Below are 236227 nucleotides of genomic sequence, written 5' to 3'. Positions count from 1 at the left end.
GCTTTGCTTTCACACAGCACAGTCAAAAAAGCCCTTAGTGGCCACCTTGGTGTTCCCCGAGTCCTCTCCATGCATGGTTGGCTATGAGAGCACTTCCCTGGGAGCTGTCGCTGTGCCTGCCTTGGGGGACTGGTTATTGTGCCATATTCTGCTCTGTGTTTCCCAAGACACCGATCCCAGGCTCTTCAAAGGTTACAGTGCTGAGGAACTCAGCCCCACAGGAATGAACAAGAGGGAGATCAACACAGAAAAGTGCATTAGGCTTGAATGCAGTAAGAGACTCATGTAGGTTCATTTGAGCAAGAGATGTGCAACTGCCCTTAAGAAATAATTGTTAAAGAGGAGAGAAGGGAATGGGAAGACTTAAAGAACCTGAAGTAATTTAAGATGCTAAAATTAATGACTATTAGCTTCAGCTTTGGTGCTCATCCTAGCACCCTGAAGAACAATCAAGTATCTCAATTTTTCACTTAACTAGTGCACTCTCTCCATACAAATAATGGAAAACTATTGAAGCAGGAGCAGCACAAGATGCCCCTTTCAACCACCTCCTTTTGAGAAGAAGACAGGAATGTGTGGGTGCTTCCAAGCAGGGAATGGATTAGATATATCCTTTGCTGAGCTGAATGCTGTGGGATGCTGCAGCAGCACTAGGGTTTGGGGTACCAGGGGTCCACATTTTATTGTCCACTGCTGCCAGTATCAAGGTTTTGGAGTAAGGAATGGGATACTGAAAGAGATTGTCTATCGTTGGCACAGGGATAAGAACAATGTTTTATTAAGTAATGGCAGTATAGTACAAAAATATGATTGTATACAACCTGTGAAAAATATGGCACCACTGAAAACAGCCTTTTCTCCTTTTGTATATTCCTTTATTTCTAAAAATATACTTTGTAAGTGCTTCTAACCTTTTTTCTACCAGCACTGGGAATGAAGAAATTTTTTTAAATCACAGTCAAACTAAAGGGCAGTCAACAGTGTAATTTGAATTGTCTTGGCTTTGCTTTGAAATGAAAGATCTTCAGAAGAAAAAGAAAAAACTTCCAGAAAAGTCTGAGGAAAACAAAGCCCAAAAAAGTTCCTGTTTGGAGGATGTGAGAATATTCAGCTTTTGCAGTTGTTTGATGGTTTGGGGAGCAAAGTCTCCCAGCCCTGACAAGCAAAGGCTTCTAGGACAGGAGAATTAGGGCACCACCAGAGCCAGGGAGTGAATGACCTGAGTGTTCCCAGGCAGCTGGTGCTTGGCCAAGGCCAATGCTGAGCTCTGCAGTTTGCAGCAGCCCACATGCTCACTGCTCTGTCCTGGACCCTCTTCAGCACCTCTCTGATTTGCATGGCCCTGGGATTCCAGATGGATCAGGTATTAAAATGAGAGAAACTCCTCTACCTGATCAAAAAAGAGTAAGTTGGTTTTTTTTCATTCTGGACAATTATATTTATGTGTAAGGAAAAAGAATTCCTGCTCACAAATAATACATCTCCAGTAACATCTGGAAATAATATTATTTGGGATAAAGCTCCCTTTTTCTAAAAAACCCAAGGGAATTAGGACCCAGTTTTCTCTCTTTACTGCCAGACAACTGCTGTTTTATTCAGAGGTTTTGCTTCTGAGCTTCATTCTTTAGAAGAGATAAAAATTATGGAGTTAAATTCCATCAATATGCCTGGAAGTCACCCTGCAATATCAAACCCTGCGCATTCTCACTGATACATATAATTTCTGGCACCATTAAAGCAGCCTACTTTGAAGATAAGTTATCAAAACAAGTTCTTTTGCAATACAGAGACTAAACACAACCTGGTACAGATGGAGAAAAAAGTTTGATTTTGAAAACTACCCAGACTTGCCTAGGGGCTCATAGGACAGTCTAAAGTCTTGTCTAGGTGGTGAAACTCTCTGGCAGGACATCCCTGGGACAGTTACCTCAGCACTGTCACACCTTGGCCAAGATTCCCGTGTGTTTCCTGTAGGGATGTGGGTGCTGCTCGCTGTCACCCTGCAGCAGCCCTGGAGCTGCCAAATGGCCCAAATGGAAACTGGCTGCTTAGGGAAGAGAGTAACACTGCTTATTGTATGCATCAAACGTGCCCAGTGCTTGGCAAAGCTCAGCTGGAAGCCAAGGCAGGCTGGTAAGAGTGTGATTCTTATTTCAGTCCCTAAACTTCCATGGGCTCCACTGGCAGCTGAAGTGCTTCTGTATGGGCAAGAAACATAAGCATCTTTCTGATGATTTTTAGTCCCTAAACGCCTTCCTCCAGCCTTATTCCACGACAAGAAGTGGCATTGGAGCTCCAGTGAAGCAGTAGCTGTGACATAATTGCATCTGCACCCAGTAGGTCTAGGATGAACATGGGATTCTTCTATGCACAGCTGAAGAAGAATGAAGTGAGGTGGAAATGTCTTCCTTCTCTTTGCTCTGCTCTTGCCCTGGGAATGTAGGACCAAAACTCAGCTAGGTGGGAGGATGGGGCATGGGATTTGTTGACCTACAGGTAGCTCCTTTAGGAAGGAAACCTGCAGCCCTGCTGTGCCCTGGGGAGCCATCCCAGGTAGCCTGGGGGGATTGAAGGTGTGTGAACTACGGTCAGATTGCCCCACTCCAAAGTGCAAGGTCCAGGCATTGAGGCTGGACATTTTTACCCAAATGACAGCAATTTGAGTTCATTCACCTGCATGAGGAAGGAGCTGTGGTATGTGGGTTGCCGAGTGTCTGCCGTGCTGCCGGGCAGGGAGGGAAATTCCCTGGATTTGCCTTTCATCTCAGACAAGGACACACCGTTTGAAGCAATCGCAAACCGCAGCTGGCACAGCCAGCCCTGGCACACGCAGGGAGAGTTCAATAATTCAGCAAAAATCCCAAAGCCAGCAGCAGACTTGGGCTCCAGCCAAGGCTCGGGACGTTGTCCCAGCATCAAATAACACCTCAGCTTGAGATCTCCCTGCTTGGCAAAGCATCGTCTGCCAGGGGAAGGAGAAATCCTCAGCCCACAGGTCTGCTGCTGCTCTGGTGGAGGGAAGGGGCTGATCTGCTGGTTCATGTTCCCATGGGTGACCCTGTGACCTTTCCCTGTCTCAGCAGTGCAAAGGGACTCAGAAAACGGAGCAGCCTTTGCCAAAACATTTGCCCTAGTCCACACAGTGACCACTGTGGTTTTAATCTTTTTTTTCCCCTTGCTTTCCTTTCTTTCCTTTCTTTCCTTTCTTTCCTTTCTTTCCTTTCTTTCTTCCTTTCTTTCCTTTCTTTCCTTTCTTTCCTTTCTTTCCTTTCTTTCCTTTCTTTCCTTTCTTTCCTTTTTTTCCTTTTTTTCCTTTTAAACTAAAGTGTATTTAGTGCTGGTGAAAGGTGCTGAATTGGCAGCCTTGGAGATGGATGTCCCTCTACCCAGCCCCAGCAAGCCCTGGTGTTTTCTGTGGGCTTCCTCCTCCTGGCACATCCCTGTGCAGGACAGCTGGCAGGTCCCAGGCTCCCCTGCCCTCTCCCGTCTCTTTCTGTGCTGGTTGGGACACCCATGGCTGAGCATGACTTCAACCTCCCACGCCAGGCTTGGGTGCTGCTGACCTGGGCCAGACTGGACCTGACAGTGCCCCTGGGCACTTTGCTGTGCGCGATTCCGGCTGTGAGGATGCAGCCCCTGCAGGAGGGAGCCTGTCTGTTCCCAGAGCAAGCAGCAGATCCACAGCCCAGCTCAGCTCTGCTCCCATCCTGAGCAGGAGAGGGAGGAGAGTGGATGCCCCCCTTGGGTGCCACTTGTCTCTCTGCCTTCATTTGGTGCCTAACCCAGACCTGACCCCAAGTGCTTCAGTGCAGACTGATTGTCTCTTCCTTCCCGCTCTCTTTCACCTCTCTCCCTAAAGTGCAAATGAACACAACTGAGTCACCCCGGGTGCTGCAGCCAGCTCACACCCAGGGGCCCAGAGGGACAAGTGGGACATCAAGCCCTTGGCTTGCCCACAGCCCCAAGCCAGGCTTTCAAGTAACACCCTAGAGGTGTTTGGCACATTTCTCCCCACCCCAAACACCAACACCAACCTGTGCTACCTCTTGGGCAAAGAGAAACCCCTTTGCTCACCCCTTCCCACCTCCCTCCCCCCTTTCCCTACCCCCACCAAGCTTTGCCAGCCTCCCCCCTATCTCTGCCAGACAGCAGAGAGGGGCAAACCAGCCTGCTCCATCTTCCCATCCATGTTAAAGGTAAATACAGCACCAAAATAGATACAAAAATAGAATTTTGGGTCCATCAGCCCGGCTTCACTATTAATATAACTGCTATGAAATGTCAGAAAATAAAAGCTGCTCTCTTTATACACACCTGCCCCCCACCCCCCTTACTGACAGTATTGCCACACGCCCGGTCCTGTCAAAACAAGGCATCAAGATGCCTGTTTTCTCTATATTTTAAATACAATTGCTTCCATCCCCCCATTGTAAACAAACATGGCAGAAAGGGGTTTGGAAAAAAAAAAAGAACAAACCAAAAAAAAAAACTTTTTAAAAAATCCTTCATCGTTTCTAGTGTTCTGAATAGTATTTCTGCCTCCTAGGACTCGAACCCTGCCAGTTTGTTTAAAAGGACAGAAGGTACCTGTGATTTCTGATGAAGGCCCTGATGTCCTTCTTGGGTTTCCTTTGGATGCTCTCTGATGGGGATGAGAGAGATAATGTGTTTGCTTTCCTCTATGCAAAAGTCACAAAGTGTTTGATCGGCAAACCCGTGACTAAAAAAAGTAAATATATAAAATAAACAGCAATCCACAGCCTCTTTCTTAAGTTTCCCCATCTGTCCAGTTTTCAAAGTGCAAAACTTAGAGAAGCACAGAATGATTTTCTTGAGGTGTTTTTCTCCTTTTGTTAGGGCTTTTTTCCCCCCCACGTGCTTGACTGGTATGGCCTTTCTATAGCAAAAGTCAGATAAAGCGTAATTGCAGTAGTTTCTGCACATGGAATCGTGAATCATTCCAGTGACTTGAGAATCTAAGCTGTTAATAGGCTAAAAAAAGGATTTTTTTTTGTTGGTCTTTTTTTCTTTTTTTTTTTTTTTGATTGTTTTCTTTTTGCATTATAATTAAGCATGAATATATATTACTATATTACACTGCTTGGATTGCTGGAGCAATCCAAATCTTCCTATGCTGTAAAACTAACTCCCACCCTGCGCTCCCCAGATCAAGAGCTTCTTTTCTCCTCCCTGTGCCAGTTGCCCTCAGTTCACATGATTAAAAGTTCCTCCCAGCCCCCCTCCCCGTTTTTTTTTCTTTTTGTTTGTTTTTTAGTAGATATTGCCGCATTCTTAAATTCATGCATTGCTGCATTGCTATTGCACATATATAAAGGATTGCTCGCTCCCTCCCGGCTGCTCCCCTCCCCTCACTGGTTGTGCACATCCTCTCTGCGGACAATCTTGTAGATGATCCAGTAGAAAATGTTGAAGATGAGGAAGGCCATGGGGAAGCCGATGCGGGAGATCTTGTCGATTTTCTTGGCTCTCTGGATGAAGAGCTTCCTCATCTCCTCGGGGGAGCGGGACGGCGGCGGCACTGGGTTGGCCGTGTTGTTGTTGTTGGCGCCCTTGACAGAGAGGCCATCCTTGGCTTGCAGGCAAGCTGGCCCCATCCCGTAGGCGGTGAAGTTGAACCTGCCTTCACCAGCTTCATCCTCCTGGAACAGATTGAGCATGGGACTCTACTTAAAATGAGATATAGACAGTGCACCCTCGCTATAAGGCTCTCCGCTGACAGCGTCCTGCCCTGCACGGGAAAGATGCTCCCACCATGCCCCGGCCTCAGCACCCTTGGGCAAACCCCCTGCTCTTGGGAGATCAGCCTTATAGAGGGGTGCCAGCCGTGTGATGCACAGATGCAAATCAGGGGATCCAGGCACCCCATGGAGAACAGGACTGACTTCCACCCCGTTGAGGTCTTTGACATATTGAAGGATTTATGGCACTGCTTTCATTTTTCCAATTGCATCCCCTGTTTTGCTTCTGCCTCTCCCTCTCCCCCACCTCCTATCAGCACCTTCTTTGCTTTGCCTGTGCAGTTTCAGCTTGCCCAGAAGGAGTGGGCTCCATGTAACTCACGTAGCCAAAGCTGCAGCCTGAGACTTCCTACAGAGTTACATGGATGCGCAGGAGCCAGGAGCTGTCCAGGAAAAGAGCTCTGCAGGCAGCGTGCAACCAGCCCTCACTCGCCTGCCCACGGGACCCCACGGCCATCCCCACAAGCCAACTTTTAGGTGAGGAACAGAACTGCCCTTCTGTGGGTCAATGGTAAGACATGGCTGCTTGTGGTAATGCCAATGATTGAGAAAAAATGTAATTTGTTTTTTGGTCTAAAGACAAATGGTGTTGTTAATTTTTTTTTTTTTTTTTGATGAAAGCTTGCTGGAATCCCAGAATGGTTTAGCCCTATTTTATTGAACATAGGGATGTAATGACAGGGAAAAATAAGTTTGGCTGAAGTAATTCAAGCAGTGAGTTGCAAAGGCAGAGTGAGAATCCCAAGTCTCTTGACTACGGGTCACCAAGGCTAATTGTAGACCAGTGGCACTAATTAATCATTAATGGAAGCTGATCCATGCTGTGTCTCCCAACACTGACCTAGCAGCCCCCTTCCTTGTAGCTGCCTGACCACTGTGCCCTGCTGCCCCTTCCCCTGTCCTTTGCAGAATGTCTTTTGTCCATCCCATGGCAGCTGTGTGGGATGGAGGAACGGGACACAGAGGACACTGCCATATCTGAACAAAACAAAGCTACCCAAATAAAATCAAGACCTGGTCTTCTGGGATGCTCAGAGCTTATGGACCTTCTCATCACATCTGTATTACAGGGGTTCAGGTAAAACTGCCTCTGCTCTTTTCCAGTTACACAAACATGCACTGGCACATGTCTGGCTTAACCTTAATCACTCGATCCCTAATTTACTGGATTTTTTCCTCTTCTCATTGCTGAGAGGCTACTGGCTGTTTCTTGTGAGGGATTTGTTTTGGTGAGTGGTATACCAAGGTTAGAGAAGACAACAGTGCCTTTTTCAAGGTGCTATATCAAATGATAGGCAAAGACACCACCAGCCACACGGGAATGTGTGTTTCCAAATAACAGTCCATGTGGGTCTGATGATGGTGTCATATTAACCAGACTGGCCCATACCACTGCAACATCTCACTTGTTTTTAGCCTGGCATGTCATGTCTAAACCAATCAGAACCACCCAGGCAAGTCAGGACATCAGGACAGAGCAATTAGTGCCTTGGCAGCTGCATTAGTCCATTTGCATATTAGCAGTCAGCTTAGTTTTCTGATGAGTCTGCAAACCTTGTTCATTTAGCTTTTGCAAGTGTTTTTGTTTACGCTTTGCTCCAATTAAATAGCTGTGAGATTGGGCAGGGACTCTGCTAACAGCCTTGTGTTCTGTGGAACAGCTCTGGCAAACATCTCTTAAACTCATCTGTGTATTAGTGGAATTTTTTTCTCCTTATTGTTTTATCAACAGACTGATCTGCATACAACAGCACAGATCCCGAGACAGGATGCCTGAATCCAGATGAAGAGATAAATGCATTATGGAGGCACCCATGTGGGTGGGTTTAGCTCTGCCTCTATTCAGCAGGCTGCATCTTCTCAACCGATGCTTTGTTGATTTTGGGATGGCAGAGCCCTACTCTGGTCAAACAAAATCGATGGGTGCTGAGGGGTCTCATCTGTTACTTTTCCCTTGCATTTGTCCAACATTTTTCACCCCTGGTCCTGACTGGATTGAGCACAAATGATCAATTATCTCCTGTTTGCAGATAGGACAACTGAAGCAGAGAGGGGAAAAAACTACAAAAATACAGGGATTCCTGTTCCTCAACCCCCACTTCCTCCTGGAATGGTGGCAGTTCTCCAGGCATACACTGTGAACTGCTGCAGGGCGGGTTAGACCCCAGGAAAGACTTCTGATCTCTGAGACAGTGAAACAATGGAATGGGGGTAGGTTTCTGGGTGGGATGGATCATGGAAAGTAGACAAATACCTATGAGGAATATTTAAGGCAGACCTTGGTGGTCACCTACGGGCTTGCTTGAGATTTTCATCAGCAAAATTTTCTTTGTTTTTTCTCTCCTAGAAAATGTACTGGTTTTTAGTGCTCTCCTGAGGGCAGCCTCTCAGGCCTGGTGCTGAAAATTTGCTAACCCCTTTCCTGATTCTACCAGCTAAATAGGGACAAAGTAATCACAGCCACCTTTGTGTTTCTTTCTAGTGTGTTCTGTGAGGTGAAATCTTTGCTGTGGCTCCTCAGCCTAAAAGCTGTCAGAGCTCAGGCTGGGGAGCTGTTGGAGTTGCGTGCATGCTTGGATTGGGATCGGCCATGGCAGGTAAGCATGGAGCAGGCTAAGGCTCAGAGTAAAGCTCTTTCCTTCCAGGAGGAATTTGCAGTCAGTCTGAGAAGCAGATGCTTTTGAACATGGAGATGGCAGAGACAAAAGAGGTGTCACTTACCTCGGGGCTACTGCAGGCTGTCATGTTCGGGGTGCTGCTCTCTGATAGACACCCCTCACACCTCCCTGCCTGCCTCCCCCCAGCCCTGGCTGCTGCTTTTGGGGAGGAGAACCCACACCAGAACACTGCTGTGTGAAAATTGTCCTGTTGAGAACAACCATTTTGGTTGAGACCACTTGGCTAGCTAGCAAACCCCAGCTTGCTGGACTCCTGGGGTCAGCAGGCTGTCAGAACAGACTCAATTCATTGAGGCAGCCCTTGTTTTTGGTGTGTGAGCCTCCTTAATATCTGACCAGATACCGAGGACTTCCCTGGGGACTAGTGGCTTGGTTCAGTTGACCATGGTGTTCTGCTGGGACAGATTTCAGCTGTGTCCTTCATGCTTTATGTATTACCTTATGATGCCTCCTCTTCCTTCTGAACCTGAGCAGCTCTTTGTGCTGCCGAGACACGAAGTTGACAGCAGCGTACTCCAGAAGGGCAGAGAACACAAACAGCAAGCACACAGCCATCCAGATGTCGATGGCCTTCACGTAGGACACCTAGGAGTCAGAGAAAGAGACAGAGATGGGGTGGCTTCCTCACCCAAATGCATTTTTCCTTGGTGTTTTACACGGCTGATACCTGTTCTTGGGTACAGAGTCTCGCTCATTTAACATGAATGTGTTATCAGGTCACTGAACCTCCTCACGGGCTCTTAAGTAGCAATAATTCCACAGCTTTTTAATTTATTCAGGCCTTGACTGTGATTGTTTATATGCAGGGGAAACAGTAATCCACCATACCAGAAGCCCTTCATAAAGGGGAAACTCACTAGTATTATAAAAGTAAGATGGTCAAGTGACTAAAAAGCTAAAATGTAGAGTGCACACCCATGTGTGGTTGTTGCAGGGGTTTGTAAAGTACAGAGCTGCTGGTTACTGAGAGATGTGGTGAGTGCTGAATCTTAGGGGAATCTTTGCTGCTAGACATAGAGAATTTAAAGTTTTTGCAGGATGGGACTGGAATTTGCTCTCTTTGCCCTTAAACTGGAATAGTGCAAAGGCAGGATCTGTGCAGGGATTTACTTGGGTGCATGATTTCCCCTGGTGAAGACAAGGGTGTTCCCTACCTTGGGCAGCGATGCTCGGGAGCCAGAGCTCTGCGTGGTCATGGTGAGCACCGTGGTGATCCCCAGGCCCACACGAGCAGGTGCTGCATCCATATTGATCCAGAAGGAGATCCAGGACAGAATGACAATGAGAAGGCTGGGGATGTACATCTGGATCAAGTAATAGCCCATCTGCCTCTCCAGGTGGAAACGAGCTTCTATACAGGTGAACTTGCCTGAGGAGGACAGGAGATACATGGAAGGTTACTGGTAAGGTACAGTGAGCCTCCTGTTTTCAGCCAGTGTCTGGGGATTTTGCTTGCATTGCCTAAACCAGTCTTGTTAGGGGAGGAAAGGAACAGCTGTTGCCCAGGGCATGTAGTGGTAGGACAAGGGGGAATGGCTTCAAACTGAAAGTGAGAAGGTTTAGATCAGATATTAGGAAGCAATTCTTCCCTGTGAGGGTGGGGAGGCCCTGGCACATGTTGCCAGGCTGTGGCTGCCCCATCCCTGGAAGTATTCAAGGCCAGGTTGGACAGGGCTTGCAGCAACCTGGGATAGTGGAAGGTGTCCCTGCCCATGGCAGGGGGTTGGAGCAATATGGTCTTTAAGGTCCCTTCCAACCCAAACCATTCTAGGCTTCTATGAACATCAACATAGCAAAGAAAGCTCTTTGGCAATATACCCTTTGTCACTTAAATTTCAAAGACAAAAGGAGACTCTGGAAGTGAAGATCCCAACCAAACACCCTTGAACTGATGCAGATTTTACCAGGGACAAGAGGGTTTCACACATTTATGTCCGATTGGCTCTATATGTATCTATATGTCTGTTGTGTCTGGAAGTGTAGGACAAGGCCAGAGTGCCATCAGACAGAGCAAGAGGCTCTGGGAAATGCACAATCCTGAACTCCTCTCTACTGAACCCCTCAGTTAAGGGTTAACAGCACTGACCTGTGTTGTAATGCTTCGTGCAGTATCTCAAGTCTTTTTCTTCTTTGAGGATAAACTGAGGCAATGTCAGCCCATCAGCAACTTGCACTGCTCCTTTTTCTTGCCACTCAAATATGAGATCATTCATTGTGTAGCCAACTGTTGAGAGGAGGGGACAAACACCACATGAAACACATTAAATACTGATCTGGACAGGGACAGTGTTGCAGAAGAGAGCTTGGAGGCAGGGGTGCATCCTGGCCTTCTTTGACAGTGCTGTCATCAATGGGATTTGGGTTGAGGCAAAACTACTTTTTCATGTGATAAGAGCCAGGGCAATGACCTCCCCTGGAGCTGCAATGGTGTGTAATGGATTTTCTGCAATAAATCACATTTTTTCTTGAATTTGGCTTGCTGAACTGTGTTCAACTTTTTCCAACTTGACCTCTTTCTCTGGAAGAAGCTCATCATCTTTCCCTCCTTTGGGATAAGCAACATGTGCAAGGGGCAGATGTCCATCCAGAGAGGAAAAATCCCACTTGCAGCTGAAAGCACTTTCACCTTTCTCCTGCGAAGTGAAAGGCCAATGTAAACACAAGCAAGCCAGGGCTCCTCACATGGGATCTTTTGAGGTTTGGCTTCTCCAGCAAATGTCACATGTGCTGAATGAATGGAAAATCCTAAACAAGAGGTTCTCAAGCAAGCCTCCAGTGAAGGCTGGGCTGGGAATGGGTTCCAGCTGGGAAAGGAGATGGCAGGGGAGAGCAGGAGGGAAAAGAGATGGTCTCCTCTCCAAAACAGGAATGTGCACAGGACTCACAGCTTTCTAACTGCATGATGCATGTCTGTACATCCATGGGGAAGTTCTTCAGGTCCATGGGGCAGGCCAGAGTCAGCGTGATCCTGAGGAGAGAAGAGAGCACAGGGAATGCCAAACAGTGGGCCCTGCTGAGGGCTGAGCCCCTCAGACATCCAGGGCTGCCAGCGGGCTGGAGCCGTGCCCGAGACACACCGAGCTGGGGCAACAACTGGTCATCGTCACTTCCCTGCCTGTGCTCTCACACGTGGTGCTGGAAAGCATCAGAACTGCTGAACATTTGGGTCTGTGATACAATTCCTGCTGCAGATGGAATTTCATTGCAATGCTGTTTTAGACTGCGTGGAACAAAGAGTTCCCTCACCAAACAGTTCTGCTGCTTCGCTTTTCCTTTCTTGCCTCAGGTTCACAACAGGCTGGATTAGCAGAAAGCCCAAGCCCACTCTCTGGACCCCCCAAATGCAATTCTAGATATTGGGACTGCTTGTAAATCTCTGAACAGAACATTCCTGTGTCATAAAGAAACCACCAAAAAGAAGTTTGATCAAAATCATATGTTTGTGTGGGGGGAAAGAAAGACTTCAGTGGAATTTTCTGCAGAGAAAATGCCTTGTGCTAAGCCAATATGAATCCTGTATCTTCCTGAATTCCTGCAGAGCCCTTGAGACATCTACTTCTGTCCCCATTTTCCACTAGGTGCAGGCTGCATTTTCTGTGTTATATTGCTGTGCTGCCCTGCACCATGATCTATGCTTAAGGTGTTTGGTTGGTTCAACAAGCTGATACTAAATGATTTGCTCCAGATAGTTAGACTTGAGTTATTTAGTTTGATAGTGTTGAAAATGCTGTTCCCTGAAGTGTTTAGGGTTTTCAGCTTTTTACCTTGATGTAGAAATAGCAGAATTACCCAGGGGACAGAAATTGAATTTTTCTATCATCAGACCTACAAGAAGCTTATCAGGAGGGAAAGATACTTTAATTTAAAATCTTATGTTGTTAGAAATTCTCAGCTTGAGTTTAGAGGCATGTTGGGACAGAAGATGTGACAAAGTCCACCTTCTTGTAAATGACTTGCCTAGAGTTTGATTATTGCAAATAGTAGTAGTAAAGAACCAGTTATGAAATGGCAGAGCACCTTATAGAGTTTTATTTAAAGGGAAAGACTGGGAACTGGGAACTCTTTGCATTTACACTGTGCTTTGGGAATGTCCTCTATCTTTTTCATTTTCACAGGAAAATGTACTTCTAAAGAAACCCATATTTTCATTTAGAGATGAGTGAGACAGGAAAGCTGGTTTTTTAAACTGAAATGTTTTTGAGTTTTTGCCTTGAAAATGGTGATTTTTCCATGTTCCCTGCTGAGTCATTGCTCTGTCTGGCAGAGCAACCCCAGGGCTGGGATAACCCAGTATTGCCCCCGTGCCCCTGCAGACCCTCCTGGAAGAGAACTCTGTGCCATGCTCGCTACCAAGCTGCTGCTGTTGGTTTTACTCCCTGCCTGGTTTTAAAAACTAAGAACTGTGAGGTTTCCCCATTCAGCCAACACAGTGGCAATTCTCTTACTGTTTTGGCCATCAGGGAGCTCATCTTTGGGCTGGAACCACCTTGGTGTTTAATGGATGTCTACTTTTCAGCATTAAGCTGTTTATTTCCCATTTTACAGCTCCAGACTGCTTTTCCTTCCCATGGCTGCCACTGGAAGCTGCGGTGTGAGATGGGGTGTGCGTTCCATAGGCAAATTTACATTACACATGAGGTGAAAAAGTCTTCAATATAGAGTTAAACTTTCCCAGTCTAAGCTCATGAAGTTTGATCTTGATTTCATTGGTTTAAAATAAAGCGTGAATGGGGTTGGAAGTGAAGGAGGGGGCTCAGATTGATTTCCTGTGGGAAACTCAATGCAATTAGTTCAACTTCACTGGTGGATTCTTGGATCTAGCAGTAAAGGGATGACTGGGAAAAATTAGGCTGGGACAAAGCCATGGAGCTCTACTTAGCATTTTCCCTGTTTTTTACTTTTATTTTGGTCAGGAAATGCTGCAGCTTTGAAAACAGGGTGTTCATGGGCTTCTACTGGTTTTCACATAGCACAGCTGGTTTTAGGCTTGTACTAACATAAGAGATCTGAAGTAATTTTACATCAGGGATGTTAAGGAATCTACTAGCAAGGAGCAGAAGTCCTTGAACTGAGAAAGGTAAAGATGAGTTAAATTCCCTCCCAGACCAACACTCTGTCTCAATATGCTTTAGCAGAGGTCTCTTCCCACCACATTGCTTCAACACTGCTAATTGTTTGATCTCCCACCTTAAAAACCCCCACATTTCTTTTCTCCAACAGCATGCTGGAAGTCTAGGCTTGAACAGGGGGAGTTTAGTTGTGCCCTTCCCCACCTTGGTGGAGTCACCTCACCTGATGCTGTAGAGGACATTGCCATTCCGGGAGATCCTCAGCAGCTTGTTGTCTGTGGTAATCTCATGGAAATGGGCCCCTTTCTCGTTAGCAAAGAACAAGTCAGGTTTCCAGATGGAGTCCAGCATGGAGGGGTCCAGGTCCAGGGAGTCGTCAGGGTACTCGTTGTAGGCCAGCCGGGGGTCATTCCACTGCTGCCGCAGGAAGATGTTCACCCTGTAGTCCTGCACAGACACACAGAGCTCAGAGCAGCCTCAAAGTGCTGACAGCTGGGGAGCACATACTAAAATCATCCTAAAATGAGACACACCATGTCTAGGCCTACGTTCCCAAGCTATGCCAAGCGTTTTTGGTATTATTCCTCAAGGAACTGCTATTAATTTTTAGCTTTGTAGCTCACAGCTATGTCATAGCATGAGCAGCTGCCTGTCCCTGCGTCCCTCTGTTACAGCAATTGTCAGCTGTGTGGGAAGTGTCAGGACCTCTCTGTCTGGACCCTGGGGCTGCAGAGACAATGAGCAGTTGTGGAGGCCGCAGTCAGCAGGAGGATGTTCCAGAGGATTAAGCGGGGAAAGAAACTGAAACCAGCTTCCTTTCAGTGCTGAACTGTCCCATATTGTGACTATCTGGGGTTTCCCCAGCACTGGGAAAGGAAAAGGCACAGTGAGACGCGTTGTCCATGAAAGAGAAGTTCCCTGTGTGTCTGCTAATGTGAGGATAACTCAGATGAGCCAATGGGAGCAGCTGCCTTTGGTTAGAGTTTATGAGCAGGAGAGGGATACTGCATGAAGTCTGCTCTCCTAATCCTGAGCATTCTGGGTTCCCTGCTCTAATGTCAAAATGCCATAAATGCAACAGATTTTATAGGATGACCATCTTCCTTATTTAAAGGTAGTCCCTCAGCACTATGCAAAATTATACTTGCTTCATAACCACAAGTCTTACAGCTCCCCTAAGTTCTCCAGGTCAAGGCTGGCTGCTGAGGTTGAGTGCAGACACTCTCCTGGAAAATTAGAGGCAGTTCCTCTTCTCCCTGTCTGACTAACAGCTTCCCAGGGTGATCTGCATGTTCCTTTTCTTCTGACTTTCACATAAGAAAGTGAGCCAACAAATTGAAATGGGGAGAGGATGTGCCAGCTATCAGGAGAGGGATGAAAGCTCCACAACCATAAATTAATTGACATTTTCTAAGTACAGAGGCAGACTGTGTCTGAAGAGTAGCATATAATAAACCAATTCCACTGCCCAGGCCCAAATGAATAGATGCTCCCATGATTAAGGGTTTCTTTGTTGCCTTTCTAACACAAATGTACTTGGAAGACTTTTATTAGGAGACAGACAATGGACAGTGCCTGACGTACCTGCCAGTATCCAATACCTGCTGCAGGCACTTGGTGAGAGGCTCTCCCTCACTCTGACACCAGCTCTGTCCTTTCCACCTGGAGAGCACAAAGCTCTGGAGTTAAAGGGTGCCTGTGTAGGAGAGACCTGCTGCCTCAAGTGCTCACTTGACTGTGAACCTACCGCCTCTTGTCCAGGAGGACATGACTCTCGTGGTGTCCAGTGGCTCTGGAGGGTTGGGAGACAATTGTGTTGGGTGCTCTGTGTTTTGGATGAGGCACTTCCTAGCCAAGCATGTGGTCTAGAGTCTATTTCAGGCCACTTGGTGCCATCTGCATCCTCAGAGCACAGAAGCTGCTAATGACATTAATGATTGTGACATCAGCAAATGAACCACGGGCTTGACGCTAAAAGGAGCAGACCTCTGAACATGAAAAAGAGTTGCAACACTCTTTCCTTCTGCTGATATTCCAAATGTCACCTTCACAAGTCCTAGTGCATCCCTCTGACTTAATTGTTCATCTCTGTCGACCCTGGATAATGTGTCTGCAGGAAATGTGAATAGCTGGGGACAGCTGGGGGCCAGGGTCTCAGCGCAGGACCAGCCCATCACACAAGCCTGGAAAAGGAAGGGAACCATGAATTCCCACTTTCCACAGCAGGCAGCAGCTCCCAGAACAACGTGTATATTTTCAATTCTCCCTTTTCTGTGTGTCAAGATCTGCAGCCCTTGCAGTCAGGGGAAATCAATGTCACTGACCTAGTAGGTAGAAAGCAAAAGGTTGTTTTGCTTATTCAGCTACAAATAAGCTAGATGCTAACAGGTCAGCTCCAGTTTGGGACTTCTGTCATGTACAACACAAATTAAACTCATGTTTGGAAGAAACTTCAGTGGTAGCTGCCCAGAACTGTGCTCAGGCTGATGGAGTAGTAGAAGGGGGGAGGGAATGGAGCCAAATTCCCTACAACAGCCTGTGTTACTGCAGATAGGCTTTGTTGATGGAGTAAATTCACTGCTTCGGCTCCAAAACTTGCCCAAAGGACAGGAAAGGGTGAGACAGGAGGTACTGAATGGTCTATGTTGCCCCCACAGCAAGCATGGGAGACCACAGGCAGAATGACAGCCATAGTCTTTGTCACCATAAGGAGGCATCTTAGTTAAACGTTTGTGGGCCAAATGAAAATTAACTTCTCACAGTGATTGGCTGTGAGAAGGCCCCTCCTAACGACCTCTAGAGCCACAGTGTCCTGTCCTCATGTCCCACCCACTGAGAACAGTGCAGAGGCACCTTGTGAATGTGTGGTGTTAGAAGCTGTACCACCTCCACCCCGGCCACATGCAGCAGTGTGGGGAGTAACTCTGGGTTGTGTTACTCTGTGTTCCTCCTTTGGACAGAAGGGTTTGGTGTGGATATTTCTGTTTTGGGATACAGAAAACGAAGCATTTATGTTGTGATATAGAAAAGGCAAGGATGAAGAAATATGATCTATGCACTGAATGCAATTCTCTGGCTTTGCCATTTCAGGGCATTAATATTTTACCTCTGTGTGTGTGTTTATGAAGGTCTTCCTACGCAGTGAGTTTACTCCACAATCCTGGCCTGCTCTCTGAGAATATTGTTTTTCCCCAGATTCCTTTGCCCTTATGTCATTGCACTGCAGTATTGAAGGTTCTGAGCAGCCTTTTAGGTTTCTTATCTGAACATAAATGTAAAACCAGGCACTGTGACTGCAAACCAGACATGACACTGCCTGAGGAGCCAGCAGAAGGCATGGAGAGCAGTCAGGGTATGTCTGTGCTGTGACACAGGCTAAGAGAAGGGTTACAGTGTTCTGCACCAGCTAAAGATCCTCTGTGCTGAAAGCTGTGTCCTCAGCATTGCAGTCAGGCTGAGAGGTGATGAGCCAAGCAGCACTCATCCCTCGGCTACCTGGAGATATGCAGCATTTCTCACGGTTGCTGTTACAGGAGATCTTAATCAGCATCACCAAGAAGTCCACAGTTATTCCTAAATGATGGACAGAACGGGCCAATTTCTGGTCTGAACTTTAAGAAAAAAGAGGTTTGACTGGGGCTGCAAACTTGGCAAAAAAAAAAAAAATTCTCTTTCTCTGTATCCTTCTTATCACTCAGGTTCCTCATTTGTGTGCCTATCACATCCAGGCATTGATTATCTTGTGCAGCCTGCTCCTCTGGCTGGCTTGGGAGAGGGGAGCAGCAGCTCTGTGCAGTGAAGGCATTCAGGAGCTTTGCAATTTGGCACAAAGGCATTTTACTCCCAAGAGGGAAATGACACAAAGCAGGAAGAGAGTAACTGGAGTGATCAAAGTAGTTCAATTTGATAATGCTGAAATGAAATTCTGCTTAGTGACCTCGCAAGGAGACAAGGAAACAGAAGATCGTTTGAGACCTTGCCTTCCCAAGATCCCACAGCCTTGACATCTTCTGCTGAAAGCAGAGGAGGCTGGAGGCAGTGCTGGGCAGAAGAGATGGAGCCTCTCAGGGCACTCAAGAGGTTTTCCCCGTGACTCAGGAGTTCTGTCAGAGCAGCCTCTGCACTGAACAGATTTCCTCTTTGATAAATTTACATTTTGCTAACTGAAAAAACAGGGTAGAGACTGAGCTCCTTCAGAAGGGGACTCTGTGACTCCACCTGGGCAGCAGAGCATGAGGGGCTTTATTAGCACTGAGTTAATTCTCTAGAATGGGTATGAACAAACATTCTGAACGCAACCTGCCTTGCCAAGGAGCACTGCAACAGACTGCAAAAGCACCAAGCACACCAGGAGCAGCCCCTGGAAGGGTTAATAAAGCACCTCTTTACCTTATCAGAGCTGTAGCTAAGCAGCCAATTTGAAGCCGGTGTGAAACCACACCTGGGGAGGAGGAGTCTGTATCAGAGAAGGGATGAACCTGATGAGGGGTGGGAGCAGTATCCTGCTGCTTGATTAGTGTGGAGTTTTTTTATTCTGGAGCCCAACGTGGAAAGATTTTCTGTGTCTTCCTACAAAAAGTGGGGAATATATATCTTTTTGAGCCAGTGGAGTTGCTGGGGTGTGAGATGCAGCCAGCATCCAGAATTACAAATGTAAGTATTTAGTAGTGAGGTCTTGTTTCTCAGCTTGAGGAGATTTTGTGTCCTTGTATCTGAGTTATACAGTCCAATCTCATGGCTTTTTGCTGTTTTTTCTTTTCCCCCTCCCTTCTTCATTAGTGTGAACACAAATTCTAACCACAGACAGCTGGAACACTGCAGGCCTAACATTGAGGTGTCAGCAGACTGCGAGTTGTTGTGAAAACCTTTTCATTTTGTGTTGTGTGGCTTGTTACGTGCTTATCATCTCTGTGGGACTGATGGTTGGGTTTAAGAATGACTGACTGCAGGAAATTTTGCTCAAAACCTTACTTTTGCTATGGGCTTTGTGCATTGAAAGTTACATCTTTTGCTGATCTTGGGGTGAGTGGGACCAGTGCTAAATGTGTGACCCAAGTTCTTCATCAGAATCTCTGCTGCACTGGGGCTGGTGGGTGTGGAGTGAATTGCTTGGTCTGCTTTGCAGGGTGCTTTGTTTCCTTGTTGGAAATCTCATGTACAGATGTGTCTGAACAAGTACTTAACATTTGGACAGCTGCAGCCTCCAGCTTCTCCTGTCCTCAAGAGATGCTGGGAGCCCAATTGTGGCTGTGCTGCAGCTGGCTGGAAGGTCACGTTTGCTTTGCTCTTTTCAGATGAGATCACTATGGCATGAAAGCAGCAAAAAGAAATTTGCATTTTTACACAGTGTCTAAGGGAGCCTGTGCTGGCTCTTCTGTGATTTTTCTTTCTTTTTCAGTCTCTTTTTTGCTGTGTGTGGGTCCTTTTTAAAATCAGTCTGGAAAACTCATTTTGAGTCCAGCTCAGCTAGCATTGCTAGGTGATGATACAAAAATAAATTCCTCCTTCTCCATGTGCCTTCACTGTATACAAAATGCTCCCAGCTGCCTAAGCCAGTGAAAGGCCATAAAACTGCAGATTCTATTGGAAGAGAGAGCAAGGGCATCACTTAATTTTCCATTTGCTGTTATAGCAGGGAATTTGTTAATGAAATGCCCAGATAATCCTATCAGTTGCCTCATGCCCCAAAGAAAAGCCAAAGCTGGTGCAGTTTATTCACTTAAAACCCAAGACCTGTTCCCAAAGTGCTTCACTTTCATTTATTTGGAATGAGGAATTTGTATATTTGCTATAGGTTTCATAGTTTCTTATGGCTGGGGAGCTGTTTATGCTTTTGAACAGCAAAAATGGATTTAAGAGCTTGTGTTTGGGGGTTGTTTGGATTTTGTAGTAATAACTGGAGAGAGTGGCTGCATCTTGCACTTGTCCTTGGGAAAGCCTTGGTGTTGGATGCTTTGGGACAGGAGGAGCCTGTCTGCACTCGTGTGGCTGTTGGAGTGGGTCCTGTCCTTCCCTTTGGAGCACTGGCTGGGTTCACAGCGATGTGTTCCCAGTCTCAGGTTCCCTTGTCCTTAGAGCTCCAGGCAAGTGAGGCTGGATAGAAGCTCTGAGCTGCAATCCTACATAAATGTCCAATCAATTATGTGCACCACTAGAGGCTTTTATGTTGGGTCTCCAGCTCTGCAGGATGCTTAAAGGAGTTACTTCCCTTGCTCTACATCAGCTCTGCCTTAGGAATTCAATTTGGTGGATGATTTTTTTTTTTTTTTTGATTCCCCCTAACCTTGCAGCAATTTTCAGATCCCCATTTCTTGCCTTGTTCATTTTGAAACTTTGTGGGGCAGATGTCAGCTTTCTGCCAACTCTGGGGAGTTTGTGCCTTCTCTTGGCTACAACTCATTTCCCTTCCTTCTGAGGTTTGTAGGCCCAGCTGTCTGCATCAAATGCCTGGGGTTTTTTTTCTATTTTTCTGTATTTTCTCCTCTTCCTTTACCTCCCATGATGCCTCAAGCTTTAAGTGAGCACTCACCTCTAATTTCTCTAATCCTCTGCGTGGTGAGCTCATGGTTTACACTGATTTGGGATATTCAGGCAGTGTAAACTTAGAAGGGAGCAGTGGTATTTTCTGTAGGAACTATCAACCCACTATGGAGATATTTTAAAGCCTTCTCTAACTGCATGTGGGACACCCACTAAACACTGTGACTTCTCCTGTACGTAGTAGTGTAATAGTAATGAAATATAAGGTGATGTAGTACTCAGACCTGAACCTGACTAGGCTTAGGGTGCCTAATGATGGAGGTTTAAAACATAATTTTTATTCTCTTTTTGGCCAGTGAAGCAGCTGGGGGAGTTTTGCCGCTGTCAGTCCCAGGGGTCAGTGATAGACTCTGCCTTTCTTTGTGGTAAAACACTGATTTGCTCCTCTCCCTTTTGCAAGCTGCCGCTCCTTCCTCTGATGTTTGACCACTTGTTCCCCTTGTTTGAATTCAAAACAGTCAGGTCCCTCTCAAAAGCCCAGGACTGTCTGTTCTTCCCAGAAACCGCTGGGGAGCTGACACTGCCTGTTTGTCCTGCTGCATCCTCAAACAGTGGGGAGGCTCTGGCTGCTCTGCAGAATAAATCCCATGTTACAAATCCCCAGGACCTCTCCAGCCTGCTGAGACCTCCTTTTCAGCTGTCTCAGTACCTGTGTTTCTCGTGTTGCTGTTGGTGTTTACAAGCAGAATGCTGCTCCCACACAAGAGCATTAGCTCAGGCTGTGTGCAATGCTGCGTCAGCCTGACATCTGGACTGGCTTGTCAGAGCTGCCTTGGAGATTTCTAGACAAAGCAATGTGCCCACAGGGTGTTCTTTGGTTCCCATGGGAATATTTTTTTTTCTATGGAAGATTGCCTATGAAATGAGTGGCAGCTGGAGAGGATAGCAAGCCCCTGCAGCGTGGCTTGGAGGTGAACTGCATCTCTCTCGTGCTAGTCTGTGCTAATTTTACTGAGCATCCTGCTTACAGGGATCATGTGGCATCTTTGGCTGCTCCAGTGCATCTCAGAGTGTGGGACAGATGCACTGAAAGAACATGTCAATGGAATGTGGTCTGTGCATTGCACAGGTCCTTTGTGGGCCTGTCCCTCTCCCTTGCACTCTGGATTGGTGTGTAGGAGCAGTATTTATTGCCTGTGATGCCAAAGGAGGTACCAATAAACAATAAATTAGGAACAGATGTGTATTTTGGTGGCATTTCTTCCTCTTTTGCTTTATAAACAAATGAATCCATGCTACACTTCTCACCTGTGAGCTCTGACAAATTCTGCAGTCCAGATAGGAAATCTGTTTCCTTGTGCTTGAACAGAATAACAGCTTTTTTCCCCCCCTCCACTACCAGAACTGAACTGTCCCAACCCAAACATTTCCAGCAGAATGATGTAGTGTCAGAAGAGGCTTATAGCCTCAGACTGTGTGGCTGTGGCTCTCCTCTGACAATGGTGTGCATGCCAAGTAATTTGTTCAAGTCAAGGCGTGTGATCTATATGTAAAGCCTAAAACTTCCTGCCTGAATGCACAAAATGCCTGAAGCTGGAGCCTTGCATTCTTCATTCAGCATTTTTCTCGAAAAAGAATTACCAGAGGGTAATTAAACACCATATTTCTGGATTATCTTTAATTAGCACAGCGGTAAGGCACAGTACCTCCAGAGTTTTCCTTTGCTGTTCACTGGTTATGTCACAACCAATCTTTAATAGTTTTCAGATGGAGCAATTATCTCCTGTTCTAGTGATCCTCTGCTCCTAGTGCCTTGCCAATTAGATACAGCCTTTAGCCATGCTCACTAATTTTGTATGAAGTGAGCCTTAACTCAGAAATATTGGTTTTGATTTTCTGGTAAAAATCATTGTATGCCAGAAATATGTCTCCAAGAAAACAATCATCTTAATCTTTAATAATTCTCTTAATCTTTGCAAATCTGAAACCTTGGTGTAAGGTGAATTTGAGTTCAGATGATTTCCCTTCTCTTTGAATCCAGATTAAATTTGGATTTATGCCCACTTAAACACAAAGTATCTGTAACTGTCGCTGAGCTTGGAGCCTTAGGCAAATCTTCAGAAAAAGATTATTTGTTTTCCTTTCTGACCCTTGCCCTTTGCCTGTGCAGTGTTTTTCTAAGATGGAGACAGAGACTGTGTGATCTTCAGCTACATGTAATGAGTCTTGTGTGTTGACCATTAATTTACTCAAACTTTAAGCAAGCTTGGGAGCACTGAGTGTTTTTCCCTGGTCAGTCTGAGGAGGAGGGTGATGCTGCATTTTCTGGGAGTGCAGTGAGGCTGAGCCAGTAGTTGAGCAGCTGTGCTGTGATTTTTACTTACCATAGTTGTTTCTGCAATCGAACCAAAGCTGTTGATGAAAATGTTGCAGCTGACGTTCACTGGTGGGCCTGCATGACAAATACAGATTGGAAGAGCAGTTCACTGTGTGCTCATGAAACAAAGGATTTTCACTCTGTGGAGTTAAAACCTGCTGTGGGAATGGAGTGACTGAGGGGTGAGTAGGGGAGTAAGGTCTGTGTGGCTCTGCCTGGTCTAGTCTTGGTTCTGATGCCAGTTTGACACCAGACAGTGCTCTTGCTCTGCCTCTGCTCCCCTCTTTGGCAGAGGGTTTATAGATCTCTGCTGGGAACTGTTCAGATGAAAAGGAATAGATCAGAGCCAGCCAGGACAGTTTCTAGATATCTTGACCTGGCTATATGGATGTCAAATCTCACTTTGAACGTGATAGCAAACTACCCCAGAAAGGAGCTGAGAGAAAATTGAATTTTAATTAGAGCTACACATGTGAAATACTCATATGAAGTTCCTGAACTAGGATGATGTGCTCTCTACAAAGCCAGTGCAGCAGAGTGTGCTGTAGGGATCAGGGTGGCTAAAGCAGCAAATACCCCACAGGATGATGGTGGTGTTGGGGAGCTGACACCTCCTGTTTGACCCTCTGCATCCTCAAACAGCAGGGAGGGACTGGCTGCTCTGCAGAGTAAATCCCAGGCTGCAAATCCCAAAGACCTTTCCAGCGTCCTGAGAGCTCCTTTTTAGCTGTTTCAGTGCCTGTGTTTCTTGTGTTGCTGTTGGTGTTTACAAGCAGAATTGCTTGTAAACCCCAAACCCTGGGTGATGATCCTGACTTCAGGGCTCTGCCAGCAGGAGTTCTCTGGATGTCCTGTATTTGCAGAAGGTAATCCTGGACTCTGGACCATGCCTCTCCCGGGCTTGATTTGCTTTCAGACCAAAGCTTTGCTTACCCTGCTCATATTGGAGAAGTTAAGAGGTCATCAAAAGAAAAGTGAGTGTTAAGGGATGAAAAGACTGCGGTTTGAGGGCATGGGGGTCAGTCTGTTCATGTGGTACCAATGCCCAAAGGTGAGACTGGAAGTGTTTCACAACATTGCCTGGAAAATCTGAGGTGGAAATGCTGCATTTACACACAGGGAGATGCCAAGCCCTGCAGTTCAGTGAAAGCCAGGGAATATCTTGGAACCAGGGCATATCTGGTGCCTGGCAAACCAGTGACTTGCCCACATATAATGAGAGGACTTTTGTAGAGAGTTGAAGCAAACGGGGCCTCTGCTCTGGGGGCTGCCAAAGGACCTGCTGTGGGCACTGCCCAGGATGTGGTGGGGAAAGGCAGCCCAGGCAGGGAGCAGAGACACTCCCCCAGGGACCAAGGTCCCCTTTTACACCGGAGGAGTTAATCTCATATCATCCCTGTGACAGATGCTTCTGGGAAGATAAGATCTGTGAAAGTCGAGAGCGTGGATTTTCAGATTATTCCCCTATTCTTTATAGAGTCAGGGATGGTGTCTGCATTTCAAACACTGCCTGGTGGCTCAGCCTGCTGGGGGAGTGATGCTCCTGCTAAGGTCACATCTGCAGCCTGGCAGTTGCTGCAGGATGAAATACTGGGGGGGAGGAATGGCTTTAACAAGAGCCTTGTGCCTCTAATCAGTGCAAACTTCCTCCTGTGTGGAAATTAATGGATTTTCCTGATTACTGAGGAACATTTGGAGCTTGGTTTTCTCCTCTTCATTTCCCTTTCCTCTTCTCCTACTTTGGCCTCCTCCGAAAGTTTGCACCCGTCCCCTGCAGCGATGCTCTCTGCTGGGGTCTTCTTGGTGTGAGTCCCAGGCAATCCAAGCAGGCTGCTGTCTAACCAGCCCCCAGACAACCACTGCCAGCTCAGCAGCATCTCACACTGTTCAATCTGTGCAGCTTTCTCCAGACTGTTAAACACTGGCATGGATTGAGCTATCAGACATAAAATTATATCTTTTTTTCCCCCTGCTTTCACCAGCCTCTCTTATCCAGCAGTTTATCCAGAAGCTGAAAGCACACAGTTATCAGGCTTTAGTACTTGCTTCATCCCTTCTGTTGAGCTCAGGGGCATTGGTTTTCTGTTCTGGATCTGTTCATGAACCACATAAAAGATCCTTGTACATGTGATTCCCTTCCCAAAGGGCACAGTATAAGGAAAACACTGAGCTGCTCTCCTGGATGACTGCATGTGCTCATCACTCTGACAGGTATGGGACATTTTGGTCCCCCTGTTCCTGATCCATGCTGACATGAAGCTGAGTGTGGGGTGGGTTTGGCCCTGTGCATGTGAAGGCTCCTTGGAGCAGCCCAGCTGTTGTTGAGGCACTGAGCTCTTCCCAGTGTGTCTAAGGAGAGTCGTGAGCTCCCTGCAGGATTTGGAGGTGTTTGGTATTTTTTAGCTTGTGAGAGGCTCTAGAAAATTCCCTGCCTGCCACTGAAATATTCCTCCTCTGTGCTGGGATGCAGCTGTGAAGGGATGTAGTTTTCCAGAAGCAGGGGTAAGGACAGAGCCTGGGTGAGAGGTCCCCTGCTCAGTGCCTGCCAGGTTCCTCTCTGTCCCTGCCTGAGTTCCTGACTTCATCCTCCAACTTAAATCAAAATCCAAATACTGCTGCTTTGTTCTCAGAATGTGAATCCACAGCTAAGCCCAGATGTTACTGTGTTTATGGAAAAGCTGCAATCTTCTCTTTGTTAATCTTCCCCTCCCCAAAAATCAATCTGATATGGAACTTTGGTATTATTTTCATTTAGATCTAAGCAATTAAAATGTCCTTATGAGTTACTGCAGTTAATTTAAATGATGTGCTTTGAGAGCTACAACCCCAAGCTCTGTAAAACACCTCCTATGCATCCCATATAAATTGGAGCCTGATTTATGTGTGGGAGGCTAAGCCAGCAAAACTGCCCTGAGGGGAAGGTGTAGTTCATTGAAATAAAACTGAAATTAAATTATCTCAAATAAAAATGCAATACAGCTGCCTTCAGCAGGAAGTGAATGTATACATTTCATTAAATATTAAAGTTTAATTTGTGTGTCTGCATAATTTAGTGGTAGGCGGGTTTACATGGTGGTGTTTTAACTCTTTGAGATTTGGACAAGAACAGCAGTGTCTTGTGTTGCCTGATTGGTTACTGGGACACAGGGTTCCCACCTTTCTTTGGGTTTAAAAGCCCAGTACAGAGTTTATTGTTTAAAGTGGGTGCCAGGTGCTGTCACCAGTGATTAATGGGTTCTGAGAGTCCTATGTCAGCCCTGCCAGTGGCTTCAGGGGAGGTGGAACTGGTTGCAGGAAACAAAATAAGTGAAAAAAGTGAGCTTTGGAGATGGCTGGGCAGTGGCTGAGAGGGGCAGGTCCTGCTTTATCTCTGGCCATGATTCAGGGCCAAAGAGCTCTGGGAAAGGGAGCTCAGTTAAAAAGAAAGGAAAACAAAAAATCATAGAATGGTTTGAGTTGAAAGGGTCCTTAAAGACCCTCTAGTTCCAACCTTTCTGCCATGTGCAGAGATTTCTTCCACATTAGGCCAGGTTGAAAAAGCCATCCAAAAACCCCATTGCAAAACCCCACACCCCACTGTTGTAGAAGAGGTGTTTTAAGGAGGAAAAGAGGTTTTGTTGCCTCTGCCAGAGCCTGATTCAGTGCTGTTTGGCTGCCATGGAATATGGGGTAGACTGGAAAACTGGGGGTGAAACAATGGAGCAGTGTTGGGCTTAAGAGCCCCTTAACCGTGGGGGACAGGGATGGGTTCAGGCTGCCCCTGGCATCTTGTGGAATTTCTGTGGAGCTGATGGGAGAAACTCCTCTTGGCTGCAGTGGCTGTAAGGGAGGAACAGTGCCTTCCACTAGCAGGTGCTGTGGGTAGTGACTTCAGGGGAAAGGGAAGTTGGAGGTTTTATCCTGACCTCCAAGTATGTTCAGCTCCCTTCCAGTCACTGCTTGGATTGGCAGGATCCTCGATCCCTGTATTGGAGAGATAAGGGGTCCCTATGTTTCTTGTATGTGGAGTTCTTACAAGGCTGTTTCCACTCTGAGCAGACATTTGATGATGTCTTTCCAGACATCTACAGGGATCCATGTGCCAAGTATTGTTATAATACGTACTTCATAAGAACATAAGTATTCATATTTCATGTAGCGTTAGGAAGATATTAATGAGGATTGCATGCAGTTTTCAATCCCAAAATGAAACAAAGCTGGGCTTTTTTGCATACCTTTAAAATTTGGTCTAATCCTGGCATCGTATCCCGAAGTTCGCCCCATCAACTTATCCAAGAAATCCGAAGGAGACATGGGTTTGGGGGCAGAGCGAGCTGCTGCTTCAGCTTCTTTGGAGGCTGCCAGGCTGTGCAAGTAGAAATAAAGAGGAGGTTTCAGTGTGTATCCTATGCTGGGGAGGGCTTGGGGTCCAGAAACATAGCAGTCAGCATTTTATTCCTGCTGAGGCAGGATGGGTACCCATGTGAATTCCTAATGAGGCTGGTCTCAGCTAATTTGTTTGCCCAGCCCAAACATCTCCAAATACAGAATCCCAGCTGCCACCAAAGTAGAAGAGAGATGATGAGTAGTGAAAATCCTTTTGTGAGTTTAGGTATAGCTCCTTAGCGTGCCACTAAATTACAAATGTGAACTCTGGCGCTGAGCTCCCCAGGTAAAATACACTCTGAGATTAGCCTTGGGCAGCAATTACTGCTTAATTACAGGGCAAATAGGAAGGAGCATATTCGGTACTCTGACAGTATGATTTTCCAAAAGGCAGGTAGGATCAGAGGAATCTGGAGTTTGAGGTTTAAATGAGCACCACGTGATGGTACAGCTCGTGCAGAGTCTTTGGGGTTGTAGGGGAGAGGGGTGTTTTTGCTGATCAGTCCAGCCTTTACTATTGGTACCTGCAGTGCAGGGTCTGAGATTAACACAAAACTGGAGTGTGGTCCTGAAATTATATACTCATATTGGATCGAAGATGAAAGGAAGGGAATCTTTCTGGGACCTGTATGGCCTTTGGGGCAGATAAATTCATGATTTCACTCTATCTGTAGAAGACAAAAGCCTGTGGCTGGCACTGCGCCTTCTGACTCGATGGTAGTCTGCAAGATCTGCAGGGTGGTGATTTGGGCTTAGGAAGTCTGTTGTTGCCATCTACACAGGAACAAGCTACCCTTGATATTAGGTGCTCATTTGCAGCTTTGCAGGAAGGTTTGACTTTGTGACAGGAACAGACACTGTTCAGTACCTTCCCTCTGGTTGTACGGTTTCTACTTGAATGCCAATGTGTTCCCAGGCTGCAAGTGTTGAGTAAAATTGCCTAGGCTATCCAAAAAATCCCCCAAACCACCTATGCAATGTGCTTAGGGCGAGAGCTGTGTCTGCCTGTGGGCTCAGGTGCCTGGTGCTGGGTAGAGCCTGCAGGCAGCATTGCAATGCAAATGCACGATGAGCCAAAGGAAGCTGCTCAGGAGGAAGTGAGGCCATTGCTTCACACTTTGCAAATCTCCTGAATTTTCTGAAATACAAAGGCTGTGTGGGATTGGTGAGCAGCCCCTGAAAGAGCAGCTGGGAGGTCTAAGGGTTTACAACAGGCACAGGATATTTGGCTACACATCCTCAGAAATGACACCAGAGTCCTCCAACAGCATGAGGGCCTCACCTTGGGAAGTTTTGCAGTAGTCAAACCTGCAGGAGTAGTGCTAAGAACTGACACAAGATCTTTTGGGAAGAATTTAGGACTGTAAATATGCATGGTATTAATGTGATCCTGCCCCCAAAGATGAGTTCTTCCAATGCAAGTTTGAGCTGAAACCCCAAAGAGACATGATATCTTGACAAGAGCCATTTTGAACCATTTTGTTCCTCAGAACTTCAAAAAACAGATGGGATTCAACAGTGCTTGGGTGCATAATTTCAAAATCAGGAATCTGGTAACCTGCATTGCATTGACTTTCTTTTCTGGTGTCAGCAGCGATGGCTTGCCAAGCCTTGGTTTTCAATCCTGCAAACTCACAACTGCAGTCTGGCTCCTTTTGCAAGTTGCAACAGGGTTCTCTGATTGCTGGATTTTTAACTGTTAAAAGTAGTTTAATTTGCAGTGAAGAGGGGAGATGAATTCCAGATCACTTCCAGTGAGAGCCTAAACCTAGGATTTTATTCATTCCTTTGTGTATTCCCAATCCACTCCCGCTGGCTGTATCTGAATGGGCTGATGCACATCCTGCTCGGTGGTGATGTGACAAGGTGTGGATCTTGCTACAACCATGTCCCCTTTCTTGTCTTGTCCCCATCTCTGCCCCAAGAAAATATGCAAAGCAGAACCAATGTGTTTCAGGGGTAAATGGGGTTGTGGAATGGGCGATGTTTTTTAATTTAATTTGTTTTTAGAAGGAAAGCAACAGGGTGCAATTGATTTGCAAATGCAGAAGAAGAAACCTGGGAGTGGGAGGACAATCAATACTGGGCTTGACTACTGCATTCCAATGGAGTGTCTGCATGGCAATAAGTCCAGAGAAAAGATTTCAATTAAGCAGCAAATGACTTGGTAACCAAAGACTTCTGCCTCTTCAGCAAGATGCCAGACAGTGCAATATACTGATTTCTTCTCATTAACTGTAGACTAGAAGAATATATGGAAATGGAAAATTTGTGTGGGAGGGTAGAGGCAATACAAACCTAATAAGCATCTAATAATCTTTAAGTGGAAAAAGATAATTAGAAACTGCAATTCCCCTGGCATTTGTTTTAAAAAATGAGGTGGAAAAGCACAGGAATTGGTGCTCATCTTTCCTGTAAATTCAGTGTGAAAGCCTTTATTGAGTATATTCACTCCACTTCCAAGGAGTGCGTCTGTACTTCTTGGGTGCTATTTTCTGATCCTTTCTGCATCAAAGTTGCAGGTAAATGAATTTCATGGGCTCAGTTCCTGCATGGTAATAAATATTGATAACTGAATGGTATAAGTGAAGCCCAGAAACCTCTGGGAGAGGACAAGCCTCTCACAGCCCCACTGCTTTCTGGAGCTTCATGTCTGTCTCTGGGAGCAACTTTGGGGATGTGCTGAAACTGTCACAAGGCTTCAGTGTCTTGATACATGTTTTAAAATCTGTCTGGCTGCTGTGTGGTGTTGACCTGAGAATGGTGAGTTCGGAGTGCCCTCCAGTTTGTTTGGTTACTAGAGGCTTTCCTAAAACTGGACTCCCCCTGGATTTAACAAGAAAAGGCAAGAAAGCAGTGCATAGGGATCAGCAAAGCCTTTCCAGCAGCAGGCAGCTGAGTCTACTCTCTAGATTAGAAAAAATGGTAGAAAACACCACTGGAAGCTACAGAGAGGCTGATCCACCCCACTGCTTTAGGTGGATGGATTCTATCTAGCAGAGCCCCAAAATCTTCACTCGGGTTGTGACAGCTGAGCTTTGCAATGGCAGCTTAGCTCAGACAGCACCCAAAAAAGCTGCCAGCTTCCTCTGTCTTCCAGGTTTGTCTGGACTACTGCTATATGTGTTGCCTTGGGAGCTTTCTGGGATTTTCTCCATCCCTTAGTCCTTCCAGAACACCCTCGAAAGTCCCACAGGACTGTTTGTCTCCTGGCTCAGCAGAGACAAGGAGAGGGAAATTGCCAAGTGATTTGAAAATTATTGGCAATAGAAGAGAATTGGAAATTTAGTGTGGGTTGTTGTGTTGCTCAGAGAGAAGATTTATTCTGTGAATAAACAAAGGGAGGCAAAGCCTGTAACAAACCCACCGAGGATGGAGTTTGCATTGGTGTAAGAGTTGTCTGAGCCGAGCGTCTTGGCGCATTTTAATAGCAGTCAGATAGCGGCTTATTTTATTTATGCTGCTGTAATCCCTAGTGGATCTGGCTGAGAAAGTGCCATCAGGCAATCATCACAGCAGCTACAATGGGAAGGATCTCTTCAAAGGGTCGATGAACTAGCATAATCTTTTGTGATATTAGTGCTGGTGTGTAAACAGACACCCGCAAGCCCCCGGGAGGTCCAGCCCACGAGCAGGATGTGAAGGTGGTGGAGATGAGCATCCCAGCAGCTCAGGATTGCATTCCTTAAAAGAGAGCAGCCAAGCCTTGCAGGACACCTCTTGCTGGTTTTTCCCAGCCTATGCAGGCATTATTTACTCTGTCTGCATCATTTTGTTTCGGCTAAACAGATGATATATTCTTATAAACAATTATTTGGCTTAGGAAGTGGCTGTTCTGCAGTCTGGATGTGTCTGTTCACTTGACTCCTGGCTCCCCAGCTGGCTGTTTCCTCCTCTTCCTCCTCCCATTTGCATGATCCTTGAGCAATATTTTTATACTTTTTTTTTGGCTGTGGCTATGGTTGTCCATCTAATTAAGTCCAGCATCACAAAATGCCCCATTCTGGCTGAACGCTGATACTGAGAAATATCTTTTTTTTGTTTGTTTTTTTCCTTCTCAGAGAGGAGTGATGAAGGAATTTAATTAGCACAGGGCCTCTATTCCCTTGTCAAATAATTTAATTGCTAATCATTAATTCTGAGTGTAAAAAAATTATGTCTGGCAGCAGAAACAAACTGTTGCAAAACAAGCGTTTGCAGAGGAAATATCTCTCTGCAAAGTGTGGAAGGCACAGGTCCCTGTGAAGGTAAAGTGGTGCCACATCAGTGGCTCGAGAGAAGTGGGATCTCTGCAGGCTGGGGAAATAGAAGATACCTGATCCCCTGCCCTGGTTCTGTGCTGCTCAGCAAAGGTTTCTGAAGTGGTTTGTTCGGGGTTTTAAATTTTATTTTTGAAACACAGCAAGCCAGAAACCTTGGCAGGGATGTGTTGGGGAATAGTGTTCAGGTGAGCTGCCTCACACATTTTTCCTTCAAATGTGATGTGTTCTATAAGTAGATATCCCAGGGGAGGGAAATATCCATCAGGACTGAGGCAGGCTGAGGCGAGCAGAATAACTGCTTCCCCCATTACCTTCAAAGCCAGGCTGGGGCAGTGCTGGGGCTTGGGGATGCGGGAGAATTCATCAGCTTCATTTTATTGACTCCAGCAGGCGCTGAGAGGTGCAGTTGCAAAGAGAACAGTAGATAGCTGGGCACAAAAAGGAATCATACTGTCCATGATTAGCAAGTGCTGCCCATGGTAACTCCCTCCTTCCTCTTTCTGAACTCTCTCCCTGGGAACAGAGGCCCCTGAGCAGATCCTGGAGCTCAGCAGAGCCCAGCCTGGATTCAGCCTCTGCTCATGCTGGGGCTGCCTGCCTCTCTCTTCTCCTCAGCAGCAGGAAGGACAGATTGTCCTGGTGAAAAGAAAAAGGGGCAGCCCTAAACTCTGCACCCAGACATTTATTTCTGACTGCACACCAATATGTTATCTGGAGGGAAATGCTGCCAGACCCTTGCTGGGAAGGCTTGGCAGAGACTGCAAGCAGACTTTTTATTTTAGTGATTAGATTTACTATCAAAATTAATAGCACAATCAATATTGATATGCAATTCAATTAAATAGGATGAAACTCACTGCCTGCGTGTTTTTCTCCATCACCTTGTTTGAGTTCCTGGCCTGCAGCATCAGAGGTGGACAGAAGGAAGAGTGGAGGTGTGTGGGAGAAGAGAGCCCCACTACTGAAATGCTGGCCCATCCTGGTGCTGAGTAGAAGGAGCTGTGGGCAGTACAGATGTGCTGGTTGCCCAGTAGTGATCTCAAACCTTTGGTCATGCTCAGCTGCCAGTGTGTTACAGCCCCTGGCATGTGGGTGTGGGGTGTGCTCAGGGGTGAATTTAAAAGTTAATTCTCAGAGGTGGGAAGGGAATTTGGACTTGGTTGTTTTCTTAGTTCAGCTGAGTGTTTATGCAGGAGAGGCAGGGAGCAGTCCTGGGTGTTCAAACAGGATAGGAAAGTAGATTTGTACAGTGAGACTGGAGAAATACGGAAACCAAGAACCTGTGGGGAGATCTCACTCTGAGAAGGAAATGGGCAATGAGCTATTATTTGTCCCCATTAGTGGCAGGAGGATGGGGACAGGAAAGAAAGAGTGGGTTTGTTAAATGTCTCTGTCCTGGGTGGCTGTGCTCTGTTGCTGTGAGCTCTTTAAACCAGTTCTAGCTCTTGCACCAGAAGTAACTGCATTGCAGTAGTCACAGGATGTAATCAGTTAAAGTTTAACCCAAAGGATCCCAAAACACTCTCAAAGGTCCTGCACAATCCATGTTGTCACTGGCCCCTGTGGCTGTACACGAGGAGAGGAGCTGGGAGGCATTTCTTCACTGACCTCCGGGAATTAACCCTCTGTGATCATTCCCATCCAGGGAAAGCTGTAACAACTTAACAGGAGTGAGAAAAATCTCTTCAGACTGCAGCATTCTGGTGTCTCTGCGCTCCACTGCCACGTTCCTGCAGCCCATGGCTCCTATGCCATATGGCAAAACACTTTGTCCAGAACTATAAACCATCCCAATTACACTGATTAACTCTATGGAAAGGCACCAGCACTTGGAACATTTGCTGACGCTGCCTGGACAGAGCAATAAGAAAATAATAAATGATTAGAGAATTGGCTGGGGGGAGGAGAAATCTGCATGTTGTATATAGTTGGGATGGGAAGAGCACAGGGAGACCAATAAATTGCATGGGAATAGTGCTCAGTTTTGTGCTGGGTCTCTGCTCTTCACAAGGATTTTTGTTGTTGGTCACTCTTGCTTATTGCCTACTAAAAGAAAAGTGTTTGTTAAATTCATTTTTGAGCCACAGGCACTATCTCTAGTGACTTTTTAAACTGTTCCCTCTTCCAGAAGCATCTACAGCTCTTGGAGCACACACAGTGGCTTTCTGGAGATGTATGATCCTAAGCCTCTGAGACAGGTTTGAAGAGTTCAAACAACAGAGAAGCACAAGTCAAAGCTTGGGTTTTAATCACTTGTGAGATAAATCCAGCAAACACTAACACTGACTCTTACCTGTGCCTATACTGAGAGCCTTACAAAAAAAATAAAGTTATAATTACTTTTTCTTTTTTTGGTTGAAAAACAAAGGGGAAAAGCATCCTTGCAAAGACAAAGGCATGTGTCTGTAGCTTCACACACGCACACTCTGAATATTCCTTTTAAAGTCAGAGGGGCTAGTCAGATATTCAAAGTCATGCATAAACAGCCCTCCTGAAGGCAGTAAATAAAGGGGGAAAATGTCTTTACAAGATGCAACTTCACAATCTAGGTAAGAATATTCTCTTTACTGATGTGCTCCTGATTTAGTGTTTGGAGGGAGAGCTGCAATGGGAACCTCAATTGACGTCAGAGGGTTTTAGATCACAGACCAGACAAGTGTCAGAGAATTACGAGAAATCGTGGCTGCTCTTCTATCTATAGCTCTGCAGTCGCGTTTTCACCAGTTCAAATAGCTCACCTATGGCAGCTTTTTAGAAATTAGTTTTAGTTTAAAGATTTATGCTGCTCGTTAAGATTGGGTAAGGATACTGTTACTTTTTTTTTTTTTTTTGCTAAATCAGAAGTGGTATGAATAGAATTCTTTTAAGAGATGTGACATGTAGTGCAGAGTGGTGGTGAGTTTTATCTTCTGAAATGGAACTTTTTGCTGCAGATCCTTTGAAGAGGTCTCCTGAGCTAACCTGTGTAACCTACCTACAAAACCATGGGTCCTGTGGTGGAACTGGGGCTCTCGGATGAATTCTGTGCTGTGTAAAATGAGTTGTGTGACGAGAGCACTCATGTTGATGTTTTCTGATGGAATTGGTTGTTGTCATTGCAACACAAATACCCTGCTAGACTTGAATGTTCCCTCTGTGCCATCTGTGATTCCTGGTGTAATTTATCAGTTTATTCATGAGCAATGATGAAATGTAACTTCTGGAATGAATGGCTAAGCCCTGGGTTCCCTGCCCGAGAGGGATCATCATCTCCTCACTCCAGGTGCCTTCTGACTTTGTTTTGTCAGGGATCTGAAGAAACCAAACTCCACTTTTTCAGCCCTGGTGCAGGAGGGCAAGTTGTGTTTGAGGCTGCTGCTTTGTCAGCCCCACTGCCAGGAGATTATTTCAAAGCCCATAGCTCTGTGTCAGAGTGTGATGGATGGGGCTGGAAGCTGGACAATGCTTGCAATTCCCAGGCCCGTGGGGTGGCAGGAGAGGTGGGATGCACACATTTCGGTTTGTAAATGAGATCTTGGGAGACCTGGTGCAGGAAAGAATTCTGTGTTGTGTGTGGGTGTGCCAGCAACTATTGGCCTGGTCAGCAGTGATTCCAGAGGGTGAAAGCACTGGGAGCAAACAGAGAGGATTGTAAACATCCCCCACAGAAAGTCACTTTTGTGTCCAGAGCCTGTCTTGACAATTCTTACGAGATAAGAAAGGGGTCCCTCAGCCAGGAACTCAGAGCTTCTCCACTCCTCACTGAGGAGTGTGGTGACCATAGCCTGCTGTAATGGGGGACTGAACCCATCTTGCCCAGGCACTCTTGCCACCAGCAAGGACATTTGGAGATAAGGCTTTTTTAAAGGGTGCTGATAACAGCTGGCCCTTGCAAGCTTTCAGGTTTTACAACTCCCCCATAAAAGAGGGGAGAAGGGGTCTGTGCTCGAGGCTTTATACAATGCATCTTTTTACTGGCATCAGCCGAAATAAAAGAATAAAAACAAAATTGGAGGAAATCATGTAAAGGTGAGCAAGCCATGATTTTGTCTGGATTTCCTGCACAATTCCTGGCTCAGCTGCGTTTTGCTGCTGAGCCGGGTGCGTGCGGCAGTGGCGCGATCCACCCCTGATCCCACTTGTGCTGCTGCTTAATTGATTTGTGTGTTTGCTCCGGCCCTGCCGGGGCTGGGCGACGGGATTTGCATTCTGGGCGAGCGGTCGCAGGCGCCGCTGGCAGGGCGAGGGGAGCTGCTGTCGGCAGCTCTGCTCTGAAGGCAGCCAGGGGATGATTGATGGCACTGCAAGCCCTGCTGCTCCAGCCATGCGACACTCCTGGTCCTGGCAACCCCCTGGTGCTCTGTTCCCTTTCCACCCACCCCACAAGGAGGCACTGATAAAGACAAGAGGGTTCCCAGGCTGTCTGCTAAGGCACTTGGGTATTTTGCCTTTTTTTTTCCCCCCCCCTTTTTTTTTAGCAGGCTGTGAGCCTCAATGGAAGAGTAAAAAAGCAGAAATCAAAAGGAAAGCACGGGTGCTAAAGGGTGTTCTTTTGTTTTCCCCTCCCTCTCAAAATCCATATTTTGTGGGGTTTGGTAAATTAAGATTTCTCCTGCTCTTCTTGCTGGCACTTATACCCAGCAGAGATGTATTTACCGGATGCCAAGTGTGCCCATGTACCAGCCAGATGTGGTGCAGTCCCCAAATCAGCAGCTCACCGTGGTGCATTGTATGGATGGACTAATTGTCTGCATGATGGGGAGAGCTCAGCTCCTGTAAACGAGGGGTTTACACCTGCCTCCATTTATTTCTGTTCTCCCTCTGGGCTTTGGCCTTGCTGAGGGGAGGACAAATACTGCATTTCTGGATTTTTTTCAGGTTTTGCGCATTAGTCTCTTGAAGCATTGGAGAGATTTAAGAGCAGCTTGGAGGTGTGTATGGGATCGATAGTACCGGTGGGATCAGAGCAAGCAGGACCAGATCAGCTGGACTGTATTAGCACTTTCCCAAGAGGGGAAGGGAACTGTAACACTTTGCACCAATCCTGGCTAAGAAATCCCAATGCAAACCACCTCCTCTGGAGGGAAATGGTTTCTGTTCTGTCTGGCTTTGTAAAGAGAAATGTAAATTGTTTGGATACTTTGGGGGAAGGGTGAGAGAAATGAGATCAGTGAATTTTTTTGTCTCTTTAAAGGGAACTGACCTGCTGAGTTAGCAATACTTTATTATGCCAGGTGCAATGCAAAAGTTGCCTGTTCAAGGCTGTGCAAGTAGGTCTGGAAATCAGCAGCCAGACACTCTGGTGTTGAGCTGTCTGGTCATGGCTGGTAATGATCCTTCCAGTGCCTTGCAGGAGGAATCCGTGCTTCTCTCACTCCTTCCTTTTTGCTTCATTTATCCCAAGTTGGTGTTGGGTTTTGGTGTGTTATTGGTTTGGGTTTTTATTCTTTTGTTGGATTTGTTTTTCTGAACTAAAGTTATCAAAAGTTCTTGGAATTATTTTTTTCATCCATCAAAAAATTGAATCAACCTGTGGTGGGGAGGGTGTGCTGGAATGACATTTTTAGCTTTTAAAAGCTTATGATTAATCTTTTCTCTTGGAAGGTGTGAGGTGCACAAGTGTAACCATAGTTCATAAGAATAACAATAATTTGTGCTCTTGCTGATAGATAAAGGTCAGTAGGAACATGCCAGGTAATGAGAGCAAAAGGGTAATTTACTGGAAATAGTGAAACCCTGATTTAATGTGTCACAACACTGAGAGCTGATACAGGCAAATAAACCAGATGGAAGTCATAATTTGTTAACAGTCTATCTGTTGTCTTAACACTGATCACTTTGGGATCTCAGAAAAGCTCCAGGTTATAGAGAATAAGCAAGTGAGAATAGGTGATGTGATTTGACATAATTAAATGTTGTGAGTTTGATTTGGATGTAGTGATTTTTAAAATGTGATTTATTTTCTTAAGACCCTTGTCTTTCATCAGTGCCTAAATAGCAATTATATTAATTAGGTGGTCTGACATCTTGTTCTTAACACTGGAATTTGGAGAGTCCTTTTAACCTGCATCCTGGGATGAAATGAGAACAGGCCTTTCTGCTGGTTTCCTATTACAGATGAATGATTGCTGCTTGGTGCTAGGATAATAAAGTAATTTAATTTTGGACGTTGATTAACTTCTTAATTCAGATGTTGGGATCCTTTTCTATCCAGGTCAGCTCATGAGGGTTTGGTGAGATGAATTTCTTAAGCTAACGAGGGACGTGTTTGCCCAGGGCCAGGGGGAGCTGCCCTGTGCTGTTGCTTACAAGAGTTTTCCTTTCTGACTGGAATCACTTGGTCAGCAGCAGAGTGAACTTCCTGAGCCTTTTCCTGTGCTGTTAAATCTGGGACACTGAGCCAGAGGGCCCTTTGCTGCTGACTTGCTTTGTACCTAAGGGTCTCCAACACCTCTCATTGGAGAAGGAGAATAAGAATTCCCATGCCTAAATCCTCATTTTTGAAGGAAGTCTCTGTAGTGCCTTTGCATGTAAGGGCAGGGTCTGGCCGTTCCCTCCACATCTCGATCTCTTTGCAGAAGCAGCTTCTCTCAGGGGTTAGAACAGTAAATCTCTGTTCTGCCAGTGGGACTTGCTGCAATGTGGGGTAATGTTCAGAGCGAGCCAAGGTGGAAAGCCAGTCTACATTACCTAAAATCTGCGTGGCACCAGTGCCTCAGAGACCAAGGATGTTTTATTAGTCCATGTGAGAAACTGCAACATTCCTTGTAATGGTTTTGTTAAGCAAGCTGGTTATTTAGGGTTTTCCTGCTCTCTGTACCCCACCTAAGGAGGGGAGGAAGGGTGGTTTTTTCACAGACATTTGTGGAACCTTTCTTTTGCTCTGAACCATCCACAGAGCAGATCTGGAGTTGTTTAAGGCAGCTGTGTGGAGAAGAAGGTTAAGACTAGGCTGTTAGAAAGTGTTTTTCGAAATCTATGTTGATTTGTCTTAATTGCCTAAAATGCAAGAGTCAGGATGAATGGATCAAAGTCCCTGCAGAAGGCAGGGTCCCAGACATTTTGTGCTTTTACTGTGATGACACCAAATTAATCTTTCTTTACAGAATGATTTACAAGGGTTTCTAGAATTGTCTACATCGTCACATTTTCAAACCTTGGCTACGTAACCCCTTTTAACGGGGTCGCTAATGGGGCTATTAAAGGTTGCAGACCAAAGCAGCTAAAGAGTATCCTTAGAGCCACCTGGTCCAAGGCTTTGCTAAATCACTTTTATTTCATGGAGATGATGGACTCTGCAGAGGCACAACTTTTAGTAGATTTTAGTTAGCACGGGGAAAATAATCTGTGACTATTGAGAGTATCTGCTACACTGTTTATCTCGTGGCTCTGGAAGTCTCTAGTTAGGGCTTCGCTCATGGGCAACTGTGTAATGTTACCCATCCCTGCAGAGCTATAGCAGGAGCTTTAGAGATACGGTGCAGGTTATTCTTCTCTTTTTTCCCTTGCCTTTTCTCTTGTGGTATTTTCAAGGAGATGAAACCAGCAGCTCTGTAATAACCCCCTTTACTTGCCAAGACTGTTTCAGGAGAAGGTTTGTTTGTGGGCTTTTTTTGTCCCCATGAAGTTGAGGCATCATGTTCAGAGTGGCACCTTGTTGTTTTAAAAACTAGCAATGAAGAGCTCTGTTAGTGACAGGAGGGAATATAAACACGCCAGTTGGAGCAATCCAATAGGGACTGAGGCTGGCAGCAACTTTTAGCCTGTGACTCACTTGGAGCAGTTGCCTTGAATCACTCCTGCTAGCTGACAGATTGTTGTTCAGAAGGGGCCTACTCTGATCTTGAGTCATGAAGGTCATGCTGCTGATTCTTGATAATAGGACAAAAACCAGGCCCAAAGATTTTCAAAGCCTCACAGGACAGTGCCCAGTTGGGTAAGGTGTCAGTTCTAGGGCATCTTTTATCTCCTAATTTGTACAAGGTGCATTCCTACCTCTAGCTTACACAGTGGTGTTTCTGGACCACTACAGCTATTAAAATTTAGCGGTACAACAGAAAGTCCAGGCAAGATCATAACAGGATAAGGGAGCACTTTGTTCTGCATGAAGGAATTCACAACTGAACATTCAGTGTGTATAGTTACTTTGGGAGAATGATTGATTGTAAATGTCTCCACAGGTATAAGCAGGACATCTGGAAATCTGTGTCCAATATTGGCCCAAATTGTCCAATTTATTTTAAAGAACTGGCACTTTGCTTTACCTAGATACCTGTAAGGAAAGCTTGGTCAAACAAGCTGTCTTCATTTCCCACCCCAACTCAGTTCCCATCCCTGTCTCTGTCCAGGTTCCCAGTAAAAGCCTTAGTCACAGCTAAGTGACTGCAGCCGGAGGAGGCAGGTAGCAGAATGGGAAGTGCCCTTCCATAAAGAAAGGCTTGTCGGAATAAGCCGCATATCACAAATTCCTCCTAAAACACCCCAACTGTAACAGAAACAAATATCATATTGGCAATACCATAATGTTTGCATTCACACACCAGCTGTTACTCTTTCCCATGGGGTCTTGTTTTTTAAAAGGCTGGTGGAGGACATTTTTGTTAAGCAACAAATCTAGCCTTATTTTCTATATTGGCTTATTTTCCTGTATTGGCTGTATATAATTTTCCTTGGAACATTAGATTTTAGTTATTTATTTTTTTAATACTTATGTGGTATATGTGCTAACACATAATGGATTCTCTTCCCACAATACTTTTGACAGGCTGACAATAAAGCGTGGTGCACTCTAATTTAAAGCAATGCATACTTCTCTTATGGATTATTGGATTATCAGCTTTGGGTTTGTTAAACATTGTGTATGACTGAGTGCAGGAGTAATTGGCACACCAAATTTATGAATGACTGTTAATTAATAAACTTCTCTTACTGAAACTGAAATAGCAAAGCTATTTCTGGACTAGAAAAACTGGTGGATTTTTGGCCTCTAATAAATTGAACACATAGCACAAAGCAGGAGAGGAAAAAAGAAAAACATTGCGTAGAGTCAGTTCTGAGCAGGAATTACCGATTGTTTTTCTGTTTGGGTTTTTTGTTTTTGTATTTCAAAAATGATTGCAGTATGTAAACCAATTTGATGTCATCCTTTCCCTGTAATTGAATTAAAGAATTTTCAAATATTCTTAAATGTTGATTTTGGGAAAATTAAAGTTCCAGAAATACCTTTTGGGTGCAATATGATGTAAACCCACATACGTCTGTGTATAATTTATAACATTACAAACCTTTGCATTAGAATCTGAGGTGACTGGTTTACTGGGGGTTTGAATGCCCCGGACTGTGACTGATGTGCTGGGAACCTGTCAGTGCTCACACGTGTCATGTGAAGCACAGGTGTGAGCAGGATCTGCAGGACGAGTGTGCATCAATTTCAGTGTTCAGGCACTTCAGAGGAGACCTGGACAGATGCTTCAGCACCAGGGCCATAGCAAATGCAAGCCTGGAAATACTTTATTTCTGTTATTTGATTTTCCTTTTGCTTTCTGGTGCTTGTGTTGTTTAGTCCTGTTTGTTTTTAGGTTGTTTTTTTTTTTTTAACCCAATGCTTCCCTGCTCTTTAACTAAGAGTTTATTGCACATCCATTTGCTCCCTTTCAGCCCCCTCCACTGTGTCATGCAGGGTTGCAATACACTTGTGACTAAGATGAGAAAGGATGGCTCTGAAGTGCTGGTTGTTGGGCACTGCTTCTCAGAGATTGGTGATTTTAGTTGTTTCTAGAACTCATTTTTTGATTTACCTAACAAACATTTACTGCTTTGAATTCATGAGACAATCTTGCTGTTTCTGAATTTCTGTGGAATTACAGAAAAAAGTGGGGATATTCCAATTTTTATGCCTAGAAAGACTTTTGTGTTCAAAAGGAAAGAGAATGCTCACTCAAAGTCTGGCCAGTATCAGCAGGTCTGCTACTGTGCTTTGAAACAATAAGTGTTATGCCAGTGATTTTATGCAAATAACGGCTGTGTTTTCACATTAAACTATAAGATGAGACTTTGGCAAAACACAGAAGCAAGAGCCATGCAACTGAAATGAAGGCTGAGACTGATGAGCAAGTTCAGGTTGTGAAACAGGGCTTTTTTCCTCCAATTGCCTGTATCTTGTATCTCTCACTTGCTACAACAAGCTGCATTTTTCATTGAAATATAGAAGCTTCTACCTTCCAATATTTTTTTGTCCATTCAAAAAAAGCACTGCAAGGGTAGATGGGCAAGGAACAATTCTTTAAGGCTAAAGCTGTTCCTTCTGCCTTAGCCTCAATGAGAAACCGAACACATCTAAACCAGAGTCAAAATACAGCTGGGTGATAATGAGCACAATCGGAAGAAGCTCCCCCCACCCCCTGTGGCTTTCTTTTAGATTCTGCAAAGAAAGGATCTTCAAAACAACATGAAAGGAAAAAAAAAAAAAGTTGGGACAGAAGGAGGTAATTCTTTGCTTTCAGTGATTTTAAACACAGCCAGCTGAGGATAGAGAGCGAGCCCTCAGAGGCAGACAGCGAAAGCATCCCACGGAACTCACCTGCAGTCTGAGGATGGGGAGGGGGCGAGGTGGGAATATTTACCCGGGCAAATTCAAGTGCAGCATTGCCAGCCGCCACTAGCTGTCACTTTGCAAGCAGCCGGGGTCGGTGTTGGTGTTTTCAGCACTGCGGTTAGCGAGATTGCGGTGCTAATTAAACGGAGTAACTCCCAGAGCCTCGGAGCGTCCCGAGCCCGGGGCTGTGCGAGCGCCAGCCCGGGGCACCGAGGGGAGGCGAAAGGGCAGCTCGGGGCAGGGGCCCGCCGCCGTGCCCAGGGGCTGTGCCCCGAGCTGCGCTGGGCACGGCGCTCAGCCCGGCCGCGCTCCTCCCGTAAAGCCGAGCCTTACCTGAAGAACACGATCGTCTCCCACACGTACACTCCGAGCGCGTTGACGTTGCACATTTTTCCAGCTCTCGCTGTTTTGTTGTGGTTTTTTTTTTTTTTTTTTTTTTTTCTTTTTTTTGTACTCCGTGAGGGGTGGGCCGGTGGGGTTGGCCAATAAAGTAACCGGGCACTTGGGGAGAAGCGGTGGGGGAAGCGAAACACCCCTGGCACGGGCGGGCGGCTCCGCTCAGCACCGCGGCCAGCGGCGGGCGGGCGGCCGCGCTCAGCACCCGGACAGCGCCCGGTGCGCGCCCGCTCAGCACCGCGGACAGCGGCGGCTCCGCTCCGCCGCTGCCTCGGCTCGTCCCTCCTCCGCCGGTGCCCCCGCCACCGCCACTGCAGTGCTGCTCGGGGCCGGAGCTCCGGGCTGCCCGCACGGAAGCCTCCCTTCAGCGGGATGCCGCTCCGGACATCAAGCTGGCGACAGGGGCGGACGCAGCGGGTGTAGGTTTGCCATCGGGGTGCTGGGGGTGAGATGGGAGAGGGGGACGACGACCCTCAACAACCCAGGGTTTAATCTCCGCTGCTGGCCGGGGTGTCTTCCTAATTACATCCACAGGAATTTGTCAGTGTGGAGCCGTGCTGCAGTCCCGGTTGTGTCTCTTTCCTGCCCGCCGTTTGGCTGCTGTTGATTCCTGCTTCCTGGGCTATTTTCCTCCCGAATAAGTTATTGCTGCTGTAGGGAAGGTGTCCCATTGCTCAGGGCTAGAGCGGAGGGGAGCGAAGGGGAAGTTTCTTGGGAAGCACTTCCATTGTGCTCGGAAAGAAAGTGGCTCAGTGTCCTCCTAAGGCATCTCATCTCCCCTCTGCCCTCTCTCCCCTGCTAGGACTCGCCAGATCTTGGGAGTTTCTTGCTGCATTAATTTACTAAACTAAAAAAAAAAAAAAAAAAAAAGAGAGAGAGAGAGAAAAAAAAGGAGGGGGAGGTGGAGAGAGGGAAGGCAGAGGGGAGGGGGTAACTCAGCCTCTCCACCATCCCAAGGCCCTCCTCTTAGCTGTGCTCATTGGTCTCAGGGCTGAAAAAACTACTCTAAGACGTGGTTGGATAAACGCATGTTGTTCAGCAGAGGCCGTTAACCTTTAAAGCGCTGATACGTTTTGGTTTATTTCAATTTTTTTAACTCAAATTGCTGTCTTTTTAAGAAGTCTCTGAAATCGTCTCCCTTGACAGGGCAAGCGAAACATGCCTTAAATCTGCATCTCGTGGAAGATCTGCTTGGCTGGCAGCTGCTATGTGTTGCTGTTGGCTTTTAAGGAACATCTCTGTGTGGTGGTTTTTTGTTGTTTAGCTTTGTTTTATTATTTTTTCCTTTTTCTATTTGTTTTATTTGATTGGGTTTTTTTGTCTTTTGCATTCCGTTTTTCAAAGAGCTTTGGCAAACACCAGGGCCATCAAGGCCAGGGCAGGTAAGGAGCATTCAGTGGTTTTTATCACAGCTCCAGCTGTGCTTGCAGGGTGCTGAGCTGGTGGTTGGGGTGGGGAGGATTGGGCTCCTTGGTCACTTTGTCAGCATGTCACTCAACTCGGCTTCTCATCAACTTCTGAGAATTGAAAAACTTAGCCCTCCTAAATAATCCAGATTTTTTTTTTTTTCTTCTCTATTGTCCCAGTGTAATGGGATTATTCTTCTTTAAGTTCTGTTTTGTTTACTTGTCCTGTGCTTTGCAAAACTCCCCACGGCAAAGATTTGCTTTTAACCCCTGTTTAGCTGTCTTTAATCTGTTCAAGGACTCCTCCTATCCCACGTTGAAGGGTGGAGGAGGACTGCTTTCTCCACCACTACTGTACCCCCTCTAGGCTAGGAAATAACTAAGTTTTTCTTCTCCCTTTGGGTTGCATCTCAAAGCACCTTACTGCCATACTAAAATTCACCTGATGTTCTCGATCTCCTGCTTTCTTTTTCTGCTTTGCTTTAAAGCAGTGTGTTTACTTAGTGAAGCAGACAAAGAAATATCCTTTGGGTTACCATTCAAAAAAAAAGAAAGACCTGCTTGGCTTCTAGCCACTGGTACAGTGGGAATTTAATCGGATTTACTCCAGCTCCTGGGTCTCGGTGTCTGGGTAGATTAATAACAGGCTCTGATTTCAACTCACGGAGATTCCTGGGGACGTGATTCCATGCAGCATTCCCTGCCTGCTGCTTGCTGGCTCCTCGGTGTACCTTCTCTCCTGATGTTTATCCCCACAAGGATGAGCCTCAGTCACTGTGCTTTTCCAGCCTCCTGTGTGCTGACAGACCAGAGGAGGAGCTCCAGACTGAGAGTGTTAACAGGACCCACACAGCAGGAAAGAAATGGTCTTTCCCTGACTTTTTACTGGGAAGCAGTACAAAGTGCAGGAAGCAGAACCATCTCTTGGCATCTGTGGGTTAAGTGTAGGGGCCGTCAGCCTTCTTGTTCCCTTAGAAATGGAAATGGGCTCTGTAGGAGATACGAATGTCTCATGTGATATTTCCCCTGCTTGCAAGTTTGATCTTTATACCAAAGAAACCTGGACTTGTCTCCTCTTGTCCTCACTTGCTGTCCTTGCACTCCCTTGTGTTAGGGGAGCAGGGGGCTGTGCTTAAGATCAAAAAAGCAGATAAACCTGTGTGTATATAGGAAAAAGAGTCTTCTTGTTTGTTACTGCTGAAAGGTCTCAAAACTGCTTTTTCCAGGGAAAGAACTTCTCTGCATTGCTGTCATCTTTCCTAGTGGTGATGGTGACCAGGGGGCCCAAGGACTCTTCTGCTGATATTCAAATATTTCTTCCTACTGGAGAGGAACAGGAGCATTATTTGCTTTAACATCTGGGGAAATGGAGGCAAAGGCAGGTTTCAAGAGAGATTTGGAGCAGGTCTAGGCATCAAGATGATTTAGACCAGGGATTAAAACCAAAATAAATGTGAGGTTAAAGGATACGAGTTTTGCATGTCTTATCAGGAGGACCCCAAATGTACCCACATATTCTGCTTTATACTTTTGTCTTTGCTGTCCTATCTCCCTCTTAATTGCTTGGTACAGTGCCCTGTAGGTGCTACATGAGCATGTCTTGGTCAGGCCTTGGTCAGGATGATTTCAGGTCCTTGGAATTCGAATCCTCTGATTTAACCCAGGTGATTCCAGAAACAGCCTCACTGACACCCATCGGTAATTTCTGTGTTCTGTAGCTCCCGATGTTCTCTCATCTGTAGATATCCATGATGAAGTTTCCCACGTTCGTTCTGTACCATGCCAGATATTTAGATTTTCTTTTGTTCTCCAAGAAGTTGAGGGCAGATAAACTGGAAATAGGTCTGGAGATTGAACAATGTCTGGATGTCAATTTTATCACTGTTACTTTAAGTCACCCTTGTCATCAGGTACTTCTCTCCCTTGGTCTGTCCTGGCTTGCTCTTAGATCGGGTTTTAGCTTTCTGCTTGGTTTTGCTGCAGTGGTTTGTGATTTATTTTTTTAGGGGAAAGGTTCCCTTGCCAGTTCAGCTGTTTTTCAAGCAGAATCCAAATGGTTTTGAAAGGCATTTGTCTTTCTCTGGTGGCACTTGTACAAATTACAGAGTTGAAGATAACTTATCATGATGTCAAATGAGCCTCTTAAAATTAGAATTACCTGCTGTGTGTTCATCTTGTTCTTGTTTTTAGTTTCAAAGTAGACGAATCTTGTAAAACTCGCTTGTAGGTGAAATTGTCTGGGAAGATTCTTTGTCATCTTCTCTCTGGGCTGTGAGTGATGGATTGTCTTCAATATACCACAAAGATAATGGTTTTAATTTGCTTTTCAGCACTGAACTAGAACTTGAGATCATCTGCAGGGAAGGGTGTGCATGAGGACTGATAAAAGTCAGGGAGGAATATCTGTTTCTCCAATTTCCTTTATGTGGTTCCTCTCTGATCCTTTCCCTTTGAACAATGCACATGAAATTCTTCTCTGTGAAGAAAACTATTCTTCCTGGTAGGCTGTGGCTTCATTTTGTTTTTGATAGTTGATAGAATTGCTTAAAGACAAGGAGAACATGGAAGGCCTTGGAAATCACTCTGTACTGAGGTGAATATGCTCTCTATGCTGAGAATTAACCTAAAGATTCATTCACAACTGCAAGTTGTTTTCATTCCTGATCTGTTTTCCATCTCTGGATTTCATAGCAGGTAGAGTAGTTTTTAGTTTCTTTTGCTTGCCTTTTTAAAATTCAAAATCTGGTAATAAATTCATCATGGTGATAAACTCCTTCAGGCTGACCATAGGCTGCCTTCTTTTCCCAGATAAATGACAGGATTTTTGGTGAAGAGGTGGCCTGCACAGCAGTGAAGTACACTCAGCATTATCTTGGGAATACTAAATCCATTATTGTCAGTTTGTTCTTTGGAGAATAGCTAATGAGGAAACAGAGCCCCAAGAACTTGAATTGTGCTTCCCAAGGCGGAGATTCAAATTGCTACAGCAGCACTACTTGCCTTTTTGACACTGAACGTATGAAAAACAAATTTTAAATTAGAGTTAAGTTCACAGAATTTTACAAAGGGTTCCATCAAGTAATTTCCTATTCAGCTGATTTCCATGTCAAGTAAGATATTTCTATGCAAGATGGTTCAAGTAAATACAATTTTCTTAGAAACTTGAGAACCTGGGATTCTTTTTTTTTCTGAAGAAAATAATTGCTGGTAAAATAACACCATAGAGTGTTTCTGTAATAATTTATAAAGTGTTTAGTCAAGATTCTTTACTTAAAAGATGTACAGATGAAAGAATTCACTGGAACTAACATAAAGGTCCGTCTTCCACTACTTTTGGAGATATCCAGTCTAAAATTATTTAAAAAATTGAACTCTGATGAAAAGTTTGATAAATTCTCTTTTGCTATGCATTGACTCTTTGGAAAACCAGTACTGGAGTGTCTTGCATATGAATTCAGCAGAACTTGCAGTCTAAGGTTGGAAGGCTTTGAGTGATGGAGGTGAAGGATTTGTGGAGTAGGTGATTGATATTTTTGACTGAAATTCAGAACAAATATCACTGTTGATGGTCTATTACGCCACATATTTTAAAAATTACAGGTCTAACTATATTTGAGGTTTAGCCCTACAACTTCCTCTGCAGACAGAGCAGTTCCATGGATTGTCCTTGACCTTCCCACTCCTGGGCAGTTTCTCTAGACACAGAGAGCAGGAACTGATTTCTCATCTCTGGAAACATGGGCCCTGTGAGCCTGGTGATATCCTGTGATCACAGACTCGTTGGAAGGGGAGTGGAGCCCTGGGCTAGGATGACTTCATGACACACTAAAAGTTTGCAGGAGGCCAAGTGAAGATCTTGCTGAGTGCAACATGATCCAAACGTGTGTTTGCCCTCCTATGATCCAGGTGAAGGCAGTAATCCCTGAGGAAGAGGAAATAAAGAAGAATGGATGGTTGTTTCCCCCCAGGAGTGCTGAGTTATTAATAAATTTCCATGTCTCATATGTCACATAATGACACTTGAGCTGTGAGCAGTCTTGCTGGGCATCACAGGCTTGTCACGGTTATGATTTATGTAGTGTCTTGTAGTAAGAAAGCAGCATGGATCTCATAGCCCTACAAAAATCACACTGCTAGAATCACTGTGCAGTGCTAAAATAAAATTATACTCCCACTAGAAGCTTGATTTGAATGTCTTAGGTTAATTGTTTCTGACCCGTACAGAACAATTACCAGGCAATTCCAGACAATTCAGAAGCACTATTTCTTTCAGTGATCTTGACCAATAAAACTTTTTTGGTTACATTGCTGTGTGAATGAAAAAGAAGCCAAAGTTACTTTTACAGCCAATCTTGCCAGAACTTATTGGGTGTTGAGCATCTGCAGTTTTTGGAAATATTCTCTTGGCTTTTAGAGTTGTGAAACCCATTGCTCTTGCCTTAGCTGCCCTCAAGTGCTGTAGGAAATTGAACTTTTCTACCCTTTATCTTGCTCTTAAATTAAAGAAACCCTCTGTTTATTTTGATGTGAGCAGGCACCAGGTTTTGCAGAGGTATAGAAGAACACAGGGCAGACCTAGAGCAATTCACATTACCCTCTTCATTCCTGTTGTCTTGGAATAAAACCAAGCAAAACAACAATCAATCAATAAAAAAACCCCCACACCTCTCAAAAAACCCCAAACCAAAACCCAACCCAAAACCAAACCAAAAAGACATAGGGAAGAGAAAGATGGGAAATAAATAGAAACAAATACATTAAATATTTTCATTGTTTCACTTGTCTTGTGAATTCTATAGAGTGTATGTGGGAAATGCCAAGAAGTGGAACCCTTTGGAGGAAAAGTTTGACTGCAAAGGACAGACTTGGAAAGGAAATTGAGAGACAACAGCCAGTGATGCTGGAGAGGCCCCTCAGTGTCCAAGTGCTTAGATACTGGAGCATCCTCTTACATGCCCCAATTCACTCACAGGACCAAGCAGCAAAATTTATCTTCTGGAGTGAAAGAAACAATCTGCATATTTTTGATTATTATTAGTAGTATTTTTCAAGCTTTTGGCAATAGAAATATTTGCATGTGAGACATCTAAAGGATAAAAAGAAGCCTTGTAGGATCCCTCCTCTTTTAAACATTGCAAAGGGTTTGATCCTCCATCCATTTTAATGAAGCTTTTTGGCTTTGAGGGAGAGGTATGGGACTGCTCTTGTTAAGGATCTCAGATGAGAGGGTGGGTTTTGCATTTTGTTAGGAAAAGACAGGGCTTTTCACCCATCTGAGGTGCCTTCAGGCTTGATAGCACTACTGAGATGTCATGTATCAGTAGGCACTTCCCTCTGGCAGAATGTGTTTCTTCCTTCAGTATCACGGTGCTCTTGATTTGTCCAAGTCAGTTATTTTACTCATGTGGAGTGGCAGCTCTGGCTGCTTCATTGCCATCCAAAGCAATCCTGCCATCCCTAGTGGGGTAAGCAGGGATTTGGAGAGGTCATTAGGCAAAGGATTTTTACCCAGCTGTATTTTATTTTATTGTTTAAAACTGTGGCCCTGTGGACTTGCAGAAATGTCCCTGAGCATCACTCAGTTGAGCTACTTGCTTGGTCTTCATAAAAACATCTCGTTTTTGCTCCTGTACTTCAGGCAGAGAGAGCTGATGTAGGGCTGGGTCAGTAAGGACACTTCTGCATTAGGTTTACTGGTAACTGTTTCTGAAAGTGCTCGAGGGAGGTGAAAGGTGCCATTTGAAAATCTCAGCTGGGCTGTGTGAGTTGAGATGCTGACCTCACCTAAAATCCTTGCGTCAGGTGCGGCACCTCATGCCTCAGGTGAAAGAGAACAGAGAATTTAGCACATTTGCTAAGTTGCTTGCTATTGCCTTGGGCTATGTATTTCTTTGCAGCTCGATGAGCTAAACCCTGTGACAGGTACGGGGCCTCTTTCATGCCCTCCCTCAGCCCAGTGTTTGCCCAGGGCTTGGACAAAATTCCCCCCATGCCACCCCCAGGGGGGTTGCAAAGTTTGTTCAGTGAGCTCTGAGTCCAACATTTTGTCTGATACAACTGATTACCAGCTGGAGAAGGCGATTAGCTTGGGCCACTCATTGGGTTCAGCGAAGGGAATTTGGCAGCTCTTAGTGCTGACTTATCCTCTGCCAAATGTGAATGGAGGGAATGCTCCTCTCTGAGGCCTTCACAAGCTCTGCTTGATCATAGCACTTGGTAAAGCTCCTCCTCGAAATGACTGCCACCATTAGTGAATGGAATGCCTTGATTTTCCAAAGATGTTAATGATCAACGTCCTTCCTCTTGCACAGTGAGAATTCTTACGGGTGTATGTTGGAGAATCTTAGATCACAATTCTTTTTGCTCTAGCTGCAAGATTGCTTTTTCTGCCAGAACCAAAATTCTCTTCCCTCTTCAAAATATTTAAATTGTGATAGGTTCTAATGACTCTCCAGGCCGACAGCTTCTGTGTCTGCAGTTCAGCTGACACAAAACCAAGGCGCTACTGCTTGCAAGTTTTGCAGCATTGCTCTGTTGCTGCCTTTACGTGCTGTGTGCTGGCAAAGCCCAACCTTGCAAAGCCTTTGCAAATCCCTGCAAGCATCAGTGGCCTGTATTTATTGAAAGGAATGGAAGCAAAAAACTCAGGATGTAAGCAGAATGGAATTTTTTTTTTTTGTAAAAATACACTAGCTCTGATATTTTTTTTCTCCCCAAGCATCAATAAAATTTTTTATAGCAAGAAGCTGAGTGTTACCATGCATTTTTCCTTTGGACAAATCAAAGAAAAGAATCTCGAGCCTGTTCATCATGCTGCACCACGTTGGCATTTTTGTCTTCTATAGCTTTCCCTCCCCATGAAAACAGTTCTCTACCAAGGCAATTGAACTGAACAGAAGTGATTTATGTAGTCTGTGCAAAGAGAAAAGGCTTTGTTAGGTTTCAGGGAAGACATGGAAACACTGGGGGTGAGAAACAGCTTGGCTGAGACATGGGAATCACAATCCTCTCATTAAATCTCCATGCCTATGACCAGACTTGGCCTCACTTTGCATTTGCTGCCTGATTACCGAGTCTATGAAGCTGCCGTCTGGAAACAAAAAGCAGTAAATCAAATCAATGGGCAGCTTTCAAAGGGGACTGGAGGGGCCTGTGCTGCCGTGTTCTCCTTTGGCTCATTGTCTGAATGTGGCAGACACCAAAACCTGCCCCTGCACATTTCTGCTTGCACGTGGAAGTGCAAATAGAACTCAACTTTTAACTCTTCATGTCATGCTGTCATGGTCTAGGAGAGACTTCTCCTCATGGAAATAAATCTTCCCTTCTCCTCCCAGATGACTGATCCATGGGAAAAACAGTCCCTTCAGCTGGTAGGGAATTTTATTTTGACTTTGTGGGCTGGGATAGGGAGAGTAAAGGAGGGAGTAGCCTTGGTTTGAAGCAGTTTAATTCAATATTAGGGAGAAACAGAAATTTGGAGACAATTACCTGACTCCTGTGTGGACAAAAACACTGGAGATACTTCTGGTATTGCACTCTTTGTACTCACAGTATTTTAAGTGGAAGAACTCTGCCAAAGAGCCAGAGCTTGGTTACTGAACTAAATTTTGGAGAGCTTTATTGCATAGGCATGAGCTATTCTGATGTACTTCTCTTGGTATTTGAGAGGTGGCTGAGTTGTCTGTGAAGGAATCACCAAAATATTATAACATACATATATATATATACATACATATAAAACCCACCTACATTTGCATATATATATATGCATATATATATATATATATATATATATATACACACAGACACGTAGACACGTGGTTTTTTGTACCTCCAAGCTATTCTCTGAGACTCACAGGCAAAGTACCTTCACGTCTGAGCTGTGCCACACGTCCTGTCTCAAGGATATTCATACTCATTCCCAGGAATATCAGAGAATTTCCAAAGTCTCTTTCTCCCACATAAAAGGGACAACCATCTCTTTAGGAAAACGTCATGGTTCCTGGGCTTTTAAACAGGAAAATACTCCTGTTCTAAAGTCTGTGAATTGAAGCTGTGTCTAACTTGTTGAATTCCTCTGGGCAACTCTTTGGATAAAGAACTGACCTTGAGATTTGAAGCACTTCAGGGCTTCCAGAGGTGACCTGCCAGAGTAATTACTTTATCCCAAATTCAAATAGTCTCCAGATCCTGGAGCTGGGCTACTTCTCATTTAGCTGATGTTCCTCAAAAATCTAGGGAAGCCTGGAAAAGTCTCTTGCAAGTCTCAGCATTCAAAAAAGCTCCAAAATCTTGGATATGAGAACTTGAAGACAGTGTAGATTTCATCTGGCTTAGTCTTTGCTCTCCCAAGGATGTGCTCAAGAAGTTGTGCAGTCACAGGGGAGCAGAAAGTTCTGAGAAATTCTATGAGCTTATGGGAAATGAGGCTTTCCAACGACCCACAGCTTGGCTGAGGTTGGACAGGTCTCACTGGAAGTGTAAGAGAAACATCTCGCAGCCCTCTGGATCTAACTCTTCACTCAGAATTGCTGGGAACAGGTTAGTGCCTATATAAATTATAGAGAACATGCTTTTTTTTAACACTGGCAAAATGCCATCTTTTCCTCAGAAAGTCTGCACTATTTTGGTGGAAGGCTGAGGAGGAATCCAGTATGAAATTGCCATAACAGAAGGTGGACAAAGTACTAAATGAAACAGGGTGTTACAGTGGACTTTGGGAATCTGACATGTAGGCTCTGCTCCTGGCACTGGGTGGTGTGATGTATTTATTGTCTAATAAATTCCAGTTAACATTACACCAGCTATCCACAGAGGGTGTGCCTATACTCCTGGATAAAACCCGGGACCTCTGGGACCTTGTCTGTTAAACAGTTTGTTGGCCCAGTAAACTGGCTCACGTGGCAGTGCTGGATGTTAGAAATCAATACAGCTGCTCTTGCCTTGTCCTAGCACAGGAAGGGAAAGCTCCAGGGACTGATTAAGTTCTCTTTGCTGAAAAAGCTGCTGCATCCTGAAACATTTTAAATAAATGCCATGAGTCTACAGGTAGTTCTGCATTTAATTCAGATTTTGTAAGTGGTTTGTTGTACACTAAATAAGTGCGACTTGATTATAAATAGCTTATTCACTGTAAACACACATCTTATTTAATGGATTGTACATCTCATCGTGCTACTGTTTCTTAATTAGTACGGTGAGCTGTCATAGTGAATTGTCTTTGGCCAGGCTTTCGTGGTGCTGTTGTGACTAAATTCAGTTATCCATTTACCACCACAGCCCCAGAAACAGTCATTTACTTATGAAATGTTTTAATAAGCTGGATAGCATTCTTGGTCCTTTTCACTTGGCTTGACAGGCTCAAAGATGTTTTACTTCATGTCCAAAGCCCTCAGTGGCATCAGCTGGCCAGACTGCCCCGTGGGGCTGGTGCTCTGAGGAAGGAGAAGCTCAGCTGTCTCTGGGAAAGGCACAAGTGAGGTGCATGTGGAGAGTGTTTGACAGATTGCCAGATTTGTAGGAGCCCAAAGACTCTGAACACCTCTTGCTCTTTTGGGCTTGTGTTAATGAGGAGTCAGAGCGAGGGCTTGGAGAAGTTTGGCTGTGGTGGTGGCCGGGTTTGTGTGTGGTGCTGCGAGTGTGGTACTTCTGCCAGCCCTGGTGATGGTGAGTGCAAGTGACACATGTCTGATGAGTCAGGTCTGTCCCTATGTGCCCCTTAAGGATTCAGGACTAAAATATCACTGAAAACCCATTTGGGAAGGGAACTAGAGCTGCCTCAGGGCCGACATGTGTGTTTCTTTCCATGTTTTGTTCCAAGAACCAAACTGGAAGGGTCATGCAATTGGGAATGTGCCAACACCTCACACTTACATGTCTGTGTAAGTCTATGTCTGCTATTTTATGTGCCTATGTTTCTCTCTGAGCAACAACAACCCCCTTCCCCAAAGAAATCAAGGGAGAGTCTGTTGGTTTATGCTGCCCTGTAAATGATTTAGGTGAAACTTTATGCACACAACTTGTGTGGTTACCAATTACCATTCCCAGAGGAGGAGCAGAAGGAGGGAGAAAAGGGGAACTTGCCTCGTCGGTATGATGGGAGTTAATAATCAGTTTAATTCACAGTCTCCAGCTCTTCAAAGGAGTTGCTAATAAGTGTTTGTCTTCTCTTTCCCTCCCACTCCTTTCCCCTTAGGAGCTAGTGAGAGACATAGCACTGATCACAGAAGGAAAATTGTAAAGGAGAGAAGAAATCCCCAGTGGAAACTCTTTAATGTGCCTCTGGAAAGGCCAATTTGTGTTAATAGGACAAAACTGTAACGTTTAATATTAATTATAGGGATTGGGGGAGGAGCATGTGAAGGATGGAGGCAGAGAACAGACTGGAGGGGAGGAGAGATCCCATTGCAACAGTTTGTTGCTGCAGCAGGAAACAGAGCAGCCAGATGAGCTCTGTTTTTTCCATCAGTGAGGGAAGGTTTGTCTGTACCAACTACCAGCTGAATTCTGCTACCAGCAAAGAAGCTTCACGTGTTGCAGACAGACCCAGGTCCTGTGTCTATCCCAGATGCACTCGTTGGACATTGCTGAGTTCAGGCAGGGCGTGTAAAAGATGAGGAAAAGTGTGTGGATTGGATTTCATGGCACAGAAATCCTGTTCACTTGGGCTCTAGAGTACCCCCCAACACCTACAACCTTGCCAAGGACAGGGACTTTCCCCCTCTCTGAGGAGTCCCCCTCCAAAATTTATAACTGGGAATTATGGGCAGAGAGCAAAGGGGGAGGAATGTTCTGAGGGCAGCAGTGACTTGTCTTGCATGCCTGAATTAATGCAGCCCTATCAGTTTCAGCTCTTGCTTCTGCTGCTCATCTGAGCACTGCATTTGGCTCCCATTTCTTCCCTCCAAAGCGTGATAAAAAGGCGATAGGAGATTTAATTTCCAGAAAGGGACACCCAGGCAGGCAGCAGGATGCCAGCTGTTGGGTAGATTAATGTGGGAAGTTTTCTTATCAGATGTTTAGAGTCTCTGTTACAGATAAGCAATGTCTCTTAAAAAATAAAAATACATATAAACGCTCCTTTGCCGATGAAGCATCTTGGTGATGTTTCTTTACAAGCAGGATGAACATGAGCTGGATTTCATCTGACCTTTAAATTACCTCTATTTTATCAGTTCCATTTCATCAGCAGCTCTTTAGAGAACGAGCCCCTACTTGGAATTAATAGATTCCTTCTTTGCAGAAAGCTGACACAGGCCTGTGAATAGCCCAGCCAGAGTGTGCTGTTCCAGAAGAGATCACATCTGGAGAGAGGAGCACACTGACACATGGGAAGGGTGCTTGGAAGGGTTGTCTTTGCCTTGATAAGCTCATGTTCCTTATAGGAGAAAGTTCATCACAGGCAAAAAGTGACAGTGGCATAAAATCCTAATTCCATTTTCTCTTTGTTCTGCCAGACCTGTGGGGGCAGAAGACAGATTATCTCCTTAACATCCAAGAATCAAAGAAAATAACTTCTGTAATTCTGGAGATAGAAATCAAGTTACTGGGTGTGTGAAGGGGTTGGATTGGGGGGTGGTTAGGGGATGATACTGCGGATTTTTTTGGTTTCTGTGGTGCCTAGTGCTGACTGACTTTTGTTACACCTTCCCGAGGCTGGCCTTCTCAGCAAAGGCCACCAGCCAAGGGCAGCTCTTGCAGTGGAGTGGTTTCCTGGGGAGGAGCACAGGGTATGCTGGGCCTCCATCCCTCTCACATCTTGGTCTGCCTCTTGCTGGCACCATCTATGGGACAGAAACAGACCTCAGAAAACACAGAGGATTTCCCATTCCCCTCATACAGCTGCTCATATCCAAGCCATCATGGTAAAGGCAGTTTTAATTTCACAGACAGATTGTGTCCAGGGGTGAAATGACGCAGAGAAGCTCACAAAGCTCAAACCTGCTTTTCTGGCCACAGAGGAGCTGGGGGTACGTTCTGTGCTTGTGGTGGTGCTAAACTTCAGCAGTTTGCTAAGGGACAGCTCCCGGGACCTGTAGGATACAAAAAGGATGTGAGAGGCAGGTATGAGTTTCCAGCAAAAGGTTGTTTCATATTTAGCTGAATTCTTTTTCTGAGTGACCTTTTAGGGTGTGATTAATCTCTGGGCTATGCATGCAGAGATGGGTTTTGTTGTCTAGACTGTGCATTGTCATATCAGTTTCTGGCAGTCTCATCTGCATACAAGTTAAACATTCTTTTTCACAGTTGTACTATTAGAAAACTCCAGAGTGAATCATGGTCATAATGTCCTGTATTGTCTTCCATAGTCATTTTCAGGTTGATCCATACAGGATGTCACCTCTCTGATTGTTCTTCCCTCCCTGCATCACCTTTAGGGCTGCTTCAAACAAAGACACTCCTGCATTTGGTGAGGAAGACGGAATTTTATGATGGAGAAATAGGCTGTTGATAGTAGTTAATCTCCTTGTTTAAAGAAAAAAGACTCATTTCATCTCCTAATTTAATGATAAATTGCAGTGATTCATCAGGGAAGGAGGGTTTATTAATAGAGAGGATAATAAATGGGCTGCAGAGAGATATGGAAAAATAGTTTTGTCAAATAAGGGACTTAGGGGGAAAAAATACAGAGCATGAAGATAGAAATGGAATCTTCAGAATCATTGATACCTCTCTGTACCTCACACATCACCTCAAGGACCTTCCCTCCTTGTCTCAGACTTGCTGCTTTAGGTTAAACTCAGACTCTAAATGACCCAGAAATGGGAATACCTACAGACCTCTAGGTATCCAGATCCAGAACAGGCATGAAAATATTCTAGGAATATTCTGAGGGGAACTGGAGCTGTCTATGAATTTGGGTTGAACTCAGGGAATTGTTTCTGACACAACTTCCAACTGTAAGATGAAAAATACAAAATATATATATATTTTTTTTTTAATAGAAAATGGGTTTTGGAATTCCAGGGTTTGGTATTCACTTTGCAGAGACACTGTAGGCAAAGCCACCCATGTAGTGATTTCCCTTCAGTACCATGAGATGGGATTCTTCTTAGGTTTGGGTTAATAGTAACTAAAGTGTGACATCCGGCCCTGCAAATGCTGATTAAGTTTGCTGGGGACAGAAACTGGGGATGAGATTTTTCAAAAAGTCACAAAGTCCTTGTTAGGAAAGTTTGCTTAGGAGTGAAGTTCTTATCTCTCCAAATAGAGGGGAAAGTAAATCCCCATTTCCCTTTTCCTGGCAGGGCTTTTATTGAACAAGGGACAGGCAGAAGCTGTTGATCTTTTGAGAACAGCTATCCCTTCCTGTCCTTTGCTTCTCTCAGGGGAGACTGAGGTAGAACATATTTCCTGCAGGGCACTTGAAAGATTTCATTTGGACAGATAAATGAGAAGCTTTAAAGTTTTGTTTTGGTGAACAACAACAACAAAAAAAAAGTAGCATTTGGATCAGATTTTTGTGGGTTTTTTTCCCATTTGGGCCAGCAGCCAAACTGGTTCTCCAGCGTTCAGCTGCTTCCCAGGCCTCAGAGCTAGTTCTGACCAGGCAGGCTGGAATAGCCCAGCGTTTCTGCCTGCCACGCCTGTGAACTGGGTGATCCTCCTGATGCTCGTTAACAAACAGTTATTAATCACGCTTGCTTTCCACCTCCATTGAAAGAAGAAAAGGGTTGGGAGGTGCAATACTCGCCTTCTCTTTGCCTCGGAGGAGAGGAGAATATGGGTCAGGGAGAGGCATCACCTGCTGTGGCAGGGGATTGCTACCGATGTGTGTGGTGCTATTTAAGGAAAGAGATTAGAAGAGAGGAGGGAGAGGGAAAATCCCTCTATTAACAAACTCATTAGTGCCGGGAGAAGTCAGACCAAATTGCTCTTCAGAAAAGCACTGTCTAGCTGGATTTATTATTCTCTGTAATTTGGGCCAAAACAGGATCGAGTGTGGTACAAGGAGGGCTGAGAGAGGAAACGTGGCCTGTTGAAAGCCAAGTATTTGTAATTACCCAAGTCGAGATGTGACATTGACACCAAGGAGAGAATGAGATCACAATACTATTTCCTCACCTAAAGAGCCTGTGCTGTGCTTGCAGGCTGTCTGTAGACCAGAAACACCGTGAGGGAGATGCTTTAAAGGGATTTGGGTGTGACAGATGAGAGGCGGCATGCCTGGACACGTTTGTATGCTGACACTTAGGTTGTACCTGGTGAGGTGCATATTTATCTTCCTTGGATTGTATGGACCCAGCAGCTCTGGGCACCATTCATAGGCTGGCAGAGGTCAGAGCTGGGCATCCTCAGTGCAAAAGAGCCTTGTGTGGAGGTGGTCCCAAGCCTCTGCTATTGTTGGATATCACAAGGCTGTCCAGGGAGGATCTTCTCTGTCGGATTTGAATTCTTAGTGCCCTGCAGTAACTGCCCTGGTGTGGAACAGCAGAGACAGGGGCAGAACTTCCCACCACACGGAACAGGAGTTCCAGCTTCATCTGCCCAGGCTGAGGAGTCCTGGCTGAGCTGCCAGCAAAGTTGTCCTTTGCAGGAAGTGTGGTGCAGAAGGGAGAAAAAAAGGGTTCCCCAGGGAACACTGCCACTTATTTGCCTGCCCAGGAGAGGCTCTGAAGGCACTAGTTGCAAAAGCTTTTGTCTGTGCCTCTTCAAACACAGCAGCCTGAGGGGTTTCTTTGAAAGAGGTTTTTTGGTGTGCTTCTTTCAAGTGGCAGGAGATGTGTGCTTGAGCTGCAGGTGGCCAGCTCCGAGGCTGAGCAGTGTGTTTGCAGGGGCTGGCACTTCCAAACTCCCTGAGCAGAGAGGAAACATCAGAGAGATTTGAGGCTTCTCTGTGCCAGGATGTAGCCTGAACTTTGGAAACAGCACAAACACAAAATGTTTTCATTAAAAAAGAATAAGCATCTCTGTGGAGTTCCACAGCTGGCTTTAAAAGTGACCTTTTAATTTATTTAATGTAAGTTATTGATCAGAGTATAATCATTTTAGTTTAAGTCTTCTTGAGTATAGCAGTGTATATCTAAAATGTATTTAAAGCAAATATAATAAAAACTTGATCTGGTGTCATTCCCCTACGCCTCCCTCGGTGTGCAGTTGTACTCTTCATCTTTCAAATCCAACTTACACTGTCTTTCTGTGGAACTTTCTAACCACCCCATGCAAGTTTACTTCCAACAAATTTGGATCTCCACACAGCCTCAGTCCCACAGCAGTCATGGGCAGGGCAGTTTGAAAGCTCTGCCAGCTCTCTCAGCTGATCTGAGATTGTTTTGAAATCCCCTGCAGAGCTCTGGTGCTTTCTGTTCCTTGGCTGATCCTACAGTAATTGTTCTGAGCCAGAAAAAGGTCCAGCTATGAAATGCTGGTCTCCAACAGTATCAGAAATGGATGCTTGTGAGACAGTTGGAAGAACAAGGCAAGGGTTTCCAGCAGTTTGCAGCTCAGCAGCGGCTTAAACCACACTTAATACCTTTGTCTTGATGGAACTTTTCTCCCCTGAACTTGTCCAGCTGCTTTCTGCATCCTGTATTTGGCATCCTGAACCTCCTGTGGCAAACAGTTCCATAGCTTAACGAAGTGCTGTGTGAAGCTTCTCTTCTGGCCTGCTTTGAAGCTGCCACTTGCTAGTCCATTTGATTTCCCTTTGAGTGCTGTGAGAGATGGTGAACAATTTCCCTTTTTACATTGCTGAAATTATAAATGTCATACTCCTGCTCAGCTCTCTCTTTTCTGCTCTGCTCAGTGCTTGGCTGCTCAGGTATTTCATAGAATGGTTTGGGTTGGAAGGGACCTTAAGGATCACCCAGTTCCAACCCCCCTGCCACAGGCAGGAATGCCACCCACAAGATTAGGTTGCCCTGATGGAGTGGTTGGAGGGGATAGGGATAACTTCTGTCCAGGTGTCACACTGATCTGCATAGCAGGAAGGGAATATCTCTGTTCAGCAGGATGAAGAGTTGTCTCCTGACCCATTAAAGCTCAGCTTCCTGAGAAGTGCCAGACTCATTCAATCACTCATGACCAGAAAAGATCAAAGTTCTCATGCTGCTGTTCCTGGCATTGTGACCTCATTTGACACCATCAGTAGAGTTTTGTGGTCCTTTATGGTTAACGTAAATATCCATAAGACAACTCTGTTAGCTCTGGGTATTCCATTTGTACAGCTCCTGTTGCTGTCACAGCTGGATTCCTTCCACAGCAGTACCCTCACAGTCCCTTCCATCACTCACATCACTCAGAGGAGCCTCATGGGCCTGGGGCTGCACTAAGAGAGTGGCTGGTGACCCTAGAGGTGTGGTGGAGTTTGGCAGAAGTTGTCCTTTTCACAAAATATCTTTCCAGGCCTTCTACTCCACTTCTTCAGGAGGATCAAGCCTCTCAAGGCCCAGCCTCGTAATTGGAAAATGCCTTTGACAGATCCATAAAGATAAGGAAACTCTGTGGCAATAGGTATCAACTTAGCAGGGATATTAGTATGTTCCTGGGCTCCCTCAGTGTTACTGAAGCGCTGGATTTTCTCAGCAGATAAATGCTGGAATTTGTGCAAAATTCTGCTGAAGAGAGTGCCACAGCTTCAAAGTGATTGACCAAACCACTGCTTTAACCAGGCAATGGCTGCAACAGGGAAACAAACAGCTCATAAACCTTGTTGCTGTTACTAGTGGGGTTGCCTTCCTGGTCTCTCATCCACTATCCCATGGAAGTGAATTTGGAAGAAGTTGCTCTGCCAGTTGAACTTTCACTGTGAATTGAAAGTTCTGTAGATACGGCCTCTTGGCAGGACTGGTAAGAAGTGAGCCTTTTACACAAATTTTCCTTGTATACCTCATTGCAGACTCCTCCTCAGCTTCTGGCTCTGAGGGGTTTTGGAGAGGAATAGGGGTTGGATATGGAAGAGAGCTTTAGTGGAATTCCCCATGGAATTGCTGAACTCTCCTGTTTGAAGGCATGCCTGCTCCACCATGCCTGAAAGCACATTCATGGCTTCTCAGTACAAATAGAGGATTTGTGATGCTGTCTGCTCTGTTTTGTCCTTCATCATCCAAATGTTTGATTTCACAAGCAACAGAGTCTCAGTGAGTGAGGCAAGAGAGCTCTTGCCCAGGTCTCTTAGCCTGTTGCATATCTCCTCTTGGTATGGTTTGGCAGTGTATAATATCCCTCAAAACTCTAAACCACGGTGCTGACCTGGCAGCTGCTCACTGGCATGTTCCCTTTTTGTCCCCTGCAGAAGAGTCCCCCCCAAAAGATTTGGTGCTGCCTCTGGCACCCTGCCACCACTGGTTTCTATTATTGACTTTCTTTCTCTGTCCCAGTTGCACGTGTTCAAGCCTGACTTTGCCACAGGTGCTCCTCCTTGCTCTTCCATTTGGAGAACGGAGAGGTTATGTTTGAGCCTGCACCATTTGATGGAAGATGCTGTTCATGTGTAGCCTCGGAAAAATCAACAACATGCAATCCTATACTTTTTTGCCCTCTTTTCAAGTATTTGAGTGTGTGAATTCTGCATTTGATGCTCAGCCCTGCACAGAAATGAGACAGCTCCTTCACCCTTCCTTGTCCTCCTGGGTGCTGCTATTTCTCTGGGTGTGTCCCTGCTGCAGCACAGTCAGCCTTAAATCAACTTGCTTGGATCTTTGGTGCTGTCAGACATTCTGCAGCAGTTTGGCTGCTGCATTGCCAGGGCTGCTCTGTGCCAGCCTGTGTGTTTTGGTGCCTTCCTAAGTGGCCACGAGCCTTGTGGCAGGTAGGACTGTGTGACAAAACTGTACAGGTGTTATCTGAGTTCTCATGGCTCTACAAGGTAATGGTAAGAAAAGAGCACAAATAGGTGTTCCAGGGTCCTCACAGAGCTCCCTTGCACTTGCTTGAAACTCTCTTCATTATCTTTTGTTGGTTTTAATCCTCTGGTGTGTAGGACAGGAAAGGCTGCACCTGCAGTGTGGCACTTGTCAATGATGACATTTGTCATGCCCAGGGATGGTTCTCTGGAGCAGTCTCTGTGCTACCCAGGTGGTTCTGGGGCGGAGGACAGGTCATTCCTTGCACACCCCTGGTACTTCCAGGTTGGAGAGATGGGTACCTTTCCATAGGGCATTGTTGAACTCTAGTGTTAGTCCAGCACCTTGAGCTGGCAGTTCGGTCTTCCTTTCTCAGGATGTCTTGTAGCTCAGCAAACGTAAAAGCAAACCAAAGCTTTCTGTCTCTTGCTCTCAGCCACTTAACATTAAGAGGACTTGATGGGAGCCACTTTGCGTGGTGGTGGACGCATCTCTGTGTTTGGAGACTGCTCTGTGCCGCAGGGAGCTGCTGGGCAGGCGGCTTGGCAGGGTGGATTGCTGCATAGTGGAACTCACCTGGCACTCTGCAGAGGCACAGCTGCAGGGCTGGGTGCAGCACTAGCTCAGACATCCCTCTGTGTGGTCCCAGGAGAATCCCACAGCTGCCTCCACCCTTTCCCTCTCCCTCCTCTCCATCCCTGATTTAACACAAAATTCCTTTTACTTCTAATCAGTTTACTCTCCGAAGTCATGTCTCTCTGCAGCACTGAGCTGTATCCAGATATGCTCTGAGTGTATAGTGAGGGGGAAGGGAGACAAGTTTCTTATTGATAATAGCTATCTTTAACTCTACAAATAGCCCAGCCTCTGGGGATGTACCTGAGCTGATGAAAGAATGGTTTATGTTGGTCCAGCTCCTGTGCAAAGCTTGAAAACTGACAGGAGAATAAAGCAGAAAACGTCTTTCTCTAGGAAAGCAGAGCATGACTCGGTGCTTTCTTATATTTTCTTCAGGGAAAACGGGGTTAAGAGCTGATTTATACAGAAAGAAAGGAAGAGGAAGAAAAAAACTCAGTGCAAAACAAGCAAGGCTAAAGTCCTCATGATATGAGATGGTTTCACAAACTTGTGGAGTAATTGGGTGCTGAACTCCAGTAGAGATGGATGTTATCAGGCAACATTAATTTTTTCCTCTTGCACCGGCTGGGCCAAGCATCCAGAGAGGATATGTCACATAGCAAATGTGTTTCTCACCCTCTGAAAAACACAGGCTTTGTAGGTCAGAACAGGAATCCAGAAATGAGAGAGGGTGATCCAGCACCAGGAGTCTTGCAGTGGCACAGGCAAGGCTGCCATGGGGTCACCATGCAAAGGAATCGTAAGGGACAGAGGGAGAGGACAGGAAATCTACCCTGATGATGTGATTCTGCAGAGGGGGAGGAGGTGGATGAGTTCTAAACATCTTGATTTTCTGTAGAACTAGATATATCTTGTCTGCTTTGGCTGCTAGAGACAGGACCCTGATCTAGAAACTTCTGCCAAATGCTGTGTCAGTTGTAATTTTCTAATCAAGTTCTTACTGCAGCCCATCAGAGACTGATAAACAGATTCTCTTCAGTCTCCATTCATGTATGAGCCATCACCGTGTGCTTTGGGGCATTCACAGCTACCTAAGTGCTTTTTTGGGGAGGTGGGGGGGTTGCACTTGTGTACCTAATAAAAATAGGGCTGACATTAGTGTGGAGGATTAAATCATGACAACCTCAAGAATTAATCTGGTTCTTAAAGTTTGTAGAGGTGTTTGTTTTTGTTGTTGTTGTTTTTCTGTTTTGTTTGTGTGGTTTTTTCAAACTTCTGCGAATGACCAAGATTGTTAAAATATGCCCTTAAATTTGACACAGTTTGCAAAGTGTTCTTTTTGACTAGGTCTAGTGCTATCCATTATTCTTGGTGTTTGAGGGGTCATTTAGAGTCCATGGTATCATTAGTGAATCTGGACTGGAAGAAATCCAGACTAAATTATGTCTGGACTATTGTGAAGACGGTGAAAGAAATTACACATTTCAGATGCCCTCATTCCAGCAGTGCTTCTGAATATATCTTTTTGTTTGTGCATTTGTAAGCTCTTTGCTGTCTGTAACCGGATCTTTGGGGGGGAAAAAAGGCGTTTCTGTGCATGTTCGCGGATGCTGTTCAATATCACAATATGTTTGGGTGAGCCTCTCCTCTTATTCTGATTTTTGTGAACATTCCTTCCCTTTTTTCCTTCTTTTTTTTTTTTTTTTTTTTTTTTTTTTTTTTTTTTGTTTGAGTATTTAATTCCAAGGCATATTACTTGCAACACATATGCTAAAAGCTCCCTCCCCATTCTGTTGCAGTGGAAACAGGCTCATTAATGGACTCATTAATAATGTCCAGCCGGATGCTACCCAAAGGCATCTGTGGGCTCAGAGTTAACGTGTCTGTGGCTACCTCTGCCAAGTGGACATCTATTATTTTCTCACCTCAGCCACAGAAATGGCTCCCCTGGCAGAGGCACTTTGCTATACCACAATAGCCAGAGACTGCTGAATATTCATTATATCTGACTGCCCAGAGTGCTTCGCCAGCACACGGTGTTGGAGCCAAGATGCTTTATTACCTTCTTGCCTTCTGCTTTCCTCGGAGAAAGCGGTGTGGCTGCTATGGGCAGCTCAGTTAACTTCCTCATCCGAGCTCCTTCATTCGTGCTCTGCTCTGAGAAGGGGGAACAGAGGGGAAAAACTGATTCAGCCCGAGTGCTTTAGTTCTGTGAAAGTGGAATTTGCAGCCCTATTATTCTGCTGGAAGATTGATTAAAGAAGACAAGCCTTTGAACTTTGTTTCAAACAAGAGGCGGTTGTAATAACTGTAATCTTCTGCTTTATATTTCCCCGTGTGAGGAAGGGAGGAACTCCATTTACCTCTCTGTCATGGTGAAAATGAGGGATGTAGGTGGCCTGCATTCAAACAGCAGCGGCCACAGATCCTCTTTGTACCTCTCAAAATCGCATATGGCCATTTTGTGTTGCTTACTGAGACTTAAAACTGGCTCAGATTCCTTTGTGGACTTCCAGCCCGAGTAAGGGTGAGCAGCAGAAATGACCTGATCACCGTGTGGCAGGATCGTGGGCTGTGAACTCCATCTTCCAGCTGGAGTGAGTATCAGTTCCCTGGGATTTCCAAGGCTGTCGTGTTTGCTGCTGAGGTACAAACACCCAAATGGTCATACAGACACAGTCTGCAGGTCCAGCCAAGCAGGGGATTGTCTCTGGCCAGCAGCAAACGATGAAAATAAAGTGTATGGAAGTGAATATATACACAGTGAGCTTTCTTCTGTTCTGTAGTAGCAAATGCCAAATCCTTGTGGTCAAACAGCTGTGTATTCTTCAGGCTTATGCGAATTTACCACATTCCACTTTTGACAAAAGTCCTCTTTTATTCACTGTCATTGTAAGAAAAGGAGAAAAAATGAAATGCATCTTTGATCATTATGTAGTTACTTGAGGATTTATCTTCATGGTTGTAGGAGATGACTTTAAAAAGCAGTTTTTCGTTATGGCCCCCTTCCCTCTGTCTCAAGTGACTTAAGTTTAATCCTTTCCTCTGTCTGACTGGGTTCAAACCTGCTTTAATTGTTTCACAGAGCATTTCCCTGGCAATGAAGTTGTAGGCAGGGATTTGTGCATGTGAACGAAGGCAGAACTCCTGCTTCAGTAGTTGTACTTCATGTGCAATTTGATATTCAGCAAGGCAAAGAGCATCTCTTCACCCCGTGTCTCCAGTCCTTCATATTCTGAGCAGCCGAAATACCACAACTGGCAGGCAAGAGCCCTGGGGAATTGTGGCTTATGTGGTGGCTTGAGAGGTCTCTAGAAATGTAAGTTCAAATACCACTAGGTAGAAGGGGGAATTGAATCCCAGTGCTTTGCCTGCAGCACAGGGCGTGAAAGAAAACATTGCTGTTATTGTCTGATGTTTGCGGGTTTTAGTGCCTACCTAAAGGATGTGGCTCAAATCACTGATAACCTGCTAAGCTGTGCCCGCTGTTGTGTTAGTTCTCATCTTTCATTAATTCTTTTTAAATTCAAGGGCTCATCCAATGCATTTTGCACTTGCACTTGCTGAGATGCTGAGCAGTATTTGGCTCCATGCAGCTGTTAGGGCTCTGCTGCATTGACTGAGACTTTTTTCACTGGTTGCATAATGAGATTTCTACTTTTCCTTCTTCTGCAGGTGATGTTTTCTCTCCTCTAAAGGAATTTAGTTATCAAAAACCAGGGGGATGGAAGGACAGATATGCCTGATATTTTGGATACTCTGCAGGGATCCCTTTATGAGAGGTTTGATGTGCAAGCAGTACAGGCAGGACAATGTACGTGGAAAATAGTGTCTGTGATGGCAGTGATGTGGAGCTACTCTGTTTGATACAAGTTTAGTTTGAGGGTCTCTATTCAAACTCTCTTGACATAACTGTTGTAAGTTAATTCAGAATAATTATGCCACAATTTACTCTCTGTAGGTCCAGCAGTCAAATCTCTTCCCATTGATGTCACCTAGTTCTCAGCTCAGTAGATATGCCTTCATAGCTGGAAATGAAATTATCTAGGTTTAAAATACATTTTCCCTATACTTAAAAAACCTGTTAGGCGGTTTTAATACAAAATCCTTTCCAGCTATAGAAGCAAAATGGAATAAACTCTCTGTGTGTCTTGCTACAGGCATCAGAAAATCCAGTTAAAGAACTGGATTTTCTCGTTACTTATTCAATGTTTGCCTTCACTATATCCAGCCACAGTTCGCAAAATAATAGGTTCATGTACTCTCTCTGCCAACAATATTAATATTTCAACACTACATAGCTGAACCAGACTTCTTTGTTTGTTTCAGTATTAATTCTTTTTATGCAGGTAAATACTGCCCTTAGCTTTGTGGGGCTCTGTGGAGAGAGTGCATTTTGACTTACTTTGGGGTTCAGCTCAGCTGGTCAGCACAGGAGATTTATGGTTTTGCTTTTCAATCATAAGCACATCACAAACACACCCTGGTTTACAAACAAGCTGCAGACTTGTCAAATGGACAGCATGACAGATCTCCTGAACTTGGAAGGAGGAATTATAACTGGGATAGACAATGCCAATGTCTGTATACAAATTTACATGGTATTTATATATCCATGACTGTAGGTTACGGGGGTTCTGGGGGTCCAGTCGGGACGGCCGGACGTAGACGGTGACGGATGGAGACGAGAGATCTCTATAGGCAGGTCTTGGGACACAGCCGGTTTATTGTAAAGGGCGTGGGTATTGGGGCACTGCTCAGAGCTGGTAGACTCAGCTCTGAGCAGGCCCAAGAGAGCAAGAGAGTGAACGGGTGAGAGAGAGAGAGAGAGAGTAGGAGCCAGAGTAGAAGTGGAAGAGAGGAATGAATAGAAGAGAGAATGAATAGAAGTGAGAATGAGGAATGTCTGAAGTCCTGGTTACAATACAATAAATCATCCTCTGCACTGAATATTCTAATTGTCACTAACCAATCTAATACAAGATACAAATCCTATAGCATTTACATACAGCCTATAAGAGTTCTTATATTACCATAGAGTGTTACATCTTAACTTCTAAAAACTACTCTTTGGACCCCTTCTGCTGAGCTAGTAGGGTCTGCTCTGACCCTTGGACCTGCTTGCAAGCAGAGGGTATTGTTCCATCAAGAGGGGATTACTTCAGTCGGCCATACCATTGTTTTCTAGTTGTTCAGTAACTAAGACCTGGTATTTCAAAAGTGGCTTTCATTTCGATGTTGCCTGTAGTTTTCATATTCCCAAAATCTTTTGTCAGGCAATCATATTTCCAAGGCTTTCCTGTTTCATCTTCCCCAACACATGACGATCAAAAAAATACACTGAATTTTGTAGTAAGGCTTCTTCCCTTGTCCAGAGTTCAACGGGACGTTTTGCTGTGCAGTCCTGAGGCATGTGGATGTGCTGAGTAGTTCTTTCAATGACCTTTGGTATCATGAAACTTTCCTAGGAGATCCCAAAGCTGCTCTTAGAACGGCTGAAAGTTCATGCTAAATCCTACAGGCACACATAAAGCAGGGCTGTGGAAAGGCTATCCCAAGGTAATTCTCTTTCCCTGGCACCTGTGAAACATCACTCACACCATTCTGGTTGTTTTGTCCTTACTTATTGTACTGCCAACCTCTGAGCTCCTTGCCTGAATGTTCTCAGATTTGTGGTGTTCCCTTTCCCTCCCCATTAAATCAGCTTGATCTGATGTTTCTGGAGCCTTGTCCTTGCCAGGTGTCTGTCACTCAGGTGTGTCCAGCCCAGCCCCTACAACGCAGACTCGTGGAACTGAAGGCTCAAAGTGGTGCAGCAGCCCTGGAAACCAGCAGAACTCAGGAAATTAAGGAGTCCTGCCTCATTCAAAGATGTGAGCAAGATGAAGTTAGACAAAGTGTGGTGAAATGAAGCTCTGCCTGTCAGTCATCAGAGGGGGCATGGAAGGTAGAGCTTACAGAGCAGTCAGAGGCACTTGCAGATTCAGGAGGAAGCTGATTTCATTCGTACATCGGGAGATGGGTGCTGGAGATCTGCTTTGATTGCCACCTTACACAAAGGATTCAGATTATTTACCTTGTTAATTTTTTTTAAAAATAAAAATTTCCATTTCCTTTGATGCAAGAGGATACCAGTGGGGAGATTTCTGTGTAAAAAAGGCTATTTTTGTTTATCTGAGCATCCTGCCCAAGTCCAGCGCACATGAGTAAAGGTCAGCCCTACATCCAGCCAGGTTTGGCTACAACCATCACCATGTGTGTCTCCTGCATGAAGCAAGATGCAGGGAAACAACAACAATGTGTGAGGGTAGAAGTGTGTTCTTCATGACTGGACCAGACTGGACACAGAACTGGGCAGGCTGATGAAAGTGGAGAAGCCACAAAGTCAAAAAGAGGTGATGGGAAATTTAGTCATATTTCAAGTTTCCATTTTAGATGCTTTACAGCCTTGGACATTTATTGCCATTATATGGCTTAAATTTCAAAATACTTTAGAACTAACCTTGGGATCAAAATGTTCTTAGATTTTAAATTTCTTTTTTCTCCCTGGGACAAAAATATTTAATTTTTGAAGGAGCAATGCCAAGCTTTTATGAGCCAGTATATTTTTAGCTAAATCACAACATCTATGCTTTTTTTTTTTTTCTTTCTCATTCCAAATACAGGATTTTTTGTCCTTCGAAAAGAATTTTTGAATAAAAGCAATTTTCCTTTATCAGTAAGGAATTAAGACCCTGTTGGGATCCTTTGATTTCTTCAGCCTACTAAAGGTAGGGCACAGGGGATTTTTAATTTCATGGTTTGTTTGCTATTTCAGAGGCAGTGAACATGAGTGGTTAGATCAGCTGATAATGGATCAGAAATCATGACTTGTGTAGCTTTTATCAAGTCTTTTAAGTATTCTTTTGCCTTATTAACCCCTTCTGATAAGGTGTTATTTATACTCTGCTTGAAAATGGGAATAAATCCTCACAAATGACAAATTCACCAAAAAGCTGTTAAAGACAATAAGTAATTTAAAGCACAAAAATGAAAGGGGATGAATGGGATTTCTTCGTGGACAGGTGCTACTAAACCTCTGCTCCAACTCCGTCTTGTTCAAATCCACCCCAAGGATGGAGAGCTCTCTCTGGGGTTACCTGGGGACACTCAGACCAGACAGATAACTCCTTTTATGAGGAAAAGTGTCCTCTACAAAGTTGGACACGTGAATAAAGGGGCATTTTGGGACAATGTGTGTACTGGCATTTTCCTTGTTGTGCTTGCTTGAAGATATCTAGAAGAGGTCAATACCAGACCAGCAATTTTTTTTCCCTTTGTTCTAAAAATCACCTAAAATGCCAACATATTTGTGGGTTTTTTTGTTTGTTTTGTTTTTGTTTGGTTGTTTTGTGGGTTTTTTTTTTTTTTTTTTTTTTTTTTTTTTTGGTTTGGTTTGGTTTGGTTTTTTTTGGTGAATTTAAAAATGTCTGAATTGTCAGAATTAGATTCTGGTGAAATCAGAATCTGCTGAAATTCTGGTGAATTCTGCTGGTGAAATCTGCTGCAACATTTTGAGCAAAACAAATGCTATTTTAACGGGGATTGTTTTCAGAAATAACATGTATGAGACAGAGCATAATAGCAATAATAATAATAATTCAAAACTAGGACTTTGAAAATTGTTTTGGCCAAAGTCTGTAGAAATCCTAATGAAAAGGAAAAACCCAGAAAAATATGAAGTGGGGGCAATTTCCCAGAAGAAAATTGCTACCTTTTAACAGTAAATACCTATTATAAATACCTTTACTTATTCTGATGCATACATTTATGTTTATAATTCAGAAATTATTTAGGCTTTTGTTGCACTCTGTGTTTTAATGGCCAATTGATATTTAACTACCTTGTGATTACTAATGCATTTAATTAAGCTTGATGTTCCTTCCTTACTGGAACAAAGGAATCCTGGGGACAACAACAAAGCCATTTCATCCCCTTGTAGCACGACTGAGGCTGTTTCTGCTCTGTATTGAAAATCAGGTTTATTCAGTGCTCCTGTGTGAAATGAAATGCAGACAAAATATTTGTTGGGCTTTAAAAAACATAATTTAGGAATTTCTGCTGCTTCTATCAGCACGCAGGGGCTCTGGTTTGTGTCTCTCACTGACTTCATGTCACTGATTTCAGAGGAGCTGCTCCTCTCTCCTGAGTGTCCTGAGTCGTGTGTCCGATGTGCTTTGTGTCCTTTAGGATGGTGAAGGGCCTTGGGGGAAGGTGTATGAGGAGCAGGTGAGGGCACTTGGTCTGTTCAGCTGGACAGGAGGAGACTGAGGAGACACTCCTCACAGTCTACAACCTCCTTGTGAGGGGAAGAGGAGGGTCAGACACTGATCTCATCTCTGTGGTGACAGTGACAGGACTCGAGGGAATGGCTGGGGCTGTGTCAGGGGAGGTTTAGGTGGATGCTGGAAAGAAGTTCTTCACCCAGGGAGTGTTGGGGCACTGGAACAGGGTCCCCAGGGAATGGTCACAGCCCCAAGGCTGCCAGAGTGTTTGGACAACAATCCCAGGCACATGGTGTCACTCTTGGGGATGGTTCTGTGCAGGGCCAGGAGTTGGGCTCGATGATCCTTGTGGGTTTCTTCCACCTCAGCCGACTCTGTGATTGTGTGGAGCTGTTCAGGTGGCTGGTTGGGGATGGGAACGCCCCAGTGCTCTGCCGTCTGAGGGAGAGGTGTGCTGCCCTCCACAGCAGTTTCTCAGCTCTGGAGCCATAGGAGTGATACGGATATTGGTCCCAGGCTTCAAACACACCTAAGGAAAAGGGAGAACATCCAGGCTTGCAGCTCCCCGTGCACTTGGAGGCTCAAACCTGGACTCTTGCCCTGCAGAGTCCAACTCCAGGCCCTCCCTCCAGCAGCGACTGACGCGGAGCTAACAGAGGATTATAACTTCAAAATGAGACTGAGCAGTGGGAGGAGATGAATGTTTAATAAAACAAAGAGTCTCTTTTTATGCAAATGTCCCAAGCACTAAAGAACAAAGAGTGGATCTCATCCCTCTCCTACCCTCTGAGAAGCCGGGAACTGTAAACAAATTGCTCCTACATGGAAGGGGAGGGTTTTTCCCCCTTTTCTGTAGCCATTGTGCGTTCTGCAAGAAAAGCAGAGGAGAGATGGTGAACGCGAGCTTTCCCTGGCACCTGGCTTCGAGGGAAGAGAAGCAGAAAAGGAGACAGGGCTGGAATGGGCAATCTAACTCCTTCCAAGCTATTCCCTCTCCCTCCTACTTGGGCTGAAAAGCACTTGATTTATTTGTTTGTTTGCTGTCCTGGAGAAAGTTTGCTTTGAGTACTAGAGCAAGAAACTTCCAAAGCAAAAGAACAGGAAAAAGAAAAATTGGATCAATAGACACCTTCCACTGTGGGAGAGCCCTTTCCCTCTCCATTAAATTGAGAAAGCCACAGTGCAAAAGGAGGGTGAGTACATGAGAGTCAAAGCAGCACAAAGCTCCATCAGCCCCGTGTCTGCCAAAGGCTTTTGTGAATGGTGAGGCTGGTGGTGCCCGTGCTCAGGGCACAGGGTTAATTACACCTGAGGCAGCACCCAGGTCATCGTGACTGGGAGGGTCTGTGGTGGACCAGCAATGAAAGCTGTCTGCAGATAAATTGGTTCATAAACCTGGAGCCCTCTCATTCTCTGAGGGGCACTGGCTTCCTTACTTCTTTTAGGACAGGTAGGAAATCTGTCCCTGAGGTGGCTAAAGCCTGCTGAAGATTTGAGCCAAATTCCATGTGCCTGAAAAGTAAAAAATCTCTGTCTCAGCTGGGAAGGTGCTGCTGGTCCCCATCAGCACCTCCCTTCACTGCTGCTGGGAGGAATTGTGCTCTGTCTATAGGCACTGAGTTTAGGGAAGGAGGACTAAAGGGTCAGAATAAAACCCAAGGCACAGCAATACTTCCTCCACCTGACCTCTGGGCATCTTTCCCACATTCCTAAGGGAAACCTTTATTCTAGAAAATTCAATAGAAAATAGCAAATAAATAGAAATATAGCAAATAAGAGTGCTCTGAGTCCTTTCCTCTCCCACACTGCTGCTCCTCATTAGAAAATTCTGTACCTCCACCTGATAGAAAATCTTATCTGACCTGACAGCAGCTGATTTATTTACCAGCTACAAAAGCAACATCAACAATTCTGTTGTTGGGGGGGAGAAGATGCTGCACTAGGAAGGTGATAACCTAGAAAGGGATATTTCTGCATGGAGAATTTTGATTGAGATTTGATTTTTGGAAAGGAGCAGGAAGAAGTTACTTTCATAGGTGCAGAGGAAGGTCCTGTGAGCAGGCTCTTGGATTTGTGTGACTCTTCAAGTGCTTTCAAATGTCAAATTTTCTGCACAGTGGTGCTGGGGAATTGTCCCTACTCAAAGGTGTGTACCAGAACTGCAACAGAGGGCTTATTTTGTACAGGATGTTCTTATTTACTGCTGCTTGTAAAGCCTCTGGCCCAACGGGATTCCCTGCCTTGCTGACATGAAGATGTTATCTCTGTAAATATTCCTGCTGTTCTGCATGCCTGCACTTGCAGTGTTGTTGGGGTGGTGGAAGAAATCAATCAGAGTCTCAGTAAAATCCATGGGCGGAGATCTTCAGAGCTGCCAGTTCCCGTGGGCATCCAAATCCCCCAGGCAGCTTTGGTAATCTCAGCTCGTAATTATTATCAGTAAACATTTTGCTGTTGGGAGCAGGTGAGAGTGGCTAGAAGGAACTGGCTTAAATCCAAGGAATTTATATGCCACCTTATTATCACAGTAACTGTGTCAGGGAATAGACAGGGTGCTTTCTTACTGCATTTCACCACTCTGGTGACTGAGACACAGAAAAGCCCACAGTCTAACCAGAAATCTCTGTCCATTTGGGAATTTGAATAGAAATGTTCTATATTCCAGGCCAGTGCCCTAACGTGCATCTTTCCTCCCTTGTTATCATGCATTAAGGGAGAGATGGATGATTTCAGTATGTCTTTTTCATAGGGAGTGTTGACATTTCATTATTTTTCCCCTGTGTTCCTATGAAATAATTTCTGAAATTCTTTCTTGTAGTAAATTAGGCATTTTGGAGTTTCAATGTTTTTTTTGAACAAAGTTTTCTTCCTATTATTATATCAATCCATGCCATTTCCAATTCTGAATTTGTTTCATTGTAATTTTGATTTACAATAAACCAATATTTTAACCCAACCTAATGGCTTGTCCCAAATCATCATCTTCAACAAAAATTTTATTTGTGATTTATTTCACAATACGTCCATGAGAAAATAGAAAAGCGGAAGTAATATGAGCAAACTGCCAGCATTCTAAGGTAAAATGAAAAAAAAAAATCCAGAAGTACCATTCCAAAAAGATCCAGGGCTTTTTTCATTTAAATTGATACAATATTACTGAAACACAGAAATCAGTTTTGTGCCAATAGCTTTCCCACAGCGAATCTGTTGAGATGAAAAGATTGCAGCCAGTGTTGTCTGAGACCAGCTAAACTCCCACAAAGTAGATATAAAAAAGTAGCAGCAATATTTTCACAGCCATAACCAGAAATTCTCATACAGAGCCACTGCTATGCAAAAGTTCTGAAACAGAGCAAAGATGAATATTAAACAACAAAACTGGTATTAGCACTTTTCTTTACCTTGTTCTGCCATCCTCTCTCACCTTGTAAACCACCTCCATGGAACCTCATCCCTTCTGTTTTTGCAGTAGTGAGCCTGATAGGAAAACAGAGTGAAAATTAATTTAATGTAGATGGATAATTGTGTCCCACCTCAACTCCTCTGCTGTTCACAGCTCCGTGGTACCCGAGTGCCTTCCAGGAGTTCAGTGAACACTGCGGCTCACAGCTGGCACGTGTTTGTTCTCTCATCCCTCCTCGGGGGAAATCACTTTCAGCTGAGTGATTTGTGAGGAATTCTTTCTAAATATGTGCACATGGGATGCTAAATATTTGCTAGGAAAAGGCCAGCCCAAATGAATTCCTCCTGGAGTGGAGGAAAATGGAGTTTGCAAGGATTATTCTGTCTCAGGAGTTAATATTGTAGTAATTAGGCAGAGCCGAGTTGTTACCTGCACAGAGACGTGGTGTTGCTGCCACAGATGCAGCATTCCCTTGGGAGGCTGTCAGGGAACGTGGGTGTGTGTCAGTGAACCTGGAGGTGAGGACTCAGACAGAGAGGGGAGATTATACAATAATTTAAATGAAAATATTTGCTTCTTACTCTGCTTAAGCAGAAGAACTCCAAAGCAGTGCCCTGGCTGGGAGGCAAATGTCACCCACGGAGTCTCACAAAAGAGTCAGGATCCAGGTAATTGCGTACTCAGAACTGTTCCCAAGTTATCCAACATGCAAAGTAGAAACAAGACATGTTCCTCCTGAAACACTGAGTCTCCAGAGTGCTCCAGGGTAGAGGATGGGTTGTATTTATTGCCCTGTGCAGAGTTTTTGTGTGTTCTCATATGTAGAGCTTTGTCTGTGACAACTGCTGGCATCTGGCTCCCTTTCAGTGCTCCCCTGTGGGACTCCTGCTTGTGCTCCATGCATCACATCTCTGCCTCACTGATTCTGCACTGATCCAGAGGCACAGCCTCCCTGGCAAGGGTTTTCCTGTCTCCTCACCATGCTTTCTGGAGAGGAAGGAAGGGAGTGGAAGGGAACACCAAGATAAGATGGTGAGCACTTCACTGCTCCGTGCCTCAGCACCCCTAGCAATAAAGATATGTAAAATTTTCTCCTCCAATAAACTTTGGGGTTCAATTTGTGGCTGTTCATAAGGGCAGAAGCTGCTATAGAAATGGATTGTTTCCAGTGTTCAGTTAATTAGTAGCGTTAAGAATTATCACAGCTCTGAGCTGGGTTTTGCTACATATGCGTGTCTGTCCCTCATTTCCTGCAGCAATTGGTTTTTCCTGTGAATAACACATTTACGGGAACCTTAAGCACTGTTCCCTTACCACCAGTGTTTTTGTTTAGGATACAAAACAGATTGGGGTGACAATTTTTACTGGCTTCTAGAAAGCCTCATTAGAGTTGAGCATCTTAGCAGTACAAGTTCTTCTCCAGGAAGCTTGTACCTGGACAATGCACCCTGTCATGGGACAAATAATTAAATTCAGCAAGCTTGGGTGAAATATACAATCAAAATGAAGGTGATTTCTTCTTTATGCAGCTTTTCTGCGTTCCCTTACCCAACACCTGCTCATTGCTGTCATACTGAGCCCCTGCCTGGCTCTTTTTGCTCTCCTACCACTGGTCCAGAGCATCGCTCTTGGTTCCCAGGAGGGCTTGAGGCTCAGGAGAAACTGCTGTGCTGGGAGAGTTGTTCATGTCATTGCCAAAGCCAACCCTCTGATGCCTCTTTGTAGGGGAATTAAAGGTCACAGGGAGCTCTTGGGAAGGGATGAATAGCATGAAGGATTGGCACCTTCACCTGCTGGTTTCTGTGAAGCATTCAACACACAATTATAAAGTGATTCTGACTTCTGAGGGCTTTGCCCTAAAACAGGCTCTGTTCCCATCAGTGGACAAGCCATGGCTGTGTGCAGGGTTCTGGCTGAGGCTGTTTTTTGGAAGGCTGAGTGGTTTCAAGACATGGTGTGGGGGAGCTGCTACTCCCTTTCCTTTGCACTGTGACTTTCATGCATTCACACGGACAACTCTGTTCTCTAACCAGCTTTTCCCAAAATTGGAAATGAGCTAGAGGGGAAATTAAAACCATCAGCTTACCCTCAAATGCTCTGTGAATATGACACCTTTTTTTTTAATAAAAGCTCTTCTGGATGTAACGAACAATAATCTATCTTTCTCCAGGCTGTTGACTTTCCTACAAAGAACAATGCAAAACAGTGTCCTTCATGCAGCAATTGCAGAGGCTGTTAAACACCACCTCCTGGGAGGACCTTGTTCTCATCTAAGCATGATGCTTTTCTGACTAATTTAAATTTATCCTTATTCAGCCTTGTTGCTGTCAGAGCTGCTCCTCAAAATAGAACTTTTCCATAGGTGAAAGTCTCTAAATGCTGAATTGGAAAGAGGCAGACTTATGCCAGATTTTTAAAGTTACCTGTTTAAAATTCCACTTAAAAAATTAATATAGGTTAGTTTTAAGATGATATTTTTATATGGAGTGGCTTTTAGGCAAGGAATTTCTTTTTTGCTTATGTTGTTCCCCCTCCTTCCATATCATCCTGTGCAAGCATCCTTTGGAATCCAGTGTGGCTGGACAACATTAACTTTGCTTTGTGGATATCTTCAGAGCTGAGGTCACGGTAGCCTCTCTGTGAGGGATCTAAAAGTAATTTTTGATGTTTAACGTGATTAATTTTCTTCTTTTCAATATTTTTGTAAAGGATGGTTTCATAGTTTTCTGATATTTTCTTTGTAGAGATCTTTCCTTTGATTTGTTCTCTGTATTAAAAACCACGAGGTTTTGCAGCAAGGCTGGCTTGGTTTGATTCTAAACATTTCTCTGCTTCTATTGACACTGAAGTCAATAGAAAGATTCAGTGTTACAAAGAGATGTTATTTTCCTTGTACAACAACAGTGGCAACATGAGAAAATTCTGGAGTCCCTTCTGAGCCCTCCTTGAGCCCAGGGCACAGTGGCTATCCCAGCCCTGTCCTTCCAGTTTGCTGCCACTTTCCAGATGTTGCTCAGCTTCCCTCATGGGTGACACCATCTGCAGATGCTGGGGAGCTGAGTGTGAAGTCAAGGGAAAAGAACACAACTTGACTCAGTTATTTTCCTTCCTGGAAAAAGGGAGGAGTGTGGAAGACAGAAAAAGCAGTGATAGCTGCAAGGCTGAGTGGTTTTCCAAAGGATTCTGTGAGACATCAGCTGCTCTGAGAAAGCAGAAGCTGAGAACAATTCTGCTGTAAAACCGACTTATTTCTGATCACTACCATGAAAAATTGTGATGGGCTGTGATAAAAATTGTCGTGTTGATTTCTTGGCAAGCTTGGCTAGTCATGCACTGCTGTCTGTCGAGTCTCTGTTGGCTTTAGAATTTTTGCATCATCCTTCCTGTGTTAATAAATGAACTGTAACATCCATAAAACTTTTCTGAAACAAATCTGGGATTAGCCTAGTTCAGGGAGCATCTGGATCAGTGGTGCTGTGCCCTGTGCAGTGAGAAGATGCCAGGAGCTGTCTTTGTGATGCACTGGATGTTCAAGGAAGTGGTGGAGTCACCATCCTTGGAGGTGTTTAAAAGACATGTAGATGCGATGTTTAGGGAGATGTTTCAGTGGTGGACTTGGCAATGCTGGGTTAACAGTTGGACTTCATGATATTAAAGGTCTTTTCCTACCTGGACAATTCTATGATTCTAAATTGGTGTTCCGGGCTTGGTTTAAAACCCTGACTAAGCTTAATATATGTGTCCAGTTCCTATCTGCTGCGTGGTTATTTAAATGAAAATGTTCTCCTCTTGCTTTCCAGGCCCTCTACTTCTCTTCTGCTCCTCTGCCGTCTACCAAGGTGCAAAATTTGCAAGATTATCTACTGCCTCCAATCCCAGCCTTCTCCCATCCATGGGATGCTCCCCAGTCCTGTCTGGTAAGTCTTTTCACATTCAAATACTTCTTAAAAAAGTCATAATACTTCTGAAAGTAGATAAGTAGATCCTAGGGAAATCCACTTTGGGATTGGTAAAGCAAAATGTATTTCATACATTCAACATTTTCTTCATTGAATTGAAGGGAAAGAAGTAAAATAAAAGAATTTTTAGCTTCTTGTCTCTAAAGTTTGAAACAAGCTGAGATGCCTAACTTCAGTGTGGACTAAAGCTCTAAAGAACTTGATAAAAAACATTAGGGACATGACTTGGTTTGTGTGAAAGGCCAAGGAGAACGTGCCATTTGCTTGCAAATCACCTCAGCTGTCCTGGTAAAGCTGCAGTGGGCACTGCCCTGCCACAGTATCTGGAGGATCTTGGGGGGTCAGTGCTGGCTGAAATGCTGTTCCTTCCCTACCTTAAGTTTTCCATAAGGATCACCCAGCAAAGAGAACACAGGCTTTGGACTGGAGACAATTTCTTTTTAGAGTTGGATGGGCAAATACTGGGTTGCTACACAAGGAGAGTGTGATGTGCTTGTTTTCTGAGGTCTGTGTTTGCTTCCAGCGTGTTCCCTGTATGTGTGATACTGAAAGCTATAGAAACCTGCTAGTGTGAATTCTCTGGGCAGCTGCTATAACTGTCCTAACTTCATAGAAACTTCTCTCAGATGTACCAAACTGTCAGCACTAAAGAACACTCTGGGCCAGCTCTTAGAGGGTTGTCTTGGTTTGAAAGACAGGTGTCCGCTAAGGAAGGCAGAAGCCTCCCTTGGAATGGCAGATGCAACCCCCTTCCCTCCGAGTTATTATAATTTTGAAATCAAGGGGGCTTTTAGGCAAAGATGTGGGAAATAGGAATAACAGTTCTTTACTATTATATATCTGTATGTGTATAACCAGTCAAACAAACAACAATATCTATGGCAGTAACAGCAAACAGAACCACAAACCCAGTGCCAGCCTTCTCGGCTGTCAGGCCCTTTCCCCTCGGGTGCAGTTCCGCTCGCAGCCGGCAGGGGCGCTGGCGGCTCCCGGTGAGCAGGGCAGGTGCGATGGTTCCCCCGCGGCTGCAGGGGGCGCTCCGGAGCGAGCTCGGGGAGCACGCGGCACCGGTGCCCCGGGATCCCGGGAAGGGATGGAACAAAGGCTTCACAAACCGCTGGGCAGCCGATCCCGGTGTCCGGCTGGATCCTCGGGAACAGCAGGCTGGAACAGTGGGCTGGAATGGCAGGGATGAGCACAAATCCTGGGTGGCAAACGAGATGTATCCAAACGGGGACCCCCCCCGGAGGTCTGGGCAGGCAGGGTGAGCACGGCTACAGCGTAGCGAAGGCTCCAAGTGGTGGCGGGGCAGGGCGGCCACAGCCCGGCTTGGACTGGGGCAGGGAAAGTGGGCTGGGGATCCTGGGGCTTCTCCAGTAGAGAGGAAAAGCAGCCAAAGAAAGCCGACTCCTCTCTCCAAGACCAGACCGACTGCCCACACACCCAGGTGAAACAAAAAGAGCAGCCAGCTCTTTTGTTTTTCTTAAGTACTTAGTCATTTGTTCCCCCTAGCAACATGTATGGGGGAAAATTCCTTTAACAGAAAAAAAACAAACAAAAAAACCAAACAGGAGAGCTCCTAAAACCCCAATAAGGGTCCAGCAATTTCTTGTGGCTTAGGCGATATCTGAGAAGGTTCTGGTTTTGCCCTGCAGACATCTGAAGATGAGAGTTTTGATTCTCAGCAACATCTGGACCTCTCTTACATCCAGCTGATGTGGGAAACTTATTAACCTTTGCTGAGCAGAGTTTGCTTTTTAAAAAATGGATCAAAAGAACATGTTTTGATACATTAAAAAATGCATGTCATAAAACTGCTGTTTCTGTGCCTGCTGAAGCCAAGAACTGCTCAGGCGTGAGAAAGAGCAAAGAGAAAAAAGCCAATAAAAACTATCCAAGCCTAACAGAAATATTAGGAAAGAAGATGAAAGACAACCACCCGGGATGCCCATGAAACAACTGATTTTAATCCCCTGCTGGTGCTACAAGTTTCCTTAGAAAGGGAATTTATAGATGAAGGAAAGATTGCATGGATAAAAGTACTTGGTCAGTGCTTGTAACCCTCAGCCTGGGGCCAAAAACTCCTTAAAGGCAAGGAATGACGCTTTTTGTAGATATCAGAAATTCCCCTGTTTCTTGCATGTCCTCTGCAGATCTGATAGTTCTTTAGGGAAGGAGTGTTGGCCTCCAGTCATACAGAAAGGAGGCAGCAAATGTGCACAAGGAGGAAGTGCTATGGACTTAGGAGCTGCTCAGTCTTTGGAAAAGTGGAGCTGAAAGAAATTTATAACTGATTAGAGAGGCTGGGAAAGGTTTGGAAATGGTAGCACCAGGTTCATACTGCTGAGATAAAGCTTGTAATACAGTGGGCTTGTGAAAACCTCCAGGATTTATCCTTATGCAGCAGCATGAGTTTGGACAGTGGCCAGGATGCCATCTGCAAGTGTCCAACAAAAATCCAAAATACTTTATAGAATAGATATTGCTCTCCCTCCACTCCCCAACAGCAGTTCCAGCCAAGTGGGAATGGAGGACTTTTATAATAAGATTAGTGGGCTATAGGCCGCAAGCAGAGAGCTAACCTTGTCTGCCTCCAAAGCCAGGGGTATAATCTCTAAATTAAATTTACATGATTTATCACATCCAGGAAGATGGGTGAAAAAACCAGAAAAAGTAGAGGAGAAGCAAAGAGATGATGGCCATTGGACTGAAGGGGTTTTGTCTTGTCAGTGGTAAAATGTGTAACTCAAACCACTAAAACGGGATTAGTAGTGGGTCCCCAAACCAAATTGTTCTGAAACACAGAGGTTCTTAATATATTGTTTTGAAAATGCAATATCTCAGGACAGCGACCCATCTGTTGTCAGGAGGAATCAGATGGAAAGTGCATTAAAAGTTGGAATTAGTCCCCACTGGGAGATCTGCACTGAGTCATGGTGATATATGGGATCTGTGCAAAGGGAGGAGAGACAATATTGTCCCCATGATTTATGCATTGCATAGTCACTGCCACTTTCTACAGCATTCCTGTTCTGTTGGCTGCAGACAACAGCAAAGAGAGGGTCCCCCTGGCTCCTTCGCAGTCTCATTGTGGTGGGGGTTGAGTGGTGAGGCAGCTCTGCTAAGATGGGGGAAATGTGCTTGAAAAAGGAGGAGCTCACACAAAATGCAAAGGCCAACAGAAGCTGGCCCAGGAGAAGAAATAGCAGGTTTGATGCATTTTTTCACTTGATGTCTTAATGTATAGAGTCAAAACATAGAAGAATGGCTTGTTTAAGCATCTCAAGTATGTTCCTTCTTCACAGCCAGCTTTCATGGCATCCAATAAAGTCACTGTACGCATGTAAATCCATGGAGGACTCACAGGGAATTTGGGCTGTGCAAGACCATGCTGCCTTTGGAACAGTGTGGGCCTGCAACCAGTCTCAGTCCATGGGTCAAGGAGAGCTAAAACCATGTTTGTCTACATAGGCAAAATAAGAATTGGACCTGGGACAACTGCAGCTGCTGAGCTTGTGGTGCTCCTAATGAAACCCACTCTGTCTTTCCTTCTGTGATCCCCTACTCCAGCCTTTCCCACTGCTGCTCAGCTGTACAGGCAGTTGGCTTTCATCCAGCCAAGTGCTCTGATTTTAATTTGCTGCGTCTTGAGTAACAGCTACAACTAGGACAGGTATAAAGTCACATCCTGAAAACCTCCCCTACACACCTTGCAAAGGGACTGATTAAAACTTTCTTGTTATCCCTGGGAAATCTGGGTGCTTCCTAAGGAAGAACTGTGAAATCGTTTCCCTTGTTAACTGCTGGGGTCTTCTTGGAAATCCTATCATATTTCATTTTTATTACCTGTTACTAGAACTACCCAGGTGGGATATTGAAGAGCACTTGTCAAAAAAATGTAGCATTCTTCTTTTATTAGGAATAAATGAAATTTATCTCATAATCCAATCTCCTTCTGAAATTACTATAGATCCAGGCAAAGAGGAATCGAAGATAATATATTTTCTTCATTTATTGCATTAGCATTCATCAACTTTCCTTGTATTTTTCCATCTTTTTTTCCTTTTTTTGAAATAAGACCCCCAGGTATTTAAAGGCTAGTAAAGACCATTTTGTTTTGTTTTTGCTGAGTTTTGCTGGTTAGCTGAAGCTGGCACATGGCCAGCCTCACATCCACATAGTCTCTGTTAAAACTTGGTGGGGTGCCACTCCAAGGAGACACCTCATTAAATTCATGTTGGCAAATGTTTGTCACCTTCTCAGGAGCTCTGCAGTGATTAAGGTTGGGATTTTCCTCACCTCATCTCTGAGCCAGCTCCTGGAGCCATGCTAACAGGTGCTTTCACAGGTAGCCAGGATTACTTGCCCTCTAAAGTGTCTTTCTCTCTCTCTGCTGTTGAGGTAGCCTGGATGACAGGCCCAGGTTACACACTTCATGTTTTGATGCTTAAAATAAGATGAATTCCATCCTCCAATTCCTTCAAAACTATTTACTTGATTTTTCTTCCCTGCTGCCTCTGGCAAGAGTATGTTTCAGATCAGTTCTTCCCTGCATGAAGAGATCCTCGCTCAGTTCCTCCAAGGCTTGACCTTTCCCGAGCTTTTGTATTTATGCCACCTGCTTCCCACATTTGACATAGCCCTAAATAGTTTCAATCATCTCATGAATTCTCTGTAGAGTTATGTTTTACCTTGGTCACCTCTGAGTCTCCTCTCTCCCAACAAATACAGGTCATGTTTGCCCAGTGCTTCTGTGTGAGGTGCCAAGCTGCTGAATCAGTCTTGTATTGCCTGAGCTCCTTCCTCACAGCAACATCTTCTGGGCCAAGCTCTTGCTTACTTGGAATGTTTCAGTGAGGGAGAGGAAGGACACGAGGAAATTATTTTTCCTTGGCAGAGGCTCTTGTGCTGGAGGAGCCCTGGTGCAGCTGAATGTCTCTAGAGTTGTGAGGAGGTTGCTGAAGGCAGTACAGTAGTTCCATGAAGGGGGTTTGTGCCAAAATTTATATGCTGGGAAGTTTTGAGAAAAGTGGAATGGATTAATTGCTCTCTGGCTTTGCCTGGGTGGTTTTGGTTTGGTTTTTTTTTTTTTTTTTTTTTGGTCATTGTTTGTTGGTTGGGTTTTTTTTCCCCAAAACAAACATTTGGGACCCTCCAGCACACTGGAAAAAAGGTTGGAGGTTTGGTGAGAAGCATCCAGGCCACACATAGATATTTCTCTCTTCTTTAGTTCTTTTCCTATCCAGTTACCCTGAAATTCACTTTCCTATGGTCTGGGTTGTTTCTATAGCTTGGGCACCATAATACTGTGGAGGGAAAGGCCATAAAAGTAGAGCATGGCTCAGCATTACCCAAATGGAACAGCTGTGATATGTGCTGTAGTTTGGGACTGGTTTTGTGGAAATCACTTATCCAGCACTGTATACTGCACAAAGTGGAGCATCTTGATCGAAATCTCAGTTCGCTGCTTGCTGAAATCTAATCCTGTGCCTTCACGTGCTCTCAGGAGCTCTTAGCTTAGGTACACAGCTTGGGACAACAGTGTAAGGAAGGCTGATATGAGAATTGGGTTTTTTGAGGAAAAAGACTGATGAAGAAATGGGAGGGAAGAGAAGCTGTTTAACATTCTGGGCTTGCTCAGATGCATAGAGAGAAATCAATCTTCCCTCTAGTGAGGGATGGGGTGGACCCATCCTGCCCCACTCCTGCTTGTCCCTTGCACTGTCCCAGCCTGTTCCTGAGACCATCAGGCTGTGGTTTGCAGTGCATCCCCCTCTTCAGCTCTGTCTCTGCTGCTGGAGCCATCACAGGTTGTGTCTGCCAGAGCTGGCTGATCTTTCACTGAGAAGGGAAAAATATCCACTGTAAACCTCACCCAGAACATCACTGATCTGGAAGAACAGCTCCCAGGAACCAGGCAAGTGAATGATTTATCAAAGGTAGTTTTGACCCTTGCCAGGGTCGTATTAAACAGCTTCTTTCTTTCTGCCTGACTGTGCGTAGCCTGGAGAGACTGGGCTCGTTGATATATGTTTTTCCCATCTTATTTGCCATTATCTGAGCCACAGTGAGAGAGTTTCAGTCTTTGCAAATGTGTTGGGCTAAGGTGAGAGGAAAACAAATACAGAAAGGTGGTGTGCTCTGCTGCTGTAGCAGGGGCCAAGTGGTTTCTGACAATTTTAGTGTGAACTATTTATTTGTGAGTCTGATGTGCAGAGTCTGCTGGTCCTTAAGCAGCAATGGTGCTGCATGTAGACAAGTTTTGTAATATCCATAAAATTGTTTTGTAATTTCCATAAAAATGAAGATTGTTTTTATTTGGAGGAGGCACTAAGTTCTGTTCTGCAGGGGCAGGAGGGATTCCCCACTCCTTGGAAACTTCACATCAAAAGCTGATGTCTCACACCCCAAGTTCAGTTCACCAAATTTAGATTCCAAAGCATCTCTGTTGCCCTCCAAACAACCTCCCATTTCATTCTGGAGAGTGTGACAGGCACCTGCACAGGGCTGAGCCCTCAGATTTAAAAGACGTGTGCGTGACACTTGGAACACGGTTTAGTGGTGGCATAGCAGTGCTGGATCAGTGGTTGGACTCAATGAACTTGGAGATCTTTCCAACCCAAATGATTCTTTGTGGACTTTCCAGCCTTTTACGCTATGAGTGGGAAGGGGAACCTTGTATTTCTCACCTCAAGAGAGAGGTGTCCCTTGTCCTCTGTTATCAGGGTGACAGCACCCTTTGTACCATAAGGTTTTTAACTTCACAGTGGGGCAGTAAGAAAACACTAGACTTTGTCTAAAGAAAAACCTTCGAATCTGCCAAAAACTTGTGAGACAACAAAACTTGCAAAGTGCCTGGAATGTGTCTGATTTATGACTGCTTTGTGGGCGTAATTTTTTCTGCTCGCTAGTCCTAGGCTTTATTTGCTTTGGGAAAATACCACTGTGAGTGTTTCAGTGTGACATTTACAGTTTCCCTCATGCAAATTGGCCCAGCAGCAGCCCAGGGACAGCAGACCATGAACTTATAAGGGCTGGCAGGGAGAGTGTACAGGGAGGTCAATAAGGGGGTGTGATTTCTCCTCCCTGCAGAAAGGGAGCTGGATCAGTGGCTGTGGAAGGATGCTCTGGAGACCTGATGCAGAATTGTTTGTGTTTTGTTTCAGCTGCCCTTTTTCCCAGCTAAATCAAACTGGTATTTTGGGGCTGCACTGCTTAGTTTCAAGCCTCAAGGCATTTTTCTTTCTGAATGATGCTATTTAGTTTATTGTTTTTTTTGTCTGTGTGGTTATTTTTAAGAAAAGCAGTGAGGATATATATTGTTCCTGTCTTCTGCTTCCCCAGACCCTTACACAAATTTGTAAATCATCTGATCCATTTTTTTTTTTTTGAAAGAGGAAAGGAAGAGAAAACACACTTTCGAGCAGAATTTGAAGGTCTATCTAGAAACAAAACATTTTGGATGAAGGGAAAATCAAGTTCTATAATTGGAATTGATTTTTAAGGTTCACCACGGAGTTTGCACTGCAGTGGAGACTTGAGAGTAGGGAAAAAAGATGCACAATAAGCATGATGAGACAGTGGTATCAGGCACTGTAGAACCTGGTGGTGCAGTGTAAGGTGAGATACTGCAATTCTCTGAAGAGGTGGAGGTGCGAGCTCTAACAGCTTGGAGTAAGGTGCACTATGCAGCAAGAGCTGGCACTGCTCTAGTGTTTGGCTGGATACAGCACTGTTTTATCTCAGGAAGGAGTTTCATGCAGCAGGGCACTGTAGGGAGACGGTTGCTTGTGATTTACTCATTGTGCCAAACTCGCTTTGAGTTTTATTTTTAAAAACCCTGTGTAGTCTCTTTTTCCTGCCTCCCTCTCCCGCACTAAGCAGCGCTAAATGCTGCTTGCCACTGAGGACATTTAAACTAATTTTTCCAAAGTGCTGATGAAGCAGGACACACTTTTATTGCTGTCATAACACCGCTCAAGCTCGCTTCCTTGATCGCGTTTGTAAAACACCGACCTTAATAAGTTCGCACCCCAAGGAGCGGCTGGTGCGGGCACAGCCCCTGAGTGACAGCCCATCTGCTGCGTGTCCTGCAGGCCAAAATGACTTCATTACCAGGCAGCATGGAGGGGAGAGCGGGGGCTGGCAGGAGAGCTCAGCTTTGCTGTACCTACCGCTATGCTCCTGCCCCGTTTGATCCCGCGGTGCATGCCAAGGTAATTGGCAGGTTCTGGTGCTCCTGCTGGGTGACTCTTTCATTGCCCAGCATGGCTCCTGCCAGTGGGGAAACGTGCTCTTTGCACGTCAGCACATTTGCACGCTGCTGTAGGACCCAGGTGCACGCAGAGTGAGGCAGCAAGGGGAGGAGAGGGGCAGGGCAGGCCAAAGTACACAGGCAACTGAAGCCCATCTTTGCCTGCCTAGGAAGCGTTAAAAAACCCTTTCAACTAGATGCCCTCAGTAGCACAACAAGAAAAATCTGGAAGTCTGGGGACCCCGCTCCCAACCCAGTAATAACATCCTGTGAGTCTATCTCTGATGCATGTCAATCTGTGCCAGGGGAGGTTCAGGTTGAACATCAGGAAGAATTTCATCACTGGAAGGGTGGTTAAGCATTGGAATGAGTTGTCCAAAGAGGTGGTAGAGTCACCATCCCTGGAACTGTTCAAGAAATGACTGGATGTGGCACTGAGTGTTACAGTTTAGTGGCATGGTAGGGTTTGGATAAAGGTTGGATTCAGTGATCTTGGAAGTCTTTTTCATCCTTAATGATTCCATGTAGAGCAACATCCATGTGTGACTGCACACACATCCTGGCACTGTGCAGTCCAGGGCTGGGGACAGCCAGCTGACTCTCACCCAAAGCAGTGCAAATCAGGACTGTCTGTGTGTCCCTTCTGAAGAGGAGGCAATTCTGTAGTCAGGCTCGAGTCCGTAGCATGTAGTGCGCTGTCACAGGCAAGAGACATCTCTTCCCTTAGCTGAAAAGAGCTTGAGCCAAGTTCTCTTTGATCTCCTGATCAAATCTGCAAATTTGCCTCAGCTCCAGCCTGGGGCACTTGCAAGTCAAAGCCAGCCTGCAGCTCAGTTACTGTCCCCTGGGTCTGACCTGCAGGTACGACGGCACTTCTGACTTCTTTGGCTCTCCTGAAAATACACAGTCCGTCCAACCCCAAGCTCATCTCTTTCTCCCTCTTCCACCCTGCATATCTCTCACCCTCTCAGTCCTGCCACTGCATCTACTCCAGTCAAAAAGCTCCTCTGGAAGCAGCGATCCCTCTGAGCAGGCTCTGGAGTGGTTCCTCTCGGCGGCTGCGGCCTCCCTGTGCACATCCACAGTGGCAGCTCACTCCCCACAGCCAGAGGCCCTACTATTTCAGTCCTTGCCTTGGTCTGGGGAGTCTCTGGTGGCAGATTGTGTTGTGATTCAGTAAAAATGATAAAAGGTTGGGTGTTCACAGAGCTGTACATGCTTACAGCTGACTTAACAGTAGCTTATTAATTTTCCCACTGTTGTGATTCACTGGGGCAGCATTTTGTCCAACTGTGGCTAAAACCCTCTCCAAAGCTTTGTCCTGTCAAAGAAACTGACACAGGATGATAGCAGACCCTTGTGTTCTCACCCCCTGCTCACCCCCTCTTTGCTTCTTCCTGTTCCTTGGCCTATTTTTTGGGTCCAGATGAATATGGAAGTGGCCCCTAAATGAAAAGAACAGACTACTAAGTCTTGCTGGCGTTTTTATGTGAATTATCTCCTGCCTTATGTTCTGCTTCTCCCTCTCAGTGTTTCTTGGTTAGGATGTTGTGCCTTCAAGTCATGTCTTGATGAGAATCAGACTGGGCACTGAGTCCTGTAGGGGAATCAGATGTTGGGGGTAGCGATTGAAGCTTTTTGGCAATTTGCTTTCAAATGTCTTGGCAACAGGAACAATTTAGAGCTAATGAAATAGATGAAGAGGAAAGAGGAGGTCATCTCTCAGGCTGGAAAAGGCAGCTTGTGTCATTTGCTCAACACTGGCTTTAAGACAACCCAGCTGTCCCAGAGAAGAAAATGTTGTGGGTTTCTTGTCCCTCTTTCTCTTTGATATAGGCACTCACTTTGTCTGCAAGAAGGGTTGAGGCATATCTGGGCTGAGTGGGGCTCTGCTGGGGCTGAATAAGTGAGGAAATAAAAGAAAATCTTGATGGCACAGACCATGTTTCTTTGCCATTTAAAGGAGCTCATGACAGTAAAAACTGTTTGCAGAGTCATTGCAATATTTGTATAGGTGTGAGCAAACCCTGGCCTTTGTCTGGAGGAGAGGGAACCGTGGATCACATCTCTGAACTTCCTCCATCCTCCCCAGATCCCATGGTGTCAACCTTATTGGCTAAGGAAGCACAGAATTGATATTCTGGACTTGTCAATATTCTTGTCCAGCATTTTTTATCCTGCTCTCTCTCATTGCTCTCTCCACTGCAGTTGTTTTATTTTTGCTTCTCTTGATTTCCACCTCTACTCCTTTGTGACATGACCTTTCCACATCTTTAAGTTCATGGTCCTCATTCTGTGTGTTTGATACAATTTTTAGTAGTTTTGTAGTTTCTTTTCCTTCCTCAGTCCCTCTGGAAGAGATATCACTCGGTCAGGTCATAATTTCTTTTCCTTCTATAGATTCCAGCTCCACTTCTCCACCCTGCTGTTGTAACTAAGGTCCCTCAGTCCCAGACCAACTCCCTGCATCCCTGTCACAAGCTCTGCATGCCTTTGTAGTGATCATTTGTTAGGCTGCTGTCAGCAGCTAAATGCATGTTCTGATATTCTCCCTGTCTCTGTGTCGTTGCTGAAGCTCTGTTGGTGAATTCAGCCTCGCGTCCTGGATGTCTGAGCAAGGTGATTGGGGACTTTCTCATCCCTGTCTCTAAGCCCAGGGAAGTGGCCTGGTGAGAAATGGAGATGTTTCCTCCAGTGTCAATGCCATGACCGTGCTGCCATGTGGGATATTGCTTTGGGAGGAGGCAAGAGCCATGGTGGGTGCTGATTTACTGTATTTTGGTTTGTGCCCTTTGCCTCTTCTCCTGACTCTGGGCACCACTGAGGAGAGTTTGGCCCTGCCATCTGTATTTCCTCCCTCAGGTATCAATACACATTGATAAAGTCTCCCTGAGGGTTCTCTTCTCCAGAGAACAACCCCAGCTCCCCCAGCCTTCCCCTGTACATGAAGTGCCCTTCTCCCTTAGACATTTTCCTGGCCCTTTGCTGGACACCCTCCAATACATCCATGTTTCTTTTGTTCTGAGGAGCCCAGTACCGGACACAGGACTCCACATGTGTCTCACCAGTGCTGAGTGACCACATCTGCCTTGATCTGCTGGCACTGCCCTGCTGGCACAGCCTGTGGTGCTGCTGACTGCCTTGCCATGGGGGCACATTGCTGGCTCACATTCAGCTCGTCGACCAGGACAGCAAGGTGCACTGCATGCTTCAGTGTCTTTCCATTTAATTTGTGTCATTAGTGTTTCTTCTGGCTGCTGGAGCCATTTCTGTTTGCATTAGAGTGTTCCAGTTTTCACTGAGTATTATCAGATAGCAATTTGATGTGAAATGGGCAAAAGCTGATTGGAGGGCCAAGGCAATTCTCTCCCTCATCATCTTCCAGAATAAGCACTGCTGTTGTAAGCTCCAAAAACACCTGTGAATGAAAGAATGTTCTTAAATTCTTGGATGACTTCCAGCATCTATCTGTGGGGAGGATAATCTTTCTGTGAAGAAAGGATGGAAGCCTGTGTGTATACAAAAGTGACATTAAACTGAGCTACCCTTCCACTCACATTTGTTAATAATCTATTGCATATGTTTCAGAGGCTTAAAGGCCCACTGTGAATTTCTTCCTGGGAAAAGGAGCCTTGCACAAGGTGGTTCTCTAGGCCCTAGAGACGAGCAAATCTTCCTCAAATATTGTGAATCATTGATGGGTATTTGTTCCAAGCTTTAATCACTCCTGTCATACCAGCCTCATTTTTACCCAGGTGACTGTTCCTTGTGGCAGGAGGGTGAGACAGTGGCACTTTCACATCAGAATGGAGATGTCTCAGCACAGCTGGGAATCCCCAGGGCTTACTTGGGAGTGATTCAGATCCTCTGAACAGTGATAGGATAGTAGGAGAATTTGCTTCTGAAACAACAAAAAGGGCTTTCCAAGGTCCTTCAGAGAGCTGTCTGTTGATTCAGACTTCCACACTGAACATGGCAATCATTTCCCTGAGCAAAATTTCAGAGAACTGCAGCCTCTTCAGCAATCCCTTCTCTATCCTGTTGTCTTTGATAACAGGCTGTTCAGCAGACATGGAAGAAACTGCCCAACCTTTTTCCTCTGCCTGTGGCAATCCTCAGGCATTCCCCCATTCCCACATTCCCCTCTCCCAGCACCATCAGAAAAAGCCTGTGTTGCTCTTCAATGAAAAAAAATTCCACCCAGCAAGTGAGAAGTTTCTTTGCTGTGGAGGGTCAGCAGCAGGTGGATTACACCCTGAAAATCCCCTGCCAGTTCTTGGAAAATAGGATTTAGATGTTTGTATAAAGGCAACTTTTATTAAGCAAACTGCTATCCAGTTGGCTCCCTGGAGTGCTCAGCTACATGAATTTAGGAAGCTTTTAGCCAGGAAATTGGAGGGACATGGTTATCTGTCACAGGCTTAAAAACCCTGCCACTACCCCCAGGGGTGATGCTTCTATACAGATGCAGGGAAAAATCCATATGTACTCCAAACAATGAGGAGGGGAGCATGACTACCAGGTGATAATATCTCCATTTAAAATCAGGAGAGTCCTTAATTTATCATGAGGTGTTTTTGGGTGGTCAGCTAAGAGAACCTGAGGCCTGTAAACACCACAACTTCCTGTATTTACCCATATGATGGTTTTGTTTGATGTGATTGCTTTCCGAAATATTGACAGTAAAGTGCTGCTGGTAGGTTTAGGAAGGAATTGAGCAACAGCCTTGTTTCTGAGGGTGGAAGTGAGGAAGGTATGGCCATTACTTGGAGGAACACTGTACATGTGCATGCATGTGTACTGCATATTTTAGAAGAAGCACTCGTGGCTGAGGTGCACATCACTGCTCAGGAGGACCTTATGAACACAACCTTTGGGCTTAGTCTGAACTGATCATATTCCTCAGGGAAATGAAAAAGCCTGAAGGTTGTCATCTTCTGCCAGCTGCTAATAGCTCCAGGGGCCTCGCCTGAAGACCTGAAAACTCTGTGCTATGGCACACGACACCTTTCATGGGATCATGTCCACCTGTGCTAACATGATTATGGCATTAAGAGCTTCCACACTGTCATAAATGCAATCAGAGATGCTCTTTTATTGTTTTATTTCTCTAATGGAGTTGGGAGATGTTTGCACCGAGTAGTAGTTGATATGGTCCTGAAAAGCTTGAATGTCAGGGACGAAGTCAAGAGAGAACTGAGACTTCTCCAGAACTGGAGTCTGGGTCCAGACAAAGATCATCTGAGCTCAGGGAGATAAATTCTAGTTGCAGGGAAAAAATGGGCCCTTGTTTTTAACTAAACTTTTTTTTTCCCCTCATGTGGCATTTGGGCCTTTCTGTCCTTGTCCAGAGGGAAGGGTGCTCTGGAGAGATGGGTGACGTGCCTGCTTCGCTGCACAGCATGTGGGGCTGGTGAGGACTGGCAGACAGCACTGAGGCCACAGCAGCATTGCAGTCACCTCCCTCCTGATTAATGGGAGCAGACAGGGACCAAATGGGTCATAAATGTGCCCCTGAGCTGCAGGGGTGGTGCACCCTGTGATGGACCCTGGGGGGCTTGTCCTGACATCATCTGGAGGGGGGAGCCTGCTGGACGGCTGACGTGGGGTCAGGGAATGGCTTAGACAGAGAAAGTTGTCTCAGAAATGCCTTTGGGTCTCACAGCTCAGACACAGCCAGTGACACCTCTGTCTGCTCTCATCCCTGTGGAGGGACAGGGCTCAGCAGAGCCACCTGGACACAGCCTGAGTGTATTTCTGTGTGCTGTGCCAGACGCAGCCATGCTGGACACTGCCCTTGCCGGACCCTGCCTTGCTGGACCCTGCCTTGCCCGACACTGCTGTGCAGCTCCCCACAGCTCCCTCAGGCCATTGCTGCTTGCAAACAGTAATTGCACATTATCCTCTCCCTGCAGAGGGGCAGCCAGGCTGGATATTGCCTTAGTGTACAGAGAAGATGGGTAGAAGGTGATTTTTGAGCTAACGAGACCTTCCAAAAACAAAGCTTTCTTTGCAAAGGTAATATTCTTCCGTTCTTCCTTTCCCCTCCCTGTCCCCCAGCACTCCCTTCTTCCCATTCCAGGTGCTTCTGCTTCTGGAAAGACATTTATCATTTCTCCATCTCTAACAGTAGATTTTTCCCCCCTCTCTTGCTCTCTCATTTTATCTTGCCCAAGGGGTCTGTGCTACCTTTTATTAGCTGACACTTCACTTCTGCAGATGGAAATGACACTAATGGAATGTGGCTGAGGCTTTATTATAGAAATGCTATTCGCCCTGCACAAGCAAACTTCCAAATAATCCCGCAGGAAAGAAATAAACCTTGAAGACAGCTGCAGGAGCTGCAGATGAAAAAGAAGACAGGAGAAGGGACTGATGTATTAAGAAAGGAAAAAGAAATAGGGAAGGGAAATAAACAGGCCAGGGCATATTCTTTTGTGTCCAAAAAGAAAGCAAAGGTAGTTTAACTGAGAATCAGCTGCGTTTTATGTCCAGGTTGCTGGCAGAGGTTTCTAGGTGAGAAGATGGGACATTGACAGCCCTCTGCCTGGCTGTCACTCCTGTCATTGCCCCAGCTTCTTGCCTAAAAGCTGTGCCGGTAAAATAATTGCTAAGGACGGTGGATGCTGTTCTGGAAGCTTTGGTTTTGCTGCTGTGAACAAGCAAAGGGTTTTCAAGCCAGAGGGTTGTCTCACCAAACACAGCTGTGCTGACCCAAGCTGCCAGGCCTGGGTCTTTTTGCTTTTCCTGAACATGAAATCCCACCCGTGACACACTGAGAGGTGACATCACTGTGTCCTTGCACTCTGATCCCTTCTCAGCTTTAGTGAGGCCAGACCATCTCTCTGCACCATGAGAAGGAGCTGTTAACGCTTGCAAAGGACCCCTGAGAGCTGTTCATGAATCTTGCCCCTTGGCTGCTGCCAACTTGAAACCCCAGCACATAATGAAAACCAAATGGTTGCACAGATAAAGAGCCAGAAGAGAGAGAACAAACATCTGGGAAGGGAGGAGGGCAGCTGACTGGGAAGACTCAGAGAAGGTGAGAGAAGTGACATTTGCTTAGCAGCAGCCTCTGTGGTTGTTTTTCTGTGTTATTGATGCTTGCTTTTCCCTCCCACTTTTATTTTCATGGTGTGTCTATTACCTCTATGGCTCATTAGGCAACAAGATGCTAATACTGTCTGTAAAGCTGCAGGATAGATAACCCCCCTCCTCTGTTCCTCTCTGTGCCTCTTTTTTTCTTTATTAGATATCTATTTTTGCTTTGTTTTGTTTTGTTTCCTCTCCATATCATTTTCCCCTGGCTCCCTTCATTCATAGTGTAGCTCAAAGGAGAATTATTTCAGGAGCTGAAAACTTTCCTTGCTCTCTCCTTCTCCTGCTGCAGGAATTTATTCCTTCTCTTAAACTAGTTAACCATATTAAAAAAAAACCCCAGTTGGTGGCATATTGAGAGATGTTACACTGGGGAATGATTCCAGCAGGAGTAGCCTTTGTATTGACGAGTTTGAATTGGCAGGAAACCCAGGTGGGGGACAGGAGTAAATTAACCCAGACTCAAAGAGGCCACAGAAACAGAAACATTCGTGTTGATCCACACCAGAAAAGGCAACACAAGCAGCCAGTTTGTGGCTGGTTCTCCCTGCTCACTTGTTGGCTCCCAGACTAGCTGGCTTGCTCCTTGTGGAAGGAAGCCACTGCCAAATGGCCGTCTCTTCACTGTGACCCTGGCTCCTTCCAGAGCAGCTACCACCCAGAGGAGGGTTGGCCTGTGGGGACATGTGTACAGTCACCCCCACACATCCATCATCCGTGTGCCTCTGATGGCAGATGAGAATTTTATTTATAGCACAACCTTTCTTTCTTCCTTCACCAAAGCACTTAAGGGTGTTGTACATCATCATAATAAAACCCATTACAATAAAATATTACCTCTAGAATCTTTGAAAATGAAAGCCAGGCAGAGGAAGCTCAGAGAAAGTGGGAAAAGCAAGGGCAGGAGTAAAGAGTGGGCATTTTATGTGTCTGAGAAAGACCATATTGCAGGTGGAGCCTGGGGATCACACAAAGGTCTTGAGAGTCTTTGCAGAAATGGGGTGAGACAGAAGCAGACAAAGCTTGGACAAAAATCGAGGGGATGGCTGTCGGGGTCCCATCCCCCCTGCCTTGTGGCCCTGGGAGAGGGGCCCTGAGGGCACAGACACGGGGTTTCCCTGTCCCTGCTCAGCCTCGTTCCCATTGGTTGTTTTGTGTTCCCCTGCGCGGGCAAGGACCCTCAGGTCCTGTGATTGCCTCAGTTCCTCAGCAGATCCCGGCCATGCGGCTGGAGAAATAAACATCTTTCTGAAACATCTATCAAGAATCAGTCCGTATATATTTCTTTTCCATGGGCCTTGTTGTTTGATACACGTGTTGCAGTTTCCCTACTGTAACAAATAGTGGATAACACGAGCAGAATGATCCCTGATCCCTAAGGACAGCAACTGATTTGTGAGTAAACTCTGGATTTCTCTTCTTGTTTTTGTTTTGCTGTTCCATCTCTAAACTATGGAGGAACTGTGGAAAGACTCTTGGCTCTCCGAGCCGCATATGGACATTTATCTTAAACTTGAAAAGATTCTTGAACAACGATTTGTAAATTTTAGCTTAATTCAAGCTCAAAAGGAACTGAAACACTTCCTGGCATGGTTGTTTAAGAACTTTTTCTATGTTTCTTGGGATTTGATTCTTACAAAGACTTTTGGAAGACCGTTTGGACACAGTTAATTTCTGAGTCAAAATATACGCCGATGGAAGAATATTTTCATGAATATTATTTAATTACCAAGACTGTTGAGCAATGCCAACTGTGTCCTTGCAAAGTTAAAACTGCTTCAGGGACCGTGCGACCCAGGCCACGTGGACCGAGCACTCTGCGAGCAGCAGCGAGGCAGTTCCCACGTGCGGGCAGAGTGACACGAGCCGCAGTGTCGGCAGCGGAGCGAGGTGTGGCGGGAGCCTGCCCGGCCCCGCACAGCGCGTGGTGGAGCGAGCCCTGTGAGAGGAGCGGCACGTGGGCGACGGCTGGCGGCAGTGGAGCGGAGCCGCGCCTACCCAAAATGCGTGCAAGAGCAGGGCATGGGGGGGTCGTCGCTCAGGGGCCCGGCCGAGACGTGGGTGCAGCCCCAGGCAGCCGCAGCGCAGCTGAGAGCAGAAGCGGCAGCACGCGGGGAGCTGAGCGGTGCGGCCCAGCCCGGCCCGCATGGCCCCGAATGTCACCCCGGGAAGAGCGCGCAGGCACCAGCAGCTCCGATGGCCCCAGCAGCCCTGGCAGTTCCAACATGGAAGCGAGCGAAGACAAAAGAGAAAGCAAAAACACAGTGAGACAGAAAACAGAAGCCACTCAGAAAAAGGAAAAAATCATCGTAGCTAAGGTTTTAGGAATAGTAAAATGGTATAATGTTAAACAAAATTACGGTTTTATAACAAGACGTGACAACCAGGAAAACATATTCGTTCATAGAACTGCTATAAAAAAGAATAACCCTGAAAAATACATCCCAAGTTTCGGAGATGGAGAAGTAGTAGAGTTCAAAATTGTGCAAGGTAGAAAAGGGTTACAAGCAGCAGAGGTCACCGGGCCTGATGGTGTTCCTGTGAAAGGCAGTATATATGCTAAAAATCATAGTCATGTTAGACAATATCTCCATTATAAGCCCCCCCTACAGTCTCCCTTTCCTAATCCCACCTTCCTCTTTTACCCTATGTCCTATTACCCCCAGTGTATTCCCAATCCGTTTTTTCACCCATGGTTTCCCTCAAAAAACCATGCTTTTGCCAATTGCTTCCCCAAAAATCCCTTTCCAATGCTGAGTGGGAGATGAAGAGGGGGAGGGAAGAAATTAACTATTGTTGTTTAGAGTTCCAACAGGTACAAATGGAAGAAACCCTCTCCTGCCTCAGTTTCCCCACAAAGCATGCTCAGAGAGTCGTGTCTCCCTTCTGTCAGCCTTAAGATGTTCCGGAGAATCTGTTTGGACATTTAAAGACTCAGGAGGGTGGCTTGTTTTGTTTTGAAACTGTTCTTGTTATGTTTATCCAGTTGTTTTCATTCTCCTTTTATTAAAATAAAACGGGTGAGGTGTTGGGGTCCCTCCCCTGCCGTGCAGCCCTGGGAGAGGGGCCCTGAGGGCACAGACACGGGGTTTCTCTGCCTCTGCTCAGCCTCGTTCCCATTGGTTGGTTTGTGTTCCCTGCGCGGGCAGAAGGACCCTCGGGTCCCGTGATTGCAGCAGTTCCTCGGCAGAGCTCCGGCCAGGCGGCTGGAGAAATAAACATCTCTGAAACAGCTATCAAGAATCAGTCCATATATATTTCTTTTCCATGGGCCTCGTTGTCTGATACATTGTGTTGCAGTATCCCCACAGTAACAGATGGCAAAGACTGGTTCACTGGATTGATGTGCTCCAAATCTGGGAACACTTTGGAGGAATGTCTGGTGCTCAGAGTGGGACTACCTCTCCCCAGTTTCCTTCTCACCTTTGCCCAGTAAATTTTCCTTGTGGGAGGGTCTGTGGTGAATTTGAGGAAGGAGCTGGTATCTTTTTCATGTCCAAGAGCCCACCATGGCATAACTGGCAGCAGATGTGGGCTGTGATGGTGGGAGGTATGAACAGATGGGGACTAGACCTGGCCTGAACTCTCTTTTTCATTTTTTCCTGCTATTTTGTTTCCTACTTTCCCCTTCCTCCTGTTTCTTGAAATCTTTTGTGGATGAAAGCAATCTTTCATTTTCTGTTTATAGAACTATTCCTTGGCGTAGTTTTGGCTCTTTTGCACGTCTCCCTTGAGCAATGTGGTTTTTTGTTTCTTGTTTAGGCTCAAAGTTACATGGGCAGCTTAGTCTGCCTCGTCCTCCTCTCGTGTTCTACCCAGAAGTGTTTATCCCCAAAGCCCAGCACTGTTCTCTTGATCATTTTGGGTAGCCAGAGTCTGGCTGTATATCCACAAGTGGAGTCTGCCCACAGCAGAGGCAGTGCTTGTTCATTGTGCAGTCACGAAGAGACACCAGAGAATGTGCTGACCTTGTGATAATTAATGGATTGTGGGGTAATGGTTCTGTGTGACGCATTAGATGCAGAAACGGGATCCAACACTTCTACATTTAGGATAATTGAAAATCTGAGACATTTATTATTTTGGGCACACTACAGTAACTTTGGTCTTTAAATCTTAAATTAATTATTTCAGACATTTACAGGAAGAAAACAAAGGGCTGGCGAGTAAGGGAGATACAAGCAGTCCATGGACTGGTCATTCCAAGGAAGGGCTTTACTGCTGTGTGCTATTCCCCTGAGAGACCTGGGGAGAACTGGTGCTGGACCAGCAAACCATGGACCTTTCTTAATCATTGTGGTATGCTGGCCAAAGTCTCATCAGTCAGTAAAATGCTTCACAGGACAGCGCCTGAGGAGTAAGTGCATCAAAAAACCACGTGGGTTGAGGAACCAGCCACTGTTCTTTGCTATATCCCAGAGCTGTGACTCCAACAACTGCTCAAAAGTCTCTTTCGAGGTTGTACCTCACGGGCCCTGTGGTGGTGAAGCTGCTGGAGCACAGATGAGAGTTTGCCACAGTTTAAACCTCACTCCGTGACCTGGGCTTGGCCATTTCCCCCTCTGCTCCCTTTTCCCAGAGATCAGAGCCTCTTTTGGGGCGGGTTTGTCCCTCACTGGTGCTGATGGTGATGTTTGGGCTGTTCCTGTTGCAGTGCCAAGAGCAATCCTTGGAGTGGCTGCTGCATCCTGGGTGTGGAGCACCAGCCTGGCTCCTTGAGCACCTTGCAGGGTTTGCTCAGGTGAGCAGAGACAATTTTCTGTGAGAATCACTTTGCCAGTCGAGTGCTCTGGCCTGTAACAACCCATCACGACGGTCTCACCTGTTATTTGAGCATATAGCAGGTGGCACAGTTAAGGGGAGAGATCTGTAATAACAGGCCTAAGTAAAGGGATTGTAACCAGGCTAATAAAATCCATTTCCCTCAGTTGCTCCATTATAGCAGTGCCCTAGACTGAGCTTTTGCTTCACAAAGAAGGAACCACACTCTGCTATTTTAAAACAAGCAGACAAACAACTGCTTGTTTCAGCCTTCTCCTCCCACTCACTTGTGAGTGTGGGAGGGGGTGGCACAGAGCAGTACAAAATTTTTAAAAATGGGGAAATAAAGAAGAGAGTTAGAAAACTTGAAATCCCTGTGAAAGATATTTTTCAGTGCTCTGCTTTCTTCCCTGTCCATAGCTTATTTGTCCTGTGTACTGTCCTGTGTACTGTCCTGTGTACTGCCCCTGTCCATAGCTTCCCTGTCCAGTGTACTCCTGATGAGAATAAATGCAACTTTTCTTTGGTGGGAGAAAAGTCAATGGTGGGAGCAGGGAGAATTCAAGCATCTAAATCTAGGAAATGAAACAGTGTGCCCCACCCAGGAGCCTCATGTGTAGTTGTACTGATCTTGAGAGATGTGTCTTTCTCCTGCAGCAATAGAAGGAGGCAAAGATTATTGCCTGTAACCCCCAAGTGCACAGAGAAGCCCTAGCTGAGTTTCCTGTTTAACTTTTCTTTTGCCTGCCTTTTGTTTTCTCTTTCAATCCTTTCAAGTGTGGTCAAAGGATTGTTTTATTCTCCTCTGGATGGTGTGTTTGATCTCTAATTAGACAGTTTTCTCCTTTCAGCTGCCACAGACCAGGTTACAAATCTCAGATTTGAAATGAGAGTGGTGATAACGGAGGTGGTGCCCTGTCAGAGATTGGGCTCACTGCCTTTCAGGCTGACTGGAAAAGTCAAAGAGAAAATAAATGTAAACAGCAACATTGTGCTGTCCTTGAGAGGCTGTGTGGAGGAAAGAGCCTTGGCCAGGACCATTGGCTCAGTGGGGTGACAAGGCGAAGGTTTGCTCCTGCAGATCCTTCCCCCTTCATTCACATTTCATTCACAGCTTCCGAGTGAGATTCCCAAATGCTTCCTAACCCAAGATACTCCAGTATTTTGTGGTCAGTATTGCCTCATACAAGACTGACAGTCACTTCACTCTGCAATGGTAGCCTCTCTTAAATTGATGTTGCTATTCCCAAGGGCCAGTTGTGCTTTCTTTATTCTGAAAAAAACCCTTGCTAAAGTCAGTGCTTGTACCTAAAATTTCCCAGGCGCTTATTAAACGATTCCTGCCAATAATATTTACAGATTTTTTAGCTGCAGCAAAAAGTGCTATTTCCTTCCAGCCATATCTGCCTCTCCCACAGCACATGATAAGGAGTCAAGGACAAATAGACAGATAGTCTGAAGACTGGCTGGATCATTGCATCTGTACTAAGTGTTCCTGCTCCTGCCTGGACATGACAGTCCAATTTCATGAATCTGAAGTCCAACACCTCCCATGGGCACTACTTCACTTGTTGTTTCTTTCCTTTTGATTTCTCTTTGAAAATCCCAGTTCGTTTCATGGTCAGAGAACCCTGTCTTTGGTCCCCTCTGTTCATCAGAGCCCTTCATAACCTGGCATAGGATGAAAGGACTGTATAGATAATTTATGGGAAATCAGTAATTGAATCTTCGCTGTTCTCATAAATCATATCTCCCAGCTATCAAACAGCTGTGGGTAGAGTAACATATTCCAAAACCTGCGTAATTGATGACTCCCTTGCAATAGTCCAGCGCACATGACTGGCAATTTTTCCTTCCTCTCAACAATGTTTTGAAGTTTTCAGCGAGGAAAGCTCAGTATCTGAGCAGACCTGCAAAGTGAATGGCCAAAGTCGTTAAGGAAAAGATGCTGATAAAAGAAGAATGTAATCCAAATTGATGGGTAAAATGAATCCTTCATGCTTTTTCCTAAAGGGATTGGGAATGATGAAAGCACCTGAGGAGAGGAGCTTTATCTCTGAGGCTGGTTTATGGGTGGTGTTTATGCAGCAGAGACGTGCCTGTGAAAATGGGATGTGAGGGAAGCTGGTTACAGATGGGCAAACACGGTGAGCATCACTCGCCTCGAGGCTCCTCCTGAAACCTTCCCCTCAGCAAATCCTGAAGGCAGACCCTCACCCATTGTGGGCTGAGGTCAAGTGCCAGTGAAGTGCTTCAAATTTATTTCATCCAGGTCCTGACTGGGATCTGAATGCTGGTGTCTGCGGAGGCAGCCCGTGTGTTTGTCACATGCTGTTTCCCTCTCCACTCCAGATGCTGCAGGAGCCCAGGTGAGCTAAACAGGCCAGGAAGGATGAGAAAAACCATTACTGAGTTTTCTGCACTGAGGAGACATGAACTTTGATAGAATCCCCCTGGCTGTAATCTGGCTGTGAAAGCAACTACTGACTTCACCTGCTTTGGATTCTGGGGCTCAGCCTGCAGCCCCTGTGGCCACACATGGCCAGGCAGACAGGCTCTTACAGCAAGAGCTTTTCTGCTGTTTGCTAGCAAGGAAAAAAGCATTTTTGTACCTTGGCTAACCCTGACTACACAGCCTAGGGCTGTGTGCTTTATGGCTGAGCCTGTAAGAGTGTCTGCAGCTGTCATAGAAACCTGCAGGCTGTCTTGTGCACTAGAGCTGCTGTAGAAAATGATGCTCTGTTTTGGCAGAAAAGAGGTCCTGCAAGCCAGGACCAAAGCACATCGAATGATGTGTGACTTTTCCCATCCATTTAACAAAGGTGTTTGCTGAGGCCTGTTGGAAATGTATGGCAGATTTACAAGATCCAGAGAGACATGGTAATATACTGTTCGTGTGTGCTGCTGCTGCTGCTAACTGGATGTTTGTTTAAGCCCACAGTACTGCTGTTTCAACACAGAGAAACCTGCATAAATTACCCTGTTTTTCCTGAGGGAAAAATGATTTTTCTTTAAGTTTCACAGCTCTTCAGTACTGGAGACCAAGAGACCTGAGGCCAAGTAACCTTGCAAAAGCCCTTTCAGGGTGTGCCCTCATTAAAGTTTTAGGGGGCCATTTTGAAGGGACTTTCCTGATCATCCCCTCCTGGTGCTTTTTTCACACTGGGGAGTGGAGTGTAAGGGGGAGGGGGAGCAATGTCCATCTGGGAAAAGGACAGAGCTTTATTCCAGTGAAGCAAGGCTCTCTCCATCTGGTTGGTTGTAAATGCAACACAGTGAACCTTGGAACTGAACTGCACCATACAGGCATTCTGTAACCTGAGTTAGGGATGCAAACTTCTTCAAAGGACAGCTGAAAAAAAAATTGGCTACTGTTTTCATGAAGTACTGACCAAAAAAGTAGCTCCCAAAGAGATTAACAGTTGCCCATACTTAGCCATGATTCAGCCTGGAGTGATATGAGGTTCCAGTTTGCTGTGGACTCTTGGATCAGGATGCAGCTGCAGCATCTCTTCTGCACCTCTGCCACGGCCCAGGACACCTACTCAAAAATGGGTCCTTTTATGTGCTATTTGGCCATTCTTCTTGTGGGTGCTTTGTTTGCTGCCACTGTTAAATGGAAAGTCAGGTAGGTGCTCTGAGGTTTGGAGATCTGTCCTAAGATTTAATTGAAAAGATTTTGCTAAATTTGTTTGCCTGTGTTTAAAATGAGAAAAGTCCCCTGAAGGGAATAAGACTCTTAAATTCTGCCACTACTGAAGAATTTACGTGCTCTGAATTTTAAGTTCAGGGTTTGGTTGTTTGCTTTAGTTGCAGGGAAGCCTTACACAGATTTTCTGTTTCCCTGGCCCATCACAAAGCACTGGTTTCACTGTCCCCCCAAGTGCTGCTGCAGAGCTGCCTCATCAGGACTCTGTTTCCAGAGAAGTTTTCATAAATTGACTCCCATCTTTGGGCTCCCTGTGGCTTTCTCTGGGGAGGAACCCTGTGACCTGTCCCAACCTCTCCTCTCAGCAGTGCACAAACGCGGGATGCCAACCTTAACAAAGAGATCACAAAACTTTGTTAAACAAGGTGACTCAACAGAAACAAACGAAAACACCAAGTGACACTCCATGGGCCACTTGCGTGTCCGTGGGAGTTACAGGGGTTCCAATACCAGCCTATAACACTCTCCTGAGGAGAGCTGGGGAGGGTTGGAACTGCAGCTACCAAAATCATGGGAGGGATCTCCATGGAAAAGAGGGAATCCAGAGGGTACCCATGGTGAGAAGCAGCACTGCAAGATGCTCTCCACAGCCACAGCTGTGGTCTGGGTCACCCAGGAGTGATCACTGCTCCCCTCTGCAGCAGAGCTCTGATTGCAGAGCTCACAGGGATGCTGTGATCACTCCTGGGCTACCTCTCATATCTCAGGCCCTCCCAGAAAAGTTAGCTTGAGTCTAATGATAGCTTATCTAGTTATTTTAATTAGGTATATAATCATTAATAACCTGCCTTAATTACAGGTTTTCTTCTAATGTAAAAGATTCCAATTAAGGTTCATTACATGGAAAATCTGTAGTCTGTTATTTCACTCTTAAGATCATCCAGAACAAAGAGAGGACATGCAGATGCTGAGTTTCTTTTAAGGGCTGTATTTTAATTAATTCCAGCTTCTGAAACAATTAATGGATTTACTCATAGTATCTCAGGAAATTCATGCTCATCTCTAGAGAGAAATTGCCATGAGCTCAGGGAAGATAGGCTACTTTTCTTACACATTACTGAGAACCAAAATCTTAAATACAGTGTGGAGCTCATCTCGGGAATTTTGTGCTGGTGGCTTTGCCTGAAAAGACTGAAAATTCCCTCAGGGTAAAGAAATCCCCTAGGGTACTACCACGGGCAAACATGTCTTAGAATTACCTGGGAGCTTCCTAACATCCTGGATTCAGCAGGAGGGAGGGTCCTTGGTGTGGTGGCAGAGCAACAGGGATCACATGCCACCCCCATGCTGCCCTAGGGACAAATCCAACACTTAGGATGGAGGAGCCATTTGCTTCCTTCAGCTGACCACTGCCTCCAGCAGGGAAGGCACAGTGGGGTTGATCAGCCTTCCTCACCTGAAGAAGCATCTTGGCATCTTTTCCCACCCTCTTTGCCTGTAGAGCAGTGGTTGTTTGCAGTTTTGCCACGGGGAAATGTGGCCAGTCCCTCTCTAGTGAGGAGGCAGAGGGGGCCTCTCCTGGTCCTCACTCTGCGGTGCTGAGCAGACTGGAGTTGTCTGCTACACCACAGACTTCCTATAATGCCTCATGTAGTTATCTAATTTCCCTTTGGGTCTCCTCCCTCTCAATGAAAATTGTTTCTTCTCTCAATAAAGTCTGGAGAGGGCTTCAGACAGCATTGTTTTACTGATTGTCTGCTTTGCTGGGGCTGTGAAGCCAAGTGCTACACAGATACATGTCCAAAGGGAGGAGGCAGACTCGTTTGCCTCTTGTAATGAGGAAGGACAGATGCTTCCATCACTTTTAAAGGGCAGTTTTTGTTTTACATTGCTTTCAGCCTCATTGACAGCAAACTCTTCTGAGAAACTGAATGTAAATCCTGGCTGTTTTTCCTTTTCTTGGTGTTGAGTAGATTAACCACAGACAAAGTCTGGAGACTGGTGGCTTCTCAGCCAGCCATTGATAATCCCCTAAATAGACATCATCTGTGGATGAGGAACGAGGTGGAAGGGTTTCATTACTTCTTTCAAAACCTTTTAATATTTCATATTTTTGTATCATGGCTTGCTGAACCCTATAGGAATCTGTAGGAATGCCTATGCTTTGCCACTTGGAGCTTAATGCTTTGCACTAATATTCCTCCTCATTAGGAGGTTGGTAAAAGCTTGGCTCTTGCATTTTCCATTGTGTGATGTGGAGCAAAATGCAGTGGTTCATGGCACTTTTCTTGACCTTGTGTCAAATTAGGGGAAGAGATGAAAGGCTGATGCAGCTCCTCCTGAGCAAGGATGAAATTTAGCCTCATGTTCCCAAGCCAAGGACCGCATCAGCATTCTCCATAGAGCCCTATAATATTTGTGTGTGTGTGGAGGTGGCTGTTCTGGACACAGATGGGGTTTAGAGAATGGTTCCAGGACAAGATCCGAGGCTGGATTTAGGGTTTTAATAGAATCTATGAAAATACTGCTCTGGTGTGAGTTGGAAAGTCCGATGATGCTTCGAGATCTGTTTCCAGCCTAGGAAATAATTGGAAATAGTGCTCTAAAGAGCTGCACTAAATGATGTAAATCCTAGATGACTAGAAAGCCAAAGGATTGGGGAAAACCCCAGCGCCCTTACAAGCAGGTTTCGCCGAGCTCTCTGTGGCAGCCGCTGCCTCCGGGCTGATGCTGAGTTGCAGTAGCCGGGTGCTGCGGATGGGGACGGGGCAGCGGCGCACGGGAAGGTGCCTGAAGGATGGGATGTGCCCAGGAGAGCGGCCGTGCTGCGGCAGCAGCGCTGAGCAGCCCCACGGCGTTTTCTGTGCTGTCACAGGGCAGCAGGGCACAAGGCAGAGAGGGGAGCCTGCCGGGGGGAGCCGGGGGGATTGGCCACAGCACTTTGCGGAGTGTTGCGGGACAGGGACCAAACATCCGCAGTGCAACGGTGTCCTTGGGCAGCTGTGCCACCGCCGTTCTCTTCTGCAACTAATGCAAGCACTCCTTTCCTCCTAAAGCTGGAAGGAAGCCCTGAGCGAAGCTTCAGCTCTCTGGGGAGCTGCATCCTCCCCAAGCAGCAGTGCAGTCTGGTGCTGAAGTATTATAAAGCCAGACAAAGAACAGGTTGTTTCCCTTATTAACCTACTTTTCCCCAAATTTGTGCTGTGCAGTGATCCTCCTCTCAGTCTGCAAGATGCCCCATCCATTGGGAGTATTCTGCTGTGGCATCTGTATGATGTGTTCTCCAGGGGCTGTAGCTTAACCTGCAGTCCCAACTCACCTGATTTTCCACAACACTTAAAACCAGGGTTAAACTGCTCCACCTTTAGTCCAAACTAAGCCTTTCTGCTCTTCAACCTGTCTGGTGCTCTCTTGCACTCTTTCTGCTATACAGGTGTGCTGGCTTGAGACGAATTTGGATAGAAGGCAGGTTACAACCATTCCTCCCCCACCAGGTTCAGGGAAAAAAAAATTCCTTGGAGGAAAGTGAAAGAGATAAAATACCTATTTATTTAACAAACACACAGGAAAAGGATAATAATGCTGAATAATAAAATCTCTCCCTGTGAAGAGAAACTGTGAAAATTTCAGAGTCCTTCTGCAGGTGTGGTCTCTCTCTCCTCCTCCTCGGAGCTGGGTCGGTGTGGGCCCACCTCTGGGGCCCTGGGGGAAAATTCTCTCAGTGTGTTCTGATGTTGTTGAAACAGTCCAGAAGAGAAGGGAAAACTGAAGTCCCAGGGAAACAAAGTTCAACTCTCCATCTCCCTCTGGAGAAAAGGAGCTGAAAGCTGGCTGAAAAGCAAGCAGGGTGCCTCCTCTGCTCTTGCTGCTGCAGAAGCAGAAGAGTGTGTTTCTGTGTCCTTGAACAAGTGTTTCGAAAAGTTCGCTCGGTTTTTTCCTCTCCCTCCTCTTGGGCTCAGTTTAAAGGCACAGAAAGGCACAGGACTGATTCCTGGGCATAGAGCAGCGATAGGGGATACACATCATAAAGTCACCCCAAGACAACAGGTCTTGGTGACTCAAGACACCCAATTTAAACCAAGCTACAAAAAATGTACTAAATGCAGGTCTCTGGTCTCTGAGCTGTTCTCCAAACTTCTGCTCTTTTTACAGGCTCATTTGCTTCTCTCCTGGCTCCACCAGGTTTCTGCCTCTCTCTCCAGGTCTCTACTTCTGCCTCTTGCAGGGATTCCTTATTCCGTCAGGTCATAAACCCACAAAAGCTTCCCACTTGGAGGCCTTCCAGCTTCTGTTTCCTTCCTTCTTTTCTTCCATGTCTGTTTTTCTGAAAAACAAAAGGGAAAGAGATTAAAACCATTAAGAAAGTCTCTCTGGGTGTAGACCAGCATTTTCAAAAGCATCTCTAGCCATGAGATGCCTGCATCCTGTGGGTTCAACAGAGGATTTTTCCCACCCAGTTCTATCACCTGTGGAAAAGCATTACATGTTTAACTCCCAGGCAGGAATTCTTCAGTCAGTGACCTAGGGAGCAGAGTAGTACTTGAGCAGGGAGTGAGCTGGCTTCCAGCAAAAACAAGGAGCCAGGATGTCAGGGTTATTTTGTCACAAGTCTTTTCCCACCCCATTACAATGCAGAGCTCCATAGCTACATCACAGGGCAAGCAGCAGCCCATGTTCATCTGTATCTGTTTCCATGCTCTGCTCTCCTCTAAACGATCCAGGATTTAATTGTAGTGTGGAGAGCAGATCTGCTGCTGAGATAGCTGGAGGAAACACTGGAGAGGGTGGCTCTGGCTGGGATCTCCACTCAGGACAATTTGTCTGAGCCGTGGGGAGAGCTGCAGGTGATGGATGAGAAATGAGCTGGCAGAGGTTGAGCTCTCCTCTGTCCCTTCTCTCATCTCTTCTGGTTCATTAAATTATTAAATACATCCACCTATGCTCAGACTTGGTGGTAAAATAAGAGCAGAGCTTTGTCTCACCATGTGCAGCTGTGCCTTGTGTGATGTTGACTTTATCCCCCCATATACATCCTACCATGAGGTAAACTGGGAGCATCTTTAACTTGTATCAAAGAACAAGGTGGTGTTTGGAGGTCTGTGGAGAGAAGACAGCTGTGGTTTGCAGGCTCTGCTGTCCATGAAGCACTGTGGTGGACTGGGGGTGTGGTGATTCCCCAGGAGAATTGGCAGAATAATAAGGAGGTGCTCTCTGAAGGAATTTGGAAGACAGCAAATGCCAGACATGAGATCCAAGTGGAATTTTCTTGCACTCTGCAGTCAGATGAGCCCACTGTTTGAGGAGTGTTGATGCAGCTGTGTGCAGATAAAATTAATGTTATTGTATAGTTAATTTCACTGAGTTACTTGCTTTGGCTATTCCACCTGCTCTGAGTATTATGGTAGAACACCACAGCAGATTCTTTTCTGCCACTGTCTTGTATTTTCTCTGCCAATGGTATCTCTTTGTGCTGGACTCCTGAACACCCATGATTTCAGCTTCCTTGGGACCAGTTTCCCACTCCTGTGGCCAGGAAGACAGCAGCAATATTCACCCATGTTTTTCACAATATGCCACAAGAAGGGGGCCTCAGCTTTAGATCTGGTGATACATATTTATGTTCTGTAAAAATGTCTTGCCACAGGACACCCAATCCAAGTTGAATTGTGAGTCTCCTCTTCCCTCCTCAGGAAATTACCATCTGCAAGGGCACCCTGTCAAAAGGAGGGAGAGAGTTTACAGTGATATGCAAGTTACATTTAAGAAGAACTGAAAATCTCAGCCAGCATAAGGCAAACTCCAGAGTAAGCTGTCAGAACAGAGCAACCTTTAATATTCATGTATCTATTCAGGATGCATCACTGCATAATGTCTATTGCAGTCATCAGATACACATGTTTAGCACCTAGAAACAGTAAAATCACTTGTTAAAGCTGAAATGGAAATTATGGGATTGATTTACCTGTGCACTTCTGGTTGCTTTATGCCAGACTGGTGATATGAAGAAGGCATAAACCTCATATAACTGGCTGAGTAAATTAGATTAATGTCTTGTTCTCCTTTTTGGAAAGGTCTAAAGCAGACAAAATGTACCCTGAGCCTGTACAAATTCCTTTTCTTGTACGCTTCTTGCAGCCTTCCCCTGACACAGTTTTTATGATGTTTCTGGTTTTACAAAACATCTTTCAGCAGAGGTTTGTGAAGGAAGGCTGCTGGAAGGTGACTGCTGTGAGAAGCCCTCCCTCATACACAGTGCACACATTGCAGGCCCAGCTTTTGTGCTTTTGGGGACAAGTCTGAGACCCCTGTGAACACAGTATTTTATGGGTTTTCCTTCCATTCCTGCTCTCCATTCGCTGTGGCATGGATTCAGTGGGAGCACAGGGCTCCCAAAAGCAGCAGTCTGCACTGCTCTAGCAACACCATTCCCTCCTTCCTCCTCTGCAAAGGCACAGAACACGTGAAGCAATTTTGGCAGCAAACTCATGGGCTTGCTGTTGGGTGTGGTGTTACATTCACAGGTAGGGATTCGATGCTCTGTTTGTTTTACGTGGCTCTCTGTGTTGAACTGTGCTTTGCTCCATAGATAAAAATACGTATTCTCGTGTATATTTTCGTCTCTAAGTGCTCTTTCTGAGGAGGCAAAGATGGAGTTTGTGCAATCACAGTGATTGCACTTGGCTCCTCTTCATTACAGTCCATTGAATGGTTTCTTAGATTTTTCTTTTTCTAACATAACTGACATTCTCATTTCGTGGGAAAAAAATCTTCAATTTTAATCTGCCAACAGAAAATAGCTCAGGTCACATCTTGGAATCCTCAGCATGATGTTGCCTTTATAAAACCTCAGTATTTGTTTGATTAGATGGCTCATGTAGAGCCAGTTTACTAATTTACCTGATACTCACAGTGGCAGTCCTATAAGCAGGGAATTTATCCAGTCTCTGATGATATAAGCACCTGTGGACACAGGCAAGGGACTGGACAACTGAGGGCTGAAGATGAATTCATGTGAAGGAGAGTCAGCTTGGAACAGAGTCGTGTCAAATGCGCAAGGCAGATTGGAGAGTGAAGCTGGGAGAGGAGCATGTCCAGCTGTGGGTGCTCCTGACCCTGGGTCCAACCAGCTGGTCCATCTCTCCCTCTCCCTGCTCCTCATCATGCTCATTCCCTCATAAAACCAGCAAGTGCTGGTACCAAAACCTGTCAGACTTTTCTTTCACCACTGTGTGTTTGGAAGCCATGGACCATGCATCCAAAATCTCGCTGGAAAAACATCAGGCCATTTGCTTTACTGGCTCTCTCAGTTGTGGTGGAAACATCTTTGGGTTGGATCCAGCTGTGCAATTAGTGAATAAGCAGGAGTTTGAATTCCCAGGAACATTTATAGCTGATGGGCCTCTTTTGCTGGCACCAGTTGTGCCCTGAAGCATTTGTTAAATTTAGTTGGAGCAGAGGATCTGAGCAAGTGCATTGTGGGAGGGAGACAATCAATGCCATAGGCATGTTCCCACTCCAACATGATTCTTCTGGATGTGATCCTTCTGGGTGGAGATACAGGGGCTCTTTTTGACTGGCAGGTTGAGAAGAAAGGTTTGAGCTGAAATTGGATGATTATATTAAGTGAGATGATGGTGTCTTTTAGGGCTCAGCATAAGTCCCAGATGATTCTGGCCATCATCATTATGTGAATTCACACACTGAATATTGAAGTAAAGTACTGAAGTGGCCCATCAGTGGGAGAAGATGTCAGCTGCTGCCATTCAAGGCTGGACTGCTGGAGCTCGTGATCCAGGAATGCAGTCCTGCACTGCACACCACACTTGCAGGGACCACAGAGGATGCTGAGCTCTCATTTCCTGGGAGACGGAGTCGTTTGAGAAATCTGACCTCACTTCTCTCCTTTCTGCAGCATTCTGAGAAAATTAACTAGGCTTAACAGCCCATAATAGTCTCATTTTAGCTGCAATCACAAATCAGAAGGTGCTCATCTTCATAGTGTTTTGGTCTTTAGCAGAACTGCATCAGGGGCTGATTTCTGGTTGGATGCTCTCTGATCAGAGCAGGTGGGACTGAAGGCAGGAATTTCAGAGGGCTTGAAGCCCCAGCAGTGCCCTTGAGGCAGCATTTTAAGTAGCATAATTTAATTAAAATTTAATAAGCAATCAGAACTTGTGCACGGCTTTGTGCTGGCATTTTTAAGCAACAAATGAATATCTTTATTGTAGAAGTTTATCTTTTAATGCAATTTGCATTAAGTTTATATAGTTTTGAGTCAAATTCTGCACATTTGTTTCAGTCAGCTTTGGCCCAGGAGGGCTGGGGGGATTGCAGGAGCACTCAGATGTGTGTCTCTCCATTTGAACTAAACATTAAATCTTTCACTGGCTTGTCCATCTTTAGATAGACTGAAGAGAACGCAGAAGACATGCTGACATACCTGAAACTGAAAAGCAAAATCCCGGTCCCAATTAATTTAATTTCAAAATTCCCAGCAACTTCAACAGAGCCAGGCTATCACTGAGAAAATTAATTTCATTTGGTATGTGTCTCTCCAAACCTTTCCATCCACTGCACCTGAACAAAAGCCAATATGGAAAAGCCAATATTGACAAAAAGATCCAAGCATGGCTGTCTTAGGTCATTTCATTTCTTGGCTTCTTCAGCTTCCCGTGGCCCTGAGGATAAACAGGATCACTCGTCGATAGAGACAGCATTGGTGTGCTTCAGCTGGTTGTGGCTACTGGCCAATGGTGTTGGCTTGTACAGCAGCACTTTCACTTTCAAGTCGATCGGAATGACACACTTGGTTGATTTTCAGGGCTCCTGCCAGCAGCAGGGCATGGCAGCCGGGTTGTCTTCACTGTCAGTCGAACTGGGCAGGATGCTCAGAGGGGAGTGTCTGCCTTTCACATGGAGAAATCTTTAGGGAAGTCAGCTCTCATGCAAAAAGCCTTGGGAAGGCACCTATTTAGTGCAGCTTTGAGGAACTGTGGTAAAGCAGTTTGAAAGAGACATGAGGGAGAAGAAAGGCTGAGTAGAGCAGTTGTGTACAAAGTCTGTGAATTGCTTATCAAAGCTTCCAGACATGCAGGACCTTTTGTTGTTACCACAGATGAAATTTCCAAGCCTTTGGCCAAAAACTCCAGCAGACACAGAACTGCCATCCATTTGCCTGAAGAAAATATGACATCAAAGTTGGAAAGTTGAGTAGGTTGACCCCCATCCTTGCTGGAAAACTTTGCCATTAGTTTGCTGGAGAGATGCAAGTGGCTGCTAAATACCCCATGGAGGCTTAGTGAGGGAATGCCAAGGTTTACTGTAGCTCTCTGGCCATGGGAGTCCTTCAGAACCCATGGGATTTGCAGCAGATTTGTCAGAAGAGAGGCTGTTGTTCACTGAAAAATATTTCTGAAATGCTTCCCGATACTATGACAATTAGTAACAAACGTGTGAAGTGTATTCTGCTGAAAACTGCAGACCAAAAGGAGGTTTTCTTTTCCTCATTCTTCAGTAATTTTCCCCCCTCCCTTTCTGTTTCTGCATCTCATTTTTTTCCTGATGGATGTCCCTCAGGGGAAATGTCCTTCTGAGCCAAAACAAAAGACTGGGTGGATTATGAATTTTTGTTATTAGGATCATAAAGCCTTTTTCTCTTATAATTTCCCTCCCTTCTCTATTATTTCATGTCCTTTGTTTCCCTGTGTTACCCTTTCTCAGAGAGAACCATCAGGCCTTTACATCTTTTTCTCCTTTCATTCCATGCAAAATCCTGTTCAGAGTTCATCAGTGCCTGCCTGGAGGAGAAGGAACATGGGGTGAGTTTGAGGAAACTCTTTCATGTCCCAGTGAAATGGACTGAAATGGATTTTTACTTTTGGTGGGCATCCTAGGGGATTACGGCACAATAATGTGGTGGCAGTGATCTTGTTTGAGAAGGCAGCACTTCAGATTTGTTGGGGAGTTTTGATATCTGAATAAGCCAATGAAAACCCAGTATCAGAGTTCCTGGGGTATTTCCAGCTCCATCTACCAGGACCAGGACGTGACTCAAAGTAAAAACTCAGAGGAGGCTCGGTGTTGAGGTCTGCAAGGGGCTGATCCTGGTAGATGGACCAGTCCCATGTGATCACTCAAAATGGTTAAATATCCTCCTGTGCTTATGTGATCTGGTGGATGGGACTCAGAGAACTCTATTCCTTACAGCCTTTGGCACTCCCAGTTTAAATAATACCCAGCAGGGAACTTGTGTGGGTTGGCAGGACAAGGATGCTTTGGGAGAGGAAGAAATTGTTTCTGTGGTTCCAGCGAGACTTTCTGGCTGTTATTTCGCAGGAGCAGAGATCTCTGCCTTGCTGTCGGTGCAAGCTTTCAGTCATGATTTATCCACACACAGTCACATGGCCCTTGTGATTATTTGTGCCTGATGTGGTTCACAAACTGTTTACTGTTTTGGTGCTCGAGTCTGCCTCATTGTCTACTTAGTGCTGAAAATATTGGGCTGCGTTCCTGGCCTCGGCTGGCTCAGCTCTGCCTCTGTTCCCTAATTGAATGCAGACAGCTCTTGAAATAAAATTTCCGCTGCAAACGCTTCCGCTGACAAGTTCAGAAAATGCTGTCTGGGAGCTCACTTTACTCTCTGTCTGAGAGGTGTCTGTCCCAAAGTCATGCCTGCCTATACAGCTCCTGACTTAGAGAACCCTTAAATATGACAGGACACAAAGAGGATTTTAATGAATTCCTAAGGAAAAAATGAAAGAAAACAAAGAAAAAAAGCATTTTCCGCCGTGTTTTAGGTGCTTTAGGAAAAAAGCTGCAGACAGTTTGATGCTGCTGTTTCTCTTCATGTTATACAGATACTTTTCACCTATGTGAGTGCTGAGTTTTGGTCCCAAGCTGTTTTTTTCACCAGTCTTAACTCATCTTAAAAAAAAAAAAGAAGAAAAGAAGATAAGGGGAGTCTCTGTGTGTGTTCCTAATACAGACCTGTTACTTGTCCTTAACGCCTGAGTCCTTAGGAATGTTCCACTATTTTTTGGTGTGATTTTTGAAGGACTGCACTTGTTCCTTCCCACTGCTAGGGAAAATCAAATCTGATGATTAGTGCTTTGATTCTTCTGGCAGGTTTATACTGCTGTCTTACAACAGGCAATCCTTAACCAGGTGCTTATTTTGTGTTATATATGTGATTTAATTCCTCTGTGGTACCCAAAGAAATCAGATGCTCTTCTTTGCTTTGTATTATATTTTTCTAATGCACAACAATTTAGTCCAGAGGATTTACAGTGGGCCACTATATCTAGGTGTGCAGGAGCTTGGTAGAGGCGAGATAAGTCAAAGTACAAAAGCTTTGTGCTTGTATTTCAGAGCTGAAGGAAGAGACAAGGTGCATGGGCTGGGCTGCAAATTGCAGAGAGAAATAATTTTGCAATATTTCATACTCAGTCACAAGAGGAGGCAATGGAAGAATCTATTTCTCCAGTGAAGCAGAAGTCTTCTGCTTGTATTTATCAACATTGAAAACACACCTCTAACTGTAATTTCTAGCATGCCAAATGAAATTCCTACCAATCAGTCGCTTTGTTGCTATTAGTGCTGTTAATAATGTAATTTATTCAGCTAAAGGGCTCCTACAGAAGTATATAAAAGTGGAGAAATAAAAACTGTGTCCTGGAATGATACAAACAGTAAAAATGGGCTGATTACATAGGAGCCGTGCTGAACTGGTGGATCAGGTGAGCTTTGCAGGCCTTTTCCAGGCAGTCTTGGTGTGCTCAGAACTGAGCTACTGATTTGGAGACACTTTAACCAAAAGGCTGAGAAGGTCCCCCTCTGTGAGAGGGACACAGCCCATGCTGGTGGGTGACAGCTCTCCAGTTCTCTGCTCCAGGGACCCCTTACTGCCCTCTTTCCTGCAGCCATGTGATTCTGCCCAGTTCTACCCCAGTGGATGAGGCTGGGCATGATCTGCAGGCAGAACGTCACAGGAGCACTGATGAGTTTGTATAATCCTGACTAATCCAAGGAGCTCAGGAAATTACATTGGATTGTTTGTACACAATAGGAAGGACCTCAGAAGGTTTAGAGTCGAATGATTCTCTGCATTTGAGTTGATGCAAAGCTGGGCATCAACTCTTCCAGTCTTCTTTTCTCGTAGCAAAGTGTGAGGCTCATTACAGTGACAGGTTCATTTTGTACTTGAGGGCTCTTGAACATTTGGCCCTCAGCATATTTCCCAATTATTTATCACTGCTGCTAACAGCTGCTCTTTTGCCCTTGATGTTTATTTAAAATGTGTTCTTCAGCCTCTGGAATAGCCCTCTTGGGCCTGCCTATAGGGAGGCACATGAGCTATGTTGCAGCCCACAGGTTTTGTCTGAGCTCTGGAGCAGCCAGGCTGGGAGAGCTGAATGAGAGGGAAATTTGCAGCTTTAAGGAGCTCTATACATGGGCACTTACTGGAAGAAAATCAGCATTTTATGTGTCCTGTGGTTCATCTATCACTAGTAATTCATTTTACAATGCATTAACTGACCTAAGCCTATTCCTATTGTGCAACAGACAATCCTTCTTTCTTGCCTTCACTTCCCTACAGTGTGTCAAGGGCCTTAACTTGTTCTTATTGGATTTATATTTTGTCGTGTTTAGAAACTGAGTGTTTAAGGGCTAGTTTTCACAGCAGCAGAGCATATGCAGCAATAAACATCATCTCCAGTTGATTAAGCACCATAGCTGAGTTGTTCAGCTTCCACAGAAGCTGTTTATTGTAAGTATCCTCCAACTCTGAGGACATCATTTTAATTATATTGCATGAGAAGGAGCAAAAACAATAAACCAGAACATTAGAAAAAATTAAAAGATATAATTTTCCTTCCCTGAGAGGGAGATTTCAGTGAAGGTCAGAGTAGATTGGAGGTGTTTGTACAGCTGGGAAGTGTTCTTGAAAGACCATTTCCCAGTACTTTTTTTTTTTACAGAGGCTGCAGAAGACATTAAGGATAGGACAGGCCATTTCAACTGATCTTCTGAGGCCAGACTGTGAAGCTGTTGTGAATCATGCTGGTGATTTCAGAGAAATGTACTGCACAAGCTCACTATTTGTCAGTGCAAATAATGTGTTTCCAGCTTGAGCAGTGGAGTCTGGCCTTGACAGGGTGACAGTAATGGGAGCAGCTTGCTTAGGCTTCCTTGCTATCTGTGCTGAAAGATGTGAGAACATTCATTTCTATTACTGCCATTCTGAATCTTTTCTGGTTCCAGATACCAGCTTGGACATTTGTCTTTCCTGCCATGTGCTTGAGACAGGCAGTGAAGAACTGTAATAATAATAATAATAATAATAATAATAATAATAATAATAATAAAAGGTTTAGCAGGACAGGCATGGGAGGACAATGTCAAAATGAGACTTTTCAAGCACATCAATCTCTTATTTCAGACACATCCCTCACCTTTCTGAGCTGCCAGGTACCCCCAGCACTGTGAGCAGCTGTGGCTGTTCTGGCTGAGCAAGGTTGGGTTTGGCCCTGTACCTTCACTTGACTGGTGCTGAGGGGACCAGCTGTGCCACCTCAGAAGGCAACCTTTTCCTTTTCCTGGTTGTTGTGATTGTCTCCTCTTTTGTAAAACTGCTTAACTGCCAATTAAACCCTGCTTTAAGTTAAGCAGTGCCAGTCCAAGGCTGGCTGATCCTCTAATAACCCACAGCAGAGAGGGCTGTGGCAGTTTCTTCTGTGGAAGTCTGACCTCAGGCCAGGCTTGTCAGGTTATTGGTGCCAGGCTTGTTGAAAGGTTTGTGAACTTTCCAGTAAACCTAGTTCTGAACAATTCCAGGCTGTGTTGGCCAGGTAAAACATTGGCTTCACAAGCTGCAATTTCTGCCTCTTTCCTTCCTGCACAGTGTGCTCTGAACCAAATAAACCCTTACAATTTTCACAGGGATTTCAAAGGTTGCTGGTGCTGGGGCCCTTCAGGGCTGGTGTGAGGTAAAAAAATGGATCCAGTTTGGCATGATCTTCTTTTGAACAGGGATATTTTGCCTGGCTCTAATAACAATGACTGTGAGGCAGTGGGGCAAGATCTGTCAAGAAATGTCACCCAGTGGTGCCTGGTCCTGTGACCAGGCTATGAGAAACACTTTCCTTGTCCTCCCCACACCTTCCCATTGCATTTAATGCTCTTATTCAAAAGCACTCCCTGCAAACACACTCAAATATACGCCACTACTGTCTTTGCAGTGCCCTTTAAAAATCCCCTTTATTGCAAATCTTGTTCAGTACAAAGCTGCTGGAGGCCTGTGAATTTGCCTCTCCTGAGACAAGAGTATTACCAAAGTGAGAATCCAATATTTTTCGGAGGGCTGCAATCATCTCTGCTGCTATAGGCCCCACAGCGAAAGAGCCTGCTCTGTGATCACAAACAATACAAACAAGAACAGCCTGCAGTCACATTACTTAATGCCAGCAATTTTTGCTACTTCTATAAATCTGTCTTCTACCAGCAGCTAAACGATGCTGATGTTGACAACATTATTTACTCCTTGATGTTTGAAGAGTTGCTCTTTCTCTAGCCACTGGTGCAAGCATTTTGAGAATGGCGTCCTAACTTGGAGAGAAGCAGAAAAGGAAATGGTGCCTCTCCAAGTAACACAGCTGCGGCTTTTTGCAAAGGCGTGAAGACCCTTCAGAAGAAGGACACAGCTCAATTCCCACCCCAAGTACTGCAATTTGTTTGTGGGAATTGCAGGAAGAGCTGGAAGAGCTTCTAAACTCGTCACCAAATGCACTGAACAAGGTGGTGTTGACTAAAACTGGTCCTAATCCTGATACTAGTGGATTTTCTGTTCACCCTCCTCCACTAGAAGTGCCCATCATTCCTGACTGCTCCTTTTACACCTTTGCCACCAAGCTGTCCCTCTGATTTGCTAGATCTGGTTTGCAGTTTTCGATTTGTCTAAAGAACATCAGGTATGCTGGGATATTGCTATATGCAGAGCAGTTATGGGAAAACACCTTATAGTGAAAACAAAAGAGAGTTTGTGGTCTCCGAAGATTCCTCATTATTTTTCCTCCAATGTGGAGAAAAGTAGCAAGGCAGCAGCTGGGCTTTGCAGAAACACAAAAGCAAAAAGCAACAACCAGGAGGAAGTTGCAGTGCAGTGACTTTGAGACTCACCATCTTCTCAGGGATGTTTTGTGGCTCAGATGGCTCCACTCCACCCAGAAAACAGGAAGGCAACAAAACCTATAATGCAGAGAGTCTGGGAATCACATATTTTAAGGCTAGAAGGTGATTGTGAATCATTTCATCTCAACTCTTTCATCTTGCCAGCTCACAGAGTGCAGACTTGCACTCCATTACATTGGCACAAGACCCATAACCTTTGTGTGATCATCCTACTTTGCTTTAAAGACTTTGAGTGAAAGACACCTCCACAAAGCTGTAGACAAACAATTTTAGTGGGTAATTGCTCTTGTAAAAAGCAGATCTAATGTTTTTTGTATGTACTCCTTTACCTTTCTTTCTGTCTTTGAATATATTTCTAGCCTTGGGCAGTGACCTCCCTTCAAGTTATTGTTTGACTCTTTTTGTAAGTTTTTTTCTTCATTTCAAATATGTGCATTAGTCCTGATATAGAATACATTAATTAAAAGATTTTAGAACAAAGTTAGTGTTTTCTACTTAAAAAAACCACTTGCTGTAGCTATTTTTTTCTAACAAGTTCTTCCTTCTCTTAACTTAAATAAGCCCATGTGTACAGAGCCAGGGCTGTTGTACTCTTTCCCAGTATTTCCTAAGGAAAACTGCTGGCCACAAAACACTTCACTAAGCTGGTTTGACTTGACCCATATGGCCATTCTTTCAATGATAAGAGTATAAATTTCAAGTTTCTCCTTTCCCTGGGAATTTTCTCTCAGTTAAGAAAAAAATCTTTCTATCTTTCCCTGGACCCAGAGATGCTCTGAAGACATGTAGGAACAATGAAATCCTCATCCTCAGCTGTTTGGATGCATTTTCAGGCTGCATGAATCTTTCTGAATGGTCTCCCACCCATCACATTTTTGTCAAATTTAATGCAAAACTTCTAATTTTTCTATTCATACAACACCTTTTTTGCTACTGTTTATCACAATTTCATCATGCAATCTAAAGTCTCCTATAAATGCTGCAGGAATCTGCTGAACTTGTGATTTTATTGTCTGCATTGCTTTCTTCCTTTTTGCAGCAAGTTGAGTGAAAATTCTCTCATGTTCCTCATCACAGCTACACTGCTTTTGGTGTGTGCCACTGCCAAGAACAAAGCTGTAGCACTTAATAACAGAATTTTGTCATAGTCCTTATCTCTGGAAGCTACTCCAGTTTATCATTTTAATAGCAAATGGAGTGTTTTACAGAGTTGCCTGATAAAAGATCCCATAAGCATCTCTTTAGGGTTCTATTCTTCTCTTTTCCTCTCTCTTCAGCCAGAGCTTTCAGGGACTCTGACTTCCCCCACATCTTTTTAAGGCCAAGGTCAAGCCGAGTGAAAGCTGCTGTGGGACACCTCAGGTGTCAGACGTATGACAGAGCTTTGAGACAAAGCAATAAAGCAGAGTACAAAGGGTCTACAATGAACTAACAATGTCACGGTGATGAAGAAACAAAAGATGATGGGCTCTGGTGAAAAAATCCACTGCCAGTGTGCATTGTAGTTCAGGCTCCAGCCAGCTGGAATGGAGAAGAGAATGAAGGTTGTTTCTGTCTAATTTTACTACCCTTATTTCTGTTTCATAGAATGAAACAATCAGCTGTGATTTGTGTATGTTCTTCACCCAGGCAGGTTTCAAAAACCAAGGAAAACCTCATTTAAGTGGATGCATAGAGAAACAGCCCAGCAGCTACCAGTAAACAAATGACCAATTCACATTTAGAGTGCCCACCCATCCTGTGTTGTGGAGGATGTCCTTTAGCTGCTATGTCATGTCCCTTACACAGTAATAAATGGTTAAATACATTTCTGATAAGGTGCAAAGTGTTGCTCCAATCTGTAACAGGAAAACAGCCATGTCAGGGGCTCCAAGGAGCATGAGACATCCTGAAGTGAAGCCTGGCAAATCAGTTTTGGGGTTGTGTTTGTGGGGGGAAATTACTGAGATTGCTTCTGAAACAGGGATGGTGGCTGTGCTGGTGAGCATTAACCTGCAGTGGGGGAGGTGAAATAAGAGATGATTGATGGGCTAAAGGGAAACACAATTTTGCGTGAGAAAAGGTCTGCAGTGCATATGGGAATTTAGGGGCAGTGTAGTACCTGGTTTGGAAAATTGTGTTGTCTGTAGTTAATAAGGTGTGGATTTTTTGAGCTGAGATTTGCTTTGGTTTAGAACTTTCCCTTATTTCAAATCCAAGGGGTTGGAATTCATGCTAAGTAGGGAAAGGATTGAGCCATGCAAACGTGGACAACATCAACCTCCATGATGACTTTGTGAAGCTCTCAGGCCACGGACAACCACAGCCTAAAGTTGCTGTCATTGACTTGCAGAGTTCAACTTGCTACAGGCCATGTCCTAGAAGTGTGGGTCCAACCTTGTCCTGGGAACCTGAGCTTCCAAACATGGGCCACAGCTGAGTGTTACAAGTGTTTCCTACAGTCTGGTACAGAATGAAAAAGAGAGAAAGAACTTGTTGCCTTACAGTGTAAAAAATGCATTGAATATTAGTAATGAATGAATGGATGAAGGGTTTCCATCAATAAAATCTACTGAGATGAAAACATCAGCACTTATTTCTCAGGTTTTGTGAAGGGTGTGTGTTCAGATGAGTCTGAAATGCTTCTAATTAATGTTATCAAAAGTGTGACATTTAATTAACTCAGTAACACATTCAGCCTAATGATAACACATTTTGATTCACCACAGGCAGCACTGAGCTCTCCTGAGCAACTCCAAAGGTGGGGAGGACTGGGGCAAGGAGGAGAGCAGGAGTGCACAGAGATACACTTTTTGCTGCAGGAAGGCAGAGTGGCAAGAGAGCTGATTATGTTGTCAATCCCCATCTCACATCAGAGAGACATTCATGAGTTCAGAATATCTGTTATCAGATATTTATAACAATAATCTATTTTCCCAGGCTTAATTATTGTAGAAGTCATTTGCCACTGGAAGGAATAACAACAGGGTGCATTAGTTTTGTATTCTCGAGTCAGATCTGGTCAATGAAACGGTGCCTTTTTGACATTGAAACCTATTGCAAACATTTTCTAAAACTGAATCAGCAAATGAATTTTTTTTTTTTAAATTTGAAATTGAAATTTCTGCTGTGTCATTCAGCTGATCAATAAGGAGTTATCCAGAAGAAGTAATGCAAGTGGGAGGGAGAGAGAACCCCACCTCCGCTGCGCTGTTGCTCCTGGTTTTGCTAAGTGTGTAACTGATTAGTCAGGTAGCAGCATGAAATTTCTTTCTCCACAATATTTATGTAAATTTAAATGCTTTTCAGAGACATCTTACTTAGTTTAAATAAATAAATAAAATGAACTAAGATGAATGGGGACTATGCTTAAGCATCCTATAGATATTTGATCACATGGGATGCTTCTGCGTCTCAGAACTACAATGAAAATATGCCATTGGCCCTTTAACTTTTTTAGGACTGACTCTCCCACGCTCAATCTATGACATGAGTTCTTAAGTGCTCTCAGAAATAGCAACAATAATTTGTTCTGTGTGCAACCTGCCCAGCTGGATGAGGTAAAGAAGCTCACGAGTGAAAGAGAAGTTTTCTGAAGGTGTTTTTGATGACTCACTCTTCATTGCAGGAAAGCTACAGGCAGGAATGAAGCTGGGAAGATGGGACTGGAGAAATTATCCAAGAGACCCAAGGACAGAGCCGGGGGGGATGCAGCTGAGCAAAGATCAGCACAAGGAGTATGGCAAGCCACAAGTTCACAGATGTTGTGCCTATCAGGTGTGTTTGGTGGCAACTCATTAATCCATGCCCTTGGAGATTCAGGTCTGCAACTTTTCCCTGACTAAAACTCAGCCTCCGTGGGTTTCTGTTTGTATCAGTTAGGAGTGGCTTCAGATTTTAGGTGGGACATCAGGCTGTCAGTCAGGCCAGTGCTGTTCCCATCTCATAAACGGGTGCTAAGGGTTTGAGGGTGAACGGGCTGAGGAGGACATGGCTGGGTCCATCCACAGGAGCTGACCCTGGCAGCTGTTCCAAGCCATGGGCTGCATCATGGGAGGTGGACGGTGACTTATTACTCCTTCAAGGAATTTTATGTGCATAGTAACAGGCAGAGGAGGACCGCAGTGTCCCTGCAGCAGGACCATCATGGCAATTACTGCCAGGGTTACACTTCCACGGCAGAAGTATGCATGTTAAAAAGGGGGCTGTGCATGGGGACGAGACCCACGGACATTCTGGCATGTGAGAAATTAGTTGAAGGACCGCAAACAATGGAGCCAAGGTCCCTTCCCGAAGATGTATGAGGGGGTGCTGGATGCCTGGAATCTCATTGTTGTGGGGGTTTTGTTCTTCCTTCTTTTTCCTTCTTTCCTTGCATGCAAGCGGGAAAGGGGCGGGGAAGGAGGGCGGGAGTCGCTCCACTGCCGTGCTGGGTGCCAGGCTCGCTACTGCAGTACCGTACTCAATATTCTGATCACCTTGCAAGTCAAGGAGCCTTGTGGAGCCTGCAGTGGTGTCAGAGTGAAAAACGAGCCACGCCATCACGCTTGGCCAGGCGGTGGCTGCCTGCCCGCAGCGAGTGCCAGCCTGCAGCGTCTTCCTTTGACAGAAACCCACTCTGAACGGGGTGGTGGGCTGGTGTCCGGCGTTTTGCTTTTGTTCGTGTTTATAACACTATTTCCCAGCACATTTAAATGAGAGGTTTCACTGCAGTGGTTCACAATGCCGGGGGCTTGAACTCCTTGTCTCTTAGGAGTCTTGGATGCCTCCCACGGTTTGGCAGTCATTTGTGAAGAGGTAGGAAGGAGTGGGCTTGGCTGAATGTGGTTTTGGATGTGTTTTCTTCTCCCTCTGTTGCTGTTTGACATGGAGTGAGCTGGAGGAGGCAGTTCCCCGCAGTGAAAGGCAGAAGGAATGCACCAGTGTTTGTGTACGTATCCATGTGTGGAGCGAGGAGCTGGCTTTTCCATAGGGAGGAATTGCAGTGGTGAGAGTTACCCAGACCCCTGGGTGCTGCTAACCCAAGCCATTGTCTTTTATTTTATTTATTGTTCATGGCAAAGGCATTGCCTAGGCAACCATGATGCTTCTCCACTCTTGACTGGCGCATTCTGCGTCATTGGGGTGGGACACAGAGCAGCCGAAGGAGCAGGACAAGTGCTGCTGCTTGGCTCAAGGCACTCAGAGACTGACAGTGCTGGTTAGAGGCAACTGCACATCAGGAAAATGCTGCTCAGGGTTTTTCCTGTGCTGCTCTGTCACTTCACTCAGAAGAAGCGTGCAGCATCTCCTTGTTATCCCAGGGCTGGTCCATCTACTCATGGCTCGGTTGGGTGCTTCGGTTGCAGTCTGCTGTTCCCCCTGGCATTTTGGTCATGACATCTAATCTCTGCAGTGCTCACACAAATAGTTCTTCGCTTGCAGCAGCCTCCAGCCTGCCAAGATGACTTTGTGCCACCGCCAGGGAGGGAGGCAGAGGGAGTGACTGGTTGCCTGTTAGGTTACACGTTCCATTCCCAGCGCCTTTCCTATCAGCGCAGCTGCTAGAATGAAAATCATTCCTTCCCTCGTGGCTAGAGAACTGCCCAGTTATGAAGGCTTGTGATGGTAACTTCAGGGCTGACCCACAAATAAAATGATCCAATTGCTCATCCAGCCCTGGAGAACAAGGAAATAACACCCTCTGGGAGCTGTATCAACATCAGCATGACCACCCTGCATGGAGACTCTCCTTTATGTCTGTCCTCTGAGCTTAGGACAAGGTTCCCAGTGTGGAGGGAAGAAGCCCTCAATAAAATTAATTTCCATCATGACCAGAGAAGTGCAAGAGTTTCTATTTGCACAAGGCACAAACACAATTATATCCTGAATATGGAAGCCATCTACCAGCTTGTGGTGAGACCTGCTTTGATCTGCTCAGGAAATTCCAGGGTGGATGTCTGTCTGTCTGTTAATCCATCTATCATTTAGAGAGGGAAAGAAAGAAAGGAGAGAAAGAAGGAAAGAAGGAGAGGGAGAAAGAAATAAAGAAAGAGAAACTGCTTATTATTTCTTTAGCTGCAAGTCCCTGGAAATCATTCTGCATACTAGTTTATTACAAGTGGCTTAGGCTAATGGAACTGTGATGATGTGGAGTCATGAGGCAAGGAATATTTTATTAAAAATGTGTTGACATTATAGCTAACCATTCAAACTTGCTATCCATTCCTGTCTTGAGATAGAACGAAAGGTGGTGTAAAAGTTTTGCTGCTCAGTGTACAGGTCACATACAAATCAGCATTCTGGCAAAAGAATACAAAATGTTCCACAATGTGGAATTGCTCTCATGAGGACATTCTGAATGACCCGTTCAGATGCATTTCTTCTTAGAACATCCCCTTGGGTCCAAGCATATAGTCAAAATGTTTTGAATTTTTAAAGCTCTTGCACAGTTTTGGGGTTTCTTCCTGTGAATTTTTTATCTTGCCTTTTTTTTTTTTTTTTTTTTTTTTCTGCATGTTCACCATTTTTCTACCATCCTATGGTGGTATCAGCTCAGAAAATCTTCCTGCAGGGTTGTTTCTAAATCAGTGTTTCATAGTTTTCTTGTTCTCCAAACTGCTGTGCTACCAAGAAATTCATGCCTCTTTCAATTAAGTATTTATGGAAAGGGGACGATAAGACACTATCTAACAGAGAGTGGTTAGAAGTGACAAATTTTTAGTTTTGAGTGAGAAGAATGAAGGAGAATCTTATGCTGATAACAGAATTTTTTTGGAGGTGATGGTGAAACCTGTTCAGAAATACTTGGTTTGGTCTCTCTGAAATATTTGATTTCACCCAAAATATAAAGCTACATTTTATTTTAGGTCTTTAAGTGCAATTTTAATTTTTATTGATGCTCCCATACTCTGGCTCCAAAATAAAATCAAGTATATTTATATAATGTTGAATTGAAATGTACCACAAATTTCTAAACAATACTTTTTGGGGCAATAAATACTGAATTAAAATATTACAACAGTGGAGAAATAAATGACCTTTTTTTCCATTCACTGAAAATCATTCCCTGAGTCTGCCAGGAACCATCATAAATTATGCACTTCCCTCTTCAGGGGAGCTAGTTTTAGGCATAGGTTTTGCAGCAGTTGTGTGGTTTTGCCCCATCTGCTCCCAGGGATGGAGAGTTTGTATCGTGATTTCCATGGCTGGCTGAAATGTTTCTGTACCCAGGGAGGTTGGAGCGAGGCAGGAGCCATAGCCAGCCCTGATCCAGAGCATCGCTGGCGCTGGGCACACAGCACTCAAAGTGATCTTGTCACAACAGGCTGCTCAAAATTTGTCCTGATGAGAATTTCCTGGAACTGACAGGAATCCCTTGAGGGGGAAAGAAGGATGACTGGAAGAGTGCCAGGGAGGTGCTGCTTTCTCAGGTGGATGGAAGCATGTCCTCCACGTGTGGCTACTGACACTGGTGATTCTTCTGACCCTAATTATAGCCCTGATGCTGGGCTTAAGGCCAAAGGAACACCCTCAGCTATTAGAAAGTGTGATCCCCCTCTTCCCACCCATGTTTCTACATGAGAAGAGAGTAGGGGATTCTTCCTGATCCAGGAAGATGTATATTTAAATGATGTCCCATTCCTGATTGAGCACTGGCCAGCACCAAGTAAAAAATGGTATTCCCTTCTAGATTTAATTTTCTTCTGTTTTTTTTTTTTTAATCTCACCCCACAGCAAATGAGTGAAGTGAACTGCACAGACAGGTCCAAATTAGTAACTGGCTGGAAGCGTGCCCAGGGGCAGCAAGCACCCGAGGGGATGGGGAGGTGGTGTTAGGCGTGGACGTGGAGCCCAGCTCCCAAGGTGAAGCTGCCCTTCCGAGTGCAGGCAGGCTGTATGTGAGATCAACACCTCCTCCTTGTTGGGAGTCTTGTGCTTCAGTGTACTAGTTTGAAAGCAAACCAGTGGGAGGCACCAAGTCAGAATAACAATTTAATGGAGAAATTAAAAAAAAGGAAAAAAAAACCTAAAAGAAAACACTGGTTCAAACTGAAACAGTCAAGATACAACCCTGTTAGGCAGGGTGGTGGTAGCAGTCTGGTAGAATGGTGGCTGCAGTCCTCTGAAGCGGTGATCCTGTAGAAAAAGGGTCTGCTCTTCCTCCAAAAGTCCAGTGGTGGCTGTATAGCTCCTGTCCTCTGGAAATCCAGTGGAAGGGCTGTCTCTGGTGTTCAGAGTCCCAGATTATATCCACGATGGGATGCTTGGTTCCTCCCTCTGGGTGGAGCATCTCACAATGGGGTAATGAGTCATGAGGCCAAGTGTTGATTAGGCTCATTAACAGAAGATAGTCCGGAGGGAGTTATCTCTGAGTCAGGTGGCAGGACAATGATGGGCAATTAACAGAAAGACAGTCTGGGGGGAGGAGGCAAGGAAACACTGCCCCACCTGGTTTCAACAGCTCCTGAGGATGGTAATAGAATACACTGCAACCCAGGACATTCAGCCTTGCTCCAGCCCTGCTTTTGACCCTTTTGCTTCACTGGGTTGTAGGGCTGATGGGAGGGAAGCAAAGCTAATGAGCAATGTAATTGTCAGATATTTTGTGAAGAAGGCTACTCCACCACCTCAAATATATCCAGTTTCCTCTGTACCTGTAGCTCTCCAGACACTTGATCATTTAATTATTCCTCTCTGGCAGGTGCAGGGCCCCCCTCTAGTGACAAATGATTTACTGACTCATGTGACTTGTATTCAGTATGTAAGTTCAGACTGTAGCCTCAGCTCCATCCCCTGGGCTCTGCTCCAGCGATGCAAGAAGGAGAGGGAGCTGATCTAAAGAGTTAAAGAGGGTTCTTCTTGCATAATGAACAGAAAACTGGAAGGGAACATCCAGGCCAGTCTGCAATCCAATAAACCTGAGTGTCAGAATCCCAAAAAACTGGTTGTGAGCAGCACAAACCACAACAGCCTGGTAGCTGCTCTGGTCAGTATGCCCAGGATGATGACCAGAGGTATGGGAAGGGTGTAAAGATGACCCAAGTATCACTCTAGAACATCTTTCCCATTCAAGTTGCCTTAAAAAATATTGAATTTTGTTCTATGAGGAATTTCACGTCCAGTTGCCTCCCTGACTCTTCAGAAGCAGGGAAGTTGGTAGCTCTGGTGCAATTGTGGTAATGGGGAAATCTATAGACTCGTAAAGTGAAGTGTTCCATTTACCTCTGGACCATCCCATGGAAGGACATGGATCATTCCATCAGGAAGGTGGCTCCAGAGGGCTTTTGGGAAGGCTATCTATGTGCCCTCTTGACAAAAACTAGCAGAGAAGCACTTGAGAAACCGTCTACACGGAAAAATACAGCGCCAGCATTTGGTCATGTTGCTTTTAGGAGGTGACAGTGAGATGTGGGCAGGGTTCCTGCTACTGCATTGTGAAACCTCACCTGAGCTGTGCTGTTGCTTTATTCTGCATTTCTCTTGGGCTACCAGGCAAACACCAGGCTGCTGTCAGGCTCCATGGGCTGGCGTGATCCATCTCCATCATGTCCATGCTGCTGCTGCTGCTGCTGCTGCAGAGAACTGCACTCCCCTAAAACCTCCACAGCTGCTGCCATGACCGACAGCAGCAGTGCACCGTGGCTGGGAGCTGAGCAGCCTTCTGGGACAGACACTGCCCTGCTTTGGGTGATTCATGCCTGAATAATGTCCTTTCACTTCCAGAGAGAGGTGGTGTGACAGGCGCGCGCTCCATGCGTTCCGACAGGGAACCTCTACATCAGCCGTGCCAGGGAATTTGAGCAGATCTGGGGCTCCAGTTCCCTTCCAAATGTGACAGGGCTGTGTAAATAAATAATCCCAATCTACATAATTATCTCTTTTTCAGGAAGTCATCACATAAATCAGGCTGATATCAAGGGATGCTGCATGTGGAATTCATGCATCCAAAGCCGGGCTCTCCTCGGCCTCGCTGCCTGGGCGCTTTGAGAAGGGTGAGATTTTGTGCGCTCTTGAACATCACAGATTTTCTTCTGAGGAAGATCAAATGCTTGTATCATTTTCACCAGAAAAATGCTATCCACGGCAGACTTCCAGTGGTGATTGAAAGTGTGAATTCTCATGCAAACAGATTCCTTTGCATACAGTCATCTGGGAACTGGGCCTTTGATTTTCATTTATTATTCTCCCTGGCAGCATGTTCAGTCAGTATGCAGATTTCCTCCTTCATTCAATTTTCAGTGGGCAAGAAGACTACAATTAGTCATATTATCATCAATGTGAATGAAAGGGAAACACTGAACTGGATCTTTACGAGCCTGCATTTGCGGCGAGATGATGCAGATTCATTACACATGAGTAAGGTATTAAGAAAGAGCTTCAGGCTGACTGCACTTGGCTCCTTACTTTCTCCCTCCTTTGTGGACCTTCTTGTCTTTTGCTGCTATTCCAGACCTTCTCACCAGGTCAGCCTAGACAGGAGAAAGGCTGGATGGGACAGACTTGTACCTTGCAGAACTGATGAGGACAAATAACACAGAAAGCTGGCTGGAGAAGCAGCCAGAGGGTTGCTGAGGAGAGACCACTGCAAGCCAGGCCTAAGTGTGTTTCCAAAGATGCCTCCCACCTGAGCCTTGCTGATCTGGGACCTACGTGCCAAAGCACACAGCTCAGAAGCTGGTTGTGCTGCAAGACAGGAGATAAGCACAACAGGCAAGGGGATAAAGATACACATTTTACAAGCAGGATTTTTAGGGATGGAGTAAGGAACTATGTTTTCTTTTCTCATGAACTCATTTCACAGGGTTTGGATTGAATTAGCTGTGTTGAAAGGAGGATTCAGATTTGTGGAATTTGTCTCCGTGCTCCCTTGCATGCTATCAGAGCTAATTTAGGTGTTGTGTGTACTTGCATTGCTCTGAAGGTGTTGAGATCTCTAGGGCACATATTCACATGCTAGAACTGATTCTGATGCCTCATTTGGTTAGAAAAAAATTGTAATTTCCCTGATTTATAAGAAGAATGGGGATTTGGGAGTTGACCGGAGTGTTGTGCCATGCTTATATTTCCATGCTGTTAATAAATCAGAGAGAAAAAGAAATTAAAGACAGATATTTTCTGCTTCCCTCATGCTGAAACGTTATTAATTTACCAGATAAATTCATTTGGGATAACCTTGTAATTTCCTCAGCTTCATATGGTGACATTTCCATGGCTTAGCAAGTCCTCTGGCAGCAGCGTGCTCTGACTCCACATATTGGTGAGGATCCTCAAGGTGCAGATTAGCTGAGTCTCTCCAGCCCTGCACGAGGCCACAGGGATACAGCACAACTTCACAGAAATCAGAGCAAAGAAACGTTATTTTTCCACAAGCAACCACACATGGGAGTCAAGCATTTTGCGTGGCTTCTCTGAAGGCTAACAAGGAATATCTGAGGGCTGCATGCTCAGTAACCCCAGTGCAACCCAGCTGTTCCCAACACATCCCTGCCTTCCTGGTTTTGTGAAACATGTGGGATGCCCATGCCTTTGGGACTGAGCCACTGGGGTGAAATGGGCAGAGCAGACACACACATGGAACATGACTGCAGGACTCTTGTTCTGTTAGGAAACCAGGCAAAATGAGGCTTCACTTCCAGCAGGAAACTGCTGCTTTGACTTCTAGCTGTCCTTGTTTTATGGACCCCTTTCTCCTCACCAGGATCCTCTCCCAAGCTCCCTTTTTTTTGTTTTTCCTCTTCTCTTTCTACATTTTGGTTCCTATTTCAGTTTCCTGGTGTGATGTTTATTGCAGTAATGAATGCAGGGAGTCACGTGGCTGGTGGCAGGTACTGACCCTCCTGTCATCACACTGCTGCTGTCCCCCCAGCCTGACAAACCCAGCTGCTCTGCTGGCAGTCTGTGAGCCTGACACTGATGGTTTGCCTCAGTTTGGCATTGTGGTGTGCTCTCCCTACTCTAATTTGGATGGTTTTGCAACCATCCCTGATGAATTCTGTAAAATTTGGACTGCTAACTCATTAAAGTATAGCTTTTAATCAGTAGGTTCTTCATCCCTCCCTTTTGCCTTAGCTGCTAATACTGTAAGCTATTTAAACAGTGGAATTGCAGAGCTATTGTCTGAAACTCTAGGTGTTCCAATTAATTAATGTGAATAGAAATTATACTAACCAATCTCACCCTGGTGCTAGGGCATTTGACTGTATCAGGAGACCACTCATTGTATATTTCCTATTTTAATTTCATATTTGGATATGTAAGAGGCCGTGGAGTGAGTCTCTGAAGATGAGTCCTGGAGAAGCCTGCACGTCTGGATGATTGCTATGTTTAACCTGTTCTTCTGGCCATGGAGGAATCGAATCTCTGCTCCTCAGCTGGTGTGAGGAACCTGTTTTCATCCCTTATGCTTACCCAGTGCTTCCCAAATTCGATCTCTTGCACCTTCTGTTACTCTGACGAGGGTGAATATTCCCAAGCATAAGATCTGTGGACATTCAGCTGAAAGTAAATAAGATGTGGGGTGCTTTTTCCACCAGAATCCTTTGACCGGGCCATGCCAAATCTCACGATGAAGTGTGAACGATCCCTCCCTTTCACTGCTGAGTTTGTCCGAGATAGACCATGTCATCAGCACTGATCCATAGCATTTGCATTGTCTCAGCTGCACTTGTGGATGGGGGATGTTTAGCTGGGAGAAGGTATTTCCTCTCACAGTACTGTGTGAACACTGGCCAGCAATCAGACGTCTTGTGCAGATAAGGGCTAATTCCTTCTATTTTCAGAGACCAGAGACACAAAGGGAACAGCAGACAGAATTTGCTAAGCCAGTATCTGAGGGAAACAACCTTCCCATCCTCTGGCAATGAACAAATTAGGCCTGTAGTCATGCACATGTAAATCTTTTAATCTCACACCCCGCACACTCCCCAGCACACTCCCCATCCTGGGCCTGCCTGCTCCCTCCTCCCTTTCTTTCTTCCACATCTCCATCTTCAGCCTCTTCCCTCCTGCCAATCAGCTGTCCCTAAGTCCATGGGAGTTGTTGCAGCAGGGTTCTGTGTGCCAGGAAAGATTATTCTTGCCTGGTTGCCAGGTCTCCTGCTCTTGCTCTGGCACGCAGATAAAATGTTAATAGGGCCGAATGTATTTGACACTAAGGGTGAAACAGGCATGGAGCCTCTTGCCATCCATCTAGCAGCTGCACTGGCTGGGTCCTTCCAGTTCAGTTTTGCTTGCTAAAGAGGACCTGATGGGGGACTTTCAGGTTTGACCGAAGCCAGGGATTACATCTGCCTTGTGGCAGGAAGCTTAAGCAATGTCACCTGCTTGCTGATGGGTACGCACAGAGGAAATTATTTTGTAAGGACAAGCCTGGAATTCTTTTTGCTGGACCTGCTGATATGGATGTGGGAAGATCTGAAGTAGGTTAAAATGTGTTCTGTATTCAACTCTGATGATTTTTGCAAGTGTTGAGGCTTCCCAGCAAGGCTGAGTGTTGGCTGAGGTCGGCCCAAGTACAGGACAGAAGTCGGGATCCACCATTCCTCACAGCACAGTTTGGGGCAGGAAGAAGCTGCTGCTCAGGTTCAGCCAGCCAAGTCTCTCCAGGTCTTGCCAAAGAAGAAGGTCAGAACTTTTCCTACATTTGATGTGGCCAGCAAAGCAGAAGGACAATGTTCTTAATTAAGCCCTGGTGAGAGTGTCTCTGCATCTTGACTGATAGGATTGCGTTGCTTTCATTGTTTTCTCTTAAGGTGAATTCCAGCCTGAAACATATCTGGCTGAAGATTGTTTCCTTTTAAAGTTCCTAATGGAGAACTTCCTCTGTAAATTCTAAAAGTAGGTTATATTTTGGCTTTGGCAACTCCCTTTGCTAAGTCAGGAATGGTCTCATTCCAACCACAGAAGCAGATAGAAATCTGAGGAGAGGGCAGACAAAGAAGGTGCTGCCTCTTGAGCAAGGAAGGTTGGGGGATCTGAACTGACCTGATTATCCACCTTTCACAGCTTCTGGTAAAAGCCTGATAATCTATCTTCACAGTGGAAAAATAGTGTCATCATCCCTGATGGATTATTCCCTTCCACTGGTGTAAAGTGGGGAGGGATGAAACCTCTGAGGTGTGGGACTGGTTGTTGCTGGCCAGAGGTTTGCTACGGCCTGTACACACCTGGAGCATGTCCTACAGGCATGGTAATTCCAGGTGACCAAAGCTTTGGTCCGGTGCAGAAATACAAGCCCAGTAACTGTGTTTTTCTGCAGAGTAGCAAATAATTTTGTTCCTCAGATGCACATGCCGGACCACTTTTCATTGATAATTATGATGCACTCGAGGGAAGGAGTCTTTTAATGGGGAAATGCATTTTTTTTCAGACAGCATGCAGTTTCTCTCTTCCTTCCCTCCCCCTCAACAGTATGCAATAAACTCATCATAAGATTTATTAATGAACTGTCATGGTGATTTCCTTGAGTATCTTATTTAGCTGGAAATTACTCTAGGGACCATACCCTGTATATGCTGAAATCAGTGGAAAATTCGCACCTACTTCAAAAAACTGTAGGTAAGACCCGTGAGTAATTAGGGAAAAACAAGAGCTCAGATGGTACCATGGGCTGGGGGACAAGCAGTGTTCTAGCAGGGAGTGAGGAGAAGCTTGGATACAGCTTATTAATAACATCATGATCTCCAGAGGGTCTCCTGCCCTGTGTCCAGTGCAATCACAAAGCAAAAACTCAGAAGAGTCTTGGCCTAGAGCAGGCAGATACTGGTGATGATTGTGGCCTGGCTTACAATAACTCGAGTGAGTAGGGATCTTCCCTGGGAATACTGTAATTGAAGTATTTCTCATTTGGTTCAGCAAGAAAGAGACAATATTTAACATGTTAACCTATTAACATCCGCTTAAGCATTGCTAAGGGACAGTGCCAGAACTCTGAGCTCTTAAAATGCTGCCCAGGTTGCTTCTGAGCTTTCAGGATTGATCTGAAAAGGTTGGCAGAAGTGAATCTCTAACACTTGCTGCCATTAAAAAGTGTCATTCTGGGATGCAGGGAGAATAGGAATGATGTATATGGTCAGGAATGAGCTTCAGGAGGTGACAGGAAAGGCAAGCAGCAGCTGCAGGTGGCAGTAGTCTTTGTTTTAGAAAATCCTCTCCTCCCTTCTCCCCTCTGACTGATTTAGCACGTTTGAAGGAATTACTCACAGAGCAAGTGCGAGCAGTGTGGTTTGGTTGCTGGATCCCAGGAGGATGATGAGCTGTGCCTTTGCAAGTGTGAGCATTTTGAGCCTGGTGCTCCTGTGCTCAGGGACTGCACAGGGCTGCTGTGGTGTCTGGGGACACAGCTGTACACCTCGGTGTGCTGATGCCATCGGCCACCCTGGGGAGCGTGTGGGGCTCAGCCTCGTGGCACAAGCTCTCCTGGTTCTGGAGCAGTGGAGCTGCAGTCAGGGCTTGACTGCTTCTCTAGGAGAGCTGCAGTGTGAGTCTGTGCTGGGTTGTCACTCTTAGTGCTGCCACACACTGAGCACCTGTCCCCTGCTCCTCTAGAGCCACCACATCACCTTTTTTATGTCTTCAAAGCCTCCTGACTCCTCACCATGCATTTTGCCCTGATGACTTTTGGCTCCTTTTAACATTAAATGAGTGTCTTGCTTTCAGAGGTCTTTGAGTGTTGATAGTTGAGGAAGATCAGCAGCCCACCAGTACTCTGGGAGGAAGAGCACATTCCCTCTCTCACATTCCCACTCCTTGGGAGATCTCTGGATCTGTTTTTGGTATAAAGTGTTTGGGAACAGTGTTTATAGGGAAGCCAATTCCCCCTAGAATGGACACAGGACTGTTGCTACTTTATCACTGAGAGTACCCAGGTGTAATTACTTTGAAGTGTAATCACTGAGCAATCAAGAGGCAATATAATTGGTACCTGGATGCAGAATATGTAATTACTGTGTTGTGTAGTGACAGGGTATTTGCCAAGCATATCTTCTGTAGTTACCAAGTAATTTAAGAGAATTTGCATGCTATTTCTTGTCTGAGAGACAGAAAAATATCACCCAGCTGAGATCTCTGCAGAGGACTATAAACTTTCTGCCAGCAGGATTTGTAAGCTTTTCCAAGCAAGCAGTGTTGGAAGAATTTGCTTTCTGCCTTTCCTTTTCTTTCCAATACAAAGGTTCTCTGCCTGCACAATGCTACCAAAGAAAAGTTTCCTTTTATTTCCTGCCATGTGGAACATGTGCGTCAGCCAGGAGATTCATTGGGAAGAGAGATAAATGAAGAGAGAAAAATTCATTTAATGAGAGGGATAAAAAACCACCCCAAACAGCAGGCTTTGAGATGTCAGAGCAAATTGCCCCATCCCCAAGAAAGCTTGAGCTCTGAACATCTCACTGGGGCTTAAAATGTGGGACCTGAGGCAGGAGAAGTGAAGGATGCAGCTCCAACCTGTGTGTCACCAAGTGCAGAGGTGGAACCTGAGCATGCCTTTTGTCCGGAGTGCCGTGAGCTCAAAGGACAGCTTCAGCAGGATTTCTGCTGTACCGCAGTGGGGAACAACAAAATTTATGGCTGTACCTATGCTAATGACCTGCAGAGGCAAAGCAGCCATTTGTTTCACGTAGCCCCTGTTAAAGCACAACAGCATCTTTCCCTTTCCTCTCGGTGGGAGAGTGATTGGTGTTTACAAACTGTCTTTTTCTTTCTGCTTTTGGAAATACCCTGCTCTGGTAAATCATGGAAAGCAGCCTGTTAGAGCTGTGTCCTCATTGACTCGGGATTGGGGGGGCAGGATCAGACAATATACATCACTGAGGTAGCTCTTTTCATCACTTCACTTGGCCTTAATTACATTATATTGCCCTCTCTAGAGAAATCTCCGACACTTTGGGCTTCCATAAAGCAATAGTTTATCTTCTTTTTTGTTAAATAGTAGCTACTCGTTAGGGCAATACAACATGCTGCTTTTCCTTCACCTTCTAATGAGGTTGTGCTCCTGCACATCCTGAGTATAAATAAACCAAGGTTTTGGTATTTTAGCTGTTGAGTTTTTGGCTTTACCTAGGAAAAAAAAAACCACCACCACCGAAACCCAAAAAACAAACCAAAACAAAACAACCTAAACCCCCCCCCCCCCCAAAAAAAAAAACAACCCAGAAAGCAGATATATTAGATATATTCTCTTCTGGTATCTTTTGTTGCTGTTTTGCAGCATTTGATTTTGAAGGAGTTGCTGTTTTGTTACTGATACCTTGCAGCCAATGCTAAAAAGGTGAACCACAGCCACCACATTTTCTGCAAAATGAACTTGTCTAATCCTTTGCATTCAAACCAGCCCTCACCTCTCTATTGATAAATACAGCTTATGCTCCAGTCCCAGGGAATGCAAATACTGTTTGCAGAAATAGTGCTATCCTGGCTACTTCTCATTATCGTGTTTTTATTGCCAGGGATCCTGGAGCTTTTTAGTAGCTACAGAATCAATAATGCTGTGACATTCATACATTTCTCAATGCTACTGTGCATGGTGCAGCATCAAAGTGCTGGTTCTCAGGGGCTCTACCTGATAGTGATACTTGTGTACTCATATAATCCTTTTTATCTATAGTTTACAGATCTTAATTAAGATTTACAATGCTATTGTGAAGTGGATCTTCATGTCTGGGCAGACCAGCACGGCCAGATGCTGGAGAGGAGTATTTCAGAAAAGCTCAGGCTTTTTGTCAAAAGCACTCAGCTCTCACGGCAAGGAACTCCTTGGCAGCCAGGCTGCTTTGCAGGGAAATCTGCCTTTCTCTGAAGCCAGTACTGGAGACAGGGACTGCCACCCTGGAGTCCTGACACCCACCTTTGGTGATAATTCCCTGCTCCACTTGTTCCATTTTTTTGCAACGTTTTCTAAAAATATTTGATTTTTGAGAATCTGTTGCAACCAAGCCTTTAGCTTCCCTCCCCCTCTCAAATCTGTGGAGGTTTTTCTTCCAGACTTTAAAAATAACTAACTCAATAGTTATTTACTAAACAGCAAAAATAACTAAATAAATACAATCAGTTTGATTCACTCTAGCTTCTGGAAGCACTATTCTGGAGACAAGGAGGCTTCCAATTTCCTACATGAGTCATGATGTTCTTGGATTCAACCTATCAAACTATATCAGCAAATCATATTATATAATGTAATATAACAAGACACAACTGCCTGTGTTTAACCTAGAAAAGATTAAAAAACATGTCCTACCATGGTCATTGGGCTGTCCTGGCAAAATTGTCATTCTCTTTTCTGCCCAGCTGCTGCCCCTACTGTCCTCCCCAACCTGCTGTGCTGGAAGAAAAGTGCCATTTTTAGGAACAAAGATCTGAGCAAGTCTGGTAACAGAAAAGCAAGTCCTGCTTGTGCCACTTCCCTGGTTTGGAGGCTGAGTGCTCTAAGGTCGTGTCCAGGGTTTTGTCTTTTATAATGATGAGGAACCAACATCTCCTGGTTGAGAACAGATGCACTCACAGTGATATGGGAGTAGGGGGAGGGAGACTTTTGAACTGCTAGTGCTGCCTTGTTCTCAGTTTACATGTAAAGTAGAAGGAAAAGGGATGTGTAGATGTGATGAAGAGTCATTGTCCTTTTATTCTTCACCTGCACAGAATGAGGGAATTTGGAGTTTTTTAGCTCTGTTTCTGGGTCTTGCACTTGCCTGGTGTAAGGCACAACCCAGAATTAGTCTGGAGAATCTCTGGCAGGGGTTGAACTGGGGATAGGAGCATATTGCTGTTGTTTCTCCTTACCTTGGCCTCTGGGGATGCAGGAGAGGCTCCAAGTCAATATTACAGCCCTGGTATCTGCACCCTTCTACTCAAAACCCCTTAATTGGAATCATCCATTCACCTGGGCAGTATTTACTGACTGGTGGCCAAGAGGAGCATTCCACAGTGTTTCTGAGAGAGGAAAGCTGTGACCAGGGTGCAGCTCCCTGCAGTTTCCTTGTGCTGGCACAAGCCTGGCTGCAAGGGCTTCGTGTTTTTAACCAAAGTCTGAGGATATGGGAATGGAAGGAGAAACAGGCTTCAGTCTTTCAGCTTTCGCATTTCCCCCAGGGATTTCCCCCTTTTCTCTCCCAGAAAGATTTCCCCCTTTTCTCTCCCAGCGAGCAACAGCTCAGGAACAAATTTATTTTAGCACCTGTCCATCCTTTTGTCTCAGGTGTTGGCCTTGGCAGTGAAAAGCATCACGTTTGTTTGAGGGGCAGGCATTAGGCAGGAAGAACAGGAGCCAAGCAAGGCTTGTTTCAAGGGTGATTAGGAAAATTGTGCCTTAGGAATCACAGTCCAAGGGACAAATCACACCGAGCAGCTGGGGCATTAGTGCAATACACGATCAGGCAGGGCTGGAGAGGAAGCAGTGAAAGAGCCTGTCCAGGCTTCTGTTAAGCGTTACAATGATGCACCTCTCTGCAAAGCCATTATGGAGAAATGTCTCAGGAGAGAAGATTTTAATATATTTCAGCATGAGGTAAATGATCCCATGCTGAGAGGAGCTGTCACCCTCTCTGTCCCAGCCTCCACCACGAGCAGCCAGTCCCCAGGCAAAGCCATGGCTAGTCCTTTATGAAATGCAGCATAGACTCCGGCATTAATATTGCTTTGCTACCAGTTACGCTTAAAAAAAAGAAAAAAAGGGGGAAAAAAAGGGGCAAAACTACCAAACAAGCTCTGAGAACAACAGCAGCAGCAGCAAAATCCTCAAGCTGTGCTGGAACAGAAAGTAATTAAGAAATATTTCATATCTCCAAGCGGCCCTGAAATTTTTATTCCTGTGCATGAAGCTCGGTAGGCTCCTCACGGGCGGCGGCTGCTGCTGCTGCGTTTCAGTGCAATAAATCCTGTTGCCTTTGGAGCCTGACAGCCAGCCCAGGATGTGATCAGAAAACCAACAGGCACTCTCTGTAGGTTTATTCCTTGCCTGCATCAAGTCTGCTTATACCAACCAAGCCACTGCTCCAGGTGCAAACCAGTGGGCAAAACGCTGACCTGTCTTTGGGACATAAAGATGAGGAAGGGGGGAGGTGGTGTTAAGAGAAGGGATGTAGAAAGTGGGAATTCAGACAAATAAGCTCCCATTTGCAGTACTTCCAGCCCAAGCCCAAGAGTCTCACCCAGCCTGAGTCCAGCCCGAGTCCAGCCCTAGAAGTATTTATGGCCCTGTGAAGGCTGACAGATCCAGAGTTGAACTTATCTGGAATAAATAATGGTGTGCTTTAATCTCTCTTCCAATGAGCTGTGTCAGTGCATCCCAGACCGTGCAGCCTGAAGGACATAGCTCAGGGCTGTGCCTGGCATGGGGCTGCAGGACCTGGGGCTTGGTGTTGGTGTCCCTGGGTGGCCCTGCCAGCTGTCACCCCGCCTGGGTAAGCTTATCTGAGACCAAATGTCCTGCACAGTTGGCAGCTCCTCTGGGAGGGAGGCAGGGGAATGGACAGTCTGTTTTTCTTTCTCCTATTCTTAATCATAAAAGAAAGTGTTTCTAAAGCTGTAACCCATATTACTGGGTTCTGTTCTAAAGCCATTAACTGCAGGAGAACCTCTAGTTATACCTTTGGATTCAAACTGTTGTCTACAGGCTCAATTCTTGCATGTCTGAATCCTAGGGAATCCTCTTCCTCACCCTCCTTCCCAGCAATCTGAGTCTCCACAAAATTCAGAGAGAACCTTGTGCATCCAGAAGGCTTGTGCTACAACCATCCTACAGAAACCCAACAGAGCAAGTCTCTCCAGCAAAGAGCTGGAGCAGTAACAGTTATTAGCAGCTAAGCCCTTACATGTCACACACCAGGGCAGGGACAAGACCTCTCTGGGGACATGACTGTCTCTGTCTGAACCAGGTGGCTCCTCCAAGCCCTTGCTCATGAGTCAGTTTGCAGTTTGTGAGTTCCATTTTCTTCCTTTTCCTCACGTTTGCCATCAGGTGAAGCAGGATGGATAGGATGTGGGGGAGTGACTCCACCCACTTTTTTGTGTTTCAAATTGGTTTTGAGTATGAGAAAATAAAAACAGTATTATTTTTAATCAAATGCTTCATTCTGACTGCAGCTTTTTACTCCATATTTTTGCAGCTTTTGCAGCCTGGTATAACTAAAATTTTGAAAAGGAAAAGTCATTTTAAGGTGAAAGCCCTTTTTTATTTAGAGCCAATCAAATGGGACTTCACTAATTATTTATTTTCATTAAGGACTTCAGCCAAAACTGAAAGTTTTTCTTTAGGCACTTTCTTGGGTGTTAAAGGCTCATCTTTTTTTCTAAAAATATGAAACTGGAATGGTGCTTGGGTACCTTCACTCTGTGGATGATTTTGTTCCTCTTCAAGTGTCCACAGCATAAAAGAAACACATTGTTGGACCTTGAAAGTTTTCTCGTGAGGTTTTCACTTGAGGAATGCAGAGGAAAGGCAAAGCCCCCAAAGCTCGTGGGAGGTGCTGGTTGAAGGCTGCTTCTCCTGGGTGTGCTGAAAGCTCAGCCCTTCCCTCTGTCCAGCTGCAATGTCCAAACTGTGGCAGCTGCCAGGGACTGGCATGGTCGCAGCTCCCTGGGGACTGCAGGCAGCCACCCTGCTGACAGCTGTCCCCCTTCTATCCCTCAGAACACTGATTCAGGGAAACAAATTAAGTCCATCTCTTTCCTGCTATTTCTAGTCCTTTCTTCTGTATTTTGCCTTCCTTCTTTTTCTCTTTTTCTTTCCCCTTCTCCTTCCATGCATGAACTAATTGACGTCTGATCTATTCAGAGGTTCGGCCCTAAAAAGTAACCTTCACTTAACTGCTCACATAACTTGCCTGTCACTTTTGATAACAGTCAGGGCATCATTTTTGCAAGTGTTCAACAGTAAAATTACTGCTTTGCTCTTGTCAAGCAAATGAGCCCTGAGGCCTGTGTGAGAACCATTAATGATGATGCCACGGCGGGACTGGTGCACTGGGCAGCCTGCAGAAGCACCGCTTCTCAATTCACTGTGCCCCTGCTGAGCAGTTTAGGTTTAATTAACCTGCATTAATGCCTGCTGGGACAGCATTTTCCATGCCTCCTTTTTCAGGGGGTCAAGTGGAGCCGGAGACAGCTGCTGGTGTCTCAGGTGCCCTGCGTACGTGGCTGGGATCCTGGAAATGTTTATGGCTGTGGTGTGGAAATAAACTCGGCTTATTACTCTCATAAAACTGGTGGCTGTAGCCTTAGGCTTTGCCAGACTTGCTGAGCTGCTGGAGAATTACTGACAGAACATAAACCTGCTACAGCGCGTGGTGCTGGGGCACAAGGCTGTGCTGTGAGGTGTTTGTAGGGATGGAGGGCTGCAGAGATCTTGTGGGTGTTTCCATCCTCCAGAAATTGTTTTCCAACTGTATCTATGTGGTCAAGTAATGAAACGTGCTTTCTAATGGGAAAGGACTCTGAGATTGGGCTTTGTGTTGCTGAGTCTGCGCCCAGCCGTTATCGGGAGGGTGAGCATCTACCACAACAGTTGTAATTATAGTTACAAGGCTGCCATTTTACTGATTAGTAACAGGCAGAGGCAGGGGACTGATCCACACCTGACACCGGAGTTCAAGAGGGTTTTGAGATCTTGAAGACAACAGGCAACATAAATCCTATTTCTTTAGAAAACTAAGCTTCAATGGGGCTCTACTGGTTTGAGTACCATTCCTCTTCTGCAGAAAAACATGCAAAGCTTAACTTTATTCTTGTTTCTTTACCATTTATGTGTCCTAGAAGGAATACAAGTCCAAGAATCAGAAACTTGGACAGATCTCCCTGCTTATGAAGTTCAGATGAGACATAGGCTTTGTCATCAACAGTGCTTGCTTGTGTCTTCGTGTGGCTTGATGTGTGAATGAAAGGAATTATGAGTGAAGTGGTCATTAGCAGGTATTTACATAGGTTAATTGCATGGGGTAAGGAAAGATCAATTTGATTTTCAGTGGGGCTACTGATGGAGACATCTTCCTGACAGAGCTTCATGACCCCTTTCCTTGGAATTGAATTATAGTTTTCCGGTCTCAGCAGGCTGTAGCTAAGGATTTAACAAGCTTCTAGGTCATGTCAAACCTTGCTTTTGTAGTTCTGGGTATTTGGTTTTGATGTGCCATGTCTTCTGGGTGCATTTATTGAGTTTACCCTGGTAGTCCAGTGAGGAGATTTCTAAGAGGAGAAATTGCCCTCATTCGCACATATAATGAACTTTAGAATCATAGAATGCTTGGGTTTTAGATGGACCTTAAAGGTCATCTCATTCCAATGCCCCTGCCCATGGAAGGGACACCTTCCACTATCCCAGGGTGCTCCAAGCCCCATCCAACCTGGCCTTGAACTCCAGGGATGGGGCAGCCACAACTTCTGTAGGCAACCTGTGCCAGGACCTCAGTGCCATTCTGGGCCCATGGTGAGTGACTGTGGCAAACTTTGATCAACAAAGATGAACAACAGATGGGTTTAGGGCAACTGAATACTTCCAGTCTATTTAATGGGCATTATCTCATTATTGCTACCAAAGGCCCATGGTCACTGTGTTGCCTGGGCTAAGTGTGAGCAGTTGTAGCTCATCCTGGTTTTCCTGGGCCAAGCACCACCCTACTCTTGGTAAAACCACTCCTGCCACTCGGGCAGGCTGGCTTAGAGCTGGTTCTGTTATGTCTCCATTAGTCTGCCATCTGCCACCTACACCAAACCTCCCCCTGGCCCCAGTCCAGGGCTCTTGCAGGCTTTGCAGATGCTCAAGCACCCCAGTGGCTGCAGGATGGGAGTTTAAATAAAACAGAGCATTGATGTGGAGATGAAATTAATTAATGTCCCTGCTATTAAATTACTGTCTCTAAGGGAAGACTTTTATTTTGCCTCTCAGATGACAGTGTTTCATTAGGGAAAAATACATGAGGTTTGAGAGCTCAAGCTTTGAAACAGTTTATCAGGTTTATTTATAAGTAAGAGTTGCCTCATTTTTCTTGTGACTTTAGGAGAATACAGAGTTTAGCCCTGTATATTTTGAGTAGGGAATTGCTGAGAAAAACCTGTTCCTGTGAACCCCTAAGTTGCAACAGAGTCCTACCCATTTTTTAAAGATCAGTCCCTGACATTCTACACAAATCAGCAGCTGAACACCTCAGTGGGGCAGCCATTCTCTTATCTATCATTTATTTCCAAAAATGTATGGGCAAAGCTGCACACATTGGCTGGGTGACCCTTCCCTGTGTTCTGGCCTTACCTTGCTTCATATGAGAAGTGAATTGCTTTGATTTTGTGAAGGTTTGTATGTTCCTTATTCAGGGCTATAATAAGAAGTGCAGCAAGTAGATGAGAAGTAAGGCAGTAGTTAGGAAAAAACCACTGGAATATGACTTGGAAACCTAAGGGAGAGTTGCAGGCAGAGACAAATGGGTCCACAGTTTTTGCTGCGTACCTGCTGCCCACTGCCCTTCCTGCTGACATTGGCAAACTTCTGTAGCTTGGCATTGCTGAACTGAATCAAAGAACAGCCTTTTGTAGGAGTGGAAAGATCAGGGTAGAGGTGCTACAGTCAGGAAGTACAGCAGCTGCCCATATGACTCCTAACTGCAGCCAGAGCTCTCACTTTCTCACAGTCAGGAGCATTTAAATAAATAAATAGCCTCATAGTAGACATCTCTGCTTTTTTTGTACGAGTTAGATGAATAGAATATCTGCAGAGAATGAAAAAATTTCCCAGTCCTTGGGGTTATTTGATCTGCTAATTATCCATACTTCAGAACCCATTATTCACACTTTCCTGCTTTCCTCCAAGAAATATATTTGGCAGACATCTCTATATATTTTTATAGCTTTCTGTGAGATCAGCAGGAACAAAAGAGAAGAAAAATTCGAGTTGTAAACCATTAATAAAATGCAAATGTGCAACAGTCTTCTTTGTTTGATGTTTGCCAGTAAGCAGATTGAAACAGAGATCTCTGCTGTGTCAATATCCTGAAAGATTGGGGGAAAAAAAAGTTTTTTAGACTTGCCTTTGCCCAGTGAAACAACCAAGGGCAAACTGCAGCTCTGTTTGGAAGCATGTTTGGCACAGGCAGCAATGGTGACTCACATATATTAACAGCAGCAGGGTTTTGGATCCCCTGCACCTTGCTACCACAATGCCAAGCTATTCATCAGCACAAACACTGTCCTGCACACTCTCCTCCAGAAAAAAAGCCAAACTAAGGAGGTCTTGGGATCTCTAATTTATGCCGGGCTTGGTCCAAAACTTGCTGGAAAGATTGACTGAAAAGAGCTGTGGGACTACCTAGAATGGCCCAATGCAGGTGGCAATCAGTCCCCAGTCTATGTATCCCATTCTACACCCTGAACATTTTGCAGCATCATGGAGAAGGTCTCCTTTCGGATGCAAAACTGCTGGTGGAACAAGACAGTGCTACTTTCTGAGAGAGAGCTCACAGCCATGGCAGGGGTTACAGGGATGGAGGTTTGCTGGCTAAGAGAGAAGGGGTCTATATGTCCCAGTGTGTTGGGTTGACCCTGAGTTGATGGACAGTCTTTAAGACCAATTACGCTTCTCACAATTTACATATTTAAACCGCACGGAAAGGCGGGACTTCCCCTTTTTGGTCGGAGCTCGCCTGCTGGAAGGTGGGGGGGCTCCGAGCCTCCCGGCCCCGCTGGGCCGGGCCGGGGCCACTGCCCCTTTCCCCCTTTCCTATCGCTGCGGCACGGACCCTGGGTCACTGAGGGGGACTGTCCCAGAGCCACAGGCAGCTAAAACCAGCCATGGACTGCTCACAGCTAAACCCATCCAGCGCGGCTTCTGGGGACAGGCGGGTCCCTCTCCTCTCCATGCGGAGCCGGCAGAGCCAGCGGGAGCCGGCAGAGCCTCCTGTCTGCAGCCAGCACACTCCGTGCTGAACTGAAGAGGACACCACGCAGCCAGCAGCACAGAGGGAGCGAGGCTTTCCCCACCGTAAAGCCCGAACAAGAACACTCTTCAACATGGCGGCTTCAGAGTCAGAGAGAAAGAGAAGTGAGTCCCGTGGGACGGAGCTGAGCATGGCGACGGGAGAAAAGAGGGCGGTGCCGCGATTCTGGCGCGCAGCTTAAAAGAAACCTTCTTGCATGCCGTGGTAAGAAACTGTAATACCACAAACTGTTTGTCTCTTTAATCCATTTGAAGAACATGGGGGGGGGGTGGAGAATCAACGTGTGCCTATGAAGTTTGTGAAGAGTGCCTATGCCAGGCTATATAGAAGTAGTAAGAGGCTGTTAGAGACTTGTGGTGAAGAAAAGCCTCTGTGTGCAGGCCAAAATAACTTATCCTTAAAAAGATGAATAACCCCATGTGATGGCCCATGTTCTGTAGTGTGAAAGAACTGTGAAATTCTTCATGGGAGAGATGTTCTACACACAGCAGACTGTTTGTTTCCGGGCGGGTCTGCTATTGGTGGCAGTTTGGGAACCACGTGCAACTGAAGGAAAACCCTTTTTTCCTTAAGCATAAGAGAGAGACTTTTCAAGAACTGCAACACTGACTAACATCCCATGTTCTGTTATCCCTTGTGTGAGCTGGATAAAAGGAGAGAAGTGCTGGAAAGAGGGAGGGGGGGGAATTTACTTTAATTTTGTTTTGTTGTTTTCTCTTTACTTTTAATTCTGTTAGTAATAAAGCTCTTTCATTGTACTGCAACTGTTTAAGGTTTGTGCCTGCTTTGCTTTTCTCCTAATTCTTATCTCACAGAAGGAAAATAAGTAAATAATGAATATTTTGAATCAAAACCACTACATTTAATTAGTGTTTCCGCCCGGTTTCAAACTCAACCCGCTACACCCAGTTTCCTTTTTGGACACGTTGTTGGGCAGATTCCTTTTTGACATTAAAGAATTCATGTTGAGATGGCTTCTTTGCTGTTGTAATGCACCTCCCCTGATTGCACCTTGTCTCCTTCTTATGGACGTGGCTGCTCTGTTTTCCCCTGGGAACCTCCAGATGTGTCATGGTTGGAGCTCTATTCTTGTAATCAGAATGAAGGAAGAGCCCTTGATGTCCTTCAGAAGGGAGCACAGTTCTCTCTCTGGTGTCACCAGCTCATGCTGAAGATGGTAACGGTAGCAAATGTCAGATTCGCAGGGGAAGGCTGAGGGGGTTTGATGTTTGAATTGAGGCACTGTCTCATCCTTCTGTGGGGTTGTTTCTGAATCTACACATCTCTGCTTCTCCTCCAGTGCTGTGGATCTGCAGATGTCCTTGGATTCCTGCAGGAGCAGGAAATAGCCAAGAAATGGGCAGATTTATCTTATTTGGTGCCCACTCAGTGGGTGCCTAGAGCAAGGTGTCACTTGTCTTGCCCTGGTTATGGTCATATTGTAGGGAATGTGTTAAAAATGCAGCAGCTGCTATTTGTTCTTGAAAAACACAGGATCTTGTATCAGGATAAACATTTCCAAAAGTGCCTGGCCTCTGTGACAGCTACAGGCCAAAGAAGGACTTAAATGATACACACAGGGTTAGAATTGACCTTCACCAGACTGGATTTCACTCTCTGAGCTGCAGAATGGTTTGTTAGAATGGGATTTCTATTGCTTCTCTATACACTGGCAAATACGTCTTGTGTGTTTGGATCTGTGTTGGGGTCCCTCCCCTGCCATGGAGCCCTGGGAGAGGGGCCCTGAGGGCACAGACACGGGGTTTCCCTGCCCCTGCTCAGCCTCGTTCCCGTTGGTTGGTTTGTGTTCCCTGCGCGGGCAGAAGGACCCTCGGGTCCTGTGATTGCAGCAGTTCCTCGGCAGATCCCGGCCAGGCGGCTGGAGAAATAAACATCTCTCTGAAACAGCTATCAAGAATCTGTCTGTCCGTATATATATTTCCTTTCCACGGGACTCCTGGTTTGGTATATGCGTGTTGCAGGATCCCCACTGCAACATAAAGGTAGAGAATTGTGAGCAGAACGATCCCCGATCCCTAAGCGACTGATTTGTGTGAGTAAACCCTGGAAACTTTGGATTCCTCTTCTTGGTTTTGCTTTGCTATTCCATATCTAAACCATGGAGGAACCGTGGGAAGACTCTTGGCTCTCAGAGCTGCATATGGACATTTACCTTAAAATGATTCTTGAACAACGATTTGTAAATTTTAGCTTGATTCAAGCTCAAAAAGAACTGAAACACTTCCTGGCATGGTTGTTTAAGAACTTTTTCTATGTTTCTTGGGATTTAATTCTTACCAAGGGCTTTTGGAAAACCGTTTGGACACAGTTAATATTGGAGTCAAAATATATGCCGACGGAAGAATATTTTCGTGAATATTATTTAGTTACCGAGACTGTTGAGCAATGTCAGCTGTGTCTTGGCGAAGGGAAGCCTGGCGCAGGGACCGTGCGGCCCAGGCCACGTGCACCGAGCGCTCTGCGAGCAGCAGCGAGGCAGTTCCCGCGCGCGGGCGGAGCCACGCGAGCCGCAGTGTCGGTGGCGGAGCGAGGCGCGGTGGGACCCGGCGGTGCCCACCTGGCCCAGCACAGCGCGTGGTGGAGCGAGCCCCGGGAACGCCCGACCGAGAGGGGCGGCACGCGGGCGGCGGCTGGCGGCGGTGGCGGTGGAGCGGAGCCGCGCCCAGCCGAGATGCGCGCTGGAGCGGGGCGCGGGGGGGTCGTCGCTCGGGGGCCCGGCCGAGACGTGGGTGCAGCGCCCGGCATCGGCAGCGAAGCTGCGACCAGAGGAGGCGACGCACGGAGAACTGAGCGGCGCGGCCCGGCCCGGCCCACGCAGCCCCGAACGCGACCCCGGGAAGAGCGCGCAGGCACGAGCAGCCCCGACAATTCCAACACGGGAGCGACCGAAGGAGAGAGCAAAGACGCAGCGAGACAGAAAACAGCAGCCACTCGGAAAAAGGAAAAGATCATAGTAACTAAGACCTTAGGGATAGTAAAATGGTATAATGTTAAGCAAAATTATGGTTTTATAACAAGGTGTGACAACCAGCAAGACATATTCGTGCATAGAACTGCTATTAAAAAGAATAACCCTGAAAAATGCATCCCAAGCTTGGGAGATGGAGAGGTAGTGGAATTCAAAATTATACGAGGTAGAAAAGGGTTACAAGCAGCAGAGGTCACCGGGCCTGATGGTGTTCCTGTGAAAGGCAGTATATATGCTAAAAATCGTAGTCATGTTAGACAATATCTCCATGGTAAACCCCCCCTACAGTCTCCCTTTCCTAATCCCACCTTTCCCTTTTACCCTATGTCCTATTACCCCCAGTGTATTCCCAATCCGTTTTTTCACCCATGGTTTCCCTCACAAAACCATGCTTTTGCCAATTGTTTCCCCAAAAATCCCTTTCCAATGCCGAGTGGGGGATGAAAAGGGGGAGGGAAGAAGTTAAACCCTCTCCTGCCTCAGTTTCCCCACAAAGCATGCTCAGAGAGTCGTGTCTCCTTTCTGTCAGCCCTAAGATGTTCCACAGAATCTGATTGGACATTTAAAGACTCAGGAGGGTGGCTTGTTTGTTTTGAAACTGTTCTTGTTATGTTTATCCAGTTGTTTTCATTCTCCTTTTATTAAAATAAAACGGGTGAGGTGTTGGGGTCCCTCCCCTGCCGTGCAGCCCTGGGAGAGGGGCCCTGAGGGCACAGACACGGGGCTTCCCTGCCCCTGCTCAGCCTCGTTCCCATTGGTTGGTTTGTGTTCCCTGCGCGGGCAGAAGGACCCTTGGTCCCGTGATTGCAGCAGTTCCTCGGCAGAGCTCCGGCCAGGCGGCTGGAGAAATAAACATCTCTCTGAAACAGCTATCAAGAATCTGTCTGTCCGTATATATTTCCTTTCCACGGGACTCCTGGTTTCGTATATGCGTGTTGCAGGATCCCCACTGCAACAGATCTGTATTTTCTGAGTGCTTCATTTAAACTCTGAACTCTGGAGGCAGATGAACACAGGAGTCTGGTGATAGTTGCAGAAAGTATTTCAGACCCTTTAACCGGCAAGAGGAGAATAATAGATCTTTGGTTGGCTCTCAGTAGAAAGTGGGGTGAGATTTTCAAAGTCCATCTCTGCAAATACTGTTGTATTTTATGTCATGTCTTCTGCAGGACAGAAGACCAGTTAGATGTGACTTTCATAGGTATCAAGTGAGAACAAAACAAAACCACATTTTGAGGGACATAGAGGAAAATGATCCCTAACAAGAGGTGCTGGTTTGAATTTATGGGCAGATGGGCATTAAAGGATCATGCTGAAAGATCACAGTCCAAGAAGATGAGCTTTAGATTACAGGATTTTCTATTTCCTACACTTTCTCTGAATTTTAGTGCTTTTTCAGGAACAGATCTATTTGATGGGGGCATGTGTACATTTTGAGGGGGCAGGTTTGTCGTCCCCCAAGGCAGCAAATCTGTCAAGGCTCCCCTGTCAGGCTGTCAAGCCACTGAGCCTTCTTCTTTCCAACCACATTTGAGACAGGTTGAATCTGGTGAGGCGAGTTGTGTACCCAAGGCACAAATCCTCATCCAGGACGCAGGGAGGCAGCCTGGGGAAAAACAGGCATTTGAAAAACAAAGGTAGGGAAGTGCAAAACTGAGTTGTCTTATGTTTCAAATGTGACTTTCCATGTCAGTGATCAGAGTACAAGTCACTCAGGTCTGGTTATTTGAAGAACAGGATGAACAGCCAGAACACAGCAGAGTCTTCCTGGGTTTCCCAAGCCTACCTGCAGTTCATGCCAGGTGAAACAGGGGACAAAAGGAACTGTCCTGACTCTGGGTGATGATGTTGTGGTGTTTATTTTAATGTAGGTCAGAAAGTCACACTGGAACTGTGGTAGGGAATTGCACTTTGCATGGGGTCATGATGTAAAACCAGGGAACAACTGACCCCAAACTGTGTTTCTCCTTTCATGCCAGCTGGCCGGGGCATGTCAGCCTGCTGCAACTCAGCTCACACCCTCATAAAAGAGTGGATAAACCCCACCACTGATCTGACCTTTCTATAAACCTGCTGTGCTGTGTTTCATCAGTTGAGCCTCTGGCCCAATCAATTTTAAATGCCACTGTTTGCCAACCTTGCATTGTTCCCGCAAACCGAGTGTGTTAAGAGAGGATAATTAGGGAGAACACAGTAATTAATACTGCTGATAATAACCCAGAGGTGTAATTTAGCTGCCTGACTTAGACTGAATTCCCTGTGCTGGAGGAGGAAAAGGCACCTGCTGAAGTCTTTCACAGCAGCTTAGCTCTCCACAGGAGGCAATCACACGCTGAGCACACAGAAGCCACTGAGGTCTCTCCTGAGCTGCTACTGATTGCCTTGCAGACAGCGATGGCATGTCACTATTGATTATTTTCCTATTATAAACTCTTTCCTCTTCTCCCTTTTTGCCATGATCTGTTGGGTAAACACAGGAAACAAGTAAGAGCAGCTGAGGTTTGCAGTTATGAAGTGTTTGGAGGAGGAGGAAGGGAAGCACTGGTTCAGCAGGCAGTTCTTGTTCTAAGGAAGTGGCTAATGCTGAAAGATTAGGGTCCAAAGGGATGTGGTGGTATCAGGATAAAAATCATCCTTCAGTCCTATGCAGACTTTTCTGCACAGAAATTACAAGAGGCAATTTTTAACATTGACTGCTGTCTTGAGCATGCTGCAGTGGGAATTTTATGTGCAAGTCCATGGTCAGGGCTATTTGTTTTTTCAGACTGTAGTCACTGCAAGTATTTTAGGGCTTTCTTTTACCCAGAAATCCTTAGAAGGTCTCTTTGGTTCCTGTGATCTCCTATTGGCTGTAGCAGGGTTGAACATGGGACAGATGAAGCTTCTTTCCCACCTTCTGGTCACTACTGGCTCCACGTATGGAAGTCCCACATCACTGGACACCCCCAGATGGGTGTCTAGCTGCTGTCTGAAGTACTTTCTCAAGGTATTTCTCATCATTTCCCATCTCCAGAGCCAGCATTAATTTTGTGCAGCGCGAAGTCTTTCTGTTGCCTACAGCTTCTGCCCCAGTTCTGTTTTGACTGCACTTCTGGCTCAGTTTGGTGAGGTGATGCACTCATTGATACCATTCCTGTGCGTTGGGTTTTTGTTAATGAAAGCAGTTCCTGAAAATGCACAGAATTGTGTTTTCCTTTTACTAATTTCCTCGGAAGCTTGAGGGAACTGGTGTGCTTCTGCTCATGTAAATGAAGCTCTGGTTAAACATATGCAATGGAAGGTCATGCTTCTTCTTCTGATTTTTTTTTTTTTTTTTTTTTTTTAATGTGCCATTTGAACTTTCATTTCCTCAGCCTCATTCCTTGCATGATAAATTAATGTTTTATTTAGGACATTGAAGTGCACTTGTGAGACATGAGTGATCCCAGTGACCTTCTCTGTGACCTTGAACAAATGTTTTCTCTCCCTGGATCTGCTCCTTCCCAGGGGTTTTAAAACCAACTAATTGTCACTGATGTCTATTACCAGCTTTTAGTCTTTGCACCCATCCTTCCTTGTGTCCTGACAGTCACGCATCTTACCCTGGAGCTGTGTAGAAGTTGGACATCCAGTCTGTACTAACTGTCCAGACTCCAAAAAATGATCTAGTCAGTCCCAAATAGCTTTCTAAAGAAGGTGTGGTGAATCATTCTCCTGACTTCCCCTATCGCTGCTCACTGAAGATAGTAGAAGCCTGGATGGCTAATGAAACAAGATATCTAATTATTTAGAGATGTAAATTTAGTAGGAGGGACTCTACCATGAAGTCACAAAATGCAAGTGTGAGATTTTTGTCAGTAAAACCTCTGCTTTTCCTCTTGTTGTGCATTATTATTTCTTGGTTTTGGTTTGGTTTGTGTTTGTGATACGCACTTTCATTCAGCAGCAATTAATAACCTTCCTGGTGCAAAGATGTCAGGTTCTGTAAGTCAACATGACACAGAAAAGGAATGGAGAACACTTGCGAGAGGAGAAAAGAAATTAAAAGAAGAAGAACCTGTTATAGCTGTACTACAAATGCTATCAGTGTTTATCAGGGAAATAAGACAATAATCATCGGGTCCTGATAGGATAAGTAACCTCATTCCTGCCTTATTAGTGCTGGGTTTTTGTGGGGACAAGGTGGTTCAAGCTTGATTTTTCAGTAAGCGCATCGTACTGACTCTTGTCCTCTATGACAGTTAGAAAGAGTTCAGAGATTGGTTTTTATTTTATTTTCTTTCTTGTTTTCCCTTCCTCTCCTGACTGTCAGGGTGAATTTGTATCTTCTGGCAGTGTTGGGGAGGTCGGAAAGATGTCAAAAAAAGGATGGAAAATGCATTTTAAAGTGAGCTGTTAGGAATTGCTTTGACGTTTCTGACAAAGGGAAAGGTTACTGCACACAACTCTTCAGCTCCTATCTTCTTATTGCTTTTCTTGTCAATCACAAGAGGAAGCAGAGGAATTCCCTATCATGACTGGCTTGTCCCATGCCCACAGCTGATCTGGCAGGTAGGTTTGGCTTGGCATGCAGGCACTAATCACACTCTGCAGGGTGTGATTAGCACTTGGGGACATCTGTTCTACCCCAGTGTCCCCTGGGGTTCTGCTAAAGCAGAATGGTCAGTTCAGAGGTAGCCTTGGCCCCTCTCCCCATCATCTTTTTTGTAAAAGTGAGAAATGCCTACTCATTCTGTCTTGTTTCTGCAAGGAGACCTTGATCCTCAAGTGAACTTTATTGATTGACTTGCTCCAGAAATTTAAAATCACAGATTTGGAGGCATCTGCATAACCCAGTGAACCTCTGCTGTTGATAACAGACCAATAATGCTGATGCCAAGTTTGGCACCCAGCGACATTTGGCCTGGCTCACTCTCTGGTCACCTGCTTGGGAAGAAGAAAGGAGAAATTAAGAAACAAAGTTTAAAGACAGCCCACAAATGGCCAGAACAGAGGGGACGTGTTCAGGAAGGAGCTTTACCAGTGAAAAGATAAAGCTCTAAGTGCAGAATATTTTGCTGTTGATGCTTTAAATTGCAAATGAGCTGAGCCTGAGACAAGGGAAATCAACGTGCATGAACTTGTACTTTAACTAATAGTTGCTTGCACCATGTTTGATTCCTGGATAACTCAGGAACAGGAAAAAATAGAAGAATCTTTGCCAGTTCAGTTCATTATGAAGAGCAGTAACTAGTTCTAAATAGCTCTTTATTTCTTCTCCAGTCTTATTATAGGACTGGATTAATAGCTTCAGTTTCCTGGTTTGTAATAGGAAAGCTTCAAGCACTTTCAATATTTTGGTAAAAATATGCAAACTTGATTGTTTTTCCAAAAGCAACTGAAAACACAAACTTATTTGAGGAAACTCTCAAGTGTCTTTTCTTTAGCTGAGAATTAACATTTTCTGAGGCAAATGCACCAAACAAGTTTCATTAATTCTTTTTTTTCTACCAATTCTTACTGGTTGGGTGGGTGGGAAGAGGGCAAATCTCCTTGTCACCTCTTCCTCTGATTTGCAGCCCTTGGTTTTGCTTTTTGCCTTTCTGGACTAAAACCAAAGGCAACACTTGTAGAGGCCCTGAGAAGCCTTTAATGTCAGAGCTTTTCTTGGCAGCCAGAAGAGCACAATTGCAAAGCAGAAAAGAAGAGCCTTATTTAGCAAGCAGCTGTTGCTCTCCAGGTTGATGAAACAATTAGCTGGAGATGATGCCCTGGTGCCATTCTGCTTTATAATAGCACCACGATGCTCCTTTGCCAGGACAAGCCTCTTTGCAGGCTTAATAAACCATGTGAAACCACACACGACATTTCTTACCTTGGACTCTTCAGGCCTTGTAGAGGGAAGATTTAGCTGGCCAAGGGGAACATGATGCTCCTGGAGGAGCAAACTGATCTCCCAACAAGGATCCTCTCTGCCTGTGAAAGCAATTAATAAAAGCTGGAGCAAATCTCCTCTTAAAAATGTCTGTAGCAGCCAGAAAGGAGCTGCTGCAGCAGATGCTGGCCTCATCCCCCCATGCTGGTAGAAGCTGTGCACTGTGTTGTCTGGTGAGGGTAGGGGTGAGAGCTGCTCTGAGCCACACAAGAGTGACAGTTTTCCATATTCCTGACAGCCTCTATTAAGCCATACACGGAGATTGATGAAAAGTTCCTCTGCAAAGTGGTGTTGCCACAGATCAGAGCAGTTCAAGCAGCTGCTGGGTTAGAGCAGTGTCCTTTATTTATTTCCTGGTGACTCTTTTCCACTACTTTTTCTGGAGGCAGATAGTGTTGTTCGTCTGGCTGCAAGCTGAGCTTGATGCTAAATCTGCTGGAAATACTGAGCAGTGGATGCCTCTTTACCTTCTGTGCAATTGCATATGGATTGGTTCCTGCAAGAGTTTCTAATAAACATTTTGATGGCCCTGTTTTTTCAGCCACATCGGAAGGTGATCATAAAAAGGAAAAAAAAAATCCCGGAGGAAAGGAGATTAAAATTATCAGTGATCTCAATTCCCTGTGTTTCAGTTAAACAACATTTTTAATACTGTCTGCAGTGCATGTACTATGAATGTGCTCCCCTCTCTTGACAGGTCCCCAAATCACATTCACTGCCATTCATTATGTGCAATGGAATAAAACATTTATTCCCAGTCATGTTTTATTCCTGGGGAAATATCTATTTCTGCAAGCTCCAGACATCTTTTTAACTATTAGCATTTCCCTTCATGGCACTGGGCTCCCTGCCCAGACGATGAGTCCTGCAGGTCTTGGTGGGATCGTGTCACCAGGCACTGTAGCCCTGGTGGGACAGGGACAGGCTTTGCAGCCTCTCATGGTTGCAGATAACACAGCCTGGCTTTGAAAATTTAACTGCAACATTCTTGGTGTTTCTTTGTAGTCCCTCTCCACGTCGTTGTGACAGGAATCTTGCAGCCAGTGTAAGGAGGGGTGCGTTGTATTTTGCTGAAGTTCACAGAATCTTCTCCTTTAATTTAATGATCTTTTGGTCAGCACTTAGATTTTATTTTAGAAATAGAACTAATGGCAATGCATGACCCCTTTCCTGAAATGTCTACTGTCCTGTGACCAGAGTACACTAGGACTGACCCTTATTCCAAAGGCAGGAAGCTATGGCCCAAAGGGGCATGTAATTATTTAATGGGCAGCAGGAAGCTGGATGTTCTGACTCCAGCTCTTCCCTGCCTGCTTGACCAAGCTGCCTTTTAACTCCTGTTCACTTAACCCAACCATTAACTGTGCAGTCTGTGAAAATGAGCATCCTCTGATTTACCCTGTGCAGACGAAGCAGTGGGGCTCCCTTCCAGCAGCCCTTTGCCCGTAACAGCCAGCCAAAACCTCAACTCACCTGAAGATGAAACAAAGTGCTGAAGGCAGAGGGGAGTGCAGAAACACAGGAAATTCAGGGTTTGAGCTTTACAGCCAGTCCCCAGCCCACTTCTGTTATTGACACCTTCAATAAATCAGCTCAGCAAAGGTTCAGATGGAGAAAGATTCACTGTGGCTCAGTGACAGCTTTGCTGTTCAGAGCCTACAAATCACCCAGGGAACTTTATTTCCTGCCTGAAGGTGCTTCTCAGGGCTCTGCGCCCTGTGGTTCTTCCTGCACTACCTGTGGGCACAGGGAAGATCTGCTTCACCCTCTGCTTGTCCCTGGCAGAGAATGGCATTTCATTGTGTAAAGGGAACGTCATGGAGTCACGGCTGTAACAGAGTTATTTGTAAACAGCACATTCAACAAGCAGCAGTCCAGTATAGCCTGGACTTCTCTGGTTTCCTTTTTGCACATAGGACCCAGCCCCACCATCCTCTTCTGGCCTCATGTCCCATGGGATGTGCCCACCACAGAAGGGACAGAATTTGCTGAACCAAGAGCTGGCTCACAGAATAAACAAGAGCTTAGTGTGGCAAGCATCACAACTCTGAACCCTGCAATGTATCTGGCTGAAAATGGCCAATGCTTTTAGGAGTTATTAGGAAGGATAGTCTATATGCTCTGTTAAGCCTTGTTTCCTGAGGAATCCAGGCTAAAGCTTGTTTCCAGGCTAAAATATTGCTTAGATCTCTTAAGGCAGTTATGCCCAAGTGCACAAGCTACTTTAAATCAGAAAGCATGAAAGCAAATTAAGGTTTTAAATCACCAGAGGTCAATTACCAAGTGGCTACTGCAACCTGTTATCTTTGCTGAACTACTGTGCAGGCATGAACATCTAAATCAGTGCTGTTTAACCCAGAGCTCTCAAAACAGGATTTTCTCAGTGCTGCTGAATCTCACTGCTCTGCAATCATCTTACTTTCAAATTGATGTAGGAACAATAGAAAACAAAATCTCTCTTAGTAAGGTTCAAGTGTAGCTCTTAACCATCCTCAGTCACCCAAGTAGTAGATCTAACCTGACTTGACTTTCTTGTAAGTATTCACTAAGTTGCTTCAATTCTTAGAATACTCTGTATGTTTTAAATCTTCCAGCACCTGCAATACAGAATACCTTCAAAATATCTTTGCCACCTTTCATTCTAGCTGCTTTCATAGCAGGAATTATTTCTTCCTTTACTGAAAACCAGCTATCACTGGTTTGAACTGGAGTACCATCCCAACAGTGTTTAGGGTTTTGTATTGACTAGAGTTACAATGAAGTCAGAGTAGAAGTGTGATTATTTGTGATTTGATTATGAAGCAGTTGAATTTTTCAAAGCAGAAGGGAATTTTAAGTTTCTGTTTTCATAACTCTGGATGTTATGGCTTTGGGCTTTTCTGATCTACAGTGGGCAATTGTTCCCATAACTAGAATTGTCTCAATTTAGTTCCTAAAGGGAAGAATCCATCCAAAATTAATATTGTCAGCCTTAAAAGAGCTAACTTTGGGGAAGAAGACAGCATGTGCTATAAAAAACCATGACCCCACAAACACAATTTTCCCCTATAGACTGGTAATGACTCATTTCAGTGTTGAAAACATAATTGAATTGCTCCTTGCAGCAATTAGGAGAGTCTGTCGATGTGCAACTATTTAATTGTGTTTTCATACTGCGGACTTTCGGTGGCAAGCTGAAGGCACCATTCTGATGCTGAAATTACTGGTCTTTGCTGCTTTTTTTTTCCTGAGCTCTATCCTGGACTAGAACTCAGAGCTGGGAGAGTGGTGAGGGTTTTGCTGACTACAGGCCTGGCTCTTTCTCAGCTGGCTGAACTGGTCACTGTCCCATGGCTGGTTAAACCTTTAGCAGCTCGTGGTGCTGAACTGTGCTTGCCCCTTGCCCACCCCACTCAAGGTGAGGATGGTTAGCAAAGAGCTCTGGGTTAAACTGCTTGTGCTAATCCATTTGTTGTGTCTCAAGGGGATTAGGGAGCAGTCACACACATGGCTTTGGTAAAACTCAGACATTAAGAGAAGGGGAAGTGATATATATTGGGGCAGAAAGTACCACCTGAGGGTGGCCTGGACTCACCATCTGGGTCAAAACAAACAGAATGGCTAGGAAATAAAAAAAAAAAAAAAAAGAAATACCACCTTCTGTCCATCCCTGACAGCCAAATGCATAGGCACCCTCAGCAAGGCTCACTCCCCATGGAAGCTGGTGCATGTGTCTGGCTTAAGCAAAAACACAAGTCCCAGTAGAGCCAGATGTTAAAATAGCAAGGGCAAGAACTCACCTGGTTAGAGTGGGCTGGAGTTGCCTCTCTGGTGCAAAGAAATTCCTGTTTAACAAGGGGTTTTCTTGCATGCTCATCCTTACAGAGAAAGAAACAAAAAAACTTGTTTGTTTCTGTGCTGAGGGGAGTCTCAGAGGTATCAAAGCAGCTGCCCGAAGGTGTGAGGTACCCAGGGAAAGAAAACTGTGCCCAGGAACATCAGGATTCCTTGTTAAGGGATTGTGTAGGGAAAAGCCAGCAGGTCTCTCTGCTGCTCTGGCTGCCTGCCACGTTTCCAAGCACGAGCCAGCTCTGTCTGGGCAGCTGGATCTGCTTGAGGACTCTGCCAGTGACAAGGCAGCCAACTTGTGAGAGTGAGAGGTGGTCAGGCTGTCAGAAACAACCTCTTGGAGCTTCTATGGAGGGGACACAAATGCAGTTCCCTTGCTCTGGCCAAGACCAGCACCCTTGGCAAAAAAGCTCTACCTGCCCATCAGCCTTTGTGATTTGATATGGGCAAGTGGATGCAGAGCTTTGATTGTAAAATCTGGTGTTTTGGGAAGGCTTCAATTTTTTATTGCATTTATGTAGCGTACTTTCACTTCAGTGCTGAAAAATTATCATTTTATCTCGAGCCCTATTGCCAGCCAGCTGCAGTAGTTATGTTAGCACAGTCAACCTGTAGCATCCCAGTTGAGCACATTGCAAAACCATCAAATGATTTGATTTGGCTGCTGAAACATCCGAGCGAATAAGCTGTATCCTCCAAACCAGAAGCTTTGGAGCTAGATCAGAGTGTCTTCAAATCCCAGAGAGAGTTCAGATCCAGAACTGCTCCCAGGCCTGATTGTTCCACAGCAGGATCTCAGATACATCTCTGAAACTTCTGCCATTAACAAAGATGAGTCAAGTGGGTCATTTTTGCAGCCTGTATCTTGTCTGAGTCATGAGTTAAAATACTGTGTTAGTGAAATACCAAGCTTCACATGATCATATACTGTTCTTTTTGCAAGAATTGTTTTGTTGTCATTAGAAAAAAAGGTAATTCTAGTCAAAATGGGAAGACTTGTCTGGTCTTGGCTGATTAGCATTGATAAATGGATTTGGAGAATGAAGTCAAGTTAGGAATTTCTGTTGTCTGGCAACTTCATATTCATTATGAAAGTCTAGCAGGGGTTTCAGTCATGCTGCTTTGCACTTGGAAACAGTTTAGCTCAACTCGAGACAGTGTGGGAACAGTCACAAATGCCAGGAAATATATCTGTGATGCTACCAGAGAGAGGACAGGGATTTGAGGGGTAGTAATAAGAATTAGGAGCCAGATAAGCCTGAAAACAGCTCAAAGGAAGTGAAAAGTGGCATTCCACTCTCTTGTAATGGGTGACAAGAGAAGGAAGACCATCCAACTTGGTCATAACAGAGAATTGGGAATGTTTGAAGGATGTGTTTTGGGGACCCTTAGGGGTGTCAGGTGCTGTTGGGAGCTGAGGGAGCTGCTGTCCCACCACGGCAGGGCTGGTGGTGAGGGCTGAAGCCCAGGACTGGCACGCTGAGGGATCTGGGCTCTCCAGGGTTATGGGATGTCAGAGGGCACATTTGGTGCTGCCTCGTGAGGGCAGGGATTGACTGGCACCCCAGGGGGGTGTGTTATGTGTCACTGGGTGTGTCACTCTTCAGCCGGGCTGTTGGGGCCGGTTGGGAGGTGTCACAGGTTTTGTTTCTCCTCCGGCTCCATAAATCCTATTTCTGAATGATTCACCATCCAAAGGTGCTTCTCCAAAACCAAGGGGACCAATAAACTCCTTGGATTTTCTATAAAACAAGAAAAAGCAATCATTGAAGAGAAGAGGTGTTTCCCATAGAAGTATTTTGATTTCTTCCCCATGTCTGAGCATGGGAAGCAGCTGAGTGCTCTCTTTCCTTCCTGAAGGGAAGGGAAGGAATGGGAGAAGGAAGAGGAAGAGAAAAGAAAGGAAAGGGGAAAGGGTAAAGGAAGGAGAAGGGGAAAGGTAAAGGACAACTCCCAAAGGTTCTGGGGTTTTGTGCTTTCCTTGCTTAAAAAAACTCCAACCAACTAAAACCCCGGAACAATTTATTTTGGTAAATGCACCAATTCACCATTTGGGAATGAAATTCCAAAGTGGCTTGGCTTTAAAGCGCTAAAATTAGTCCAGTTGGCATTTAATGAGCCTTCTTTAGCAGAAACTATTCCTGTCACACCCCTGAACAGCCCCTGCTCCTGCACTAGTGGAAGCTAGGAGCAAGGTTAGAAACAAACTATTTACTTGCATAAAAGTACTTACTCCAGAGCAGCCTGATCTAATCCTAGGCCTTTGTGTCTTTTGGCTCTGTTTCTGCTGGTAATTATGCTATTAGTGGGATTGGACAGGAAAAAAAGGGGTTTTTTTCACAGTATGAATGTGTGTTTCAATTTTTGTTCTTCAAAATGTCATCCCCCTCCTTTCAAGGGGCCAAACTTTGTTTCAGACCAAGACCTGAAATAAAATACCATGTTTTGCTTCGGGAAGCTGTGTTGGTTGCTGGTTGATTTTCAAACTGTCAGTGAACCACATATTGGGTTGTTCAGAGAGTAATTGATATTTGATATTCAATCAATTGAATGATTATCAATTGTAATTGATAACTGGTATTCAATCACCACAAATGGGGAAACTGAGGCACAGATGGGCTTCCCCTCCCCAAAGCTTGGTGCCAGAGCTGGCAGTGGGACCCAGGTCCCTTTGGTACAACTCCCTGTCTAACTGGACCCCTAAGCAATTCCTAGGGAGAACAGATACTGATTTTTTCCATGGGTTGTTAAGGCAAGACTGAACACAGGGTTCAAAATCTCTGGATGCAGTTCTGCAACTGGAAATCGGGGAGAAAAAAGAAAAAAGAAATAATTAAGGAAACAAAGCTCATGGGAAGCAGGAATGGCAGCTGAGCCAGGTCCAGCCTGTGTCTCTGGGCCCTGCCAGTGGCATTCCAGTCCTCACTCAGGTGTGCAGATCTTACAGCAGCAGGATGCTGATTCCTTTTACCTTGCTGGATCCCCGATGGCCTGGGTTAATTGAATGGACATATTTCATTAAACAAAGCCTTCGCCATCTGTTCCGTCCCAATTAGAAATGCAGAAAAGAACATATTTCTCAATGACAATGGCAGGGAGGGGGAAAATATATCAGTGGTTTCAAATCATGTAAAATTTTTCTGCAAGACAGACTCACAGCTGGGAGGTTCAGTTTTTTTCTTGGGCCAGGCTCCCAGATCTTTAATTTCTCTCTCTGAAACACCAGTTTGGCTGGGTGGGAACTTCTGCAGTGTTGTCCCTCCACATGATTTGGGAAGGGGATGCAGGGGTCTGTTTGCTCTGCTCATTCCTGGGACCAAGGCATAAGGAAAGAGCTCCCTATGAATTGTTATGTTGTTTTACCTTCCTGGTGTTGGAAATTGCACACTGATGCTATGCTGAGTTGCCATCTCTTCCTGAGGGAACTTCCAAGCTGAACTGAGGTATTGAGTAAAAGAACTCCAAGTTTTTTAATTGCAAATAACAGTGATATACAGACAGGGAAAAGTTATTCTCTGAAATTAAAGAGCCAGTGGTGTGAACCACAATTTCTGTCCATGTCTTCTGTGTCTGGCTTAGAATGTGTTTAGCTTCTGCTCCATCCATTTGCTGGGGATGTTGGGAAGCAGCAGTTATCTGCTGGGGGAGGCAAGAGGGGGATGCAGAAGCAAATGCCTGATGTTGTCCTAGGAGATGATTTCCAAACCAGGAGGCAGGTTTGCTCTGACCTTTAGGAGGCAGAGCTGATTTGTTTTATTGCTGTGGTGTGTTTTATCTTTATGTTCCCATTAATCATTTTCATTCAAATGAAACCTGCAAGCATGTAATGTGCAGAACTCCTTTCATCGAGTCCTTATGTGTGTGTGTTTGTGTTTCTTTAAAAAAAATACCGCAGCCAATTCGGTTAAATTATTAGCCCTGTAATTCTCAAATTTACTGTCACCCTCAGGTAAAATTGCTGCTGCAACTAAATAAAACCCCTGGAAATGAATTGCAGCTCTTGACAGCCCTTAAGCCCTTGAGGCATTTAAATTCTGGATTTAGCGCAGGATTATTACTTCAGTGCAGCAGTTAACCGTGTCTTTAGCAGAGTTGCCTGCCACACTCGGTCCTGATTCCAGCGCCGCCACAATGGCCCCTTTTGTTATGTGTGCCTGATGTAAGTGTGGGACCGAGCATCGAGCATCCCGCATTGCTCCAGGAACTGCTCCACGCTCGCAGCCGGAATTACTTTGCATCTCGCCCCTGCTGCACTGTCCAAGCCCCTCATTTCGCAACTACAGCCGCCTTGGCAAAAATTCCAGTGCCTTTTTCTTTTTGTTTGCTGGTGGTGTTGCTTTCCTGATGGCAGCAGCTCCGCAGGAGGGGTCATTTTGCTGTTTTTTAATGGCTTCAAACTCTCTTTATTGCTGAAGCCAGCGTGTCCACCTGCTGAAGGGGCCGTGCATGGCTCAGTGACACGGCTGTGGCCACGGAGCCAGCAGTGCATGGAGGGGCAGGAGGAGCTGGGGGGGCTGCTGGATCAGGTCCTGCTCTCAGATACTCAGAAATGCTGGAGCAGGAGAGTAAAACCAGCCAAGGAAGTTGAAGCTGTGCAGAGCGTCAGCAGGGATATGTCCTTTTCCTCTTTATTCATGTTAATGCTCTAGTGGCAGCCTGAATTATATCTCCTTTTTTTGAGACTTGCATCTTGGGCTACTGTCCTTCTGCAAAGACAGTGTCAAAGCCTTTCCTGTGCCATTGCACAGGAGAGGAGAGAACGCACGCTGGGCAGCAGTGCCTGAGGCATGAGATTGTGTCTGGGATTCAAGTTTGGGGAACCAGAGGCAGTACAGCTGATCAGAAGCTTTACCCCTGGAGATAAATATGTCACAGTAGAAGGCTTATTGATAATATCCGAGGCCTTGGCAGGCAGTTCTGGGTTCTGATGTTTAGCAGGAGGTCACCAGCAGAAAGACAGAAGACAAACATTGCCATGCTCTTTATTTTGTAGTGTTTCTGAAGGAGATCCTAACCCCATGGCAGTCTTAGTCCTGATTAAATACCCTGTGTGAATACTGATGAATTAATGAACACTTGAACTCAGAGAGCTTCTGGCCAGCTTCTGCTGATCCCACCCCAGACAGTTTTGGTCTTGATGTCTGAGCAATTTAGATATTCTAAGGTCAGGATGGTCCTTTTCTCCTCCTAACATCCCAGCTTTGACAGATTTGAAGACACCATCAGCCTTTGGAAGAAGGAAGAACACGTCTGACTCCACCCAGAGGCAGTTACATCAGAAAAGAGCCCAAACAGACTTCTCTCCCTTGCTATTTGTGCTCAGCTCTTGATCACTGCAGCTGCGAGACATTTATAAACAGACCTAAAATACATCTGTGCTAATTGCTGACAACTTTGCTTGATGACCAAATCCCGAAGAAGACCAATATGGTGATGGTCCCCAAGCTCCTTAGAAGATGCCTGTTTCTCAGCCCACAGCAATCTCGGCCAAGTCTGTGGTGACGAATTCATAATTCAGACATTTGGTGGTGAGACACTGAATTACCGTGTGAGTTTTGCTTGTCCCTCAGCCAGGCTCCCAGAAGAGAGGATGTAGAGACAGGCAGTGCAGAGGGGCTGTAGGGTGAGGGATAGGACCAGCTCTAGTCCAGATAAAGCAATGAGCACAGGCTTTGCAGCACTCCCAGCATCACTGCCAGCTCAGTGGGCAGCCACAGGATTTGGTGTGTCCGAGCTGGAGGTGGCAGCAGCCCTTTGAGCAGCAGTGGGTGGAGGCAGGGGCAGGTAATGGCAGAGGAAAGCAGGGAACGGCAGCACTTGGCACTCTGGAAAGGTTTATGAGCTGCAGACCGGGGCTGCAGGAGAGTCAGCCAGGATCCAGTGCAGTGTCCAGGCTAATTACGCCTGGGGATCCTGTGCTGAGCACAGGCAGCTCTGAGCCCGTGCACACAGATGTCTCTCCCCCACACTCCACTGAGCCGCGTAATGGAGAGCTGACTGTTTGTGACAATTTAGGGCTGTGCTCCGGCTGGAAGGTCAGTGTAAATTAAGATGGCATGATGAGAATAGTGAGGACATAACTGATGGGCTTAGCATTTTCTAGCCAGGAATAAACAAATTCCCGTGTGTCACAAATTTACAATGAGTGAAAAGTGTTCAGCCCTCTCCTCGGTGCACTTGTGTCTCCACTGACAGGCACTAATGGGATATTAGAGGCCAGCAAAAATAGCTTTTGCAAACCTTAGGCACAGAGCAGTGCTCAGACACTTCTCTGCTTTCAGGGGCTCGGGTAAAATGTGTGCCTACCTTGGGAGAATAAACATCCTGCTGTGGGAGGCAAACAGGCTGTGTGCCTCAGCTGCAAGACTGAAAAATTGGGTCCTGTAAGTGTCCAGTGGCCTCAGAGAGCCAAAACAGTCCTGTCAGCTGTGGGCAGTTCCATCCTTGCCCTCAAACACCACTGAGCACATCTCTCTCCCAGCTCAGGGCTGCGCTTCTGGGCACCAATGCTGGAACGAATTGTGTCCTGGGACTCCAATTTTAGGTGTGGACATTTGACCAGCTACAATGGAGAGCCCAGCAGGATACGAAGAGAATCTGTCACAGCCTCAAGCCATGCTGTCTAGCAGCAGGAGGGAAGGAAGTCCTGGCATGTAGGACCTTTGTGGTTGTTGGACAAGCGCTGGGCACAGCTGGCACTGGGCTCTGGGATGGGTTCAGAGTTTGCTGCTGCAGATTTGGGCTGTGGTTACGTTGTAGAGCTGAGAGTAATGGCTAATTAATCTGCTGAGTGACAGAGCTGGGGGAGCAAACCTGCCCCTCCTGGGCCCAGTTCCAACCACAGGCATTACATGCCCTGCTCTGTGCAAATGGAAAGTTGCATGAATTGTTTGTGTGCCACCGGATCCCTGCTCAGGACTGAAAAGATGTGAGCAGCTTTGTCCTCCTCTCCTGATAAGGTTAAACAGACAAAAGGGGTACCCTTTCCCTTCCCATTTTCCTTCCCATCTTCCCAAGCTTAAAATCCAGATAGCTGCCACAGAGGCAGTGAAAAAAGAAATAATTCCTATGGTTGTATTCCTGTCCAGGGAAGTAAATTGTGTGTGCCTGCATGTATGTGCACACACACACACACAAATGATGCATTTTAATTACGCTCATAAAGGATGAGGAATGTGCATCTGGACATGACTGTGAGCCAGGAACAATGCATTCATTCCCTCACCATTGCTTTATCCCTTTTGACCTTAATTTGAATCCCTCCGAACTGCATGGTTGCATCTGTCAGGGCGGCTGTACCTTAACCTGCTGGGACCAAAGCCTGGCGCAGGGAATCTCTGTGCCATCCATCTCTGCCCGTGGCCTGGCATTACCTGATGTTCTCCCAGTCCCTCCCTCGCTGCCCCCACCCTCCTGTGCTTGGTGCATTCAACCTGCATCTGCCCTAATTACTTCAAGCAGAGGCTGAGCACAGGCGGTGCTGTCCCTGCCCCAATGGTGCAGCCACTGGGGTCGGCAGGGAGGCAAATGAGGTGATTCCCATTAATTCCACCTCTGTCATTTCCCTGTCTGCAGCCTGGCTGATGAGCTTGTCAGCCCTCAGATGACAGCAGGACAAAAGGGCAGGTTTTCCTAACGATGCCCAAGGAGCTTGATCTGTGTAGCATGACCATGCTATTGTAGAAGGGCTCTGACTCAGTCTGCCTTTGCATAGCTTTGCTGCAAAACTTTTCCATCCTAGATAGAGCCTGTGTCCTGCAGATCTTCCCAGACTAATCTGTTAAATCATCCCCCCCTTTCAGTGAGTGTCATTTCAGCCATTAGTCACAGTCCGAGGCGCTGCCGGCAGTTTCTATTTAGGTGGAAAGGGATTGGGGTGAAGGGGTGCTGTCTGTGGAGCGTGAGCAGAGGGTTGGTTCCTGAACCCTCTTTCTCAGGGGTGTCTGCACAGCTGTTTTTAAAAACAGTTCCAGGCAAGTACTCCCATTGCCTGAAGGCAACTGAAGACCCCAGACCTGTGTGGTGGCTTGTGAGCCTGGGTTTACAGAGACTTGATGCAATGAGGTGACCCCACAACATGACAGCATCATCTGCCTGTGACACCCACAGGAATAGCTGTCAAATTAGCCTTAGACTCTGCTCTGTTTCCTCTATGTGTTTGGTCTCTTCAGCCATGCCTAAGCTCAGTGCATTTCTGCATCTGCTCTTCCCTTGCCCACCTCCTTCCCTGCTCTGCTGTCCCTCTCTCCAGAGCATCTCCTGGTTTGCATCTCCTTGGCAATGGGGAAGGACAAGGGTTGTGTCCCACCCCTTCCTGACCCGCAGAGCTGCTTTTCATCCTTGGCTGATAGCAATTAGAAGGCCCCAAACTGTAGCATCTCCCAGCCTGAGGGAAGACAATCCTGGGGTTCACCACAACCCATCCTAGGAAGAGATTCTCCCAAATCCCATGCAGTTCCCAAGTGGCCATGGTTTATCCTTCCTGGTGCTGCCACGGGGATCATACCCTGTAGCATCCTTGCTCTTTCCCTGTAGCACTCGCTGCAAAGCCTGGGCAGGGATGGCTTCCTAAGGCTGGATGGACCCTGTCATTCTTCTGGCTCTTTCCAAGCAGCACATCAGTGCTGACCCTGCCAGACTGCACCAGAACAAAAGAGCGGTGCCTCTTCTCGCTCCCTTGTTATTTATTTATTTCGAGGCGAGTGGCGGGAGCCTGGCGGGATCCGGGTCCCTCCTCGGGAGGCAGAGTTAGCAGAAGGTCTGCTCAGATGGTGCAGCGGGCAGATGGCTGCAGGAAACCCCCAGGGCAATGCTGACTAAAGAGCACAAACTGCTCTGGGCCGTGGCCAGGAGGAGGGAGGGATGGCCAGGAGGAGGGAGGGATGGCCAGGAGGAGGGAAGGATGGCCAGGAGGAGGGAGGGATGGCCAGGAAGAGGGAAGGATGGCCAGGAGGAGGGAGGGATGCGTGGGAAAGCAGAGAGCAGTACCCAGCCCATCCGCAGTGTGCTCCCCAGCAGATTCCTGCCTTGCTAGCGGCGTGGTCCATAGCGGCGCTGGGAGGGGATGCAGGGACCATCTGGTCAGTGCTGCCGCTCTCTTTGGCAGGAGGAGGTCTGGGAGTGGTGGCTGGGGCTGCTGGTAGACCACAAGTGGCTCTGCCTGTCTTGGCTGGCTCAGCAGGAAAACCGAGCTGGAAAAGCCATGAGTGTGTCTCCCTGCTGGGAAAGGAGTGAATCATAGCAAGGATGGAAATCAGGTGATAGTTCCCTCTGGAAGCTGGGGGCTGGAGGTGACTGCATCAAGGTGAAATTGAGGGTTTGGCGTTTTTTTTCTCTGTAGCCGATTTGTGATTAATACAGCTGCTTTTATGAATTTGAATTCCTCAGTTGAACCTTACGTCCTGCATCCAGATGCTGCAATTCAGCTGTGACTGTAGTCTAACAAATGTTACCCTTGTCCACTTTGTCTTTTGTATTGGTTTCATAAGAAACCAGAGTGTGAAAACACAGCACCATCAAACCTAGATACAGCAGGTTATTCTGCAGTAAACAGGATAATCAATTGCTCAGTATCCCAGTGTCTGCTAGCATTGCATCTGTTTGAAGTATGGTTTTCAGTGAAAAGATGGCTCTGCATAATGCATAAAGCCTCTCATCTCCATCAGTATACCTGGCCAACAAGGACTGAGCTGGAATTTGAACTGAGTAGGAGTTCACTCTTTTACCACCTTTTGCTGTTTTAAAGGTTAACTTTTCTTTCTTAAAATGGATTGTTCCCATACTTTTGGAAAAGACCGTATGAGGACTGGGGAAATAATAGTGGTTGCAAATGGCTAATTGAGCTGTAGGAAAATATAATTTACAAAAGGAAAAATAACTCTCCTAGCCAGTGCATTAACTCATGTCATGACTTTTTAATGGCAGTGTTATAGGTTAATCAGTGTCTGTGCTGTCCTTGTGCCTACCAGAGTTATTCACAAAGGATCATGGTCTCATTAGGTAGGACTCCCATAAAGACAATCCTTCTATAAGTGGTTTAATATCTGTGTGTGTGTGTGGAAATGTTTTGCTGTTATCGGCAGAAAAGGATATTAAAGGAACCAGAAATTAAAATACCTGCACACTGTTGAGATTCTGACTGAGGGCTTAGAGAGGAAGTATTTTCTCTTGGATTTTCCTACACTTTGGCTTTGTTAACTTGCTTTGGGGCCGAATTCAGGCACTGAGAGCTGCAAAGTGTTTCCCTTTGAAGGACCCTGCTTGCTCTTGTGGAGCAGCCAGAATGGCAATGATCGGCCTCCTCTGAGCATCACCGGGTGCTAACACAGGATTAATGTTGCATGGGCCTCTCAGTCTGCTGAGGGAACACAGCAAATGCCTGAGGTAATGCAGCGTTCCTCCTTGGAATAGAGAGGGGGAAATAGGCAAAACGACCTTTCAGCTGTGAAAGTGAATGGAAATAGGAGTGTCTGCATCTGAAAGAAGAGGCAGAGAGAGCTGGGTGAAATGCTCCCCCTGTCAGAACGGAAGGCTGAGGAATGCCATGATTTTTGTCTCTCATTTTCTGTACATGTACACCTTTGACATACCCTCTCCTCTCCTCTCCTCTCCTCTCCTCTCCTCTCCTCTCCTCTCCTCTCCTCTCCTCTCCTCTCCTCTCCTCTCCTCTCCCCTCCCCTCTAGCTCACAACTGCCCTATTCCCCAGAAGAAATGGAGTGGATGGGATAGCATAACAAAAAATCTTGGTTTCTCCTGAAGCTTCCAGACTGATGGTGGTCCCCACCATGGCAGTGCAGGGATTTCTGCCCTGCTGTCCAGGAGGTCTGGTTTCCAGAGGCCTTTGCAGCTTGAGAAGGGCTTCATACGTTAAAAAGTGGGTACTATCACCTTGGATCTCATGCATTTGAGAGAATTTGTAGCAATTCAGATATTTAATGCAGCTGTGCCTGAAACCTTCTGTGGTGGGATTTCCATGACCACAGGGATGAGTGAGCACAGCCCCGAGGAGAGCTGTGCATCCTCACAAACCCTCCACCAACTGCACACCCAGAGAAGCCAAGGGAGGGTGAGTCAGGACAATCACCTCCCTCTGGTCAGCCAGGTCTCCCAGGACAGGGATGAAGTTTACACTGTCGGTGTCTCCCAGCCCTGCTCATGCTCTGCCGAGAACCAGGATGCAGCACCAGGTTACATGTGACAGCGTGATTTCTGGGCTCCATCAAACTCAGATTTTGCAGAGAAATGGTAAAAAAACCCCTTGGTGTACTGTTGATCCTCAGACTCAGGCTGGGGTAAGAAGCCTTAAATGTTAAACCTCTTTGTCAGCTTGCTTTCCGTGGAACAGTATAGACACCTCTGAAAGTAAAAAAAAAATTGCGGGTTTGGTTTTTTTTTTTTTAACTACTGCAGTCTGCTTCATAGAAGGTGTCTTAGGACAAAGAATCCATGAGGTTTATAAAAACCAGTAGGAAAATCTGCCTTTGCTTAGCTTTCCCCGGGAAGGAATACTTGTCAAGTTGACAGCAGCAGAGCTGCATCTTCTTTTGAATCTTGGAAAGCAGATCACGGGCAAGACTAAAGGAAATGGTGACCATTTGGTTCCTGGAGAGAAGCCCAATTGCTTCATTAAAGGAGAGTTGTCACATGCTTGTTTCTTAAATCCTGCTAAATACCTGCTTAGCAGCATTATTGACAGGCTTTTCTCATGAACATTGAGCTGTTAAGCTGCTCCTGGTTTACAGCAAGAGGTTAAAGGATTTCTCAAAGCTCCCAATGAAAGCCTTACTAACTGGATTAACTGCTAACATGGATTTAGGCTTTGAGTCAGATTAACCCCCATTGCTCAAAGTAGGTTCTGCTTGTTCATCTTTTCTTCCCTTTGTCTTCTTTCTTCCCAGTTTTTCCCTTTTTTTATTGTAAGGAATAAGGGAAAAATAAGCCTCTGTGCTTGTGTTCGGGCAGTGGGACATTGGAGGCACCGTCTGGGCTGGGTGGTGGCCTGGCCCCATCAGACATGACTGTTTCTGTTTGGGAAACGGGAAGCTGTGATAAGAATAAGGAGAGTTATCAATTGGTCTGCAAATGTGGCTTCTGCTTGCCTTTGCTATTCTCTTCCTTAGATTTCCTCAGCAGCATGAGAATCATGATCTCTGTTTTTATAAAGTGATTTAACTATTTACACACCTGGCTGGGCAGTTAGCAGAGAAAGTACCTCAAACTGGGTAACCCGTGGTCTTCATAGCACCAAAGACGTGAAGTTAATGTCATTTAGGCTGTAGTTAAATGTGTGTTTCTTCAGCACCTTAGGAGGACTGAAGCACCATCTGAGCTCCTGCCTTTGGCTGATTGTTTCTGCCATTGCACTGTTTTCTAGGCAAGCGTTTGTATTTGTAAGCAAGTTAAAGCATCTACTGCTCCATTTAGAGGCATTATCCCTCTGTGTTCCCATCCACGAGCAGTCTGGATCCCCGGTAAAGGCGTGAATTAGCAACCCCACTCATTGCTGTGCCATGGCCATGGTCCTGGGGATGGTCTGGCGAAGTGAGGGTCTGCTCCAGCCCATTTCACAGGACCTGCAGTGCAGGAATCTGTTAGCAAATGCTGAAGGATGTCAGGGGAAAGCAAACAGAGATGTAGTCTGGAAGGAGCCGAGGTGCAGCACTGTGGTTGCTCTTGCCTGACCAAACTGGCACATGAGTTGATTCCCAGCCCAGAAAAGAGATCAAGGAATGGAGCCAAGGCTTTTTCTGCTTCTCTGTCATCTGCTCGCTGCGCTGCTCAGACCTCTCAATTACCTTTTCTCCCAGTGTGACCAGCGATGCCATGGCCATGTGATGTCCAGCCCACCGAGGTCACAGCCCAGTCTGGCCCACCCAGGCTGGCAAAGTGTTCCTTTGTCCCTGGGGAGGGAATCTTGTACCAGAGCCACTCAGAGTCCCCCTCAGGGTGGTGGCTTGTCCCCAGGGATTGGAGCTGTCTCATTTAGCTCTGTCTGCTGTGCTGGCTGGGATCTGAGTCCAGCTGGCTGAGGACCATGTTGCTAAACAGAGCTAAATGTAAGGAGCTCTTGCAGAGTGTTTGTACCCCACTGAATATCACCCCCGAGTATGTCGAGCTCCTGGCAGCACCTGGGTGCAGCTGGGTCTCACAGCGTCACTGTGCTTTTCAGACAGTGCTGTTTCCAAGCTTGCTGTTTGATGATCCCAGAGGGCATTCAGGAGGTCTGGCAGTCCCCTGCCTTTCTCTGGGCCCCTTGGGGGTTTATGCACGTCTGTTCTACTTTTTGGCCAGCTCCTCTCTCAAACTGCTGAGACTCCTGTCCTCTAAAAACCACCAGCAGGATCCAGATGACCCTGCTTTCTCATTTCCCCCCAACACTCATCATCTCCCCTGTGCACTTCTTAATCTCATGTTCTCTGAGTCCCTCCCAGCTGCCTTTATCAGCATCTAATCCATTTTATCTGAATTGCTAACCTGCTTTCTGCCTTCCCCTCCACCTTCCTCACCCCCACCAAATGTCTCTTTAATCTCCCATCTGATCCTCCCCCCTTTTCCCGGAGAGCAAGCAACTCCTCCTCCTCCTCTTTCCTCCAGCCCATCAGGCTTCTCTGCTTTCTCCCCAGTCTGCACCAACAGCCCCCCAGCTGCTCAGCATCAGCCTGTTCCTGCCTCCTCACTGCCAGGGGAATCTCTCACACATTTCCTTTACTGATTTCTTCCCGCACCTCACTAAACATCCCAGAGGGAACACCAGGTCACTCGTTTGGTGCTTTCCGTCAACAAGTGCCGATTTCTTAGAGGCAATCAGTCGCCCCAGGTGTGTGACACAGCTGATGCTGTCACCCAGAGGCCGTGTCTCCCTGCAGGACCTCTGACAAAGGTCTCAGGGGGTGACATGGCCTGTCTGCCTGCTGGCACATCTTGCTGTCAGCACGTGCAAGAACGTCCCAAAACCTCTCAAACTTAGGCAGAGCCACATTTCTCTGCAGTGCTGGTGCACTTAGCTGATCACTTGGTGGTCATTCATATCCTGCCTTCCCTTTTTGGATATCTGAACTGTTATTTGTGGTATTTCTTATGGGTTGATATGTGGCATTTTACAGCACAGCTCTGTCATATCCTTTTTACATCAGATGACAAAATTAATGTTTCCTAGTGCTATGACTTGCAGTGAGATTGGCCAAAGAAAAGGAAGAGGGGGGAAATAAAATGAAAATCTATCAGAAACACCAGAAGGAAGTGGGCTGTTTATGGGGCCCGAGGGAAGGTGACCCCCTCTGATTTAGTGTGGTGATTGGAAAGGGTTATGGGTAGATGGTTTGGAATGTGGCAAGATACACCACAGCTCTTAATGCAGCCCTTTCCTGTCAGGATATGAATTCACCTGCAATGTGACAAGCATGAAAGCAGAGAAGTTGTAACATGGATCTTCCTTTTTGTTCTTACAGATAGTCCAGAGCTCTTCTGAGCTCTGTGCAAGTGGAAACAACATTAAGTTTCTCCAGCTTATTCTCTCTTTTCCTTTAATTCCCTTTGAGCTAAGGGAAGCAAAACCTTTGATGCATCGATAAGACTTCGCTTCCCACTGCCTGACATTCAAATGCCCCTTCACTGCAAATGCAGGGGCTCTGTCTGGGGAAGGGCCCTGCCTTCAATTGCACAGCAGCTGGGAGACCCCCTGCCCTCCTGATCTTCTTAAGGGTCTGTTTTTGAAGAGCTCCTCATAGCAACAGTGGCGTAAAAGCACTTGAGTATGACTAAGTATTGGCCTTGATGGATTTCCTAGGTCTAATCCCTGGCACATTATCCCAGCCTTGGCTTTATAACAAGAATGATGAATTTTAATAGCAAATCAGAGACTTTCTGGTGTCTATGTTCCCCCTTTAAAGGAGGCACCAGGCAGAGCTAAAAGCTGTGGGATCTGAAATGGGCTGTGGCCACCTCTCTGCCTTTGGAGACAGGGTGGAGTCAAGTACTGACTTGAGTCTGAGATCTCAGCCTGATGAGCCTGATCTCTCCCTGTGGGTTTGTTATGGGACACCTCCTGGCAGCCCTGTCTGTTAATAACAGACATGGAAACACAGATGAGGTGGTGTGTCAAAGCTTTGGGATTTTTCCATGTCACCTTTCACTGCTGGGGGGCCTATCATTCTCCCAGGACTCCATTGGAGTAACTTAATAATCTTCTCCCTGGAACAGGACTGACTTGCTCGTGGGGCTAATTTCCTTGTAGTCTGCTCCCCCAGTGCTGATCTACGTGAGTGCTTTGTATTAAAGCGTGCAATTTGTGATATTTCATAGTTGAGAAATGCTTGCCAGGTGTTATTGGTTTGGATTTTGGCATGTAATGGCCAGGACAGCAAGCACTAATAGATGGTTCTCTCCCACCATTTTCAGCAGTCACCTTGCCTACTTCTTGCTGACATAGTTCTTACAGTAATTAATGAGCTGGCACATTCCTAGGAGCCTTGTCAATGAATTAATCTCTGCACAGAGGGAACAGCTGAACACAGGTTTCCTCCTGTTGGCTCTGGCAAACAGGGGAGATGGAGAGCCTGCAGAGAGGGGGCTGTACAAGGAGTCCCTGCTTCAACAGTGGCTGAAATTATGCGTTTTGCACATATTTTTGTACATATGATTTTATCCTCTTGAGCCCTCGTGTGTCTGATTAGTGTCCAAGGTGGTTACTGTTCCTGGCAAGGGAGTGCAGCTCATAATTAACTCGATGCTACAGGAGGAGGAGAGGTTCAGCTCTGTTGGTTGTGTGAATGCATCTGTGTGGAATCATTTTGTTCAAGTAAGCAAAGGAAGGTGAGATATAGAAGGATGATCAACCCAAGCTGCTTCTTCTTGATAAACTGTGTTTCAAGATTGGTCAAGTTCCAGGACTGAGGCTGGAAGTGAAACAATGAGGGACAACAGTACCTTCCTGAGGGGCTGCAGACACAGGCTTTATCCCACTGGAGGAAATGTCCATAAAGGCAGTGAAGGAACATTCCCTTCACCCTCCCAAGCACAGATTGTAGGGACCCCATGGCCTTGCACTGCCATTCTTCTCTTCTGAATCTCATTATGCTCAGAGGCTGAGTGAATTTGAAAGATCCTGTCCAGGCAGCTCCTGACTAGCTGTCCCCAAGGGCCACCTGTCGCAGCTGACCTGCTGCTCCCCTTCTGCAATGTTTAATAAAACACTGGGCAAAGCCCCTTCGTGAATTATCACTAAGGGTTGGGGAAAGAGGAATGGGTGGTGGTCCCTGAAGTTGTTGCTGGTGTAAATGAGGCAGAAAACATGAATGTAAAGAATTTGTGGCTAAAACCGCTGAGCTCTGCCTTGACACTTTATTGGGGTCTGAGTCACCATTGCCTTCCTTGAGCCATCTCCTGGTAAGTGGATCAGTGGATCATTACACATCCTGTTAAGTGTTCAGGAGTTACTCCTGAAGAAGAGGAGAAATCTCTCCTCCTCCAGTGTGATGCTCCTAAAGGAGAAGGTGTGGCACTTCTGCAGTAGAAGTGGAAATGACTCTATAATGTAGGCCAGGGCAAGCCCAAGGTTTGATTTGCTGAAATGTCCAGCATAGGGTCTTTGGCTGTGAATCACCTGGGCAGAAGGATGTTTAACTTTTGAGTTTAGGAGCTGTTCCTTGGTTTAGACAGAGTATTAGGACAATAACCCAGCTGCACAGCCAGTGTTGTATTAGAAGTCCCAGGGCTGCTGATATTAATCCCAGCACTGGTCTAAAGTAACTCATGCCTCTGTTAGGAAAGAAAATTATATGTTTGCTTGAGGGACAAGGTGATCCGTGAGAACTAAGAAATGAATGTTTCCTTAGGGTGTCTAGGAGTGAGACATAGAATTTATCATCTGGTTTAGTACTTGCTTGCTTTTCCCCCTCTAGTTGCTAGCCCTAGCCAGCCATGGGGAGAACTCTTAAGGTTATGGCAGATCTCTGTTTATTTGATTGTCCAAGAGATTGTAAAATGGCCTAAACTAAAGTCAAGCCCATCCACGGGTAATGAGGGAATTGACTTACAGATAGAAACTGGCTACAATTCTGCAGCAAAGCCACTGACTAAGCTCTTAGAGACAGGTTGGGTTCTATCTTGCTTGTGGGATACTGGCTCTCCCCTGGACTGTGAATGTTTTGCTTTCACTGTCACCAAAGACATCTCAGTGATGAAAACAAAAGAAAAGCAACATGAGTGGGTTTTTATAAAAATGTATTTCCCATTTTGGTCGAAAAGGGAACCCCCTCAGGCCTCTACTTTTCTAAAATCATCCAGGTGCATCAGAGCGTTTCCAAACAAATTTGTCATCATTTCAGGGGCTGACTGCCTGTAGGAACAGGGAGAGCAGTGATTGGGTGCTACCCCTTGGATGTACAGATCTGTTTGACCCACCCCCAACCCATGGCACCAAAAGGACTTTCACAGTGTTTCTTCAGCTTCAGTGGATTACACTGAGCTGGATTCTGCACTGGTATTTCAGCGGTACTTTTATCAGTGTAGAATTACAGTAAAATGTCAGCTGGAAGGGCACAGGAATACTGCACTCACACCTAGGGACATTTTCATGGTCAGTGGTGCAGCTAACACACACGTGTCCCATCCAGCACAGATACAGTGGCTGTCTTGCTCTGTTGAACTGCTAAACTATTTTTTGGTTCACATAAGTGCTCTGAAACTGCAATGATAAACAGACCAGAAGTTTCTACAGAGATCTGAAATATTTACCTACCACTGCCTTCATACTGCGTAACCCCTAGAGGTTTATGGTAAGTTGCTCTCGTTTGTGACCCCTAAGAAAGAGGTAGAGACATCCAAATTTAATGGCTGAATGAAGTTCCTTTAAAATGTTCGCACACATGTCCTTTAATGCTTCTCACATTGTGAGAAGCTGTGGATGCCTCATCCCTGGAAGTGTTCAGGGGTTTTGAACAACCTGGTCTAGTGGAACATGGCCCTGCCCATGGCAGGGTAGGAAATGAAATGAAATTTAAGGTCCCTTCCAACCCAAACCATTCTGTGATTCTGTCTCAGCATATTCACAGCTCAGGGTGTTCTCAGCTGATGGCAGGGTGTTTGTCAGCTAATTTAGATGGTGACACCATTCAGTGGCAAGAGAGAGGCTCCCTCTCTGGTGTTTCCAGAGCAAAACTGAGCTGAGAGGTGTCTCAGATCTTTCAGGTAAAACTTCCCACAAAGATCTGTCGTGTTGCTGTGAATTAACAAACCAAGATCCATCTTGGTTGGATGGAAGGGAGAGGATGGAAACTTGCCAAGAAAATTCAATGTGAACCAATAAAATAAAAAATGTTCTGGCAGCCCTCATGTTAGAAATCACATTGTGTGGCACTTATATTAAATCTGGCTTTTGCTTTACGGTAGGCTGTAGCTGGTGGCTCCGGTTCTGTCACACAGAACAGAGTTCCAGTGCTTATTTTTGGTTACACACCCTAAAGTGTTTTCTTTCTAAGTCTTCTAACATCTTCTGTTTTAATTGTGCAGATTGTCCCAAACTGCTTTCTCAAATGCCAGGTTAGAAACAAAAGTGCCAAGTGTGGTTTTTTATGTTTTTGACCATGTCTGTGTTGTATCATCTCATTCATCTTTCTGATTTCTCTTCAGTAGCCATTATCTTTGTAGCCTTTTTCCATGGAGAAAAATCTCAATTATCTTTACAATCCTTTTTGAAATTGTGTTCATTTTCCACCATTGCCTCTTGGGTTCGTGGCACAGATCTGATCACAGCACTCACCAAGGAAATTACTTGTGGTTTCCCTCATGCACAGCACATTGGCATGTTCTGTTTCCCAATATTTTGACTCTGAAGCAGAAGTTTGACACATCTGCTCAAAACATCTGTGGTGTTTAGAGTGTTTGATCATGCTGAGCTGATTGAAATGACCTTTGTTTTCTCAGGCTTTCTTCCTCTCACCAAATGTTGCAGTGAGTTTAGATCCTTTCAGGCAAACTACCCCAACTCTTGCCATTGTCTACAGCAAACATCATCTGAAGCTGTGCTGACCACCTCACTCATATTTGGCAGTCTTATTGAAATGGTGTCCTTGCAAGTCCTGTTAAATTTTCTGTTTCGCTGTTCATTTTTTTGTCTCATTATTCATTGTTTTCCAGCCAGAAGCTCAGAGGTATCTCCAAACCTTGCACTGACCATGAGGCTTGGATGGGCCTCTTCTCTTCTCCCTTGAAGGCCGACCATAGGAAATCCAGGCAAACCCGTGTGGCTCTTTGCCTCCCTCAAGTGACTGGCACAAACCCTGACCTCTGTGCAGCTGTAACACCCTCCTCCGACTCAGACCCTCAGGTGTGCTGTTCACCTAGAAGGAACTCATCTCTATTTTTACTCTTGTTTCTTTGGGAACATAGATCTGCAGATTTTTAGATAGAGGCGTTTTTCTTTGTCCAGGCACATCAGGATGAGAGAATGATGGCCTCAGACTCTCCTCTGACATTGCTGCTCCAGACCCAGCCTTTTCCAAGACATCATTGCTAGCCCATCTGACTTTCTAGCATCTGAAAAATCCCACATTTAAACTTTACTGCCACATCTGATTCAATAGCTGAGGTGGTGAGGGCAGACCTTGCTGTACTGGGCTTGGGGGAAGTGAAGGTGCTGTGCTGCTTCCAGCTCACCTGCAGTGAGGCACTGGGTCATCTCCTAGGCTTGGCAGTTTCTGCCCAGAGCTCATGACACGTTGTTACTAAAGCTGTGCTGGGGACATCAGAGCCAAGGTTGCTTCAAGAGAGCTCAACTCAAGCTCAGGACGTTGCAGAATTGTCCTTTGGTTCCTTTGTCATATATACCTGTCTTTTTTTCACTGTGTCCTTTAGCTATCCGTATCCTTTTTCCAAAGTCACCAGACAGCTCCAGTCAGGGCAGTGGCACGTGAATAAGCAGCATGAGGGACACTTGAAAAGAGAATTCCCAACCGGCTGCCTCCATCCTCAGCAGCAATGATTAGCCCGGCTCTGAATGACAGAGTGCAATAAAATGGAGACAGCTCTGCCCTTGATGCATAATAAGTGAAAGACTTGTGGGAAATATCTCTGAAAACTTTCCTCCACTAAGAGGGGATGAGTGAGCAGAGCCGTTTTCTGTCTGCCTTGCTCTTCACTCAGCAGCAGCCTAGAGCTGAGTCTTTGGTGTCTTTGCCCTTCTCTTTCCTACCTTCTTTTGCATCTCCTATATACAAAAAAATAATGTGGCTTTTCTGGCGTCCTAACCCCATTCTGTCACTGCTGCTGCACTGCTGTGGAACGTGCATTATCCGGCAATAAAGCTGCTGTGCAGCCAGCATGGAAATGCTATTGGCAAAGCTGTAATGGAGGCAGGAATTTATGTCTGTGGCCAGGTGGAGTTCTGAGGGATTGTACCTGAGCTAATAATACCTTGCTGCAAGCTACTGAGCTCAGCTTTATCATCTGGGGCAGGAAAATCTATTTGTGCTAATCAAGTGTGGCTACCATAGTAATATCATTTTTCTTTGAAAAGAAAAGGTGTTTACTTTTAATTGGAATGGATGCCAGTCACTTGTCTCACACTGAAAAAGAGTTAATGAGAGCAAAGTATAAAGAGAGTAAAGTAGTTGAAAATTAAAAATATTTTGTTATGACTAATTATTAAATATCCCCAATTTTAAGTCATTATTACCTGGAATTAGGCCAAGTGTAGCTGACAAGTCAAGGTGCGAGTTTGTGTCTGGGTAACTTTGGAGTACATAACCTGTTGGGCCAGAGAGGCAGGGGAACATGGACCCCACCGGGCATCCCTTCCTTCCTCCATCCTCACTTGCTGTGCTTGGGAAGAGCCCTGCGTGCTCACTCGCCCCTGTGCCACAGCCAGTGCAGCCATCTCTGTGGAGATGTGGCTGCAGAGTTTTTGAGGGTGGTACTTTGAGGAGTCCCTGATTGCTTTCAACACCAATTTTCCATTCCTACCCCATCTGCTGTCTCAAGGAGTGGGTACACCCCTCAGTGCAGAACTGGCCATGGCACAGCTGGACACAATGCACGTCCTGGCACAGCCTTGGGAAAATCTTAACCTTGGCTTTCAGAGTGAAGAATCAGAGTGAAAAAAATACATCCTTTCCCATCTCTTGCCACCTTCTTCCACCCCATTCAGAGCTGCACTGCTACAAAGCTGGTGCCCCCTTTGTGTCTCCCACATCTTCATGTAAAGAGCTTTGTTGTCCCTCTCAACCAGGGTATCCCTAGGTATCCGTCAGCTGCTAAAGGCACCATTTTCTGTTTATCTTCTTCTAAGCTGCTGCTCCAGCGGAGCTGCAAAATTAACATTGTGCTCAGCAAAAAGGTCTGTGTAAAACAAGGGCAATTTATGCAGAAATATCCATAATCCTTCACATTAAAATTTGGCTGTTAAAATTCTGGCACCTCTCAGAGGTCACTCTAACCTAGTTAAGTTCTGTTAAGAAAAGCTGTTATTATGGCTCACAGCTTTTTTTCCCCCTACAGTATTGTTTCCTTTTGTCTTGGGCTCTTCAGCACTCACCTCTACCTCCCCTGACCTGCTCCTGCCTCTCCTAGTTTAAATTGCTTTCTGTCATACATTATTAAGGACTAAACTTAACTACCTGGACACCATGCAAAGTACTCAATAGTGGGGTTAAAGTTCCTGCAGTATTTCCTTGTTTCTTCTTTTCCCTGGTTGGTATTTTGACCACAAATGAAGCACGTTAAGGGAGGCTCCTTGTAGAAAAGGTGCTGGGCTGGAACAGAACAGATGTGAGTTCAGTTCCCTGCTGTGAAATGGGTTTCCTGTCTGTCCTTGGATATATCATTTAATTTGTCTCTCTCATTCTGTCTCATTCCCCGCCTTGTTGCTTTGCACATGATAATATTTGTTTTCACCATCCAGCATATCTCAATGGGTTTCTTCTCCTAGAGCAAAATCTGTATTAACCAATGTGTACACAGGAGTGTGGAGAGTAGGATTTCAGTCTCTGGACCTCAAATTTGATAATACCACACAAATAAATACATTAAATAAGTGCTTCTCCTTCCAGCTCGTTCATCATGACTGTATGATGTTTGAAACAGAAGGATGTTAAGGTTAAACTTGATCTCTCTTGCCTGAAGCTTTTAATGAAGTGAAAAGGAGAAGATTTCATTCCAATATTAATGTGACAAGTCTATGACCTTAAATAGAGTCCTGCTGAATTTCTCTGGGGGATAAGTACGTGGCAATATAAATCATAGAATCATAAGATATCCTGAGTGGGAAGGGATCACTGAAGTCCAGCTCCTGGCCCTACACAGGACAACCCCAAGACTTACACCATATTTAGAGCCGCTGACTTCCTGGTGGTCCTTTTTTCAGTGTTCCCTTTTATCTGCTGAATGGTGAAACCTGGATCACCAGCTGTCCTGCTCCCATGGCACAGGGCTCATGAGCACTTCAGGGTGCAGTTGCAGGTCCTGGCTTCCTGTAGGGCAAGTTTCAAGGGAAAACTTGCAGAAAAAAATATGGCACTTGGCACATCAAGACAGAGGAGAATTCCTTAGCAGGTGTGGGAACAACATCTCACTTGCAAAACAAGTGGATGTTTCTGGAACCATGACAGGATCACAGATTGGCTTTGAGGTTGCAAGTGTCATTGCAAAGTAGGAAAATGCTTGTGCCAGTGTAAGTGGGCAAACCAAGGGTGGCACAGAGGGCCTGGGCAGAGAAACCTTGGGCAGTTGTCCCTAGGGACCTCCTGTTTTCTGGCAAGGAGATAAAGCAAACCTTGCTTCCCCTTCATAGCTGGCAGCATGAAGCTGCAAGAAGTTTATTCTCAAGATGTGCTTGAAATAATGTTGGTAGAGTCTACAATCCTCATCATATAGATAAAAGTGACTAAATTAGGGCTGCTGACAACAGCACCTGGGATGAAAGTGAATCTCCTCCTCCGTGCAGAAAGGAAGGTAATCACATCCAGAGGGCCCCAGAGAGCTCCTATCTCTGACACTCATATGAAGAAACAGACTGAGAAAGATCAGCCTGACAAACAAAAATATATTTATATGGCAGTAATCAAAGGCACACAGGCACTGCACGCTGGGAATGTTGCCTTTCTCTTTTAGGGGCCTTATCTGATACTGGCAGGACCATTCCCTCGTGTGTTCAGTTATGGAGCTGCTCCAGGATATAAAAACTTCTGTACTGCAAAGTTTTGAGTTGGCAGAGGAGCACATTTCAGTGGCTCCACCATGCAGGTATTTGGGGGTATCAGTGAAATGAATTGTATTACTGAAAGTTAGTCCAGGGTTTAACCATAATGCAAAATAAAGTGGCAGAGGCTCACTCATCACCTTGGTGTTACACGCTGTGGGTTATTCTGGGCAGCCCTCTGGTTGTTGAGAGGTTTATAAGGACTCTGCAATTTCACTGCAGGAGGCTTTGCTGTAGTTCTCTTTGACCACATCCTTGGGATTTTGTGTGGGCTGGGGTCTCTTTAATAGCTTTATAGGATCAGAGAAAAAAAACCCAGATGAGAAGGGGTTTTAAGAGTTTTCTTTATCCATTTTTTTCCCCCTCTAGCAAAGATCAGCTATCTATCTATATAATTTCTGATGGATGTTTGTTCTTTAAAAGCCTCCAACAATGAGACTCTACCCCGCCTCAGGCAATCTATTCCATCCCCTACTTCCCTCACTATTAGGAAGCTTTTCCTGAAGTCTAACCCTCATATCTCTTGCTGTCACTTAAACCCATTATTTCTTGTGCTTGCCACCTGGTTGTGGCAAACAGATTATTTCCTTCCTCTTTCCAACAACCTTTAAACAATTGATGGCTCTCATGCTCTCTCCAGTGTTTTTCTCATGTTCTCTCTAGTGTTTTTCTCTCCTCTGCCTGAACCAGCAGCTCCCTCATTGCCCCACATAGATCATGGCCTTTGATAGTTCTCATTTCTCTCTGGAATTTCTGCAATTGTTTCACTTCCTTTTTTTTTTTTTTTTTTTTCTGAGGTCCAGTGGCCACAGTGGGGTAAAACTGAGCTTTTATTGATACAAGCTGAGGGAAATAAATCAGTTAGCTTTTCTTACAGCTCATGACAAATTCCCATCATCACCTTACACTTGTAGAAAGATAATTTAAGACAGAAATTGGTGCGAAACTGTTTTCTTCTTGTGGCAACTTATCTGTTGCCTCTCAAATGATGCTATTAAGTTTTATTACAACTCTGGTTCTTTCTCCAAATCATTAAATCTCTAGGACAGCTGATACTGCTCAGGTGACCACACCTACATCAGTCCCTGCTTTGAGTGTTGACATTTGAGTACTGGCAGCTGTTCCCAAGGAATCAGGGTGTCTCTGGAATTAACCAGTCTCACAGACCCTGACTTTGAAATTAGAGTGTTTGGGGGTGGAACTGTGGTGGTTTTGTCCCCTAAGAAACAAAAAGGTGGCTAATATTGGTCATGGGCTTCCAGATGAGCAAATGGGAGCCAGCTGGTCACTTTTTTTTTCACCTTTTCCTATTGTAACTTTGTTTTGGAGATCCTTTCATGTGCTTTGAAGGAAAGCCAGGCCAGCAGAATTAGCCCTGTGCTCATACACCATAGGGACATCTTCTCCCCATTACTGATACCAGACTGTTGCCCAAACACAGAGAAAATGAAATAAGAAAGGACAGTGGGATTTCACTGCCTGAAGGACACCTGTGTTGGATCCCACTCTGAGACTAACACAGATGTGGTAATGAGACACTCACAGAAAGTATGAGAAAGAGCAATCCAAGCCTGAGTCCTGGGAGTATTCCTGATGGAACAGGATCATATCTCACACTGTCTTCTTGGCTCTGATGAGCACAGGAGATGAAGCTTTTGTTGTGAAGGGAGAATGGTGGATATCACAAAACATGGACAGATAAAAACCTTCTTTCCTCTGAGGAAGTTCCTAACTGTGGCCTTTGACTTCAAAGGAAGGTTTGTAAGGAACAGCTGATGTTGAGAGGAGATGGGGAGCTTTGAAAAGTTTTGATGTGTTTTGGGTTAAACCTTGCTTGCTTCTTCCCACTGAGGCCATGTAAAGGCCCTTCTCTATGTTTGTCTCCCTGTGTCATTCCCTGGGTTGGAGCCTCAAAAGCTTAGAGATGATCAAAGAGCCTGTACTGAAAACAGGTCGATTTTCCACAGCTTTTGAGTCCGGATGGAGTTCTACTAAAACATAAAAATTCACAGAGGACCATTTCTCTCAAAGAAGGGAGACAGACTCTTTTTTTCAATGTGTGGACTTTGCAGCTGACACCAACAGGTGACATTTTCCAGCTCCAAAGGTCTTTAATAAAATCCAAATTCAGTGTGTCGAGATTGAGGTCTCTCCTCCCATATTGTAATTTTTAGGTACAAGGGCTGCCTAATTGCACTGTGGGAATCCTTTCAAAAAAGCACCTCCTGACAGGGATGCTCTTTGAAATAGGCCATTAGTCTTGTGACAGGGCATCATGGAGTTAACAGTGAGTTCGTTAGTGAGGCAATCTCACATTGCCTTGCTCAGGTTCTTCCTCTGTGAAACAGAAATTGGTCTGAGGAAATCAGAAAGGAGACACCATGGAATAAATAATCAGGGACACTGTGGATGGGACAGCAAAACACCTGGAGGGCTTTTGACCTGTAGTGTCTGTTCCTTTGGCACAAATCTACTGGTGGGTGTGACCCTCAAAAAAAGCCCCGTGGCCTGAAATTCACTCAATGGGCATCACAAAGTCAGGTCTGAACTTAGAGAAATTCATTTAGGGAGAGATCTAGCTGGCTATATTTTAATGCTGCTATGGATTCCCAAAATTATCTGGTATGTCCACACTGGGCTTCTGGAGACCCAGCACGTCCAGAAGTTCAGTGGGAGACCCTTGATTATTTTAAGTGGTACCAAACACCTGACCGTAGGGACCTGATCCTAGAAATGGCATTTGGAGATATCTAGAGTCTCCAAGGACAATTCAGCCCATCCAAAAATATCTGTAGAAAACAGAAGTAGGGGGGTTTGGAGGAAATTCCACACCTTGAACTTGAATATGCCTTTTATTGCAAATTTATGACTCAGTCCTCACATGGGGTCGGCCCAGTACCTTCCAGCCTTAGGCTCTGATCCTGCTGGTGAGCTGGTGAGGATGACACAAAACAGGGACCATAAGAATGTTGTGCTAAAGAACAGAACTGGGGCAAATCATCAGAAGGGAAAATGGGAAGAAACATAGAAACATCACATTCACTTTTAGTTGTGTTAATGTAGAAATAAATATTGCCCCGGTATCCAGGACATGTTTTCACCCTGACACACGGTCAAGTTTGTGATTCAAGCTTGCTACAAGAACTCAGGCTTCAATATTTTGTTATGTTTTTCTGACAATTTCTCTTGCTCGTAGCTACAAACACCTAGAAATCCCAGCAGCATCAGCAGAGCACCGTGCTGTCCTCATGCTCAGGAGAGTGTAAGAGAAGCTGGCTGGAGATTGTGTTGACTGGACCACAACAGCCCCAGCACATTTAACTTCAAAACATGGTCAAGTGCTGTGTCAGCTGCCCTGCACAGTGAGAGCTGCACTGGCTGGCAGCTGTGCTCCTGGAAAGGAAGTATGGAACTGACATCTCTGCCATGTGGTCTGGATGTTTTACTCATGATAACTGGTCCATGAAAAATGTTTCTGCCCTTCCCAGTTCCGCAGATCTGCTGCTGTTTCGTACCCTGCCATGCAGAGGTGTGGTAAAAGGCGTTAAAGGAAGACGGGTATTTTTGACTTGTCTCATTGAAATCCCCTGATCCGTGGGCTCTGTCTAAATTCCAGATTTTATCTGGATTCACCTTGTGGGGATTTCATTAGATCTACACAAGGAACGGGACACTGAAAAATGCAGAGAGGGGCAGGATGAGAAGGATCAGCTTTGTAGTTACATGTGACCTGAAGGACAGACCTAACACATTCTTGGTGGTTCAGATTTTGGATATTATGAAGTTCTCACATAGGACAGGATTTTTGGCTCTTTTTCACAGTGTACATGACGAGGATATATATTTATTTTAGATAAACACTTAGCCAGAAGGAGGACAACATGTGGTGTAAGGTAAATTATGCAGATAATGTTCTATTATGTGCACAGAGTAAAAAGTACAAAGGACATGAATTTCCCCAGGGTAACACCTTTGAGAAGGGAGACTGGGACAACACGCAAAATAAAATAAAGAAGAGGAGGAAGAAGAAAAAATAAATTGGAAATAGTTCTGGCAGATTTTGCTTGAAGAAGACAGAAGACTGAATGAGCAAAAGATTGTACTGGAGGCAATTGCTTCAAATAAAGGACTTTGTATTGACTGTCACTTATCCAGGTCACTGCTCCAACTCCTGAGGACAGGGTTTTGACCCTGCAGGTATTTATGAAGCTTGGAGTGAGCAATTGGAAAGTGTGAAAAGAATCTATTTAGAAAACAAGTTGGAGCATCTCTTCCCTCCAGACTTTCCCTTTGCTCCGAGGTGGGGAATGCAGTGATTTTTTTGTAGTTCTGCTCTGTTCTATATGGTCTACCGAGGTCTGGCTGGAGCAATTCCTGTGGATTGTGTGGCAATGCAAGATCAGATACAGCAGAGAAAGCAGCCCCTGGGCTGAGACGGGCACAAAAGCACTGCTGAGGGTGGAGTAATAATTGTATTTGAGCAGCAGAACACAGGGAGAGTCTCAGTGGGCAGTAACACTTCATTTCATCAGGAACAGCAAAAAGAGGCTTTTCTACAGCCTCTGTTGTTTCACTCCCAGAGCTCTACCTGGTAGGAGCAGGTTTCAAAACTGGTGTTTTGGATCAGCCCCTGTTCCTGCCTGCACTGATGTTCAGCTCCACTGCAGCTGCAGTCCTGAGGGGTTGTGTGTGTGTTCTCCTGCACAGTGCAACAAGGCTGAACTGTGCTCAAGTGAAAAATCTGAGAGAATAAAATGGTTTGGGGGCTTTGCAATACGTGTAATAGGTCCATAAGGTGTTAATCTCCTCCACATTTTCCTCAGTGTGTTCAGCCTCAAATTCTCTGACCTGGCTTTTGAGACTTTGGGATACAGGATTTCACAGGATGTGCTGCAGCCACTGACAGAAATATAATTGTCTCTTCTCATGTGGCTGCCAACGCAGGCTTCACTGCAGATAAAAGAATGGGAAAACAAATTTAAGTGCTGGAACCCTGTGGCTCTGCCTTCACATGGATGTTTGGGGTGACCCCTGGGCTGTGTATTGACCTCCTGCAAGCAGCTGCTGGAAGAATCACTCCCATTCCCTGATCTCACCAGGTACAGTCCCACATTAAGAAAACAAGCTTATCAGTCTTTTGTGTTTGTGTTGACACCCGCAGCTTCAGAGACTTTTTGTTTGTTTTCCCTGTTCTCCTCAGTGTATAATTGGCCAGATTGCATTTACTTTTTGTCTCTCTTGCACTAATCACAACTGCAGACTGGAGTAATTTGCTGATGCTGTACAAGGAATTGTCTCTCCTGGAGACCTGGCTGATGTGATCAGAACTCACATATGGTATCAGAACAAAGGGCCCTTCAGGCAAGTGGTGCTGTTTATTTTGGCTCAGGTCAATGTTGCTCCCTTCTCTTTGTGTCTTCTCCTCCCTTTGTGCTGTGCACATATTTTTTCCTCTGACTTTGGAGTTGCTGGCTCCTTGCTGTCAAACCTAGGGTGGCCTGGCTTGTGCAACATCAGCACCACAGGTTTGAGGGACGTAGGAGAAAAGCGTCCAACATACTGCTTGTGGTTAATACGCTGTCATGCCTTGCTTCCCTTTTCTCCTGCTTCCTTTCCACAGCTTGGAGGCTAAGCAAAGAAACAAGTCCAAGGCTTCCTCTCTGCTCCCCCTCCCTTTCTGGTTGAAGATATTGTGAGTGGTTTCATGTGGGCTCTCGTTTTTCACAGACACTGTTGGTTCCACCATCTACGAATTAGTCTAATCCCAACAGCAGTTATTGGCCTTGACTTATTCCTTATTTCCTTTGTAACAGCTGCTGGCAAAGCTGCTGCTCTCCTGATGGATTTTGTAGGTCTAATTTTTGATAGCATACTTACAGCTAAGGCCCACAGCCTGTTAAAACAGTGCTGTCTCTGCATTGATACTTCTCTGCCCCCAGCTCTCATTTAATCTAAGTATTAAACATCACTCACAGCGATGCAAAAAGCAGTTGCAGTTTGCAATATTAGGAGGAAAAAATCACAGGAAGTAATGGATGAAAAAGTAAGTACTGAACATCAGCATCTTTGGTGGTTGTGTACTGATAAAGGATAAAATAGCTGCTGTCTCATATCCTCCTCCTGAGGCTTTCCCTTCTTGACAAAGAGGCATATATAATGGTTAATGTCTCTCTAGCATCAGTATCCTATCTGTGGGCTCACAGATTTCTTGTATTTGTGCTGTTGTTTACAAATAAAAGGTTTCCAGGTTTTATTCTTGGCCCTTCCTGTATTGTGTGTAAATGTATCTTCTTCTGTCATTTAGCAGTGCTTTAGAAAACAGCTGGTGCCCCCAGGGTAAACCTTTAAACAATGTCATACTCTGACAAAATTCTGCTTTATCAGCAAACCATGCTGTGCATATTTCTCTCATTGTTTTGCAAATTGCTGTTACAAAGAGCTTTTGCATTTAAACAGGCTCTCCCTGACCTAAGAGGTAGTAAAAATTACATTAGAGATGCCATAGTAACTTGTCACTCTGACCTGCCCTAAATAGCTGGACTTATTTCACTTGGATAAATCATTTATTTAAAATGACCTATTATGTCATCAGAATTCTGTAGCAGAGATGCTTCAGCTCCAACTTACATGAATATTCTTTTGAAGGGCTAATCAGAAGAGATATACCATCAGGATTATGTGCTTTAAAAATACAGTTCTGGACAGCACTGCCCAAACTGGGAAGCAATGATTAATCCATTCTAATTACTGTGATCAGATAGATCCGTGCTGCTCACCCGTTCTCCATGATCTCAGCTAGAAAGAGCTCTAATTCTTAGGTCCTTTTTTCCCCTAGAGCTGCATTTCTATGACCAGATTTGCAATTAGAGCCCAGAGCTTCCAGATTTCCTTTGATAACTTAAGAGAACAGCATGGTGCAAAATTTTATCTTTCCCTCTCCCTTTTAACAGACTTTAGTGCCCCATTGTCTGTTAGGGGCATCTCTGTCTGCTTTGGACGTGGACATGGTGCATCCAGAACCTCAGAATTCCCTTTGTGCAATTCTGCTAATGAAAAGCCAGCCACAGAAGATATTTTGTCCTTGTAAATCCATGGCACAGGAAGGGTATTCCTGTATTGCTTCCTGTCTGCTGTCACTGAGGCCACTGTTCTGGCACAGAGCGAGCCATGAACAGCTGCAGAGATCCAGGGATGGCCCTGCTATTTCTTCCTGGAGGGATGGAAGTGGAAATAAGTGTCAGGAAAAGGAAATTGCCAGTCATGTTCTCCGTCCTGGCCACATGCTTTTGGGAAAGGGTTGGTAGGTGGTTCCTATTCCTTCTGTGGAGGATGGGGGTAGCTTTTTTCATTTTATCTGCTAAATGCCTGCCTAAACAAAACTGTCACAAAATATTTTCACACATGATTACTGATCTCAACCCCAGACCAGGTCTGGTCTTTATGTCACACCAGTCCTTCTGCTAATTTTAAGGACTTTCTCCTGAAACTGCATCGAGAAACCATTTCTGCTCCTCTTGTGAGGAAGTAGAGTGCCTCACAAACCAGGACATTGGGGAATGACCATCCCCCCTGGCCCTGACCATGCCCTCTGTCCATTGTGCACCTAAACACCTCTGAAAATGTTCGTACAATGTAGGGAAATCATGAAGGCAGAGGAATATTCATGACCTGAGGAACTGTGTGTACATGTGTGAATTTTTTGTTGTGTGGGCTGCCTGTGTGGGACACTAACTCCGGTAAATTCCTGTGGGCAAAATGGGCTTCAAAGAGCAATGAGAAGCCAGCACTTTATTGCAGGCATCATGGAGAGGATGAAGGTGATTGCCCATCACCAGCTGTTCTGAGTGGGAGCTGGGAAGCTGGGCCAGGAGGGACAGCACTTGCACAGTGCCTGTGGGCCCCTGCAAGGATTCCTTTTAAGAGCTCTGTCTTCACACCTTTACAGTCCAAGTAAAGTGGAGAAATAAATCACTGTGCACAGTTGTCATTTTTCCCCTCAAAGCGCCAGGCAAAGAGTTTAAATATAGCTAACCCACTGTATTTCCTCAGAATAAACAGATACTCAGAATTAATTGCCAGGTCCTGGTATCAAAGGAATGATTTATAACCCAATTATACTGGGAATTTTATTCTCTGTTGTTTCACTGATAGGTTATGGGTCAATTAGGTGTTTTAGTCCAGTGGGAACACATCCTCCTTCCACCATAAAGTGTCTGATCTTGGCATACTGGGATTTGTTCTGTCCATCTTGTAAATCACATCCGGTTTGTGGAAAAACTTTGAGAATCATTCTGCCAAGGGCCAGGTCTGTAATTTTTGTAGCATTTTGTCTCTGTTTACTGCTTAGGGCATTGGCAGGAATGCAGGGAGTTCCCTTCTGGTGAATAATCTTCACCATCTTCTGTTTTCTCATCAGACTTGCAGTGCATAGAAGATGTTCATGGTGCAGCTGAGTCTGTGAGGTCACTGGGGAATGGATATTTTTGAGCCTTCAGAGGAGGCTGACAGCATCAGTAATAGGTCTTCAGCAGGGGCCGTAAGCAAACACCTGGTGAAGAATAAGAATAGAAAAAACTTGTTTAATCTTTCCTCCATAACATTTTTACTCTCTGAGTATAGTCAGCTCAGGATTTCCTAAGATTAATGTGATTCTCAGTAAGCTGCCCTGGGTTCCTCTTGTAGCTGCTTGTCCATTCTGCCCTTGAACATCCACAGTCGTAGAACCACTGTGGAAAAGGCACGTTGTTTTTAGAACAAAACCTATTATCCCCTACAATGGTACAAACCCATGCTTACTCTAAAGCCTTTAGTTGAGTAATTTTTTTATCAGTGAAATCTGAACGAGGGAGAGGGTTTGACCAAGGTAGTGAATGTAAAAGAGGGAATTCAGGGGGAAACTGTTTTATGATTATGCCTCTTAAATCTTGCATTATTTAGCAATGCAAATCCAATCGTGCATTTTAATTCCCTTGTTAATATGGACTTTTCCAATCTTGCATGATATCTCTGTCAGTATAAGCCAGAAAGGGAATCCAGCCCAAGGGTTTTGTATCATCCTCTATTTGCTCCTCCTCTTATTATTTTTTTTTTTTTTTACAAATTAGAATAACAATGTCATAATCTCGAATAACATTATACTTTTCTATTCCTATAAACTACAGTCATGCTCTCTAGCCACAGGGAGTTTGAATCTAAAAGAGAAATAAAAACCAACCCCAGTCACATTTCTATGTGAGACCCCAGGCAGATGATGGTTTTGATATTCCCACGCCCAGGATTTTTTGTTTCCTGGAGGTGGCTCTTGGCATCCTGGAGCTGTTTCTAGTAAATGATGTTCACTGAGCAAGCCTGCCCCTCAAAATGCCTGACTCTCCTTGTTGCTCCTCTCCCCACATTTCAATTATCTAACACATTAATACAACAAACACTGCAGTAATTAGGGCACCATATGGCGCTCACAATTACAGAGCAATTCCAGCATTAGCGGATTGGGTGAGAAGTCAGAAAGAATAAAACAAGTGTGAGCAGAAGATGACTGAAGTCAGGGGACTCACATGGCAGATAAACACTGAGTAAGTTACGTGTGTGTACAAGCTGGACTCGAGGAAACTTTTAGTTTTGTTCTCATCCAGGATGAAATGGCACCATGGGTTAGAAGGGTGCCTTGAACTGCTGTAGAGAGATAAGTGCCCTTCATGGCACATCTCTCTGAAGATGATCTTTGTTATACTTGGCTTCCCTCAGGTCGGTGAGTTCTCCAGTATTTGCCTGCCAGGGATTGTTTTGCCATTTACCAGTTATAATGGGTATTTAGTGCTCTCAATTATTTGCTTCTTCATTGCGAGCACAACAGTCATTGGAGCCATTGTGGGATTCTTAGTTAATCCTCTAAAGAATAGAAGGAATCAGGGAGCATGTATAAACTGTGAGATTTTTGTGGTCTGGCTGTCAGCTGGGAATGTAAGCAAATCATGCCCACGAGCCATCATAGTCACGCTAACAAAAGCTTTGGTGCACATGCAAAAATACAGATTGTGAAGTATTCTTGGGTTGTATCTCTGGAGAAATGTTGTAGCTGGGCTTGAAGAAGTCTTGTGGTGATGTAAAGTGCATGTCCTTTATGGATGGTTGCTCATATGTGCGGAGTGTCAAGAATTCTTGTGTAGAAAACCCCATTCGGTATTTTCTCCCTGCTAAAACATCTTCTTCCAACTGAAACACTTCAGCTACTTGGATGAAGATTGTCTTTCAAACTAAATAGCTGATTTCATATTTGCACTAACCATTTTCTAACAACGTGGAATAGACATGATGGATGCCACAGAAGGAAGGACACGTTCCCAGGGAAGGACAGTGGGAGACCTCCCAGCATGACAGCTTCTCCTCAAGAAGCCCCAGGACATCCTTTTCTTTCTACAGAGCAGATGCAAAGCAACCAGCCCCTTTTTTTTTCCTGAGGACAAATCACTTCCAAGTACATCTGGATGAGCATGAAGAATGAGAATATGAATACAGACAATTATGATGGAGTAGAGGCCCTGTAAATTTATACCCAAACTTACCCCCTGGTAACTCATTCATCTGCCTGTCTTGACAGAATGCATGTGAAATAGTGGGACAATAAGGGCTTTTGTTATGCTGAAAGATGTTAATAGCTGGCCTCAGGGTGAGCTGGGTTTCCAAGACAATCACAGATAACACAGATAACACAGCGAAACTCAGGAGAATGAACACTGAAGCCTTTATTTTGAGAGACTGGGGCTATGTCAGAGTGAGAGTTGTCTAAAGGTGGGAGTTTTACGGGATCTTATTTTTATGGAAAAGTACTGTCTGGGACAGCGGGATAGCTGCACTGCTCGTTACACATATGGAAATATCCAGAAAAACATCATTATAGACTTCTGTGCCTCAGCGGGTGAGGGTCTAAGGACGTGTCAGAGGGCACTGGGAATGGGCCCGTGTGCCCCTCCAGCTTCTCTGCCCGACTCCAGCACCACGCTGGGAACAAAAGGAGATGCTCGGCAAAGAAATACCGCAGGGAACTACTCAGGCAGCCTTTGGATGGTTGGAGAAGTTTCAGAAAAGCTTTCTTATAATCCAGTCTTTCCGAAAGGGAGGTTATAATGCAGATCTGTCCTCACTGCTGGTGCACAGGGAAGCTCCTTCTATCTCCTTTCTGGCTCTTTTCACTGTTGTCTTTACACAAGCTGCTGTCCCACAGGGAAGACGCCCTCATAATCACAGGGAGTGTAAGGGATGTGGATGTTTCCTTAGAGTTCATCAGTCTAAATCTGGGCTGGCTTGCTTCTGTCTGAAAAGAGTGTCCTTTCCAAGGTGATGCTTTTGTGAAAAGACTCAGGAATAAGCAGCTAGAAAGGGTCCACTCCTATGTACATAGGCAAACATACCCAGGCATTTTGGGTGTATTCCCCTGGCCTAAACGTGATGCCTGAAAGTTGGCTTCTAGTCTAAACAAGTGTATAGGTTTGCTCTGTGGTTGGTAGCACTAGAATGAGACTTTCAGAAACTGATCCCATTTCTCTTGGACAGCCATCTTAGGATGAGACAAATGGTCCTTGGGAGTCTCTCCAGTGACTGCAACAGAAACCAAGACATTCTGCAGGTCACTTGCCCAGGCTCAGCTGAGAAGACTCTGACCCAGAGTTCAGCAGGACTGTCAGGTTTGCTCCGTGTACCCCTGTATACTCGATAAAAAAACTCACTTTCCAGAGCCTTCACCACAGCTGTAAAGCACAAATCCCACAGCTGTTCTCTGCCAGAGGAAGAAACCCAGAATATCCTAAGGGAAAATGCACAGAAAATCCTAGAAAGTGCTTACTTTTACCTCAGTTTGGACATGTGACTAGTAACAAAATGACAGGTGAGCAAGGAAATTGAACTTTTTAAGGCAATGCCAGTTGTCGTAGATGAGATCCATTGAAGTGATGGGAGAAACTGAAACTTTGAAGTGGTGAACACACTCCAGAAATGCCAGCCCCAAATGTTAAACAAGTGACTAACAAAAGTGAAACAGAGCACATTTTGCTCTTGGTATCCATGATGTAAGTAGAGCCATTTATTTATTTTAGCTTTCATCTTCTGCTTGCTCTTCTGCCCTCAAAAGAGATAGCTTAGATCGAGTCACTTAAGTCTATGCTGAAACAAAATGTACCTTTGTGATTGATACCTCTGAAACTCAGAGTGACAAGGTAATAAAACTGTAAAGATTCGGGTTCCTTCAGGGAAATCCAGTTGCACTCTCTTTGCTGTCAGAATAATGGGGTGTCTATTTTGTGGTCATAGAGTTAATGCATTTGATGCAGGTACAATGATTTTCACATCATGGAGACCTCTTTGGAAGGAAACATTAAGTAAAACTTTTTAAAAATTGCTGTTTCTTATATGTATGCACGTGGCACACCATTGCAGACTAAATATCTGTGAAATGTTGATGCTCTGTAACCCCACATCATGTCTGAGAGAAGACAAACCATTTCATGGCTCCTGGTGAGCTGCTGGGACTAGGCTGGCGCTGCTTTGGAAGAGGATTGGGTTCAGATTTTTGAATAAAGCAGTGGTGAAGCTGGATAAACACAAATGTACTGAGGGTTGATGTTTCAGATCAGGTGGGAGGATTTCAGGAAATTCACTGAATGTTCCTTGTGCTTCAGTTCACCCAGAGGGACAACTTAAGCAAAAAGGAGCAGTCACACTGAGAAACAGATGCCAGCTCTTGGAGCAGGGCAAGCAAAGGACAGCAAAATGATGCAAAGCTGAGAAATCTACTGGGTGATGGAGAGTTGTTTGAGGATGGTCGAGTGTGCAGTGTTTCTAAAGCCATGCTTAGTCATGAGTGGGCTCTTCCCCTTGCTGAGCAAAGTGAGCATTAGTGCTGCCATGTTCTGCCACCCAAAGAAGGAGGCATTACCATATTCACACATCTCAAACAGCAAACATGAGATGCATTGCAAAATCAGCGACTCAGGTTGCTGAATATGCAGCACCTTCCACTGTACAGTGAAGTGCTGATGTATCCCTCATTGTGAGCTGAGGGAGGGTAGGTCCCTGTGGCAAAACTGGGGATCCTTTAGCTCATTCTCATCCCAATCCTCCACTTCCCCCTTCCCTGAAAACTTACTGTCAGATCTGAGGTAATGATGACTGTCCACTGGATTTAGGAGAGGGGTGTATCTCCTTACAGGCACTAAGAGGATCGTGGTTGGAACTGCAGAAGGAAGGGAGAACAGGTCAGATGTGTGGAGCCCGCTGAGGAGAGGCTGACATGCACAAAGAGGCTGAAGAATTTAAGATTATATTGTGAACAACAGTGGTGAGATTGCTCTCACCTCACTCCAGGTATCTAATCTTCTGCCCTGATTTAGATTTTTACATGAGGTTAAGATGAATCATAGTCTGAGAACACCCTCTCTCTCCATGGCTGTAGTCAGTGTCTAGTGCAGATGAAGTCGTCTGAGCTGGAGCTCTCTGTGTCTGCTGAGCTGGATCTGGCCCCATATGAGGGAGAGCAAATTTGCCTGTGCAAATCCCAGTTTGAGCATTGGGATATTGCTTCCTCTTTCAGTGCAACCTGCCTCTATAGCCATTTCTACACTCCCAGCAGACTAATTATTACAAAAATTCTCTGTCATTGCTTTGCAACGGTCCACGGCTTAACTAATTTAAAAATGCAAATGAATGCTAAATTGCAGTTGAATCTGAACCGTCTCCTTCTCCCTCTTTCTCTCCTCCTTTCTTTTTTTCTTTTCTGCTGGGAAAAGAAAGATACAGCAGACATTAAATGCTGATGGTGAAAATCAATCTTTCAGATTTGAGGTAATTTTAAATTAGGTCCCACTGCCAGGGATAGTGACATCACCAGAGCTGCTTGATTGATCCGTGATTTGAGGAGAAACAGCTTGGACTCGATCCTCCCTTTGTCCTTACAGAGAGAAAGGAATGTTGCAGTTTTCAGCTCTTTTCCCTGGGAAGCTTTCATACTCAGATGGTCTCAGATGTTAGGGAGAGGCATTCAGGGAGAACATGAGCAAATGCCTGAGCTCAAAACAGTCCCCTTGTACTGCCATTGTCCTCGGGCATTGGGATGGGGCTCTGTGCTTGTGAAGAATCAGCTGAAGGGCTGTCTCCTCTGTAGTGTCTCTAACCAGCTGGCTGACACTGAGTTCAGCTCTCTGTACATTCACAGTCTGTAAGATCAGTCAAGATTGTCTCATCCTGGTCCCCTCCTCTCCCTACCTGCTGGCACCAACTCTTCTCTGAGGCAGTAATTCCTTTGAGGAAGAGTCTATAGCTCCATATTTGAGAGGGACTTGGCCAAGGTCTAGCACCATGGTTAGTGGTTTTTAGCTGCAGGATCACACAGACAGCCTAAAAAGCCATTCACAGACAGTCTTGTTGTTTTCCTAATGCCAGCACTGCGCTGTAACACGAACACTGAGAATGCTCAGAAATGGAACTCTTGAGCATTTAAAGAGTCGGTGATGGGCTCAGAGTTAGGTATTGGGATTACATCCCTCCATCCATGGCAGCAGAGTCTGGTAATCCAAGCCTCACCACTCTTTTGACTGCAGATCCTGGTGCTGTGTAGCTGAGTTAGGTACCCGGAGAAGAATATCCAAAACAAAACTCCTCTGTGCTTCAGGGCTGAGGATAACAGACCTTCTTAACTGTTCATCCTCAGCTCATATATTGATGATACTCTTCATGATAAATGTCATCTTGCTGAGCGAAATATAGCAAATTACAAGAATCACCCCAGAGGGCAGCTGCTGGCAGCTGTGTACACAGGGCTGTATTGCTGTTCATGAAGCATTTTTTCTATTTTGCAAATTGATGCAGAGATGAGATTTCATGAGTGTTTGTTGACACTCACATACAGGAGGCAGATTTCTAAATGGGATCTGCAGAGATGATTGAAATTCCAATCCCAGCTCCTCACTGTGTCCACTGGTTTTGTAAAATCCCTTGTTGTTTGCTGGGCTGATGTGTGATGGGAGGTAAGCATGGTTCTTTGGAGCTGTGAACCCCTTTATTGCCCCAAAGCAGATGCTAGACATACACACTCCTCACAGACATGCACATACCCCTCATGGACACACACACCTCTCCTCCCAGGTCCCAGACCAGTAGTGTGCGTGGGAGAGAGTGGTTTTCAATTAGAATTCGAAAGTCACAATGATAGAGTCCTCCTAATCCTTTAACTAAGGTGTGCATGGTTAAATCAAACTGTAATGCCTCAGGCTCTGGGTAGTTTCAGCTTAGTGCCGAATCTCCTGGGATATTTTCATGGATTCAAGATGTGCAGAGGGTGCTTCCAGCCCTTGCTCTTGTCTGCCAGGTAGATGCAGCTGTTGCATTCCCTAAAGTGACCCCTTAATAATCATGTGAGGAAGAGGAGCCCTTGGCCTTCTATTCCATGCAGAAAAGCTTTAAGTGTCTCAGCCTGGGTGCAAATGGGTCTGTGAGAAAGTACAGGTAGTTTTCTGTGTGGATTGACTGCATTCAAAGGGGGAGAAAGGGAGAAAGAGGAACAAGGAAGAGTGTTTCCTGCATTTTCCCTGGGGGAGTTTCTTCCTCTACCCTGGGTTCCCCCAGGGACTGTAGCTCGAGTTGGCTGTGCCAGCCCAAGGTTTGCTGGCTCCCTGTCTCCTGTGAGCATGGCAGCCCACACTCACAGACAGAGTTCTGTAGTGGAGATATGCTTTAGTGCTGCTCCGTTGTCCTGAGTTCCTGAGGGAGAGGAGAAGTCATTGTTGAATAACCCGGGTCTCTCTAGCAACAGGCTGACAGTTTCTGTGATCTAAGCAAGAACCTTCTTGAGGTTTCTCTGTGTGTGCCCATTAAAGCCCTCAGGCGGATTGTGGTGGCTGGGGATTACCAGCACACAGTGAAGGATGGCAGGAGAATTTTCCCGACACTTCTCTGGCCTCAAGTCCAGAGGGAAGGCGACAGAGGAGCTTTTATGCAGACTCAAACTGCAGGAGTCCTAATGGCCTCTCATGCTGGCTGTACTAGAGATTTGCATCATTGGTGATGCTTTTGTAGGAGCTTTATAGCCACACATGTGGCAGCCTTAATTTTGGATGTGTGTACAAGGCCAAATCCTCATCTTGGTGACACCAGTGTGAAACAGAAATTTATTATTATTTTAACTTCAGAGTAAGCTCAAGGCTTATTTTAGGAGCAGGATCTGACCAAAGACCACCTTTATAGCAGGAAAGGATGAGAAGGAAAACCTTGTAAGCCGCAGTCCCTCAGGGAACAGCACAGAGTGCTGCAGATCTGTGTTCGTCCTCTCCACGTGTGCTCCAAATCAATCCCTTCAGTGTAAAAGCTCATGTCCCTCCTGCCTCAGAGTGTGTTTGGGGGAGGAAGACTAAAACTGGATCTCCTCAGTGGGCATGTTTCAAAACCCCGTATACATATGTGTGCAAACACACACAGAGAAATACATGTGTGTATTTATGTATTTTTCTGTTTCCATATCACCCAGGGGTGTTTTTTTCCCTGTGATTCTCTGCTAGCAGGCACCAAAGCAAATCGAAGATTAATTCCATTTAATTTTAGTGATAAAGAACATTGCAGTCACAAGAGGTCTGCCATCAACGTTGGAGGACATTAAGTATTTGGGGTTTTTTTAGTTGCAAGATAATAATGTTCTGGTGTAAATGTTTTATAATTATCTCGTGAATTATTCATGGTTAACTTGTTAACCCGGCATTTTATGGGATATGGTCTCTAGAGTGCAAGGAGAAATTTAAAGATAAATAAATGTGAAGACAGGACCCAGATGCAACAATGAAAATGCACTGAGGTTTCTGATTTATTTTCTGTCTGCACTGAGGAGTGGTTTCATTCTTTTATTTATATTTTTGTAGTGATGAGCCACAGAACTTGAGTAAGTGGATGAGGTTATTTTCTATATATAGAGAAAGAAAAGAAAAACTGGGAAATAAATCAAACTCCCTTCACTGTTTTTTAATCTGAAAGTGGTGCTTGAATTATTTCACCTATTGTTCTGCAGCTCAGAGGTTCTGTTATTGTTGATACCGTCTCCATCTGGTGAAGCATTAATGAAAAAATGGAAACCAGCATGTATTTTTCTTTATGCATATTACTGGGCCTTTTTTCTGTCTTCACCCTTCCTTCTACTTCCCCTTCTTCTCTCTTCTTTTGTTCTTAGTCTCATTTCAGTTCTTTAATAGTTTCCTTTTTTAAAATTATTTTTCTCTCTTTCCTTTTCCATTTTTCTCTCTGTTCCTCTGGGATTGTCTTTTTGTCCTCACTTTCCTCCCATTCTTTCACCGTGTCTCACCTATTAATGTTTTTTATTGTCTGCAACTCCCTCTTTCTTCTCTCTGTTGCTCACAGGATCTTTGTGGTGTCTGCTGAAGTCCATGAGCTTTAACCCCAACCATCTGAAGACAGAATTAGACCTGGAGAAAAGTTCCTGCAACTCAAAGAAACCAGGTGGCAGCTTCTGGCAGAAGAATGTTGAAACTCAAACCTGGGCTTCCAGCCTGAGTGTCCATCAGGCCTTGATAACCAAAATGCACCAGGAAGGCATGCCATAACTTCATTGCCATATGCCAGAGGTCAACGGACAAAATCCCCAGCAAGGGCCTGAGAAGGCTCCCAGCTTGCCTGATATCCATGAATCCAAATGGAAAAGAGAACTGGCAAATGACACTTAATCCCAATGTGAGCAAAGGCTGTCCTTGTACCCAGAGAAACAACTGACAGCTGATACAGGACTGAGATCTCCAGGGATCTCTGCGGGAGCAAAGTCTTCTCTGTGGAAGATTAAAGCTTGGTGCAAACTCCAAGGTCACCTCTGTTTAAGCAGTGGGAAGTGAACAGTATAAAACCTGGGATCACCTGAGCTCCCTGGCATCCAGCTGCTTAGCAGTGTTGAGGTTTATTGCACTGGAGTTTCCACAGAATGTTCATCCATCAGGAATGCAGGAGCTTTTTCAAAGAAGCTCTGGGTTCTTCAGAGTCTGATGGATTCTGCAGAGTCTGATGGATATCCTTAAAAATTTTGAAGTGGTAGTTTGGAGGGTAGCTGGCAAAACATGAGCCAGGAAGACACTGTAGAAAGACAAATTCTCAAGCAGAAATTTTTAGAGAGGGTATTTGAGAATGGAAGAGCGATTCCACCAGCCTGCACCATTCATTTATTTAAATTTATGCTATAAAATGGACAGCAGAGGAAAGTCAAAAGTTGCACTGATGATTTTTCTTTCCCTTCCCCCCCCGCCCCCAATCTTTTATTTATTAAACTGCTCTGGGTACACCTTTCAAAGGACTTGTTTTGGCTTACTGTTTATTATATCTTCATCAGCCTTGAAATGAGAGCTGCAGGCAGCTTGATAAATGGATCGAAAAGCTGCTTCTGCCAGAATCCAACCAACAAAAACCCCTCAGCATCCGTAAGCCTTTTTGTTTTAGCATTTCTAAAACAAGCACTATTTCCCCCAGAACATCACTGAAGAGTGATGTACCAGTACCCCTGAGTGTTTCAACAGAGGGATTTTTTTATCCAGTGATGCCCAGGGCAGAAGTTCATCACTGGGTCATGAGCAGGACTCAGCCTGCAGCTCTGGAGAGCAAGGGCAGAGAAAGAGAGAGAGAAAGAGATGGTCTTAGTAAGGCTGAGCAAATCTTGATTCCAAAATATGCTGGGCAAATCAATGGAGTAAATGAGGCAAAATGTATGAAGTTGGCACTTGCAGCTGTCCTGCTTCCATATAACTATTTTTTACCCAGATACTTTCTAAACTCTTCCTTTCCCCCCAATCCTTCTTTAAATATGAATAATATTATCAGTATTGCTCAATATATCCCTGGTTCAAACCTTTTGTCCTTAGCACACTTAAATTCCATATCTGGTCCAGCCTGGCAGTAAACAAGGGTTTAGCTACTGTGACTTATTGACAGTGGTAAATGGTTCAGTCCCATCTGTGAAGGTACAAAAAATTCATGAGGAAATAAATACCCCATAAGGAAGTGGTAAGGAACTATTGGTTGCAAAGCTTCCAACCAGCCAGGTGAAAACCTGTCATGTTATCTGCTGTAGCTTACAGCACAAATGTTGCAGCAAAGGGGGGGGAGGGGAATCCACCACCACAAAAAAAAACAAAAAAAAGCCAAAAAAAAAAAAAACCAAAAAGGAATGAAAATGTGTGGCTTGTGAGAGGAAGGAAAAGCTCTAGTGGTGAATACTGCAGGCAGAATGACAGAGGCTTGTACTCTGTTCCTCACTAAGGTTGTTTCGGCTCTACATGCAAAGGTGATGAATATGCAAAGCAAAGGATGTGAATCTCCCCTTGGCCTGAGCTCACTGGTGTGGAATTTGCCACTGTGGATCACGCTGACAGCAGTGCACCCCACTCTCCCAACACAAGTTCCAGCACCCAGCGAGGTGGCAGTACTGCCAGGGCACTTGATGGGCTCTGCCAAAGTTAATAATCTTCTTGTCTCTGTTCTTACCCATTGCCTCCTGGGTTCTGACTGTCTCTGACTGTCTGTGTCGCTGAGGGGCTGCCAAGGTCCTGGCTGCTTAGGGGCACATCTTCCCAGTAGTGATTCCAGTGCCAAGGCCATGCTGTGGCTTTTCTTTCCTAATTATGGGAAGCCACTATCACTGAGTTATTGCAGTGACCCCACCCTATCTCCTTTTTTCTGTCTGCTCCAGTCCCTTTTAAGAGCTGCCTGGGTTCAGGAAGAACTTTGCTGTTCCTTGAGGCAGGAGGTGAGTGTGGGACAGAGAGATGGATGCTGCCTTTCTCTTCATGGAAAGATGTGGCGTGCCCAAGGCCATGCAGATAGGAATGCTGATGGGAATAAGAGGTAAGAGGGCAGAAGGTACCTGGACCCTTGTGATTCTCTAGTTATTTAGAATGCATAATTGCAGTTTGTTTAACACCAAAGGATAACTGATCATTCACAGGAAAGAAGCCAGTGGTGGAGATCAATATTTCTATTGCTGTGCTAGAAAAATAGCAGAAAAGGAATGGCTCTTTAATTGTTACAGCAGAGCAGAAGAAGTCTGTGCTTAAGGCTGTTTGTAGCAGGGGCCAGCAGAGGGTTTGTGCAATGCTGGCTCTCATTTCAGACTTGAGCTGCAGTGGATGAGTGTGGATGATGTACCCTGCGCTCCAGATGTGGCCTGGCTGGAGACAGGGCAGAAAACAGCTCTGCCATCCTTGATACAGAGAGAGAAATTAAGTCACCCTGAGGGTTAAATAAGGAATATATGTGGGATAGTAACCTGAGCAAAGCACAACTGAGCACTTCAGTCTCTGTTTTCTACTCAGACCATACTGATGAATATTTTTTGTACAGCCATAAGAGTTACCAAGAGCTGACTTCACTTGTCACAGCCAGAGCTGAGTTTGCACTGGGACCTGTGGGATCCTGTAGTAAAAGCACAGATAATCTGTTTTACCAAAAAGTTTAGCTGAAGGGTTTTGTTTCCAATCAAATATTTTTGAGTCTTCTTGGAGGGTCTTACAGAAGGAGTGGGAGGAAGTGACTCTTTGAATGGGATTATGTGTAGGAATTCTTTATTATGGGCACTGGCAAGGCATTTGGCTCTGGATTAGATATATCTGATCTTGTACTTGTTTTGGTCATGAATCAATATCTTGATTTCTCATCCAGAGCTTGCAACTTGTATATAATTATTTTGCCATGCCCTGTGAAACAAAAGCCTGAGAATTGTCCCAAAACAAGAGATTTTTCCAAGTCGGTTTGGATGAGGTGGCCAAGCCTGACTCACCATCGGTGCTACCACTGCTCACACTGGCTGGGACCTGAGGAGCAGCCTGGCTTTCTGTGAGCCTGTGCCGACTGAACACACGAGAATCTCTTGCTGAGCTTATCCAGCAACAGACCACTAAGCAGTTTTAAGCAGGGGGAAAAAGAAATGGAAACATGAAGAATCTCTACATCATAAATCAACACCCGGGGAGCTGGAACAGGTTTTCCCTTGGGGTGTCCTGTGTACCACAAACACAGGCTTAGCGCCCAAGGCTTCTGGGAATCAGGGTACCCCAGTGCTCACTCCCACACAGGTTTCCATGGCACAAGACTGACCTCCAGTGGCACTGACTAGTGTGGTTGGGCTGTAAATCTGGGGAGGCCGTGTACAAATGCTCTGAGGAGGCCACACGTTCAGATTTCAGGGCAGGTATTTGCTCCTTGCCTTCTTCAGACCTTTCCAGCATAAACACAGACGTTGGGGACAGTCTCCTGCTGAGCTGGTAAATGCAACGTGGTTCAACTGAGGTAGAAAATTCTAAAAATGTTCTCATGAAATAGGAAGGAAATATCCCATCTACGGCTTCGCTACCTGCGGACCAAAGTGATGAGAGAGAAAGGGGCAAAAGAGAAAGGGAAGAACCTGAAGCTTTTGGGGCAGAGTGAATTTCATTCTGCAAATGAAATTGTGCTGCCTGCATTTGAGGTACTTAACCCCAGGATACTGCAGCTCTGCCTCTGCAGGGTGAGGGGGGAAACATATCCCAGTTTAACCTGTGGTTCTACTTTCCAGGGTGGCAAGTTGCTGGGAAGAAGTGCTCACCCGAATGAGGATGAACCATCTGCATCATCATTTAGGCTTTCCTTCCTCTCCAGAAACCACAGACATCTTCTTCTAATGGTAGAATTACAGCTCTTGATTCCTCTAAAACTGACACTGAGCCTTCCCTTTTTTATTGCTGGTGGGAGTTCAGGTCCCCCTGTGTCTTTGTAGAGGGCTTCCTTGTGTTTCACCTGTCCTCAACACCGTTCTGTCAGTGGCTCTCACTGACAGCACTTTCCTCATTGTGTGAATACAGATCTCTCCTCATTCTTAGTGCAGCACCCAGCTTCTACCAGAGAGGAGTCACTTGGTGGATTTAGGAAGAGGTGTTCTGGCTGGATGATAGCTACTAGACCTCCTACAGAAAGAAGAAGGTATTTCCTCTGCCAGTCGAGGACTTCTGTGGTTGGTAAGACCAGCAATGCAGCAATAATTTATCTGTGAGAAGGTGAGGAACCTGTCAGCTGCTAGAGATAGATCCTGATCCTGATTTCCAAAGGAAACCTGGCATCCCAGGCTAAGGAGAGGATACGGCATGAGGGGCTGCCTTGGATCTAGTTCAGCTGGTGCGTTTTTGTCTCAGAGTGGATTTCCAAGGAGAAACCTGTCATTGGTGTAGGACTTTTGGGCACCCAGAGCTGCAATAACCAAGAGAGATCTTTGACCTCCCACTTGTGTAAGTCATCAGAGGTCATCCTGGACTGAGTATATCCAGTGTTCAGGCTCAGTATGGCTCAGACTTGTACCCAGGACAGATTCCAATCATAGGCTTTGAACTGAGGCACTTTTTCCCTATCAGAATATGGAAAGAGGAGGTGGAAAAGTTGCAGTGCCCTTGGCATCTGCACAAGAGAAGCATTCACCTGGTGATTTATACTGATGGCTGTTGTGGAGCTCAGGGGTTGTGGTGAACTTGGACAGGCTGCAAAACAGAGAGATGAAATGCCTTACTGAAAAAGAACAGCAGGAGCTGGGAGCAACTGGGAGAGGTCTCTGGAGGGAGCAGGGCAGGCACAGCTGAGCTGCCTTTCCCAAAGCTTACTTAGCATAGGCCAAGGCCCTCATTTACTATTGACTGGAGGGATGTTTTACAAGTGCCCCTTCTGGTTTAGAGAGATATGAAATCTGTCTGTAATTAAGTTAATTTGGAGTTGAACATGAGCAAAGATAATGAGCTGGAAATAACAAAACAAAAAATAAGGGAAGGTGTTGCTAAGGAACAAATCTTTTGCATTAAATCCTCTCCCCTCCCCAATCAAATAAACAATTTTTAGGATCTGGATGGCTGAGTGATGGGGCAGACAGAGCACAGGCACGGAAATGACTGCTAGATCAAGAGTTCAGAATAATAATGGAAGTACGAGGAGGGGTGTGGCTTGGAGAACTGAGAAAGGCAAAAAGGGTGACAGCTGTGGCCAGTACAGTTTAGGAGCAGAGCAGTGGCTTTGGGATCAGCAGAGTGGTGTCCTGCGCCTGACTTACCCCTCGTTTGAGGGAACCTCCCCCCCAGTGCCCTGAGCCTCTGTGGGGAAGTGCTCCGAGATACGGACATATGGACTGGCCACCACCACATCTTGCTTATCAAAGACCAGCAAACAGCCCCTCTCAAAGCACAAGGCTTTTAACTTCTCCAGTGTTTGACCCTGGTGAGAATTCCCACTGGAGTCAAGCATCAGGGTGGAAGCTTAAGATTGGTTCTCCTTGGCTTTTAGAAATGGGGTAAAATACAGTATGTTCAAGCCAAAAGGAGGATGGAAGAGAGGTCCACAGAAAGGACCAGAATATTTAACAGCCTGCAAAGCATAAGTAAATAGACAAGTTATTATCAATGAGTTTGTTTGAATTTGACAGAGCTTTCCTGCAAACATGGGGGAGGGAAGGAGGGTGAAGAATCCCCTGCCAGGGTGAGCTGTAATAAAGGACCTGCTGTTTTCTGATTCTCACTCTCTGTGAAAATTGAAAAGGTTAGCCAGGTAATTGAAATCGGGACTGGAATACAAATAACGGTGTGAAAACCCTACAGCTGGCAAATAAAGTTGCAGAGAAAAGACTCAATCCTCAGTGGAATTTCTTAGCAGCAAAAAGCTGGATGGATGGAGAGAAGAGATGATTTTCAATATACCTGTTCCTCCTGGGAGGGAAGATAGGGAATGAGATGAGACCAGAAGCAACCAGACTGAGACTAACGCTCATATGAGTGTTCCTTGCTGTTAACGCAAGAGACACACGAAAACTGGGGTGTGCTGAGGCTGAATCAGTCCTTGCTGCCTCTTGGAGGAGTGCAGTGGGTTTGCTGGGATTTGTTAGGCTGCCATGTGAGCCCCAGCTTTGGGACTGGTTAGTGTTATAAGCAGAGAGAGCCAGCTCCACGACTCAGCCGCTCGTCTTGGGACTGGGATACACAACCAGAGCAGATGGATCTGGGCCAGTGTCAACTGCTGCTCGTCTTTGTTACATGCAGGAGCACAAGCTGGTTTCATCACTTTAAGCTAAGAGTGTGCTGCTGTGTCTCAGTTCCAATGGAGGGTCCTGCCAGTGCTGCTGAAACGGAAATTTGTATGTGCTGCTGTTTCTGTGGTTTGTTTTTCTGCGGGAGCAGGTAATGAGCTGGGGAGGAAACAGTGGTGCAGGGCTTAGGGGAAGCTGAGTTTTGTGGTAGTAACCAGGTTTGTTCACACTCAAAAAACCCCTCTGCATGCAGGATTTGCCTACCACTAAGCCAGCTAACAAACCCCAGTACATGCTTAAATAAACATGGTCAAATATACCTCCAGGTTCCTGCGTTAGTGCTTTGTTTCCTTCCTCCCAGAGAGTCTGGTGAGTTATTCTGTTTCCCAAAACTGTGACTCTTGTACTTTTTTGCTGCAGTTGCTCTGTGCTGCCCAACCCACCTGCACTGCAGTAATGAAAATACTTCTTTTTGGAGACTTTCCATTGAGTTCAGGCAGCTGTTTAGCACGTTCTCTGTCAGGACAGATCTTCCTGCCCTTGTCATCTCCTACAGAAGCAAAGGAAAGAAAACTGAAATGTTGCAAACAAATGCTGCAAATTCTACATGTGCTAGAGCTTTGTTGGAATTTCTCTGCCTTTTCAGTGTATCCCAGGTGTCCCAGAGGCACCTGCCCCAGAGCAGTGAACAAAGTGGTAGGTGAGCCCCTGGGGATGCTGTTCTCCCAGTGTTTAGTGGTGATTTAGCTGTGAGCCATTTGCTTTGCTCATTTGGAGCATGATTTTCATAGTGAGTCATTTCTAAGGGAGTCTCTTGGGTTCTGAAGAAATGAAACAAATTGAAAGGGTCTGATAAACATACCTGCTCTGCAACAAAGAACACACAGAACTCCAAGGTGACTTGTACCTTGTTGCCTGGCTGTGTTTTTCAGCTGCAGAAGATATGCATAAAAACTACCTGTAAAACACCTAAAGTAAATGACTGAAATAGGTCAGATAAATTGGTTTTAGAGCAGCTTCTTTCCCCCCTCATTTGTCTAGAAAAAGAATACAGATTTCCTCTGATGGAGATCAATTTGAAGACGTCTGAGTCAAAGGGTCTGCTGGAAAATCCACCTCTAGCCACAAAAATCCAACAGAAGCCTGTTCCTCTGGGAAGGAACTTGCTGCAATTCATAAAATAGTGTAAGAGGAGGATGCAAGAAAAAAGTTATTTGGGTTTTTACCATAAACACCTCAGTATTTCATTCACGAATTAGCATCCCAGCAGGAAGCAAATTATTCCAACAGCTCCCATACACCTAAAATTAATCCTTCTCTAAAAATTAAGTGGATTTAAGATACTTTGCCTTAAAAACATCAGCTACAGCTTTTCAGGTTTTCACAAAGTCTAGACAGTAACAGAAAGTTTTCTGGTGGCAAATGAGCTTAGCTCTGTGTCTCGGGTATGACCAAAGCAGGCTGTTGACTACCCAGAATGTAAATGGAAAGAAATATGGAAGAAAATCAACAACCCTTCTTTCTCTTGGAGAGGGTCTTACTTTATGGTCCACTTTGTACATGGCAAATTCCTTTTTCAGAGTCGGGGAATTGTGCAAAAGATGCTCACTGTATTTTGGTGAGTGGTAACCTACCCTAACAACCTCAAAAGTGTTTTTTTCCCAGGCAGGGAATCCTGCAGGGGACAGATTGGGCAGTTTGCTGCAGTTTCTTTGCAAACTCTTTTAATCCTCAGCTCACTCTGAAGGACATTTACCATCATTGCATTGACTTGGACTAAATTCTAAACCCAAATTTTAATCCTTGCAAGAGCTTGTTTAATTTCTTGTTCTTTCCCCTTTTTCTTCCTCAGTTTGTATACGGAAAGAAAAAGTCCAGATTATCATTCTGCTTTCATTATCATATTCCTCCTTGCATTAATATCCATTTGATATGGAGATGGCACAGCTCAGCAATTTGCTAGTTTGTGGAAAAAGAAACCTCAGTGGGGAAAATACTAGCAAGTGTCATAATGAACAGCAGAGAAAATGAGACAACTGTGATAAAACACAGAGGGAGAGCAGATCTGGCTGTTCCACAGCCTGGGAAGCAGCAGTTTTTGCTTTGGGACCCTCTCCTGGCCATGCCAACTGTGCTGCCCAGTTTTTAACCTCCTCCCCTATAGGAGCAGTTGTGCAGAGCCCTTGGATGAGCTCTCAGATGTGCAGAGTCACAAGTTCCATGGGGATTAGTGCTGGTTTTGTGCAAATATACCAGCTGAAATATGGGGTTTTTTTTAAGTACTGTGACTTGTAATGAGTCCTTGGTGTCCTGTGCCTGGTGCTGGCTGAACATCTGGGGAATCTCCATCTCCTGCTGCTCACATGAAATCAGAGGGAGAAACAGCAAGTGTGAGGATTTCTGGAGGATGGACCAGGCTTAGGAAGACAGACTTTAGTACATTTATTTTCATTTTACATACAGATACAGATAAGCATCTCTGCAGCTGAAGTGTACATTTAGTTTTACTGATAAGCTGTGGTTTAAACACTTTAAAACACAGTGGTGTTCGAAAACTCTTCAAATAAACTTAGCAGAACTGCCCACTTGCTGTTCATGGTGTTTTTTCCAATTGAGCCTGGTGTTAGATCTGAGCATCACTCACTGGCAAAGAACACAATTCTTCTCCCCTTTGAGTGCTTCCTTGCAGCACATTTCAGACCCTCCACATCTTGTTCACACTTTCTGCTCCCACACTTGCATGTTTCCCAGAGGGAAACAGAAGCAGAGAAATAAATCAATAGACATGGAGTCACGCTTGATTTCAAATAAATACAGTTTTATCTTCGGGGGAAAGAGAGTTGTTCTTTCTGGCACCACTTCGGGGGAAAGAGAGTTGTTCTTAATTTTTGTGCAACAGGATTTTTTCTCAGCCAGTTGCCAACATTTTTCAGCACTTGGCTATGAAAGCTCCTTAATGTATAAATAAAGGAAAAGCATCAGCTTTCCTGACATCTCTATCCATCTTCCTGTTTTTTTCATCATTGGATGCAGCTTTCAAAATGCAGGAGGTAAATATCAGAGCAGAGTGATAAATAACTCAAGCACTGACCTTTTGGGAAGAAAAGCCTCCAGTGGACATCGACTACATTTAGGGACAAGGTGCCTCAACTATTTTCTAGAGATTCTCCTTCAGGAATGAGGGAGTACAGAGCTGTGCAGTCACAGGGAATTTAACTCGGAGTCTCCAGTTAATCCACATTTTTTTCACTGCATTTATTTTATTTTTAGCAGAATTCAGAGGAGTTTTGACATGTCTCTCCCAATAACACTTTCACAGAAGGTTTGGTTTGGTGCAAGACTAAATGTTTTCAGCTTTGATTTTGGTATTTGGCCAAAAAAGCTGAGTAATTTTTGCTTATGAGTATCACTCCTTTTGACTGACAACAAATTAAATGTGATAAAAAATGCTTTGAGGACAAAAAAAAAAAGTTCAGAACCAGGTGAGTTCCTGATGATTTGCTTCTCACTACTTCTCTTCTAAAATTTCTTCATCCACATGCATTCCTCCCACCTCTGCTTCCCCTTCCTCACAAAACCCTTTTGTCTTCCCTTGGGACAGAAACGTGGCCATTTTATTTAAGACCACATGAAATCTTCATCCTCCAGCTTCACCCCAACCCTTGTCTGCAGGTCTGTATGCTCATCTGCAAGTCAAGGGATGCATTTTTCAACCCTGAGCTTTGCAGCCAAAGGTTGGGATTCTCCCATGAAGAGAGGAGAGGGCGGCATCACTCGTGGATGGCTCTCACTCATGGGTGGCCCTCTGTGCACCAACACAAGCTGCTGTCTCATCCTGAATGCATTACAGGTGTTCAGAGAGCCACAAAACCTTGCAGAGGAGTGTCTCCACCCCACGGTGGATGTGTGGCTATGTCGAGCTGCAGTGTCTCCTCCCCCCTTTGGCTATCTCTAGGACAGCTTTCACACAGCTGGGACACGGAAACCCCTGGGCTCAGTGAGGGATCTGCCCAAGGGAGGCGCAGGGTGTGGGAGGAAATCCAGCAGAGCCACTGCCCAGGTGGTCCCCAGGTGGGATCTCAGAGCTCGGAGCCCTGCGCAGGCAGGAGAACAGGGACAGGGGCAGCCCACAGGCAGCAAGGCACCACTGGCATGGCCTGTCCAGAGGGAAAACACGCTGTAATCTCTGGCAGAGGGAAAAATAATGCAAAATTTCTGCTTAGAAATGTAAATGTCACTGGTAAAATGCAAGTGTCCACTTGGGGGTGGCAAAGCATTTCAGCTGTGTCTTGAGGGAGCAGGAATGGCCTTTTCTCTGCAGGCTTTGTGTGTGGCTCTTCCCCTCTGCAAGGCTTGTTTCTCAAGATTGCAGCTGGTAAAAAGGGTCTGAAAACATTCCCCTTATGCTCCAGGAAAAGGTGACTCTCCAGCATGAGTCTCTCACCTTCAAGCCCCACAGTGAGAATCAAACAGAAAACTTCGGGGCAAACAAAATAAGAGGCCATGGTAACTGAGTACAATCCCTTCCTCCTTGGTAGGAAATGCCATCTGGGTCCCCAGTGACCAGAATGGAAAATGTCTTTATGCATACAGTATATCATCTTTCAGGAACTAATGTTCTTATTTGCTGGGATAACTCTGTGTTCTCTGACTGTGTAAGTAGCCTCCAGTCCCCTGGTGACACTCATGCAATGATTCTCTGTGGCAGTGCGTGCCAAGCCTGAGCCCAGCGTGGGGACTAAACCCAGCCCTGTGCCACGATGCACATGGGAGGCATTTCCCTGAAACAAAGTGAACAGGCTTTGAAACCTGTGAGACAGAATTCTACAAAATTCTTTATCACGTAATGGACTCCCCCAAACTCCCTTGGCAAAATTCTATAGGGCCCTGTCTCTGCAGTGAGCAGGGCCCAGGAATTTGTCAGCTTGGACGTGAGTGTACTGCCTTTAGGATCTGTTTGCACTTCTGGGACACAGGAAAGTTTTTCAGACCTTATATTGTGCTTTGTGGAAAAAACTGAATTTAGTAGATGCAATATCACTGCAAAACTCCCCATTTTATTGCCCATGCATCAGGTTTGTCCCAATCCCCTCTGTTGTGGATGCTGTCCAGGCTCCTTCCTGGTGATTGCTAACCCATGTAGGTCTCTGACTTCTGCAATCCACATGGTATAGGAGGAGTGAAGTCTGCTGAAGCACAACCACAGGGCTTCACTGGTGGAGACAACACATAAATATCCAAAGGTGAAGTAATGATAAGAAGCTCAGAAAGCAAAAGTTTGCTTTACACTTATTGGCTCCCTGGTTCTTCTGTCCCAGAAATAGCCATTGCTGGTGTTTATCAGCCAGCTCTGAGCTGCTCTCATTCCTGTTTGCTAATGTTTAACAGGGGAGGTTTGCAACAGCCATACCCTCAAGAAGGTCATGGCAGAGGGAAGTGGGACTGGCTTACCCAAACCTAGATGTGGGTAGACAAGGATTATGCAGAAAGTTGTCCCATTTCAAAATAAGTAAAAACTGATGGTTAGGTTGCTGCACAAAAAGCCATTTGCTAAGACTTTGCTAAGCTGATTCTCTCCCCCATGCTGGCAACACTGGGAGTTTCTCACCTTTTAAAGCAGCTCTTTGCTGGCACAGCCTGCAGTGAACAAACTCAGATTTCCAGCCCTCGCATCAGCTTGGGGGTAATACAGGGCTTCCCTAACACATCCTAAATACAGTCTTGCCATCATCCATTCAATGGGACACCTCCTGAGCTCGCTGAAATCAGTCTTTTAGGAAGGTCTCTTCTAGTTTAGTTTCTCAAAGTAATTTTCTTAACCTTCTCTCTCGCCTGGTTCACAACATGGAAAGTCACAGGCCAGTGGAGAGCTGAGAGCTGCTGACAGATGTCCTGTGTGTGCCAGGGAGACTTGTGTTTTCAGCAGAGTCCATGAGATTGTGATTCTCAATCACAAACATGCTCTTCTGGGATGAAATCTTGCGAGTGGGATGTTTAGGGGCACAGTGCTTGCAGCAAGGAGAAATCACACTGAGAAAAGCCATCCTGAAGCGCTGGGACAACAGGTTGTAAATTATGGGGTTTGTGGCAGAGCTCAAGTAGAAGAAAACACCTGGGAGAACAAGGGTGGGGGGAAGAGAGAGACACATTTATGTGTGAAACAATGTCAGAAGAGGAAAATCTCTTCCTTGCCTATACAGCTCCACCAAGCTTGGGTGCAGAGGGTAGAGACAGCAGCAGTGGAGCTCTGTTGCCTTCCTGGCACAGGCAGAGGGATGTCTCACCAAGGTTAGCTCAGGCACTGCAGCAAAAGGAAAGTGGGAGAGAATGTGAATTGGAGCTCACTCTCTCCAGCTGCTCAGGAACCAGCTCTCTTTTGAGCTGCCCTGACCTGCCTCCAGCACTGCCCTCATCCCCACAGCAGGGTTTGCCCAGCTGGTGCCCCATCAGAGCTGTCAGAGGATAACTTCCAGCCAGGGGAAGCTAATTTCCTACAACTCACCAGGACAATTGCACAAAATTGGATTTGTCTGAGCTGCCTAATGACCACATTCAGTGTTTTCCTGTGGCAGACTAAAGTAAGAGTCCTCTTTGAAAAGCCCTTCATTTTTTGGTTGGCAAGGCCATAAACATTTGGTTTCATTTCCCAGTTCTGAGCAGCATGTAAGGCTCTTGTCTTGCATTCGGTAATGTTTCCTATTTGCCCCAGAGAACTTGTGGAGGATGCCTCCTGCTCCTGTGCACTTCTTAAAAGCAGCTGAATGACAGCAGTCTTTACTTCTGAACATTCCCAAGAATGAAAAGCAGCTAGTAATGATGCATGATATCCGTTTTTTCCCCCCTTTTACTCTTTGTGACAGACATAAAGACTTTTTATTCAGACACTGAATTTGGCAACATGTCCAGATCTTGAAAGCTGCAGAAAACTTGCCTGCAGTTTTTATTCAGGCACCATTCTCATCACTGCCCAGCAAACCTCAAGAAGGTTTTCCATGCAAATCTCATGTCCCTACAAAATAAATGACTACAAATTACAAGTAAACCACTCATAAATACTTTTCTTTTTTGCCAGTCTCTGTGCAAGTGGAAGAAGAAAGCTTTACCTGACACCACATGAATTAAGTTGAACGTATTGGCCAAAGGCTCAGTCCATTCCACAACAAAGCTGAAGAAAAGCCGGTCTATATGGAATGGAGCCCAGCAAATGGCAAAAACTATCACAAGGACAACTGGCATGGAGAAAGGGGAGAAAGAAACAGGTCAGTAATGGGAGGATAAGGTTTACCAGCCTGCACAGGACAGGGAGTTCAGAAGGCTGGGTGGGAGACTTAATATACAAATTTTATTCATGGTTTCAAAACTTTTGCCATAATTTCTGTCTTACCATTACCAACAAAAAGAGCAATCTTTCCACTGATTTCTGTATTGGATAACCCAATGCATGTCCACAGAGTGACATTCAAACAGAGCAGGAAACAGCCAGGCAATGTTGGGGTATATATGGAGCCCAAATATATTCCAGGCTCAGAAAACCAGGCTGGCTTCAAAGTACAGTTTCTTGGTTCAGACAGTGACTTAAACTGTCTTAAAGAATAATGTTGTTGCAGGAAATATTGAAGGTGGTTTCTGTTTGCTGCATAAACACCATCTCAGTAGCAAGGTGATCTCTGCCTTAAAGACAGCTCCAAATTAGGAGGTGATGTGAGCGCTTTCAGGGTGATTGGAGCATAAATTCTCTTGAGTGTTACACAATGTGCAAGTCTGGTTAGGTCCAGCTTTACTTTGGAGTGGTTAAGTCAGCAGTAGGTGATGCACTTGGCCTGGCAGGACTGTCTCAAGAAAAGACAGCTGAGAGGGGACCTCATCCCTGTCTGTCCCTGTCTGCAGGGAGGTGTCAGAGGAAAGGAGGCGCCAGGCTCTGCCCCGTGGGGCCCAGCAATAGGACAGGAACTGATGCCCAGGAAGTTCCACCTGAACATGAGGCAGAACTTCTTTACTGTGCAGCAACCCCACACTGGAACAGGTTGTCCAGAGAGGATGTGGATTGTCCCTCACTGGACATATTCCAGAAAAATCTGGACACAATCCTGTGCTCTGGGATGACTCTGCTTGAGCAGGGAGGTTGGACCAGTGGGTCCACTGTGGTCCCTTCCAACCTGAACCATTCTGGGATTCCTGCTCATGAGCAGAGCTCATGGTGTAATGCAAAACAGATGCACATTCTGTAAAAATGTACAAGATAGACTATTTGAAACAAAAGGATCCTTGCTGGAGGGCTGCAAGAGCCAGTTTGGAGTGAGGGATTTTGGAGAATTGCTGTGCAAGCACCTGCCATGTAGGTTTGCTCAACCTCCTCTTGTGCTGGGGAGGAAAATTGGCTTTCTGAGTCTTTTGGTGGTTACCCTTGCTGCTGCATCCTGTAAGTTCAGATAAAACAGCAATAAGTTGGTGTTTTGTTTTGTTTTGGGGTTTTTTTTTTGTTTGGGGTTTTTTTTTGTTGTTTTTTTAACAGCTACTCATCTCATAACTCTTGTATCCAATAAACTTGCTCGATACCTTTCAGGATCTGGTCACACTCCTGTCTATGGTAAATAAAACATAGAAGGACTCACTACTTACACAGCATCTTGGTGACTGATTTCCTGGATGGTCTCTGAACATTCACAGCCATTTCCTCCACTTCCAGAGATTCATCTCCTTTCAACTGGCAAAAGGGGGGAAACCAAAGGACGGTTTAGACAAGAGAGCACATCCCCTCCAGACATAGTCTGTTTGATATTTTGATAGATGTAGTTTGAGAAAGCAAAATTTGGAGCCACTCAGGACTCACTGAAAAAAAATCTACATTTAAATTTTGGTTTTTGACTAGAAAAATGTGGAAGCTTTAGGTTCAAAACAATCTGCAGATTTTATGAGTCTGAACCTGTGTATTTACAGCAAATTTATCTTTCCCTTCCCCACTTACCTTTTCTCATTGAGTCAACACTTGGTTCACAGTTTATGTTCAATTCCAACAGTATTTTGCTAGGCATTATTTTCTCTTCTAGCAAAATATCGTTTGTTTGTTTATTTTCCTAAAAGTGTTCCCCACAATTAAGCACAAACCAATGATCCAAAAAATACCCAGTAAGGCCTCAGTACAACACAGCTGTAATCATTGGAAAAAATCCTGTAGAATTCAAGGGTGTTTGTTTCATGCCCTGAGTGCTGGGGATAGTTGATATTCAACCCATCTAATGAGCAAACCCCAGAAATGCTTCCTTGCAGACGGGCAGGGTGCATGGTACACACAGATTTAGCCACAGACTACTCAGGTACAACAAGGAGAGGTTTTTCTCCCACGGTTTTTCCTGGACTTCTAAAAAATGGGCATAAAGAGCAATAGGCTGATCCTCCCTGAAATCCTTCCCCAATAGGTTTATGGTGAGAGCACTGGTGCTTTGGTGACAAAAAGATCAGGTCTAGAAAAATAGGACAATTGATTTGAACACCAAAGAAATCATGTCTGGAAAGTCCATATTTGTCCCCAGCTTCCTGCAGTGGGAACTCCTGATCAGCCAACAGCTTTGGCTGTTTTCAGCTGAGAGAAACTGGAAACAAAACTTTTAATTACACGAGACGATATCAGGAATGAGGGAAAAGACAGAAATCCTGTGGATTTGTAAAAACCTCATGAAAACATGCTAGTTGTGCCATTTGCCTTTTACACTGTGACTTTGCTTTCTGATTTCTGATTAATAACACTTTTCTGTAAGGATGATGAAATGAGTCCTTCTTGCAATGCTCCTTTTATTCTATTTATAAAAGGAAAAAACATGTAAATGGAATTATAATCAATTATAGTGCAATTCAGCCTCTCGTGTTTTACATTATTCCCCTTGTAACTTTTAGTCATAGCCACAGTTGCTTGAGGAAAAGACTCAGTTGATTTGGAACACATCTAGTGATAAATGATCAGATTTATTAAAACCCCTGGATTCCCTTCAGTGCTTTTCAGTCTCAACAGTAATCTATTCCAGGCATATTCCAAAGCCTCAGAGAGTACAGTGTGCTGATGCTGTAATAAACCAGAGACACATGTATCTTTATTTTTCACCTTCCTTCTGTTATTTTGATGATGCTGTAAGGCTCCTCTTTAGCCTCAAGTGATGAAGGTGTAACAAGTAAGAATAACTCAGCAGCTGCAGTTTAATGAAACAATGAATCATTAGAAACAGGGAGGGAAAAAAAAAAATAAGTGAGTCTATGGCAAAGGTTGTAACTTGAGTTAATGCCAGTGGTTTGAGAGGGGTAGAACTCCAGCCCAGGTGGTGGTTACTTTTACATCACTGTGATGTATGAGGCTGTGTAGGTTTGAGAGGAATGTTACCCTTTCACTGCAAGAGAATTAAAAGTGACTGGAGCAAGAAGCTGAAAATTGGATTTTCCCCTCAGATCTTTATTAGCGACAGCATTTCATCCCAGAAGTCAAAAGGCAGAGTGAAATTAGGGTCTCACCTATCCCCAGACAAACCTAGTGAGGTTTGCAAAAGAACTGTTTTCTGTAATCTGCAAAAGCTGAACTGTTTTCTGTAAACTCTTTGGCCTGTCTGACACTAGTGGTGATCAAAGCTTCTCCCCAGCTGATGGAAAAATTGATATTTAAACCCCACAAGGCTTGTGCTAAAGCCTGCAGTCCTGCCTGATTAGGAGATTTGGCTGAAGCAGTTGCTGCTGAGCTGCAGCCTTGGTGTGCCCTTAACTCACCCCCACAGCAAAGGAGAGCTGGCCACTGGGACAAGGACTGCTGAACAACCTCCGTGGAAAGAGGACAGGCTCTGGAAGAGCTGTGCTGGGCTCTGCAGAAATTAGCCAAAGGCAGTCACCATCCACAGATGATTCTGGGCTTTTGACAACTGGGCATTTGGGGGCTGAAATAGATTTTGATGATAAAATCTGGACCAGATGTGCTTTGGCTAGAATAAGTTGTCTTGCTTCAAAGACAGCTAAATTAAAATTGCCAGTGTGTATATTATTATTAATATTATTATTATTATTACTGTTATTATTAATATTGCCAGTTACTGAGGGGATGAGAGACTAAGAGAAGAATTGGAACCTTGGGAGAAGAATCATCCAGCCTAGGCTGTCAGAAACCCTTGTTAAATAGAGCATAACTTTTAGACAAGCAGTGATCCACACCTATGCCTGTGTCCTTTTAGGAATCAGTTTGAAGGAAATGGGCACACACTGAATCCTGCTGCAATGCAGACTTCTTCTGAAGCAATCCCAGCCCATCTCAATCAGTGTTCCAGGGATAAACTTCCACGAGCAGCTACTTCCCAATGTTCTCATCTCCTCCCTCTCCTCTTCCTCCTCAGCTCTTTGGTTGTGGGTTGCAAGCAGTAGCCCAACAGCTGCACTGGGTTTGAAGAGCCTGGATGATTTAGGGATTTATCCTAAAGGTATCTGTGATTAGAACCCCATTAAAGAGGCAGCAGGAAGCTTCCACAATGAAGTCTAAGGAGTTTACAGTGCAATGATCAGTGTCCTCTTCTTTACGCTGGTGCTGGACAGATCAATTGACCATAACATTGCAATATTAAGCCATCAGGCCTTAAAATTATACCCAAGTAGATAATGAGGTAATCAACCATTTCACAGTGAAAAAGACAAATGCATTTTTACAATTTTCAAGGAATTAAATTGTAAATTTACTCAGTTACCCTATGACCCATGTTTGCTGCCTTCTCACAGCTGCTTGGCAGGTCACCTGTTCCCTTCTGCATTGCGTCCTGAGACTCTCCTGCACTGGCAAAGCTTGAGGGAGAAACTGGTGAGGAAATGCCCTTTCTACAAAGCCTGGTTGTGAAAAGGTTACGTCTCTGTTTGCTGAATTTGAGCTGTTGTACAAACTTTGGATCAACCCTGAGCTTTTCTACTACATTCTGTGAGTGATATGTGGCACTCACGAGACTGCAGGGTGTTGCTAAAGCCTCACAGGTTTCATCCTCTGTGAGTAGATAAGAAGTGTCTCCTCTTGGAAAATTATATAAATATACATCATTCTTCTATCACTTCTGTTGAAGAAATGAAATCATCTTGCCCAGTGCAGCTTGGAGATAATGCAGATCTAGCCAGGATGGATCCTGTTGAAATTTGGAAGTCTGAGCTGGATATACAGAAAAACAGAGGCACAAACAGTGAACATTACTGTCCTTAGGAAAGACAGCTTGAACAATTGTGTGAATTTGCAGAAGTCCTGGGGGATCAGCCCTCATCTGGTACTGAGCTTCTCTTCTGGGAGGGGTATAGGAATATCTGCTGCTGCAAATAGAAGTTATTGCAACCTTCAAGTTTTCTTTTTATTAATTCAGGGATTTATCTTTTTCTTTTTGTAACAACTCTATTTTCAACACCTTTCATTCCCTTCAGGTCTTATTTTGCAAAATATTCATTGACACTATGTAAAGACCCCTCAACAGCCTCCAGACACTGGGGATAGTTTAACCCATTCACTGCCTCGAGGATCTGCTCTGTGATACAGATTTCTGTCAGTTAATCCTTTTTTTTTTTTTCCCTGGGTAAGTAAAAATTGCTTCTGTGTAATTTCAGGGAACAGTAAATATCAGCCAGCCCAACAAAATTATATACACACCAGCAGAGATTTGGCTGAGTTTCTTGCACATTATTTAATAAGTTCATTCATCTCTGTTTCTTGCTATGGGATCAGACACATCTTTGTAAGCTTTAAGTTATATTCAGTGCCGTAAAACAGGATTTATATTGTCTAAATGTCTGTAACTTATAGAAGAAAGCACTCATCAGGTCACTGGGATTAGCAGTGCATTTCAGTGTTGTGCTTCATAGTTTTATAACACTGTGATCCTGATTGTTTTATCCACACATGTACATGATGGATACTTGGCAAAAGTAGTCTCACTTTCTGAAGAGAGAAGGAATATAAGCTCTAAGGTAGCCTGGTGAAACAAGGCTGTAGTTACATAAAGAAATGATTGCTGCATTTGCTAGCTGCAGCAAAAAGGTAACGTTTTAGTTTATGAGAGCTTCGTGAGCTTTAACAAGTGAATATTATCACCAGCTGCAGGGAAGGAAAAGGAGAAAGTAATGCAATGGAAATTCTACAGTCACAAGAAAAGGGAAAACAAATAGGACACAAGATTCAATCACTATTCATCTTCTTTTTATTCTTTCCACATTTTCCTTTTGGTCCGTTTCTTTCTAGTCTCTACTGCAAAGGTGTAAATCTCTGGGAGGCTGGAATCAATCTAGAGACTTGGGTGTTTCATTAACATTCAGATGTGAGCAGAAGTGATGGTAAGTTTTTATAAGATTGGGGTAAATTATTCCCCAACATAGCTATATTAATTTCAGAATGGGATTGCAACCAGAGAAGGAGCTGGATCTACTGTTTTCAGAGGTTTGAAACACTTTGGCTGTTTTGGGGAGAAAACAGATGGGCAAGAAAGAGGCGCAAAAATCACTCAAAGCCACATATAGACACAAACACACAAGAACGAGCCAAGGAAACACTGAGCACAGTTGGAGAAGGACTTACTCTTAGCCCCATCAGATAGTACAGCACACTTATCACCCCCATGGGCAGCACATAGAAGAGGAAAGAGGTGATCTGGACAATACAGTTGTAGATCCAGAGGGGCATGACCACAGTGCAGGTGGCAGAGCCGGGGACCAGGGTGCCATTGGGGAAGTGCTGCAGCACGATGCCGTGGGTGCCCGTGTTGGGGAGGGCGAAGAGCACGGAGAGCACCCAGAGAGCCACGATGGTCCTGAGGGCGCGCCGGCGGGTGCTCTCCAGCTTGGCGCGGAAGGGGTGCAGGATGGCGATGTACCTCTCCACGCTGAGCGTGGTCACGCTGAGGATGGAGGCAAAGCACACGGTCTCGAAGAGCGCCGTCTTCAGGTAGCAGCCCACGCGCCCCAACAGGAAGGGGTAATTGCTCCACATCTCGTAGACTTCCAGGGGCATCCCAAAGAGCAGCACGAGCAGGTCCGAGACTGCCAGGCTGAACAGGTAATAGTTGGTCGGGGTCTTCATGTTCCGGTGCTTGAGGATTACGAGGCAAACCAAGAAGTTCCCCACCACCCCGACAATGAAGATCACGGAGTACACCAAAGCCATGGGCAGGAATAGGTGGCTCCTCCTGGGCCCACACAGGAAGGTTAAATAATCCTCAGTGCTGTTTAAGTACCCCCTGAGACGTTCTTCATGTAGAGCAAGGTGGTTTAACCAAGAGAAATTACTGACCCAGGCCATGGCTGGACCTGCTGAAATGTTTCACTGCTGAGGTTGGTTGTCCTTTCTGTTTCTCTGAGCAAGTTTGCTCACTTTTTGCAGAGATGGAAGGAGGGGTGTAGTTGCCTTGCCAGCCCTGATGCACAGAGGCACTGAGGATGTGAATGAGTGTGTTTGCCTGGCTCTGGGTAAGGTTTTGCTGCTCAACAGCTGTTCCCCTGCACAGAGCCCCTCAGCCAGAAAGCCCCTCCTTTCCCACATATTCATTGGCTCGCTAAGTGCGTTAGATTATAGAGTACAAAAAGAGGTTCCAGCCACTTGCATCAGCTGCTGTGGCTGATGCATTTACAGAGTCAGAAATGTGGGATTTAGGGAGCTGGGAATCTGAAATACAGGATACAAAACCAGCTGCAGGTTATTTGTATTTGCCAGAGGGGAGGAAAGCAGACCAGAAACACCCCCAAAACTCAGTCTAAACAGCTTTTACAAAATGATAGTGATGCTACATCCAGTTACGAGCCACAAGCAAAACAAAACAAAACAGAAGATTCTGACATAATTTTGCTTTTCAAATCTCTGCTGATTTTTATTTTCTGTTGTCTATGGCAAGTACTTGGAGACAGACTTTGATCGGTAGAAAGCCAAATGGTTTTTGTAGCCATTTATGTGGAATTATAATGCTTCAGCCTTTTTTTAAACACTGCAATTGTTTTTCTCCTGAAATCTTCTCCTGACAAAAGATTTTAATTGCAATTCTTATTGACTTAAAAATATTTTCTCACTGTCCAAGTATGCTGGAATTTGATCCTATATTCTTAGAGAGCCTTGTTTTGGGAATATTTCTGTACAACATATTATTCCATATTTATTGCCCATGGGGCATGAACTTTTATAAACTCTTATTTCTTCATGAATGACAAGCATTCTGCAAACACACTTTCTGAGCAAAAAAAAGAGTGTCTCCTGCAAGGATCACGGCTGTGCCAAAATAGATCATTTATCTCTGAATGAATGCTTGATTCCTTACCGAATTTCTCTAAAACAAAAAAAGTTCCAAGTCTGTAGATACAATTTTCTGAGATTCAGAAAACATTCGCCTGTTTGGAATTGAAGAGATGCAAGATCTGAGGGTGAGTTTATGGGATTTTTGCCAGCTTGGTGTGTGATTTTTCTGCCCAGAACCTCTTACAAGGTTCAAGGCCTCCTTGAAGCCTTGTAAACTTTTTACATCCCTGACATCCTTTGGCAAGGACTTCCTTGAATCTGCTATTTATGTGTGTATCTCTTTTCTCTATTTGACTCTTTAGCTTGACTTCTCAAAAAAAAAGATTGTTTCAATAAGCACAGACTGCCTCCAAAACAGCAGCAGTGTGTGAGGAACCAAAGGTTGGTCCCTTTGAGGCACATTCAATGTGTGGAGCCTGGGAATTACTGTACAGTCACTTAAAATGTGAAAGACATGGAAGGTACCAAAACAACCATACTAAAAGGCAGAAGCAAGTCTCTTGTGATGACTTTCAGACCTGCTGAAATTATCTCACACATAAACTGTCTCAGTCAGAAGGACCCAACTCATTTATTTTTAGCATTGCACAGAGATATTTTGTTCAGCAGATCGAAAAGTTTTACTGGATTATTGAATAACAAATGTGCCCCTTTGACCTATTGCTCCCTTCATTAAGGATTCATCTTATAGCTATTCGCTGCATTTTAATGTTGAATTTGATCTTGATCTGCTGCTGATGTAAGAGGTAGGAGCAGAGGAATCGTTAGTCGGGTTCCTGGCTGACACCCAGATTAACTCTTTCGGAGCACAGCAGAACATAAGTATTTGAGAATTTGTGCAAGAATAAACATTTTCTGTTCCTCTGCTTAACTTTCAGGTTCGTAGGGTATTTTTTGTTTCATTTTTTTGCTTGTTTGTTTTGTTTTGTTTTGTTTATTTGGGGCTTTTTAAAATTTTGTTTTGTTTTGTTTTTTTTCCCCACATAATCTCTTAATACTTAATTTCTTTCCGTTTTTGCTTTTTCTTCCCCTGGTAAATTCCACCACTCCACACGCTGCAGCATGACTGAGGTGAGTAAACACTTCTGAAGTAGCTACCAAATTGGCTTCATTTTTCTTCTTGCACATTAACCACTGTGAAGAAAGTGAAGTGGAAGATTGAGTCTGTTCAGCTTGAAGCCAGTCTTACAGAAAAGGAAACCAAAAAGGATTGAGTTATTTACTAAAAAGCCAAAAGGGCACTAACACCCACTGTGATCTCTGTGAGAGGAAAGCAATGGGCTCTAGAAACACATCAGGTTACCTGAAAGTGTGGGTGTGCCAGACCCACCTGTGCCTACTTCCACTTGTTCTCAATCCTTTCTGATCCTGCTGAGTGCAGATGCTGACAGCCTGTAAGAATAGAAGCAGAAGAAAAACAGATAACCCATGGAATGATGTTGCTATGACCACGATTATGTTGCAGATGGAGAGGACAAAGAGAGTGGAAAATATATTTCAGTTCATTTCTCAAAGTTTTATTTGTGTTCTATATCATATCTGTCTCAATAAGGACAGAAGAATGTATCCAACCAAAGACTTGCTTTGGCTCTATATGAATGGAAATATTTTATTTTTATGACTGAGACAGAAAATAAAAACAAATTTTCCTTATAATAGTAATATTAAAGCATTTGGTATTTTTCTCTATAAAGCAAACTTCATTGGTGCTTGCTTTTATACACTCAAAGGAGGAGGGTGTGCTGCACGCTGGACTTGGAACTGTGCAGCTTTGTATAATAGCAATGCAAAGAATGTAATGTACTATTTCCATTAATGTAGTGTAATAGTGGCAACATTAACCCAGACAAGTTTTTTTGGCACTGTGCGAGAGTCACAGTGAGGCACTGACTATGTCCTCGTGCTGGTGATGTCTCTTGTACCACGTTTACATTGTGGAACATTTCCCTTTGCCCGTGGAATGGGCTGCAGCACATCCCTGGCTTCCACTGTGAACAACAAAATGCACATTTAAGAAGGGCTGAATTCAAGCACCTTCATGTTTGTCAAAGCCCTTGTAAGGGCATCCATTAACTACTTTATATCAGTACCTGGTGAATAATTGGAAAATTGGGCACATTAATCAAAAGAGGCAGAGGACAGTGGAAGTTATCCAGAGTAGAGAAAATGGATAAATGCTCCACTGGCCACACTGACAGAGGGATGTACTTTGAACTATGAGCCATTATGATGGACTCTTCTGAACATTTGTTTATCTCAGAATGGAGACTTGCATTCATGCAAAACAAGCTATTTTTGGATATTTTTATCTTTGTGGTGAGACAAGGAGGTTTCTCATCCAGCTCCATGAGCTCTGGTTGTGGAACTGGAAATAACAGAACTGTGTGAATGCGCTGGTGTGCCACACGAATCAATTCTGTTGGATTCTGTCTGTGCAATCCTGCACTTGGCATCCAGGACTTGAGCTGACATCTCTTAGCAGACCTGCAGGGGATCTGCTCAGTGTTTGCAGGAAAATGCTGCACTGCTTACTGTGCACACACCCTTAGGAAGGCATCCTGTTTCACTGGAAGGGCTTGGAGAGGTTCTGGGTTTGCCAGAATTCTTGTCAAGAAGGTCCAATATTTTTTATCTTCAGCAGGTGAAGCTTGGCCTTTTTCTAATTTCTAATTTCTGTTTGCAGATTCTGTTGTTTCAGTGGTTTCTCCCCTGCAATTTGGGGATACTGAAGGCAGAGGCAAAAGCCTTTAGAGGTTCTGTGTGAGAGAGCTGCTCTCTGGCCTGTCTAAGCCTGAGTTCACTGCTCCTTTCATGAGCCTTTCAGAGCTGCCCGTGGGGCCACACAATGTTCTGAATTGCAGCGTCAAACACCCTGCTTTAATCCTCGGCAGTACCGTGTGTTTCTGTCCCAGAGGAACACAAAGAAGAGGATGCAATAAGAGGGTGCAGAGCTGGAAAGCAGAAATGTTAAGCCATCCTAAACTGAAGATATTAACACAATTTCCTAGAAAAATATAGCCCCTCACCCCTTATAAACTCCTGAGCTATAATAATAGATCATGGATTTGACTTGCCTTTTCTCCTTTGAAAGTCTTGTTTGAAATGTCCACTACAGTGAACAGCTGGAATATGAATCCTTGTTTTCCTAAGTACATTCAGTATAAAATTCAACATGACACCAGACACACAGGCACATTCTGTGCATTTTCTCTCCCTCAAGGCTGGAAGAAGGAGCAGCTCTATTACAAAAGCTGGATCTGCAATAGCCTTTCCATGCCTCATTGTAAGCCATTTTACAATTACCTTGGCTCTTCACAGAGAGCTTTTCCATAGCTGTGCATGACATCTGAAGTCCCCAGGATATCAATCAACAGATGTAAGAAGTGGATTTCATGACTACAGTATAAAATACCAAGAAGGGCACCTCTTTGCCTGGAGCAGCTGGCAACCTACACAGGCAGTGCAGACACAGGCCACCTTAGGAGTGAAACCCAATTTGACTAACTTTAGTCATTAAAACCAGCAGAAGAGTCTTCACAGATTTTTCAGGTTCCTACTTTAGTTAATAATTGGAAGAGGAAACTCCAGCAGGGATTTCTCCTAAGCCACAGCACAAGGTAAGATACATGAAATTGGGTAGCTTAGTTTTTCTTATTGTCTGTAGAGGGTAAGTAGGTAATATCTTCAACAGCAAGCTTGTTAAACAGCTGAGATTAATTTAGACCTCAGTTTTGTACATCCCCTTCCCATCAGGCTTTAGAGGGGGCCATGTACAGACTGTTTTTGAGAAGTTGTTTAGGACAGCTGAAAACAGGGCCAGAGAGGCAGCCAGCAGGTGCAGGGTGAGGACAGTCCAGTGCTAAAAGTCACTCCATACTCCTCTCTTATCCAGTGGAGTGGTCCCTATTGACACATCTTTCAACAATGTGTTGCTTTGTTAGTATTGACTCCAGAAATTACTGGGAATGTTGTCTTTCATTTTTAGAAAGCCCTTTGTGTGTTGTTTGTGTGTGTGTGTGTTCTCCTGCTTTGAAGAGGCAGTGGGTGACAGCCAGGGATGTGGCTCAGGCTTGATATGCAGGAGAGCAGCAAAAAGAGCTGAAAAAGATCCCTGGTACAGAAAATCTCATCATACTGAATGTGTCCATCGTGTCAAAGGGACTTGATTTACATGGGAGAGGATGAAAGGATTGTCATGAGAGAAAATGTAGGAAGTCACAAGCATGGTACAGGATGAGTCAAGTTGTCTGAACCAGGAGGGATCTGGTACTACAGGACTCAGATTTACGTAGGAAGAATCAGATGATTCAGCACCTCTCTGTGGCTTTCTGCACCCATTCCAGTATCGACACTCCGCTGCATCTCTTCCTCTCCTCATGCTGGATGTTTCTCAGGAGAGCTCGACTCACTTGGTTGTCTGACCCAAAAGAGACTTAATTTCCCTGACACATCAGAGTTATTTTTCAACTCACATCCATTTGGCTTCTGTTCCAAACTTGGGGTTTGGGAGAGGATTTTCCTCCAACGAAAGAAAAGCCATCCATATCACAGAGCCTGCATTGTGCCTGGATGGGTGTTGGACATCCTGATGAGACAGAAGGAACCACAGTGACAATCTTAACATATTCAAAGAAAGGTAGTGATGTATTGTGCTACTGGAGGTGGTAGACAGTCAGGAATTTGTTATAGGACAACTGAATCCATCAATGTAAGTGATAAATGGGACACCTGGAATTTACAAGCATGTATCATATATAAATCTAATACTAAGAGAAATATTAAGAGAATCCCTTTTCTGAACATTTCTCCTTTTAAGGGTTGGTGTGGAGGTAGCATTGCTGTAAGAAAGAATAAGATAATTGGAAAAGTTTTGTTCGTATTGGAATACTATATGCACTATCCTGCAGAAATGCAGTGATGTGTTAATTATATTCTCCAAAACATTTTGTTCAGAGATACTTACATAATAATAATAATAACACAATTTAAGAAACTGGAAATTAGAGAGCATTTCTTCCCTCTTCTTGGAATTTCAGAAAAAGCTTGTTTAAATTACCTATCTGTGTTTAAACTTGCCTCCCCTAAAAGAATCATTCTCCAGACACTTTGACAAAAACACTTGTCAAGTTTCCCTTCCCTCCTGCCTCAGCTGCTCTTCAGGTTGCTTTTTAAGTGGTATTACAGTGATCACTTGTTTTTGTGTCACATTGAGAATCAATATTATTTGACTTAGAATTGAAGGAATAATTTTTATGAAGAAGGATGTGCATTAATTTAGAACATTAATATGCTGACAGATGATGCTCTCTTCCTGCTCTTTTCCCCATTAGACTGGCCCCAGGAGTCATATCTTGGTTAAGTTAAATGCAGCGAGGGATGGTAATGTTCTTTTGAATGTCTCCTGCTACAAGGTTAGAGAGAGAAAGAAAACTCTAGACACAACAGTGATGCAAAAATATGAGCCAGAGGCATAATTTGCCATAGTTTTCAAATGGCCTAATAAGCCTTACACATGGAAAGCAAACTGGATGAACTTATTAAAAAGCTTTCTTCAAATTGTGCTGGACACCACAAAAACATTTCAGTGTTTTGCCACCCACTCAGTAGTGAGATGACCCCAGGCAGAACTGCAAAATAAGGTAAAATATTCCATCTGTGACTTCCAGAGCTGAGGAGCAGAACCAGGAGCAGCCCCCATGCAGTGAGGACAGCTGTCCTGTACAGGACTGGGGGTGGGGTTGCATGGCCTCAGTATCCCTATGACCTGTGTTTTGGGATTCAGTGACTTTATTAGGATTCAGTGACTTTATTAGTTCTGCTCCACCAGGATTTAGATCAATCTGCCAATAAGGAGCCTTATTCCCCCTCACTGAAACTGGAGGTGAGTGTGAATCTCAGGAGCTTCCCACAAAAGCCCTGCAAACAGACAAGGAGATAAAGGCTGTGCCTTCTTCATTTCAGATGCAAAACAATGCAGTTTGGACATTTGTGATAGGACAAAGGATAGGACAAGGGGGAATGGTTTCAAACTGCAGGAGAGAAGGTTTAGATCAGATATTAGGAAGAAATTCATTACTCTGAGGGTGCTGAGGCCCTAGCACAGGTTGCCCAGAGAAGCTGTGGCTGCCCCTGGATCTCTGGAAGTGTCCAAGGCCAGGCTGGACAGGGCTTGGAGCAGCCTGGGATAGTGGAAGGTGTTCCTGGGGTTGGAAGGAGATGATGAACTCAAACCATTCTATGATTCTGTGATTTTCTTATACAAGGGGCACTAAGGCCACAGCTGCTGCAGTGCATCTCTCTTTATTCTTCTCCAGTGCTGGTTTAACTGCAACTGCACAAATTTGGCTTGGTCCTCCTCCCTTTACTGGGACACCAGCAGTGTGGGCTCAGCATCCAGACTCAGCATCAGATATTTTACCTAGCCAAAACACCTTTGTTATCTGCAGATTTGCAAACCTTGATCAGAAATCAGATCTGAGCTGACCCAGAAATTGATCTGCTGTGATCATCCTAAATGCTAAACACGTCTTGTATTGACCAACATCTGAACCTATTCTGCAATACTTTTAATGAAAGAAATTTCTGCACCGGATAGAAATGACTCAAATCTGAGTCAACACTTGTTCTCCTCTCAATACAGGAAGTTGTATTTAAATAAGTAGTAACGTCAACTCAAATGGTATCAGAAATAGATTAGGTTAAGGAAAACAGAACTAGATAGCCTGATGTTTTATTTTTCAATTCTGTTTAGAGATCAATGGCTAAAGATTAATGTTGCTTGAAACAAGAAAAGCTTAATGATGGCTTGCTACAGCGGGGATTACAGTAACACGCATATATCAAACCAGGAGTCCCGTGGAAAGGAAATATATATGGACTGATTCTTGGTAGATGTTTCAGAGATGTTTATTTCTCCAGCCGCATGGCCGGGATCTGCTGAGGAACTCCTCCAGTCATGGGACCCAAGGGTCCTTCCCCCACAGGGGAACACAAAACAACCGATGGGGAACGAGGCTGAGCAGGGGCAGGGAAACCCCGTGTCTGTCCCCTCAGGACCCCTCTCCCAGGGCTACACGGCAGGGGAGGAGACCCCAACAATGGCTGGTGGGACAAAGAAAGGAAATAAAATGGATGAGGAGACCTAACAACCTTGAAGCAATAACCTGGTAGGAAGAGAAACAAGGAAACACTGAGGATTAGAAGTAAAAAAGGACAAAATGGATTTTAGACATGGAAATTAATAGGATATACCATGTGAAAAACAGGGGAAGGAGAGAGGAAGGAGAGGGGAAGGAGAGGGGAAGGAGAGGGGAAGGAGAGGGGAAGGAGAGGGGAAGGAGAGGGGAAGGAGAGGGGAAGGAGAGGGGAAGGAGAGGGGAAGGAGAGGGGAAGGAGAGGGGAAGGAGAGGGGAAGGAGAGGACCTGTACAGAAATAGGATCACAGGATAACAGGCTAATGAAGCCTGGGAAGGACCTCTAGACTTCTTCACTCCAGCCTCCTGCTTAGATCAGGGTCTGCTGTGGAGTCAGACCATGGGGTGACCTCCCAGGTGCTGCAGAAGTCTTTGCTTTCCCAGTTGAAAACAGACCAGTTCTCTCAGCACCCCTTCAAGGGCAGGAGCTCCAGACCCAAACATCTTGTTGACCTCTCCTAAACTTGCTGCAGTTTGTCAGTGCCATTGCCTAATTCTGGGGACCCAGAATTGGATGCAGTGTTGCAGATAGGAGCCTGTGAGTGCTGATTTGGGTGGGATGAACACGTCCCTCAGTCTGCAGGCTCACAGCTGGATCCTGTCCAGATTGAGATCTACCAACACCCCCAAGTCCTTCCCAACAGGGCTGCTCCCCATCCAGCTTTACTCTGGTGTGCACTTGCCTGCCTTTCCCAGCACTCTGCTGAGTGGAAGCTCCTACCTCTAAAATGTAAGGAATGGCCCTTTGGCATTGTTATTTCCAAGACAGCTCTGTGTATAAACCCGATTAACACCACACTGTTATTCATTATTCTCTCTTCTGCTTCAATATCACTCATTCATCCCAGAAGTGAAAGGGAGCAGTATCCACAGACTCGCTTTATGAGGTGTCTGGGAGCATGAGTCTCTCTGGTAGTAATGAGATTTTGAATATTAAAGGCTGTTCAGAGTTTTGGTTCCCAGGCTTATCTTACCGGTAATAGAGGAGAAATATTGTAACACAAATTTTCCCGGATATGAGAATGTCTTACTTAAATATCCACCTTACCATTTTCCTGGAAGATAAAATGCATGAGCTGGTACTGGATAGTCTGCTAGCACTATGTACTAATTTGAAAACAAACCAGTGAGAGGCACCAAGTCAGAATAAAAATTTAATGGGGAAATTTTAAAAAAAGGAAAAAATAAAAGAAAACACTGGTACAAACTGACAGAGTCAAGATACAACCTGAGTCCCTGTTAGGCAGGGTGGTGGTAGCAGTCTGGTAGAATGGTGGCTGCAGTCCTCTGAAGCGGTGATCCTGTAGAAAAGGATCTGCTCCTCCAAAGGCCCAGTGGTGGCTGTGTAGCTCCTGTCCTCTGGAAATCCAGTGGAAGGGTTGTCTCTGGTGTTCAGAGTCCCAGATTATATCCACGATGGGATGCTTGGTTCCTCCCTCTGGGTGGAGCATCTCACAATGGGGTAATGAGTCATGAGGCCAAGTGTTGATTAGGCTCATTAACAGAAGATAGTCCGGAGGGAGTTATCTCTGAGTCAGGCGGCAGGACAATGATGGGCCATTAACAGAAAGATAGTCTGGGGGGAGGAGGCAAGGGAACAGTGCCCCACCTGGTTTCAACAGCTCATGAGGATGGTAATAGAATACACTGCAACCCAGGACACAGTAATAAAAAACATTTAGGATTTTTTTTCTCAAGGCATAGAAGAATTCCAGAGTTAGAAGAAAGCTCCTCACCCCAAGCCTTGTTGATTGCCCTTGCACTGCCTTTACAGTGTTGATCTGTATGTTTCCCAAAACTTCTGGGTGTCCCACAGCTGCCAAACCCTCTATCATCACTGTGGTTTCCCTTCATTTCATCAGAAGATGCTGTTCTTGCTTTCTTTTGGTTGACAATCACCAGGGTCTTACACAACACCCATAAAAATTAAAGTGATTTAACAGCAAACAACTGAAAGGGAAGAGGTGCAGGTAGTTCTTTGTGTGACTTTCATATTTGCTAAGAATTTTATAGGGCCCTGGGAATATATGGAGAATATGTGCCACCAATCTTGTGTAAAAACCAGTGAATTTCCTCATATTTGGGAAGGTACAAGGTTTAAAGGATATCTCATAGTCAGAGAGAAAAAAAGAAGAACCACTCTTAGTGGCTAGGTGGAAAAATGTTCAATCTGCACATCTCTGGTCCCTTTGGAGGAACATTTATTCACAGCCCTAAATGAGACTTCTGATGGTGAGTGTGCAGCTCCCCCCCAGCTCTGAGCCAAACAGGTACTTTTCAGATGATGTGTTCAGGCCATTATTTTGTCTCCAAGATGAGAGAATCAAGGCCTGTGCTCTTTGCCAGTGATTCTTTCAAAAGCATTCTACAGAGCAATGCAGATAGTGCTTCACAGGTTAAAAAGCCTATTGGGGAGAAAGCTCATTTTCCTGAGCACATCCACCCTTGCTTTGCTAAAAAATTCCCATGTGATTATCCAGTGCTTTATAGCTAGCCCAGCCCTTCAAAGAAAAATGGTCCCTCTCTCACAGAGAGATACAGAGGAAGTCTGAAGTTCAAAATAAATTGTAGTGATTTAAACTTTGTGGCATTTGGTCCTGTGCTGTACCAGCAATCCATTGGAGGAAGTTCATGAAGCATTTTTGCCTCTTTCCAGATGAAATGCTGTTTTTTCCTTCCACCCTTTCTGGACCATTATGTAGATTCTGCTCTGAGAGATATTATGCCCTTTCTGACAACAATTGCCATAATGTCAAGAGCCCTGGAGATGTTAAAAGCCCATTAGTGTCTGCTGCATGATAATTTGAATATTTTTAAACTGCTGACAGATTGGGTACGCATTAGCTTGAAGGCTTTTTCTTCAGACCTTATGCATATTGACCATGGAGTGGGCGCTTTTGCTATCTGCTCTTGGCACTTTAAAAGTACAGGTCATGAAAAGGGTTCTCTTACTGCATTTTCACATTAAAGGGTAAAAATAGGAAAATATGTAGTTTCCATATAACAGCCAGGCTGCTGCAGGTGTGTTGCTCTGTTGCAGCTAGACTTCTGAGATGTCAACTGCAAGATGAAAAGTGGACCTAAAACATGAGGCTCAAAATTAAATATGCTCTTTAATCAAAAAACCCCCTCTATTGAATAGTTCTGTATTTCGCTGCAAAGAGAGATTACCTTAAAATGTGTGCTCTGCATCGTTCAGATAGAAAGTGCCCAAATTTGAACCACAAACAACTGTCATGGGAGCATGTGAAAGCACCTCCTGAAGAGCAGAATGAAAAGACCCACCCCCAAATCCAAAGAGCTGAACAGCCAAATGCGCTTTTGAAACCACTTTATTTTCTGACAGCACCTACATTGATCCTGGCTCTTTACCTGGTTACCAGGAAAAAACAAGTTTCTACCTTTCCACTTTAATGTCAAAGTTTTGTTACTGTGCTCTAATCTGCTGGGACACCTGAGGTAAAGAAAGGAACAAACCTCCTCAAATGACCTTGCAGTATCACAAAAGTGCAGTAAGGACCCATTTCTCTTTCCCACTCCTGTTGGAGAGGGGTCCCAAGGCTTGGAGGATGTGCTGCAGTCCATCAGAGCTGTTTCCATTTGTAGCTTTAGCAGGACTGGAATGAGTTGTCTGGGCACTGCCCCCTCTTTTTGGGTAGCATCATTCCAATACTTCCATGTGTCCAAATTGCTGGTCAAGGTGTTGCTACAGGTTGTTGTAAGTCTGTGTGGATCTGGAGCAGCATGGGATCAGACACTGGGGATATTTCATCCTTTTCCATTTGCTTCTACCTGCTTTGTCTTTCTTGTTCACTTCGCAAACCTTCCCGGCAGCATGGGAACTCTTCCCGCAGATTTCACTGGTTGGTCCTGACCCTTGTGAATCCATCTTAAGTTTACAGATGGATGTATAGTAGCCAAAATAATTAAATTCTTGGCAGCAACAAATTCTAGTTGCAATCCTGTGGTTAAACCAGCTTTCTTCTGGGAAATAACATTCTGATGAAAACCAGAAGGTTTTGTGTCTCATGAGGAGTTACCAATTTTAATCACTCCCCTCCAGAAAACTTCTGAAAGTGAAAACTGATCTGCTTTGGAAATGTCAAAATAAAGATTTTAATGTAAAAACATTTTTATGCCTTTTCATTTATATTAGTTTGAATATTTCTATATTATTTTCAGATTTGTCATAAATATTACTCAATAGGTTTTGTTAGGAATGTGTCAAGCTACAGTGTGAAATACAGCCAGAAAGAGCACAACACTTACATGTTTTCTGACCTTTTCAATAAGTTTTAAGTACAGTTACTACTGAGTAGAGATTGAACTGGAAAAGCACCATGAAGTCTTTCTCAGAGTGTTTCTCTAATCGAAAAGAACAGCACTGGAAGCACTTCCAGGGAATAGCTGTTTTTGACAGTCTTGTGTTTACCTGGAATATTTTTTTAATATATATAAAATGATATTATTTTACAAAAATTATTGGAATTTTAGTCTTTTTTTCTCCCCACAACAGCAGATTTTAGTATTTCAGTTATTCCTCCTGCTTCAGAAAGAAAATAACTCTTCAACCTTTAGTGTTTCCAATAGACCCCAAATCCCGACAAACTCAAATAACCATCAATTTTCTTTCTCTTAGATTGGTTATGTGCATATCTGACATCTGAAATGTTCCACAGTCACCTTTGCAAAAGGATCTGGGGACCTTAGGGAGGCAGGACTGTATTTACATACAGAGCAGACAAGCTTTTAAGGGTTGCATCATCGGACTTCTCATTTTCATGCCAAACAGACAAACTCAGAGGCAGGGCCTCAGTTATACACAGAGGAGAGGGCAGGAAAGGCAGGGCTCAGTTTGGAGAGAACCTGTTAAATGCTAACAGGATTAGTCCAGGACAATCTGGATGTCTCTCTGTATGTGTGTAAAGGGTAGATATGAAAGTACATATATGGAGAATTTTCCCTTTCATGTGGTCTAAGCACAAGATAAATCTTTACATAAGTGAAAATGTAAAGATAACCTGACCACTATGGCAAAATTTATTAGTCTATATTTTGAAAGACAAAAATATGAGTCATGCTTCTGATAGTGTTTTTAATACTTTTGTATTACTCCAAAAAGGTCAAAGTATTGGTGGTGTTTGAAAGAAAAGCAGTGCTTCTTATTCACTGTCTGCATTTCCATTGAATTTTTAAATGTGTGAGGTGGCACAAGATTTTCTGGGGATTTATCTGCCCAGATTTGACTGAATGCAACTAATAGTTTCTAATGATTTTGAGAATAGCATTTTAAGCACAGTTTCTGCAGAGCTCACAGTATCTACTCCTTAAGATTGAGGGCTTAAACCTCTTCAGTGCAGATAAAAAAAAGCAATTCTCCCTTACGCTGCTTCAGTGCAGGCAAACACAAAAACTTTTCCCTATAATGGAATTTTTAGCTCAGTGGGATCCTGGCTGAAGATTCTGAAATAATTTTGCAGTTCTGTATAGGTCTTATTCCAGAGCAGCGAGGAGAAGGGACACAATGCATTAGACTTAATTATGCAATTAATTCAACTGTAATCTTTTTTTCAGTAGGAGGCAAGCTGTCATCAGAAAATGTCAAGTTGTTGCACTCAAAACCTTTCCTAGGAAGGCACTTGCTTTAAACACTTAGAGACAGATTTGTTCCGTGTCAGGGTGGGTTTCTAAGAAGGGCACTGAAGGACTTTGCCCCTTTCCAAGAAAAGCCAGGAGCTTGGTGCTCTGGGTATGGGCACAACATGTGTGGCAGAAGGTTCAGCTCTCCATTCCTACATCCTTGTTGAATTAAATCCAAAGTAGCCAAAGGTCTGGTATTCAAACTCCTCCTGGGGTGAACAAATTCAGGCATTTGATCTGGGGCTGTCAGAGCCTGACCTGGATTCACCACGAGTGAGCCCTTACCCTCAGGCTGGTACTCACATAAGCTCTGGGTTTTTCCCGGGTCACATTCCTACATAGCCTTTGTTTTATCTAAAGACTGACCCTAAAGTATTGATGTGGTAGAGGAGACATTTCTTCTCAAGATCTGAAATTTATTTCAAAGGTAGCTGAGAGTCAGGGAAATTCTGGTGAGGACAGCAGAGGAAATTCTGGTGAGGATATGTTCCCACAAGGATGAGCAGATGCAGTAAATAGAGAAGGCTTTGAAATTTTTCCTAAAAGTAAACAAAAGTTCTTTTCTTCCTTTCTTCTCCCTTATATGACAAACAAAGGCCATTAATAATGATATGCAAGAGGTAAACACTTCTGTGACTTTCCTCAGGCTGGAAAATGGGTCAGTAACTCAACTTCTGTAAGAATGTGGCATTTATGGCTCCCAGACACTTCTTTGCCTCCCTACGTTGTGTTATTTGTTTCCCTTGAATACTGAAAATGCCTTAAAGTATAAAAAGGATCTTTTAAGAACATGTATTAACATAATGACAAAAATTGGATTGTTTAGAATAGATCTGAAATTATTAACTGATAGATAAAGATTATCTTCTAAATGTTTGAGTGTTCAGAAGTAGTTTAGAAATATTCCTTCAGCAGCAAAACCCCTGCAGCATGGAAAGGAAAAATGTAAACAGGTAGGCAATTTAAGGCAAATAAAAAAGCAGTGGCCTCTAATTTACATCTTATTTACACACAAACAAACTGAAATATTACACACATTAAATTTTTTTTTGCATTTTTAGAAAGGTGTTCTAGTAATTTTAGTTTGAAATTTACTTCAATCAATGACATAGTGTACTAATACCTGATATCTATATAATTTTCAGCACAACTGCTTTCATTTTTAAAAGCAATCATCATCTTAATGGCTTGAATGCAACAGGAACATAAAAGCCCAATTCATGACAATAGACTTGCACTTGTTTCAAGACGCTTATGTCAAAGTCAGGCTCGTATTTAAGACTCTCTTTGGACTAGATCTTTTCTGTGTATGGTTCAGGATGCAGATTTCTAGAAGGAGGAAGAGAAGTCTAGTAAGAGAAGCCCAGTGAAATGAGAGTGATAAGTAACCAAACTTCTGCAGACGAGACTCTGATTTTGTTTTGCCTCTAACTGTATTCAGGAGCTGGTGACTCCTGCTTTTCCCCTGAACTCAACAACAAGTATCTTGTTTTAATGACTCTATTTACCTGTTTATTATAGCAAAAGTGACAAAAACCGAAACCCAACCCCCAAACGGACTGCATCTATGAAAAATCACCAAGTACTTAACTGCATTCATAAAATGTCATCGGGGAGATGCTCAGGAAGTTCTTCCTGCCCTGCAGGGACATGAGGGTGGCTGGGGTTTGCCTGCAATTTACCAGTGTTCTTTTGCTGGACTCTGCAGCAGGGAGGTGTCTCACCACTCCCAGGTTCTCTGTTCCTATATAACTTTTTCCTGGATGTATGGCTGACATTTCTCAGCCTTTCTCAGATGTTGCTAAGAATCAAACAACACCTGCCACATAAAATGTGTTAATGAATTCATTAACATTGATATCCGTCTCCCATGAGCCTCATCTGACATACATTTGTGTGTGTGAATATGCTGTAAACTCAAGGGGATTAAAACTGGCAATATATCTGTTATGATCTATTATGACACCAAGAAAGTGGAGCTTAAGGAGTAAAGATGATCCACCATTGCTAAAAAATACCATCCCAGCCCTTGTTCCCTCAGAGCTGGCCTTCTCCTCACCTTCTGAGCATTCAGCTCTCGTTTCCATATTTTTGTGTAGATGTCTTCCATGATTTGAGAAGAATGCATGTAGTGTTTATTATTGATGTGTCTTGGAAATGCAGACCATCATGAAGAGCACAGGAGTGCTTTGTACTCCTTAATGACAAAGGGGTTGAATTCTAAAAAGGGCACTTTTGTTATTTAGAGATGAGCAGAAAGCAGGCAGCGAAGAGAAACAACCTACTCAGAATTCTGCACTGTTTACAAGGCAGTAATAACCTTCTGCCATGGAAGAGAAATAGAGGTAATTAATACCTTTAAACTTTGGTTAGTAATAGCACCCATTTCTTTCCATTCCTGCCACTGTTTAACACCACAAGGCGATACCTGAGCAGGGACAATGGCAGGCTCTGGGACCATTTCCCAGGAAAGGCAGTGGAACTGCTGTGTAAAGTTCTGGAGATGCAAAACAAATGTGTGTGGCAGCAAAATGCCAACTCATCCTGAGCCCACAGTGGCTAATTTAGTGCTTCCTCAGCTTTGTGTAAAGAAAGGATCTGACTTCTGTGGGGAAAAAAGGAAAAAAAATAACCATGCAGCAAGTACAGAGATAAGGAAATGCGAGAGCTTTTTGAAAACCCAATCTTTGCAAACACTTTATCTGCCAAAATCTATTAGGCTCTTATTGCAGCAAATACTCATAGGAGGAGTGCCTCAATTTCATATAATCCTATAAATAAGGACAATTACTGCTCAGTGAATTTCTCCCACTGGGGGGCACAATGTGATAAACAAAAGCTAATATTTCAAACAGAAGACAATCTTTCTATTAGCCAGAAAAGTAGGGCCTGGAAAATCCCATTGCTCAGGCACGGGTTTATCTGAATGAGCTCCCCAGTGTGAGGCTGAATGCTCCAGAACTCAGAGGCAGAGAGCTCTCAGCTTCTGTGTGAACAAACCCTGCAAGCAGCTCCTCTCCTAAACACCTCCAGGAATGTAGGGCTCACTTTCCCACCCTAATTGAAGCCAAAAAGAGAATGTCTCTTCTCAAAACAAAACCCAAACCCAAACAAAAACCATTGCAAACAAAAAGGAATGGTGCCACATTTTCTCTTTCTGGCAGGACATCCTCCCTCTCTCATGGCTGGGGCATTTGGAAGAGATAACTCAGGGCAGACTAATAGCCCAGCCAGGAGTCAGGGAGCCCAGCAGGAGGTCACCTCCAGGCAACTTAGAGTCTGAGCCCCAGCCCCGAGTACACATTTTGGTATGAGAGCAGATGTGGAAAGAGAGAAAAGAAAATAAACATCAGTGACCGACAAAAACATGGTTGTAATGTCTATAAAGCCCACACTAATTATCACAAGAGCAGAAGTCTCTTACACACTCCTTGGGAACGTGTGAGAAGATTTCTCCCCAAAGCTGGACACAACTTTGAGGTTACTTTTCCGGAAATTGAGAGAAAGGACTTAGATGTGTACTCCATCAAGATTGGACGGTAAGGAACAATGGATCCTAAGTTATACTATCTCTCAGCTAGCTGTAAATTTCATGGCACCTTTAACTCTGCTTGTATACTAGTATCTCCTTTTTGTCTTATCCCTGTGTAGTAATAGTCTGGTCTAAGTCTTATGTCTGTTAGTTTTGTGTCTATTAATAAATAATCCATTTTATAATCGACCGAATCAGCCATTATTAAAGAACTTGTAAATGAGAGTGGGTCTTGGGGTGCTGGACACCTCAACAATGCCACTGCCTGCTGCCAGATGCCTGGGCAAAAAGGCAGTGACTGATTTAAACCCACATCATCCGCTCATAACACTCTTTCTTTGGGCTTGCTTTAATTTTGTCTGAACAAAGTGACATTCTTGTTCAGTTTTAGGACACAACTTCAATTTGACTGCCTTGTGACTATTTAAACTGCAAGAAGGAAGCAATGCATGGACTGATGATAATATGAGGAGGGGAATCATGCCAAGGAGTCCAGGTAGCTCTAGGAACCACCTGCAGTGTCAGGACCATGTTCTGTGACGTGAAACAAGGCTGCCTGCTCTGCTCCACTTCCTGGGATGTGATTCCAAGCTGTCAATCTCTGGCAGGATACAGACCTGCTCTTTGGGTCAATTAGCAGCCAGCTCATCACCCAGGATTTCCAAATGGGGTCATTTTGCTGGAGGTTTTTGTGAGATAACAGCCCATTTGTGCAATCAGAAGGGGATGGGGCTTGTTTCCAGTGCCCCCACCATTCTCAGTGCAGCTCCACCAGGGACGACGTGCAGCCTCTGGGGTCACTGGGCAGCAGGGAGGATTTCCTGGCGAGGTGCGGACGTGCTGCAGCACCTCAGAGGCCAGGGATGGAGGTTTGATTGCACAGGCATGGACTGAGCAACCCCACAGCACATGCTGCTGGAGCAGGATCTGCTTTGCTGCGGATTGTCTCCCACCAAGCAAGGAGAAACGATTCCCAGGACTGACATCCTGAATATTGGTGCATTTCCTCAATATGTCCCTTAGTGCCATGTTCAGTGCACATCCCTGTAAATATCAAGATTTTGGAGGTGATTTCTTGACCAGTATAAATGGTCAAGATAAAATGACCAATATAAAATGATTTTTCATATAAAACCTCAAAATAAAAAAGGTCATGACTATCATTGTCATTACAAATATTACTTAACTCCTGCGCCCAAAATTCCACCCAAAAATAGAGGTGAGGAGAAGGGAGAAAAAAGGAAAAATAAAATTATAGCCAGCAAGAAGAGTATTCCAGCAATTTTTAGAAGTGGCATCAGAGAAGAAAGGAAATAAGGATGTTAATTACACACTTTGGCCTGCTTCAAATTTCCTGTCTAGGTGAGTCTAAGTAATCAACTTTCACAACATTCATAAAGTCTTTGGCAATGAATTCGTACCGTGAGAAAAGCTCCATAAACAAGCTCCCAGAAAAATTGTTTCTACAGAGGGCCAGACCGGGGGAAATGTCAGAAAATGAGATGAAGACAGGGCCTGAACTCTAACAGGCAGATAATTCTCCCAAACTGGCTCTCAGTGCCAACAATAACTTCAGCTGCTGTTTAAATATGACAGGATTGATCCTGCCAGTGCTAATCCCCCAAATCCCTTCTTCTTCTGCAAACTGCGTGACAGCTTAGTGGCTGCAAGTCACTTCTCGGCCAGAGAGACTCAGCAAGAGACTGTTCCATTGCAGCAAGGTAAAATACACTGAATTATTCATGGTTGGTTTCCCTGCAGCCAGCAGGGCCGTGGCAGTCACAGGGTGCCTTCAAGGCTGTCCTGTCATCTGTGTCCTCCTCCCTTTCACCCCTGTGCCTCTCCCCCAGTGCCAGACTAACAGGACAGTCTGTTACCTGGAAGGTTTGGGGGATGGTTTCACAGTTTACCAGTAAACCTTGGGAGTGGAGTGTTACTTAAAAAGTGTAAGGGAAGGTACAGTGAATTGGTGGAGGGTTCACCCCTACCTTCAGCCTAAATTTATCTGTGTCCTCCAACAGACACATTAACCTCCAAATATAGCTTAGTTCCTCCCACCAGCCTAAAGCATAACCAGGAAGAGCCATCAGGGATAACATGAATTGTTCTGAAATTTAATTGTTCTCTGAAGAAGATCTTTGATGAAGAATCCCAAATGTGACTTGACATTGTCAAAAGCTGGACTTCCTTTAGTCAGATTTTATTTCTTAATATCTCAGTTACAGCTCTTTTGGTTTCATATTAAACCCCAGATTTGTGAACATGGTGAAACACAGATTACTGCCCATATTAAAAAAAACCAACCTTTCTATCATGCTGGAGGCTTTTCTTATAACTTCTCTTTTGTAGAAGAAACAAATTAATTTATTTCTACTTTACACTGCAGCTTGTCCTTCTCCAAACTCTACTATTTTCATAGTATTTAGCAGTTAATAGCTTTTCTGTAATTTCTGCAGTTTAGAAACTGCTCCATG

The 236227-nt window shown here is 45.0% G+C and overlaps 2 protein-coding genes and 2 long non-coding RNA genes across 7 annotated transcripts; 1 reads left to right on the top strand and 3 right to left on the bottom strand.

Moving 5' to 3' along the window:
• Positions 1–4111: 4111 nt before the first annotated feature.
• GLRA1 (glycine receptor alpha 1) lies at positions 4112–42829 on the bottom strand. Of its 2 annotated transcripts, none has more exons than XM_048320024.1 (9): positions 41897–42829; positions 26578–26708; positions 22371–22438; positions 13730–13953; positions 11323–11405; positions 10524–10661; positions 9592–9806; positions 8876–9022; positions 4112–5684 (listed from the first exon to the last, which is right to left on the bottom strand). In XM_048320024.1, exons 1-9 carry the CDS (start codon positions 41950–41952, stop codon positions 5370–5372), a joined length of 1377 nt encoding a protein of 458 aa, XP_048175981.1. In that variant the 5' UTR covers positions 41953–42829; the 3' UTR covers positions 4112–5369. The 2 variants fall into 2 exon arrangements, with proteins under 2 accessions (XP_048175981.1, XP_048175982.1); XM_048320025.1 differs by having other exon boundaries at positions 4112–5660.
• Positions 42830–42965: 136 nt separating this feature from the next.
• On the top strand, positions 42966–219086 carry LOC125333795. Of its 3 annotated transcripts, none has more exons than XR_007206968.1 (9): positions 42966–43341; positions 77195–77311; positions 119909–120057; positions 195463–195561; positions 197789–197943; positions 199649–200087; positions 209199–209385; positions 214541–214689; positions 215352–219086. It is a non-coding gene; the product is annotated as an uncharacterized LOC125333795 (long non-coding RNA). The 3 variants fall into 3 exon arrangements; XR_007206970.1 differs by lacking the exon at positions 42966–43341 and adding an exon at positions 74310–74426; XR_007206969.1 differs by lacking the exon at positions 119909–120057.
• Positions 73106–73580, bottom strand: LOC125333796. The gene is made up of 2 exons (XR_007206971.1): positions 73416–73580; positions 73106–73333 (listed from the first exon to the last, which is right to left on the bottom strand). It is a non-coding gene; the product is annotated as an uncharacterized LOC125333796 (long non-coding RNA).
• NMUR2 (neuromedin U receptor 2) lies at positions 207487–216405 on the bottom strand. Its single transcript, XM_048320027.1, has 4 exons — positions 215685–216405; positions 210746–210830; positions 209230–209355; positions 207487–208238 (listed from the first exon to the last, which is right to left on the bottom strand). Exons 1-4 carry the CDS (start codon positions 216402–216404, stop codon positions 207979–207981), a joined length of 1191 nt encoding a protein of 396 aa, XP_048175984.1. The 5' UTR covers position 216405; the 3' UTR covers positions 207487–207978.
• Positions 219087–236227: the final 17141 nt, after the last annotated feature.

Source organism: Corvus hawaiiensis, chromosome 15, assembly GCF_020740725.1.
Source record: "Corvus hawaiiensis isolate bCorHaw1 chromosome 15, bCorHaw1.pri.cur, whole genome shotgun sequence".
Lineage (NCBI taxonomy): Eukaryota > Metazoa > Chordata > Aves > Passeriformes > Corvidae > Corvus > Corvus hawaiiensis.
The sequence above is the reverse complement of the archived record's forward strand: the minus strand, read 5'-3'. Positions and strand labels throughout refer to the sequence as shown.

What these genes read in the sequence shown, in the direction of transcription:
- GLRA1 (XM_048320024.1), bottom strand. Translation starts at nt 41,952, where the DNA reads ATGTGCAACGTCAACGCGCTCGGAGTGTACGTGTGGGAGACGATCGTG. An exon ending in CCCGAGCATCGCTGCCCAAG is followed by an intron (nt 9,023 to 9,591) that starts GTAGGGAACACC and finishes TCTGACTCCTAG; the next exon opens with GTGTCCTACGTGAAGGCCAT. An exon ending in GGAAGAGGAGGCATCATAAG is followed by an intron (nt 5,685 to 8,875) that starts GTAATACATAAA and finishes CATTTTAAGTAG; the next exon opens with AGTCCCATGCTCAATCTGTT.
- NMUR2 (XM_048320027.1), bottom strand. Translation starts at nt 216,404, where the DNA reads ATGGCCTGGGTCAGTAATTTCTCTTGGTTAAACCACCTTGCTCTACAT. An exon ending in ATCAGTCACCAAGATGCTGT is followed by an intron (nt 209,356 to 210,745) that starts GTAAGTAGTGAG and finishes TCTCCATGCCAG; the next exon opens with TTGTCCTTGTGATAGTTTTT. An exon ending in CTTAATTCATGTGGTGTCAG is followed by an intron (nt 208,239 to 209,229) that starts GTAAAGCTTTCT and finishes TTGTTCTCCCAG; the next exon opens with GTGTTTTCTTCTACTTGAGC.